At 43.1% G+C, this 288358-nt stretch overlaps 1 pseudogene; it reads left to right on the forward strand.

Annotated features, from left to right (window-relative positions):
• The first annotated feature begins 106709 nt into the window (after window positions 1-106709).
• LOC117720136 (peptidyl-prolyl cis-trans isomerase A-like) lies at window positions 106710-111231 on the forward strand (annotated as a pseudogene).
• The last annotated feature ends 177127 nt before the right edge of the window (window positions 111232-288358 follow it).

The raw sequence follows: 288358 nt of genomic DNA on the forward strand, positions 1-288358 counted from the left end.
CGGTTTGAAAGCAGAGACCATCTCCTGGCTCCCATTGGGCTCATCGTGAGGGACACAAATATTGAAGCTCTCAAGCTGCACCCCCTCAAATCACAGCAGAATCTCCCAAATCAGTAAGTTCGCAAGGTTCTCCAAACAATGATGATTTGCACTCAGAAGAGAGAACTGGCATAGAGCAGGAAGAACAGCTTCAGAGAGATCATGACAGCCAGAGGGTGGGAAAGATGGTCAAGTGTGAGACTAGGAGGGCAATAAAAGATCTTTCTGGGCTGACGTAGCAGCCTACTGGTGCTGTTTTATGGGTAACTGTTTAAGTAAAAATAGTTCTGTTTAGTAACTTCCGTCAAGTCATGTGAATAACACACTTCTCTATGTTCCTGAGGTGGGAATTGGGGAAATTGGGTTTTAACAGCCAATTCTCTTATTCCAGGTTGTACAGATGTTAACATGAAAATGCCTTACTTGAAATATCAGAACTCAGGTAAACTCAGGTGGACTAAGGGGTCAGGGTTATCATTCTGTGGGTTATAGTCACAGCTTCCTTTTGTTTCCAACTTTAAAACTAAAAAGGACGTAGCCTTTCGGTCACTAGGTCCGAGGTGAACACGTGATATAAAGACCGTGTGAGTGCAGAGTCCAGCCGACTTCCCTACCACCAGGAGGAGGCTTTAGGGAATCTTAGCTTTAGTTTGTAAAAGCTTTCTTTTGTTGGGTATTTTAAATGTGGCATTAAAACAAGCCAATATGAGAGAAACATTGTTTTCCTTTTTGGGATAGATGCCAAATGACAAAGGCTGAATGTCTAGACATAATCTGGTTGTATTTATGTTTAAGACAATGGATTCATAACCCTTAAATTAAAATGTTGGACTGGGCATGGTGACACACACCTTTAATCCCAGCACTTGGTGGAATACAGAGGCAAGCAGATCTCTGTGAACTCGTGGTTAGACCGGTCTACACAGAGAGTTAGAGGTCAGCCAGGGCTACATAGTGAGATTCTGTCTCAAAAAAACAATCAAAACAGTGTAACACTTGCATACATGTTTTTCTCATATGAAAAGGTGTCACTTCTCACTTCTCCCAAGCATGGTTTCCCAGATCATTGATTGTCAGAGCCTAATTCTGTTCTCATCAGATGGTGAATCTGCTGACACAGGCAGAAAGTTAGGGATCTGAGTAACACTAGGAGCCTTTGACCTACGCCCTAACCCAATGGCACATCTATGCTCTTAGGATTCCTCTGTTTTTAAATGTTAGCATTTGTTGATTTGTTTTGGTTTAGCCTTTTTCTCCCTGCCTCACCCCGTTATTATTTCTTTGGTTAATTATTATTTGCTTTGATTAATTTAGTTATTAGATATTTGTTGAGCTGTAACCTATCAACTGAAGGCACTAACAATTTGAGTTGGCAGATACAGTGAGAAATGTTGATGCTTTCTTTGGATCTAACGATCTAATGCAAAATACAGGTATTGAGCAAGCAATGACATTATGTGTCATTGCTAGGCAAATGCAGGGTGTTATGTGACTGTTGAGCAGTGATTAGACTAACCTTAAGGTTTTGGAGGGACTGTTGTGAAGAAGCAATATATAAATTAATTGTAAAGAGTAAATAGATTTTAGCCAAAGACAGCGAGTGTGAAGGGCAGAGAGTGTTTCATTGATGGGAACATGAAAAAGCCTGTCCAAAGAACACGGAAACCGACCCAGGGATTCTGGGAAATGGAAGAAGCGATCGACGGAGATGCTGCTGTCCAGCTTGGCGAGATAGATAGAGAAGGCTCTGCCTTCCTTCCTGTTTGGGGCTCGTATGAGCAGATTGTATTCAGAGAATCACTTTGAATACACGGAGCGTGGACGGCTATTGTCAACAAAGTAGCTATGAGTCTTGTGTGTCCAATGTGAGGAATGAGTAGAACCTAGGATTTTCTTTCTATTGGAAATCATGAGGAAATAAAACCACATGAATTACAGAAAGCAACTAATTTGGGGCATCATGCAGCAGGACTGAGGATCCTAATCTATGAAAAAGTGGATTGAAAAGTATCTAAGTTCTGTCATCATTAAAGCATTAGGTCTGGAGGCAATTTCTAGTTTGGGCTAGACAAAGCAGAGAGTCCAAGTTTGGTTACTTTTTTGGTATTAGTAGCAGAACATCAGATCTTTAGAAATTTGGGATCAGATAACAGCCATGGAACATGACTCCTTTGCCTAATCGTGGGACACTTTTCCTCCTTTGGGGCAGGCTTGTCCAGCCTTGATGTGGTGCTGTGTGCCTGGTCTCACTGTAGCTTGTTATGTAGTGTTTGGTTGCTGTCCATGGGGAAGCCTGCCCTTTTCTGAGGGGAGGCAGAGGGAGGGTGGATTTGGGGAAGAGGGGGGATGGAAGGAGAGACTGGGAGGAGGGGAGGAAGGGTAAACTGTGGTTAGGATGTGATATATGACAAAAGAATTAAAAATATTTTATAAGTAAAAAAATAAATATCAAGGAAAGAAAGAAGCAAAGATGTGAATTGTCTTAACTTCCACTGACTGGAAATCATGGACTACATTAAATAATCAAACACTTCTTAAGTACTCTTCAAATCATGGGTGCTATAAAGTAGGAAGAAGACTATATATGTTAGAAAATAAACCCGGTCTCCTCTCCCACAGTTCCTTATCCTATTCCTCCTCCCCCTGGTTTTAAGAGAATGTCCCACCCCATCCCCCGGCCAGGCCTCCCCACTCCTTGTGGCCTCAAGTCTTTTGAGGGTTAGGTATGTCTTCTCCCAATGAGGCCAGACCAAGCAATCCTCTGCTGTCTATGTGTCGGGGGGTGGGGGGTGGTGGGTCTCGTATCAGCTGGTGTATGCCATCTGGTTGGTGGCTCAGTGTCTGAGAGATTTCAGGGGTTAGTTGAGACTGCTGGTCTTCCTATGGGAATGCCCTCCTCCTCAGCTTCCTCCAGCTTTTCCCTAATTCAACCACTGCAATGGTTGGGTGTAAGTATCTACATCTGTCTAGGTCAGCTGCTTGTTGAGCCGCTCAAAGGACAGCCATGCTAGGCCCCTGTCTGTAAGCAGACCATAGCATCAGTAATAGTGTCAGGCCTTGGAGCCTCCCCTTGAGCTGGATCCCAATATGGGCCTGTCACTGGATTGCCTTTCCCTCAGTCTCCTCTCCATTTTTGTCCCTGCAGTTCTTTTAGACAGGAAGAATTCTGGGTCAGTTTGACTGTGGAATGGCAACCCCATCCCTCTACGTGATGCCCTGTTTTTCTACTCGAGGTGGACTCTACAAGTTTCCTCTCCCCACTGTTGGGCACTTCATCTAAGATCCTTTCCTTTGAGTCCTGGAGGGTCCCCCAACCTCCTACCTTTCAGGTTGCCTGTTTCATTCTATCTGCCCTCCCTCAGGGCTTCAGTCCTGTCTCTCCAATACCTGATCATCTTCCCCTTTTCCCCTTCCCTCTCCCACCCAGGTCCCTCCCTCCCTCTGCCTCCAGTGACTACTTTCGTCTTCCTCCTAAGTGGGACTGAAGCATCCTCACTGGCGAGCAGGGAAGACGACTCTCAAAGTTCTCAAATACAGTTTTGAAGTTACAGATATTAAAGTTGTATGCTGACTAAGAAATCAAGAATATAGAAAATAGACGAGAAAATATACGAATTACTTATAAATATTCAAAAGGCAACTTGACAGGCACAATGTGTCCCCATTGGCTTGTGATCCCCAGCCACAGGTTTTTGACTAGCTTTATGGTATTTTTTTTTTTTTTTTTTTTTTTTTTTTTTTTGCTTTATGGTATTAAGATGTGACTTCTCATCTCAATCAGAAAGTGGTTTGTTACCCCATAACAGTAGACATATCTCATCTAGCAGGTCAGTAATGTAATATGCGGGGTCCCCAGTGGGGTAAAACTCACTTCTAGCTGAAATTAATGCATGTGGTGGCTTTAACAACGGGTCTCTTACTACCTAGTTCTTACAGACAGGTAATGCAGAGTGCAATCCTTGGGATCTTACAGGGCCCTTCTGACTAACAACTGGGGAGGCAGCCCACTGCCAGTACTGAGACTTTCATTTTAATAACCAGTGGCTTCTGGGAGCAGCTTTATCCACTCATACAGGGATTCCCATTGATATTTAATACCAATGCATTGATGTATTTGTTTGTTCATTCATACTCTCATTGAGAACTCTAACATAGCTCTCAGTTCTGTAAATTATACTGACTAACAGGCCACATGAGAAGTTTGTAGTTAGAAATGATTGCTAGAAAGTGAACGAATACAACATTGTGAGTGACTTCCAGGGGTGCAGTAAACAAATCAGACTGGACAGTCAGGAACTCAGCTCCAAGGCAGGGACCTGAAGTGAGAATATCTGACAGGTGAGGAAAGGTGTGCTGAGGCAGAGGGTGTGGCAGGAATGAGGCTGTGGGAGAGTTGCAGGTCAGGGAGGGTAGAGCCCAGAGACAGTGAGAAGGGGGTCAGGTCAGGGAGAGTAGAGCCCAGAGGCAACAAGGAGGGCCTGGGAGGAGACTGGAGTTGTAGGACTTCTTGCTTGGCTGCTGAGGCTTGCAGTGTTCTGTAAGAGCATCAGACAGTCACTGGAAGGCTTTAGAATGGGAAGCACCATGCTCTTCTTGGAAATACTTACCTGCTAAAATAGGATAAGAGTGGAAAGGGGGTGTTGCTTTGGCCCTTTGATCTTCTGGATGAAGACTGGATGACTTCAGCTCGGGCAATAGGAGAAAAGAGAGGGACATGAATGCACTTGAGAGTATTTTTCATGTAATATATGTTGAATCACCTAAAACTGCCATTTTGGGATGTTAAAAGAATACATCTTGTCCATTTCACATGGCTCTGATTGATAACTAGACTCTAAGGTTACATTGGATGTAGGATGAGAAGGACCAGGGTGAAATGATGAGATACTTCAGCTTTTGACTTTGACAACTCAGAGAATTCAGGGACACTGAAGTGGGAACTGGGAGAAATGGATGTGTAGTGACCGAGTTGGGCCCCTCCCGCCATCCATTTCTTTCCTCTCCCACAGGGAAATATAGATATCATGTCAAAAATCAGTTCTGGGTTCCAGGATTATAAGTGATTTAGTCCAAGCTAGTTTTAGTTTTTTCTTTTCTCCTCCTCCTCCTCCTCTTCTTCTTCTTCTTCTTCTTCTTCTTCTTCGTCTTCTTGTTGGTCTTCTTCTTCTTGTTCTTCTTCTTCGTGTTTTGCTGTGTCTTGCCTGGAGTCTTATGTATTTGCATACATATTAGGCTTTTTCTTGGGGCCCAATGATGACTACACAACTTAATCTTATCTAGTGAGGTTGAAAGGAAGAACCTTATCCTTTAGTGGGGGCTTTACTGATAAAACAAGGGGCTTTCAAGGGAGGGAACAATGGAATAGGAAAGGTTAAACTAAGGTGGTTGAGATACAGGCTAGAAGAGAGGTATGGTGAGGGATAAATAACACAAGAGACTTGAAAAGGGCACAGGGAAACCCACTACTGTACAAGCTTCCTCAAACATGTTTTAATGAAAATGGGCTCTTATTGCATGTACACATATGCATGCACATGTGGGGGCCACAGGTCAACATCAGGTGCCTTTGTCACCAGCTCTCCATCTTAGTTATTAAGGCAGGGCCTCTCACTGTCCTGGAATCACTGATTGTTAAACTGGCTGGCCTGTGAATTCCAGACATCCTCCTGTTTCTGACCCACTAGTGCTGAGAAAGAAACAGGCATGATGGACCAAAAGACTGGAACACTTTACAGGTAATAATATCAATCAACTTCAGAACACGGCTGCTCCAGTGAACTTTAGTATCAGCAGTGTACCAACAAATTGGGCACTTGGCAGCATTGCTTCCCTTCCTGGTAAACAGCAGAGGGTGGCTCTCAGGAAGTCACACCCACTCTAGACCAGTTCCACGGACACTTGCCTACATCATTCTCTCAACTATTAATGCCACCCCTAAACCTGTATCAAAACCTTTTTATAATAACCTCCAACTATGCTTTTAAAATGTTGTTGGTTAACTTGTGAAGCAAAAATATGACTTCATTTAAAACTTCTGTTTTGTGTTTAACAGCATCACTGAACATTCCTCCATTCGGCTCTTCCATTTATAGTTAACCAAAAGAACATGGGCTCCAAATGAAAAGCATTCTTGTCTGGTATCCTCCCAGAGACACCTGGTTATACTTACCCATATGCATTTACCCCTCACTGACAGTGAAGTATACTTATACAGAAATCATTTATATCTCCTCAATATCCTAGCATGCGGGATACTTTATAAATTCTGTGAATAAAGCTTGAAATGTGGTCACAGGCTGAATAACCCATCTCACACCACTGAGAAATTAATGGCAAAGTTACTACTTTTAAATTTTTTAGGCGTATTTATTTTATTACATGTATGAATGTTTTGCTCGCATGTATGTATTGAATCTCTGGGCATGCCTGGGGCCCACAGGGGTCAGAAGAAGGCATCAGATCTCCTGGACCTGGAACTGCAGACAGTTGTGGACCACCATGTAGATGCTAGAGAAACAAACAAGTGCTCTTAACCACTGGCCATCTCTCCAGCCCACATTTCCTTTTTGGAACAGAAAAATGTGGTAGTTTAACTCTGGGCTGTCATTCTGTAATTCTCAGTTTTCTTTCCCTGTAGTTTAACTCCAGGCTGTCATTTTGTAATTCTCAGTTTTCTTTCCCTGTAAGTTTAATAAACCAAACCAAACAGTTATTAACTACTTTGTTAGTTTTATGTCATACACGTGCACATACATACACACATGCACACACACACACGCACACACACACATACACACACACATGCACACACACATGCACACACACGCACATGCACACATACATGCACACGGACACACACATGCACACACGCATGCACATGCACATGCACACAGACACGCACACACACACATGCACACGGACATGCACACACACGCATCCTCTGAATGCATAGTATTCTGAGATGTCTCTCCCCGTTGTAGTACTGAGGGAGGTGTTCTGGAATAGCTACAGAAATATGCTTCTAATTTCTATAACATGTCTTTATCCTAATACCCACGGTATGAGAAACAACAGGAGTTGATCCTTCCTAGCTTTTTGTGGCTCAATAGAACTTTATAAGTGATCAGATGATGCTGAACATTTCTGCTTTAACTTTAGCTGATGTGCAAGTTCAGATATTGTGGCAGTCCATTTCTGTTCATACTACCCAGTGCTCTAATTTGGTAATGTCTTGTAACGTTTGTGTGTGTGCGTGTGTGTGTGTGTGTGTGTGTGTGTGTGTATGTATGAGTGTGTGCACGCGTGTGTGTGTATGTGTGTGTGTGTGGTGTCTCTGTGTGTGTATGTGTGTGTGTGTGGTGTCTGTGTGTGTATATGTGTGTGTGGTGTCTGTGTGTGTGTGTGTGGTGTTTGTATGTGTGTGTGTGTGTGTGTGGTGTCTATGTGTGGTGTCTGTGTGTGGTGTCTGTGTGTGTGTGTGTGTGCATATGGGTTTGAGAGGTCAACATCAGATCTTTTTTTACCAGCTCTCCATCTTCGTTTTTGAGGCTGGGTCTCTCATTGAACTTGAACTTACTGATTGGCTACACTGGCTGGCCTGTAGATTCCAGACATCCTCCTGTCTCTGTCACACTAGTGCTAGAACGACAGGATACCACAGTTCTCCATTTTTACAAGTTCATATCCTCATGTTTACATGGAAGACTCTTTAACAACCATGATGTCTCCCTAATCCTGTTTTTTGTAAATTATTTATTCTTTAGCCCTTGCTGCTGTCTTTATTCATTTATTCATTTCTTCCTTGTTTTCTTTTAAAAGACAGGTCTTATAAGTAGCTCAGGATGGTCTGGAATTTGCTATGTAGCTCAGACTGATGCCAAACTTTTGCATTAGCTTCTCAAGTACTAGAATTACAGGTAGGAGCCACATTCCTCACTATTGTTCTTTATAACTTTTCTAACTTTAGTACCAAAGTCAGAAAAGACTCTTAAAAATATATTTTAAAATGCCAGTGAAGTTGGAACTCCACTAGCAGATATTTCTATGAGACCCACTTTGCCTAGAACTGTTTCCACTGTAGTCCCCAGGAGCTAAAAAATTTGTGGTAAAGAATGACTTTAAGATAAATTAATATAATCAAGTTTCAAAACTCTTAACTCTCGTCAACATATGCTTTCTCTACATTCATCTGTGCTCACTAGACTCCTGGTCGATAAATTGTCTTTCTGTACTTCCTCTAAGTTGCTCTAGTTAGACAAAGCAAAGTCTTCTAAGAAAAAGCTAGAGCTGGGATGCAAATTATCAGGTTCTTTGTGTACATCACCCTTTGGTGTGCTGCCCAAAATAATAAACTGTGCTTCAAAGAACTGACAGAGCTTCCAGAATGGCAAAGGAGCACACTCTCAGACTTGGTGACTGTGACTGCTTGGCCAGACATTGTCCTCTTTCTGCAGTAACACTGTGGTAGCCTGAGATTGTTGGTGTGTGAAAATTTTCACTTCTAGAAATCCACACACGTGTAAGTCCTACTCTGTGGGCCCTTCCCACCAAGTAGGAAAAAGAGCAGGGGCACCTCCCATCTCCGACATTGCTACTTTGCACAGTTCATTTCTTTCTGGCATTCTGTTTTGTTTTGGAGACATAGTCTCATTCTTTAAGCCAGGCTGGCCTCCAAGTCTTGGAAATTCTCCTGCCTCAGCCTCCCAGATGCTTGGATTACAAAGATCACACTTAACTTCTCTGTGACTTTTGAACTGCCCACTTCTGTCTTCAGGCTCCCTAGGAGGAATAAGACTGTTCTGTCTCCTCCTGTTCGAGTGCACTTAATGTCATATTTTCTGGTTCTTTCTCTGTGTCCCTTTATCCCAAAAAGACACTCCAGACTACTTCTATATTCCACTGCTCTAAAGTGTGTGTCCTGATACAAGCCAGCAGATCCCCCTACCTGGGTAAAGGCCCCTTGAAGGTTTCCCTCCCATTCCACATACATGAGTGCATTTAAGTTTGTCTTATTTATAGTAAGGTTACAGGTTTATTATCCGGGGTGCCAATGATCTATTGAACACATCCATGCTCCTCCAGGTTTTTACCATGTGTGTTCTTACACGATAGAGCAGGGCAGCTGCATCTCCCTTTGTTCTTTTTTAATGGGTAGAATGGCTTAGTTAGAATTGGCCCACAGAACTACCTTGCAGAACTGGTCCTCTACTACACAATAGAGCTTTTAGCATCTTCTTCTCAATGACCCGACTTCTCATCCAGTGCACACAATAATTGAATTCTCACAGATTTGTGCAAAAACAAAGGGAAGAGTATATATCAAAAATGACTCTAGATCATCCTGTGGTCTCTCAGTATTAGTTCTTTACTCTTGTTCCCATTCCCCATATTTTCCTCTTTCAGCAGTGAAATGTCTTAAACTTGAGTGCATTGTGACAGAATACTAATATTTGGCTGTGGCTACTGTGTGACCTGATCTGTGTGCTAACCCTCAGATCTGCCTCTCGAATACTCTCAAAAGGAGACCCTGCCCAAGGTTGTCTTTAAGGTTGTTCACTGACTGGTGTCCCTTTCTGTTCTCATTTGCTAGTTCTTTTAGCTGGATACTCTAGGGCATCCACGTGTCTCCACATGGATGCTTGTCCTGGGACATTGACCACCTCACGTGTCTCTACATGGATGCTCATCCTGGGGCACTAACCATCTCATGCATCTACACAATGATGCTCTTATCTGAATGTTACCCCTGTTTTCCTCTTTCTGAGTTGTATCCCATCTCTAAGTCTTCACTTATTGTAATTCTTTCCATCTAAGATTTGGTGAGGGTATTGTTTGTTCAATAACTACTATAACTGAATTATTAATTAATTTGTATTCCATCTTGTCTATTGGTAAAAATACTTAAGGCTTCCTGCAAGTTCTAAATTTGATATGGCCTCTGACTCAAGTGGGTGCCATTTTTGTTATTATTTTCTGTATTTGTGACAAATGGTAAGAGTGCTGAATATTATTCTTTCAGAGGACCTGAATTCGGGTCTCAGTATCCACATCACATGAGTCTCAAGACCTATATAACTCCAGCCCCTCCACAGACCCACACATAATATTAAAAATAATAATTTTTTAAAAATGTTCTAGGTGACAGAGTCTTTATTATTTCAGACTTGTCTCTAGTTTTATTTCACTGTGATCAGAAATTATATAATTCTATCTGGGAAGAGGCATAGAAACTCAGTTTGTGGTTTCAGATGTACTGTGTTTTTGTGACAGCTCCAGGAAGCTTGAGAAAAATATGCATTTTCTGTTTTCAAAGTTAATTTTATAACAAAGTACCATATAGGTACTTAGAGCTAAATCATTATAAAATGTCATATATATATATATATATATATATATATATATATATGTCAAATATATACTTATTATTAAAATGTAGACTAAAATATAACAAATTTTTGGTCATTGTTATAGCTTGGTGATTTTACACATATGATTTGTTTTCTATTTTACTTCATATATTTTCAAAATTACTTATATGAAATCTTTTATGACTGTTAATTATAATAACACTCTTCTCGCCGGGTGGTGGTGGCGCACGCCTTTAATCCCAGCACTTGGGAGGCAGAGGCAGGTGGATCTCTGAGTTCGAGGCCATCCTGGTCTACAGAGTGAGTTCCAGGACAGCCAGGGCTACACAGAGAAACCCTGTCTCGAAAAACCAAAAAAAAAAAAAAGGGGGGGGGGGCTGGAGAGATGGCTCAGTGGTTAAGAGCACTGACTGCTCTTCCAGAGGTCCTGAGTTCAATTCCCAGCAACCACATGGTGGCTCACAACCATCTGTAATGGGATCTGAGGTACTCTTCAGGTGTGTCTGAATACAGCTACAGTGTACTCATACATAAAATAAATAAATCTTTAAAAAAATTAACACTCTTCTCAAAAGCAGGTCTATTTTTAAACAAAGTATTTCTAAGAAATACACACCAATGTTTTAGTCTTTTCACTCTGAAATTTGTTGATTTGTGCAGTTCAGTCACTACTCTGTAAAACTGAATTTCTTAATTTAGGTAAATTTCAACTCATTTTCCAGTTGGAATTTGACTCAAATGTGAGACAATCAGATTGCTCTGTTCATTTCTCACCTCGTGTTATCTTGTCTCTGATGGCACTGGGGCCTGAGCTGGTCACTCAGAGAGTGCTGGTAAAGAGCACATCTGGCCCCAGAGGGCAGGAGTGGCCACAGAGACATGGTACCTGACCTCATGGAGTTGAGTTTGATTGAGGAAAAGGGGCAATAAGGATATCAGTGTACAGCCATTTTAAATGATAATGATTGCCATCAAGAGAGACAAACATGTTGGAGTGATAAAAATACAAGTAAAGGTGAACTTAGAACCATTTCCAAAGAATAAAAGAAAGCCAGACATAAATACCATTATGGAGGTTCTAGACTGAGACCAACTATGGGTAATGAGCCTGTTCTGAAAGCATTTGGTATACTTAAGGCACTTAAATAAAATCTATGTAAGGAACATACAGGGTGGAGTGGGGAGAAACATCACATGACATAAGGGAGGTGGGCAGGCACGAGAGAGTACAGGACCATGAAGACTAATGTGCAAGTTGTCATTTTTACTTGAATATAAGGGAAGTTACTGAGGAATGTCAGAAGGGGGAGGGGGATTGAGGTACTTTATAGTTTTAGCAAACTACTCTAGGTGCCTAAGAGGATAGTTTGGGGCCAGCACAGTATGGTGGTCAGGGATGGCTACAGAAATGCTGACTGAGAGCCATGAAGACTCAGACTAAGGTGACAGAAATTGCAATGGAGAAATTCGATAGATTTGAGAAGCTTTAGAAACAATTCACAAAACTTGCTGGTAGACTAAGTGTCAAACTGGAGAGAAAGAAAGGAATAAGAGCCATAACCTCCTAGCTTTCTGATTAGAGCACTTTTGTAAAGGGAAGGCCAATGAGAGAGAGGTCAGAGGGGTGGTTGTTGTTGTTGTGGTGGTGGTTGTTGTTTGTGTTGTTGTTTTCTGTAATGCTACTGTATGGAGAGTTAGTAATTCAGTGGGGTCATGTAAAATCTGAGATGCCCATGAGACTTTCAGTAGAGAATGAATCTTCTGGAATTTAAAAGAGAGGTGATAAGTATAAGTGTGTGAGATGCCATATAAAGCTATAGGAATGGGTTAAAGCACATAGAAAACATACATGGAAATAAAGGAAGAAGACTACAGAGTCTCAGGAAACAACAGTGCTAAATAAATTCCAGTAAAGAAGTGAGAAAAGAGAACTAACAAAATTCAAGAGAAGATATGAAAACCCTCTCTACTAAAAACTATAAAAATATTACTTGACTGGTTCCTTCCGGTCTGGGCCAGAGCACTGAGCAGATCTTGGGTGGCAGCTCTGTCCCCAACCTCCAAGAACCCAGAGGAAGCAGGGATCCCAGGAGCTCTAACTTGGACAGTGTCTTAGAAACTAGTTCTGGGATCTGAGGCCTGGACCAGACCTCTGCCAGGTCTGCTGTTGTGTGGACCCCGGATTCCACCTGAGACATACTGGAAGGTCCACTCAACCCAGAGCCACAGAGGAACAACTGAACTCAGAGCGTCAGACAACATATCCTGAGATATTCTAGAGGAGACACTGCACCCAGAACAGCAGACACCTAGCTGGACTGCTACCTTGGAGGCACCATATCCTGAGGCATCCTAGAGGTACCATTGTAATCAGTGCAGCTGGAAAAGATCACAGAGACATCTGGACCCCTAGGAGATCAGACACAAGCTAGATAACTGGAAAGGCAGGCTTCAGTCAGAGACAGCAAGTACAGGCAGCACTAGAGTTAACCAGATGGCAAAAGGCAAGCGCAAGAACGTAAGCAACAGAAACCAAAGTTACATGGCATCATCAGAACCCAGCTCCCCTATCAGAACAAGCCCTGAACACCCCATCACACCAGAAAAGCAGGAATCAGAATTAAAATCACTTCTCATGATGATGATAGAGGGCTTTAAGAAAGACATAAATAACACTCTCAAAGAACTTAAGGAGAGCACTGGTAGACAGATAGAAACCCTTAAAGAGGAAACACAAAAATCCCTTAAGGAATTGCAAGAAAATGCAACCAAACAGGAGAAGGAATTAAACAGAACCATGCAGGATCTAAAAATGGAAGTAGAAACAATAAAGAAACCACAAAGGGACAATACCCTGGAGATAAAAAAACCTAAAAAAAAAAAAAAAGATCAGGAGTCATAGACACAAGTATCACCAACAGAATACAAGAGATGGAAGAGAGAATCTCATGTGCAGAAGATACCATGGAAAACATTGACACAACTGTCAAAGAAAATGCAAAATACAAAAAGCTACTAACCCAAAATATACAAGAAATCCAAGACACAATGAGAAGGCCAAACCTAAGGATAATAGGTATAGATGAGGGGGAAGACACCCAACTTAAAGGACCAGTAAATATCCTCAACAAAATTATAGAGGAAAACTTCCCTAACCTAAAGAAAGAGCTGTCCATAAATATACAAGAAGCCTACAGAACTCCAAATAGTTTAGACCAGAAAAGAAATACTTCCCGCCATATAATAGTCAAAACATCAAATGTACAAAACAAAGAAAAAATACTAAAAGCAGTAAGGGAAAAAGGCAAAGTAACATATAAAGGCAGACCTATAAGAATTACACCAGACTTCTCACCAGAGACCATAAAAGCCAGAAGATCCTGGACCGATATCATACAGACCCTAAGAGAACACAAATGCCAGCCCAGACTACTATACCCAGCAAAACTCTCAATCATTATTGATGGAGAAACCAAAATATTCCATGACAAATCCAAATTTACACAGTACCTCAACACAAATCCAGCACTTCAAAGAATAATTGGTGGAAAACTCCAACACAAGGAGGGAAACTACAACCTAGAAAAAGCAAGAAAGTAATCTTCCAAAAGCCATAAAAGAAGGTAGCTACACAAACATATCTCCACGGATGTTAGCCCAAAAGCTTGGATTAGTGAAGACTCAACCCGCAGACCACATGAAGCTCATGAAGAAGGAAGACCAAGAGGGGATGCCTCAGTTCTACTTAGAACGAGAAACAAAAATGCTCAAGGGAGCAAATAGGGAAACAAAACATGGAACAGAAACTGAAAGAGGGGCCATCAGGAGACCATTCCACCTGGGTATTCATCCCATGTACAGCCACCTAAGCTAAACACTGTTGTGGATGGCTGGAAGGGCATAATGTGAGGAACATGATATAGCTGTCTCCTTAGAGGTCTGCCAAAGACTAACACACTCAGAGGACGATGCTCACAGTTAACCACTGATATGATCAGGGGTTTCCCAATGGAGAACTTAGTGAGAGGACTGAAGGAGCAGAAAGGGTTAGTGATCCCAGGTGGAAAGCAACAATACCAAACAACCAGAGCCCCCCAGGGTCTAAACCACCAGCCTGGGAACACATAGAACACATAGGGAGGGACCCAAGACTCCAGAGGTATATGTAGGGGAGGATGCCCTTGTCGGACATAGGTGGGAGAGGAGTTTCTTGGTCCCATAAAAAAAATGAACACAGAATGGAGGGGGGGAATGTGAGGGTGGGGAGGGGATAGTGGGGGGGTAGGTGCGGTCACTGCCTCATAGAAGCATGAGGAGGGGGATGGGATAGGAGGTTTCTGGGTGATGGGAGGAAGTAGGGTAAGGGGATAAAATCTGAAACGTAAATACTACAACCAATTTTAACAAGCGGGAAAAAAAAGTTGTCAGAACCAACATCTTTTTAAAAAATCAGCCCCCTGGGGGGGGGAAATTTTTTTTTGTTGATAGTAAAACTTGTTCTGAGAATTGTATATTGCAGAATACACAGCCTTGGTGTATCTACTCATCAAGCATACTGAGCAGACCTGCCCAAACCTCTGATGTCCTGGAATTCCATCTGGATGCAGTGAAGACACAGCATCAGAGGCTTATCAACTTACTCTTCCCCCACCCCTCTTCTAAAATCTCAACGCCCTTAATCAGCTTGAAGAAGTTAACGAAGAGTCAGCGCCCCTATTCCCTGAGCTTGGGGACTAATGTGGTTAATAATGGTCTGTCTTTCTAGGGACAAGTAGTGGTTTTGTTGGAACAGGGGGGATTAGCTAGGACTTATTGCATAGCCATAACCTATTGGTAGAAATCTGTATAATTATTATCAAGATGAAGTTATAATTTCTTAAATGGTACAAAATTTACTTTGATTTCAAATTTAAGGTTTTCATTGGTACGAGCCTCTTAATATAAAAATGAGATGAATATTGATACTCTCATGGGCATTGTGCCTGTATAACACATTTAGGAATACAATGCCTAGACCCAGCCATTTTTTAACTTTTTTAACTGATCTGGGATGGTTAACCTATGAGTTAAGGGACTATAGCAAATTCATGGTTTTGAGTTTATTGTTAGGGTGTTTTCCATATTTTATTTAGAAATAGCTGAGAGGAGTGAACAGACCACAGTCCAGGTTACCTTACATGGATAGTTGGTTTTCAAAATTGTATATCAGAAGTCCATAGAACTGACGCTACAAATATTTATATATTAATGATCATTTTGACTAGAGACCTGTCTGCTCCTGACAGTTTCCTGTCGTGGATTCTAAGAAGAAATTGAGCATTCTCAGAGTTATTCCAGTTGTGTGGTGACAGCCACTAGGCAAGAATTGCCTCTCTCCATCTATAGACAAATTACTGTCCAGAAAAGGACACACATGCAGAATAGTCGACTGATTTTATCTGCCTAGACAGAGTAATCAGCCCTTAATAATCCTGCATCACTAAGGTCTGTCAGATGATTCTGGGCCAGAAGGCTGAAGATTTGATGCTCCAACGTTCGGTAGTATAGGGGCTTTTCAGGTGTTCAGAGGTCTCTATAAATTGGCTAAGTTTTAGAGGTTATGTTTAGTGCTTCCCATAATTTCAGTTAACTCAGTCATTCTGGATATCTGACGGGGTTGAAGACCCATAGTCTCATAGCCAATCCTGGCTATTTACTTTGAGAGAAAAGATCTGAGTAGATGGTTTTCAGCTGACATTCATTCTAAGCCAAAAAAGCCAGGATCAAAAGTAAGTGTTTTAGTTAGAAGAGATGACAGAGGTTCTGGTTAGTCAACAAAATGATGGACTGGGTATTAGGACTATCTTGTACCTCACTGGTACAATTAGGAATAAGTATGCTCTAATTGTATTTTGAGAGAAAAGTTTTACTTTAACAGGAAGAGTGATATGTAGGAGGAGCTAAGTGGGAAGGAGTACTGAGAGGAAGAGATGGAGCAAGGAGAGAAGATGAAGAAGAGGAGAAGCTAGGTGATGAGAGAGAGAAAGAGAGAGGGGGCATGGAGGCAGATGTTCACAGGTCTCCACCAGTCAAAGATAGTTTTTATATCTAGGTTGGGTATTGGGTTACGCTTCTGATTGAGCATTACCAAACTTATAAATCCTTTGATTAACATTTAATAAAAATGTATAAAAACAAAAAGGAAAGGGGGGCATGGGACAGGGGTTTTCTAGGGAGGGGAAATGTGGAAAGGGGATGACATCTTAAATGTAAATAAAATATGAAAAAAATATTACTTGAATAAATTAAAAAATACTCATGGGCTGTAACTTTTTTCTTTAAAGTATTAATTTCTTCTCTATAAAACAAATACTAATTCCTCTCAAGTTGATCTACAGATTTAATAAAATATTTCCATCAGTGGGAGTGGTGTAAAATGTAAATGAAGATGCAAAAGTCCAGGAATATTCAGAACAGACATAGAACAATGAAGTGGAAAATCCTGTGTGACTAGATATCAAGACAAATCATACAGCTGTCGTAATTAAGACCTGCAACACTGGAACAAGAGAGCTTTAAAAGGCCTGAGAGCAGATAGTTGAGGCTACTCTTTTTCTCAGGAGACAGTTTGACTTACAGTATATAAAGACAAGATGCTCTCTCTATGTGGAAAAGAAAGTTAGTTTAGGCTTTGGGTTTCCAATTTGGAGGCCAGGATATTTGTTAATAGGAGATGTACATTTGCATATGGTGTGACCAGCTTAAGCCGGGCATCTGGTGTGTGACTCCTTTTAGAAGGAGCACTGTCTCCACCAACATCTACTATCTTACTGCTGGCCTGTCACCTACTCCTGTTAGCTATGTAACCCCTATAGGTGTGAGTTATCCTAGCATGATGCCATGACTAATACCAGTGTTGTGGTTAGTGGTACAATAGGTAGGAGACTGGTCTTAGTCCTATTGGGGACAAATCAAAGATGACATTTATTGTTTAAATTTTCTGAAAGCTGTGGCTAATGGAAGGTACAAGAGTTTTTCAAAGTCATTATTGGAAATCAAAAGTCAAAACCTAATGTTTTCTAATAGTGTGACTGTAATACACACACATCTCACACACACACACACACACACACACACACCACACACAATCACTCCCCCAGACACACACCAGACAATTATGTATAACTGATGAACTAGCATAATAATGAATAGGCTGATTAGAATGTAAGTGTTTTATAATTATTCACCATCTCATATATCATAACAATTTTTGATTAAACAATAAAGTGAGAAGACTATATTCACAACTAAAAAAACATTGAAAGTACAAAGAATATGTGGGAATATTATGATAAAAACCTACACGTCTATTGACAGATACAAATAATTGAATAGATGGGTACACATATTAAGTTTTGGAAAAAATTTAAATGTCAATTGTTTGCATTTGAATTTATGGTTTTGATGTGATCCCAATAAAACCCTAGAGGACTTTTCCTACCATGAGTAAAGGTTAAATGAAATGTATTGGTGAACCAAGCAAAGATGGAGAAAATGCCCGAAAAGCTGTTTAAAAGCAAAAAATTCAAAGTAAACTTTCCCTAGTAACTTTACTAGCAATGTGTTAAAAATAAATTTAAGTAAAGTAGTTTGAAGTTTGAATAAAAACTTTTTTTTACAAGATGATCAGTATTCAGTACAGACAAATTAAGCTCATTGAAACATCCCCTCCACAGTATGGAGATGGTGGCACTGGGCCACACAGAAGCTAGACTTCTAGACAATTGTTAAGATATCATGTTTATGAAGCATTTTTAATAATATAGTATATCAATAACAATGATCAACTCCACTTGTAAAGGGAAATTATAAACACATTTTGCATTACTCCATTCTAAAAATTCTCAAGTGACATAACATTTCTAATTGATCTTTTGTTTTCTACATTTTATGTATTTCTAAGTTTATAAAATGGAAATGTGTTTCATAATGATAAAAGATTAAAATGGGCTCTGCCTATAAGAGGAGATATTAATGTCCTTTTTCACGGTGAGACACCCTTCCCAGTGCTGTGGTGTTTTGAGGCAGACACTAGCCAAGTGTAAACAAGAACTGGTTGTCTTGCTTTCCCTCCCCTTATGACCTGTCCAATGAGGTCATTTGTCTAAAAAGTAGTTGGTTCTCACCAAAGGACCTTTCTTTACCTTTGGGGGTTGGTGAAAAGGTACTATTTATATGAATAATGCAAATCCCCAGGTCAGCAGTCTATACTTTATTATGCTAGCTCTAGCTTTTGTATTTTTAATAAGATCTTATCTCGCTCATAGGCCAGCAACTGCTGGATCATTTAGAGACCGTCCTGTAGTGTTTATGACAGCAGGGATGGTTGCCATGGAAAGAACTGAGCTGTCCCCAATCCCATTGCAAATATGGGTTCAAAGCAGTTGATCTGGCTGAATTCAGGGCCTCTGTGAACCCTGGGAGTTCCAAGTTTCCAATTTTCTTGAATTGCTGGAAGTTTGTTTGTTTATTGTTAGCAACACAGAACTTGGTTTTGTTTCATTTTTTTTTTCAGTTTTTTTTCAAAAAGGCTACTGCTTTTAAAATTTAAGAATTGTGTTTATGGACCATGTTATTCTATTACAGCGGATTTGGGTGATTTTTAAAAGCAGACATAAGATGTTTAAAACTACTGACATTTTATAATGTTTTATAATTTTAAAAATTATGTACACATCCACACGTAAAATGAAAATAGGACAATTTGAATGTCTTTCCCCAAATGTGTGGTCTGGAACACTGGAATGGAAAATGGGTTTAATTTTGATAGTCTCATGCAAGTGGGAAAGACAATATACACAGGGTGCACACATAATTTATTATTCGGATTTGAACACCACTGATAGTGGGCGGGTGGCACTGTCGATGCTTAAGCAAGGACAGTGTATAAACTGAAGCTGTTGTGATCACCATGGGGTTAAGGGTGACCCTAACTAGAAGAAATTAAATATGGGTATTATGGGCTGAATTGTGTTATCCAAATATTCGTATGTCCAAGTCTCAACTCCCACGGTCATAGAATGTGACCTTCTTGGAAATAAAAATTGTTGCAGATATAGTAAGTTGAAATGAGTTTATAGTGGAGTGGACTGGGCCCTGCCTTAGACCCTTTTCTACTGCTGTGATAAAACACTGTGACCAAGGTAATTTACAGAATTACCTTGTATTTGGTTCTATGGACCTAGAGCTACAGCTCTCGACCTTCCTCGTGCCCGACTCTTTAATCCAGTTCCTCATGTTGTGATGACCCCAATCATAACATTACCTTCATTGCTACTTCATAACTAGTACATTTCAGTTTTCTCCTGCTTTGAAATACCTGACCTGCAGAATCTCTGACCTGTGAGAGGGCTGGTACTCTACACAACTCTATTAGCCACGCTGAACACTGGTCTAGTCAATACTTTCCCTTTGTGCTGCATGCCACAATTATAAAGAGAAAATCCACTTCTCTCACAGAATGAGGACAGACTTCTCAGGACCAGAGGAGTGGATTGGCTTCTGTTTCCTCCCATTGCTGTTCCCTTGACAATGGTCAGGATGATCCTGTAGGGTAGGGCTTCTCAACCTTCCTAATGCTGCAACCATTTAATACAGTTCCTCATGTTGTGGTGATGTTCACATAAAATTATTTTCGTTGCTACTTCATAGCTGTAATTTTGCTACTGTTATGGATTGTAATGTAAATATCTGTGCTTTTCCAATTGTCTTAGGTGACCCCTGTGAAAGGGTTCTTTGACCCTCAAAAGGATCATGGCCCACAGGTTGAGTTAAAGCCCAAAGTAGTAGAGTGAAATTGAAATAGTAGCCAGAAGCTGAAGGCTCACATTTTGAACCATATGAAGGCAAGAGTGTGAACCATAAATGCCCTAAGTTTTTAAATTCTTAGACCCCATCTCCAGTGACACACCTCCTCCAACAAGCCCACACCTCCTGAGACTACTCAAACAGCACCACCTGCTGGGAATCAAGACTTCTTGTGGGGGACATTCTCAGTCAAAGCACCACCAATATGATACTGTCTTAATTGAAAGGAGAAATTTAAATACATTAGAGATGAAGGCAGAGTTCAAAGAAATTCCAAGCCAGGAAAGTCCATGATGACCAGAAAGCACCAGCTCCAGAAGACCTAAGGCAGAGCAGTCCTCACAGTCCTCAGACAAAACACTCTAACAATATCTTGATGTCAGACTTCGAGCTTCCAGCACCAGAATGTGTGAGATGACAACCTCTGTTGTTTGAGCCTACTCTATGAAGTCTGTAAGGTCTGACAAAGGAGAGGCAGAGATGCAAGCTGGAGTGTCTGCAGCATTCACATCTACCAGAAGACTCACTCTACAGCACCTGAGAAAAGCTGGGAAAGAGAACACTGGGTTCTGATAAAGTTTGGTGGGAAGGGAGAAAATTATTTTAAGGGACCTTAAAAGTTCACAGGGGATCTTAGACTCTAAAGCTGCTTCTGTTGCTGAAAATAAGAAGATAAATAGTCCCTGCCCTACCACTTGCTACTCCAACAAGAGACAAAATGTTTAGTCTCCTGGGACCTGAATCAGAGAGGTTCTAAATTTGAGGCTAACTGGCACAGGACACATAGAGGGGGACTGGGGAAGGGAAAGCTAGGGGTAGAGTGAAAACCACACAATCCTCTTTACTCTCAAGCTCAGAATGCAGCCAGGTCTTAACTTACAAGTAAGGCCTGGAATAGCATTCTCTGCACACTGAATGATCTGAAGTTACAGATGCACAGGAGGACAACAGTGATGGCAATGGCCACTCACTCTACAAGTAAGGAGATATCTATATCTATATCTATATCATATATATATATATATATATATATATATATATATATATATAGAGAGAGAGAGAGAGAGAGAGAGAGACAGACAGAGACAGAGAGAGAGAGAGAGAGAGAGAGACAGACAGACAGAGAGAGAGAAAGTGTGTGTGTGTGAATGGGTGTATGAGGGCCAGTGTCTATGGAGTCCAAAAACATTGGATCCCTTGAAGTAGGAGTTACTGATCATTGTGAACCTACTGATGTGAGTTTTTGGAATCAAATGGAATTGGACAGCCCACAACACGTGGCATGAGAAGAAATAAAGTTCTGAAAACCAAACTATCATCAATATTACCAGATACTATCTATATACATAAACCAGCTGAGGATACATGAAAAGAATCTAACTCAAATTAATTATTATGATGGTAGAGTTAAAATAATTAGAAAGTCCAAGCACAAAGTAGAGGAACCAGGAAGTAGAATCAAAACTCAAAGACAGAAAATTTAAAAAGAGAAAGAATGAAAGAAATAACATAGCTCATCAATAATCATTACAGAAAAACAGATGCAAATTATCTGCATATCTCATTTTTTTTTCTGTAGCTGGAAAGAGGAGACTGTCAAGTGTCAAGTCAATGACCTAAGATTACAAGACAATTCATTCTATGGCACAGCATAGTGTAACCTTAGAATGCAGGGAATAAAGGTGATATTTTTAAGTCTTTCAAAGACAGAGGGTTGTTTTCAGAGTTGTAGGAACAAGAATGGTAATGAACTTGCCAGTTCCTGAGCTGGAAGAGGAGTGGGACCAGCAGTGACTTCATGCTCAGTAAAGAAAATATTTGAACTTAAATATGATACTCAGAGAAATTGTCCATCAAGAATGATGGTTGAATAAATGTATTTTCATACAAGTAAGTTCTCAGGAAAGGTCGACTCTCTTACATTTTTCCTCCAGATACTCCTGAAGGATATTATGATGAAATACAGGAGAGATACAAGAAGGAAGATGAAAAATTCTGGGGAGAGGAGGTACTGTACTGCAGAGGTGAAGAGGGAGATACCAGGGCACAAACTGTTCAGGATGTGAGGGAAGCCAGGAACATGGGCCAGTAGATGTGTAGTGTCTCCAGGGAAAGCAAGGATATAGAGAGTTGTCTGCCTTTTAGTGTAGAAGATTATAGCAAAAGTGTGACAAAGCTCATGGAGAATGTAGGACCGCAGAGGATCATAGAAAATCAAGTAAATAAAAATATGTGGTAACCAAGTAAAATATTTTATAAGACAGATAATTACATCAAAGAACAGTTCTCGAGTTCACCCTTTGAGAGCTCTCCCACACTTCTGCCCCAACATTCACTGCCATTTGAGATTCCTGTTGTTGACACTGCACTCAGCTGTCACCTCAGGTGCTTTGTACTGCCCAGGTGACAATTATGCAGAAGCTCTCACTGACCCAGGTGTCACTGACCCAGTAAGTGATAGTGGAATGCTTACCTGTAAGCAGGGTGTCTATCTCACCCCACTCCAAGGCTCAGGGGATATCACAGAGCAGGGATAGGAAGAGTATGAGGGCCAGAGGATGCAGAAATGTGCAGCGAAGACATCTGGACGTGAATGAGCTATTGCACTCATAAACTCCGCAACTATGACTCTGCACAGACGTCTGCAAGACCGGGCTTTTGAACGTCTCACCATGAATGCTTCCTGAGGGTCTTCTGTCAGGTGGGGGTTGCTGGGCCAGGGGCGCCTTTTTGTTCATTTGTGTAGCCACCAGTAAGTCACCTGTCACACTCAGGGCAGAAACTCTAAACTCAATAAATCACACTCAAAAAGAAGGCATGATATTAGGATGGGAAAGAGCTCCAGAGGAGAGGGAGGGAGCTGAGACTTTGGATCTGGGGGTGAAAATGACTGAAATGTATTACACACATGAGTAAAACCATCAAAGAGTGATAAAAAAAGAAATCACTTCTTTGCTGAACAATTAAGTAAAAATGTTTTCAGAGTGTTCATAATGAAATCACCGATTCGAGGTTTTACTCTCATGAGTCACAGGATTGTGACCTGCGGGGATTTCATTCTTCAGAATCACAGAAATGTGGCCTGTGAGGTTGTCAGTCTCCTGAGTCACAGGAGTGTGACCTGTGGGGTTTTCACTCTTGGAAATCTTTATTGGTTGTGCCATTGTTCAAATCTTGTTTATGCAGCCATTTCTGTGAGGGACTGTTTCTCAGCAGATTTCCTTGTGTTCTGGCTCTTACAGTCTTCCCACCTCCTCTTCTGAGGTGCTTCCTGAGCCATGGATAGAGAACTTTTGATGTAGAGGTATCCACTGGGGATGAGCTCCCATGATTAGGTGACATCTGCTTTGTGTCCAGTTGTGCTTTACTGTGACAAGCACTGTGGAGAGAAACTTCTTTGATGAGCATTTATAGCTGCATTTATCTGTGCATAGAAGATTGAGAATCTAGTTAGGAATTAGCTGACTTAGCACAGTGGCAGTTTTCTTCTGAGATCCATGATCTTACCAGCCCCTGGAAGTAACTTCCTGATTAGTTGTCCAAAGTGGTCATCCCTGAAATTATATATACACAAACAACAAAAGTAGACTCAACAGGGTTTTAATATATTTGTGCACATATATGTATGTACACACACATATATGTAATATTAAGAATCCAGAATGAAGAGGTCAGGGAAGGTATTGGAGGGAGGGGAATTTGGAGAGGCTGGAAAGAGGAAAGGAGGAAGGTAAAGTGAGGTAATTATATTGTAATCAAAATCTATAAAAATTACATTTTGGGGAAAAGTCTAGCAACAGTACCTCTGGTAGAAGGTAAATTGCTCTCAGCCCTGAGCACTTTCCCCTTCCTGAAGACTTTCACTGCCTGGTGTCTGATTTTTGTGTTTGTGTTCACTTGTGAGCTAAACATTAATACCTATATGCTGTCACACTTAAATACTGTATAACTGTAGGCAGCAAGAGGAGGAAGAACCAGTATACCTGTGGTTATCACCATTTCTATGGAAAGTGAATGGTTGTTTAATTTACAAGTACTGCGATTCACTGGAAATTTTTGTTGTTATGGTTACAATGAAGATTTTTTTGCAAAAGAGCTTTAAAAAAAAGTTTGGCCCAATCTCTGGCTGGTAATATAAACTCTTTCCTGGAACTCGGGGCCTGGATTGTGATTGGTTGTGTGTTGTAGTCTATGACTGGGTTATCACGCTGGTTCCTTTGCCTTCTGGGTTGCATCTGTCAAGTCTGTCACTGAACACTCCTTAGTCTCCCCCTTGGGATTACAGGTGAGGACTCTGTACAAAGGGACATAGCAGATAGTCTCTGCCAATGCTGTGTGAGTGCAGCATGCTGCCCAGGCTTCGTTCTTTCAAGGGTAATCCACAGGTAATAATTACATAGTTTTTATGGAGTATAGTAGGAAGTGTCGATTCATGTACACATTGTGGACTACCCCAACAAGCTACTTGGTATATCCATCACCTCAAATATTTATCTTAACTTTGTAGGGAGACCATTTGAAGCTCTCTTCTCATTATATTGAAAAATACAGTTTTATATATAGTCAATAATTCATAATTATTAACTCTAGTCACCACACCATGCAGCAGAACAGAGTCTATTGCTTCTGTCTTAACTGAAACCGTAACACTGATAAGCTTTCCTCTTCTCCTCCTACCTTACCCCCAACTTCTGGTGACCACCCTTCTACAGCCCTCCTATGAATTCCAGATCTCTGTTTAAGAACTGTGAGACTGTATGTGTTTGGTTCAGTTAGAAACTGCAGAAATTGATTGCCTATGTCTGTCTGGGTCAGAAATGAGGAAAGTGCCCATTCCTACCCAGTGTATTTGTCAGCCCAGAATTTGATGATCTGAAGGATTTATTTCAAGTGAAACCGCCTTATCCCAGCTCGTGATTTTATTTTCTACTTTAGCCTACTCAGTAAAACCCTCCATCCTTCCCCTTTCTCCATAGTACATATATTAGATTATGGATATTTTTAAAGTAAAATTTATATAGTGCACTTAAAGGAAGAAAATCCTGTTAAATAGCATTTTATGAAGCCAATCAATTTGTTTTATGGAGTATTATAAAAGGTACCCTTGAAATGCATTTCTAAATGTTTTCTCCATCAAATTTAGTATAAGTAATGAATCCTTTTTCTTAGATATACAATCATGGTTATTTGAATAATTCAAGGTCTAATACGAGGGGAAAATTAGAGTGCCTCGCTCAATGGGTGGATTTCTCTGACCTTAGATAAGCTGTTGACTGTAACTATCATGATGGGACTTCCTGATAGTTTTTGGAATATAGAGTTCTATTAAAATTTATTCCAATTCTTTTTCTTTTGTGGAAAAAAATTTATGACATCCTGTGATACTTGAAATCAAACTCATTTTAAGTCATCCAGGGGAAAAACAGTTTTCAGATGAAGCTAGACTATTTTTATTATGCTTGATTTATCCATGGCTTGTTTGAATGTGACCATGACTTCCTTCACATTAGCCATCTCCAGGAGCTTGGAGTCAAGAACTCTCTAACTGTGGGTGTTTTCTGTCAGGTATATGTCTGTTTTGCCAGTAGTGTTCGATTGAATTTGTAAGGTCAATTAATAAAATATGAAGTCGAAATAAAGGCCAATATATGATCTGTAGCTTTGTTTCTTTTTGATTTATTAATCATTTTATTTGTTTACATTTCAGATGTTATCCCCTTCCTAGTGTCCCCTCCATGAACCCCCACACAATCTTCCTCCTCTTTGCCTACCCACCCACCTGCATAGCTTCTTTTCTAAAACAAATATACCTTTGAAATAAAAGTCTACATTTCTTAACTTTCATTACTAAAGTAAAAGAGAAAGTATACAGAATTAACCTCAAAACAGTAATTTAAATGCCTAAATATGAGATACAGCACTTTCGTGTGTTTCTTTTGGTCGTTATCAGCCACTGTCTGTGGGCTCTGGTTTCCTTATCAAGGCTGGATCTATGTGGACAGCACAAGTTCCGCAGTGATTTGGTGTTGACTGGGACTGAATGCCTGCCAACTTGCTCTGCCTTCTCCACGTCAGGTGTCCATGGCATTTGGAAATAGAGTAAGCATAAGATAGGAAAAACCTAGGTTTCCCTGGCAAGCATTGAAAAAGTTTATTTGGGTACTAGCTTATTCTAAGCATTGTAGCTGGGACTCTGTCTTTTCTTGTGCCTGGTTACTGTTGGAGGTGGTATATGTTTCCTCCAGCTTCAGTGACATTTGAATCTGCTCCCTGTGAGCAAGCAATTACCTTTGTTCCACTTCTCTCAAGTAAGAAAAGCCACAGCGCCTCCCAACCACTTTGTTTCTGTACAGGCGCCTGATGGTGGCTTGCCAATCACTTTGCTATGTGAGACTTACGTTAGTTTGAGGGCAGGGCAGCATGAATCTGTCTTGTGGTCAAGGTGGTATTCTGGGCATCCAGCTTTGGAGGACAGCAGGATAGCAAAATTTGGATGTTGGCAGAAGTTCCATCATGCTGGTTGATTAAAGGAAAGTCCAGGCATCTGTGCTGCCAGGGCATCATTGCTTGGCATAAGTGTTATCTCCATATTGTTTTTCTCCTTAGTCGGTTTTGGACATGGTTTGGTTCTTGTTTCTGAAGCCCTCAAGCTTGTTTCTATGGGCTATATAATATTCCTTCAGTAGATTTTTATTTTTTTGGCTCTTGAGACATGAAAATGGCTCTCAGTTCCTTGAAAACATAGCTGACATTCTTCCAGAAGAGTATGCTTTCTACAAGAACCAGAAAGCTGGAATCATCAATGGAAAGATTAAGAAAACCCTGGGTCAGCATGATGATTGGGTCAATAGGCAAAACATGATGGTCTGGATCCAATCTTCAGAGCCCAGGAAGGGTGAAAGGGGAGCAAGGACTTCACAAGGCTGCCTTCTGCCCTCCAACACATGTCATAGTATCTGCGTCCACAGACACATCATGCACAGGTAGTTACAGCATTACAGCTTTAGCATTTAAAGAGAAAACCCACGACATAAGCCTACTTAACGTAGAGTCCAACAGGTCCACTGTATAGAAGCACAGAGTTGAAAGAAATTTAAGATGTTCAAAAAACACCAATTTGAGCTATCAACAGAGGTGTCCAACAGAAGAGAAATGGATAAAAAAAATTCAGTTTATAGACGATAGAGATTATTCATAGAGAAAGAATGAAGCTGTGTCATTTGCAGGGAAACAGATGTGACTGGAGATCACATTAAGTGAATTACGGAAGTATCAAAAAAAGAAAAAAATAATATATTTTCTCTCATTCAAGGTCCCAAGATTTTACATGGTTGTATAAAATCATGAATGTATTTATTAAAGCACAAGTGAACTTGTCTAAGGGAAAAAAGTGGGGAGATGAGAGGATGAGGGTAAGCAAAGAGAGGGTGGGGGAGGGTGGTAGTGTTCTGAACATACAGTATGTACCTGTGCAAAAACTTAAAAACAAATAAAAACCTTAAAAAGATTTGGGTTACATAGGGGAGGTAAATACATTCTAGAGGCCTAATGTATACCACGGTGACCACAGTTAATAATCTTGTATAATCTTGTAACATAAAAATTTGCTAAAAGAAAATACATTAGGTATTCATTGTCATAAATCTTAACAAAGAGATGGATATGTTCATTTGTAGTAATAAACATGTAGTTCATTACAATATGTAGTAATCAGTTTATTACATAGCAGGTAAAATCAATTTTAAGACAAAAGAAAAAATGGAAAACTATGTATGAGTGAATACTGGGAACAAAAAGCAACTTAAGCAAACCAAACACAAGCACATGCGCACATACATGCACACAACTGCACACACATGGACATATATTCACACACATGCACACATACATACACACAAGTGCACACACATGAACATACACTCACACACATGCACACATGCCCACACACAAGTGCATACACAGACACAAGTGAATACACACACACAAGTGCACACACACACAAGCACCACACAGACACACACACACAGGCACACACACAGGCACACACACAGGCACACACACAGGCACACACACAGGCACACACACACACACACAGGCACACACACACACAAACACACAGTATGATGCTATGTATCCACGGTGCTTAGAATACTCAAATTCACAGACACCATGGAAGCATGATAGTTACTCAAAAAGAGGAGAGGGGAGAAGAGGGGATTGCATAGTTAATGCAAGATGGGCAAAGAGTTCATAAACTTCTAGACATGATAATGATGGTTTTACAATAGTGTGGATGTATTTAAAACCACAGAACTGGAATATAAAATATATAAGAGGTTAACCTTTATGTTACATTATTGTTTACCATACTTAGAAATTCTGTTTGATTCAAGGTAATATATGGTCCTGTGAAAAAGGTTAGAGAACTAACTTCCTAATGACAGAAAGCTGCACCCAGGAGACTACCATAATGTGGTGACAGAGTGTGGGCCCAGGGATGGGGAGCTGGGCTCCTGCCTGGTGGCGGTGCTGCGGTCAGGTGGCCCCATGAACTTTGCTTAACCTGATCAGACCTTAATTTCTCCATCTATCAAATGGATGGGGTGGGGGAGGGGAATTTCATTTCTGCATGTCCTAACTGTTGATTTACTTACGCTTGCAATCAAGTTTACCCTTGGCTTCAAACATCCAGCCCTCTGCTGATGAGTAAACAGACCCTCAGGAAATGAAGCCTGACTTTCAGAGGAATGGTTTCTTTTGGTAAGTTCTCACAGAGCAAACGCAAGCACCCACAAAAGCAGGCCTTTGAGAACGCAGACTATTTCCTGAACTCAGAATCCTCCCCTCTGAGAAAGTGTCCACGGTGCAGAAATGCAGTTCCCACCCAGACTTAGAAACCTGATTCTTCAGTGACTGGCAGACTGGAAGGAGGCAAGCTGTACTATGGTGCTTTGGTTCTTACAATCTCAAGTGCAAACTCCCACTTTGGTTTTAGAGTTAGTTTCACAAAGCTACATTTTCCAATTTAACACATGAAACCAAAAGCCTTTAAGATAATATGTACAGTATCATCTCTACCTCTGAAACGTGATCAGTCTCCCAAGACCCACATTTTGGTCCCTTGAACAGCCTTGACTCAGTAGGTACCACTTCTAGGTCCATGGCTTTTCTTTTTTAAAAAAATGATCAGATCACTCAGCTCAGAACTGACATTCAGCCAGCTCTCTAAGTAAGCAGTTGACACACTCAGTCGGCCTGCGTATAAAGAGGCTTTGAGGGCCAGTCTGAATGGAAACAATCTCTGGGAAGCTATAGCCTAGGACTATCCCACTGTAGACAGCAGCCTAAGGAAATATGTATTGTTCTTTTAAAGGACACCAGTAGGAAATGTAAACATAGACTGAATAAGGAGCTCAGGGACACTCATTTTCCTAGGAAATAGGTACTTGAGACTGAGGGACTCTGGCACAGCTGCCTGTCATTGGACCCCTTTAAGACTGGTCAGTCTTCCATGACTGGGATTCACTCTTGTGCCCCACAGGAGGTGGCCAGAGATTGTCATAGATCATCCACTAGAGGGTGATAATCACATAGGCTTTGGGATGGATGGCTGTCCCAGAGGCACAGTGGTACCTAGGCACATTGCAATGTCCAGACTAAGGAGATGCAACAGTCTAATGGCTTGCCTGTCCCTTAAGAAGGATTCTACATGCAGGAGTAGGGGAGGCACGCCTCTATCTTTCCCCGACATTTATGGCTTGGGTTGTACCTCCTTTTTATACTTAGCTAGGAAAAATTTTACATGCATATGTAAATTATACACGTATATAACAAATTCTATATAGTATGCATGTATATATGTGTATTTTCAAGCAGAAAGGTTGCTTCTTCCTTGTTTATATGATACAGTGGTAGTACTTGTGAGTTTTACAGTCAGGAGGAAAACATTTGCTGAGACCTTTTCTTTTCTTGTTATGATTATACATCTTTGAGACAGTAAGTTGTTGCAAGCAATAAGTTATTCCAGAGGGGACTTGTTTTTTTCACAATTTTAAAATGTGTGGTATGTATTATAAACCTTTCAGCAGATATTTATAGTAAAATAGGAAATTATGAAACCTTTAATTGAAGGTTTTTCTTTTCTAGGGAGACTAGGACTGGGAGGACCAGCACATACAGACTAAGATGTGTGAGATATGCTAGAGTGTAAATTTTGGTTGACACATTGGTCTGGAATCTTGGACTCCTGACATAAGAAGTATTACCTGTTTAATAAACACTTTGTTGGCTGCCTCAAGCCCAGGCACACGTCAGTAGTGTTCAGATGTGTGTGTGTGCGCGAGTGTGCGTGTGCGTGTGTGTGTGTGCGTGCGTGTGCGTGTGCGTGCGCGTGCGCGTGCGCGTGCGCGTGCGTGTGCGTGTGTGTGTGTGTGTGTGTGTGTGTGTGTTCCAGGTTGGGCCACCCCTCAGTATTGGCAGACATTAAGGTAGCCCTTCATTAAGGTAATTCTCTGGGCCTTTCCCTTAATATTTCACTCCTTAAGAAGAAATCCTTGGAAATTCATACTTCAATGCGCATATATGTACACCTTGTGTGTATCATTTAGAGAACTGAACCATGGTTTCATGGAGTTACAAGCTCCTGGAAACTGCCTCTAAAACTCTTCCTAGGTGCTGTTCCTCAGTCAAACTTACAAACAAACTTACTTACAAACTTACTTACAAAGTAAGTTCTTCATGATTGCAGACTATGTCTTCCATAGCTATTATACAATTACAACTTTAAAGACGATAGTCTATTGTTTGAGTGAGGTGTCTACAGTGCATCCTGTATTTCTTTTAGCTTTAACAGAGAAACCAATCAGGTGCCTTTTTCTTCTCCATAAACCTGGCTGATTGTCTCTGTGTCATGTCTGTTGATGCTCTTTCCTGCGCTTGTGCAGTAAGTCAACTCTTGCTTATCAATTATTTTTAGTAGCTGCATTATTATTAATAATGAAAATAGATATATTGGAAGTCTACCAGATGCAGAAATCGGATGATGGCCGTGTGAGTATAACTCACACTTGACCTTGGCGGAGCTAGTCTGCTCCTCTGCAAGTTCTCTTAGATGTGCTATGTGCTGGCTCACCCCCGGTGTATACAAAGGTGGGATGTATTTAGTAACAGACCATTTGGGAGATAACAAAGTAACTACATTGCTGCTGCGGCTGCGGCGGCAGCGGCCGCGGCTAGGAACTCCAGCTTTAACTCTGACATCTGCTAAAATGTGAGCACATGATACTCTGCAACGACCTATCTTACTTCCTACTTTAATTTTTTCCCAGACCTTTATTTTACATCCGTGTCCCACCAGGGTTCTTTAAGGAACTTAGTTGAATAGGCCTTAGACTGGAAATTCACGATGATGTCTAAAGAACTCATAAAAAAAGAGCCAAGGGAGAAAACAGAGGGAAGGAAACTCAGAATGCCAGCCAGGGAATTTTTACCCAACTGGGACAGACCCTGGACATTCCTGCTGCTCACGCCTGACGGATTGAACATTTGTCACAAGGGCTTGGTACCGTCTAGCACGTAAAGATATGCGGACTTTTCCTAGCGGGCTCCGCGCTCTGTTTTATTCTCACTTCCTTTCTTCTGGCTTGACCTGCGATAAGTTATAAACGACTTATCAAACGTCCACATTTAAAGAGTAGACGGCTCCATAAATACCTACTTGGCCTCATTAAAAAGCCCCAGTGATTAAAGAGAATGATTAGTGTGGTGCCAGAGGGGAAAGAAGAAAATCCAACATCTGCCTCCAAACAGGGCCAGATCTCTTCTTAGGGAAGACCACTGGTGTCAGGGAAGAGGGCTTTGGCCTGTGCTGAAACAGAACACCAGGCTGCCAAGCCTGCACCCCGGGCCTGTCATGCAGAAAGAGTTATGAAAAGTGCACGCGTTCTCAGAGACGATTACCCTCTTGCCCTCCACGCCTCCCTCTCCACTCCCTTGTTGCCCCCATTGAAACTTAGAGCATAATTAAAGCGGGGAACCTATAACTGGTATGAAATGACCCTCAAATGACTGCTTAATTACAGCGAAAAGAAAGCGGGGGGATGGGGTGGGGGCTACAAATAACCAGGAACTGTCCCGGCTGTCACTGAAGAGGAGTCTGCCCATGAGTCATGAGTCATGAATTAGCCGCCTGCTTCTGCCCTGCCCGGGCTGTCCCTTCCTGTTCCCCCGGGCCAAGCCTGCGTGGGGACCGGGTCAGAACCAGGCGTGGGTTTCTGTTCCCAGGGCTGGGAGCTCGTGGGGCCAGCTCCCCCTGCACCCCCTGGCCGTCGGTGGGTCGCGGGAAGTCTCCCAGGCTGCACAGGAGACAGGCTGACTGAAGCTGCGCAGCCAGCACGGCTGCAGATAAGTTAATGTACACAGAGAGGATGTAAATTACCACGACCCTCAGCAGCAGGACATTGGCCAGGGCCCTGTCAGTGAGAGGACAAGCGTCGGCAGGCTGCGCTCCCTGACATCCAGCCCGGGATGGAGCCGCCAGGCGGCCCGGCCGGGGAGGACCTCTTGGAGCCAGGCTTGCCTTGAAAACAGCTGCGTGTCCCTGACACCTCCAAACTAATGCATTTTTAACCAGGGGAATTAGCTCTAGGCAACCCGTGTTTTTCTGAGCCCCTCTTCCCCGCCTCCTAGTTTATGGACCAGGATACCTCTCTGCTTCTTAATCACAAAGGACAAAGTCCGGGGCCATCCCCGCACTCTAGACCGAGCCACCTTTTACCATCTCCCTCCCCACCCCCACCCTCCAGCCCGGCCTCCTCCACCCTAGTCTCCATCGCTTTCGCCCCCACCCTTCCCTCTGTTTATACAGTGACATCACAGCCCTGGCTCTCCAAGGCGCAGAGAAAACAGAGTTCAAAAAGGCAAACAGGAAAACCCGCTGGTCCTGGGCACCAGAGAGGGTCAGTCCACCCCAGGAATGGCGCAAACCAGCACGTGCTGACTGTGACTGGGCTAGTTCTTCAGAAAAGGCTGCCCAGGCTGACGCCGGTGAGGGGAAACCTGTGACAACCATTCATGGGACTTAATTCTTTTTCTTGTAGTTTTGTAAGAAAAGTGAAGAGAGACACACGTTTAAAATTTATTTTAATAATTTTGTTTAACCGGATATATCCAAAATATCATTTCAATATGCAATCGATGTGAGCAATTATTAATGAAATATTTCACATTCTTTTCACTCTGTCTTCAAACCCAGTACATATTTTAACACTTGCAGAACCAATTTTTTCATCAAAAACAATGAATCTGTATTTAGTTCATTCTAAATATTCTAAAATGTTATCTAAGGGCACAATTCAGTGTTATTAAATTTGAATTAATATGATGGAAAATTGAATTAATATTAAAATAAGTCCCTTGATTGTACATTTCATGTTTTTAATATCTACAAGCTCTAGGTGGCTTCCATGTGGACACCACAGAGGGTCATAGAAACTGTTCAAGTTGCAGCTTGTTTTTTTTTAACTGTGAACTGAGTGTTGCTGTATTTACCTTATGTAGGAATTAAAGGACATATGGCAGGTACTGTGATTGCTGCGATTTGGATCTTGAATATTCTTCAAAGGTCCATGTGTTGAAAACTTAGTCCCCAATTGGTGGCACTCTTAGGAAGCATTGAGAAGTTGTCTGGGAGTTGTGTCCTGGCAGAGGATGTTGGTGTGTTCTTTCTCCTCACCTCCCACAGTGGGTGCCAGGCCTCACCTAAAGCTCAAGAACATTAGGCCAGTGGAGCCTGGATTAGAATGTCACAAACCACGAGCCACAGTAAGCCCTTCTCTCCCAGAATTATATATTTCTGCTATTTGCTATAGTAACCAAAAGCTGGCTGACATGCATGTTGTATTCACCACAGGGACTGGCATGTTTGCCCAGTAATGAAAGCTACTTTAAGGACTATTTCCATACTTTAGTCATTTGCTATGTCTATTCTCCACACACTGTGGCTTAGGCACACTCACTGGGATCCTTTTTTCTCTTATTAGTGGATATGAGCTTCATGTCCAATGCATTCACAGCTTCTTTTAGCATCTTCCAGGACATATGCTGGCTACTTTCCATTTTATGAATACAACACTGATTTTTTAGAACTACATATCCAATTACCCAGTAATGATCTCCGATGAAAATTTCCAGAGATATTTTTTAATGCATCCCACCTAAGCCTGATCTGTTTATTATCAGAAATGTGCCTTTCTTTCTGGGCTCCCACATTGCTGATTCTATATTCCTCTCAGTTGTTGTGATCCATCACTGTTCCTGTCATGGCAACCCCTAACCCAAAGTCCTACCTGTTCTGCTATCTAAATGTGGCCAGATCCACACACCTTCAGTCTCCGTGGTTCTCACTCTGCTTCAGGCTGCCAGCCCCTCCTATACTGCAAGTCCTTGTTTCTCTTCTGCTTTGTTCTCTCTTCCAACCTACTCCCCAATATTCTGCAAGAGTCAGTTTTCAAAAGCATGGATCTGATTCTACAGAAAAAAAATTTTTGGAACATATAAATAACCTTAAACTCTCCAACAGAGCCTCTGAGGTCCTCTGTGAATTCAGTCTGCTTCCTTGCTTGCTTGCTTTCTTACCCTTTCCTTCCTTCCTTCCTTCCTTCCTTCCTTCCTTCCTTCCTTCCTCCCTCCCTCCCTCCCTTCCTCCCTCCCTCCCTCCTTCCTTCCTTCCTTCTTCCATTTTGATGTTCACAGTAGCCTTTACAGCTCACCCACCCGGTTTGGCTCTCAACATTCCTCTCTGACCTCTTCTGTTTCTTGCACTCCTCTTGTTCTCTGATGGAGAAGCTCCCATGGCTGACCATATCATATTCATGAGTCTCCTACAAACCATGTCTTTACTCTGAGTAGGTGCCTGAGATGCACAGCTAGACTCCCCTCCCCATTTTGCCTACACTGCTTTCTGAGGATCCCTGGGCTCTGAGCTCCAAATTAGGAAAAGCCAGCTCCCTCTTGTAGGTTTGTGTCTGCACAGCATCTAAGGGACACTGTAGATGCTGAGCAGTTAGGTCATAGAGTATACACGCCCACTGTTGCTCACTGTGCCTGGTTCTAGTCCATGGGACTTCATGCTTCCTTACTTTATTTCACTTTGACTATAGATACACTAGAACTATCTAACTGCTTGGTGTTTTTTTTTGATTGTTTGTTTTTGTTTTGTTTTGTTTTTAAAAAGACAGTGTTCATGTTGGAGCAACTAGGAAAATAGAACTCCCCCTTCTAGGATTCCAGGGAAGAATGGAATGTGAAAAGTTAACTCAAGGTGATAAGTGTCTGGGTGCAGGGGTGGACATTTCCTAACTGGCCAGGAGCCTAATGAGACCTAGCAGAGCTCTGAGCAGGCATCATCAGCTGGCTATCTGCCATGCCTCATGCCCTCCCAGACACACTGAGTGCGGGTAGTCAGCACCATGCTGACATTAGAAACAGAGAGGCAGCATGAGACTGTAGGCCAGGGTGGTGATGGCTAGGTATTTTCCCAGAGGCCCAAAGAGCTGGATATGGATGTCTGGTTTCTGCCTCTGACACCTCCAGGCCTAGGGATGGAGCCCCAGTGATCTCCTTCTGTCAAAGGGCTTGATCCCAGGGAAGGCGACTGAAGAGAAATTTCAGCCCTTTGTCTGTTTTTCGGTTAAAGCTACGTGAAACTGTCAAAGCAAATATCATGTTTCTCTGGAAAACCATAAATTCCTTTGGCTTTGAGTCCTGGGGGTTTGTTATTTGATTGGAGGAAAGATGAGCCTGTAGATCACAAGTCATTAGCTGTGTGGTTCTGTGTTTAGCCCAGTTCTACAAGGCAAGCTGCCTTAACACCGAGCTTACTGCCAGATTCAAGTGGTCAATGTTCTTTAATGACTGCTCACAATGAAGACTGAGAACTAACTTGGAGTTTGTTACAAACTTGGCAACTCTTGCATATGTCATCAGATTGAGCAGAGGTGTTGATAAGCTTTGTCTAGGGGATTGTAAATAAAAAATGGAATAGTGATCCATGGTGTTGTAATAGAATGTGCCTGAAAATCTTCAGAAGGAAGTAGAGAATTATAAAACACTGTGGTATATATGTGTTGATCCTTGGCAGACTCTTATAGGTTATAGTATTAACATTAAATGCATGCTAGAAAATCACATGGAAAGTTAAAGTTGACTGTAAGTTAAATACTTTTTCCTTCTTTGATGGTTGGTAAGCAGGAGCCATAACCCCATTTTTTTTCAGGGCTCTGTCTTTCCCTGCTAACCTTACCAATCTTCTTGTGCCATATTAACAACCTTCCACTTCTTGTGATTGAGTACAGCCTTCTCTGGTTACCACACACTCTTGAGGAACAGTGGTCTAGTGTCCGGTGCTCCTCTAGCACGGGGGCCTGCCTCCTGGCCACTCATGGAACTTTGGTTATCTGGGTTGTTGATTTTGAAGTAAGAATTTTCAAAGGGATTCCTGAGGGATGTCATCATTGGTCTTACACTGATAGTTCCGATAAGTAAATAGTGCTCCCATGGTAACTCTTAATTAATACACATGTTGTCTGGGAAACACTAACTGCCAGAGTTTTATGTTAAAATATTGTGAAAAATCAACAGAACACAGGTCCATCAGTTTCCCCGAGTCTCTGATTTTAGAGAAAGCCTGCATCTTTTGCTGGGAGAGACTCTCCGCTCCAACAGAGAGCCACAGGAAAAGGAACCCACAAGGAAAGACTCATCAGGAGAACACTGGGAGAGAGCTGCCTCCTGAGACTCTGGGGATGCTCCAGAGGAACAGAAGAGGTTGGAAGGCCCCGCTATCCTGACATGCTTGATTTATTGAAAATAGCCTGCTAGAATGTAAAACTAGTCTTGGATAATTTCTTGTCTTTTAAGAAATGTAAATATGCAGGATTAACTAGAAAAGGTGGAAGAAGGTACCATATGGAGATCTCATCTTAGCACACTGTGACAGGAGAAAACAGGAGAAGAGGAAAGTTTGTGTATCCAAAGTAAGGCAGCTGCAGTGCCACACCACCAGGACATGCTCAGGGTGACCCACTCATACCAGTATTCTGGAACAAAGGCATAACACGGCAGGCCGGAACTGAAGTCATTTGAGGAACAATTTAAAAATTTAAGCAACAATTAGATGTTAAATGACATCAAGGAGGCTTAGGGGTTACTTGTTCTAGAGAGGATATGGGTTCAGTTCCCAACACCCACATAACAGCTCACAGATGCCAGTCACTCCAGTTCCAGGGCACCGGTCTTCTGGCCTCTGTAGGCACCAAGCCTGCTCATGGTACACATTTATACAGGCAGGCAAAATACATACTCATAAATAAAATAAAAATAAATACACTTAAAAACATGACACCAAGAAGCAATCCTTAATAGTTAAGTGTGATAATTGTATTAAGATTTTGAGGCGGAATACTTTTATTTTTAGGAGCTGAATGTTGAAATTTTTATAGCAAAAATGTTATGAATAAATGTGACTCACTTTCAACTGTGTTATGTACATATGTGTGTCTGTTCACAGTCTCCTTATGCTTTGTAGTTGAAAGTAGTACCAATGAAGATCAATCCAGGCAATAAACGGTATAGAACATAAGTGGAACAATCTTCACATGCGCATGTGCTCACAGCAAATGCTGTGATTACAGACCGTGGAAGAAAGCATGTAAGTATCCACTGAACTTATCTTTTAACTTCTGTATATTTGAAAAATCTTCATAATGCTTCATATAACTCGAAATACTTCATATAACATTATTTAGAGAAATACATAATACCCTGTAACAGTTCAGCGATTATACTGGGATAGATTTATGGATGATTGCTATTTTATTTTTATAATGCTTGGATGCACTTTCTGCAGTCAATGTACATTATTTTTATTACTGAAAATTACGGCCATATTCTGTTGAACATTTATTATGCTCTCTGCTTTGCATAAATTATCATATTTTATTCTTTCCACAGCCCCCAGAGGCTGCCTCTGTTGATTATGTTTTTGCAGTTGAGGAGCCGGACACTAAGGGACCTTCACATTTACCCACTTATGTGTGACAACAACATTGGGAAGTAATCCTGAGAAAAATTATATAATTCAACAATAATTTTCAAAATGTTTAGAAAAATAAAAGGTGTTATCTGTATCACTGGAGGTTTGCCACAGAGACACTGCGGCTGTGCGGCTGTGCGGCTGTGCGGCTGCGCAGAAGCCAGGATTCCAGCCCCAGCTGAGCAGGGGAGCTGCTGCTGATCTTCCACTGAACCTCAGAGCCTTGCTCTGAGCACGGGGCACCCTCCTTGTCCTCCTGAACCTGTGTGCTGCAAGTGGCAAATCGCCCCACAGCTCAAGGCTCTTCCACTGCTTTGAGGACCCAGCGGAACGTCCGAATTTCTGGTTGGCTTTTCAAATTTTATTTTAGCGTTTGATTCCATTATTCTGAAGATTATCTTTTAGTATCGCCTGAGCTTTTTAATTTATTTTATATTTTACTTATTTATTTATTCTCTCCCCATCCCATCACTGCAGGGGCCAAGAATGGGAGAAATCATTCTCAGTTTCTTGCTAAGTTTTCACAGAGATAGCATGCCTTTCTAGGAGTGACTATGGGGAATGACATCGATGGAGGACAAGGGACAGAAGAGGAGCATGTGACTGAGGCTCCAGGCAAATGAGTGGACTTCCGTGCTCTGTGCTGGGAGGATCTGAGCAACGCGCTCCTCGTTTGGGGAGTTTGAATCTAGGCTCAAGCCAAGACACCAAAACTCATCAGCTGTGGCTGAGGGGCTGAATGACCATTGGGAAAACTCGGAGTGTGTGTGTGTGTGTGTGTGTGTGTGTGTGTGTGTGTGTGTGTGTGATTTTTCTGTACCCACTGTGAAAGCTAGGAATTGCTGATGTCCAGCAGTTGGCAGAGAGCAGGGTCCTTCATTCACAGAACCTCTGACCTTCCAGAGCTTCCCAGCCTCCTCAGACTCTAAAGGCCTGAGTTTATTTTGGAAGTTCTGCTTCAACCCCAGGTATCAGGTTACTAATCGTAGGGTTTGGGGAAACCAGAAAAGTGAAGCATGCTGTTTCCAAACACACCACTGTATTGTTCTAGGCCCGCAGTGTTTGTTTTACTGATTCAGACAGAATAGAAATTCAAAAATGGTTTCTTAGGGTAATGTTTAACAGTTTGTTTTTTCAAGCATCAACGCCATTACAAAAAAATCACTGAAGTAATAAACACTTGTCTTGACCATGTCTATGTCACATGAGCCAAAGAATCTTCACTAGAATCCACCACTCTTGCTTCTCAAAGTCGGTGTTGGTTTGTGGTTTCTGTGCTATTGTTACTGATATAATCAATACATAAACATAGCCTTTTGGGGTAGATTAAAACCAAGAGATGATAAATAAAAGCTGGTGCCAGTAATATTTCTCAGTGGTTAGGCTCCACACTGGCTGACCTGAGTTGCAGCCATGGCATCTGTGTGATGGGAGAGAGTCGTACCTTGACTGGCCACGTTGTTCTCTGACTGCCTTGACACAGCTTACTAACATACATGTAAGCACACGCACTACACACATTCCTCATACACATTTTTAAAATGTAGTAATTTTTTCCAAATGAAAGCTTGCCTGTTCTGGGACATGTGGGTTCACAGGGGACACCCCAACATATGCACAATCAAGAAAAAACAGCCGGCTTCTCTTACAAGAAAGCATTGCTCACAATTAAAGTTGCACAAGGCTCTAGTAAGGATGAAGCCTTGTCTCTGGGAGCCCCCAAAGCCAGTGATTATCAGCGGCAAATGAAGGTTTGTGATTGATGGTCTGCAGCCTCTGATCACAGCATCGGCTACCAATACACCAGAGCAGTGTTGGCTCTGATGTGTTTAGTCCTGAAAGCTGCCGTAGCAGAGCTTTGAGAGGCTGATCTGGCTTGTTTCTCTTATCTGTTTGTCTTGAAGATTTCAATTAAACTTACTTCCTTTACTGAACTTTAATGGGCAGTTCAACTTTTTAAAAACTTTTTACTCAGTCAATAAACAAGCATGACTTTGTGGTTAGAATAGTCAGAGAACTGCAGACAACAGACAACCCTAGTGTGTCTCACATCCCACGTCACTGTAAAACCCTGTCTTCCCCCGCAGCCCCACAGCCCCGCAGCCCCGCAGCCCCGCAGCCCCGCAGCCCCGCAGCCTCGCAGCCCCGCAGCCCCGCAGCCCCGCAGCCCCGCAGCCCCGCAGCCCCGCAGCCCCGCAATTTTAAGTGTCAGTTCTTATAACACAGAGATAGCTGTGGAATATAGCTATCTATTGCAGAAGATCCAGTGCTTGTATTTTTTCCTGACTAAAGTTTTTCAGACTTTGGTAGTTTAGCTTGTATTTTTACCTATTTTTGGTGTATGCACATGTGTGTAAGTATGTATGCAGATAGGTGCACATATACATGTGGGCATGGAGGCCAGGTTGATGTATTTTTCTCAATTACTTTTCCATCTTATCTTCTGAGACAAGTTCTCCCACTGAGCCTGGAAGGTCACCCATTGGACAGACTAAGCCCCAGTCTGTCTTCTTCTCCTCAGAGCTAGGATTATAGCCACAACCAGCACATAGACAGCTCTTTGTGTGGTTCTGGGGATCTGAACTCAGGACCTCCCTACATATAAGTAGTCTGACAACTGAGCTACCTACAACCCCTGATACTTTTGTTTAGTGACAACCCTTATATTTATGTTCTTAATGAGATGACATAAGGTGGTTGGGACCTTGGTTCAAGGCATGGAGCCTCTTTCTGAAGTCACTCACAATTGGATTCACAAATAGTAGCTCAAAGAAGAGACAAGATAAGGCCAATGCTGTTTCATGACTGATCGGACAACTGACCAAACTGTCAATCTTTTGGCAGCCGCCTCATTCCCATCTGGAATTATGTACATCCGCTTTCCTTCTTTTCTTTCTTAAAGTATTATCTGAGAAAACCAAAGATGCTGAGATTGTCGGGGTAACCCAGGTCTCCACTGCTAAACTACAGATGAATCCTTAGCCCTCATCTTACTTGAATTATCTGAACCATGGACAGTTGATTAATCCTTTCTCTTAAACAAGGTTTTTGCACAGCCCTGGGGGCGCCATTCTCCTTGTTTTCCTCCCCCACTGATCGTCCCTTCTCAGTGTTTTGTTTTGTTTTTCTGGCTCTTCCTTCTCTTCTCTTTCACATTAGAAGCCAAATCAAGATCAAAGAATATGACAACACTGAAAAGATAGCTCACATCAAAAAAAAAAATTAAGGGTGTAGGAGGAACAGGAATACAGCCTGCAACCACAGCAGACTTTGAATACTACCAACAGCTTACGAGAGAAACATCAAACTTCACGCCACCGTCTGATTCATTATGTCAGGCTTGCCCTAAAAAGCTGCAAGGTAAGAAAAGCATAATCCAAAGAGACTGAGAACCAGAGCCAGGTCATCAACATAGCGCAGGCAGCGATGGAGGTGGAGGAAGGGACTAAAGACCTCCTTTAGTTAAAGACCTAATTTCCCCGTTAGGACTCCAAAGTGACAGGAAGGAACGGCAATTGAGAGATGAGAACCTTAAGAAAGGATTTAAAGAAGGAGCTAGAAGTGAAGGTCTCGTAGTAGAATGAAGGCACTTTCAATAGGCTCATCAGTGTACTGATCACCAAGGTGGGGGATTCAGTGTACAAAGCATAACGCCTGTTGGTGATAATGATTATAGAAATGCCTTGAACATACAGAGAGAAGTGTAATAATGCTGAAATGAAAGAACAACCAAGATGTGAGATAATTCCAAATTTAGAAAATGCAGAAATGATAGCTGAAGAGAAGAAAGGAGGAACCGGGTAGAGAGGTGTTTAAAGTGACACTGTCTTGGGGCATGGTCAGAAAGGACACAGCATAGCGGGGAGGGGGAGTGTAACAGTGTGAAAGTGAAATCCAGGATTTTGTCCACTTAATGTATGCTAATAAAATGCTCTCACAGAACGCAAGCATCCATGACAGCGCATCATCTTAAAGAGAAAAGATGCCATAGCATTTTCACATTGGGAAACGAGCAAACGAAAAACAAAGAAAAGTTGGAAAAAGCTAGGGAAATAAAACACAGATCTCCAAAGTGAAATGAAAATAGAAATTTGTGGGCTTCCTAGTCAGACATCATCCAGACAATGATAGAGGGAAAGGAAGTATTTAACGTGTGAAGTAGTGCTTGCACAACACGTGGGAAGGACCTGGAGTTAATAGTAACAAAACGAGCAACCTAATTATAAAGTGTGAAAGTACAGGAGGAGACGCTCAACAAAGAAAGTGTAAGAAATAGGCCCTGAGGAAGGGCGTGTCTCAGGGAGGCGGAGTCTAATGCACAGAGGGACATCACCATGCTCCTGTAGACCCATAAAGTCTACAAAACCCACCAAACCGAATGCTGGAGCAGACATACCAATGGCAGGGCTGCTTAGACCATGGCCAGCCTCCCAGTCTGAAGTCATTCGACAGTATTTATTTAAGGTCACTCTGTCTGTTTGCTTGGGGGTAGGGGACTGCATTCATGAATGTGAGTGTGTGTGTGTGTGTGTGTGTGTGTGTGTGTGTGTGTGTGTGTATGTGTGTGTGTGTTCACATGTGTTGGCGCACCTTTGTGTGTAGGTGTGCATGAGGAAACTCGAGGTTGACTCAGAGTCTTCCTTACTCTTGACCTTATTCTTTAACAGGCAGCTATCAGACTTGAGTCTAGCCAGCTTGATCTGGAGACTACAGTTGTTTTGTTAACAATAATATTTCTACATGAGCTTACCAACTATAAAACATGCACCATAGGATGCAAGATGCTAACAACAGAAGTGTGTGTGTGTGTGTGTGTGTGTGTGTGTGTGTGTGTGTGATGCGGGGCTGGGTTTCATAAGAACTTTGGGTTTTTGTTCATTTTTCCTTTAAGCCCTAATACTGCTAAAAAAAATCTTTTAAAAGGGAAAAACAAAAACCTTCTCAAAGAAAATAAGAAACTTGTATCTAATAAGTCAATACTGAAAGAAATGATGAGTTTCCTAAGAAGAAAGACTGTCAATCATCAGAAACTTCAATCTAGATAAAGAAAAATAAGGCAGGGGCCCCCAAGATCGAGGGCAAGCTCTCTGTAATCCCCACGTACCAGCAGCTTACAGCCTGTAACCATAGAATACAGCCTGTACCAGCAGGTTACAGCCTGTGCAAGCAGTATACAGCTTGTACAAGCAGGTACAGCCTGTGTCAGCAGTATACACCCTGTATCCGCAGAATAAAGCCTATATCAACAGAATATAGCCTATACCAGCAGAATACAGCCTGTTTCAGAAGAATACAGCCTGTACCAGTAGATTACAGCCTGTGCCAGTAGTATATAGCCTGTACCAGCAGGCTACAACCTGTGTGCCATCTCAAGACTCTGCTTTTATTATCACCTTTCACCTCATCCATCCAAATTACACTTGATTTTTTCTAGTCTGCCTTCCCTGGGAAACAGTATTTGTCTAAAGCCTGGTTCTTATGTCAATGTGTCTCCTGCCCATTAAAAAAAATTAGAACATCCACAGCAAGTCCACTGTGATAAGTCCACTATGAGAAAGAAAAGCACAGAGAACTGGTTTTGTCTTTTGTTTTGTGTGTGTGTGTGTGTGTGCGCGCGCGCGTGCATGTATACTCATGTGGCAGGGAGTCTTATAGTTAATTTGGAATGAGAGGTTAAGTAGTAATTAGCCAAGGGAAATGAAGGAGATGGGAAAAGCTAATTCCAGACACAGAACAAACTGTATGCAGACCTACAGATGAGAGAGTCAATATAATTCAATCTGGGAGAAAGAGGCTTAGAATCAGGAGCTGTGGAAACCAAAGTTAGGAGCCAGAGTTTAAGGAAGAGGCAGATGAAGAGTTTTACTGTAAGCCAAAGTAAGAACCAACATGGGAAGCCATTTGCTCAGGGGAGTTGAGTTGTTTTAATGACTTTTCTCATTGCTCTGAGAAAATATTTGAGAAAAGCAACAGAAGGAAGAGGTAATTTTTGGCTCCCAGCTTGAGGACACAGTTCATCATGATGGTAAAAGCAGGAGGGGAGAAGCCCAAGGCAACTGGTCTTACTGTGTTCAGCTGGGATGCACAGAAGGAGGAGGCAGCTCCCTCTCTGTTTTCTATTCTATCGGGGACCCAAGTCCATGGGTCACCACCCGTGTTCAGGGCAGATCTTCCCTCCTCACAGACTCTCAGACTGATCTGTGTTGATTTCAAATCCACTGATGTGAACCAGGCTGACTTGTTCTTTCCAAAGATCTCTACAGATAGTATGGCAAACAGTTTGGGAGGACCCATGGTTACAGATGTGGGCAGTGAGAGAGACACATGATTCTATTCTGAACTGGGGGTGGGGTGAACTAGACAACTTTGAAAAAGGTGACATTTCCTGTTGACATGTCATGACACCTTTAACTGACTTGAAGAGAGATTGTGACCACAGCAGACCTGTCACAGATGGTGAGAGGTAAATTCAGGTGAGGAAAGAAAAGACCTGGAAGTTGTTGACAAATGTTATAAAGAAATTGTCAGATTTAATTTTTTTACTACAGATGAAACTTTCGGGAGGGAGAGGTGGAGACGGGAGATTCTACTTGGGTATCTCCATCACAAAGCCCTGTTTCTGCATCTGCCTGTTGTGACCCTAATGATTTTTCTTCCCATCTTGAAGCATTCTGGAGATATTCCTGTTTTTCAAAGGAATTCCTGGGACACATTTAATTCTACTGTGACTTGATGTCCCAAGGTCAGCAGGTACCTAAGGTGGGGGGGGGGCTTACTCTTCTCTAAAGAGAAGGGAATTAGGTAATAGGGAGGGATTTGTGGGGGTGGGATTGGGAGGAGAGGTGGGTGCAACTTGAATATGAAGTGAATAAGCAAATTAACAGAAAAAAACTCCTTTGTCTTTATTTTCCAGATTTTTCATCATGGTTTACAATCCAAACATTTCTAATTAGATGCAAAACAAAATACATGAAATTTCAGGAGGATTCCTTTATCTGGGCAGGAGTGTGCTTGGTCTCTGAAGGCAGCAGCCCTTCCTTCTAAACTAGACCTGAACACACACCTGGGTGGGACGCTGACCGTCTGTCTCCTCACGCTCCCTGGTGACATACGTATCACCTCTATAAGGCTGGCCCCATGGCTGATTCTGTCCATCCTTTCCTCTGGAGCATCCACTGATGTCACTTGTCTCCTCCTCACTGGGATTCCCACACCTAACCCCACCTGACTCACAACTCCTATTTCCTCTTTACTCCAGACAACTTTTTGGTCTGAAGCCTTTTCTAATTTCCCACCTAGAGGAGGGAAGCTGAATACATTGGAAGTGACCTCATCCCTCTTGGCATCGTCCCTCCCACCGCAGGCACACTGTCATTTCATATGTACAGCCTCTGGGGTCCTCAACTGTAGAGGGACCTGCTCCAGGCTGACATGGGGCTCAGACTCTTGCCCTCACACTTTCTCAGGTAACCGCTCATCTGCTTGTGGAATACATTTGTTCGTGATTACAGCTGCAAACAGTACCACGGCTCAGGGCCTCTGTGACGGCCCAGCACCATGAGAAAACACATTAGTAATTTTTATGACCCTAATACACCCATGCAGGATTTCCCCAAAACAGAAAACATGCATAGATTTTATTGTCTTGCATGATTAGAGCCCCTTATGGCTGATGCATATATATTAGAACTAACAGAACACAGGCCTTTCCACACATTTAGGGTTGAGAGACTTCTGACTCTGGTTAGTGAACTCTTTGTTTATCTACTTGGAGGGATATAAAATACACAAGGAAATTGTTTTGGTTTTTTTTAACCACAAAATTGCTTGAATGTTTCTCTCATTATAAGTAACTAACTTGTGCTTAAAGGACAACCCGAAGCCACTTCTGAGAGAATAGCACAGTGAGAGCTGGGGAGACTGGGACCCTTCAAGGACTCTCAACTTTCCTTTGGAACAATCATCACTAGACCAGGAGGAGCTCCAGCTGTTTTACCGGGACATGTCATCCAATCAAGGTGTCTAAATAGAAGATGACAGGTCCTCATTGAGTCTACTTAATCGCCCTTAATAAAAAGTATACATAATTCATATGGGAATCCATTACAGCGGAGTGTGGGCAAACATTTATAATCCTAACACCTGGGAGGTGGAGGCAGAAGGATTACCAATTTGAAGTCACATGGGGCTACGCTTGCTAGCTCCGGGCTAGCCTGGCCTACCGAGCACATAGTGAACACCTATCTCACAGAAACAGAAAGCAAAAATAAAAATAAATGAAGAGGAGGAGGAGAAGGAGAAGGAAGATAAGAAGAGGAGGGAGACAGGGGATTCCGATGAGGAAATGGAGGCCGAAGAGGAGCTCAGGGTCTACCAGGAAGGAGGCTTTGGAACGCTGCCTGGAGAGAACCCAAATGGTCTAGGTTCTCCCAGAGGAGCTGCATCAAATGCTGTGCTGCTTTTCTATGAAGAACCAACTCACTCTGAATAGGACTGTTCCTGAAGTCATCGCCACACAGTGGGGAGGCGACCTGGTGCAGAGGAGGCAATCCTGGTCCTGGCAGGGAGCAAACCTGCATAAGAATGTGTAGTTTTTGTAGTTGGCATGATGTTTGAATGCCATTTAAACGGATTGACCACATCTCCAAACTCTATATCAGCCTTCAAAAGTAAAGTATGCATTTTATTTAGTACTAAGGGTGAAAACCTGGCTAAGCACTCATTTTTTTTGTTTTGTTTGGTTTTGTTGGGGGAGGGGTTGGTTTGTGCTTGTTTGGTTTTTGTTTAGTTTTTGAGACAAGGTTTCTCTGTGTAGCCCTGGCTGTTGTAGAACTCTCTTTGTAGAGCAAACTTAAGACCTAAACTATAACAGATACCACAAACTCACAGAAATCCACCTGCATCTGCTTCCCAAGTATTGGGATTAAAGGCATCGACAACTAAGCCTGGCACACACTCTTGTTTTAAGAGCCGAGGAAAACAAAGCACAGTAGACTAAGAAGAATAATAAAGGACAATAATACCTGGTTTTACCTCACAACTTTGCTGTAGTTATAGCAATGAATTTGCTAAGGCTCAAGTATAAGTAGCCTTCCTTAAAAAATGCATATATTTGGGAGAGCAGGAGGAGGGATGACTCAGTGAAAGAACACAGGCCTGGTGTACACAGAGCCCTGGATTTGATCCCTGGGACCACTACACACACACACACACACACACACACACACACACACACACACAGAGAGAGAGAGAGAGAGAGAGAGAGAGAGAGAGAGAGAGAGAGAGAAACAGGGGGAGAGACAGAGACAGATACAGAGAGACAGAGACAGAGAGACATAGATACAGACACACACAGAGACAGAAAGACACAGCAAAAGACAGAGACATAAAGAAACAGAGACAGAGAGATACAGACACACACAGAGACAGACACAGAGACAGAGAGATACAGACATAGAGACAGAGATACACAGACACACACACACACAGAGTTTCATTGTGATGCAGTGCCTTGCTAAGTTGCCCAGGAACTGGTAATCCTTCTGCCTCAGCCTCCTGAGTAGATGAGAGTATAGGCCTATGTCACATGGCCTGGCTTAAAGGTATTTTTATTTAATGAACCTGGGTTAAATATTCTTCTCACTGCAATCAAATACCAGACAGAAAACAACTTAAGTGAAGAAAATTTTCATGATCATAGGCAGAGGGCATCATAAAGTCGGAGCGTCCTTGAGGACAGCAGGAAGCAGAGAGAGACAGGAAGGGGCAGGGACAAGAGCACTCAGGGCTCTCCAGCCCTAGGAATCTACTTCCTTTTGCTAGTCCCCTCACTCAGGTTTCTAAAATCTTTCAAAATATGTCTCCCAGCTAGACCCGAAGTGCTCAACACATCAGCCGTTGCTTTTCCTGAGCAGATTTCCTAGGCTAAAGAGAGAAGAGTATCAATAGATCCCGGTGAGGAAAGACCTCTTCATACCTTGTGCACATGCCGGCTGAGGGCACCAGATACACAGGTGCAATCTGTGAATAAGAAGTTATAACAATGTAGTTCTCTTATGAAAGACCTGTGTTCAGATCCTGCCAATCCGGATGACGTGTCACCCGAACTTGCGGCAGGAAGCACATTTGCATCCTGTTTAGCTCCTTGTTCTTGGTTTGAGATCACGTGATCTGTGAAAAGCATCTGCTGATTGGCTTGTTTCACCAAGTTCACTTACAGTTTATGAGATGAGGAAGGAACCTCCACTCTCCCAACTATGACCTAAGATTCAGGCCACTGTGCTCAGCTTGCACATGTACGCGCAGTGGTTGATTTTGCTAGCTCCTCGCCACCCCAAGTTTGGCTATTCTTAGAAAAGAAATTAAATCAGTGAAATCTTCTCAGGTTTCCCTTCCCCTAGGGATGATAGACTGAGAACTGTTCAGAATAAAGTCAGCTCCTCCCTAATCAGCCAGCCCAGAGAAACCCAAAGTGCCCACCCACTTCCCTTTACAGCCCTTCCAATGGAGCTGCTTCTCTTTCCTTCTGCTCATGTGGGGCGCCCTCTCAGAGAGTTCACACAGTGAGTGTGGTTTGTGCACTCGGTATTAAGATCTAATCATTGCCCCTGGAGGCCTGAGAAAATGAAAACACTGGATGTGAGCCCACCTCCTGGCTTCATGCTTGTCAAGAGCGGGATCTATTAGCCTTTTAAAGAAATACCGATAATAGAAAGCAGACAAGGAGAGCTATGTGAATTGGCATGTAATCAATAATTCTCTGAGTATTTTTTTCTTCTCCTTCAATTACTCAGAGGCATGTGAGCAAACAGAATGTTAGTGTTCCAAGTCCTGTTGCTTTCTTCAGCCCTTGGATAATATACAAGCCTCTGCATCATCAGGAGCCCCTTTCTCTTCTGAGACATTTTATTATGTTCTTCATTGTAGATGAGGTCACATTCCTTTGTATCCTTGAAGAGGATACAAATAGAAACTGTCACCCTACTTACCCTAAGTTTAAAGCGCTTAGGCCAGAGCATCCCTCCTTGCCAATAGGCTGGAGCCACACTGCATGAGGCCACACTATATGGCCAACCCTGGGTGCCCAAGCTGTGTTGGATGTGGAGTGTATTGTACATAGGAGAGAGGAGAGAGAGAGAGAGAGTTGTGGTGGTGTGGTGTGGTGTGGTGTGGTGTGTGTGTGTGTGTGTGTGTGTGTGGTGTGTGTGTGTGTGTGTGTTGTTGTTGTGGTGGTGATGTGTGTGTGTGTGTGTGGTGGTGGTGGTGGTATGTGTGTGTGTGTGGTGGTGTGTGTGTGTTGTGGTGGTGGTGGGGTGTGTGTGTGTGTGTGTGTGGTGGTGTGTGTGTGTGTATGTGTGTGTGTGTTGTGGTGGTGGTGGTGGTGGTATGTGTGTGTGTGTGGTGGTAGTGGTGTGTGTGTGTTGTGGTGGTGGTGGGGTGTGTGTGTATGTGTGTGTTGTGGTGGTGTGGTGTGTGTGTTGTGGTGGTGTGGTGTGGTGTGGTGTGTGTGTGTGTGTGTGGTGTGTGTGTGTGTGTTGTGGTGGTGGTGATGTGTGTGTGTGTGTGTTGTGGTGTGTGTGTGTGTGTGTGTGTGGTGGTAGTGGTGTGTGTGTGTTGTGGTGGTGGTGGTGTGTGTGTGTGTGTGTGTGTGGTGGTGTGTGTGTGTGTATGTGTGTGTGTGTTGTGGTGGTGGTGGTGGTGGTATGTGTGTGTGTGTGGTGGTAGTGGTGTGTGTGTGTTGTGGTGGTGGTGGGGTGTGTGTGTATGTGTGTGTTGTGGTGGTGTGGTGTGTGTGTTGTGGTGGTGTGGTGTGGTGTGGTGTGTGTGTGTGTGTGTGTGGTGTGTGTGTGTGTGTTGTGGTGGTGGTGATGTGTGTGTGTGTGTTGTGGTGTGTGTGTGTGTGTGTGTGTGGTGGTGGTGGTGGTGGTATGTGTGTGTGTGTGGTGGTAGTGGTGTGTGTGTGTTGTGGTGGTGGTGTGTGTGTGTGTGTGGTGGTGGTGGTGGTGGTGGTGTGTGTGTGTGTATGTGTGTGTGTGTGTGTTGTGGTGGTGGTGGTGGTGTGTGTGTGTGTGGTGGTGGTGGTGGTGTGTGTGTATGTGTGTATGTGTGTGTTGTGGTGGTGTGGTTAAGCCTTTTGTCCTGTAGCCACTTCATGTCTCCTGTGCTGAACCTTGAGTCATCCTGGACATGCATCTTTGGAGTGGGAGAAGCTTCAGTCTCTGGAGGTCCCCTCTCAGAGCTGTCTCTGGGGCACGTTCTGATTTGTCCTTAGCTTATTTTCCCTGCCTGCCATCTTACTCATCCCCATTGTCTCTCTCCTGCTGTCTCTACCCCCTGTACCCATTTTATTTTTAATGCAATTATTAAAAGCATGCATCTTATGATTTTCCCTGAGTGTCGGCTAGTTTTCCATCCTAGAGTGGGTGTGCCTGGTTCCCTAAGATGTTCAACAGCTGGCTGGAGACTGATGCTGGTTTTGACCTGTGATCTGTGGTTCCTGTCCCTGGGGTTTTTGAAGTACTGACTATCCTTGGCCGCTTTTGTTGACCCCTTAGAGAAGAACCACAGTGCCAAAAGAAACCACATGGAATTAAAGGAAGAAGCAATGTATTAGTTTTAAAACACTATATTTCTGAGAATGGTAAAACCTCACCCAGTTCCCAACCTTACATGTAGCATAGGTACGCCCAATACCATCAGCCAATTTTAGTCATAAAACATCCTTTCTGAAACTAAAAGCACCCTGTTCCTCTTATGAAATTTAGGGTCTTTCAAAATTAGATCAAGAAAACTCTTCTCCTTCACGTAGCTTGCCTTCCAGAAATTTAGCTGCACAATTTCCCAAGGCCTGCTGAGAAATCTTGTGGCTTAACTCCAGCCAGGCCTTGACCCTGGAGTTGTGAGGACTGAGGACCAAGAGTGGTGTTCCTACTTGCCTATTGTGTCTGAAGCTGGAGTTGACCTGAGTGTGACAAATGTAGCTCACTTCTAGCCAACCACCGAGGCCAAGGCTTCTGTAGGATGAGCACGTCTGTTAGCTTCCCAGGCCCTCTCCTACAGTTTCCACGCCACACACACTGGATGCGAGTTTTCTCCCTTTGGTGGCCTTTCTTCAGGCTCACTGGCTCATGACTCCTCGCTCCCCCGTTTACACTTTGGAAGTCACGGATGCTCCTGAGAGCCTCGGTCACATCTGTGGAAGCTGACCAGGGTCAGCCTGAGCCAGGGCGGAGTTGCTTGTCACCCTGTGCTGAGTCCTTCTCCGTTCACCGTCCTCAGCCAATGAACATTTATAAAGAATGCTTTAGAAGGAAAGAGCTTACTGTTTAATATTTTTTAGCTTAAAAATGTAAATGTATGTGTATGTCATTGTGTCTGCTTATTTGCATGTACACCACATGTGCAGTGACTACAGAGGCAGAGGGCATTGGATCCCTCTGGACCAGGAGTTAAGGTGATCGTGGGTCTCTTGGTGCGGTGCTCTGCCCCAGTGCAAGGGCTCGTAGACAGCCTCCAGATCCCTTTTAACCTTTGTTTAGCAGAGCGATGAGCTTCATTCACTATGACATTTTCACACATATAATTATATTTTGTTTTTATTGTCTCCCCGTCCCCTGCCTCCCTGTCCCCTCTTTCTCCCTCTTGCTGACTCTCTTTATTACCACAAACTGTGCCCCCTTCTGATAACATGACATGTCTTCCATTTCCTCCTTCATTTTCCTTCCTCTCCCTCTTTAGATCTCTTCTTCCTTCTAATGGCCTTCTTTCCACTTTCATGTCCTATGAACACACACACAATACATATACACACACGCACACACACATAGCACACACATATACATACATACGCACATATATACACATACATATTCATACATACACATATGCACATACATACACATCACATATGTACACACACATCCACATATACACATGAACACACATACATACACATGCACACATTCATACACACACACACACACACACACACACACACTAGGTTGCATATATGAGAGAAAACTTGCCATGGCTGTTGTTCTGAATCTTTCTTGCATCATTTAACATAATTGTATCCAGTTCCCTCCATTTCCCTGAAAACAGCGGAATTCCATCCTCCACAGCTGAGTAGAGTTTCTGCTGTGTATTTGTAGCACATTGTCTTTATCCACTAATCTATCGGCGGGCATCTAAACCGTTATTATGGAGAACGCTTGAGGTAGTTGTTCACTTGAGCTGTCACACTTTAACTTATGCCCTCACTGCCAGCCCTTGCTGCGTGGCTCTGCATAGAAAGCCCCCACTAAGTGGCTCCGACTAAATGGATAACCTTGGGTACACAGTTATTAACCTACCTTTGATGCTGAGCAAAACTGAAGCCTGAAGTTATGAAGTGACTTGTCTAGTGAAGAGTTACCTGGCATTTCCATCCCTGCTCTTATCTTTGTTGTTTTATGACCCTCAAGGCCACTCACTATCCAGCTGGTACCGGAAACAGGATTGCCTCAGACTATCTCATCGCTCCAGAAGTGCACTGTGCTATTTATGGGGAGAACATGGATGAGTGACCAGTGTGTTTTTGCCTTTTGGCCTTTGGAACATAATCTAGAGTTTGTTCCAGAAAACCTCACACAGATTTGTGTTTGTGGAATGAGGTCCAAAGGCTTAATTATTTTTTGGGAGCTCTAGGATTTGTCCTCTGCTAAGCATGGCCTAGCCAGGACTGCCCAGTGGAGCTGGCAGATCACAAAGAACTCAAGGCCCTGTCTACAGACCTGAGCAAGTTCAAAAAGATACCAGGAAGTACTCACCTGACATGCAGCTCTCTCGCTGAGCCTAGGGGGAAAATCAAGGCCATACTTAATTGACCTTTGAACTGAATGAGAAGACAGCCTGACTCATCACACAAAAAAGGAAGGCAGCCTCCAGGAAGTATGGCCATAGCCCTAGCCTTCCCCAACCAGCATAGTCTCAGAATTTGTGTTTTTGTCACTATCAGTGGCGGCTGTCATATTGTTCTTGCTAAAATACCAGTGTATAAATGCCAGGGAGTAAAGGCTGTTATAACTCCACCAGTTGGCTTGCCTGTGTAGCCAACAGAAGCTTTACAGTTACATTCACACAACTCAGATTCTTGCTCGAAATCCCCTAGCACTTGAGGATGGATACGTTACAAATGGGCCAGTTGGGATTCTCTGTATTCTTCATCAGTGTGCTCTTTGTCTCCTGATTATCTACGAAACAGAAAGTGCTTGATCTGAGTGAAGCAGAGCCACCAGTCAGGCTAAAGCTAAAGAGCATCATGTGTTGCAGAGACCTGCACCCTTATGGTGTGCAGAACATTGTACCAGCATGCTAGGACTCCAGCAAGCTCTCGGAAAAGAAAGGCATCTGCAGGGAGCCTTGGTGTTCCAAAATCGACTCAGCATTGTCTGGTCTTCTGGCTCGACTTCTGCTGCTGTGATAGAACATTCTGACAGAAAACAACTTGCAGAGCAGAGAGTTCCTCAGCACACATGCTCTGATCACAGTCTCTCAGGAAAGGAAGCCAGAGTGGAGAAGGAGGGAGAAGCATTTACTAAGTTGAACTATTTTCTCAGCATTTCCCGTAGGATAAGGGCTGATCCTTATTCCCCTCCAAAATTCACATGTGGAAGCCCTATCCCCAAGTAACTTAGAATTTTGAGGTGGGGCATTATTGTTTGTTATTATTTTTATTAGCTCTTTGAGAACTTCATACAATGTATCCTGATCTATTCACTCCCTCTGCCAACTCCTCCCAGATCCGCACCCCTCCCCCACCTGCCCAACTTTGTGTACTTCTCTTTCTTCTTTAAAGTCCATCAAGCCCAATTTCTGCTGCTCATATACCCTTGGATATGTGGCCTTCTACTGGAGTATGGCTGATGTATCACACCCTTTGAAAAACAAAAGCCTTCTCCCAACAACTGCCAATTACCAATATCTCTTCAGCTAGGGATGAGACGAGGTGCCTACCTCCCCTTTCCATTTTGGGATGTATCTGGCATGAGGTTGCACATGTCTCGTGCATGCTAACACAATCACTGTGAGTTCACATGTACAGCTTCCCTGCAGTGGCCAGAAAACAGTTTCCTTGTAGCCATATACTGCCTTAGACTCTTTCAGCCCTGTCTTCTGAAATTATCCTGAGCCTTGCAGGGAGGAGGTATGATATAAATCTCTCACAGAGGGCTGAACATTCCAGTCTCTTATTCATCACCTTCACCAGATGTGGTCTCTGTATTTATCATCATCTAGTAAAGACAGAAGCTTCCAAGATGAGGGTTGAGAGATGCACTGGGCTGTGGGTACCAGGATAAGTCATTAGATTTGGTTTAGCACTGAAGCCATTCAGCAGCTAGAGATGGGACTTTAAAGAATGACTGAATGCCCTCCTGTACCCCACCCTGCTTTATGGATCTATTTATTCCTTCTGATGCAGTGCTTCCTGAACTAGAGCTTATCTCTGAAGGACAGCGGCAGTGCTGAGGAGGTCCATCTCCCATATGTTTTGTGTCCTGGTAAGAAGAGGGCATGAGCTAGAGCACACAGAAAAACAAGCATGAGAACAGATGCAGGCATCACATGACAGCAGAATCACGTGACAGCAGAAGAAGCCAACTGGCCTCCTGGGTGCAGTAGTGTAGGCCTGAAATCCTAGCACTCAGATGGAACACGAGTTTGAGGATAGCTTTGACTATATAGTAAGTCCCATGCCAGTTTCAGGGGCATAATAAGACCTTAAAGCTAAAACAAAACAACACACACACACAAATAAAACAAATATTCAAACAGCAACAACAAAAGAAAGAAAATGAGAAAGGAAGAGAGAAAACTGAATCTGTCAATCAATACCTTGATATTGGATTTCTAAACTCCAGAATCATGAGAAAATAAAATTTCTGTTTCTTAAACCTGCATGTACAGTCTGTGGTACTTTGTTATGGTCTCCCTAGACAAAAAAACACAACATGTTCTTCCACTGAGTCATGTGTGCAAACCAATACCATTGCCAATTTGTCGAAAAGACAAGCAGAGGTTTGAGGGATGAGTGCTTTCTCTGTAGTCAGACAGGTGGTTACATAGCATGATCAGGCTTCAAATCCTGCTCTACCTAAGAATACCTGACATATGGAAATATTTTAATAAATACTACATTTTGAATAAACATTAACCAATATTATTTGTTGTTGCTATGGACTTCAAAAAAATAATGGCTAAAACTCAGGCCAGCTAGATTTTACTAAGATGACTAAATGTCCACAGTTCTGTGTAGACAGTTGATAGAAACAGAAAGGAAACACCCTGTGTTAGAGAAAATAGGGATCCTGAGTCTGAAAAGTAGGGCTTGCACTCAGTGAGACATTGGCTTTACTGACTTACAGTGTGTGGGATGTTAAAAAGACACTGCCCCCACACCCAGAGTTCTGGACGTCAAATTGGCTATAGGCAAACTGTGACACTGGGAAATGAGTTCTTGTTTGTTTGTTTGTTTGTTTGCTTGTTTGTTTGTAAGGTGTGCACTTTTATTAAAATGGTCTCAAGTCAGTGTACAGGCCAGCTCTGGCTGCTTCAACACCTCAACCCACTCCCAGGGAGACCAAAGCCTTCATACATCAAGTTAGGGGGACAAAAAAAGGGGGGTCATGATGGCTGACCATTCAGAAATTAAAAACAAAAACGAAGTATTAAGGTGGAAGATTTTTAAAAAAATTTGCAGTACATAATTTACACAGAAGCAATGTTGTCACCATCCCAGTGTGGACTCAGGGCATGGACTCAGCCATTGTCCTCTTAGAAGTGGGCATTGCTTTTGGGAAGGTGAGGGACTTCCTGTAACCATACATTTTATGGGTACTTGGAAGGACTATTAAAAAACAACAACAAAAATGCACAAAGTCCTCAGCCATTGTAGAACTTGGGAATGCTTGCTCCAACCGACTGCTGTCGCCTTCACTGTCCTAGTTTTTAAATCCTGAGTCAAAAGTGCCAAAACAAAACAAAAAAAACTTTTTTAAAAAAATTCATAAATAAAAAGACCAAAAGTCAAAGCCATGCCAATGTTGTCTAGTATTTTTTTTCTGTGCAAGTTAGGTTTTGTCAAAGAAAGGGTGTAAAATGCAGCTCAGTAACAGTCCGCCTAGAAGCTTTGCGGTGCTCAATGGAGGGGCCGGTCTCACCTTACTCCTGTGTGCTGATCCACATCTGCTGGAAGGTGGACCGTGAGGCCAGGGTGGAGCCACTGATCCACACAGAGTTCTTGAGCTCAGGAGGAGCGTTGATGACCGTGCTCTTCATGGTGCTAGGGAATGAGTTCTTACGGGGCAGTGGTAGAAGTAATTTGCACCCAGTCTGAAGCCCTAAGCTCCTCTCCGTTAAGATGCTAAGGTCCGCTGGCCTGGGTACTTCACAGTAACTATCCAAAGATTCAAGTTTGCCCTCTCCATTGTTTTAAAGCAAAGTATCTCTCTCTGGCTTTCCAATCACATTGTTATTCTCTTTGTGCATCTCCTCAAAGCATTTTGATTAGAACAAGTCATTGAGAAAGCAGACGCCAAAATAAACACTCAAACTAAAATCAGGCCCAAGTTGTGGGGACTTCTAATAATTGTAAAAGGTTCTAGTGTTTGTGGAGTCCAACTGTACCTCACAATGTTTTCTTGAATTGATTCCTAAAATCGTTCATTAATCTCAAGACGTGTCTTTCCATGCCTCGTGGTTTCTCAGCCCTTTCAGCCAGAGGATGGTTTCTCAGCCCTTTCAGCCAGAGGATGGTTTATATTTCTTTGGGGATCATTGATTCATATTTCTTGACCCAAGCTGGTGCCTCTGTCTAGTAGCAAGAACCAGAGGTCCACCAGCATTTCCCAGAGCAGCCAGGGGAGGTGGTGGCCAGGTGCAGAGGGACCTGGGTACCAGTCCACTTAGGCATGGCCAGCTTGCTCAGGTCTTTCTGTATTTGTCAAGAGACATTGCCATGATTAGATGCACTCATTTTGTAGGTAGGGAACTAGTTCAAACCCCAGCAGACTCTAAAAGCCAAGTAACTTTGGGCATATTACTTCATCCCTCTTGGCTTCAGTGCCCAGCTAGCTCCATTAAAGATTAATTGTAGCACACAGAGGAAGCATGTAGCATGGGGTGGGGGTGTCTGACACAAAGTAGGTCTATACTAAACAGAGACTGTCAAAAGACTTTGGATAATACAGCTTCCATGCTTTCTGCATGGTTCAGATTTCATGGCCACTTGATGTACAGTTGGGACTTAACCTCATGAGACCCATGAGTCCCTGGGGAGGGCACTGTCCATGTGTTTCAGACTCGGTGCATCATCCACCAGGCATGTTCCCTCCGGAAAAGCAGGAGACCGCCCAAGGTCTGGACAAGTTCAGGGAGGGAAGCATCTGAACTTGCTGGGAGCTGTCCCATCAAAACTAGAGTTGTCTGGGTTTTTACCACTGGGGCCAATATTCTTTTCTGTCTGGAGTTTTAAAAAAAGATCAGAAGGTTGGATTAGCATTCCCTGTTCTTTATGGCACTAGAAGCTTGTTGGGAGGAAAGTTCCACTGATCTCCACCAGAAGTTTGAGCATTAAGGAGATGAGTGACGTGGTGAGAAAGTGAACGAGGGAATTCTCTGATAATGGGAGAACTGGGGACTCTGAGGAGAAAAAGAATCATTTCTTCACCTGGGGGCTTTAAAAATTCATATGTAATTCTTCCCAGCACACTTTGGCTCTCTCCTTCATTACAGAAGGGTTTGGGTTTGAATTCTATTTGTAACATTCAAATGAGGAGGCTTGTTGAAAACTTCCTAAAGCCCCGGTCTCCACCCAGCCCTTGGGAATAGTAACAGGAACCCTAACCATTGTTCACTCATTCATTTGTTCATTCATTCATTTATTCATTGAGTCATCAATATCTACAAAGCACTTGCTCTGACACATAGCTAAACATTTGATAAATGTTTGTACCTTCTCCGGCCAAGGCTGCCATGGAACACTCATGCCCCAGATACCTCGACTTCAAGGAGCATTGCATGGTATACTCCAGCTATTTTCATTTTGCTCAGAAATATGTCCTGATCTTTACAAAAATTCAGTTGACACTTTAGAGTAGGTGCAGACATTTTTTAAAGAAAAGAATATGGGTGTAAAAATCAAATGACTGCTCCTCACCCTCACGGAGAGGCAAAGCTTAGTCAGTCAATTCCTCAGCTCGCTTGGGTTAACTCCTGTCAGAAGTGTGGCTTAGCTACAGACATACATTGAAGGCTGTGCTGCCATAAAATGGAGTGACATTCAGTCACCAGAAGAGAGATGTGAACAAAGACCAGTGTCCACAGACCCATTTCCCTTGTTTCCAGTTCCCCTTATGGCTCCAGAAACTTCTACTGCCCTGAAGTTTCCTGCAGGGCTGTGGGGGGCAGAAGGGATGTGTCCTTTTTTCTCTCACAGAGTCTGGGCCATTTGGGAGGGCTCTCATACACCTCCTAAGCTGTACAATGAATTCCACATATTTAAAAACTTTGCTTGGGGTGCTACTCATGTGTCTCCCGTTCTGATTTAGGTCTGCCTTTCTTTTAGAGTCCTGGGTGCACCCCTGATTTATTCGTGACCGAGTCTTGCATTGTTCTGGAGAGAGCTGTGGCCTGAGTGAATACCACACATTGCTTTCATTAATATGTCATATTAAATTTAAAATCTAAAATCCAAATCAAAAGTTGGACCTCTTAACATTGTTCATTCTTTAGGAAGACTGAAGGCTGGGAATAATTTTTTATGAGCCAAACTCTCTCTCTCTCTCTCTCTCTCTCTCTCTCTCTCTCTCTCTCTCTCTCTCTCTCTCTCCCTCCCTCTCTTTCCATTCTAATAATTAAAGACTTTGAAAACCTCTTTGCCATCAGCTATACAATGTCTTTCCACTGGTGACATTTCCCCTCAAGCATAATAACTGGAGATGACTAGGGCACAGGAGTTTGATCAAGTCCTCTCACTACAGGTCAGTGTTCTCAACCTCCCCAACACTGCAAGGCTTTAACATGGCTCCTCCTTCGGTGGTGACCTCTAACCACAAAAGTAGTTTGTTGCTACTTCATAACTGTGAGTTTGTTACTGTTATAAATTGTAATGTAAATAACTCTGTTTCTGACGGTCTCAGGAAAACCCAGTGAAAAGGTCATTTAACTGTCCAAAGGGTCACGACCCACAGGTTGAGAACCCTGCTCTAAAGCATTGGAGTCATTTTATCAGCACCACACTATAACCAACTGAGCTAATCAGCTACCACACCATTGAAGTCATTTTAAATCACATGTAGGAAGCAGGGGTTCTTCTGTTTGGTTTGATGGCTTTGCCAGAATTAGCTTTGATGTAAACAAAGTCAGTCCCTTTTGGAGAGAGAGGATTTATCTGACTTTGTGCCTATATAACAAAATACAGAAGCTGGAGAATATACAAAAAATGGATTGCTATCTAATAACAGTTTTAGAGACTGGGAGTACAAAAAGGCACTCTGTTCAACTTCTCGTGAGAGTTTTCTATCTACATTAAAACATGGTGGATGACACCACAGCAGGAGAGAGATGGTGAGATAGAGACAGGAAGATGATAGATAGATAGATAGATAGATAGATAGATAGATAGATAGATAGATAGATGATAAATAGATAAATAGTAAATGATAGTTGAAAGATAGATAGGTAGATAGATAATAGATGACAGGTAGGTAAATGATAGGTAGATGATTGATAGATGAGAGAGAGAGAGAGAGAGAGAGAGAGAGAGAGAGAGAGAGAGCTTTTTCCTCTGACCTGAAACATTCCCTCATTCTGTCTTCTTGAAGGGAGGAAGGAGGCTATATTAGTGACTTTTTTGCTGCTGAGATAAAACACCATGACCAGTGTAGCCTAGAAAAGAATTATTTTGGCCTATGGTTCCACAGCAGTTAGAGTCCGTGACGGAAGCGTGGAGCATGACAAGAAGCAACAGACACAGTGGCAGCAGCAGATAGCTGAGAAGTCACATCCTTAACCACAAGCAGGAAGCAGAGAGGATGAACAGGAAGTAGATGAGGCTTTTAATCTCAAAGCCCGCCCCCAGTGATATACTCCCTCTAGCATAGCTGCATCACCTGAACCTCCCCAAATAGTGCCACACAGAGTGTCCTAAGGGCAGAACCTATGGGAAACAGTTCCTTCAAACTACTACAGAGGCTGAGAGTCAGGAATAAGCAAAACTTACAAGGCTCAGGAAGTAATCAAAACTCATAAGTCTGAACCCCTGACACTTAAAAGAGTGACACACATCCCCAAGGTTAAACAAACAATACCAGTAGCTGGAAAGAGGAGACTTTCCAACCACATCCTGAAGGAGCACCAGTCATGCAGCCTGAGGAGTTTTCAGCCATGCTCTGAGATTTTGTGGAGTGGCTGAATTTGAATCATCTACATTCCTGTAAACTGCTCCAGTTTAGTCCTTAATCCACGACGTTAAACTTGGGTGGGCTCATTTTCTTGCTCCGTAATCAGGTGTTCTGGGGTGAACAGGTATGTGCACGACTCCGCAGGAAAAGTCACAAGCACATAGACAGAGAGGAAGCAAGACATTAGAGAGGAGGCAGGTTCAGCCTCTCCCCTTTAGAACAACTCCGTCTTGCAGAAACTAATCCATGCTTACAGGACCTGACATACTCCAGAGAGACAGCATCATTCATGCATGACGGTGAAGACCCCATGACCAAGCACCTTCTACTAAGCTCTGCTTCTTAAAGGGCCCAATACCTAAACACTACTGTACTAAACGCCATGTTTCCAATTAATGAATTGTTGGGAGACAAGCTGTATCCAAACCATTGCAGGACCCTGCTGGAATTTCTTCTTGGGGCTTCCCACTCCACTTACAGCCCTTTTCCTGACATCACGCCCCTGCCCTGGTGACTTACGAGGTCAGCAATGCCTCCAAGTGGTGCCAGGGCACCTCTCCCCAGCCAGCCCTTTAGTCAGAAACAGAGAACAAGACAAGAGCTTCAGCTTACCTTATAAAAGCACAGTAACTTGTTAATACAGTGTATAGTGGGGCCAAAATAAAAACAAACACAGGGAAGAAAAAGCCGCAGGACATTATCCTCCCTCGCAATATTCATAATATCAACATTTCCCCCCAAAACAAAGTGAGTCAAAGAGGCTTGCAGGGCAAACAAATGAAGAAAGCTACTTAGAAACAGTTCTGAGGAATGTCTCATTTCCTAGGTTCTCTGAACTGGAACCTCTGAGAACACATAAAATGAAGTTATCATTCCTGGTCCCCCTCCTGTCTCTCTCATGTCTTTCATCAAAATAGCAATACACACATGCTTATACACAGATACACATGCAGACACACAGAAATACAGATGCAGAGAGAAACACATACATACACACACACACACACACACACACACACACACAGAGAGAGAGAGAGAGAGAGAGAGAGAGAGAGAGAGAGAGAGAGAGAGAGAGAGAGAGACTTACCATTTCAGGAGAGATGGTGAAAGAGAAAGAGAAAGACGGAAAGACAGGCATGCTGGAACCTCAACAGAAACCTTGCTGAGTGTGGGGAATGCTAGTCCGCTCCTGTGTGGGTTGTGGGGTTCCTGGCTTCTGAGCAACGTTGACAGCAACGTTGCTAACTGCTTTTGAGTCAGTACTGATCTTCCACCAGCAGACTTGGTTAAGCTAGGTGTGCTACGTTACAAGGAAAGGGAAATGTCTACTTTTGATTTTATAACTCACTGAGTCCAACCAGTGTTGCCTGCTGCAGTAGGATCTAATTGTGCTGGCTTGATCTTGTGCAGATCTTGTGTAGGTAACCACTACTGCAGTGAGCTTGTGAGTGCAGGACGCACCATGGACAGAAGCCAGGACTCCATAGCACCTCCCTGCTACTCAGATTTCATCCTTTCCATCCCCTCTTCTTAGAGGCTGAAAGGGAAGCCTCCTACCAGGAGATTATTTTTATCTCATCAAATGGACATACTTCCTTCTGCTCTGATCTCTTCCTGTTTCTGGGAAGTGTTTCCTCTTAGCTTAGAGTCACAGGTACAACACCATTCAGGAAGCCTAGATAACAATAATAACAATCACATATTATATAATTGTGGCCAACACTTTGTCATTTTCCATAAAAAAAGTGTTATCTATAGAATAGTAAAAGTCAGTCATCTAACTGAATTTATTGCATTAGTCTTCACAAGAAGAGTCACCACTGGCTTTCATCTACCTAGTTTTTTTTATTACAATTAAATTCTATCTTCATGTGGTAGGTTTGAAATGATTGGTAAAAGTCCATGAAAACAAAAGTTGATGACCAGGCCTAAGAAAATCTACAAGAACTGAGAAGAAATTCAAGGAGCTTACATTTCCACCATGGAACCAGTGCCATTTCCCACAAGAAGTGAAATCTCTCCTAAGCCATGGAGTAGGGGGAAGGCAAGCAGAGCAGGAATACAGACACAGAGAGGTTGAAGTTAGTTTCCTAGCATCCTGATATTTTTTTATTTGGGTGAGTGTGATGCTACTAACTTGGCTTTATGGGCAAATACAAAACCTCCCCACTCTTTTCTGGATCTAAAGGTGCCTAAAGAAGAGGTGAGCTGCTGCAGGTGTCAGGGCTCCTAAGAGTTGTCCCCAGGGTAAGAATTGAGCCAGTCTAACACAGGTGGATGACCATAGTTTCTTGCAGGATGTTAAAATAATGTTCTGTTAGATGTGATATTAAGATATCATATTTCTCCATGAGCAAGTTGCATCTTGAAGGCGTCATCTGACCGATTTTCACAGCATTCATGGGAGCGGAATGAGAATCTGTTTCGTTCAGATGCATCTGGAAAAGTTGATGAATTCTTAACAACATACAAATATGAATTTCCCATACTGCACATGAAGGTAGCATTTTAGGGGCTATTAGCAGATGTTAGTTAGAATGGATCAGGATAAATTTTCAATGATGTGGAACAAATTTTGAAAAAACAGGCAGAAACTATCCAATGGGCCTTATTGTGTCCAAATATTGGATGCTCTGTGTCAGAACGATACACAGAGGCAAAGAGCAAGGACAATAGATTCTGTGACAAATCTGACACAATTAGGTATTGTTAACCTAGAAAAGGAGCTGTCCCTTGTGAGGCATTTAAAACTAATCATAAATCCCAATTTAGTGGGAAACCCTTCTTTACAAATAAAAGTACCAGGTGGAAGTTTTCGAGGCACTGAAGGCCCTGTGGCCACTGGAGTCCTTCCAGCTTGCTGGCAATCCTAAATGACTTTGTGACACTATGTGAGATGCCTTCAGATAGGACCCATGGTCAAGTTCACTCCTATTTGCAGACACACCTGTTCATACTGTGCTGTGCTTTTCTGTGCACTGTGCTGACTGCTTTTCAGGTAGGGTCAGAGAAAGTGGGAAATTATGGTCATATTAATAGGGACTCATTGATGACTTAACCCTTAGAGTTAAAATTTAGATTCTAAAATTTCTGATTGGACCTAGCATTCCTAGAAGCAGAGGAATGAGTTAAAGAGATAGAAAGAAATCTCCATGTGGTCACGATACCTTCCCAACTCAGTTCCTTCTGTCACCTATGAGAGCACAGTGTGCAGTACCAGGGGTGTGGTAGACCATGTTGATAGGCTGCCTTCCTCAGAACCTTTTTGGAGTATCAGCTGTCCAGGCATCACCAGTACCTACCTGATTGCCAGTACAATGCTGGCCACCACCTCAGACACAGTGCTTCCAAACCCAGCCCAACCTGCTGAAAACACCGACTCAGACGACACCGGTGTGAGTCGGCCTGTGTGCATCCATGGGCCCCTTCCTATAGCCCTCATTTCAGACTTTTTCTAACACTGGGCTGCAAGGTTTGAGAAAAATCCCTTAAGAGCTCACCAACGTCCAAGTCTGGGCTTTGCCTGTTCTGCATAGAAACCCACAGCTTGCTGGAAATCATCTTAGATAGAAATCTTGGGTTTTGTTTTCCTAACAGTTTTCTTGCCAAGCAAAGAAGTGAGTATGAACACGCAGCCTTACGCCAGGAGTTCCTCACACGATGTAACCTTTAGAACACGCCTGTGTATTAATCCACCTCTGTGTGTTAAGTGTGACTCTGTACCCACAGGCTGCTCACCACCACAGGCTGCCTACCATCACAGGCTGCTCACCACCACAGGCTGCTCACCACCACAGGCTGCTCACCACCACAGGCTGCTCACCACCACAGGCTGCTCACCATCACAGGCTGCTCACCATCACAGGCTGCCCAGGACTGATAACAGCACTTCCACAGAGCATGTCTGTATTCTTCACACAAGTCTGCTATGTAGATGGGTTGGCATCTTATCTTGCTTTACAGAGCAGGAAACTGAGACTTAGATTTACGGTGATTTGCCTTGAATCTCCAGTTTGCTGGCAGAGCTGGCCCCCAAACCCACATCTTTTGGCTCTGATCCTCTTTCCTAGTCCGAGGGCCCACATCACTGAGGTCACTGATAATCTAATGGTGACTCTGGGGCTGGAAAAGATTCTAAATCTTCAAAGAGAGATTCTGTTTGATCCTTCTGCTGTGCAGACAAATGGGGTTGGGAATCTGTAGGGATTTCCCCCCTAGTAGGAGCAGATGAAACAACACTGGATATAGAATGTTCCATTTCCTAAACATTCTCATTGTAAGTCCATGGCCCAGTCACTCACATGGCCATGCACAGCTTTCCCATCTGAAGAAAGGCATAGAAGAGCTGTCACCAAAACTTAAAACAGCACAAAAAGGAAATGAGAAAAACCATAAGCAACTGTAATCCTGTTTATGTCTCCAAGGAGCAAACTCACAAACAGATGCCTGTAGCTTTAAGAGAAACAGTCGTACTGGGAGAAAGCTACAGGTGTGAACGGGGATGATGGTTTTCATGCCTTGGCTGTGGGATTCCCGAGGGCCCGCGTCTGCTTCCAACAGCCACAGCCTATCTGGTGTGTATTTAGTACTGTGTGTGCATGATTTAGGAAGGGGATCACAGGTCCCTTCCAGGGACTCTCTGCACTCTACGACAGCACCATCACCTCGTAGAAGAGCAGAGAGTCGACTGGAGTCATTACACAGAGCTGGCTCTCTTCTTCCTCCTCGGCCTTGCCTTCTTCCTGCCTGGCACGCTCATCAGTCTCTTAATGGCTTTCCTGTTTCCTTGCTTTTAAAGAAAGGACCCAGTAAGAGATCACTGAGTGAGACACATTGCAATATTCCCCAAATCAAGCACCCCGCTGCTAGCTCTTCCTGTCCACCAGAAGCAAGATACGAATAGATGTGAGTGCAGTCCAGCCTTTAGACCAGCGAAGGGGGAAACAATACACATAGGCACTGACATTCTCTCCCTTTGCTCCTTGGTAGTGTCTATGCTTGAGAAGAGGTTTAGAATCTGAATTCAAGATTCAAGTGTTTTGTTTTTCATTTCCAACTTCTATAAATATGACCATGGATTCATGCTTGCACCCCTCTTGTCTGGAAAGGAGACATCGTATGCAGTGGGTATGAGCAAAGGGGTTGCCAGTAAACAGGAGTGGAGCTAATCACTGCTTTGGTAACCTGGTCTGTGACTTCACTCTAGGGAGCCTCATCCTGTGGCATTTTTACCAGGACTTCTCCATCTTGCCAACATTATCTACATAAGACAGTAGACTTATTATCTGGATCAGGGCCCTAGAAACTTCAGCTAACATCGCCCTCAGTGCTGCCAGACCTGTGGTCTGGTTTTCTTGTGTTATACTTATTACTCACCAGGTTCTCTTAGAGATCAGTCATCTTAGCTCAACTGACCAATTCTGTTTCTCTGTCCATTTTTGACTTCCCTGTTGGGTGGTCATATCCTGTGATTCTCACTCTATTCCCTGGTGAGATGTTTTGACCTCCATAACGGGATCCTCTTACTAATTTAACTTTGTCTGTGACCCTGAGTTTTACTCGTAGCCCTTCTCCCATTTCTCTCTGCTCCCTTTGGGTAAATTCACCAACTGCTACAAAGACACTCAAATCTGTGTCTCAAGTCCCAATGGTTTCCATAGCAACAGTATCCAAGACTATAATGGTCTGTCAGTAGTTCTTAATCTTCCTAATGCTTCAACCCTTTAATGCAGCTCTTCATGCTGTGGTAACCCCCACAACATGCTACTTCATTTCTACTTCATAACTGGAATGTTGCTGCTGCCCTGGAGCTACTGTGTAATGTTGCTACTGTTGTGTAATGGGAACGTCTGATATGCAGGATATCTGATATGTGACTCACAAGGGGATCTCGACCCACAGGTTGAGAACCACTGTTCTATGTAAAGCTGTGAGTAATGGGGCAAAGTCGAGGTACCTAACAGTAGACAGAGACCCACCTGAGACTGTAGACATTCTTCGGTCACAGAGTCTCACTATGGTGATGCTCTCAGCAGCTCTCTCTAACTCCCCTTTTAGTGTTAATTTCTTTTCTTGTGGGGATCTGACAGCAGGCAACTTAAGGAAGAATGGCTCTGCTCTACTGTGGTTTACAGTTTGAAGGGCTATAGCTAATCGTGCCAGGGAAGGCATGGCAACAGGAGTACAAGGCTGACCACATTGCATCTGCAAGCAGGAAATAGAGAGTAGACCATAATCTTCCAAGACAATGTCCTCAGCTGAGGACCAAGTGTTCAAACACATGAGCCTATGGCAGGGGTGGGAGCAGGCATGTTACATCCCAAACACCAGCTCTCTGTCCATTGTTTGTCCTTTCTTTGTGTTTTCTGCCTGGACTGGACTGCTCTATCCTGCTCTGTCATCTTGACCTGGTCCTCATGACTGCTTGCACGCTTCCTTCTTGGAATAAGCACCCCATTTCCTTTGCTCTCAATTCATAACACATGTGGTACCAGTATGTCCTCCACACTTCACTTCCTTAAGACCAAATAGATGGAAACCGCCATTCAGAGAGGTGCCAGGATAGTGAATGCCAGCGGAACAACATCCTGCCCATATATTTAAAGTATTAAGCTTTTCTTCTGCTATCTATCTCTTCATTTACAGTATTTGGTTAACTACAAAATGCCTTTCACTGATTACATGTCAAAAAGTTCAGTGTTCTGTGGGAGGGAATTCAATGAAACTTTTAAACAATCTTTAAAAGAAATCCCACTCCAAAACAAATCCAAACTATCTGTTGGTAATTTAAGAGGCCTTGCCAAGGTTTTGACCCTGTTAAAATTCCTTGGACAATGACTTTTTAGGCAGCACTGAGAACTTTCAGTTAGGAGCAACACTGCTGGGTAGCAGCATCTCTCTGACCACTCACTCCATCCGTCTCGCTTACCTTGTTCATTTTATGGTTGGAGAATTCACATGGTTTCCAGTGCTCTTTTCTTCTGGTCCTATTGTGCTTCTGATTTCTTGTTAAATTTCAGGTGTGTCAGAAGTAGTTTTACCTTTATATATTCATTCATCCCACTTTATGAAAATAGGTTAAAGAAAGAAAAATAGGAAAATTGAGAAATTGTATTAGTAAATAGAATTAAATATATTCTAATGAATAGTCCATAAATAAATGCTAATTTTAAAGTTACGTTTAATCATTAGCTATACTGGACACATTCTGTTCTCTGTGGCCCACATTAGAACTAAATTTTGTCCACTCCCATCAGGTTGCTTCTATTAATTTCTCAGGACAGTTCACTGTTAGACAGTGTCTGAATGTGAATGATCTCAAAGTTACAGTGGTTCTTCTGATAGTATTGTGGTTTGTTATGGTGGGAAAGTGATACACATTCAACAGAAATCATACTTGAAGTTTGGGGGTTTGCTCTTTTCCCAGAGTAGTGGTAGGAACAAGATAATCTTGTAACTTTAGGCGGTGACAGTGAGCCACAGCCCTCAAACTCCCAGCCACCACTCAATCACATGGTAACAGTGACCTTCCACAGTATGCTACGGTGCTAAGCAGTACACGCACTGTCTGACTTAGGACGTTTTCAATGTGTGTTAGGTTTATTTGGGTAGAATTCCACCGTAAGTTAAGGAGCATGTGCATTTGCATTTAGTTGTATTGCACAGTCACTTATGAACTGATTCTGACATTAGTAAAATGCTGTAGTCTCCTAACCACATACAAGTTGCAGGGGTACAGTGTCTGGCCATAGAACTAAAGCCATGCTCCTGAGTGTAACATTCAGGCAGTTGGTTACACTTCTCTCCCCTCTCACCATAAGAAGTGGTGGAACAGGGAGCAGATACACTTAAGATAAATTCTGTGATGGTTTGGCACGTCATAGCAGCATGCTGCCTGCTGGGCCTTGCCAGGACACTTAGCTGGAAGACCTCTTAAGAACCCAAACATTCTTGATACTAGTAAAATGATGCCACAATTACAGCTTATGGAGGTTCAGTTAATAATCACACTTGCTTATAATGGGTTCTTATGGCAAATTTAATGCAGCATTAGAGAATTATTCCAAGTCTCGTTCTTACAATTAAAGCATAGTCTGTGTCCACACCCCATGCAGGAGCCCTAGCCCCTATACTAGTACATAGTCAGCAGCCTCTCAAAAGTGGGTGTCAAGTATCTGACATTGTCATGAGTGAGACGAAGCATAGAGGTGCCTGGTCACTAGTGCATTACTGACGTCTACAAACGCTAACATTGACGTATTAGCAGCCTCTGGGTTCCAGTGAGTCTCGGTTCTGAGTAAGTGTCATGTGAGGCATATGACAGAGAGTTAAAAACGCCATCGCTTTTTGGAATTTATACTTTTTCTCACTGACTTGTCACAGTTTAAACCAACTGGTCTTTGATTCTGAAGAGATTTTAATGTCAGCACAGCCTGGGAATCACAGAGCAGAGTCTCCTGTTGAAGTTACTTCCTTGGCTAAACTCTCTGTGGGCCTTGGTCTCCGCTTATTCTCTGGCATCTGGGACAGTAGGCACTCCCAGTTGGCACTAAGTAAACTGAATTTCATGTCTCCATATTTTATCAGCCCTCAGATTTCTGCTACAAATCCTAGCTGTTCTCATGGATTTCACACAGCCTGACTCATCTTCTCCTAAAACATATAAGGAACTTAGCTGTGGGACAGTGACTTGGCTGAGATGGAGTCTCTCTCCCACACAGTACCTCATGGGAGACACTGGAGGGCCTTCTCTTTTTTGTCCTCAGAAAAGAGATGGTCAAACTACTTAGGTGGTCTCAGAATTTTCTGGAATGAAGAAGTTCTATAAATGACTGTCTCAGTTCACACGGCTCAATAAACATCCTGTAAATGGTAACGACGATGAGTTAATGTCTTTAATCATATTACACGGTCTGAGGTTCTGCTCTCCATTTTATTTTAAAGTAATGAGTTTCTAGGGTAACTTGAATTGAACTTTTCTGGTTTTCATCAGCACCTAACCACAGACAAAAGGGAGCCAACAGTTTCTTTATGAAGATCTTTGTTGCCAAGTACCATCAAGTCCTTTTTTATTGTGTCATAGTTACCCATTATTAATTACACTGATTGTGATCCCTAATAGAGTAACAAATGATAAGTAAGACTGGCCCTAAAGCTTGGGAAATCCCCACTCTCAGGACAGACAGGAAGTCACAGCCTAGCTTGATTGACCTTAAGTTTATTCGCACCTTCCTGATCCCCTCTTTGACCATCCAGTTCTGCCAACACACTCTACTAGGGTATAACTGACAGAGCAGAGCTTTGGTCAAAGTGGGAAAATATTGTTTTCTAGCAATCATTTTGAGAGCCATAGAGTCTGTAAGAGAGAAATCATCGTAGAAACTATGATTTCATAAAATGTAGGTCAGAGTGGCTAAGTCCTGGGGCAAGGCCAAGACTAGACTCTGGACAGCAACTTGGAGTTCCCCGAAGCTTGCACCAGAGCCCCCGCCGAGCCCTGGGTTCTCCTGCCCATTTTAAGCTCATGTAGGACAGAATCTGAAGTGAAAAATAGTTAATGTGATTTTCCGTACTTTGACTTGTTAGCTTCCCAGTCTCAGCCATGTTATTAAAGTAGACATAGAGAAAGAAATTCAGGTGTTCCCGTTACATGTTGAGTGTGGCTACACTAGAATTCCTCTTGATTTGATTCAGCTACACAGTGACAAAATTGCCATCAGGGTGACTTTTATAAAAGGTTGAATGACCTAATTAAAATTTTAATAGTAGCTTGACGATGTCCCGCTGATGGCCAGGTTTTGATAAAGCTCCAGCTCTCCTATAAGATCAAAGGGAGACAGGATGTTAGGAGTGTCACACTAGAGCCATCTATAAATGGGTAATTGATGAGCTGTTTTCATGCTAGACTCCTGACCCCAGAGGCCATAACATCAAGGACAGAGATAACCACAGTCTGAGCTGCTGGGGACTTGGCACAGCTGTGGAGAAACAGAGGATCCAAACACCCATGAGTGTGTGGTGGTCTGGGCAACAATTCAGATAGCAGGCATCTACTGTGTGTCTTAGAGATCTGGCCTTCAGAAAGCAGTGAGACACACTTGGCAAAATTGTTACTGCTGTCTACAGTCATGGTGTTCCATAGTGTTCTCCTCCTCCTCTGATGTGATACACATTATACTCAGAACAGTCATCATGCACGTTGTTATCAACCACACTAGACTTGCCGATGCCAAAGCTGTTCTTCTTGTTCACATTAATTAATTAATTAATTAATTAATATATTCTTACTGGATATATATTATTTAAAGATATTATCTCATTTAAAAGTCATGTAGTGGGCTGGAGACATGGCTCAGTGGTTAAGAGCACTGACTGCTCTTCCAGAGGTCCTGAGTTCAATTCCCAGCAACCACATGGTGGCTCACAACCATCTGTAATAGGCATCCAATGCCCACTTCTGGTGTGTCTGAAGTCAGGAACAGTGTACTACTCATATACATAAAATAAATAAATCTTAAAACCAAATAAAAGTTATGTTGTTTTATTTGGAATGGAAGACTGGCTGAAACATCAACCTGTGTCCTTGTGAATGACACTTAAGTTTTCACAAACTCATTGTAAAAAGAGTAAGAGTATCTATTGAATGATACAAATCTGCTTCCTTTTGAAGCATTGTCACAAAGAAATTTACATTCTGTTCTATAGTGTGACATTTCATACATGAGTATAATATGAAATGATCATATGATCAAATGAGAATAATTGGCATGTCTATGACCACAAACATTAATTCTTTGTGTAATGAAAACATTCAAAGTCTGTTTGCTTCACTATTTGAATAATAGGAGAAGCTTAGTAGATAAAAAATGTTGGCTGCCTGATGACAAAAATGTATGAACTGAATTAGATTCTTGGAGCCTACAGAAAAGTAGACAAAGAGAATCAACTCCACAGAGTTATCTTCTGATCTCTGTACGTGTGCTGTAGTAAATGCCCCCATAGTGATTAGAATAGTTTAAATTTAACTGCTTACAAGTGTATCATAGATTATTGTTAAGTTCACATACCTACATTGTTATAGAATAATATCCTATCCAATCTCATTTAACTGTTATATGAAAGTTTGATTTCTTTTACAAAGTTTTTCAAACGACATTGATTTTTTATTTTATTTTAATTGTTATCCATCTATCTAGTGTGTGGAACATGCACATCATAGTGTGTGTGTAGAGGTCAGGGGATAATTTGTTGCCATCAGTTATGGCCTTCCCTCATGTTGGTCCTAGAAATTGAACTCAGGTCCCCATGCTTGGTGGCCAGTGCCTTTACCCACTGAACCATCTTACTGGCCTAGATTTTGTTTTTTTTAATGATTCCAAGGTTAGAATATTGTACTTTCCTTTAAAAACTAGGAACCTCTCTGGTGGGTGCTATGACAATTGAATTGTCATAATTTTAAACTTTAATCCACAATTAGATATTTAGGAAATTTGCACCATATAGTTTATAATCATCCAAGTATTTTTTTCTGTAAAAATATCAACCAGTCATTGGCCTCTTATCATTTCCACAAGGCTTTTGGCATATCCAGATGAAGCCATATAATTAATTTTAGTAGTCATGTATAAAATTTCAAGTAATTCTAATCTGAGACTCATTAATTCATAAAATAATATTTTACTTTGACCCATTACTAAACTCTATTAAATATTTTTGGTAGTTATACCAAAATTTTTTTCCAGGAGATGCTGGAAAATCCTGTAGATATCTTGCAATTAGACTGAGACCTATGAGCAGATCAAATAAAACATCATGAAGGAATTACTTTTTGCAACATATGTTCAGTGTGAACAGCTATGAAAAAAAATTTAGCAAGACTAAAAGGGAATACATCTTCAGACCTCTTCTTTAATGAAAAAAGTCTAAAATTCATGAGAAATTGAAAAAAAAGACTATTGAGGCCTGCTGTTTTTTAACATTTGTATAAGAAAATCATAAATTTGTCATTTCTGTAGCACTTAAGTTTTACCTCCAAAAGGATCAAGCAGATCTGTTACAGAGAGTCATGCAGCAATGTGTGAGTCTTTGCACATGTGTGTTTAATGGACAGAGTAGCAGACCATTCACGGATGTGCAGTGGTGTGACCTAGTAAATCAATGGAGCTCTCAAGGCAAGCACAGGGTCTTTTCTGGTTTCAGCTTGTGGAGGTCAGAGTCTCTGTTGTAATTCTGACCAAGAATTTGACATCGCAAGAGTAATTTTCATAGTGTGTTTCAATGTAACTGCCTGGGTTCTCTGGAAGCCTCCACATGCCTGCATCATAGGCTCTGTTTATGTGACCACGGGCCATGGATGTAGTTCCACTGTTGCCTGATACATATGCTGGCCTCTTCTCAGGGAGAAGGAAGAACGTTAGTCACGTTATTGGGGAACTCTTTTGACAGATTTGTAGAACAGTGAGAGATTTTCCTAATGGGCAAAGGATATATCAGTTTCAGAACACATCAGGGTCAGCTTTCTATTCGCCAGTCTTAAAAGCCAACGACAGAAATGGAATAGAGAAGACAAAATGGCTATTTCAAAGAAACACAAAGAAAGTAAAAAATTCTAAGATGATTTCTTTTGAGAAGTGCTGGACACATGACACTGAATAAGGGGGCCTTATCCATGATTTGGCCTGTTTTAACCTGTGAAAGGAGTAACTAAAAACCCAGGTTACTTTACCCATCATAATTGAAGGAAAAAGTAAATTTTGCACAATGAACACAAACTAGAGGAATTCATGACCATCAAGCCTGCACTATGGAGGATCCATGAAAAACCCTTACAAAGCAAAGAGAAACATAAACATACCCAAGAGACACAGGAAAAGTGAGCTGCATTGCAGCAGTGAGCATGTCTATAGATATCTTACAATTAGACTCAGATCTATGAGCAGATCAAATAAAACACCACGAAGGAATTATGCTTTATAAAGATATTGAAAAGCAAGAGACTACCAAGCTTTACAAAGAAAATAAAATGACAAAATAAATATACACTTTTCAATAATAACCTTGAATATTAATGTCCTAAATTTTCCAATCAAAAGACACAGACTAGTGTATAGAATCTGTAAACAGGACCAGTCTGTCTGTTGTCTGAAAGAAACACATCTTACTGCCAAACCCCAGCATTGGCTAGAAAGCAAGGGGTAATAGTTATACTGACAAGACAGGAGACAGGAGAAAATGATTTATAACTGGTTTCTTCAGGTTTCAGCAGCATGGGAATAGATAAATGGAGACAAGTTAAATGAGATTGCTGGATAAAATATAAGTCATTCAGTTAGATTTGAATTTCAGATAAGCAAGTAACATTTAGTATAAATATGTCCTTAGGCATACCTATACTGGACAAAAACTTAACCCTGTCTATCAGAAACTCAGAGCTAACTGGATGTCTGCATTTTTATGTGTGAAATCCCTGAACTCTATGGAAGCAAGGAACTATTATTTTTTATTCTAATACTAAAGAATTTTTAACAGTTCTTAAATTTTTCTGTCCTTGAGATGACCATGAGCCTATCATGAGATGACCTATCACCCATGTGTATATAAACATGGCTTTCTTAGCTACAGTGCTGTACCTTCCAATGTCTCTTATTTCTTGTGAGGTCATGAGCTGGTCTTCTGGGAAGATGGCAGACAGTCTGCTTATGTGTGAGCCAGTGAAGGAGAGAGTGATCATAAGAAAAAGTGGACTTTATCTAGAGAAAGAAATTGAGGAAATGTTTAGAAGTTTACAAAAGAAATAAAAGGATACCAGAGATGAGCGTGAAGACAGGAAATGCAAAGAGCCTAGCCAAATGCAGCCTCTTCCGCAGTTTCCAGGCACAGGAAATGGACCTAGAACCTGTTTCTTAAAGCTAAGTCAACAGTTGGTGCCATCTTGAGACAGAACTCATGGCTAAAATCTGAGCTACTTCTGGGCCCTGTTGTCATGGGAACACACACAGCCTAGGGGCCTCAGTTTGTCCTTGTCATGGCCTTTAGATGAGGAAAGGACCACAGAAGCAATCATGTGTAGCGGGCGGCCCGGACATCAGTAAGTCCAAAGGTACAGGTGATAGCATCTGGCTCAGGCTGCGAACTGCTAAGAAGAGATGGTTCCACTCTTGATGACTGGGAATTGATCACATCAACTGAGAATTATCCTGCAGTTTGATTGCTTTGAGCCACAGGGCAGCTGCAGGTACATCAAATTCAGGAGCCACCTCTTTGTTATTCAATGCTGCAGAGACCAAGAACTTTGACAGTGCATGGGATCACATGGTACCAACAGCTATACCCTTCTAGCAGGCTGAGTAATACTTAAAAGGTATTGAGAATATGAAGACAGGTCCTCTGTCTGTACAGATCTTAGTGCTGTGCTTGCTTCTCACACTGAGTGCACTAGGGAGATAACCGCCAGGTTACACATCAGGTACCCAAGGCCTAAGATCTGTAGATTCTAGAGGATGGCAGAACCCGAAGCTAAGTCAGGCCAGAAGAGGCCTAAGGTACACAGAGAAGGAAATTTGACACTCTGAGGACAGTTCTGGCAGACTGCAGGGGCAGGCACTGGTCCAGACAGACTTAAGCCCTTATCCTTTTGTTTACTTTTCTTCTTTTCTCCTTTTTCCCCTACGCACTGAGCAGGACTATTTGCTTTATTACATTAACATTTATTTGGTTATTCCCCTTTGTCCTTTCATACAGTTTTGTCTATATATGTATATATACAATATATACATATATGTGTGTATGTGTGTATACATACATACATATATATATATATTTGCCCTTTATGTTTTCTCTTCCCTAGACTCCTATATTTAATAATAATTTGAATTGGATCTTAAGTCTTATTTTGTACTCCTTATATTTAATAACTTTTTAAAAAGCATATTCGCTGGTGAAAATCCTTTCTTCTTTTCCCTTTTTCTAACTCCTTCTTGCCTCATCCATAACATTCTCCTCCACTGACCTTTTTACCTACTCACCTTTCCCATCTCTATATTCCCACTAAACCTACACCTTACAATCTCTTTCTTCACGTTCTTGTGGATTCACATTGCTTGGTGATCCACTGAGCTCCCTCAGGACCATCTCTGGGACACTGGGTTGCAGCCATCCATTGGTGCCTTGTAACCTCAACAATGGTGACACAACTAGAGACAATGGCTTCTCTTCTCCCAGACACTAACCATAGCAAATATTTTGGCAATAAGGGGTGGGCCTCATGAGTCCATTCCCTACATGTAGCTGATCGTTGGAATAGCCAGTCTCCTCTGAGCCTAGAACAAATAACTACAGTTGTGAGTTTGTGAGTCTGTGTCTAGAGAATGCATTATGTATAAAAGTGAAATTGTTAAGCAGCAAATTAAATTAAATATTATTTTTATTAAAACATATCCATGCTGTTTATTCTTTACAGAAAATGGTAAGCATTTAGTTCTACCCTCTCTGTGAATGCTGCTTGATTTTGATTATTCTTTTGAACATAGATGGCTTTTAAAATAAATCTTTTTATTGCATATTTTCTGACACTTAATGCTATTGAGGCCCTTGTGTTCATTGACCATTGTTAAAAATTTTCTTTCTAAAATGTTTTTTCTTATGGTTGTTTGAATTAGATGGCTCCCATAGGCTTGGTTTCTAGTTGGTGAACTGTTTGAGAAGAACTAGAATGGTTAGAGGTATGGCCTTGTTGGAGGAGGTGTGCCACTGGGAGTGGACTGCTAGGTTTCAAAACCCCACACAGGACCCAGTGTGTTTTTCTCTGCCTGCTGCCAGCAGATCAGGATGTAGACTTCTCAGCTGTTGTGGCCCGAGCTGCCCCACGTTGGGCGCTAAAAATGTTGAGAGCCGCTCTACCCCACGTTTAGGGGCCAAATGTCATGGACCGCTCTGTCAATGTTGGAACCCACACTGCCAAAAGCCTTGGGGACTAAATTGTTAGAGCCCACACTGCCCCTAAGCTGCTCCAGTCGAGGTTCAGCAAGAGAGAGGGGATGGACGCCAGGAAATGGAGACCAGACCGAGTATGATTCAATCCCGTTTATTCTTCAGTCTCTCTTCCTAGTCCAACTCTCAAGTCTTGAGTACCTAGTCCCTAGTTTCTAGTGCCTCCAAGTTCCAAGTTCCAAGTTCTAGTATCGAGTCTCATCCAAGTAAAAGTGTCTAATTCCTAGTTCCTGTCTTAAGTCTCAAGTGCCTACTCCAAGTGCCTAATACTTAATAATTTCTTCTGTCTGCCTCTCACCTTTTATATGTCTCACTTCTAAACCACGCCTCTAAGTCACGACCTTAGGTCTTATCTCTAAATCACACCTTAAGTCACGCACTTAAGTATAGGCTCTAAATCACACTTTTAAGCCTAACACACCCGAGGGAAGATCCTGGGTATCTAAAACAAGATGTTATCAGAGTGTGCTCAGCTGTTGTAGGCTGTTGTAATCAAGTCTCTTGTCAGGGTATATGGCTCAAGATGGCTGCACGGATGATAGCCACCTTCTGTCAGCTCCCCACACTCAGCTACTTTAAAAAAAATTTTTTATTGGATACTTAATTTACATTTCAGATGTTATTCCCTTACCCCATTTTCCCCCACCCAAGAACCCCATCCCATCTCCCCTCCTCCTGCTTCTATGAGGATGTGCCTCATCCACCTCCCAGTCCCACCAACCCACCCTTGAATTCCCCCACACTCGGCGACCAGCCTTCATGGGACCAAGGGTCTCCTCTCCCACCTATGCAAGGCCATCCTCCCCTACATATATAGCTGGAGCCATGAGTCCCTCCCTATGTGCTCCTAGGCTGGTGGTTTAGACCCTGGGAGCCCTGGTTGGTTGGTATTGTTGCTCTCCTCATGGGGCTGCAAACCCTTTCAGCTTCTTCAGTTCCTTCTAACGCCTCCATTGGGAACCACTTAATCAGTTAAATGGTTAGCTGTGAGCATCTGCCTCTGAATATGTCAAACTCGGGCAGACCTCTAAGGAGACAGCTATATCAGGTTCCTGTCAGCATGCACTTCCTGGCATCCACATCAGTGTCTACCTTTGGTGACCGCACATGGGATGGATACCCAGGTGAAATGGTCTCCAGATGGCCCCTCTTTCAGTTTCTGTCTCAGACTTTGTCTCCATGTTTGCTCCCTTGAGTATTTTGCTACTCCTTCTGAGAAGGACAGAAGCACCCACACTTGGTCTTCCTTCTTCATGAGCTTCATGTGGTCTGTGAGTTGAATCTTTGGTATTTCAAGTTTCTAGGCTAATATCCAATTATCAATGAGTGAATACAATGTGTGTTCTTTTTTGGTTGGGTTACCTCACTCAGGATGATATTTTCTAGTTCCATCCATTTACCTAAGAATTTCTCAAATTCATTGTTTTTAACAGCTGAGTAGTATTCCATTGTGTAAATGTACCACATTTTTTGTGTCCATTCCTCTGTTGAAGGACATCTGGGTTCTTTCCAGTTTCCGGCTATTATAAATAAGGCTGCTATGAACATAGTGGAGCATATGTCCTTGTTATATGTTGGAACATCTTTTGGTTATATGCCCAGGAGTGGTATAGCTGGGTCCTCAGGTAGTGCTATGTCCAATTTTCTTAAGAACCCCCAGACTGATTTCCAGAGTGGTTGTACCAGCTTGCAATCTTTAGCACCATGTGTGCCTCATGCTCCCCACAATGATGGTAATGAACTAACCCTCCCCCCCCAAAAAATGTAAGCCAGCCTCTAGTTAAACTTCTCTTACAAAAATTGCCTTGGTTGTGGTGTCTTCTCACAGCGATAGAAAAATGGCTAAGACATTTCTAATCCTTTATCAATTTTAGAGGATACATTAGTATTTTTTAACATAAATTATTTATGTATCACAGGTACCAAGTTATATATGTATCTGTGCATACATATATCCTTTCAATTAAACCTAGTATTTTAATTTCAGAAGAATGTCTCTTCCTCTCTCACCTCCCTCTCCCTCACCTCCTACCATATCCCTCACTGCCCTCTCTCCCTCACTTTTCTCTCTCTCCTTAACCCCCTCTCCCTCCCTTCCTCCCTCCATCCCTCTCTTCCTCCCCTCCATTTCCCTCTCTCACCTGTTTCACCTCTTCCCATCACTATCACTGTTTCCTCAATAATTTTCAGTTTTGTCACATGCTCTGCACTAGTTTTTCCATCTTTATTTCTGTGGAAGTTGTAATAAGCTAGTGGGCTGTGTTTCTATATCTCGCATGATTTACAATATTATTGCTATAGTAGTTTGTTTCCTCTCTGCAAAGTAGTACTGGGATTCTAGAGTAGGCCACTCAATATGACAACCCTTAATGCAGAAGAAACATCCAACAGCACATATGCACAGACCCCAAAACAGAAACAAAATACATGAAAAATCAAGGCATCCTCCAAAAGATGTGAGTTCTCTTAACTACTGAACTCAGAGATGTTGAAATAGATAGAATGTCAAGTGAAAAGTTCTAAGTGTTGTGTAAAAACGATCAATGACTACAAAGAGAATACAAATAAACAGGTGAATTGAATCTAGGGTCTGGAGACGAAGGCCAATGTCACAGAGGAAAAAAAATAGGTAAATGGATTTTTTAAAAGACAACTACACATGTCACACACACACACACACACACACACACACACACACACACACACACACACAGACAAACCCTTGTGAAACAGATGAGAAAGTAATTTGGCAACATGAAAGATGTATTCACCAAGAAAATGGATTTTAAACACAATCATATAAAATGTTTGAAATTTAAAACCTCAATGAATCACATAAAAAAAAAAAAAAACAATGAAAAGCTTCACCAGGAGATTCAAGCATGCTGAGGAAAACTATAAGGGATGGAGGGCAATGGTGATAAAATGCCAAAGATGTGACAGGAAAAAGTGAGCATGGCCACAAGTGTCAAGGACTCTAGGGTGTGACCAAGGGAGCAGCAGACTCTAGGGGACAGAACAGTGGTCTTCAACCAGTGGGTCTCCACCCTATAAGTGGTTGATGACCTATTATTAGAGGTGGCACATCAGATATTTACATTATGATTCTTAACAGTAGCAAAATTACACTTATGAAGTAGCAACAAAATAATTTTATGTCTGGGGCCACCAGGACATGAGGAACTGTATTAAATGCTCACAGTGTTAGGAAGGCTGAGAACACAAGGTAGAAGAATGGAGTCAGAGAAGGGCAAAATCTGGAATCAAAGGAGCAGACATCAACACATAAAGGTCATCCATGACAGAGCCATAGCCAACATGAAGGAGATGGAGAAAATCTAACAGCATTTCTTCCAAAAGCTTCAGTGAGAGCCGGTGGCTCCCTCTTACCCAATGTAGTGCCAGAATCTTAGTTAGAGAAAGAAGACAAGAGAGAGACGGGATACAACTAATGAAGGAGAATATAAACCACACAACGCTGGACTTAAGAGACCCTGAAGACTTTTGACGAAGTCTCAGACCTCATAAACACTTTTAAAAAATGAAGGAACAAAAACTTCAATATACAAAAATCAGTAACGTTTCTACATTCCAATAATAAACTTGCCAAGTAAGAAATCAGAAGAAACTGTCTATTCACAGTAGTCCCAAATAAATTAAATACTTCGTGATAAACTGAAGTAGAGGTGAAAGGTCTCTACGATGGAGACTTTGAGATGCTAAAGAAATGAAGCCCACGAGGCCCTAGACATCCAACTAAGCAGTGCTTAGCAGGAGCGACAGCGAAGGTAACACAATGCACGATCTCAAATGAACTCACAGAGATATCACAAGCAAAAGCATGGCACTGGCACAAAAAGAAGAAATAGAGGATCCAGGAAAACCAACGCAGTATAGCCACCTGATCTTAACAAAGATGTCAAAAATGTACAACCGAGAAAACAGCCACTTTAACAACAGCCACTGGGAAAACTGGCTCTCCTTGTGAGTGGAGGAGGACGAGATGTTACAGAGATAGAGAACAGAGTGGGGAACAAGTCATGGGGGAGCAAAGTGAGCACTAACTGGGGAGAGATGGAGACAGCTGAAGGTGAGTCAGAGGTGGCGCGTCTGGGAAGCGGGCAATGGATAATGACACACATGGGAATATGTGAAGGTGAAACATATTACTTAGCATGCTAACTTAAACAACTCTTTTAAATAAATGAACAGAAGAAAAAGAATTGTATATTTTAGGTGCTGTTGGAATTACTGAGTTATAAGAATTTAAAAATAGGCAATTCCTCTTGCCACACTGCTTTTGAACGGTTGTACTGACTTAAAGTAATGTATAACACCACTCCACAAATAATTGTAGATTTCTTTGCTCATTCATTGTGTTGGGTTCTGGTGAAGTAAAATGCACAAGACCCTAAGTGTGAGTTCTAGCAGCTTGGTGCCATCTCAGAGTGAAGATACATGCATAAATAGCCTCGTAGTCCAGAGCACTGTGAAGGTTCCGTGGACCCGTGGAAAGGATGCGGTGAGCTTCTTAGGGAGGAGCCATGCGTCTACTTCTTGATCTAACATGGAGTCTGATGCACAGCTGTCAGTCAGCAGACAGATGTTGAAAGAAACAACAGTTTCTTTCCAGTTAAAGAAACAACTCCAATCTATTCAATGACTGGCTCAGAACACATTTCTTAGAAGAACCTGTGATCTGTAATTATCATGTCTCTTAATCCTTTATAAGTATTCATTGGCAGTGCTCCAGAGCCTGCGCTAAGTATTGAGGACAGGCTGCCACCGTCCCTGTGGAATTGCTGCCTAGCAAGGAAGACATACTAAAACAACTAATTAAGTAATGGAGGGCCTACAACAGTGTAAGAGTGTGCAGTTGGAGTGAGCCACTTAGGGTAGGGGGTCAGTGAAGACTTCCCATAGGGAATGACAGTTAAGGCATGGCTTGAAGGATGAATAAACGTTATCTAGAAAAACTGGGAAAGAAGAAGAAAGTGAAAAATGATTCCAGGCAGAGGCAACCCTATTGTGCAGCTCCATGCACCCATGCTTGCCTGATCTGTTGAAAAGACTGTTCATTTGCTTTTGTACCTCCAGAGACTCCATCTCGGCTATGTGGTTTCCATGGCTGTTAACTTTATACACCCGTTCTTTTAGGAATCAAACAGAGGTGAACCTCTCCCCTCTCCATATTCAAATGTGATGGATCCTCATCCAAAGGGTTTTGGTGTGCTGTTTTTAAAGCCACCTCATCTGATAGGAAATGTGGTGTGCTTTTTGTAGTTAAAAGGAGCTGAGCCCCAAGCCATGGTGTGTGGAGCAGAGTGGACCTGACTCTGTCTGAAGAATTGATGGAAACTATTTCATATCCCTAGACTTTGATCTCTGCTCCTGCAATACAATGTCCTAACACCTCCAAGGATGGCACATGCATAACCAAGATGAAGTGATGCCCCAAGCATAGATGAAGAGTTTACTGTTGTTCCCCTGTACTCCTGTGTCACAGCACGAGAGCATTGATCACACAGACTGAATGGCTTTTGGGGGCCATCTCTTGCTGGTGTCTGTATCTTTTTAATGTCATTTTATCATTTAACTCTTTCTCAAGTGTTCGTTGAACATCTAGTATGTGCTAGGTAATGCCACCAGGCCTGTCCTTAGCCAACTCCCAATATCCCTGAAAACTGACTAGTTTCAATGGCATGGGCTCAACAATCAGAGAGTTATATGTCCTGTGCACAAACTAAATATAAACATTTCTAGATAAGGACCACGAGGTCTGATCTGTCACAGAGAAAATTGTGTATGTATGTATGTATGTGTGTATGTATGTATGTATGTGTGTGTGTATATGTGTGTGTATATGTGTGTATGTGTGTGTGAGCATGTGTGTGTTGTGCATATGCTTGTGTGGGTGCACACACCCATGAGTATGCACAGAGGTCAGAGCAAGATCTAAATTGTAATCTTTACATTATTCCTTTGAGATAGAACCTGGAACTAGGCCAGTGACCAGCAAGTCCCAGTAATCCTTGAGTCTTTACTCAACAGTGCAGTGGTTACAGAGACACAAGAGACCATGTCTGATTCTTCTATGTTTGAGAGACTTGAACCTAGGACCCCATGCTTATACAGCAATGCTCTTACCCACTGAGCTTTCTTCACAGCCTGAGAACTCACTTTGCCTTTTCAGGAGTATTGTTTGCCACACTGCAGTGTTCTCTCTTGCTCTTCAAATCACCAGAGTGCCCATTGGAAGCATAGTGCTTCGCTTGTGTGTCCCTGCAGGGACAAGTCCTGCACAAACGAAGACCTGTGGTTCATGGTGCAGCATGAACCCATGAAGAAAGACCTGCAAGCAGAAGACAGAACCTGGTATGTCAGCCAAGGGGCTGAGGTATTTACTCCTAAAGAGTCCTTGGGAGACAGAGTCCCCCAGGCTGCTTACACAGCCTCCCCACTCAGCACAACAGAGGCTGATGTCCAGCCCAAAGCCTTGTCCCTGGTCCCCTGTGAGTCCTGCAGCCTTCTGCCTTTCAGGGAGATTGTAGGACAAGTCTCTATAGCATTACATCATCCCCTGAAGGCAAGGGCTGAGAGTGAGTTTTTGCTGGCTAAGGCCTGAGGCCAGGACTTGGTGTTCTTGATATATAACATCTGTCTTAGAGTCATGGTCGGGAAAGAAGGAAGGCTTTTTTCTTGGAGCCCGACTGGCTCACTGAGCAAAGACTAGAAGGCATTTTGTGAAATAGCAGAAAGGCTGAGCTACATAAACAAGGTGGGAGTGTGAGCCTCGGCTGCCTGGCTGTGGAAGTGAACCACAGGCCTCCCCTCTTCTCAGGCATGGGGGCAGACAGGAAGGCTTGGAAGACATGTGTGTTTATTTGACTCCTTGAGTAGATAGACAGATAGAGATGTAGATATGCAAACATACTTGGTTTTATTGCTCTTTATTGCATTTTGTAGATATTGTGTTCTTTATAAATCGGAGGGTTGGGGCTACCCATGTAAAGCATATCCAACAGTGGCATTTTCCCAAGACCATGTGTGCCCTCTGTGTCTGTGTCACACGTTTACAATTCTTACTTCCCTTCAATCTTTTCTATATATGTCTTTTCTACTATATCTGTCAGGGTGCTAGGTGAGCAGAGGTATTGTATAACTCTGTTGTCATTGTTTAAAGGGATCATGAGCCACTCTCCATAGGCCATCAAGATGGACTGACTGCTCCACCACTGGACTCCCTGTTTCCTCCCTTGCACTAATATTGATTTTAAGTCATTTAACCATCGTAAATGGCCGCTAAGTGTTCATGTCAATGAACGAGGCACAGCTCTCTCTTTAAATCAAAAGCTGGAAGGGTCATAGGCCTTGCTTAGCCTGTGAGAGAGCAGACAGTTCTTGCAGACACAAGTTCAGGACTCAGAACCAGCATACCCATACCTGTGCTGTTCTCTCTCTCTCTCTCTCTCTCTCTCTCTCTCTCTCTCTCTCTCTCTCTCTCTCTTGTTTTAAGTAATAAAAATATTATCTTTTAGAAGCTAGAAAAGATTACACTTAGTGAGAGAGGCACTCTGAAAGCCCAGACAGGCCATAAGATGGGCCTTTTGCATTGGTTAGGAAAGTTGTGAATTCAAAGGAAAATGTTTTTGAAGAAAATTAAAAGTGTTGCCCCATTAAACACATATTAAGAGCAGGCTTATTAATAATAGCAAGAAAGCTTCAGTTGTCTAGATAGAAGATCAAACCAGCCACAGGGATTCCTTAAGCCAAAGCTTGGCTCCAGGCACAGCCCTAGATCTTCTGTCTAGAGAGGGTGAGAGAAGCAAGCTGCAGGAGAAAAGTCTCAAGCTCGTAGAGGTTGGTTATGGCATTTGAAGGGAGCAGCTGCCACTGTCACATAAAATGCAAGGTGAAGAGTCAAGCACCAACATAGAAATGGGAACGTATGTGAAAGATGCAGCTGAGGTCCCTGCTGAAAGTGGCCACCCTCATTGTACATGAAACAGCCTTATACTGGAGGAAGATGCTGTTCAGCTTTCAACCCTGGAGAGAACTCAATGACTGGCTTCAAAGCTTTTAAGCACAGGCTGCTTCTCCTGTTAAGGGCAAATGCAGCTGGTTACCTGAGTTAAATCTGATGCTCATGCACCCACTTCAAGATCCCTAAATTCTTAAAAGTTAGATTGAATTACTATGTCTGTGTGTGGTAGATGGAGGACATCTGCACATCTGCTCAGAACATGGTTCGCTGACATTTTTGGGCTTACTATTGATATCTATTGCTCTGAAAGAAAGATTCTTTTAAGCATCACTGCTCACCGATGGCTCACCTGGCCACTCAAGAACTCTGATGGAGAGATCCAGCCAGACACAGGCAGCTTTAGCTTCTCTTCCTGCCCATACAGCATCTATTCTGTGGCCCAGGGATCAAACATGGTTTTTTTTGTTTTCTTTTTTGGTTTTTTGTTTTTTGCTTTTGAATCTTGTATTTAAAAAATACATCTTAAGGTTATAGCTGACCCAGATAATGCTTTCTATAAGGCCTTGAGGCAAGCTGAAAACTTCATTGTGAGACTTTGCCATTCTAGATGCCACTGAGAACACTTGTGATTCATGGGAAGAGGCCAATTGTTGACACTAACAGCAGTTTGGAAAGAGTTCATGCGACTCTGCTCGGATGTCTTTAAGGGGCTCAAGGCCTCAGCTGAAGAAGCGACTGCAGATGTGACAGAACAAGGAAGAAAACCCAGCGTTCAGGTAGAGTCTGAGCATACGTGCTGAACTGCGCGTTTCTGATGGGGGAGAGAAGAAAATGGCTTCTTTAGATGCCATTGACTCCTGGTACAGATCCTCAAATAATGTTGAAATGACAGCAAAGGATTGAAGACGTCCCATAACCTTAGCTGATAAAATAGTAGCAAAGTCCGAGAGGATAGATTTCAATTTTCAAAGAATTTATCCACATACCTACTTATGCTGACTGTAGCACCCTGAAGCGTATTGAGAGTATGTGAGTTTGTGGACACCCAGAGCCACCAGATCAGATCTAACGCGTGTGAAACGGAAATCTCTTCTTTTCAAAGCCCTCTTCTGATCCTCTCTCTGCCTCCTACACTCGATGCACTCCACGTCTTTGTGTTCCCACATATTCTATAGGACCTCTCTGACTCCTCAGAGTTTTGGCAAGGTCTCCTTGTAACCAAGCATCTAACCGAGTCCCCAGTGTACTATAAAAGATGTAAATGGAGTAAGTTCATCTATCTATACACATCTAATTTCTTCACTTCTGTATCCATATATAAGGCAGAGAGCTACACTGTATGTCAGACATGTAAAGATACACAAACTGCATTTGAGGTTTCTTTATGCATTAAAATATCAACATAGCCAAGACAGGTACATTTCTCAGCACTCAGAGTGCCCATCTCACTGTAGCATTCTCCTACATGCTTCTGCTCTTATTAGTCCCTCTCTCTTTCCCTCTCTGCCTCTGCCCCTCCTGCTGTGCAGCTGGTCCTGTCCTTCTCCCCACTGCCCCTTCAGCTGGCATGCCACAGTGTCCTCTCACCATCTTCACCCTGAGATCTTCCCCCCTGACTGTTCCCTATCTGTTTCATAGCGTATACACACACATATATAAACTGTAACTCTAAGGTCCGTGTGTGGGAGATAATTTGGTATTTGTCTTTGTGAGTCTGGCATATCTCACATGTCATAATTTTGTTTTTTATATAATTCTTGCAAATGCAAAGACACGGGTGGGTACTAAGTCTGTCTTTCTGGAGGAGGCCTTGTCTATTTAGGTAGGTGTTATGTTCTCATATTCTCCAGACTATTCTGTCACACTATAACCTGTTAATCTTAACAAGAAAAAGACTTGAGGGAAGTCTAAACTTTATAATCTTTTTTTTCCTTTTATGATTAGTGACCATTGAACTATATGCCTGCATGAAGGCTATAAACATTTTCTCATAATTAGTTTTTTCCAGAAGTAGTTAACATTTATACTTAGTCTAAATTCTATTTCAAATTAATTTGGGTATTTGGTGTGAGATAGGTTAAAGGATCATTTGATGTACAGTGGTTTATGCAGTCACATGCATACATTAAAAATGTTCAGGGTTGGTGGTATAGCCCAGTGATAGAATACCTACCCAATGTGCATAAAAGCCTTGTTCTAGACAGTACAACGAACAAATAAATTCATAAACAGATAAATAAAAGCAATGACTTTTGACAAATCTATGTCACCACCACAATCAAGTATAGGACATTTCTACAAATTCCCAGTTTTTCCTATACCTTTTTGTAGTTAATTGCTCTCCTGGTGGCTGTGACCAAGGACTGGTCTGCTTTTTCTGTGGGTTGGTTTAGACATTCCAGATGGAATCATGTGATGTGTAGTCTGTGTCTAGCTCCCTGATGCAGTGTGGACTGGGTTCACTCTTACTCGTCAGTATAGATAGCAGTGCACTCTTCTCTGTGAGTAGTATTTGGAGTATTGTGTTACATAACTTTTCTCGAGCAGCTGTGACAAACTAGAGAAACGACTCCATCTGCATCTAGTTTGACCTATCAGTGAGTTTATTGGAATTACTTACAGGAGCGAAGATGACTCAAGAGCAGCTAGCTCACTGAAAAGCCCACACACACTACAACCTTGGAACCTCCATGTTTTGAAGTATTACAGGCTCCTCTGCCTTGAAATCAATCATGGCAAGTTTAAGAATTCTTCACCTAGACTTAGGGTCTACCAAGGTTCCAGTGTTCTAGGTGGGGCTGCTGTGGGCCCCTGCTTTGTTGTGTTGATCTGTGATGTGTCTCTACCAATACCGTACAGCCTGTATTACTGTGGCTAAATGATGAATCTTAGCCTGGGCTGAATCCTCTCACCTGATTCTCTTTCAAAAATTCCCAATTCTTCCGGTTCCCTCAGTATTCCATACCCATTCTTTTATATAGTTCTATAAAAATGCACCCTACAATTGATGAGACGTTAATCTGAAGAGAATTCAAGTCTTTGTTCATGTAATGACAGACATGGCTTTTCTTCTCATTGATTTTGATGTCTAGTTTCTTTCATCAACAATGTATAGTTTTCATCATACATGGCCTATATACACATACTATATGCATATCCTATATACACAGCATATATACAGGTCTTATATGCATATCCTATATACACTGCATATATACAGGTCTTATATGCATATCCTATATACACTGCATATATATAGGTCTTATATGCATATCCTATATACACAGCATATATACAGGTCTTATATGCATATCCTATATACACAGCATATATACAGGTCTTATATGCATGTCCTATATACACAGCATATATACAGGTCTTATATGCATATCCTATATACACAGCATATATACAGGTCTTATATGCATATCCTATATACATGGACTAAATACATGGTCTATATACACTGCCTATATATACAGCCTATATACACTTCCTATATACATATCCTATATACACAGCCTATGTACATGGTCTATATACATGGCCTAGTGTGGGTTTTTTTAATTTATTATATATTGTGTATGTTGTGTTTGTGGGCACATGTGTGCTGTAGCAAGCATGTGGTGGTCAAGGATCAGCGTTCAAGAGTTGGTTATCTCCTTCCACCTTACTGAGGTAGGATCTCTCTTCATATTTCTGCCATTGAGGACTCTAGAATAGCATCCACCAAGCTTCCCAGTGACCCTTCTGTGCCCGCCTCATCTTAACTGTAGGCATTCTGGGACTACAGATGGAAGCCATCGCATCTGGCTGTGTGTGCATTGCAGAGCTGGAATTCAGGCTATTAGCAGGCTCATGGAGCAAGTGGTTTAGTCCACCGAGCAATCTTGTAGGCCCCAGACATGTTTTTTCCAGACTTAGATGGCATTGTATTGCAAATTACTATTCATATGGTCATTGAGAGTATATTAAAATACTAGTGACTGTGCGCTTATCCTGTATCTGGTCACTTTGATGAACACACTTATTAGGTACAAGGCATCCCTTTTGTAAATTCCTTAAGGATTTTACTAAGCTTGTTATTATCAAACAGGGATCATTTTATTTATTTATACTGTGTAAATTTACTCTTCTTTCCTGTTTACACTGGCTACAACTTCTGCCTTCTGTCTGTTTTTTCTGTCTTAGGTCAAAGTATTGATACTTTCAATGTAAGTCTCTATTGCTCTAACTTGCAGAAAACTTGCAGAATTGGGGATCAGAATTGTAGTTGTCAGCTTTAGGGAGAGTTTGTCTAGTCCTACTGTCAGACTTTGTAATATTGAGTTTTGTCAAATACTTTTTCTTGTGGTGTGTGTGTGTGTGCGCGCGCGCGCAGATGTATGTGTGGAGACCAGAGTTTGACAATAATGTCTCTCTTCTGAACCACAGTATTGTTTATTTTTATTCTCTAATAATCTCATGGGTCTGTGCAATGTGTTCTAACCACATCTGTCCCCATTGTATCCCTCTTCCTCCTGTGACACTCCCTGCCCCAATATCTCTCATCCATTTCCCATTGTCAAGCCCTTTGTAAAATTATAGCCCACTGAGTGAAATTCCTGCTGCCCATATGAACGTGGGCTGTGTCACGCACTGAGGCATGGTAACCTGCTAGTGGCCACCTCGGAGAGGTTCCTCCCACAGGACCGTTCAACAGCCAATTGAGTTCCAGCTAATGGAGGGCCGTCAGACCTTTTCTACAGTTCTTTTTGAGATTGGGTATCTCAGAACCTGGATGTCAGCTAGGCAGTCAGCAAGTTCCTAGCTTCTACCTACCCATCAGCTTTCCTTTGGACCTTTCCTCCACTTTGAGGCAAAGCATCACCTCATAACCCAGGCTAGCCCCGAGTGTCTATCATATTGCCTTAACCTAGAATGCTAAGACTCTAGGCCTCCACACCCCTCTTAATTTTAAAATCAGGACAATAGTAGCTTCACAGAGTGAATTGGAGTAGTTTAATGTCTATTTCTAGGAAAAGATTGTAGAATTGTGATTAATTCTGTTTTAAGTGTGTAGTGTGACCAGTGATATCAGGTGGCTCTGGGGTTGCCTTTTGGCATCTAAAATCATCGGAATCACGGGGAATTCAGTTCCCTGTGGTACCTATGGCTTTTTCAGAGAATAGCTCCACGTTCAGCAAATGTGCCCAATGCTCTTGAAGCATGCATCCCATTTTTTTCTAAGTTGTTATGATTGTAAGGAATTTCTTGTATTAGTCTTTTGTTACCCTCTGGATTTCTATAGAGTCCATAGTAATATCCTGGTCCAGTCTTAATAGAACTAGTGTGGTGGTAGTGATTTGTGATGGAACTCAGAATATGTGTTTGAGACCTCTCGTTTTTAATATGCATGTGATTGGAGCTACAAAGTTACTTATGACTGCTTCAAATTTATCTCATTACTGTCATGACAAATTTTTATTTTCGTGGGGGGGTGTTTGTTTTACTTGACACTTTTTATTTGACTCACAGGTTTTTAAGGGTCTTGCATAATCTCAAGCATTAAAAACTTTCCTGTCCTTAGTATTGATCTTTAATTTGGTCCTACTGTGGTCTCTGCTTACACTTATAATGTTCTAAAGTATTTTCAGCTTATTTTACTTTATTTCTAAACTGTGGTTTACCCTGATGTCATAACATGGGGACTTAAAAGAGACTGTACACTCTGCTGCTATTGGGTTGCCTTTTATGGCTATCATTTAGATCCTGAACCTTGAACATCCTGCTGTGGGTCGGCCTGAAGCTTCTTATATTCTAATGCTAATTTACCCCCCCCCCCAACTAGTTGTACCAGAGAGGAGGAAGTCTGCAAATAGGTGACCCCGCCCCAAGTTAATTGTGATTGGTAAAAAGATGCCAACAACTAGGCAGAAGAGACATAGGTGGGGCTGGGATTTCCTGGGCTTGGGTCAGAGAGGACCATGAGGAGGAGAAGAAAAAATGGCTGTCACAGAATAAGGGTCAAGAGAGCGTGGCCCTGAGGCTCCCAATGGGAAGTAAGAGCAGCCCAGATGAAATAGTAAATACTAAGTAATAACTCGAGGCTCTCAGTAGGAAAGTAGATTGTAACAACGTGGACAGTAGGCAGATGCCCAGCTACTGTGTGATTAGGCTTATTGCAAATATAAAGGCTATAAATATGTCTTTTATCTGGAAACTCAATGATTAAGGCAGGAAAAAAAACCAGGGGCCATAATTTAAATAACTTTCTATAACACATCTTGATATTCTGTCTAATTGTTCTATCAGTTACTGAGGGACTGAAATCTCCATCTGAACCTAGCCTTGCCTGTTTCTTCTTCCTATGCTCCTGGGTTTCATCTATTTTGTGGCTCTGTTGTTTTGTGAATAGAGGGTTAAGATTTTTGTCTTCCTGGTACATTGGTACTTTTATCATTATGTAAAATCTTTATCTGTATTACTTTCCTTTCTTATGAAATGAACCTTATGTGACATCAATATAGACAACAGCTTTCCTTTGATTGTCATTTGTAGGTCTTATAACATTCTTTCTCTTCCCAATTGCCTATGTTATCTTTTGAAGTGTGTTTCATGTAATCAGCAAACTTAGGTCACATTTTTAAAGTTCCTAGACAACAGACTGTAACTAACACAATGAACAGTGTTCCTATCTTCCAGCTCAACATAGAGCTGCGTGAGCTCAGAACTGGACCTTGGGGCATATTCCCAGCGCATTTACTTCTTTTGCTTACCTCTCAGAATCCCCTGGACTCCTTTCTCAGTAAGAGACCCCCTTTCCTGGACTCTCTGGGCTACAGTTTAAACATCCTCAGCATGGGAAGAAGAGTTCCCAGTGCTCTGCTTTTAAAGTTGTAGGGAGGGATGAGAGGCAAAAGTAGGAGCAGCCATGGTTCTTGCTTACATATAAATGCCGGTCGTGTAGGCTTGGGCATCTTCTACCCATCATCCTTCAGTAAGAGGTCCATGGTGACTCCTTCTTGTCAGCATCCTGTCTTTTCTCATGTGTCCAGAAAGCATCTATATTTCCCCTCATTCTAGGTCTTTGCCTTCTCTCCCTAGACTATGGGCCTTCTCACAACTTCTTGTCTTGAAATTCTTTGTGGTTTCAGCATGGCATGTGCCTCACACCTAATTTACTCTCAGCCTTTTTTTAGGGTCTAGAGGGTCTACCTTCTGGTCTAGAGGGTAGAAGAAATATGGAAAGACACAGGCAGTTTCTTTCTTCATAGGAAGATTTTGTTTTGTTTTGTTTGTGTGTTTGTTTGTTTGTTTTACAGTTTTCCACCCAAAAAATACGCAGTGCTCAGTGCTCCACATGGAGAGCTCTGAGAACCATTTCTTGAAATGTGCCTGATTCTGGCCTGAATATTGACTGCACAATCCAGCTCCTTCCTACAGGCACAGTCTCGGGAGGATCCATCCACACTGAAGAGCTTTGGCTCTTCCCAATTCCTGCTTCACTTTCTTTAGTACGCAAGGTAGAGGCTTCAGTGATTCAGCTCACTCCACTGTCTGTGTTTGGTACTTCTGCTCATCCTGTGTTCTTTGGCAGGTTTTGTTGGCTGTGCTAGACTTGCATTGGAATGTCACATAAATCTACAGTGCTCAAGTAACAATTCAATCTCCCATATCCTAAAAAGGAGTTTAATTATCAAGAGAGGGATGAATAATAGACCGTGACATAAACTTCTCAACTTGGACTTGCTGCAAGAGAGAGGATATGTTTAAGGGACCCTGTGTGAGCCCTGAAAGAGACCTCAGGAAGCCACAGCTCTTGGGTTTATAGCCTGGAGTTTGAAATTTTAGTCTGAAATGTTCCATTTTGTTCATTCCACCCACAGACAGTAAGATCCAAATTGCTGGACAGATTCTTAGAATTCCAACCCGTCTGAAGCCGCCTTGAAATGGAATTGCCTAGAGGCCACAGAGGAGGACAGGCAGGGTTAGCATCATCGTAGAGCCTGAAGCAGGCTCTGGCTTCTGTTGTCCCAGCAACCCCTCAGCTCTGTGGAGCTTTCGGTGCTCCAAGTTTCCTTCCACATAACAGTGACCTCATTACTTCTAGTCTTCCACAGCATACCCTGGTTTCCATAGACTTGCCCAAATGTGGGTCTCCACTGAACCCATCACAATTGCTGGAGAGTAGTTTGAGTCTGCCATACCGTCTAGGAATGCTGCAGTTCTCAAATGGGCTGAAGGGACATCTGTGGCAGTGGAGGTGGAACTAACTATTACAGCTCAGTAGCAGGGAAAACAGTGGGGAGAGAGAGTAGGGAGAAAATGATGTCTAGGTAACAACTTGCAGGCGACACATCTTTAGCAGAGCATAAGTTATACCTTCTGACATCACAGGAGACTTTAGTCCCAGATTATACAGCTTTTAGACTGTCACAGACCTGTGTCTATAACTCACTGACACTCATCAAAAAGAATTCTGCCTACTCAGCAAACCACACTTTGTGGAGATTAGGAGAACTCATAAAGCATTGCCTCTACTCAAAGTCTTCTTTAGATAAACCTTTAAAAGCTTTGAAGTGTTCATTGCTAAGGATTTTTCATTCTCCTTTTTCCCCTTAGCAAACTGTATATGCACATATACACACATAATCTCCAATCTCTCTCTCTCTTTTTCTCTCTCTCACACAGTATATATTTAAAAATATTTTGTATAATAGGTAGATCATAACTTTATACAGCACAGAAGTAGATGGGAATTAATTATGTTAGCAGACGCATTGGTACAGAATGCTCACTCGGTTGTGCTATCTGCCGTTTCTTCATGTTCAAGCATCCAGTGGAGTGGGAAGAACACAAGACTGATGTCAGTCAACTGCACAAGTCAAGCTCTGTGCCAATCAAATCAACCATCTGGTGATATCAGCTCAGGCAAGTTTCTCCCCATTTTAGCCTTAGATTTCTCCTCTTCAATGAATGGAAAGAGAGTTGCACTCCCAGCTTTCCCTTGTGTCTCACTGGCTTGGATTTTCAGCAGGAAACTGTAGAGTGCAGTACCCCCTAACTTCCCTCAGGATCTGGAGCTGTCTTTGGGGGAAGGTTGGAGTTCTCACAGAGGACCTAGAATTGTGCTTCTGAACATGATGCAGGGAACTCTAGCCTATCTTGATTTTTCACCATTGTAGATGGTGTGTGTGCATGTCTGTGTGTGTGTGTGTGTGTGTGAGTGAGACATGTGTGCATGTGTGTCTGCAAGCTTACTTTTTCATGAGAACTACTCTTTAGAATATTTGCTTTCAAACTCTTAACAACCCCTGACATCAATTTTTCAATGACATTCGAATGCTGATCCTGAGCACATATAAAAGACAGAATCAGAGGCTGGGTCAGTGTTTCCAAGGGCCCAGATACTTTTCTGTCTCTCTCTCTCCCCCATCTCCTCCCAACTAAAAATTGCCACAGAACTCAGACATCTCAGCATTCACAAGGGGTTAAAATGAGACTTGGAGAAATGGAGACTTGCTCAGGTCTGTACTTCGTGTTGAAACGCCAGAGATTTTGAACACTTATTGCTAAAATTCTTCTTAACATTAGTTTTTCTGAGTTTGTTCGGAGCTTTTTAAGTGAGTAACAGTCCTAACAGTCAGTGTGTTGAGACTCAAGAAGCCAGAGGTGTAATGTCCTCTCTGGATGACTGTATAAGTCATTCTCAGTAAAGACAAATATAGCCTTACTTCTAAAGTGCTTGGTAAGCTGTGTTATGAATATTTGTAATCTTGTTTAAGCCTTCTTTCATGTCCCACCCATTAGGTTGGCTGTTATCAAAAAGTCAAGAAGTAACACCTGTTGGTGAGGGTGTGAAACAGGGAGCGGCTGGACATGGTTTATGAGAATGTACATTTGTTAGCCACAGAAAACAGGACAGAATTTCCTAAAGAAATTCAAAATACAATTACTATATGACCCCCAAGGGCACATACCAAAGGAAATGAAGTCACAACCTTGCAGAGATATCTGCACTGCCAGGCCTGTGGCAGCTTTATCCACAGAAGCTGAGATGTAGACACAACTTAAATGCCGAGCAATGGACGAATGAATGAAAGTAATAGATGTATCTGTCTGCTTCTATCTATATCCTGTAGTATTAGCCAACATACACACATATAACACACACACACACACACACACACACACACACACACACACACACACACGCACGCACGCGCACGCGCGTACCTTTGTCTTATCAATGAGAGAAAAGCTTCTTGCACCATTAAAAAACCTGGTAAACATGGTTCTAACTGAAACAAACCAGAGATTCTCCCCTCCCCAGCATTACATCGTATCTCTTCTACTTGGGTTCAAAGATTGCATCATATATACAGAAGTAGAGAATGAAGCGATGCTTTCTGGGCATGCCAGGCGTGTGGAGGAAAGGGAAGATGAGCAGAGGATGTGAAGCAGCAAAGATGACAGGAGAAAGCCAAAGGCACAGTGTACAGGGGCTGTCACAGAGTACAGGGGCTGCCACAGTGTACAGGGGCTGCCACAGTGTACAGGGGCTGCCGTGAAATTGTACTGTTTGGAATTTCTTCTAAACAAGGCAAGACTATTAGCTTTTGCCAAAAATTTCCAAAATGCCAAAAGGCAAATCCATGAAAGGACGGCTGTGTTGTTCCACTCCACCAATCCTTTTACTATCTATGTGTATCCCTTAATTACAATAACACTTATTTTTAAAAAATAGAAGAACAACATTGTGTTTCTTTTAAAAAATGAATAAAGATAAAAGTTCACTCCGTATCTGAGTTTTGAACAAATGGGTCAAAGAGACAACATGGAGTCTTTCTGAGTGTAACACTGCTGTGTGGAGATTTTCTGGAAAACTCTTTACCAATAAGCATATGTGTATAGCTCCAGGGTCTGGTGCTAGACGGCAGAAGATTTTCCCTTTTGGATTTCAAGTCAATAGTAACTCAACAGTGCGAAATTCAGGAGTAAATGGGCCCTGAACAAGAGTGACAGGTTTCGCTGGGCGGTGGTGGCCCACGCCTTTAATCCCAGCACTCGGGAGGCAGAGGCAGGCAGATTTCTGAGTTCGAGGCCAGCCTGGTCTACAGAGTGAGTTCCAGGACAGCCAGGACTATACAGAGAAACCCTGTCTCGAAAAACAAAACAAAACAAAACAAAACAAAAAAACAAAAACAAACAAACAAACAAAAAAGAGTGACAGGTTTCTGCAGCCTGACCAGGGCTGCTCAGGAAACTTGTGGCAGGTTGTGTGGTCACATCCTGAGTCTTCATGATGGGAGTACCTAACCATCAAGCATTAGAGGTGGAACTGGCCTCCAAGGCCATCAGTCCACTGACCCAGTAAGCCCAGGAGCTTGCGGTGGAGAGAAAGGAGGGAGGACTCCACAGTCACCAAGTGCCCTAACCGCGGAGTGTGACCACGTGCAGAGTGCCTTCTCATGACTGCACACTTCTTTTACTTTCAGTCAGTCTATTAGGATGTTGGGACTTGGGCCTCACCCTTCACCCCAGACCCTCTTATTGTAGATGAGCCACTTCACAATGAGATGAGGCACTTTCTATATTGTTGAAGGGTGTGGAACATGCAGGCAGATAACAAAAGATTTCTTGACTACCCACAACACACAGAAGATGCTCCTCAACAGGCATCAGTCTGAACACTGACAGACACTGAACAAATAACCCTGCAAGATTAGGCACATAACTTCAAGTGTCCAAGCAGCTGGGCAAGGGACCAGCTGCTATGGAAATGCCACCCTGAAGCTGGTGGAACATGGTTGGTTGGTCCTGTAGGCTAGCTCTCACCCTTGGTTATCTCTCATAGATATTTGCATAGTGTAGAGGTCTTTAAACACCTGACTCTAGGGTTCTTTGTTTCTTTTACCTGGTCAGTCATTCTACTTCTACAAAACCAAGTATCATACCAGGGTCACCTCCATCCTTTTTTTCTTTTATCTTTTTTAAAGGCTATTAATTTAATTAAATTAATTTATTTATTTTAAACTCCAGATTTTATTCCCCTCCCAGTCCACCCACTGTTCCACATCCCATACCTCCTTCCCTCCCCCTGTCTCCACGAGGATGTCTCCACCCCATCCCCACCCAACCAGACCGCTAAACTCCCTGGGGCCTCCAGTCTCTTGAGGGCTAGGTGCATCCTTTCTGACTAAAGCCAGACCCGGCAGCTCAAGGCTATTTTTTTTAAAGATTTATTCATTTATACTATGCATATAAGTGTTCTATCTATATGTACACTTTCATGCCAGAAGAGGGCATCGGATCCCATTACAGATGGTTGTGAACCATCATGTGGTTGCTGGGAATTGAACTCAGAACCTTTAGGAAGAGCAGCCAGTGTTCTTAACTGCTGAGCCATCTCTTCAGCCCCTTCCATTCTTTCATAAAACTACTCCAACTCGGGGGGCATGAGCGTATATTGACTCAGCTGAGGTCCTGTGTTGGTGCTATACCAGAGACACATTACGCTCTGGAATCCGCCATCCTTGCTTCTCCATTCATTTTATAAATTCTTCACATTTACCCCTTGACTTCAGAATTGAACAGTCTTGACGATTAATTCCTGCTCTTCGCCAGCCCTGTCTTGAAGCACACAGTCTCCTCAGAGGATCCATCTGGGGTTGTTCCATCATGTTACTGAGACCAGAAGCCTATAAAGGAGGAACATCAAGAAAGTTTGAATCTGAGATCCAGGTCCCACCTGGAAGAGCTTAGACCTAGACTCAAGTTCCATTGTGTCTTTTTCCTGCTAGCACTTCATCCTGGGATTCTCCCATCTTTCTATTTTTTTAATTCTGTTTATGAGGCTTTCATTGATTCCCCTCCTTTTCTTTCCTTTATTACCAAGTTTACCCAATCATTTGCCCCCTCCCCCAATGACCCCATCCTGGAGTCTCCTGGCCATCTGGAGGCCTTGCATCTTCATGGGTGGCCCTTTGCTTCTCCTTTCCTTTGCCAGCCTTCTCTTCCCCTTCCTCTGCACCATCCCAGTGTGAGAGAGGAAGAGAAGCTGGAGCTAAGCAGTAGAAACAGAAAGAGCTGGGCTTTCTTTCTCTTGGCCTTTCTTGTCCCTGATCAGCAAGTATCTTGGGAAGAGAACCCTGGTATGCCTGGTAGAAAACAGCATGTCCGAAGCAAGTTGGCCTCGAGTCCACACTCAGTCTGGGTCAGTGTTCTCTCTCTGTTGAGAAATTAGGTCAAGTTTGGCCAAAAGCCCATTCAAAATCCAGTTCTGGAATATGTATCTATTCTTCATCTCTGTCTACTTTCCCCAGAGAGCCCAGGAAGCCAGACAAGCTGTTCCCACACCGAGTTCTCAGCAGGGTGGGTTAACAACACTTTTCCTCTCCAACAAAAGAACTAGAGTTGAACTTTCTTTTAACAAAATCTAATATAGATTTAGAACTACAGAGTAATGTCTTTTTCACAGAAAAGTCAGGCACAGGAGTGTTTTCAACAGAGCATGCCTGGGATACATAGAAAACACAATTCAATTACAAATACTTCTAAATGCTTTCAGAATTAATTGTCAAGATTATGTCCATTTCTGAAGTCAAAGGCCCATTATGCAAGTGAAGCTCTGCCCAGACAGAGAGAAGACAGTGTGGGTCTTGCCCCATCACCTTTGCTCTAGTCCAGGCTTCCACCTCATCCTGTCTCCATCTCTTCCTGTTATCCTTTCCTAAAGCATGGCTATAAATTTAACCATCACACTGGAATGTAGCAAGGTAGGCATTTACCACACATTATTAAAATAAGCTAACTTGAATTACACATTTAAATAAGGATGATCCTCAAAATTGTTGGATTTAAATTTATTACAACTATGCTGTTATTACTTAAAACCTCATTTTGGAGTTTATCTCTTTGAATTACTTTAGAATTACATCCAGACCCAGTTTATGAGCCAGACAAGAATTATAGACTCATAGAGAGGTCTAAGAGTATAATCTATATACATGAAGAAACTGAGAGCCCACAGAATTTATAAGTATATATTTCCAACATCACAAACTTGTTACTTCATTCTCTTATAGAATAACCCATCAACAAATGACAGCCCTGTTTGCTCATTAGTCATTTGATTAATAGACTCAAATGTCTTTATTAAGCCTGCAGAGATTACAACATACAAACCATCATTTATTAAACATTTTTATGTGCCAACACCTGTGCAAGTCACTTATCAAAACAAAAACCACACACCAGTGATATCACAACGTTCAGACAAGGAGGAGGTCAAGAAACTCAGAACCACACAGTTACAATCAGTGATGGAGTGTGAATGAAGCCCTCTGCCTTCAAGACCCATGCAATGTTCATAACTCAGGGCACAACGAACAAAGCCACAGATTGTTAAAGTTGGCCAAAACTTGTTGTTATTGTGAAAACTACAAGAGATTCTAACTTCACCAAAGCATTTACCATAAATAGCACACATCACAGTCACATGCGTGTGAGTACATGCTTGTGTACAATAAGGTACAGAATGTTGGTCTAGAGGGAACATTAATAAGAACCTTGTTCAAACTGTTATATTTTAAGCAAACAGATTGTAGCCTAAAGAAGTTTCAAGCCTTGTCCCCAACCTCATTAGTAATAAGCTGTGGACTCGGGCTTAAGTCAGGTCTTATAGTCCAGAGCTTCTCCCTTGTACCAAATGAAGGGCTCACGCAGCCATGTTCTTGGTTCCAGGCAACAACCTGGAGGTGTGGAAACCTCAGGATACTACCCAAGCCATGTATCAACCCAACCCTTCTCAATAAATCATTGTTACAACTGGGAAAAGTCTCTCCAAGCAGAACACCCAAGCACTGCCTCAATTCTGAGGCTGGTAGTCTTCCCATTGTCACATGGAATGTACGACAACTCACTCTGAGAAACCTCTAACTGAAAAAAAAAAAAAAAAAAAAAAAAAAAAACCACCTGAGAGGCATGAGGACAGAGGCCTGAGCCTCACAGAGGCCTGAGCTCACAGCCTTGGCAACTTTTGTTTATAAAGTAGAGCCCAAGGCAGGAATGCTTTATGGTTTACCAAAATTGAAGTAGTTAGCTTGGGGCACGTGTAGGTGGTAACTCTGAAGATCTCTCAGAGACCAGTGTTTTCTGAAGTGTCACAAAGTTGCCTCTTGTACTTCATGGGTCTAAAGAGGGCCTTGGCCCTCTGTGGCTTGAGAGACTAGGCAGTTCTTAAGCACAGGTCTACTCTGAAGGGCAGAAGATTGCCGTTGTGTCTGAGCTCGTACAACATCACCTCCTTGAGATTGTTAAGATGGCAAGAGCAGGGCTATCATGGTGCTGTTGAAGAGAGTCACATTTTAGGAACAGGCTCTACTTACCATCTGACTGGATTGTTTATGTCAATTTGACACAAGCTAGAATCATCAGAGAGAAACCTCCATTGAGAAAATGCCTCCATAGGACCTGGCTGTACGGCATTTTCTTAATTAAGCCTGTAAGCAGCATCCCTCCATGGCCTCAGCAAAAGCTCCTGCCTCCAGGTTCTTGCCCTCACTGCTTTTCAGGATGACCTTTATACAGAATTGGGAATGAAACCTTTCCTCCCCAAGTTTTGGTCATGGTGTTTTGCCACATCAATAGTAACCCTAACTAAGACAAGTTAGTACCCTGAGTTGAGTATTGCTGTGACAGACCTGAGCACGTTTTGGAGAGGATTGTGAAAGAACTTTATATCTTTGAACTAGAAAAGCCATTGAGTGTTGAGAGCTCAATGGAATGTTCTTTAGGAGCTTGGAAGATACAAATGTTGAGATCATTGGAGAAGATGATACCTGGCTTGTGAAGTTCCAGATGGTTTTAAAGACTATTTTAGAAGTTAAAGACTATTGGGGCATTTGTTATTTTGAATTAGGATTCTGTGGTCTGGTTAGCTGTGTCAGAAGAATTAGATGTGATATAACATGGTATCGGAACTACTAAAATGAAACCTTTGCTTGACTGGAGCTAATCTGAGAAGTGTTTCCCGAGAGCAAACAGGGCTGTGTTCCAGAGGCAGCCAAGGTTGTACCTCACACTTGCAGCTGAACTTGATAGAGTAAGAACATAGGTGGTACTGGTTTTGAAGGAATGAATGGGCTATAGAGAATGGTTGAGGCTTGTAACTGTGAGAGGCCAGGAGAGGATATTTGTAAAAATGCAGTCTCAGTGGCAGTTGAAGGCTAGGCTTGAAGGGGTCATGCAAAGACATTGAGGCTTGGCACCATAAAGAGAGCCAAGGAGAGGCTATTGGTGAAAGTGTAGCCCAGTTACATCAAGGGACCAAAGCAGTTTTGGAGATGTCAATACAATGGGATGAACACCAAGTACAGAATCAGCAGTGGAGTGGAATCATTAGGAGCTTAGAAGATAAGGACTGTGTTGCTACAGAGGGCAGAGCTTAAGAAGTGACCCAAGTCCACTGGAGGAGCCCAGAAGATCATGAATGGATCCCAGACACCGGGTACTAAGCTTTTACAGACCGAGTTGGAGCTTGGTTTTACTTTACTCGGTTTGTGACAATTCCCTGGTTTTAAAGGACATTTTGGAACTTTTATAGAGATTGGATATTTTAAAGAGACTGAACTTTTAATGTGTTTGAATTTGCAAGGATTGTGTGACTTTTAAAGGTTATTTATGTTTTACATTGTGATTAATATTAATGTTCCATTTGTGAGTATAAATGGAAAAGGACAGGTTCTAATTGAAAAATGATGTGTTTATGTGTCCTGTTGACAAGGGGTTAGTTGTACTCTCAATTTGATGCAAGGTAGAGTCATCAGAGAGAATCCTCAATCTCCATAAGATCTGTCTGTAATGCAATTTCTTAATTAGTGATCAATGGGTGCTGGCCAAGCCCATTACAGGTGGTTCCACCCCTAGGATGGAGGGTCTGGGTTCTAAAATAAGCAGGCTGAGCAAGCCATGAAGAGCAAGCTAGGGAGCAGCACCCCTCCATTGTCTCTGCATCAGATCCTTCCTGCCTCCAGGTTCCTGCCCTATTTGAGTTCCTGTCCTGACTTCCTTTGATGATAAACAGAGACATATGGAAGTATAAACCAAAGAAACCCTTTCCTCCACAACCTGATTTTCAGTCATGGAGTTTTGTCACAATATAAATCCTAACTAAGATACACATCATATCTTGTATCAGATAATAAGAACGTTTTGATGAGGAGAAAGGTTAGGTTTTAGATGACAATGTTTCCTAGAGTGCAACTGTTAATTTTAATATACATGCATGTAGAAAATTAATATTTATATGTTGGCGCCTAATGTGAGGCACCAATTGTAAACGGTAATTTTAATATAAGTGTATGCTGTAAATGAATACTGCAGCTGTTTGTCTTTATCCTAGGTAGTTCCCTAATAACGACACCAAGAGACCAAGATTTATTTTCAAGCTTTATCTCAATACCAGGGTGGTCAATCATCTATTTTATTTCCCTAAACTAATCTGGTTACCTCCCAGTCAAAATTTCCATAATACTTGCACTTAGAGCCTTCTTCAGTTCCAAGAGAAGTCTTAGGATGTCGGCTCTCCTTCCCTAGCATGACTCCATCTGCCTTCTTCTTCTCTCTCTCCTCTCCCCTGGGTGGTGGAAGTCCTGCTGTATTCTCTGTTCTGCCTGCTACTGGGCGATCAGCTTTTATTGACAAGGCAGAGAATAAATAGTAAGAACTGTTTACACAAACTTGAGACAGGAGATTCTTGGCATAAGCATTACAGTGCTGTGTTAGATTGAAACAAGAGGGCAGAGAGATCAGCCTTTGAATAACACAAGGATAAACTTTGCACCGTGCACAATAAGATTGTGCCTACACTAAAGAATTTTCTGCAGGCTTGAATTAATGATATTATTATTTAATAATAGTATTAAAGGGGTATGGATGCCCTATTGGGAATAGCCATGAAATGGACAGTTCTGTATGTGTGTATTTATTCCTTACTAATTATGTTTTTGCATGCTTTTAAAAGTATCTGCAACGCACAGTCATTAGTTTTATAGTTTAAATAAGAGAAAACTGATCTCTCAGAAGGCAGTTCGAGAACTTTCCTACTGTGACAGGGAGAATGATCGCCTCAAAGCTTGCCGTGTTGCTCCTGATATACCTAGTGATTCCTAATGTCTGCTGGGATAGAACAGGAACAGTCAGGAACCAGTGTAACATTCTTGTCTACTCCCTGTAACTCCTCCGTGCTCCCAGCTTTTATTTGTGCTGTGTTTCTGCCTCCAGCACCCTGTCTCTCTTCAATCACTTGTACTTAATATGTCAGCATGTATTTCAGAACCCCCTCCCTGCAAAGACTCTGCACACCTCCTCTCTGCACACTCCTTCCTTTCTGCACACTCCTTCCTTTCTGCACACTTCTTTCTCTCTACACACTTCCTCGCTGCACACTTCTTCCTCTTTGTACCCTCTTCCTCTCTGCACACCCACTGTGTGTTTCGTCCACATCTCACTGGTTTTAAATTCTGTTTCCTGTTCTTTCAGTTAGCCATGGTGCTATTCATTCTTGTTTATCATAGCAAGAGTATTGTTGAATGCTATGACCTTTCTCCCAGAGTAGACTGTAAAAGGTTCAGAGGTCTGTCCTCCCAGATTCCTCACAAGAAGCCCCTGCGGTAGGCTGTAAGGACAGGCATTATCTGACAACTGATGGGAATCTTTTGTGGTGAGGTGCAGCAGTCATGTCAAGGGTCTCCTGTCCCTATGGCTGTCCCCCTGTGCTCCTCAGTGCCAGGTGTAAGCTTCTATCTCAGTTCCTTCGTTTGACCAGTGCCCAGCCCTGGCTGGTCTCAGGCTTCTGCCTATTCTCCTATTTCACTACAGGAGCCATTGACATATGCTGGTGTGCCTGGATTTGAATTCGGGTCTTTATGTTTGTGCAGCAAACACTTTAACCCACTGGCCATCTTCCCAGCCCACTAGCAGGTGTTAATTCCATTAATTCAGACGTACTCTCACAAGCATCAGCTCTGCCATTTTAGGGCACTGATTTCCCATTCTACACAGAGAGTCTTCTGTGGGCAAAGGCTATTTTGTCTCAGTAGAAATCATTCTCTCCTATGCCATAAGTCACTGGCCCTTCTCTGTCCCCTTATATTCTGGTGAGTTGCTGACATTTCAATGATTTGGAAAGGTGAGCATGAAGTAGCCTCTCTCAGCTCAGGCCCCTGGATATCTGTGTGAAGCACAGTGTTCTTAACTCCACAGCTGGTAGTGTGTGGTGGTGTGATACCCAGAACTTTAGATTCACTAACAGCATTGGATCTAGAATAGAATGGTCTTATATGGTGTTCCCATCACACAGTGGCCATATTCTAAGCAGTACGAGCACATGGTGTGAAGTGTTTAGTGACACTGCCATCATTTAGAGTCATAGCTAAAGGAAAAGTGTGGGGAACCCTCTCACTAAGACCTTTCATATGGAGGCAGAAGGAAGCACTACTGTTATTCAGTAGTTACACATTTATTCGAATTAGCAAAGGATGGTTTTTCTCGTTCAAGCACAGAGTCAGCAGACATGTTTTTTGTAAAGAATTCAATAGTACATATTATATTTAGGGTTTGTAATGCACTTCTAATCTCTGTTGCCTGTTGATTACTGTTGCATTTTGAATAGTTCTTTACATATGTAAGAACCATCCATAATTCGTATAACTTACAAAAATACACCATAGGCTGTATTCTGCCAAGGGTCATGGTTTACAAGTTATAGGCTTCAGGCAAGATTAGACCCACAGGGACTCTGACCTATGAGGACAAGCAGGTGCCCCTACTGTGTCACAGCTCCAGGAACAGACCTGACTGGAATGGCAAGGGAATAACAACAACAACAACAACAACAACAAAAGGATAGACAAACACATCAACACACATCGACAGAAAGCTGGGTTAGAGTGGTCTGAGCTCTCTGCTGGAGAATCCACAGCACCCCAGAAAGCTCAGTGTTACATAGAATTTAACAGAGAGGTGGGGTTATGGCACCCAGCTGAACTAGAAGGCAGAGTCTATGGTACACAGCTGGATTGAAGAGACATGGTTAGTAGTCTTTGTGGAGGAGCAGTCTTCAGGCTATAGACATCTTGAGGGAGAAAGACACTGGTCATTTTTTTCTGCATACTATCAACATCCACAAGGGAGGCTTGGCCATTTTCCTCTGACTCTGAGGGTGGGGTTCCTTTGTACAGCACACGTTGTCTCAGGCTTTCCTACGCTCCCCACAACTCATGATGTCCTCCAGTTCTCCTCTCTAAGATAACAAGCCATGAAACACACTGCAAGTGGAATTTCTGCTGTCTGCCTCCTCCACCATCCCACCTCCCTAAGCACGGGGCAGGGTGGGTGCATGCTCACTTTCTTTCCCCAAGGTCATAGCAGACACACAAGAGAGAATGCCCTTAACACTTTCTGGTGATAAATCAACACACCCATCTCTGTGTTCTAGAAGTTAATTTTACTATCTCAGAAGTTAAGTGTGACTAAAGAGGCTGCCACAGAAGCAATGAAGCAGCTGCTCACCTGCTCCCTTCAGCCAGCCCTTCTGAGTCTTATATGTGGTCACAGTGGCTGGTGCAATCTGGACCTCAACTATCCCCCATGGGCATGTATTAAAGGTGTGGTCACCAGCCTTTGACACTGATGGCAAGGCCTACTGGAAGGAAGCAGGGTTGCTGGAGTTTGCCCTGGAGGGGTTGTGGTTCAGAACCCCTCATTACATTATTAGTCCCTGAATACATAAGGTGAGTAGGTTTGCTCACAACATATCTCCAGCCACCAAGTTCTACTTTCCCAGTCCCCAACCAATAGGCCAAGTGACATGGACTGTGAGCCAAAATATACCTGAAATGTAAGTCAAAATATTACCTTTCTTCAACTAATTTATCTCGGAGTTGATCTTAAACACTATAGAACATGTGGTACTAATAGGACGTTTTTACTGTGTCTAGGAGGGGTGTCATTGTCCTCCAGTAGGTAGATGGTGAGTGCGCTACATACAACAGCCCCCAAACAGGAATATTCTAGTCCAACATATGCCATATATGTCATATACGATATATGTCATTTATCAACCTAAGCAGTATGCCCCTGTGAGCTCCTGTGCAGGGATCGGTTCTCTCAGTGTTAATGGCAGGAAGTTTCCAGTATGTGTATAGGTCCTGAGTAGCACAGTGCCATGGTCAGGAGCAGAGATGAGGATCACCATGCTGTCATAAAACCACCTACATGATATTGTGGAAAGCCATGTCTGAGCTAAGATAATGGACACTGCAAAGTAAAAGGCTTGGCTCTAAATGGTGACTGGGTTTTGTTACTTTACTTACTTTTATTTTATTTTATTTTATTTTATTTTAATGAGACAAAGTCTCAATTAACTAAGACTGGCATCAGACTCACCATATAGCCAACGATGACCTTGAACTCCCAATCTTCTTCCTTTCACTACCCAAGTGCTGCACGACAGGTGTGCACCACTATGCCTGGTTTACTAGGTGCTGGTGCGTAAACATGGGGCTTCACAACACTAGGCAAGCACTTCACCGGCTGAGCTGCACCCTAACTCTTTGTGTACTTTCACTTTTCATTTAAAGCACTGTGAGACATTTGGCCACCACTTTTCTCAGTGTAAGAATGGAATGTGTGTTTGAGGAACTAAACCTTTGCACTTGAAGCGGCTGTGGGGTTACTCTCAGCACAAGCATCAGAGCCTTCTCTTCTTTAGGTGTCATTCTTCTCACAGGGAGACTTTTCCCCCTTAGGAAGAACCTTGATGCTGTGAACTCATTGCAGAACCTGGTGTTTCTATGGTCTGAACAACAAAGGTCCAAGGGAGCATCTCTTAGTGATGCTAAACTTAAAATATAAAGAAAGCAGGGAGGCTTTTCAGATGCTATTGTCCCTTGTCGCTGCTTGCTGTAGCCATGGTCAACCCCACCATGTACTTTGACATTGTGACCCATGCCAAGCCCTTGGGCTGTGGCTCCTTTGAGCTGTTTGCAGACAAAGTTCCAGAGATAGTAGAAGACTTTCCTGCTTTGAGCACTGGAGATAAAGGATTTGGATGTAAGGTTCCTTCTTTTACAGACTCATTTCAGGATTTATGTGCCAGTATGGTGACTTTGCACACCACAATAGCACTGGCAGCAGGTCCATCTATACAGAGAAATGTACCTGTGAATTAGCTAACCCTAATTCTGGGCTCCTGACGGGTCACAAGTGTGTACCCATCCAAGAACTATCTGGATTCATGAATGAAAGACATACACACACACACACACACACACACACACACACACACACACCAGTTAATTTTGATATGCCTTGGCTAGCTCAAAATTTGGACACTTCTAATCCTTCCCATGGCTAGCAACACTCCCCTTTAGTATTCTGGAGTTAGCATCCTTTAAAATCTTTATTTCATCTCTGCTACCTCAGACCCAGTCAGAGAAGTGACCACTAGAGCAACTTACCCAAATTCTTACATGGCTGATCTATCCAAAGCCCCTCCTGTGGCAATTTTCTTCTATCTCCCAAGCCCAGGAATCTTAAAAGTTCTGCCTCTGTCTGTCCTGCCCAACCATTGGCTGCTAGTATCTTTATTTACCAATTGGAGCCAACTGGAGGTAGGGTCCCTCAGTATCCTACATGAAGACACTCATGTAAGCAGTTTTGGGGACCAAAATTAACATTATAACACAATCAGCATTAGGCCAAACCCATTTCATTTCTCCCTTTTTGTTCAATTAAAAGACTTTTTTTCTCTCAGACATAAATTGAGTATAACCATAAAATTATGTAAATTACAAAGTATGATATACAATTAACATCTAGTCCATCATATTTGTGAGTTAAAATATTCTACCATCTATCCTAACTTAAAGAGCTACAATTCTGTGCCTAGATTATGTTCTAATTTCAGCCTGTAACACTATCTGAAAGCCATACTTTCAAATCTATATCATTTCTCTCAATGCTAAACAGCTTGAGTTTGATTATAAGACTAGTCTTCAACCCCATCATGAATCTGAGAATGAAATAAATATAACCTGAATACACAGGAAACACAAAAACATAGCTTCCAAAACTTAAACAAATTGTAGAGAGAGCTGACAACCTGGATAGCCCCTAATTTCTTATAATGTTGGAGCATTTGTCTTTAGCCTTCTGGAACAGAGCCATGTGCAGACCTTGAAATGAAGCAGGAATATAAAGGACTAGCTTACCCTGTCTTGGCAGAGCTTAGCAGTTGACTATCCCACATCTGTCTGTCCTCTTTGGACACTATTTTGTCTACAGATGAATAGGACAATTTGTATCCAGTGGCTGCCTTGCCATTACTAGAGCTACTCCATGTGGAGGTTTTGACACTCAGTTTCTTCTTTGAACTGTGAAGGGGGTACTGTCAGGAACAGACATGTCTCTAGCCGGAAATTCTTATAATAATGAAATGATTAAATGTCACATTCTGTGGATTTCTGATGTTTTTGAAGAATATATATATATATATATATATATATATATATATATATATATATTATATCTGAACTGTTCAACCTTGATTACTCTTAGCTGTTTCTATTTGAGTAAATTGAAAACACTTTATTATAATTAAATCAGAATCTAGTATAACCATAAGTTTATTATCTGGCCCTTAACTTGTATTACTTAATCATCCTAAACAGTTTGTAATAGCAGCTATTAGAAAGACTGGGTCTAAGCCTTGTATTCTTAAATAAATTGCATAGGCACAATGCCTATCTAAGAATAACAATATTAATTTCAAATTTTGTATCAATATAGAAATTTATACCAAAGAAAAACTTAAATCTGCATCAATCTATAAATTCTGTACCAATGCAAAATATTAACTTCTATTTGTATCAATTATAAAGATTTCAATGTAAGACTGTGGCTATGTAATGCTTTGTTCAAGAATAAAATTAGTAATCCATTCCTTCTATTTTCTTTCTGTTCAAAATTATGACCACTTCCAAATTATCTATTAAAATGGCAACCTATTTATAATTTATAAAATAACCATAACTAGACACCCAAACCCAAGGGAATCAGAATGACAAGTATCCATGGCTTCTTCCTGCTAAATAGATAAGAAATTCTTTAAAGGGGTGGGAAGGTGTGGCTCCTTGCCAGTAGGTCCAGGCGTGAGGAGAGTGGTCCTGGTCCTGCCGTGTCTCTCTGGGGCTGAGTGGGATGCTGAGTGTCAATGGCCCAAAAGAAACACACCAGGCAGGGAGTCTTGTCAAAGCAGGAACTCAACTTTATTGCTTCAGCCCCTCACTTATATAAACTTGGAGCATAGGGAAGAGGATTTTTGGTGGGGTAACATGACATAGGAGGTAGGGAAAGGTGATAGAGGGTATGAGGTGACTGACGGGGCCAATGGCAAAGCTCTACATTAGCAACAGCAGGGCAGACTCAGGGCCAAATAGGTCTTGTTGAGTCATCACAATACAGAAGTTATTGAGACAGGTCTCAAAACTTGAGCCAGGCTTAGGCTCCACCACAAGGTCTCAGAAACTGGAGCCAGGCTAGGGGTTTGTCCACAAGGCCCAAACCAGGGCCAAAATGGGGCCCAACAGGGAAGGGTAGGAAAAAATAGAAAAATTGGTTAGACTTAGGAAAGCTATCTTTAGCATTTGTTATCCAGTCTCTGTATGCTTAGAAGGTCCAGGGTTAACTAAAGTTTTAACTGGATCTGTCTGAAAGGTTGAATCTTCATTCATTCTGGAATCAGTAGTGATTCCTGAAGCTGTTCTGGAAGCAAGTCTCTGGACAGCATCAGGAAGCATCAGGGGGCTGGAACAGCAGGTCAGTTCAGCATCTCCAAGGGTACATATCGCCAAAGCTGTACATTCTGTAATGTGTGAATCTCATAACCAAAATTTTAGAACCATTAAGACCATGGATTGTGCAAGGTCCACAGATTAGTTAAGGATAAATTTTATTCCTTCTTCAAGCAGGTGGAAGACAACTGTCATTTTATAAGCTAATTTTATCAATAACCAATTGTGATAAATCTTCATTTGTGCTCATATGAAGGATGGCACAAATAATCTTAAGGATTTAACAAGATTTATTATCGAATTTTAGCTCAAGTTTTGGGTAGAGACGTTTGTACATCTAAGCCAGTTACTGGGTTGTTTCTATGTCAAGGAATCAGCAGATCAAGTTGCCTGTCCTGTTTGATTTTCTCGAACTTTCTTTTCTGTGGCCAAAATCTTCAGGGGGTCTTCCCTTGTCACACATGATCCGTATAACTCTGGAAAAGGTCCAGAGCCTTTTCTCCTTTCTCGTCAACACAAATACAGAGCCTCTCTCCAAAAATACTATGTCCTTGGTCCAGTAACTAGAAATCATTAAAGGTATTGATGGAATTAATTTAATAGCTTGTCCCCTCTCCCAGATGAATTTTAATATAGACACCAAACTCATAGCTGCATTCATTTTGATAATTAAAACAACTCAAAGCAATTAAAACAATCTAAACAAATATTACAATTTATTGAGATAGTGCTCCACCATCCCTGTTTTGTTCTTACACAATTAATTTTTAATAGTGAGATCAAGGCCTAAGTTTCTACTGTGTGAGATAGGTTAAGTTCCCTATCCCCCACTTTTTGACCTAATTTTTAAGATTAAAAGTCTCAATTATTTATACATTTATGTAGTCTTCCTGTATAAGCCTATTTCCAGGGTCTATTTTTGTCCTACCAAGCAAAGAAATCCCAGAAATCCACATAGACCATGTTCAAAGCATTTTAAATCTTCTCTAAAGCATTTTTTTCATTCAACTCACCTAAATTCTCTCATCTGTCCTTTAAAACAATTAAATTAAAATTTACTTATCCCTAGCTTTTGATTGTTTGGTTGTAGGAAGCAGGCTGTGTCGACTATCTGACTTTCTGCCTCAGAGCAGCTATCCTCTCTCTTTTCACAGCAGGGGCTCCTAGCAACTCTGAATCCAAGGTCTCTGAGACAACTAGAATCCTGTAAGAAGGGCCCAAGGTAAATCCCTGTGGGTAGCTGTGTTTTTTTGTTCTAGTTTCATGGCTTGAATGGGAACCACATATCTTGGCTTGGCTCACTGAGAAACCCTCCTCCTAAACTTATCTCATGGTGCATGTGTATTCTCTAATTGTTTTAAAATAGTGAGATTTTACTTACCACATCGGAGCCATCTGTAGTTGAAAACGTCATCTGACGTATGTAGGTCCTGGCATCTTGTCCATGGCACATGCTGTACCAAACACAAATGGTTCCCAGTTTTTTTATCTGCACTGCCAAGACTGAGTGGCCGGATGGCATGAGCTCTCTGGAAAGCGGAGAGGAGGCATGAGCATTGTGGAAGCCATGGTACATTTTGGGTCCAGGAATGGCAAGACCAGCAAGAAGATCACCATTTCTAACTATGGGCAACTCTAATTCTTTTGACTTGTGGACTTGTAGGCATCTTGCCCACCAGACCATTCCTTCTGTAACTCAGGAGAGCATCCTCACCCCATGTGCTCACAATATCCTGTAATTTCTGCTCTCCCTGAACCTCTGTGGGTTCTATATCTTCCTCATTCCCCTCCAAGTATAGCTGGATTACAGAGTTTAGTTCATGGTTCTAGATAAAAATTAAATCAGAAAAAGAAAGAAAGAAGGAAAGAAGAAGAAGGAGAAGAAGGAGAAGGAGAAGGAGGGGGAGGGGGAAGGGGAGGGGGAGAAATGAGTGTTATCCTTTGTATCCATTCCCTAGAGGTTAATCAGGTACTGTCACTGTTAGACACACAGGGATAGGAATGTAGAATTCAAGCAAACACACAGGAGAATCTCTTGGTTTGTACAATTCAGGGTTATGGGTGCCAACCCTTTGCATGCTGGACACAGTCTGGGGGCATTGATGAGACTGCAGGTCAAACAGCTAGAGGAAGGTGTGTGGCTATGAAGGCTGAGCTGGGACCTTTGCTTCTCTCCCTCCCTCCCCCCTCCTTCCCTCCTCTCTCTCCCTACCTCCTTACCTACCTACCTCCCTACCTACCTTCTTTCCGCCCTCCCCTCTTACCTAAGATACCTCTCCATATAGATTCTACTCTCCAGGCAAATTTACACACATCACTAACTTCTCTCAAAGGGGTTTCTTATTACAAGGAAGGAAAGAAGGAAGGACAGGAAGGGGAAAGAAGGAAGAAAACCCATGGCAGACCCTGCCAGGTTCCTTCCTATGCATCCATGGTTCCCTCCATCAGCTTGCACATTGGTGGCTGTACTTCAAGCACATATAACTCTCCATCTTGGAACCTGTCCTGGTAAGGGAACCTACAGAGTGAGGGTGGCAGTACTGAAGTGGAAGGCTGCAGTAACTTACCAATGCCAAAGAGTAGCTGACAGGTTGGTACACAGCGACCTTGCCTTTGGGGGAAGGAGAGCTTTGGGTGTGCCTTTTATATTGCTCACTGCTGTCAGTGATAGCCCTCTCACAGTACACTGTACTCACTGCTGTCAGTGATAGCCCTCTCATAGTACACTGTACTCACTGCTGTCAGTGATAGCCCTCTCATAGTACACTGTACTCACTGCTGTCAGTGATAGCCTCCTCACAGTACACTGTACTCACTGCTGTCAGTGATAGCCCCCTCACAGTACACTGTACTCACTGCTGTCAGTGATAGCTTTCTCACAGTACACTGTACTCACTGCTGTCAGTGATAGCCTCCTCACAGTACACTGTACTCACTGCTGTCAGTGATAGCCTCCTCACAGTACACTGTACTCACTGCTGTCAGTGATAGCCCCCTCACAGTACACTGTACTCACTGCTGTCAGTGCTAGCCTCCTCACAGTACACTGTACTCACTGCTGTCAGTGATAGCCCTCTCACAGTACACTGTACTCACTGCTGTCAGTGCTAGCCTCCTCACAGTACACTGTACTCACTGCTGTCAGTGATAGCCCCCTCACAGTACACTGTACTCACTGCTGTCAGTGCTAGCCTCCTCACAGTACACTGTACTCACTGCTGTCAGTGATAGCCTTCTCACAGTACACTGTACTCACTGCTGTCAGTGCTAGCCTCCTCACAGTACACTGTACTCACTGCTGTCAGTGATAGCCTCCTCACAGTACACTGTACTCACTGCTGTCAGTGATAGCCCCCTCACAGTACACTGTACTCACTGCTGTCAGTGATAGCCCTCTCACAGTACACTGTACTCACTGCTGTCAGTGATAGCCCCCTCACAGTACACTGTACTCACTGCTGTCAGTGATTGATAGCCTTCCCACAGTACACTGTACTCACTACTGTCAGTGATAGCCTTCTCATAGTACACTGTACTCACTGCTGTCAGTGATAGCCCTTTCACAGTGCACTGTACTCACTACTGTCAGTGATAGCCTTCTCACAGTACACTGTACTCACTGCTGTCAGTGATGGCCCTTTCACAGTACACTGTACTCACTGCTGTCAGTGATAGCCCTCTCACAGTACACTGTACTCACTGCTGTCAGTGATAGCCCCCTCACAGTACACTGTACTCACTGCTGTCAGTGATAGCCTTCTCACAGTACACTGTACACCGGCTTCCTGCTGGCACACTCGCCAGTGCAGCCCATATCTGCTACAGCCTCAGGTCAGCCTTGAAAAAGGCAAGATGAGGACAAAACAGGGGCCCAGTTACCTACTCACCCTATCCCTGGGGTGATATCTGTGCTAAGAGGGTTATTCTCATATTGTCATAACAAGCAGTTTTCATTGTCCAGAAACAACAGGTATGTTTAGACAGATTAGGGAGCCACGTGACTCACTTGTAGGGCGGCTCCCTGGGGGACAGCGACACTGGTGTATAGGTGGAGAAGGCTGCTTCCCTTGGCTTTGCTGGGCACAGCCAGGCAAGTCTTTAAGATTATCATACGATCCATTTTCACAGCACTTAATTCAGATATGACTGATAGGTCCATCCAACACTTCTTCGTGTCCCCGCTGGCAGCCCATTGTTCATGTTTGTGAATGGTAGGAGACATCTTGATGACCCAATGGGCCTTTAATTAAACTATTATTGAAATTAGCTTGGACTTTCATAGCTAGAGATGCAGTGTATAGAGTCACGACTAAGAGGGGTAGACAGTCCATGGTTACAGCATCACGTGGAATGATGTTAAAGCAGAGGCTCCACTCTGAGAGCGTATGAATTGACTGCTCCCTTCTCATCTCCTCCCCTCAGTCACTGCTGATGGGCAGGGGGGAACCATTTTCTGTCATCTGGTTTTTGCAAAAGTCAGCCAGTAAGCTCTTGGGGACAAGAGTCTTATCTCACACAGTTAAGCATGAGCACATGACTGTGTCCACTCAAGGAGCCCTATTAACACTGACTGCAACTGTAAAAATAGCCTGAACGTTGAGGTTTGATAACGTCGGCTACAACCTGAGTCACCATGTCTGAAGGGCACTGGGCTCCCTGGCTGGTGCCTGATGTCCTGCAAACTGGGGAACACGCTGATAAGTCCACAGAGCTGTTGTGAAAATCACACAGTAGTTCCCAGGATCCTGAAGAAAACAGCAGCGATATCACGATGGTTTTTGTTTCCCCGCTTGGCGTTTGATTTTGGCACTGAGCTATTTTAAGTGAGAACTATGCCAAATATCTTGTGTGAACCCTTCTACTTAGCAAGTATGCAAGCAGCCTCCACCCATGCCAGAAGGGTGAGCAGAGGCAGGGAATGGTGCTAGGGAAAGCTCTCTGGGCCCAGAACGCTGGCTCTGCAAGCAAGAGCCAACTCAGAGTATAATGTGGAAACAGAGTAGGAGCTGAACCAGTCTTAGTTCCCAGCCTGGTGTCATCGCCCCAGTGTCTGACTGTCTCTGGGTGCCCAGGCCAGGCACCTTTGATTTTCAGCAATGGTGGGGCATAAGCTGCCTGTGACTGTCTCATTGTTTGGGGATCTGGGAGGAATTCTCCTAGCTATGAAATCACTAGAGCCTAAGAGGAGAAAGTTCATGGGGCTGAGAGAGGGTTTCCAGGGAAAGTCATGGATGCTGTGGGTGTGAGTGTTGACGGGGTGTCACAGAGGTGTGCGGTGTGCCGTCTGTGATCAGTGGCGAGCATAGCAGCAGAATGTCCTTGGGGAAGATGTCCTTCGTGGGGAGTAAACCCTTTTATCATCCTGTGAGGAGCAGAAAGGGGTGCCATATAACCTCCCTGGGATAGTGGGCAGGGTCCCAGGGTGCTGCACCGAACTGGCACTCTGCTGGGCCAGCAGCGAGGGGTTGTTCCTGGCCAGAAAAGCTTCCCTAGGCCCATCCCTCCCAGTTCGCAGCCAGCCTTGGGGGCTGCAGCCCTCAGCGCCAACATGTCCGTCTCTAACTGCAGGGAAACTGTCTTTCCTAATTCCCAGAGCAAGCTACTCCTCAGAAAGAGCGGAATCCTGGGAGGAAATCACATCACCCGAGGGGAGAGCCAGTTCTGGTCAACTATTTTTCAGGGCTGCCTTTGGAGCCAATGATCTGTCATTCCTTGAGTAAACAAGCACCTTATCATATCACAAACATTTGTTTAACCCTTTTCTCCTGCACTTTACCAGCAGGGAGAGAGAAAGCTGTTAGCAGGGCAGCCAGCGCCCCGTGGCAGAAATGCCAAATTCCCTGAACATTACACCCAATCCATAAAACGTCATCTGGCTCTTCCCTGTTCCTCCTTAAAACACCAGGGCGGCTCACCCAGCCTCACCCCAGCAGCACCTTCCTCCCTCTGGCTCCCACCTCTCCATCAAGCCCACCCCCTTCAACAGACAGGCCCTTAATTCCACCCAAATGGAGTCTGTACTAATCTGCTAGGTTCTTCGGGGGCTGGTGAAGGAAGTGGAAAGGGTGGGGACAGGCCAGCCAGTGTTTACATTTCTCCTTTTAATGACAATCCACTTGACAGAGCTGGTGAGCCTCAACATTTTTTGAATGTGTGTGTTAGGTGTTTCAAAGGCTCTTACATCACCATCAACAAAGTATGTAAATTCTTCCAAGCTCCCACGTTCTCCATTTTTCTTTCTGTGGATAGACATTGTTTTTCTTTCTCCATGTTGCTCCCACACAATGGGGCCAAGTCTTGTTCAGGACAAGGAAACATATAAATAGAACATGCATGTGGTATGCAAGGGAACTCGTGTAGACCATCGAGAGACTGTTTAGACAGGCGTCTGACGGCTGCTGGAGAAACTTGAGGTCTTGCCCTGAATGGTTTAATGTCTTCAGGTCCCCCCCAAGATCAGGTCAGAAATGTCAACACTATTCTCATTCTTGGGGATGTACTAGGAAAGCCTGGAAGAGAAATAAATTCAAAATGAGAATTTGAATGATCCATGAGAGGGTGTGCAGTGGGTGTGAGATGTCTAGGAGCCTACAGAAGAGGCTAAGTGTGTTGTGTGTAGCTACTTGAATGAGTTTCCCTTTGCAGGCTCAGGTCACATCTTACTTTATGATGATTCTGTACTCACTGCATCTCAGCTGAAACTTCCCTCCACTGTGTTCTCCTGTATGATTACTTGAAATTGTTTCCCTGTCGATCATCCTCCAACCCACCCTCTCCCCTTAGAAGTACACACCAGAGGTCTTGCCAAAAAACCTTTTATCAGTGGAAATTTGAACACACTAAGACCTGTAGCCCCTGAGTGGTTATTTTTGTTTCTAAGTTTGGACATAGAATAGCTTATTCAGTTTCCGGCTAGGTTCTATCAAGGGGTTTAACACATAAACTTCTAATTCGGGGGCTGGCTAATTTACGTAGGTTGCTAAGTGAATTGACTATTTTCCTCTTCTCTTCATTCTTCACTCTTTGCTCAGTCTCCATCACAATTGTCATTGTGAAGCACACCCTTATTCATTTTAGAGTTTGGATATGGTCTCATTCTAGAACTACTATTTATTTAGTTTTTTAAGGCAAGAACAAAACAAATAAACCAGAGCATGTTTGGTGTTTGACATTTGTATGGGAGGTTTGTGAGGGGCCCTGGCTGGTTTTAATGTGTGTGCTTTACAACTCAGACTCAAAAGAGCACACTTCCAGCCATCCCTGGGCTTTAAATACAAAATAACTTAAACTTTTGCCTCGGCTTTCCCAGCTGATGAGGCTTTGTGATCTCAAACTGAAATCTTAACAGCTTTTTGTGCACTTTCCAAAACCCTTCCTGGCTGTCACATATGTGCATGTCAATCTCCGTGAGCTTTTCCCTTCAGGAGCTTGACCAAAGAAGCAATGGTTTGCATATAGTTCATTCTATGCCTGAATTCACAGGCTGGGCCAGATGGACTTAACATGAGCCTGTCATCAACTATCTCCTCCGGTGTCCCAGCCGAGGCAGAGCCATGAGCTGCCCACAGATGGCTGTTTTCAAGTCTTGGTTCTGGAAAGTTGTTTACTAAGTCAAAGTCAAGTTGGCCATTCAATTGCTAGAGACAGAAACATCCATCTGTTCCAAGATGAACCAAGATGATCTGTTCCAAGATGCAGGTAGAGCCCTGCTTTCTTATTTGGTCCCTCTTGTGCGGGGCTATGAGGCCCGAGATATGGCTGTCCTCCCTGCACCCAGTTGTCCCCCCACCTTGGTGTTCTTACAGCTGCCCCTTACCTCTCAGAAGCCTTTCATTTCGGAAGTATTTTTAGCAAGGCCTTGTAAGGCACATGCACACTGGCTTGGAAAATGCCCGTTTTGTATCCATTTCTTCACAGTCCCTCTCTTGCTCCCCCTCCCCTTCCCCCACGATGAACTTTAAATCTATTCATCCTTGGGGACTGGAAACAAAGTATCTGGTTTTGCTTTCCCAGCCAGCCCACTTGCCAGTCTGGCTTTTCTCTTCTCTGTTTGGATGGTCTTCTTCATGGCTCCTCGCCAATGGACAGATGTCAATGATTGCCTGATTATTAAGGAAAAAACAAAACACACAAAAGCACGCCCATCACCTCCTATTCAAGGACTGTAGCACTGTGTGCACAAGGCAAAGTGAGATCCTGAGTGCACCACAGCCCTAAACCCACGCTTTCCTCTAAGTTCTACTAAAAACAAATTCAGGCCACTGGAAGTACCTCTGTGCCCGAGGCTATGCTGGGCAGCCCTCAGTGGCAAGTTTTGTCCTTCCCACCTCCACCCATGTTCACCCCTAACCCATACCATCTTCTCCAACCTATGGACAGTAACCTTGTGTTTGGTCTTATTGACCCAAAGCTGAACAGCCATGGCCATTCTGAGTAATAATAATAGTTTGATACACTGGGCAAGGAGTCACGTTGATGTCCCAGCCCTGCTTCCTGGTTGCCAGACCCACTGCTCAGTTGCCTTCTTGCAAAATGAGAGGACTGGGGAGCAGACATTACTCCCATTTTTCCTGAAGCAAATGTTTATGTATGCTGGACATTGAGGATGGAGCTGAAACAGGACCAACAAGGCCCTTGCCCCCGTGGAGTAGATGGAGCAGTGGAAGGAAGATGAAAATGGGTAGCTAAAACCACATGAGCATCCTTGCAACTCCAACAACCAGTACCTGTGTCGCTGACAGCAGTCTAATGTCGCCCCTCTGATTTATTGGGAATTTAAAGACTGTACTCCTGGGAGTCAGCCTTAAGAATGGGTGACAAGGAGCCTTGGTGATTCTGAAGTCTTCTTCCATAGGCACCTGCTGTGCTAGTTGCTCCTTAAGTGTCTGCAGCCTTCACTCTGCTTGCTGCTTTAGCTGGGGAATTTGCAGAGATGGGGGCCAAGTGTGACACAAGCCTGGCCTCTAGTTCCACCCTTCAGTGGAACTGTTATTTTTAGGCTTCTCCCTTCTTTTCACAACTATCTCTGTTCCTCCCTCCATGACTCATGTTTGTGGAAAGCACCACATACACGTGACCTCTTGAACGTGGACTGGTTTGTTTTGACAAATAGAGTTCACATTCCATGGCTACCTGCAGTACCCAGAGGGCTCTGGTGTGGAAATGAGTGATTTCTGGGGAAGTGAGGCAGTGCGCGGCCCCAGCTCTGGAGCTTCCACAATAGAACAGGACGCCTATCCCCCGATTTCTTCCCTCAGTGCTCAAGTCACATAATTGGACTCAAGTCTCAGGCAAACAAATGTTTGGGACACCAGGCTGTGAGGTCATATTCTGAACAATCACACCTTGCTTGGCTGTTAGGCAGTTGTATAGGGTGTTGGGCTCTCCAAAGAATTCAGAATAAAGTTGGGGTATTTCTAGAACATTTATGAATCAGCTGCTTCTGTCACAGTTTTGACTGTGTTTTTCTCCTTAGGTAGACAGAGACACTTTTGAATCAACATTCCAGGTGACACGGCATGACAGACAAAAGTATTAGGTGGTCTCCTTATATGACACCAGAGAGTACACAGAGGCTTAGTGTGACTATTCCCCCTTAGTGTTAAGCAGGCTACATTCCCACCAGAATCCACTCAGAGACTCCTCACACCTTCCTCCTTCACCTTCAGACACTCTGTTCTTGGTGTTGGTTGGTTTGCTTTATTTGTGGTCTTTATCTCCAACTTTTTTTATCTCATGCAAAAAAAACCTTCTCTCACCAGACCAGCTCATTCCAGTTTAGGGCTTAAGATCCTTTCTTAAAGGAGTCTGTCTCAAGCCTGGGGATGCAGGTTTCCCTCTCTGATACCTTCAGTAGTGGGAGCTTTTCTTCTCTAGCACACACCTCGACCAGATTCCACACGTCTGTCAGCCTGGGAAACTTTTGCTTCCTGCATTGCTGCCACTTTAATATCCAGGAACAAGCTTTGCCACGAGAGCATTATTCTCTACATTTGTATTTAGTCTGATAGGTCTCCTCACCTTCCAGACCCACAGTCTGCAGGAGGAGCCAGTGGAGCCAGTGTGATATCAGTGGTCACTGATGTATAAATATGTGCAGTGTGGGCTATAGACACAGAAAGCACATGAAGGAAGCCCAAACCGAAGGGCTGACAGTTGGGTACGACTGACATTCTGGTGAAAAGAAAGGGAATTTTGAGAAAAAGACCTGGTGCCAAACAGCAAAGAGTTCACAAAAGTACGGAATAAATTCCAAGGAAAGCATAGATTCTGATGTACTAGACTAGGATGCATTGGACCGAAATATAGAAAATGGTGGAGGGCTTGAATTTTCAATCACATTATTATATAATCATATGCAATATTACTTGTATATTTATTATAACTGTGTGTGTAGGCACATGACATGTATCTCATTGGCTCTCTTATATGTTAAGGAAACACAACTAAAAGTTTGAAAATATGCAGATGCATATTCTCTGAATTTGCATTTGATGGTATTTCTGTGGCAGAAGAATGGTAGCTACGAGTCAGGAGAGTGCGAGAGCTGCACAGACGCCTGTGACAGGAAGGCAGGAGAGTATGAGAGCAAGTCCAGGGGAAAGACATCGGAAGATCCCCAACTCAGTCTGGGTGGCCAGGAAAGGCCAGAGGGGATAAACAAAAAATAGATGGGGAGAGAGAGGGGGAAAGGGAAAGAGAGGAGATAGAAGACCTGGTATGGTTAGCTCAGCAGAAGGAAGTTGAAGAATCAGCTAAATACTCGGGTTTCCACAGGGAACATGTGGAATTTAAAATGACATTAGCTGTGACAAGAATATGGGTGGTAGGTTGGGGAATTGGAAGCAGGATTAGGGAGGGCAGCTCTTCTGAGTTTGGGTGAGCCTGTCTTGGCAAGTATCCTCAGCCTGATGGAAATGTCCAGAGGCAAGTTTCTCAGATTAAGTTTCAACCCTTAAGAAGCCCTTTATGACGCCTTTGTCCTAATTGCTTTGGACCCATGAAATTTTGACTGTTGATGAATCGCTGATAGACCTTAAAAGACTAGGATTTATAGACCTTTCAATGAACCCATCTGCTATCTAAGGGACAATATTGTCCCCCCATTAAAAATGCACTGGTAACAGGGTGAGGAGCCAGCTGACACTGGGGGGGATACTTTAGTACACTTCAGAGAATAAGGGCATGCCTATAGAGGCGTCAGCCATGGGCTGGAGAGATCCAGTGTTAAGCAATTATTAATGCAAAATTCCCAGGGACCGATGGATTGCACAGATACCTTGGCAGCACTGGCTAACTAGTTAGGCCACAAGAGTGGCTGAGAATGGCAGGAAAGGCTTCAGAGGGAAGAAAGTGAGGATGAAGCTGGGAAGGACATAGGAAATTCTGTAGCATGGTGAGAAACAGACCTAAGCAATGAACTGCCAAGAAAGTATAGCTTCCCCAGTATAACAAGGAGGTTGGACGGGAGGGTGAGGAAGCCTGAGTGATCTGGCAGATGGAGACAAGCATATTAGTGACCCTCCCGTGGGCAGTTTGAGTAGAATGAAGGAGAACAGCAGGGGCAGGAGAATCATGCAAGAGTGAGTATGTTATGTATGTTTCAAGGAAGCGCACAGAAAGAAAGGAAGTTGCTGAGTTAAGTTAGATGTTTGTGAGGAGGAGGGACAGGATCCATCTCGTTATTGCTGTCAGTGGGGTGGCAGCTCTTTCTTACTCTCCTAAGCTCCTGTGAACTCGGAAAACTGGACCTGTTTGTGACCGTCATGGGTCAGTGTACCCTGTGCTGTGGACATGAGGTGATATACAGAACACAGTTAGCAGGAGGCTCGAAGACAAGATTATCTGAGTTTGTTTCCAAGATTTTGTTCCAAGCCTTGTGTTTCAATGTATTTGAAAGACAAAACCCTAGAAATTGCTGGATCAAAGAGCACGAGACTCGCCTGCATCAGAGAAGATAGTCACTGGGGGTGTACTCTAAAGGGGGTTCTGAGACTCTTGTCTATTCTGTCTCTTCTGTATTTTGGCAATGAGTTGAAACATTTGCCCTTTTGCTTGCTCACCACTATGATGAGCTGCTTCAGAACACTGGGCTCTGGGAGCCTGTGCCCACCTTCTGCAGCTCACAGTTTACCCTGAAAACTGACCCACTCACCAAAAAGCTGATGAAAGTACAGCTCTGATCCTCATGACCTGCTTGGAACTCCTTCATCATCCTTGAGGCCTCCCATGCAAGGATGGGAGCTTCTGCTCTATAAAGATATGAATATTTAGGAACAAGGGATATAAATCTTTTAGCAAATGTGTAACCCTATGGAAATGTTAAATAACAATAATTCTCACTTAACCTCATTAATGGCATTTGGACCGCACAAAGGTGTCTTTCCAGTTTAGAATGTAACTCATAAAGAAACCACCAAGCACCTCCTGCTTAGGCCTGAGGGATGCTCTTCCTCAATATGCAGTCTGATGCAGGGGATTTGTTCTGTTTGGGTTTGGTTGTAAGGCTGGTAATGGGCTTTTGAGAATCTCAGCTCTGTAAAATCACTCTTCATCTTGGATGATGAGTTTGACACAATTCTTTTCCAAATATTTCCATCTTCTACAACAATCCCTGCCCCTAAACTAATGTACATGTTTCCAAAATCCAATTACCGATGCTAACTAGGGACTCTCTATCTAAATAAGTGATTTCCATAAGTGTGCCAAGAAACTTTAACCACAATAACTTTATAATTAATAGTTCTAAATTAATCTAGAAAGTCTTTCCCTAGAGTATCCCAGAAGAATACAGCTTAGTTACCCTGGCAGCCTCCCCTCAGACTTCACTCCATGTTCCCATGGAAGCTCCCAACCAGAAACACATGGGGAAGGAAGGACTATCAGGGTCAATAATAAAACAATGGGCAGGTGGTGTAGCTCTGTTGGCAGTGTGTTTGCTTAGCACAGAAGGTCCTGGGTTTGACTCTCAGCCCTGTGTAAACCACATGTGACAGCACACACCTGTCATTCCAGCATTCAGGCAGAGGCAGATCAGAAGTTGAGGGTCTTCTTTAGCTACAGATATTAGATGGTAGACTGGCCTGGGGAGTCTGTCTCAAAAGAAAGGAAACAGGAAAGAAAGAAAGAAAGAAAGAAAGAAAGAAAGAAAGAAAGAAAGAAAGAAAGAAAGGAAGGAAGGAAGGAAGGAAAAAAGGAAGAAAGAAAAAAGAACACACAAAAATTAAAACGCAAATCAAACAAAACAAACAAAAGCCATAAAACAACAGCGCCACCTCCAACAAAACAAACAAATTGAAAGAAAACAAGATGGCTGGTGATCTGCAAACTGGAGGGTCACTATAGCATACACCAAGTAAAGTCTTCTCTTGCTCTGGAAATGGAGCCACCTCTGCTCCTTGTGACCTCACTGCTGTGTGATAAATGCCTTCCATGTCCTAGGATGCCATTCAGGATGACTGTCCTCCCTCTTAAGGGCTTTGTGGGGCCATAGCTATACCAGCGTCTCCCAGTCTTCCTGGTTGGCACAGCCTCTACAGGCTTTCTCCATCAGAGTGTAGGTCTCACTTGCCAGCTAGGTTATACCCTCCAGTCTGCAAACACAAAGTGTCTGGGGCGTTAGGGCTCTAAGATATCTCCCCAGACTGTTGCATCTTTCATAAACTCAGTTAGTACTGAGAAGTTTTAAAGAAATCAAGTCTTCATTTATGCCCTTTAAATATTTTGACAGTTATTACAGGTTAAATTGAATGATATGATAACCCAGCAATGCCCCATCTCAGAGGTGCTCATGCATGAGGAGAGTATTAATGTTGTTTCCTAATATCCTTGGCAACAGTGAGCAAACTCTCACTTATTCTTTTGGATAGTCTTTCGGGAAGTTCACAAGGAGCATATAGCAGGGATACCACCACTGGCCACCATAAAATCCTATCTTATTAGTCAGGCATGAGTCGACACTTTGTAGAAAACTTCATTAAAGCAAGCCTTGAAGAGATTTCACCTTAAATACAACGGCACCCGTGGGGCTGTGATGTTCACTGCTATAGCCAGCACAAGGTGCTGGGTACATGCAATTGTATCCAATGGCATCCAGGTGCTAATATGACAAGGTTTCCTTGTGTGTGTGCGATGTGTGTTTTCTGGATCTACTCTCTCACATGTCTAATGCTTTATTTTATTTCCTGCTTCATACTTCCACCTCCATGCCCTGTAACGTCTAGATGCTAGCCAGACAAGGGGATACACATCTGGTAATCGTAGCACACTAGAGGCAGAGGCAGGCAGATCTCTGTGATTCAACATTATCCTGGTCTACACAGAAAATTCTAAAGCAGCCAAGGCTACACAGTGAGACTCCACCTCAAAACAAAACAAAATCCTCCATTCTAAAAAATGGAAAATTTAAAAAAATAAAAATTTATTTTTTTCTAAAAAAAAAAAAAAACATGACATTTACACTCTGAATCTGCCATATTTTACCTAATATGTTGATCTCCAGTTGTGTCATATTTCTGCAAATTACATACTTTTGTTCAAATTTGCAGCTGAATAATACTGCACTATGCATATGGACATTTTCTTTATCCATCCACCTATTGATAAGCACCTGTTGTGGGAGACTTTTCCTCTGGAGACTCAACCTCTAATCATCCCAGATGAACAAACAAACAAACAAACTCCAAAAATACAAAACAACAACAAAATCCCACAATTCCACCAAAGTCCAACTTAGTTTATTGGTTACTTATAGGAGTGTGGGTGAGAGATACTTACAGGAAATATGGACAACTCATAAGAGGCAAACCTAATCTAGATGACTGTTTACTGAGAGGCATCCCTAAAGCTCTCTGTCACCTTGAAGGCAGCTATGTAGAGTCTCTCTTCCTCTGTGTGATTATGACTGCTTATAAAGCCTTGGGTGAGGAAAGCCTTGTGAATGTTATACGTTTCAGGGACTTCCTGAAAGTCTTGAGTTGTTTACTTCCTGTCTGAATGAGCCTTCCTCCAAGATGGAAGGTTTTAATTCAGAAGAGTTTGCACAACACCTAGGCTGAAGTTCATAGCTTTGCTAGGGTGGCAAGTGACGTGGACTAATTTTTATCTCTTGTTTTTGAATCCCTACTAAACTGTAAGTAGTTGAGGCTGTCTGGGGTTCAAGACTATCTTGCTGCTGTGTCTGGGCTTAAAGCCTGGGCCTATTTGTTGGTGGTGTTTGTTTCACTGTCTAACTTTTATTTTACTGAGGTAGTTTTGGTATACTTTTAGAATCAGGACGTAATACAGAAAAAGAGTATGTTAAAGAGTATGTCAAACACTTGCCAGGAAAGCCCCACACTCAAAAAAATAACTGCCAGCCCAGACAGTTCCTGACACAGTAGTAGCTGAACTGGGGCCGAAAGATTACCTACTGAGTATGTCTCCTCTCTCAAGCACTACAAAGACCTGACACCCGCCCCTAGAGCCACAGTGCAGTCCCTGTTAGCTTACAGGTAATTTCGTTAGGCTCCTTCCAAGGAACCAAGAAATGGCTTATGTCATCACCTGCCACAGCAGAGCATAGGCTTCCTATAAAAGAACTGCCCACCACCACAGCTTTCTCTGTTCCCAAGTGTTTCTTCTCTTCCTCTTTTTTGTCCTTCTCTGCATCAGGCCCTCCTCTGCCCTCAGTGCTCTCCGCCTCCATCTGTCTGCTTGTCTACATGTCCACTCATCTGCCTCTACCCCTTCCCAGGTCTTTGGTCCTCTCTTTACCCCCAACAGACCCACTGTATAACAGATTTGTTGCATGGCATAATTTCTCTTGCGCATACCCAGGCATGGGCCTTCCAGGTTCCCTCTTGCCCCATTATATTTCATAACAGTCTCCATTCCCTCGCAGACTGTAAACCTTCAGTTGTTCTGATTAAAAGAACAATTCTGCTCCTGAGAATGCCTGTCTTCTACCGTTTTATCTCTGTGTTGCCTCCATCAACCCTGAACTAACACATGCCGAGTAATCTTTCTCCTGTCTTGACCAGCTTTTGAGGACAAAGACTAAGATACACAGAGGCCCTGTCCCTAGCCACATTCTGAATCCTCATGCATTGTGACTCTCCTCTGTTAATGATGTAACTTCACTAGGAACATAAGCAAAAATTCCAACACCCAAGAAATGCTGATATCCCAATCGATATAAGAGATATCAATTAGAAGTACTGCAATGAAAAGCAGGTGGTAGTCTTTGCATCCTAAGTGGTTATCTTCAATGGTTCCTCTTCTAAAATTTCTCCTGAAGTTGAAAAAAAATGCTTTTTGGGATTCTTTTAAGGAGACTCAGGAAGTGTTTGAAGCTGCTGATTTTGACAAAGCAGTGTACACAGTTGACCCTTGGACGCTACCACACTGGAAGTTGGGAATAAAAAAATGTAGGGGTGAGTTTCTGTGGATGGGAGAATAGGGAGTGGTAGTGTTATTGCCAGATTTGTGAGCTGAAGACCTAGAATAATCAAGAGAATAATGAAGTTAAGACTTGCTAGCCAGGGGACATAAAGAGTAGACACACATACACTGCTTGGCATGGCTGGGGGTGGGGGGTGCAGAAGACATGGAACCATAGATGCAACTTGATCTGTCTCATTGACTTTGTAAAGAACTCCATGCTACAGTACCAAAGGAAGAACTGAACTTGCAGACATTAAAGTGATAAGACCAAGGACATAGAGGGCTGGAGTTCACTTGTAGATAAAAGCTGATGCCAACCAAGAGCATGCTCTCAGCAGGAAGACTGGGGCAGCCTTGAGCTGGAGACCTGGTGAGGGATGACTACAGAGGAGGCAAGACACCCATACTCACCTGACTGCTCCAAGTCCCACATGCTTGCTGGGGCAGATCTGATGCTCTTACCAAGTCCACTCTGCCTTAGCATCCAGCTATCACCTCCCTTGCCATCTCTACCTTCCCCATCTTGCAAATTCCTATTGCCTCAGACTCCCAGTTGTGACTTGATGGAGATTTTGCTCCCAGAAGGGCTGTGCAGAGCCTAGCTGTTAACTGCTTCCTCATGTTCAAAACACTAGCTTCCGCACCACAGAAAATACCTCTCCTTCCGATTAGACTGAAAGGAGCACTCTTCTTTTGCAAACATCCCTGAACTTTACCATTGATTTGACTTCTGGAAACTTCTCATGAAACTCATCTATTTTCTGACATGTACCGCTTTGTCAGGATGACCACTTCACACTCCGATTTCTTCCAACTGGGTTTGTGCAACTCAGAGCTCAGGATTATTGCCTAACAGCTTTAACAGCTAATAAATTAGTCTCCTTCTTGCTATTTTTTGAGCAGGGCTGGCAGCATTGAGACCCTGTAGAATTGGGGGAGGGGATTTCAGAGGCTGATTCTCGTGAGCAATGAGGTCAAGATTCCAACTGAGAATCACACTGCTTCCGGAAAGGGAGGAGGTGACGACCTGAGTCTAAAACCCTTCAAACCTATGTAATTCAGAACTTTCTAGTTTTCAAAGAAGCAATATGCTTATACATATACTCTATAACATTCTCTGAAAACCATCCCCTAATCAAATACATATTCATATTTCGTCATTAAAATATATGAATATTTAAACTAAGTGAAGTAAGCATTAAAAAATAGTCTAAAATCTGTTCAGGTCACTTTTGATTCAAACAAGTTTGAGTCAGACCAGTCTTTGTTATCGCGTGAGTTTTAAAATCCCTTTTCATTTTCAATAATTTTCAATGTATGAGTTTATCAGGAGGAAATGACAGGGCCTGAAGTGGAGGAGGGTCTCTAAATGTTACTGCTAATCTTGCCTTTGGAGTCTTAAGACTACACAGGAAGCAGGAAAGTAGCTGTGTGTTAAGGGAGGAAACACCCAGGTAGATTCCCAAATTACCTGAGGTTACAAAGCTAGTGTAACAGTGCAGATCTGATGTATTCACACCAATTCAAGACCTGGGCTCCAGTCACCATGATGTCCTAAGAAAATAATCAGCTTGGCATCAGGTCCCTTAGTGCGGGTTCCTGCACACTTGCTGACAGCAGGTTCCCAGTTGGCTACCTTGTGTGGGGGCTGTCTTGACCTAGCGTCATCTGAGAGGGGTGCCAGGCAGACACTGCTCCTGCTTTTACCCAGGGCCTCTCTGGTTCTCCTGCCAAAGGCATTTTTAGAATAGTTTTAGTGCCCCAGACATTCTTAGGGCAGTGTTTCCTTCCCTTCCTGATTCTTCACCAGCTTACTTCTTTCTCCTCCCCAGTGTTGCTCTGGGGCACTCCTGAGAGGCTGTTTATTGCCTTTGGCTGACTCCACCTTTCTCCCTCTCCAGCCCCAAGCTTATCTTCTCCCTGCCAGGGGACTAACCTTTGTGCCTTTCCTCCTGCGATTTCACAGGGGAGCCTTCCACCCGGATGATTGCACATGCTCCTGGCCCTGACTGTGGAGAAACTGCCCTTTGGATGGAACATATTCAAGATGTGTGTGAAAGCGCCGAGCTTCCTGATTTCCCTCTGCCCATGCTGTTTTGCAGCACTGGGGTGCATCCCTGCAGCAGGATGCAGTCTGTCTGGCTTCTCTGGTTCAAGGTACAGGCCAGGCTTATGTGCCACTTAGGCAGCTTTACCTGACACAGGAGGAGCCTGTGACCCACTGGGAATCACAGGTTCTGTCCCAACCTCAGAATAAACAGGCAAGTAAAGGTTCCTGGAGAAGAACTTTTGAGACCCACCCTCTGAGAGGGTACAAAAGCAGTTGGTGTTGATGGAAGAAACATTGATGGAGCAGCTGCCCAGTTGCTTGTAAAATGCCCACATTTCTGTAAATAGCCTTCACACATACCCCCAATTAGATGCATCTGTTCACCAAGAGACTTGGGCAGAATTGTTTATTTGGTCTGTTGTTTATTTGGTCTCTTGTTGACACCCTTTCTTCAGGGAATCTTCGTTCATTTATCTCCTCAGGAAAGGCAACAGGTGCTCCCGTTCTCCTTCCTGACCTAACTTATGACACAGAATCATGAACACAGCACTGGGTATGTGGAATGGCTGTGAGAAGGAATAGGATTAACTGAGAACATCCCAGGAGCATCCTGCTCACACACCACCTTCCTCTCCCAACCCAGAAGCCTCACTTGGGCTTCGGTGTTGCAGTGGGATGCTGGCGTGAAGACTATCCCTACCGCCAATATTCTTATGTCATTATTTTGTGTGCAGACTACTGAATGCAGTTCATTTCAGACCCAACAGGAGCATCCTTCATTCCTGCATTGGCCTTGTCTCACAGATTAGGAACAAGGATTCAAGATCAGGAGTGCCCACCAGCAAGGCAAGGACCAGAACCAAGGTTGGGGATTCCCAGCTGGTGCTATGGTGATTGGCCCTCCTGGTTTAGCAGACCCTCACAGTCTCCCTTCTTAGAATACCTCTCAGCACTGGCCGACTGGGGCTGTTGGTCACCCTAACCCTTGTCGCGTTGTTAGCCACAAGTATGTTTTGTGTTCACACAGAAACTGCAGCTTCCAAGCCTTCGTGGATAGCATTTTAGAGCCAGTGGATCCTGAAAGTTCACAAACAGGAAGCCTTGTCCCTAGCTGTGTCTCTTTGTTGTACACACTCGCCACGTTGCTTCTTATTAGCCCACTCCAACCTGATGTGTCAGCTTTTTTTTTTTTTTTTTTTTTTTTTTTTGAGGTAGAACATATGCTTTCAAACTGACTGGGAGTGAATTCAACACAGTTAATATAGAAGTTCCCCTAAAGTTCTGACTGACTCTTGGGAGTAGCTTACAATCCATCAGACTTAATCCTTTATGTTTGAAAGTTTGGGGCCTTCTGGAACACATTAGAAGGAACTTCAGTTGTACAGTGCAGATGGAGCGGAAGGGCTATGCAAACTCAAACATCAAATGGCTCTATTAATCCAAATATCTTACCACAGTGGCTGTTTCTTTTGGAAGAGAAAGGATAAATCCCGAGACTCTCTTGGCCTGAAATATGCAGGTACTCAAGGCAAGTGATTATTGTTCCCTGTGGTTCAATCTATAACAAATGTTTATTGCATGCTTAATATATGCTTGTCACAGGTGTTGGCTATTGACATAAATTATATTGAACGAGAGGCATAAAGTGGCTGTTATGCTGGAGTTTTAGTCAGGGGAAAAGAGTGTGTTCAATGCTTTAAATAGAGAGCTGGGTGCCCTGGAAATGCTGGATGGGACACCAGACCTAACCTGAGAAAGTGATATGTGATCAGAAACCCACAGGATGAGTAAGCCAGGTTCAGACTTTGAGAAAGCATATTCTAAGGTAAGGAGTCTAGCACGGTAAAGGTTCCTGAAGTGAGGAAAGGACTATGCTCATATTAAGATGCTGAAATAGGGCTGTTGGGCCACTGACTTGACAGGCACAGCACTAAGTCCATGGTCTACAGTTAGAGATAACAATGTCATTGATAACAAGTGGTCTTGAGCTCTTTAGTAGCTCCATCAAGGCCACAGCCTTGAGTGAAGACCTTCCCATGGATTCTAGTCACATGGCAGACTTACCATTCCTAGAGGACACCAATGCCAACAACTTCCTTAGGCTGTGACTGGGGCTTAGACTGGGACTAGGCTCACCAGGTACACATTGCCAGTTAGGGGCACAGTAGTGTTGCAAGCAAGGTTCCTGATCCCAAGTTCAAAGCCCTCCTCACATCTCCCCTGTTACCCTCATCTGAGCACAGTTATCTTCTCAGATCTCCCAGAGCTCCTTTTAGGTTTGCCAACCAGACGTGGGCCTTTCTCCATGGCCCCTATGCAGCAGTTACATCTGAGTTGGACCTGTTACCACATGAGCCCTCATGACTGTCTGCCCCATCTTAGTGCATGCAAGGGAGTTTGTGGGTTTCCCCAGGAAAGCCTCAAAGGAATCACTCCTGCAATCATTCTCCCCATCTTTCTCCTAGGTAGCATGTAAAGAGCACTATTCATTTTGTCGATAATAATCGTGAACATCCTCTGAATTATTCTCACTAGAGTCCAGTTTCTGTTTATATCCTTTAGTCATGTGTGACCCAAGCAGACCTTATCATGCACTATGTTGACATGGACACTTGTCATTTACTGTCTCAGAAGAGGTGTCAGGAACTGCCATAATCTTTCTCAAACCTAAGTCACATGAAAATGTTTGAGAATTTGATTTATGGATATGTGCACAATGAACACATAGAAATATGAAGAACAATCCAGTCTTTATCCTGTTATATCCCTGCAAGAAAACCCTGACCTGTATTTTCCCTCTGAGAGAGACAGGTGGGGGCCACTGCAGTCTCTGGCTGGAGAGGGCTGCCTGCCAGGCTCTCTTGGGAATATGTGTCATACTGTAGCACCCCCATTTCCCTTGCCAATAAAGTAATCGTGGAAAAGTTTGAGATGATGAGAGTAAATCAGTGCCAGATGGCCAAGGCTCAGCACGGCTCCCCAAACTCCTCAGCTGGATGAAAGGGCCTGACCACTGCTTAAGGACAGAGGCACTCTGCACTTTGGGATATCAGTGGACACCCCAACAATACTGTCAAGTCATGCAAAGCCACATGAGTGAGGCTGGGGTGTCATTCTCATTGTGTCTATGGAGACATCAAGGAAGGGGTCAGGAAGAAGGGCCGAGAATGGCTCCTTATACATACTTTGGAAGCAGCTTCTGCTATCACCCAGTGCTGCTGGTCTGGACAGAAGAGAGCCAAACCAAGTTGGTTCCTGAACAGCATACCAATAGTGCATGCACTCAGGTCAACGATTCACAAATGGAACCTCATGAAACCAAAACGTGTCTGTAAGGCAAAGGACACCATTAATAGGACAGAATGACAGCCTACGGAATGATAAAGGATCTTTACCAACTCCACAAATGATAGAAGACTATATATATCCAAACTATATAGAATATATATTTTTTAAAAATGATAGATCAACCAGTGAGGTATTTGCCTTGCAAGCATGAGAATCTGAGTTTGATCTCCAAGAATCCATATTTTTTTTTAAAAATCCAGTCTTTGTGGCACATGCCTGTAATACCAGGCTTGGAGAGGCAGAGACAGGCAGATCTCTGACCCACTTGTCAAGCTTGAGGCCAGTGAAAGACCTGCCTCTAGTCTCCTGTTCTCTCTCTCTCTCTCTCTCTCTCTCTCTCTCTCTCTCTCTCTCTCGCTCTCTCTCTCTCCGTCCCTCCCTCCTTCTCTCCTCCCTCCCTCCCTCTCTCCCTCTCTCCATGCCCCCCTTCTCCCTCACTCCCTTGCTTCCCTCTTTGTCTCACACACACTGAGAAGTCTTGAAATAATCTTTGTAGACTGAGATCCTTTGGCAGTAGTGGTATGACTACCTAGGGGTTAATTATGTGTTTGTAACTTAGGAGATTGATTGGGTGAAGCAGCAAAAATATTCTGCTGGGAAGGAAATCAGCGGGAACATATCTACACAGAGCTGTCAGGTCTCCGTGAATGGAGAAAGGACTGCATCTCAGATGCTGGGGTGTCCAGTGTGTTGGAGCCTATATCAAGACACATGCCATGGGGTCTCCTCCAGCTTCCAGTGTGGAAGAAAGACTCTCATATGTTTTCTCCATTCATGTTTACCTCTTTCCAGCTCATTCTCACCTTCTAAAAAGTCTTAGAAGTTGCTGTATTTTTTGTTGTTGTTGTTTTTTCGAGACAGAGTTTCTCTGTGTAGCCCTGGCTGTCCTGGAGCTCACTCTGTAGACCAGGCTGGCCTCGAACTCAGAAATCCGCCTGCCTCTGCCTCCCAAGTGCTGGGATTAAAGGCGTGCGCCACCACCGCCCGGCCAAGTTGCTGTATTTTTATGAATGGCTGCACAAACGAAGTTGTCCTCTAACTATTGTACCAGAAGGAACCTTTAAAGGACACTGGGCATTCTTTTGTTCTGAGTGACATTAATTCCTTAAGTTCTCTACAGATTCTAGATATTATCATTTAAAAAGATCCACTAAAATGGTAAACAGAAAGTTCTCCACTTCAGGAAGCAGGAGAGTTTTCATATTTTAGTAACAACTCCACAGAATCAAAAGCTAAAACTCTATCTTATAATGGGAATTCCCTAAGAAAATACATGTTTATATTGATTTACATCTCTGCTACTATGGAGCTCCCTGCATAGCAACTACATTATGGTGTGTTGTTACTTTTTGTTTTTCTTGTCCAAGCCCTGATAAGCAGTAAGTTACCTCGGGAAAACAGTAAAATCTACCGTTGGCCATTTCCTCCATGTCTTGTGCTACTTTTTCAGTATGTTTTGTCCCCGTCAAAACTCATGTTGAGGTTTGGTGCTAATTGTAACAAAGTAGAGAGTGTTGGTACCTTTAGGGACTTGTGATAGTTTTGTCCACTTGACACAACTTAGAGACACAACCTTGGAAGAGAGTCCCAATGAGACATCATCTACATGGGTTGACCTGTGACCTTGTTTACAGGAAGTTGTTTTAATTAAGCTAATTGATCTGGGAAGACAAGTCTGCTGTGGGTAGCACCATTTCCTGTGGGGTCTCTGAACTATATGAATGGAAAAATCAAGCTGGATACAAGCAAGCAAGAGAATATGGATACATCCATTTCTCTCTGCTTCCAACTGAGGATGTGTGTAACCAGCTGTTTCATGTCCCTGTCCCCTTAGCATTCCCACAGTGACAGACTGTAACCTCAGTTGTGAACTAAAATAAACCCTTTCTCCTGTCAGTTACTCTTTCAGGGTATTCTATCACAGAGCCTTTAAGATGAATGCTTTTCTCCAGGGATTGAGTAGTTTCCTCAAGTTGATTTCATAAAAGTAAACCCTGTCCATCCCCCAGGTTCTTTCACATGTGTGTTCTTACACACATAACCAGCCTTAACTCATATATGCATACCTGCCCTAAGCATACACATGTTCCTGCTATGGGAAGCCATCTAGCATGTTGAAAGGAAGGACAAGACCCTTACCTGATGCTACCACCTAACTTGTTCCTTGGCTCCAGAACTGTGAGTTAGTCTCTTTTCTTCACAACCTAACCAGGCTCAAGTGTTTCTTTACAAAAGCACCAACGTATCAAGATACCTTTCTTGTCTCTTCTTCTGCTGACTGTTGGTATTATCTTAATTTACATTAAAACTCTGAGAGATCTGACACCTGGACTGGCATGTCCCAGCACTCCTCTGGGAGTCAGTTGCTCACACCCTTCACACTTTAAGACTGAAGCGATTTTCTACTGTTTATAAGAAGTTTCATAGACAGCATTCAAGATGCTGATCCTTCCCCAGCACATAATTTTGCAGGTGCCTTGAAGTTTCTTACAGCCCATGTTGCCTTTCCTTTGGTGTGTGTGTGTGTGTGTGTGTGTGTGTGTGTGTGATATTTGTGTGGTATGTGTGCATGTCTGTGTGACTTTCTGAAGCTCATGTTACCTTTCTTTTGCATGCACACACACACACATGCATGTGTGTGTGACTCTGCAAATGCACCCATTTTGCTGTGTCATTTTTTAATGCTTAGCTTCTGCCTTTGGTGTCTGTGCATATGTGTGTGTGCATGTGTCTATGTGTGCACATGTGTGTGTGCCTTTCCTTTTGTGTGTGTGAATGTGTGTCTGTGTATGTGCATGTGTGTGTGTGTGTGTGTGTGTGTGTGTACACATGCGAGTACATGTGTATAACTCTTTGCAAATGCACCCATTCTGCTGTGTCATTTTTTAGGTTCATGGCTTCTGCCTTTGATGGCCATCCTTGTGTGTGTGTGTGATGTGTGTGAGTGTGATGTGTGTGAGTGTGCATGCATGTGTGTATGTGTGTGCCTTTCATTTTGTGTTTGTGAATGTTCATGTGTGTGAGTGTGTGGTATGTATGTGTGTGTATACACATGCATGTACACATGGGAGAATGTGTGGTCAACTCTTTGCAAATGTACCCATTCTGCCATGTCATTTTTCAGGTGCATGGCTTCTGCCTTTGATGGCCGTTCTACTCACTCATAGCTCATTCTAGAATTTTCAGTGTTCATTTTTTCCCATTTATACACCAACTCATCTGGAATTGATTCTGGTATATGACTTGAGGAAGAGATTAAATTTCTTTCTTGCCAAATGGTTAGTCAAACATTCCCACAAAGTCTATTGAATAAACTATTCTTTCCCAAGTGATTTATGATGCCAACTTTACTTTACACTAAATACACTGGGATATGTGTGTTTTAAATCCTATTTGGTTTATTATTTTATTACTATATCCTATAATTCTTTATTAAACTTTTATTTATTTATTTAATGCATCTGAGTGTTTTGTTTACACATATGCCTGTGTATTATGTGCACGCCTACAGCCTGTGAAAGCCAGAAGAAGGCTTTGAAGTTATGGATGGATTTAAGCCATCACAGAGCTCTGAGAATTGAACCTAGGTCCTCTGCAAGTGTTCCTCACCATCTCCCCATCCTTTGTAATTATTTTTAGTGCTCAGTAAACTTCATGACAGTTCTTCTAGATTAATATTAAAATTGTCTTTTCAAACTCTTTCTTCGATTTCAAAAAATTCAGCCTGCTTTTTTCATTATTTTAAATACATATGTCTCATTGTAGTTTACCTGCTACTTATTATCTGTATATCTGTCTGTCTAATATACATATATGTGAGATATGTGTGCCTATCATCTATTATACATCTGTCTATTATCTCTATCTATATATGTATCATCTAATTATTTGCCTGCCATCTATTATCTATAATCTATCATCTATTTATCTAGCAGTTATCTGTTTATTTGTCTTCTATTTATCCAGCCTTCACCCATGTGGACCTTCTTTCATGCATAAGATCTCTTTATTTTTCTTTGTTCAAAAAGATTTTCTTTGTTCATAGTCAGCAAGTGAAGAATTTAATGGTATTTGTGAGTCAGATAAGCCATAGAAGTTACACTTACTTTTTGCCTACTGTCACACAGCCAGTATTTTTTAAGAGTCAGAGTTTATATATGGGCCAGTCTGTTATCTTAAGATTTCTATTTATCTTAGGGTTTCTATTGCTGTGATGAAACACCATGACCAAAAAGCAAGTTGTGGAGGAAAGAGTTTATTTGACTTACACTTCTACATTGTACTACATCATTAAAGGAAGTCAGGACAGGAACACAAGCAGGGCAGTAGCCTGCAGACAGGAGCTGTTGTAGAGGCCACGGAGGAGAGCTGCTTACTGGCTTGGTCCACATGGCTTGCTCAGACTGTTTTCTAATAGAACCTAGGACCAGCATCCCTGGGACAGCACCACCCATAATGGGCTGGGCCCTTCCCTGTCAATCACTAGTGAAGAAAATGCCTACAGGCTTTTTCAGGCTTGCCTATAGCCCTATTTTATGAAGGAATTTTCTCAATTGAGGCTCCTTGACTTTAACTTGTGTCAAGTTGACATCAAACTAGCTAGTATAGATGCCAAGGCATAGAAACATACAGAAATTTTATCTTATACAAATTCTTGAAGTGATCTTAGAGAATTATAAAATATTCTACAAAAATTGAGTCATAAGGAAGCAGATTTATCCAAGTGTGACTGTAGAGGCATATTCAATGTGTTTCAGCCATTTTTCAACAGTAGCTGACACAACCCATTTTAACATAGGAAACCAAAGATTCTGTCTTTTAGTGAAATAACAAAGCACTCGAATTCTCATGCAAAGCAACCCAAGCATGCAAATAGCTCCCTGGAGCTGTCTGGTATTTATTTACATGAGATACTATGAGAAAATTACAAGAGGTTCTGTTATTATTCTTATTACACTAATTATGATACCTTTTGTCTTACTCCCATTTGATTCCATTTTATAGACACAAGGTATTAATATACAGGAGGATTGGTTGCTCCTAAATGGTAATGGTGCTGTAAGAAGCCAGTGGCCAGACCTGTCTGCTGCCTGTGAGTCACAAACCCTTCACCAAGAGCATCGGGCTGAGCAGCTGTTCAGGAGGCTTGCGAGTTCCAGGTCAGTCATGGCAATTGGGTAACACCGTGTCTCATAATAAAAAGTAAAACTAGGAAAGGGGTTGGGGTGATGGCTCAGTAGATAAACTAAAACTTTCTGTGTAACCACAAGAATATAAATTTGGGTCACCAGTACCTACATAAAAGCTTGTCATCTTGTGTCTCTAACCTCAGCACTGGGGTAGAGTGGGGACAACAGAGACTGGTGGCTCCCAGAGGCTTTCTGGCCAGGCAGTCTAACTAAAATGACTAACTCCAGGTTCCATGACATGAGAGAGAGACAGTCTTGGAAAAAAGACTCTCAGCATTAATCACTGACTTCCACAGACCAACACATAGAGAGCACACACAGACACACACACAGATACACACATAGACACACAGAGACACACACACAGACACACACACAGACACACAGATACACACACAGACACACACACAGACACACACACAGACACACACACAGACACACACACAGATACACACACAGACACACAGAGACACACACACAGACACACACACAGACACACACACACAGGCATACACACAGACACACACAGACACACACAGACACACACACAGAGACACACACACAGACACACACACAGACACACACACAGATACACACACAGACACACACACACAGACACACACACACACAGACACACACAGATACACACACAGATACACACACAGACACACACACACAGACACACACACAGGCATACACACAGACACACACACACAGACACACACACAGATACACACACAGACACACACACAGACACACACACAGACACACACAGACACACACACAGATACACACACAGACACACATACAGATACACACACACAGACACACAGACACACACACACACACACACACACATACACGTAAGTTGATGAGTAGGGCTGGGGACACAGTTGAGTAGTAAAATGCTTACCTGGCACTCACATAGCCCTAGGTTCAGTCCTCACTACCACAGAATGTCTGAGTACTACTGGCCACTGAGAAGACTAAGCAAATAAAATCCATTTTCAGATTCAGATTAAAAACAAAATAAAACAAAACCCAAAAAAACTTTCTTGTACTTTATAGAAATTTTAGGGTAAGAGCAAAACAGAGCTGTCTCACTCAGCTCACACACAGCATCCCCCACTGTCACTCTTCTTGGTGTGCTAGTTACAGTCAAAAGCCAGAGCTGACAAACCATTACTACCCAAAGTGCACAGCTCCCTATGTATTTACCCTGTGTGTATACATCCTGTGGGCTTTGCTAAGTGCATAAGGATGCAAACCCAGCACTCTGCCATGCCAAGTGCTCTAACTGCCCTAAACGTCCTCCTCCGTGACTGTTTTTGTTGCTTTCTTTCCCAAAACGTCATTTACTTGCATTTATACAAATTGCAGCCTTTAAAAAACTTGCTTTCTTTTACTTAGTAATATAAGTTTAAGATTCTATGATGTGGTTTGTGTCTTAACAGGCCAATTCATTTTAGCACTGATATGCAATTGCTCAGAGTTTTTTTTTTTAGTAATCCTTTGCTTACTGAAACTTGTATTAGTTGCTTTCAAGTTTCAGCAATTGTGAGCTGTGTTATAAACATCCCCATGCAGGTTTTGTGTGGACATAATTTTCAAGATAGCTATCATATCATATGAAATACCATATATTTTCAGATATCTATCAAGGGCCACAGCTACTGAATTATACAAACACGGTTCACTTTAGAAGCAGCCTCCAAACCGTCTTGCAGTGTCGGTGCCATCTTGCAGTCTTACCAGCAATCAATTAACACTCATGTTTCTCCATATTGTGTTGCCCCCATTTGGTTTCTTATGCTTGCTACTTTCGCTACTTTAAAAGTTTTGCAATGGCTTCTTGTTTTAATTTGAATTTAATTATGCATCTGATGTCATGTCTACATCACAGTCTCCAAACCCAGGGCCATCTAGAATTTCTCCTGTGTTATCTGAGAGATGTTTTATAGTTTTACATTTCAGTCTATGATTCATTCAAGCATAGTTTTGTGAAACACACAATGTCAGTGTAATTAATTTGTTTTGAATGAGGAAAATTGCTTGTTACAGAATCATCTATTGAATAATTTTACCTGTTTTACGTTCTGTTGCTTTGGCTACTTTGACAGAAATCACTTGACTCTATCCCAGACTTAGATTTCCTATTGTTTAATTGATCTATTTTTTCCCAATATTTCCCAGTGCCTGGCTTATTCTGTCCTGAAGTCTGATGAAGAATCTGACACTGTCCTCTGTCTCTCAGTATTGTACCCTGGGCCTTCTCTCTTTCCATTATTAATTTTAAAATTAGGGGTGTTTTAGAGCCACAAAATAATTTACTGGGATTTTGATTATGACTATGTTGATTCTATAGATAAAGTTGGGAAGAATTTACATCATGGTGACCTTGATTCTTCTATCCACAAACATGGAATGTCTCCTGTGCCTTTAATGATTCTTTTATTTCCATCAGAGATTTTTAAAGAGTTCTTTATATGTATTTGACTTATAGTTTATTACATCATTACTTCAGTATTTTATTTCCTTCAGTAAGGTTTCATAGTTTTCTTCACTTAAGCACATATCTCTAAGTTTATCCTTAGGTGTGGTATATATTTCGCTAGCCACTTCCTAATACTCTCTATGATGGGTCCTCTCTGAGGTACTGGTAATTCTGTGGGAAATTCACACCTGTTTTGTATCTGTCCTCAGAATAATTCACTTAAGTGGAGCATGTACACACTAAAATAACCAAATAATAAGAAGATTGACTGTGGTATAACTGTAAAGGAAAACACAACCTTACAAGGTTATAGCGAAAGGAAGCTTCCCTAGAGCAGGGCGCCTGGCAGCCTGGAAAGAGGGGGTTCATGAACCACCGGTGAGGTAGAGAATACTAGATGTTTCTGGTAAAAATGGCAGATCAGTAGCTAGAATCTGAATTAGTGTGCTGAAACTGGATCTTGACGAGGAAGGGCCGATCATAAAGGTAAGACCGTATTCCAAGGACAATGGTCTTGAACTTAGAACTGCAGAAAGCCATCAACGTTTACCTTTAAAAGGAGTTTGTTTTGATGGAGTGGAGCAAAGAGTCATAGGTGGCATGAGCTGACAGGACAAGACAGTGGTAAGTGTCAGAAGCCTGTCACGGAGAGACTGTGTGGCACTGGTCACTGGTGAGGTGATGGGAGGAAAAAAGGCGTCCTAAGCAGTGGGTCAGGCTTCAGGGCGTGACGGAAGAGGTGCAGGGGCAGCTGGAATCTCTGCCTTCGAAAGGTGTCACTCACTGAGGTAGAGCACATTAGAAAAGATCAGGAAAGATCCCAGGTTTGGAATATGCTGAGATATCGAAGAGGAAACCTCTTCCATAAATATGATCGAGAACGAATATAGCTTATTCTGTATATTAACTATGGTATTCCATGTTATATGTAAATACAGAAAGTAGCTATACTGAGGATATCATAGCAAAAGAAAGCTATATATGAGGACATAAAGTCCTGAAATAGATAAATATTCTTTGTTTCTACACACTGGTCTTATTCTGTTTTGACACACGGGTCTTATTTATCATCATCTTGTTGCCTAAAGCTCATCAAAAGCTCACATTATGCATACTGATATTACTATCTGCTAAATATATTCTGTCACTGTTTGTGTTGGTTTTTTTTTTCCTACTGGAGACTGTACACTGCAGTGCTGCTTTGATTGAACAAGTTATTTTGAATGTTTCTCTGCTTCCTCATCTGAGTTAATGATGGTCTTGACTACAAAGAACTTGCATGAAATTAAGCATTGTTTGTAAAACATTTAGCATATTGTCTCCTACTCTGGAATGAATAAATATTACCTGACTAAAATGAAGCCTGTTATCAGTAAATGATAGTCGAGGGCCTCAAGATTCATGACCCCTTTGGGTATCAAGTGACCCTTTCACAGGGATCACCTAAGACAATTGGAAAATACAGATATTTACAGTTCACAACAGTAGCAAATTTGGAATTATGATGAAGCAATGAAATAAATTCATGGTTGGGGTCACCACAACATAAAAAACTGTGTCAAAGGGTCTCAGCATTAGGAAGACTGAGAACCACGGCTCCAGGGTCTGGAGGGAAGGCTCTTCAGTGCAGAGCTTACACTTTTACAGAGACTGAAGTTCAGCTGCCAGCATCCACATTGGGCAGCTCACAACTGCCTGTACTTGAGGTTTGTGGAGATTACACTCACACCCCTCTACAGACACGTGTACTCATAATATTCTTCTATGTGGCAGTATTTGGGGTTTCAAACCATCATCAAATAGGCCAAGTCAGAATACTTCAAAGACACAGATCTCTCCCCCACTCCACTGTCTCTAAAAGCAGGGAAATGACATTCAACTTGAATAAATAAGCATTAGGTTATTAAAAGCACAAGGAACCTTATTTATCCTTTGAATATCCTTCCACTGAACACAGAACTACTCAGAATGCTTGGTGTGTGTTACGTAGCAGAATATTCTCTAATATCCCCGTTAGACATCCCAACTTTACAGGAATTTGTACAAACTTGCTACGAGTCAATTCCTTCACTCTAATAGTACCTGTGAAAACTGGGATTTCCTGTTTTAACTTGAATTGAAAATAAAATAATCCCATATTGGTTGTGAAATGTAACTCAGCAGTAATAGCCTTACTACTGTATTCACATGATCTAAAAAAATATATAAAGATGCTACCCTTGCCCGGTAGCCACTGGGTCACACTAGATAACACAAACATCTAAAACACAAGTTGTTTTTACTCAAAGTGTGCTTATCAACAATGGAAATTTGCTTTCCTTCATTGTACTGCTGATTTCAGTTTTGTTTTAAGGCTTTATGTGTGTGTGCGCATACACACACACACACACACACACACCACGCAGGCATTAACACATTCATGCACACAATACTTTTCAAAATTATGTTTCACGGTATGGAAAAATAAACATATGTATTGAGTCTATTGAATAAGCTACAATATATAAGATTTAAAGAACAGCCTGCTTCTCACCTGTCACCACAGGCCTTTCTAACCCACTTGACCTTTCCCTCACCCTGTCCTTTTTTAAAAAAAAAAAAAAAAAAAAAAAAGTTCAATACAATATAACTCTTCTATCTTCAGCTTATCATTTAATAAAAAGTGTTACTCCTTGCCTGGTAGCTTAGAAGCCTGTAGTAAAGATGGGAGCACTGACCAATGTCTTCTCACATCTGTCTCTACAACCTCACCTGCATTAGGCTGTTGTTCTAGACCTCCCTGGGGTCTGAGTATTGGCTCAGGAAGGTGGGATACAGGAAGCCAAAGGACAAAAGCTCTTACTTAGTTGGTTAAAGTGTAACTAAATAGATGTCTCTTCCTCCATGGTGACTACTAAGGTCTCTCACTCACAACTCCCTTCCTGTGGGCAACACCTTCCCTCTGACTGCTGCCATGACTTCCGAATGTTTTCAGTGAGATTCTGGATTAGTCAGCGTTCTCATCACTGAGACTGGGTGACGTGTACAACAGAGTCCACAAACAAAAAAAGAAAGGATTTCTGTTGCCCACTGTTTTGCAGGGTTGAGTCTGGTTGTTTGATGCCATGAGTGTCAGCAGTACTTTACTGCACTGGGAACATGGGGGAGGAAGCTATTCATGCCATGGGCAGGAAGCAGGGATTGAGGAGGACTGGGGTCAGATGATGACCTATATGGCCCAAGTATATCCTCCTGCCTCATGTTACTAGAACCTCCCTAGATGGATATGGAATGTTCTCCCACATGAGCCTGTGGAGACACATTTCATATTTAAACCACAAGGTCCACTCTATAAGCTTCACAGTCTGCCCCTAGGGAACTCATACATTCTTCTTGGCCTTTGCAAACCAGTAAGTCTGTATTTTTTATAATTAATTCCTATTGTTGGCTTGCTGACTTGAAACTCCTAATCAGTAACAGTCACTCACCTTGAACCTTTCTAAGGGTCAATCAAATATCAGTTTCTTTCTCATTCTAATCAGAGAACCAACACTAACTTTTTCAAATGATGCTCTTGGACTCTTCACGACTTGAAGATTCCCCTCTTTTTGTCCACGGAGGCAAACAATACATGGCCAACCAACTATTCCAAGACATTAGTCAATATAGCTATCTTTAGGTACAATGGTTTACTTGCTTTCTGTTCTGCAGTCCAGTGAAGGGTGATGAACAACACTGCCAGGGGGCTTTAGACAGTTTCATTGTCTGTTTTGACTACACAGTCTAACACCACCAGAGGTCAAGGCTGGGAGATAGATTTGGGAACCTCTGCTTGAAACTGAGTCAATAAGAAATTTTTCCTCTTAACATAGTGAGGGTGTGTGTGTGATTGTGTGTGTTACTGTGTGTCTGGCTATATATATGACTCTGTATGTGTCATGTAACTATGTGTATGACTGTGTGTGACTGTGTGTTTGTTTGTGTTACTGTGTGTTTGACTGTGTATGATTGTGTGTGACTGTGTATACCTGTGTCTCTGACTGTGTATGACTGTGTATGACTATGTGTATGACTGTGTATGACTGTGTGTATATGACTGTGTATATGACTGTATATGACTGTGTGTGCATGACTGTGTGTGTGACTGTGTATGTGACTGTGTGTGTAACAGCATGCATGTGTGTGACTGTATGTGTGACTGTGTGTGACTGTGTGTGTGGCTATGTGACTGTGTATGACTGTGTGTGTATGACTGTGTGTGTGACTGTGTATGTGACACTATGTTGTGACTGTATGTGTGTGACTATGTGTGGCTATGTGATTGTATGTGTGACAGTATGTATCTGTGTAACTGTGTGTATGAATGTGTGTATGACTGTGTATGTGACTGTGTGTGATTGTGTGTGATTTTGTGTGACTATGTATGCAAATGTGTGTGTGACTATGTGTCTGACTGTGTGTGTGACAGTATGTATGTGTGTGTGGTTGTGTGGCTGACTGTATGTCTGACTGTGTATGTGACTGTGTATGATTATGTGTGTGTGTGATTACGTGTGTGGCTGTGTGTGTGACTGTGTATGTGACTGTATGTATGCATGAGACTGTATATGTATGAATATCATCAGCTCTGTCTGCTAGTTCTTCAGTACATTATGATTTAAGTCATGTTTCTTGATAAAATACATTTGGAAAACATTGCCCTATTGTTTTTCTCTTAAGTATGATGTAAGTTAAGCTATTGGTTTGAAATCATTTTTTAACTATATCAGAAGGAGTACTTTGTATATAATTTAAGTTTTATCAGAAATGGATGTTGGATTTTGTTGAATGTCTTCTGACACTTATTAAGATGAGAATGAAGTTTGTCTCTTTTGACCTATTGATGTAATAGTGACATCTTAATATTTTCTAATATTGAGTCATTCATGGGTTTCTTATAGCAATATTCTTAATATAATGCTAGATTACATATTGAGTGCATCGAATGATTTTTATCTGTAGTTATAAGCAAGCTGGGTCAAAAAGCATTTTCTTCTATCTTCACCAGGATTTTGGTATAAACTAGCTTTCTTATAAGAACAAAGTGAAGTATTCCACATTTTATTCCAATCACAATCTTCTACAAAGTTTTAACTGAAATATGATGCATGTATTTAAAGAACATACACTTTAGTTGATTTTCACAGTGTAAGCGCACGTGAACAACCAGGATCCAGATAAAGAAACAATATCTGTCTGCTAACAATCCATGGCCAAGTATAACCACTGTCTTGCTTTCAACAATAAAAATTTACCTGCTTTCATACCTTATCTAAATAACTCTAAACATCTAAATAAAAGCTCTTTTGTCTTTTGCTTTAACTCAGTATTATGTTTTGAAATTGTATACATGTATACATTATACATAATTTAATCTTTTTGAAAAAATATTCTATAATTTAATTATTCCCCAAGTTGTTTATTCATTATGCTAATGGGCATTTAGGTTGTTTTAACTTGAGGCTATTGTGAAGACTACTTTTGTGACTATTCTAGTTCTAGCATGTGCTGTTTCTTTAAGCATATTCACATATCTCTGTTACACTGTTGAACTAGAATTGCTTGCTTATAGAAAGTATATTGAAAATGATTGCCTTTTTATTATTTTAAAGCATCCTTTATATATTCTGAATTGTATATATAACTACATATAGATAATATATAACTATATAAAATGTATAATTCTGAATATATAAATGATGCTTTATACTTTGAGCATCATTTGAGAATGATGGAGTGGCTGGATTAATATCAGACCAACAGATTTGAAAATAAGAATGGTTACCAAAAATAAAGAAGTAAAAGTTATAATTAAAAAATCAATTCTCCTGGAAGATATAACAATTAGATAGATAGTAATAAAGCTCCCAAATACACAAAGTAAAATTTGACAGAAATGAAAGGAAAAATAGACAACTCAAAATAATACTTAGAGATTTATATTTATATTTTTTCATGTTATATTTTTATTCCTAACTTTCAATAATGAAAAGTTAGATAGAGTGGAAGGCTTTAATATAGGAGTGAATGTTTAAGTCTTCATTCGCCAAACATTGTATCTTGGACATTCAAAGTGCAAGTGACAAAAATAAACAAGGAAGCAGGACCTCCAAGTAAAGTAGATCTGACTGTGCTTCCATAGAGACCATCAAGGAGAAAGAAAGACTCGGAGAATGGGAGGAAACAACAGATACAGATCTGACTAAGCGTCATGTAGCTAGAATACATGGGGAAGGCATATGACTCAATAATAATAATAATAACAATAACAACCATAACAAGAACAATAATACGGCATGGGCTATTTAAATGAGCAATGTGTCTAAGGAGACTTTTTTTTCAGAGAAGATAATAGCTGGTAAGCTTGTGAAAATACACTCAACAGTGTCAGTCACAAGGGGATGCAAATCAAAACAATTTTGAGACCACATTTCACATCCACATAGAAAAATGAAGACAGCAAGAATTGGCAAGTGTGTTGAGAAATTAAAGCACTTGTACATTGCTGGCGGTACTAAAAATGGTGCAATGCCTTAGAAAGTAGTTTGGTTGCGCTTCTAAAGTTTAAACATAGAATTGTCATGTGATCCATCAACTGCACTCCTTAATATGTTCCCAAGAGAAACAGAAAATATTTATACCATTTTTGGTACTGAGCACTTGTACACAAATATTCCCTGGGGCATTATACATAGTCGTCAAAATGTGAGCACAGCCAAAATGTCCATCAATCAACGGGTGGATGAATAACATGGCATATCCACATAATGGAGTATTATTCAGCAATACAAAAGAATGAAATACTGATGAAATGCCTCATTGTGGATAAGCCTCAAATGCATTATGCCCAGTGGAAGAAGCCAGCGACAAAAGGCACATATTGGTTCCATTTAGGTGAAACAAGCTAGATTAAGCAAAACCAAAAAGGCAGGCAATAGACTGCCCAGGGCTGAGAGGCTTAAGGAGTAGAAGCTGGGAAGGGACTGTTCATTAGTACAAAATCTCTCTCATCGGTGATGAAAATTCTCACAGCAACTGGGGTGATGAGGCTCAGTCCCTAGCACTCTGAACAGATGGATTGATTGTGTGTGAATTATGCCCAAATACAGCTGGTGAAAACAAGAAATTCAATCTTGAGCCACTCCAACTTTCATTTTGTAAAGAATTACTCTTTCTAACTTCCCATAGAGCTCAGCATGCACAGGCTAAGAGGTCACTAAGTGCCTTGAGAAAAGGCTTCCATTGAACAAGTCCAACTGATGGACTTGACCGAACACTTTGAGATTTGTCCTGTCCACTCAAGAACACTGTACAGGGATTCTGGTGTGATGAAGAACAGAACCCTTCCCTGGGCGAGAGAAAAGAGGGAAGCACCCCCCAATCAAGCAGACAAGCCAGCCCCAAGCCAGGTCCTATCTGCATGACTGATAAGGACTATCTGATGCCTCCTGTTATTCTGTGAGGCCATTCTGTCCACGAAGTCACAATATTTATTTTAGCACCAGCGAATATTGAGTGTGTGTGTATAGCTACACAGAGATAAAACACTACTCAATAGGTACATGGAGCCTGAGCAAAATCAGGTCATCAGGACAATCACACAGGCCTACAGACGAGGGAGGGTGTTTACACAGTGGTCTGATAGAGCTCTGTGGTATGAGCTGTGGAGAAGCACAGTCTAGTGCTCATAAAACATGATCTATATTTTGCGACACAGGCATTGTACAAATAATAGCACGGAGTAGAGGCAGCACCAATGACAAGACAGAAAGACAAAAAGTAAGGAAATCTGCTCAAGTCCCTTGCTCTTTAAGAATAGGAACAAGCAGCCTGGTGAAGTGCATCAGAAATGTTGTAGGTAGGCTTTCTTAGCACGGCCCAGCGGGATACTTGTTCTTACTATTCAGTGAATGTCATTCCCACAGGCATAATTTTGAAACACTTTGTTTCTGTTGTCTATTTGTATGAAAGTCAGTGAGTAAAGAAATTACCCCATGAAAGGACATGGTAACGTAATCATTTGAACTGCTTAGATGCCAGAGTTTTTCTCAGAAATGTACTCTTTAGAAATAGAGTAAGCCTAATTGGTGAGATATTGACCAGCCTGCGTGTAATTTATCTTTCAACCATTACTCAGTGCTCCCCTCCAGTACCCTCTCATCTACCTAGAGAGAAGTACTGGGCTGATAGTTAGCTCATATCCCCAAGGGCCTCTCCTTTCCCTAATACATATGTATTAATTCCCATTAACCGCATTACAGCAAGAAGTAATGTGGGCATGAGGAGAAGGCCAGACAGCCTGATGGCAGTGAGCGCCTGTTACGGTATATGAGTAACTTCCCATTGTTATGCAGCCTTCATTCACTCTATAAGATCACATTGTGACTAACTCCATTTTGAGGGCTTGTTCACCTTCCCCCAGTACACTAGAGACACCAAGAAAAGCTGACACTCCAAATAAGCTGTGGTCACTCATTCACATGACTGGACAGTGATTGTGCTGTTTCCTGACAGCAGACACACTGGAGGTTGGGAATTTCTTCCTCCATCTCTACCCACTTGGGCATTGGTGGAAACTGAAAGAGAAGCAAGTCTATCTCTATGACAGACCATCATCCACTTTTCAACTCTCAGCTTAATAAGTGCAATGAAGATGAGATGAACCAGCTGCTGCTCACCCTTGAGACCCAACTCATCTTTCTAAATCTTTTTAGGTCCCCCAGAACCATGGGTCTAAGGATGAAGAACTCACAGTGACAGTTTATAGGTTCCCCGATTAGGGACCGGATCAGAGGTACTCTAAATTTTTAAGGTCCTTCAACTCTCAGAATGATTTGTTCTTTGGTAAAATCATTGGAGGATGCTTCTACAGAACTGTTATCATAACCAGTCAAGGAGTTTAAAGGAATTCTAGTTTTAATGTAAACACAAAGCAAAGAATGAAAAGGGACATTTTATAATGACGTTAGGAAACCTGAAGGAAGGGAGTGGACAGCAGGGGCAGTGGCTGCAGGCAGGGCAGAGAAGAGGACATGGAAGGCAGCGACTTGTGGTGGGTCAAGTGTTCTTCCACCCAGGAAAGTAGAATTGGAGTGGAACTCTGAATAGTGTCTCAGTGGGCCCACAACAGGATGGAGATTGTCCATGACAAAGCAATGGAGAGATGGAGAAAGAGAAAGAAAGGTAGGGGGAGGAGAGAGAGAGAGAGAGAGAGAGAGAGAGAGAGAGAGAGAGAGAGAGAGAGAGAGACAGACAGAGAGACAGAGAGACAGAGAGACAGAGAGTGCAAAAGTGCACCATACAAATCAAGCCAGAAAAGAAAAGATATGGGCAGCCAGGGACCTGATGGAGGATGAAGAATACAATAAATAATTACAAATATCCAAGAGTGAGTTGGCCTAGATATCCATCAACACAGATAGGTAAAGACAATGTGTACGTACACAGTGGAGTTTTACTTAGCCATAAAGAAGGTAATCATGTCATTTGCAAAAAAATGGATGAACTGGAGACCATGTTAAGCAAAACAAGCCAGATTCAGAAGCCACATCAGATATGCAATCTGATGTGAGGGGGGACAAAAAAGTAAAAGGCAGGCTGTTAGGGAGAAGCCAGGAAGAAGGACAGGGAGGGAGATTGGAAAGGGAAACAGGGAGAATGACCAAAGCACATTAGAAGAATGCTTTCAAACATCATCAGGAAGCCATTACTTTGTACAATGAATATGCCCTACTCATATTATTATGGATTCTATTTTATTTTTATTTGTGTGTATATATGTATATGCACACATGTGTGGATACCAAAGAGTACTGAAGAAGCATCAGATCACCCAGAGCTCGAGCTAGAAGTGGCAGTTAGCAGACATGCAGGGGTACTAGGGACTGAACTGTGGTCCTCTGTAAGAGCAGCAAGCACTCGTAACTGCTGAAACATCTTTCTAGCCCCAATCATTTTAAAAATATAACAAAATATTGAAGTCAAATTCAAATCATTTTTCTTGTACTAAATAGTCTGTTTATTTAATGAACACAAATTATTAGCTTAAAATGCATTTTTTTTCTGCTTCTAGCCTACCTCCATGAAATCTCTTAAAGTTGGTGCAGGTAACAATTTCCTAGTGTGGCTGCAGAGTACAAATCTCTGTGTCCCTGAGCCATGTAGGCAGGAACAGCAAGTTTTCCCCCTGCCCCTCTCCCCCCCGGCCCCGTTGTTCTTTATCTGGTTTACTGCACGTGGTTTTTGCCATGCACTTTTTATTATTCTAAATTGCGGGTGAGATAGTAGTTGGTTTCTCAAAGTGCAAAGGCTAAACTTTCTGATAAACTTCAGCTGCTCCCAGTAATGGACGCCACCCACATGGCCAAAACAACCATGAGGTCACTTCCTGCATGGCGTCCTGCAGGCTTCTCCAGAAATCCAGAAGCTGAAGGCAGGTCTGGCCCAGGTCAGAGGCTGGGACCAATGAGTCACCCAACCAGCTTCTCAGCCAGCAACTCTAAGGAAGAAGTGTGTGGGGAGGATGTTTTTTTACTCCAGTCCCCGGCCACTGCTGGTATCTTGGGAAATTTGTGGTCAAAGAGACTTTCAAAGGCTTGATCCTCACCAGTTCTTCCTTGGATCTTGGTAACAAGCCAGGCCCAAACACGGCACAGCAGAGACTCAGTTCCTTCCACCAACAGGTTTCTCAGGTGTAGGATAAACACTGCCGTTTGAAGCACAGCTTGGCCAGAGCCCATGGATTTAATCTATAGTACAAATTAAAGTGTTGTGAGACTTCAGAAAGCATAGGCCTGTGAGCTTGGGGTCAGGTAGAGTGTGTCAAAAGAAACAATAACACTAGATCTTGAAGTTCTACTGGTCCTGAAACAGGTAAAATTTCTAAAAGTGAACAAGTATCAACAAATCATGTGAAGATTTGGGGTACAGCTTTGGATCAATAAGAGTGCGGGTTAGTAGTACAAGATCCTGGGTTCAATCTTTACTACCAAAATGAGAGTTGACAGATAGATAGATAGATAGATAGATAGATAGATAGATAGATAGATAGGATTAATAGACAGATGATAGAAAGATATAGAGATAAATATATAGAGACAGTAGATGATTGATAGTAGATGGAGAGATAGATGATAAGTACATATAGATACAGAGAAACAGATATAGATAGATATAGATTGATAAATATTGGATGTATGGATGGATGATAGATAGATAGTAGATGGTAGAGATAGAGACTTAGAGATAAAGATAGAGATAGAGATGAGAGAGAAAGAGTGGGGAGATGGAGAGGGACAGGGCAAGAAGGAGAGACAGAAGGAGGATGAGAGAGAGGATAGAAAGGGGAATTGAAAAGGGAATAAGGATAGAAATGTACATGAGAATGGGGTAGACACGGAGGTGGGCATGGGATAGGGGTAGACAGGGAGGTGGGATGGGGTAGGATAGGGGTAGACAGGGAGGTGGGCATGGGTTAAGGGTAGACAGGGAGGTGGGATGGGGTAGGATAGGGGTAGGCATGGGGATAATAGGGACAGGGAGATAGAGAGATAGCAAGTCCAGTTGGCTATAGAGATGTAAACTTCTTGGGCCTTGACCTCTATGTCTAGTCATTTTCAAACACTGTAAACAGAGCTAAGTAATAGACTGTACAGATGTCAAGGGTAGCCCAGGTTGCAGCAAGCAAAAAGGCTGAAGAAAGGAGCGAGGGTCATAATCCAGGGACTGAGGGTGTCTTGGAGAGTAAGGACCAAGCAAGAAGTATTGATGGAGGAGTTACCTGCATGGGAACCACTAGAGGATGAATGGAGCAAGCTTACCAAAAGGGCAGGGGCCCCTGGAATCAAGGGGGTGAAGAAAGTGTTGACAGGGCTATGCACTGCATAGTGATGTTCTTGTAAGAGATGACAAGGCACAGAAAGAAATCCAAATTGCCGTCTCTACCATGTTCTTCTGAACTGCATGATGGCTACTATTGTCAGCCTGCTTATCCAAGCTAAAGTCCTGGGCAACCTCAGGTTCTCCTAGATGTCAGTCTATACCACAAGGGAGCTCACTCTCAGTGGCTATTTGTACAGTAGCCTGGGACTTTCAGCCAGAGGAGCCATGCTGCTGAGCTGGCACCTGGGCAGTGCTGTCAGGCAGACCTGGGAAAGTTGCTTCCTCCTTTTCTAGCTATCTCGTGTTCCAAAAGCCCAAGGAGTAAGCTTTGTTTGCCTTGATGCTGAGAGACTCCATATTAGCACTCAGCTCAGAGGGCATTTGGTAAAGTGTGAGCTCATGATGTAGCCACACAGCCAGACACCTGACACACTGGAAAGTCTCTGAAGACAGTACTCCAGTGATAATAGCCCTTAACATGGTGGTATTGATGGAATTCTGTGGTAGTGCCTTACCATAGAAAACTCCAGATGTTCTTTCTTGTGACAGAGGAACAGTGCATGTTCAGAAGATCTACTGAATAGCTATGAAACTTGAGTGTATTGGGGAAGAACTCAGCATATACTATAAAGAATACAGGAAGCCCAAGGACAAGCCAACTCTTCCAGGTTGGTCTGACTCCATGGTCCAGGTGCCACCAGAACTCAGAGCGATGCCTCTTCTGATGGTTGCACCAGGTTATCATACAAGTTGGGGTGAGAAGCTTGACAGGTAGAGAGCAGAAAAGCAGTGGCAACAGGATTGAGGGCCTGTCTCTATGGAGCCTGCCAAGAGAAAGTTCTGGAATAAAGGGGTTGGCCAACAACTCCTGCCATGCTGGCCAGCTTGAGAAGAAAGAGATGCTGGATCAGGAGTGGTGTGGAGCTGGTCTCCCAGGCTGCCTCCACAGCCAGCTCATTTCAGGAAAGCTGGAGGTCAAATCCTACAGCCAGAGCACAGGAGACCTTGTGGTCACTAGTGGGAGGGGTAGCTCTGCAGGTGAGAGTCCCCAGGATGCACTCACATGATGAGATTTGTCTCCCTCAGATGTCATCCCTTAGCTCTGTGATGAAAAAATTTTTTCCTATAGACTACCTTTCTGAAGTTAGACCAAGTCTTAAGATTGTTTCCTTTGTCTTAAATATGTGAGTATGAAATCAATGGTGCTCTCCTTTGTGGCATCTGGGTGTAAAAGAAACATAAAAATGTGTCACAGCAGTAGGAAGTTAAGAAATGCAATGTTAATCTTCTCTTGTAACTGTGTGACATTTGACTTGGTAGTCACCTACCCCAAGGAATGCTAAGAAAAGCTAAGAAAAGCAAACATTCTAGCCAGTGATAGACAATGCAGCTAACTACCTAGGGAAGTTTGCGTTCAAATAAATTGATTGGGAAGCTAATCACGGTCAGGAAATTGACTTGTTGGAGGTGATCATAGCTGAGACCCACTGCCTGGCTGCCTAGAGATGAGGTCTTGCTACTACAGCTTTCCAGGAAGCTCTGGAATATCTATGAGGATAATGCACAGACGCTTTCTTCACTCATCCTGAAACCTTGACAGATATGCCTTTGCTTACTGGGGCTTCAAAAACTAAAGGTTAAAGGAAGTCTGAATGGAATACAAATAGTTCTCCCTTCAAGGGCTTTGTTCTCTGAGTTCTCCCGGCCTGAAGGTAAACTCCCTTCATGATCACAAGGGAATCCCCACTGGCATTTAGTTTTCTAATGCCAAGGACTGCAGATGTTCCCCAGGTTCTATCAACTCATGCACTTGCAGATATATTTAATTAGTTTCCACCATATTCCTGGAAAAAAACGTGTAGTCAGCGTAACAGGGTCCTCCCCTTGAGCCCCTCTGCAACTAGTCAGTTGGCTAAGCCCTGTGTCAGCCACTGGGCTTTGTCCTCCTCCCCATGTAGCCCTCCCAGGCAGGCTCACTCTTTCATCAGGTCACCCACACCCTGTTCCTGTCTAGGATGACCAAATCAAATATTTTCAAAGGAAAAAAAAGAACTGTATAGAGGCAGGCACCACTCAGAAGAAGGAAGACTCTGGGTAGATGTGAGTTAACAGGAAAAGAATCCTGGCTGACTCTGCAGAGAGCATGATGATGCAGTAGAGAGAGGCACCCTACAGGGAAGAAAAATCAATTTTCATTAATGATTTTAAATGTGCCATTGGCCCTGGGTTAATTATTTATTTGCATGAGGGTTTAGATTTATCTCATGGATATGCCATATTATTTGAAAGGGTTTTAGTGTCTTTGACCTCTGCTCAATGGATCTTCTTGACCCATATTTCATTTTACATGCAAAGACAGTTGGCAGCAATTGGTCATTTATTCTACTTACCTCATTGTTTCCATTGACAAATAATGAGGTTCACTGTATACTGGACACTATTCTAGGTTCTGGGAATAAAGCTTTGAAAAGAATGATGTCCTTCTTTTATGCAGACCGATATTCTAACGATGGAAAAGGTAGGCAGCCAACTAAAAACGAAACATGAAGTTGGACTCTGCCGAGGATACATGGGGTGGTCCTACCCCATAGCGCTAGGCTAATCATGAGAAACCCACCAGACAAATCCCAATGGAGAGTGCCCAACAAAACATTCTCAGTTGTCAAGGCTATCAAGTTTGAGCAACAGTCTCAGCAAAGCGTTATGTAAAGAGGCCTAGAAACACTCATAGCATCTCTTGTGGGATCCTGGAAGGGGGGAGACCATTCATTAAAACAAAAGACTCTGAACAAAATATAGAATTCAATTAATGGGAGCAAATTAATGTGAGCATCATTGTTTCAGCCGGTGACCACTGTAATAAGGAAGTTAAAGAGGTAGTACTGCAGAGTGAGTGGCGCCCAGCATCAGAGCAGCCCCACTAAGGAGGGGACAGTTGGGGTGCTTCAACTGGAGATTAAGTTACAGAGAAAAAAAAAGCATCAGGATTATAGAATCAAGTGAGAACCAAAGGCCCTGAAGGGGGATGAGCTTATGTGTTCAGGAAACATGCAGGAGTTCTCTGTGGCCATGACATCATAGGCAAGTCTGAGGACGGGTGGTTAAAAGTGGTGAATTTAATCTCTTTCTAAAAAAGAAGATAGGAAGGAAGGAAGGAAAGAAGGAAGGAAGGAAGGAAGGAAGGAAGGAAGGAAGGAAGGAAGGGAGGGAGGGAGGGAGGGAGGGAGGGAAGGGAAGGGAAGGAGGGAGGGAGGGAGGGAGAGAGAGAGAGAAAGAGATAAGAAAAGAAAATTAAAAAAAAAACAAAGGAAATAAATGGTCTCTTTTCCCCTGTATTGCTTTTAAAGAAGAAAAGAAGATCCCAAACCAACAGCTTCCTTACATGTTTCATGCCTGTTTCTAAGCCATAACTAACATGGGGAGTGGGGTACTATGATTCTGTTACTCAATCCAGCCCCCATAGATAAAGATGAGTTTTCTATTTCCCCAGATTACATAGCAAAGGAGAATGAGTGGAGATGATATATGTTAAGTGCAGAGATTGATGAGTGCATCTTAGAAAGCAGTGGACAGTTGTATTGTTGGTGTTTCCGTTGTGTTGTTGGAACTACTGTGATGAACTCTGTTACACATATGCTCATTAGCACTGTAGGGAGTTCATCTGGAATCTCATTGACCATTTGGCAAGAACTTGGACTCAAAGTTCCTAGAAAGATCAACTGTAAATAAGAGGAAAAGCAGAAAGTAAAAGAATGTTTCAAAATAGCATCAACCATGGTTAGACATTTCCCATGTGTCTGACATGTTTCTGCATAACACAAATAATATCCTTTATTTCCCAGGACACCTTATAATGTGGCCTCAGTACCACATTTTCACTTCCAAGGGAGGAAGGGAATGGAGATGGAGAAAGTTTAAGGCAATTTGCCAGCATCACACATACAGCCAGGATTTGAACCTAGACAGTTTGGCTCCAAATTAGACAGTGTGCCTAATCACCAAGCATCCTACACACCAAGTGCTCAGTCTGTACTTGGAAGTTTATACTTTAGAGTGGTGCTTCTCAAATCAGCATTTCCCTTTGAAAACAAACTCTCACACCATCTTCAAAGAGATTTATATTTTTCATTTTTTTCTTTTTATACATTAAAATGCATCATGAAATTGACTTGACTTTTCAGGCATTGTCTCCCTCCCTGAGGTTCTGAGATGTCCAACCCTGCAGGAAACAATCTCCCGAAGCATAAATCTCCTTCTAGTGTACTACAGGCGACTCCCTACACGATGAGCGTCCAGTGGAATCTTGCTGCTGATAGAACTCCGGCTCCCACGAGCTCTTGGGAAGCTGAAACATTTCTCAATATTGCTCAATCTTCCACATAACTTTAGCTGAGCAGGTCTGGTGTTGGGGTCAAAGACCTTGCTGAGCTGACTTCCTATTGTGAAGGACAAGTCACTAGCTAAGCCTCTCATTTGGCAAGTGGAGAAAACACATCCTTAAAAAAGGGAGAGGACTGTTTTGCTTCAACTGTTTGCAAATTGAGGTTTTATTTTTAGGAGAATTACCCCTAAGGATTTTTGAAAATCCATTTCTATCGCCTTTAGAAGGACCAAGTGGCTCCAAGGACAGCTTTGCTTGCTCTTTCTCTCTCTTTTTATATAATTATTCTACAGGGCAAGGGGCACACTGCTAATAGCCCTTGTGCAGAGTTGAATCATAAATATGCTAGATAAGATTCAAAAGTGCTACATCGGACAGTGTTCTAGCTCAGTATAGAAGTACCACGTGTACCCACAAGACTGACCTTACCTCACTACCATCCAGTTATCTGTGCCCCAGCTAAAGATCACTCAGAATTGCTGTCCAGGTTGCAAATAGTAACCTGGGCAATAAATATTAATATCCCAGCTGCCAGTCAATCTACAAGACAGAACTCAGCATAGGCCCCTCTCAGGCAATTCATGTATTTTACTCTGATACGTATCAGAAACCTAAGGTCATCATTTCTTCCACCCTGCCCCTTAAACAGTGCCTGGAGTGACTGTCAGTTATGTAATACTTTCACCAAAATGTAGTAGTAATTATTTAAAACAGCCTCTGGTCAAGCCAACTGTCTAAGCTGCGGTGGCTCTGCCTAGCTCAGCTATGGCATGTTGCATGGCCAGAGGCAATGAGATGGCCCTGCCAATCTCCCACACTGTCTCTGCAAGGCTGGGTATTGCCCAGACCATCCCACCATCCATGTGGTCTCAGTAAGAAAATGAGACTCTAATGCTTAAACTATCCAAAGGCTTATATATTTAGTAATGATCAATAACAAGATGCCCTTACAATCAGAGGTGTAACCCAATACCCAACCTAGATATACCAACTACCTTTGACTGCTACAGATAAGCGAACATCAGCCTCCATGTCCCCCTCTCTCATTCTCTGTCTCTCCCTTAGCTCCTCCTCTTCCTTCTCTTCCTCCTTTCTTTACTTCTTCTCTTCTTCTCCTTCCTCCTCCTCTTCCTCTCCTTACTCCTCCCACTTTAGGTCCTCCTACACCAGAATGCTTATGTTACTAAGGGAACTTGACCAATTGACTTAAAATTATGCCTGTGTTTGGAGCCAATGGCCTTGCTTCTGAACTATACTAAGTAAGGTCATTCCTTTATACTGTCACTTTAACACCAGTTAGCAGCATGGAGAACTACATGACTTTCTAAAACTATGTGCTAGATACAAGAAATATGGAAGTATTAGCAGGTGTTCATGTTGCTGTGGTAGTTGTAGTTAAGCAAAAGGACTGAACAACAATGCAACACTCTCTATCCAGTGCCCTGGTGGACTCCTATCAAGAGCTTTTAGACAGTCTCTCTTAGCTTTTCCAGGAAGCACCCACTCTCCTTCAGTGCTCTTATGAGGTAAACAGCTTCTAAGGAGAACTTTTTCAGAATCCTTGCAAAGCTTTGATTACTCAGAGGATGCCAGCAGTAGCAGTATCCTTTCTCTCCTGGCAAAATGCAGTATGGCTGCTGGCCTACTCCTTCAGTCTGCCTCATTGGCAGGGAATCATGGGAATTTCCAGTCTGCTGTGTGGACATTTGCCAGCTTGGACAAATGTCAAAGAGAACGACACAGGACAAAGGGTGCTGGGTTTAAATGGACCAGTGGTGTGTGTCGAAGGCATCTCGCTTAGACAGGCCAGGTTCTTTGTTGTAGTCAAATTAGAGATTTGGGATTTCAAATCTTATCCCCTCCAATCTTTGATTTTAGCTTCGGTTTTTAAAAGTAAAATGAACTGTGGTAGGTGCTCAATACATGGTAAGTATTGTCATAATCTCCCTCCAGGCTATATACCAGGAAGTAACTCTAAAGTTTCTATGACTACACTGAAAATCACACACAAACCTGGTGTTCTTCTGCATGCTTATAATCCTAGGAGGCTAAACCAGGAATCACACAAGCTCAGGAGAGTTCAAGGCTAGCCTGGACTATGTAAAGAAACTCCATCTCAAAATAAAACAATGCTACAAACATGTGTACTCACACCAAAACTAAAATATTCACAGGAAAAAAGAGAAAATACCAACATACTACTAGTCATTTATTTTGGAAGAATCACTTAATCAAAATAAAATGAACTTTAAAAATAACTGCAGGGTCAGTCACATTAATATCTAGCCAATGGTGTGACACATAGTGTTCCTCATATATTCCCCGTTCCTCATAAGCTATAAACATGACTATGATTTTACCTGGAGTGGTTATATCTCAATTTTAATATCCTCATAACTCACAGACATTTCTAAATTTCATATACATATACTTTGCCTTAAGGTTTACTTTAAAATGGTTTTAGGTCACATGTGCTGTTCTCTGTCTGGCTTTTTCATGCCACCCAATTTACATCTTAACACGTTGCTATGACTGCATGTGGTTAGTTCCTTCTAACTTCTGGGGGGTTTATTTGCTTGTTTTTGTTTGGGGGGTTGTTTTTTTGTTGTTGTTTTTCAAGACAGGGTTTCTCTATATAACCCTGACTGTCTGGAAACTCACTCTGTAGACCAGGTTGGCCTGAAACTTGGAGATTCACCTGCCTCTACCTCTAGAGTGTTGAGATTAAAGTTATGCACCATCATGACCCTGGAAACTTCTGTATTTATATAAGAATAATCCATGGTTTACTTAATAATTCTGCTTCAGATAAACCTTTAGTCTGTCTCAATGTTTTATTTTCACTGTAACACTACTGCAAAAATCCATGTGCCTCTCCCCTTTCCCCATGAGTGTTTCTCTGACAGGATATCCGGAGTCTCTCAGAATGCTATGTCTACAGTTAGTTCTGATAGACACCAAATGCCCATCAAAATGGTCATCCTTCTCAAGAACTTTCCAAGCTTAAGAGTATCAAGTTTTAATGTGTTTTCCAAATTGATGTATATAAATGTGACTCTATTGCTTTGTTTTTCTTTTCTTATATAAAAATCTGTGTATTTGTATCTATACTTACTTGTTACTAGCTCCTTGAGAAAATTCTCAACTCATAGGAAGTTGTAAAGATAGTATAGAAAGGTCCCAGGTCTTCTTCAGCCCCTAAGCTATTTCTCCCATTGTTATGTTAACATATCCACAAAGCACAGGATCAGAAGGTCAACATGGCATCAAGTCCACAAATACCCATGCATCTTCTCATTAGTGTAACCAACCATAACCATAACCATGACAGAAAAGTGTACACTGCTACAAGGATCTACACACATTACCCTTTCTATTCATGTGCATCTTCCCTACCATCTCTAAAATCCCTAACAGGTATGGTTGTCTCTCCTGATTGACAAAGATTGACACTGAAAAGTAGGTAAGGTGGCTGGGGATCACTGAGAGTTTCTCCAGGGTGAAGTTAGGCATGGCTGCTGTGGCTTCACGGTTCCTCATGGTACAGCCCCAATGACATGAGAAAGTCCATGGGTTTTTACAGGCTTTAATGTCATGGCAGATGGTGGATGGATCTGGATGCACATCCTGCCCCAAAACCAGGGCAGACTTGAGTTAAATAGGGAGGGAGAGAGGGAGAGGGGCTGGGGAAGAATGCTTAATTGGCTCTACCCTCTGGCCTTTAGGTACCTAACTAGTATGTAAATCTCTCTAGGGCCTGAGGCCTGTTCCTCATGACTGTTGGCCATAGACCTCTCTGTGGGAGTGGTTGTTGGAGGGCTGAAGCTAAATGGAAAGAACCAGGACCTGGGAGCAGAGCTGAACTCCTGCTGTCCAATAAGGTTCCGGGATTCCAAGCTCATGTTTGACCAAGCACCCAGCTGATTCTCACAGCCCACCAGCCAACACTGAAATTCCTCTAGAGAAAACAAAAACCAGTATTTGGCTCTTACTTCAAGTAGCACATTTGCCTATAATCTACAGTTATCTCAAGCATACTTACAATATACTACACATGCAAATGCTATGCAGGTAGTTGTAGTAGATTATTTAATGAATAATGAAATGAAAAGAGTTTGTGTCCTTCCAGTCTGGGCCCAAGCACTGAGCAGATCCCAGATGGCAGCTCTGCACCCAATCTCACAAAACCCAGAGGAAGGGAAGCGGGGTTCCCAGGATATCTAACCAGGGCAGTATCATAGGTAAATAATACAGCAACACCTGCCACAAACAGGGAGAAATAAGGACCCACTTGGACCCAAGAATTCACTCCTTCCCCAGAGTACTGGTTCCTTTCAGCCTGCACCCAAGCACTGAGCAGACCTTGGGCCTCAGCTGTAACCCCAGCAGCAACACCCACCCCACACAGTTCTGACACAATCAAAATAATAGGAAAAACAGGCTCCAATCAGAGACAACAAAAGTAGCACTAAGGTGATCCAGATGGTGAAAGGCAAGTGCAAGAACATAAGCATCAGCAGCCCAGGGTACTTGGCATCATCAGAACCTAGTTCTCCCAAATTAGAGAGTCCTGAATTCCCCATATCACCGGAAAGGAAGATTCAGATTTAAGATCACTTCTAATAATGAAGATTGAGGACTTTAAGAAGACTATTAAATAACACTCTCAAAGAAATTGAGGAGAACACAGGTAAATAGGTAGAAGCCCTTAAAGAGGAAACACAAAAATCCCTTAAAGAATTACAAGAGAACACAACCAAACAGGTTAAGGAATTGAACAAAACCATCCAGGACATAAAAATGGAAGTAGAAACAATAAAGAAATCACAAAGGGAGACTACCCTGGAGACAGAAAACCTAGGAAAGAAATCAGGAATCATAGACGCAAACATCACCAACAGAATACAAGAGATAGAAGAGAGAATCTCAGGTGCAGAAGGTACCATAGAAAATATTGACACAACGGTAAAAGAAAACACAAAATGCAAAAAGTTCTTACCACAAAACACCCAGGAAATCCAGGACACAATGAGAAGACCAAACCTAAGGATAATAGGTAAAGATGAGAGTAAAGATTTCCAACTTAAAGGGCCAATAAATATCTTCAACAAAATTAGAGAAGAAAACTTCCCTAACCTAAAGAACAAGATGACCATAAACATACAAGAAGCCTATAGAACACCAAATAGACTAGACCAGAAAAGAAATACCTCCCATCACATAATAATCAAAACACCAAGTGCACAAAACAAAGAAAGAATATTAAATGTAGTAAGGGAAAAAGGCCAAGTAACATATAAAGGCAGAGTTATCAGAATTACACCAGATTTCTCACCAGATACTACAAAAGCTAGAAGATGCTGGACAAATGTTATACAGACCCTAAGAGAACAGAAATGCCAGCACAGGGTGCTATACCCAGAAAAACTCTCAATTACTATAGATGAAGAAATCAAGATATTCCACAACAAAACCAAATTTACACAATATCTTTTCACAAACCCAGCATTACAAAAGATAATAGTGGAAAAGCTCTAATAAAAGAAGGGAAATTATACCCTAGAAAGAGCAAGAAAGTAATCCTCTTCCAACAAATCCAAAAGAAGTTAGCCACACAAACAATGCCACCGCTAATAACAAAAAAAAAAAAAAAAAAAAAAAAACAGAAAGAAACAATCTCCTCTCCTTAATGTCTCTTAACATCAATGAACTCAATTCCCCAATAAAAAGTCAGAGGCTAACAAACTGAATATGTAAACAGGACCCAGCATTTTGCTGCATACAGGAAACCCACCTCAGTGACAAAGACAGACTCTACCTTAGAGTAAAAGGCTGGAAAACAATTTTTTCAAGCAAATGGTCCTAAAAAAAAACAAGCTGGAGTAGCCACTCTAAAATCTCCAGCCCAAGAACACAAAGGAGGGGGGACTCATGGTTCCACCTATATAGGTAGTTGAGGGTGGCCTTCCCTGGCATCAGTGGAAGTGAAGGGCCTTGGTGCCTGAAAGTATGGATTCCCTAGTGTTGGGGAATTCAAGAGCAGGGAGGTGGGAATGGGAGGATGGTGGGAGCACACCCTCATAGAAATAGGAGGAGGGGAGGTTGGATAAGGGGCTGGGGGGGGAGGAGAATGGGAGAAGAGATGACATTGAAAGATAAACAAGTAAAATATCCAATAAAAAAACAGATTGTAGTTGAGACGTTGAGACTTTTTGTCAGCAATTTATTACAGGGATTTAATATAATCCTCAAGGGCAAGGTATTGTGGAAGAGGCCAATGGAACTTTTAAAAGATTGGTGAGACATACTGTTGCTGAGACAAAGAATGATGCCAACCTGTGAGCATGCCAAGTGCCCTGACAAGGGTGACTGGGAAGCTGTATTGGACATATGTTCCTGACCCACCTTTACTTGACTTGTCCCAGATGGTATAAGCTGCCTTGCCTCAAGTTTTTAGACCTTGTGGAATAGAGAATCATAAAGAGAAATTATGTCTCTTGTATTCTTCTTAAAGGTGCCCAGCTATTAGGACTCAATCATGTACTGGTCTAGAAATCAATCCAATATGGGAAATAATAGTCTACTTTTGGAAGACCGGATCTGGACTTTGTCAGAGACATATTTGGAAGCTAGCTGTAGCTCACTATGATGTTAGGATAGCAAGAGATAATGTTGGGACAGGATCTGGATTTCAAACAAGGGTTAGTTGCATGTCTTAAAGCTCTTTTAATTGTCAAGCTAAATTTGGTTTTGTCTCTTCTACAGTATTTATTGTAAGTTACATTGACTGTATAATTTCCAATTATGTTAGTGTGTTGAAACCTGGCATGTCTGTTATGGGGGTCTATCAACCAGCTTTTGTCTCACTGCCCTGAGTATTAGAAAACCTTGATTCTCTGAAGAAAGCTTGAAAGTGCTGGAAGAAGTGAGTTAGGCTTTAAGCAGAAGCAAGAGGGTAGCAGGCTTGATTATTGCTGGTATAACAGCTTTAATTCCATTAATTGCTAGCACCACTGCTTCTGCAATAGCATTGACACAAGGAGTTGAGACAACTATTTTTGTTAACCATCTAGCAAAAAAAAAATGGTACTAATGTATTGAGTATACAAAAGGATTTATATAGGTATCTGGAACAATGAATGATGCTCTATAATCCATTCAAATTATCTGAAGGAGGTTCAGGGTTCAAGAGTTAGGAGCCATCCCAAGTGTCATGACAAATATCATTGGAGTAGTGTTATTTTTGAAATTCACAATGATTGTCATTATAATTAGAAAAAAGTTTAAAGACACCTGTAGGATATTTGGCATAATCCTAACACCTCTCTGGGTGTGTTAACTTTGCATAGTAAGATTATGTATTTAAAGAATGCTGCTCTGTTGAACTTTGATGCTGCAGATAATGCCAATAAAATTATCCATGTCCTGAGCTCAGTATTTCCATTTTGGTCAAACCTTAGGAATGGCATATATAGCTTGATCAGGCTAGCCCTTCTTGTCCTGGGAATACTTTTAATTACTGCCCATTGTGTTAAAGCTTATCTTTAACAATATCAACATGGTGGTAGCCAAAGTACATGGCTTAAACCTGAAAATGGACCGCCAGACAGAGTTATTAAATCAACAGGCTGGCAAGCTAAGGACAGGTAAGTTTCTTCACCGAGCCTTACCAACCTAAGACATAAATGCATTGCCTTTGATAATGCATATTCCATGACAGGTAAGGAAGGCATTCTTGTCAGAACGACCTAAGACAGGTTCAGTCTTGTTAACAAAATTAAAAAAGGTGAGAGAGTCTTGGGGCTGCTTGGCAAGAAGCTGACATGGCTTCTTGGCAAGAATATGTCATTGTCTAAGGACAAGGAAGTAGGCTTCAAGCAGGAATCTAACATTAGACTAGAACAAAAAAAAAAAACTAATTTCAGGTAGGAATCTAAATCGTAGGCTACAGCAAAGAAGTAATCTCAGGCAGGAATCTAAATATTAGGCTAGAACAAAGAAGTAGTTACATACAGGAATCTAATTTTAGGCTAGAACAAGGAAGTAGGCTTCAGACATGAAAATGACCTTGGGCTAGGATAGGGAAGTAGGCTCAGATAGTTTGGTCATCGTGATAAGCCTTTAGAAACAGTGATCATGGGAGAGTTTAAGTAACTGGGTTTAATGCCTTGCTTTTTATTTGGCTGTTTATGTGTATTGTATTGCCTGTTCCTTGACTATTTGCATCTATTGTATTGCTAGACCCTCAACCTAGAACTGACTTTAGTACATGCATGCAATCAAAATAATATAAAAGCATAAAGGAAGAGGGGGTACAGGATAGGAGGTTCTAGGGAGAAAAATGCAGAAAGGAGATGACATCTGTATTGTAAATAAATAAATATCTAATAAAAAATAAATAAATGGAGCTAACAAATGCCATCAAAATTAAAAAAAAAAAAAAAAGAAAGAAAGAAAGAAAGAAAAAGAAAGGAAAAGTGTGGGTTCCTTCTGGTCTGGGCCAGAGCACTGAGCAGATCTTGGGTGGCAGCTCTGCCCCCAACATCCAAGAACCCAGAGGAAGCGGGGATCCCAGGCACTCAAACTCAGGCAGTATCTTAGGTAAGCAGACAGCAGGGCCCGCCCTAAACAGGGAGTAACTGGGAACCAAAAGGACCCAGGAAGTCACTCCCGGCCTGGAACACTGGTTCCTTCCAGTCTGGGCCAGAGCACTGAGCAGATCTTGGGTGACAACTCTGTCCCCAACCTCCAAGAACCCAGAGGAAGCAGGTATCCCAAGTGCTCTAACTTGGACAGTGTCTTAGAAACTAGTTCTCAGATCTGAGGCCTGGATCAGACCTCTGCCAGGTCTGCTGTTGTGTGGACCCCGGATTCCACCTGAGACATACTGGAAGGTCCACTCAATCCAGAGCCATGGAAGAACAAATGAACTCAGAGCTTCAGACAACATATCCTGAGATATTCTAGAGGAGACACTGCACCCAGAACAGCAGACATCTAGCTGGACTACTACCTTGGAGGCACCATATCCTGAGGCATCCTAGAGGTACCACTGTAATCAGTGCAGCTGGAAAAGATCACAGAAACATCTGGACCCCTAGGAGATCAGACACAAGCTAGATAACTAGAAAGACAGGCTTCAGTCAGAGACAGCAAGTACAGGCAGCACTAGAGTTAACCAGATGGCAAAAGGCAAGAGCAAGAACGTAAGCAACAGAAACCAAAGTTACATGGCATCATCAGAACCCAGCTCCCCCATCAGAGCAAGCCCTGAACACCCCATCACACCAGAAAAGCAGGAATCAGAATTAAAATCACTTCTCATGATGATGATAGAGGGCTTTAAGAAAGACATAAATAACACTCTCAAAGAACTTAAGGAGAGCACTGGTAGACAGATAGAAACCCTTAAAGAGGAAACACAAAAATCCCTTAAGGAATTGCAAGAAAATGCAACCAAACAGGAAAAGGAATTAAACAGAACAATGCAGGATCTAAAAATGGAAGTAGAAACAATAAAGAAATCACAAAGGGACAATACCCTGGAGATAGAAAACCTAAAAAGATCAGGAGTCATAGACACAAGTATCACCAACAGAATACAAGAGATGGAAGAGAGAATCTCATGTGCAGAAGATACCATGGAAAACATTGACACAACTGTCAAAGAAAATGCAAAATACAAAAAGCTACTAACCCAAAATATACAAGAAACCCAAGACACAATGAGAAGGCCAAACCTAAGGATAATAGGTATAGATGAGGGGGAAGACTCCCAACTAAAAGGACTAGTAAATATCCTCAACAAAATTATAGAGGAAAACTTCCCTAACCTAAAGAAAGAGATGTCCATAAATATACAAGAAGCTTACAGAACTCCAAATAGTTTAGACCAGAAAAGAAATACTTCCCGCCATATAATAGTCAAAACATCAAATGTACAAAACAAAGAAAAAATACTAAAAGCAGTAAGGGAAAAAGGCAAAGTAACATATAAAGGTAGACCTATAAGAATTACACCAGACTTCTCACCAGAGACCATAAAAGCCAGAAGATCCTGGACCGATATCATATAGACCCTAAGAGAACACAAATGCCAGCCCAGACTACTATACCCAGCAAAACTGTCAATCATTATTGATGGAGAAACCAAAATATTCCATGACAAATCCAAATTTACACAGTATCTCAACACAAATCCAGTACTTGAAAGAATAATTGGTGGAAAACTCCAACACAAGGAAGGAAACTACAACCTAAAAAAAGCAAGAAAGTAATCTTCCAAAAACCCCAAAAGAAGATAGTTACACAAACATATCTCCACGGATGTTAGCCCAAAAGCTTGGATTAGCGAAGACTCAACCCACAGACCACATGAAGCTCATGAAGAAGGAAGACCAAGAGGGGATGCCTCAGTTCTACTTAGAACGAGAAACAAAAATGCTCAAGGGAGCAAATAGGGAAACAAAACATGGGACAGAAACTGAAGGAGGGGCCATCAGGAGACCATTCCACCTGGGTATTCACCCCATGTACAGCCACCTAATCTAAACACTGTTGTGGATGGCTGGAAGTGCATAATGTGAGGAACATGATATAGCTGTCTCCTTAGAGGTCAGCCAAAGACTAATACACTCAGAGGACAATGTTCACAATTAACCACTGATATGATCAGGGGTTTCCCAATGGAGAACTTAGTGAGAGGACTGAAGGAGCAGAAAGGGCTACTGACCCCAGGTGGAAAGCAACAATACCAAACAACCAGAGCCCCCCAGGGTCTAAACCACCAGCCTGGGAACACATAGGGAGGGACCCAAGACTCCAGAGGTATATGTAGGGGAGGATGGCCTTGTCAGACATAGGTGGGAGAGGAGTTTCTTGGTCCCATAAAAAAAAATTGAATGAACACACAGTGGGGGGGAGGGAATGTGAGGGCGGGGAGGGGATAGTGAGAGGGGGTAGGTGCGGTCACTGCCTCATAGAAGCATGAGGAGGGGGATGGGATAGGAGGTTTATGGGTGGTGGGAGAAAGTAGGGTAAGGGGATAAAATCTGAAACGTAAATACTACAACCAATTTTAACAAGCGGGGGAAAAAAATTCTTCAGAAACAACATCTTTAAAAAAAATGTCAGCCCCCTGGGGGTGGGAAATTTTTTTTTCTCTTGATATTAAAACTTGTTCTGAGAATTGTATATTGCAGAATACACAGCCTTGGTGTATCTACTCATCAAGCATACTGAGCAGACCTGCCCAAACCTCTGATGTCCTGGAATTCCATCTGGATTCAGTGAAGACACAGCATCAGAGGCTTATCAACTTACTCTTCCCCCCACCCCTCTGCTAAAATCTCAACGCCCTTAATCAGCTTGAAGAAGTTAAAGAAGAGTCAGCGCCCCTATTCCCTGAGCTTGGGGACTAATGTGGTTAATAATGGTCTGTCTTTCTAGGACAAGTAGTGGTTTTGTTGGAACAGGAGGGATTAGCTAGGACTTATTGCATAGCCATAACCTATTAGTAGAAATCTGTATAATTATTATCAAGATGAAGTTATAATTTCTTAAATGGTACAAAATTTACTTTGATCTCAAATTTGAGGTTTTCATTGGTACGAGCCTCTTATTAATATAAAAATGAGATGAATATTGATACACTCATGGGCATTGTGCCTGTATAACACATTTAGGAATACAATGCCTAGACCCAGCCCTTTTTTAACTTTTTTAACTAATTTGGGATGGTTAACCTATGAGTTAAGGGACTATAGCAAATTCATGGCTTTGAGTTTATTGTTAGGGTATTTTCCATATTTTATTTAGAAATAGCTGAGAGGAGTGAACAGACAAAAGTCCAGGTTACCTTACATGGATAGTTGGTTTTCAAAACATCAGAAGTCCATAGAACTGACACTACAAATATTTATATATTAATGTTCATATTGATTAGAGACCTGTCTGCTCCTGACAGCTTCCTGTCGTGGATTCTAAGAAGAAATTGAGCATCCTTGGAGTTACTCCAGTTGTGTGGTAACAGCCACTAGGCAAGAATTGCCTCTCTCCATCTACAGACAAATTACTGTCCAGAAAAGGACACACATACAGAATAGTCGACTGATTATATCTGCCAAGACAGAGTAATCAGTCCTTAATAATCCTGCATCACCAAGGTCTGTCAGATGATTCTGGGCCAGAAGGCTGAAGATTTGATGCTCCAACGTTCGGTAGTATAGGGGCTTTTCAGGTGTTCAGAGGTCTCTATAAATTGACTAAGTTTTAGAAGCTATGCTTTGTGCTTCCCACAATTATAGTTAACTCAGTCATTCTGGATTTTTGACGGGGTTGAAAACTTATAGATATTTACAGTAAGAGAAAAGATTTGAGTGGATGGTCGTCAGCTGACATTCATCCTAAAGCCAGGTTCAGAACTAAATGTTTTAGTTAGGATAGATGACAGAGGTGCTGGTTAGTCAACAAAAAGATGGACGGGGTATTAGGACTATCTTGTACCTCACTGGTACAAATTGGCATAATTATGCTCTAATTGTATTTTGAGAGAAAAGTTTCATTTTAACAGGAAGGGTGATGTGTAGGAGGAGTACTGAGAGGAAGAAAAGGAGTAAGAAGAGGAGAAGAAGAAGGAGAGGAGAAGCTAGGTGATGAAAGAGAGAAAGGGGGGAGACAGGGAGGCAGATATTCATGTATCTCCACCAGTCAAAGATAGTTGTTATATCTAGGTTGGTCAGTGGGTTACACCTCTGATTGAACAATTCCAAACTTATAACGCTTATGATTAACATTATTTTAAAAAAATGTATAAATGCAAAAAGGAAAAGGGGACATGGGATAGGGGTTTTCTAAGGGGGGGTGGGGAAAGGGGATGGCATCTGAAGTGTAAATAAAATATCTAATAAAAAAATTAAAAAATTTAAAAAAAGAAAGGAAAAGTGTTTGCTCATGTTCTGTTGGGATATATTTTAAAATATATTTTCAATCCACAATTAGTGAAATCCAAGGTATAGAATCTGCAAGTATAAGAGGTCAACTTACTATCTATCTCCAAATCTGCATCATTTTGAAAAGTGTTAAATAAAACCACTCTGGCGGTCTGTGATTGTGATGGTTACTACTGTCAATTGGCATAACATAGAATTGTCTGGGAGATGGGCCTCTGGTCATGCCTATTGGAATTATTTTGTTATTCCATATGAGAAGGCCCATCTTAATTGTGGGAAGACTGATCCCTAGGCAGGGGACCCCAGACTATGAAAAATCAAAGAGACTAAGCACTCGGAAGTGTTCTCTCTGTCACCCAATTGTGGACAAAGTGTGAGGTGCTGCTTCAAGCCCCAGCGGCTCTGAGTGCCTCCATGTAAGGAATTTACCTTAAACTGAGTTAAGCAAAAGCTTTTTTCCCTTATCTTACTTTTTCTAGAGTCATTTTCTCACAGCAACAGAAAAAGGAACTAAGTCAAAGACTTTTTGAGATTGGCTTCTCTTGACCAGCACATCCTTATATCATCAAGTTGCCACTCTTACTGCTGGGTGGCCTTCTGTGACCTGTACTGTACCTACCATGGGACCCATATTATACCTACCATGGGATACTTTGATTACTTCTGTTACACACAAAACTTCTATGAGCACAATGTGTATATAGGCTTTGATGGACAGAAGTTTTCATTTTTCTGGAATAAACAGTGGGAATGGCCATGGCTGGATCATATGTTAAGTGAGTATTGTAGACGCTTGTGTTGTTGCTTTTTTAAAAAACTGCCAGATGATTTTGCAGAGCGATTCTTCATTTTGCATCTCCTTCTGCAATGTATGAAAGATACATTTTCTCTGTATGCTTGTCTCCATTTGCTGTTGGCAGCAGTCTTATTTCAGATGGTTTACTTAAAGTATAGTTAGATTGCTTTGTGGTCTTTTTATTTTAGTGTTCATGGTGTTTGTGACCATGCATGGTTTCACCTGCCTATGTGAGGCCAGAGGAGGACACTAGGTGCCTGCTGGATCATGTTCCATTTTATTTCAGAGATAGGGTTTCTAGTTGAACCAGTCTGGTGTCAGGAAACCTCACGGCTGCTCCTGTTTTTCCCACCCAGAGCTCTGGAGTTACAGGTCCATGTAGACACACAGCATTTTCTGTGTGTTCTGGGGAGTCATCACCACAGGGAAGCATGATAGCAAGATGCAAGCTACAAACATGAAAGCTGAGGGGGTGAACGGGAAGTAGAGTGAGACTATGACACTCAGAACCTGCCCTCAGTGATGCTCTTCTCCCAGCAAGGCTCCCAGAGAAAACCACCAACAGGGGGCTGTGTGACCAAAGCTGGATACACAGAGGAACTTCCTCATCCACTCACCACTCTGTGTGTTAGATCATCACCATCCTTTATGAATTTACTTCTTTTCTTGTTATGTTAAAGCCATGTTGGCTACTGGGAAATGGAATTTCTGGTGGTTTTTACATACCATGTCTCCTTTCAGTCAAAGAAAGCAGACAGTCCATGGTGTCAGGATAGAGCATATATTTAAAGGTGCATCCTCTCCCAGGCAGTGTGCTCTGCTTACACAATGGAGAATAAGAGTGGGCAAGGCTAAGGAGACTTTTCTTTTTCTGAGTTTTACTTATGTGCTATCTCTGTAGAAATTGTTTTAAAAAGCTGTTCATATTGGACCAAGCATCAATTTCTGGAGGCTTCCATTTCTAGATATTTCAGAGTTAGAGCACTGTTCCTGTGTCATTTATTGGGTTTATTTATTGTAGTCATTCCATTCTATTAGCTTCCTGAAATGACTTGAATATTGTGTCTCCTCCAGAATTCAGACAAAAACAGGACCCCTGAGGTAACAGATGGAAGAAGAAGGCTCTTAGAAAGGCTCCACTGATATGGCTGGGCTGGTGTGGCTGGGCTGATGTGGCTCCACTGTGGCTGGGCTGATGTGGCTCCACTGATGTGGCTGGACTGATATGGCTGGTCTAATGTGGCTCTGCTGAGGTGCCTGGGCTGATGTGGCTCCACTGACATGGCTCTGCTGATATGGCTGGGCTAATGTGGCTCCACTGATGTGGCTGGACTGACATGGCTCTGCTAATGTGTCTGGGCTGATGTGGCTGGACTGATGTAGCTCTGCTGAGGTGGATGGGCTGGTGTGACTCTGCTGATGTGGCTGGGCTGATGTGGCTCCACTGATGTGGCTGGGCTGGTGTGGCTCCACTGATGTGGCTGGGCTGATGTGGCTGGACTTACATGGCTGGCCTAATATGGCTGGCCTGATGTGGCTGGAGAGATATGGCTCTACTGATGTGGCTGGACTGATGTGTCTAGAGTGATGTGGCTCCACTGATGTGGCTGGACTGACATGGCTCTGCTGATGTGGCTGGTCTGATGTGTCTGGAGTGATGTGGCTCCACTGATGTGGCTGGACTGACATGGCTCTGCTGATGTGGCTGGTCTGATGTGGCTGGAGAGATATGGCTCCACTGATGTGGCTGGACTGACATGGCTCTGCTGATGTGGCTGGTCTGATGTGGCTGGAGTGATGTAGCTCCACTGATGTGGCTGGACTGATATGGCTCTGCTGATGTGGCTGGTCTGATGTGGCTAAAGTGATGTAGCTCCACTGATGTGGCTAGACTGACGTGGCTCTGCTGATGTGGCTGGTCTGATGTGTCTGGAGTGATGTAGCTCCACTGATGTGGCTGGACTGACATGGCTCTGCTGATGTGGCTGGTCTGATGTGGCTGGAGTGATGTGGCTCCACTGATGTGGCTGGCCTGATGTGGCTGGAGTGATGTAGCTCCACTGATATGGCTCCACTGATATGGCTGGACTGACATGGCTCTGCTGATGTGGCTGGTCTGATGTGTCTGGAGTGGTGTAGTTCCACTGATGTGGCTGGCCTGATGTGGCTCTGCTGATGTGGCTGGGCTAATGTGGTTCCACTGATGTGGCTGGGCTGATGTGGCTGGACTGACATGGCTCTGCTGATGTGGCTGGACTGAAGTGGCAAGACTGGCTCCATGTGTACTTAGGGGTTGAAAAAACCGGTTTGATCTTTTGTTGCTGTCATGATTGTTTGGTTTTGTTAAACAAGATCTCACTATCAAGCCCAGGCTAGTTTTGACCATCTTGTTTTGTGAGAATAGAGAATTTGTCCTCTCAGCTGCCCTTCTGCCTTCCTCCAGATGAAGACCTAGAAACAAAACAACATCTTAAAAGTATAAACCAGCCCCTTATCAGATACTGGATCTAGCAGTGCCTTGATCTTAGACTTTTCAAGATTTATAAACATGATCAATAAATGTATGTTACTAATAGAGAGGACCTAGTCTCAGGTTCTTTGTTACAGAATTAGGAGCAGATTAAGACTATTGAGTAATATATATATATATAATCATGTCGTATTTGCCACCTTTCACCAGACATTTTTCTGAATAAAATGGGAAATACCACTTTGACTCCTTATCTAGCTTTTCTTGTCTGTAATAAGGAGAAGTTTGCTTCTTCAGAACATGAAGATCTCACTTTTAAAGGTATAGAAGGGTGACCAGGTATCTTTCTCTGAGGTACCGTTGATGTACATGTACAACTGAGCTGCTTGGTGTCAAGAATGTTTCACAGACTGTCCTCTGAAATTTCAAAACAGTGGCCCTTGTATCCTGTGTGCCCTCAACAAGCCCCTAACTTCTATTTGTCCTTTAACTGTTAGTTTCGGTATCATTTGACATAATTTCCTTAAGAAGCTTTTCTTACTACCCAAGGCTGTAAGGCAGCCCCACATAGTTAACTTTTTTGCATTTATCAACCTGAACGTCAATTGCCTGGGTCTTTGTATTTCCCATGGGATAGCAAATCCTTGAGGAAAAAGACTAAGTCCAGCGCAGCTCTTTATAAGCAATTACCTCTAGATATTGATGAGTTTAAAATAATTTTTTAAAATTCATGTACTTAATTACAAACCAAACAATAGCTTCAGCTTGGAAAGGATAGGGAGGAAACATAGAAACAGGTCGCCATGCATGAGAAGGCTGATCACATTGCATATGCATTCAGTTAGCAGAGAAACAGATACCAAGCTATCAAACCTCCAAACCCATTCCCAGTGACACTTTCTTCAGCAAGTCACCACCTCCTAAAGGTTCACAACCTCTCCAAACAGCATCACCAACTAAAGACTAGGTGTCTAACTCTGTGATTCTATGGGAGACATATCATACCCAAACCCAGTAATGACATGCCACAACACCCATGTGGAGGTCAAAGGGTAACCTTATGGAATTGGGTCTCTCCTTCCACCTCTATATGGGTTCCAGGGACTGACCTTGGGTCGTGAGGCTTATTTGGCCTGTTGTTGTTGGCTCAAAACTAAATTTCTGACAGCTTAGTAAAGTTTTAAAAGTTCAGAAACAGCATGTCATTGCCAAATTGATTCTCAGCATTGTATCCTTTGTGGTTTATTGGAAGAGATGCGTACGTGCATTTAATCCATGAAAGTATGATGAAGTAGACCAGACTTTTAATGGAATCTGGTAAAACATTGACGTGAGATTGCAGCCTGAGCCAGCTGAGAAGCCACAGGTTTCATCACACTGTTATTAATAGCTCTGTGTTACCATTATTAGTCTACCATCCCGCCTTGTGCACAACCCATCCAAAACGAACTCTCTGCCTGAGGCTTTGGAGTTTATCACGCTATCATTCTGTCACTGCCTGAAGACATCAATCTGTGAAAAAATGAGAATACTCACCTACTCATAGGTACTCATTAGGGTGTTGAACATTAATTAGGCATGGTCGGTGGCAAGCTGTCCTCAGTATGAAAGTGCACTTAAGCAAGCATGGTCCACATCTGTTCTAACCACATCCCATGTGTGAGCAAAGTGACTAAGAAAGATCCAAGAGCTTTGCCAGGGCTCTGGGTGTGCTGCAAAGTCTGCCATCTCTATGTATGAAGTGGAATGAGGTATGAAAATATGAACACCCTTTGAGGGACTTAACACCAGCAAAAGCATCCTCTAAAGAAGTAACTATAAACCATTACAGTCTAAGCTCTTGTGCAAACACAGGTCTCTAGAGAGCTCTAGAATATCCCAGGAGTGCAAGAACAAGGGTTTTAAATGGTGGGTGCCATGGGAGAGGGTGCTCATGGAGAAACTGAATGTGCCCAGAACTCCCACCCCCAACACAGCAGTAGATCAACTTGACACTTCCCGGCTCTAATTTACTTCTTCCTCCTTTGATTTCACGGCATTCCCAATTACACAGCTGCCAGGAAAAGAAGCAATGGAGTCTCAATGCAGAAAAGACCAGGCCACTTCTTTGTGGACAAGACATTCTGCACAAAGAGTCAAAGGGTCACCTTTCCTGATGGTTCCAGGACACTTCCAGAACAACCTAGCAAGGTCAAGCAACAGCAGCATCAGCCCCTTTGGCTTGGCTCTTTGCTCAGTGGCCACACGGTTTCTCGGCTTCCTGGAGACCCATCTATAACAGGCCATCTTATTTGGTAAATGTTTCCCTACTTACTGACGAATGTTCATTATTGATGACCAGAAAGGGAACTCCTGCCTCCCGTGGCAGAAGTTGATACATTTGCTTTGTATAATTGCCGTGTGTAGTTAGCCATGTGGTCCTTCTGCTAAAATAAATTGCCTTCTTCCCATAAGAGTCTCCCCCAGTGTCATGGGATTGCTGGAGGGAACTTGGCTGCAGAGACTAACACCACAGGCAGTCTAGAAGCAGCAGGCAGATGGCAAGTTGGAGATAAATAGTGTTTTTAATGGCCACAGGGAGCTACGTCCGTAAACTGCCCCACTGAATGGCAATATGAAGTATGCTTTAATTTATCTATAGTGCTGTCATTGTTGAATCTTCTGAGAATGTTTCTCCAGTTCCTCTAACAGACAAAAAGTGTTCTTCCTTTAAAAGGTTTTTTTAGAATGGTAAGGTATAAGAAGCAAATAGGTTGTGAGGGTGAGAAAGGTTCTTACCTACTCAACAGCAGATGATCTACCATTCAGGGAAATAGATTCTGTGTTGGACTTGATGGCAGAAGTCAAACTTCAGAGTGAAATGGGTCATGGTAAAGACATCCCATGTCAATCCATCACTAATTAGTAAGCAGTCACACTCCATCGATGAAATTAATCCCTCATCAGCCAAGGAAGTACTTTTACAAATACAGGGGTTGATAAAACTTCTCTCATGTACTATCAGGACAGAACCCTATGGAAGGCAATCAGTGTGAAAGCTCAAAGAGGATAACTGCAGACTTGTAATGTTCGATTCCTCAAAGGGTCTAGCAAAGGGAGCAACGAGTCTCAGGAAGAATGTGAGTGGCTAATAAACAATTCAGGGCAAGAGTGAATAGTCAGATACCAACTCCAGCAGACACTCCCTGCTGGCCCTCAGACCACTTCTACCAGGGAAGCAGGTAGGCTGTCCGCAGAGCTTCCCTTCTCCATCTGTCCCTCTAGATTCAAGCCTCCAGTTTCAACCCTGGTGCTATAACAGACCCTTTGGGGTGACCTATCTTCACGGTCTCCTCCAGTTACAAAATAAGCAGATCTTGGTTGAACATTCTACTCTCCTCCAGACCCCTGCCATTTCTAAGTGTCAGGTCCCAGATCCCAATATTCAGTGGCTGAAACTATAATATAAAAAAAAAAAAAAAAAAAAAAAATTCTTACCAGGAAATACACAGGCATTATACTCTGAAAATTCAAACAGGAAACAGAAACCAAGGAACAAAACACTCACCCATCAAAGACAAACCCAGAAATTAGCACCTAGACTTATAATTATCTGAATCCCAGATGTTGGGATACCTGCATAAAAACACAATCAACAACAGCCAGGGCACTATGTGTCTACTAGAACCCAGCTATCCTGCCGCAGCAGATCCTTAATTTTCAAACCTAGCTGAGGCACAAGTAACAGACCTTCTTAGAATAGCTTTTATTATCACAATAAAGATTCTTTAAAGAGAAAATAAAGAAATACAGGAAAACATGAACAAACAGTGGAAGGAAATGAATTAAACTGTTCAAAACCTGTAAATAGAAATAGAATCAATAAAGAAAACCCAAACTAGGGAATTCTGAAAAAGAAAAAAATTTAAATTCAAACACCAGCAGAATATAAGAGATAGAAGAAAAATTTCAGGTGTTGAAGATACAATAAAATACAATAGAAAAAAATGATACATCAGTCAAAGAAAATGTTAAATCTAAAGTCTTGTAATACAAAACATCCAGGAAATCCAGAACACTGTGAAAATAGCAAAGCTAAAAATAGTATGACTAGAGGAAGAAGAGGAATTCCAGTTCAAAGAACCAGAAAAGATTTTCAACAAAATGTCAAAAAAAAAAAAAAAAAAAAAACCACAAAAATGTTCATAGAAGAACAATTTCCTAACCTGAAGAAAGAGATGCCTATAAAGATATAAGAAGCGTACACAACGCCAATAGATTGAACCAGAAAACAAAATCTCCTCAGAATGTAAGAATCAAAACAGTAAGTGGGCAGAACAAAGACAGATATTAAAAGCTGCAAGGGGAAAAGACCAATGAAAATGTAAATACAGGGCTACTAGAATTGCACCTGACATCTCAGTGAAGACTCTAAAGGCCAGAAGATCCTGTGTAGTTGTGCTGCAAATTCTAAGAGACCACTGATGCCAGCCTAGACCACTATGTCCAGAAAAACTTTCAGTTTCTATAGATGGAGAAAAAATATTCTATGATAATGGTAAATTTAAACTGATTCTGTCTACAAATCCAGCCATGTAGAAGGTGCTAAAAGAAAAACCTCAAAGCAAGGAGCTTAACTGTACCCATGAAAACACAGGGAATAAATAACCTCAGACCAGCAAAATCAAAAGAAGAAAAACACACAAGTAGACATGCACATACGCATGTATGCACACTTGCGCATGCGCGCACGCATACACACACACACACACACACACACACACACACACACACATGCACCATTACCAACATTAGCAGTAGCAACAACAGCAAAAACAAAAACAAGAATCAATTAATCATTGCTCATTGATATCTTTCAGTATCAATGATCTCAATTACCCAAATAAAAAGATACAGTCTAACAGAATGGATGTGAAAACAGAGTCTATCTTTCTGTTGTATTCAAGAAACACACCTCAACATCAAGGATAGACATTACCTCAGGGCAATGTGTTGGAAAGAGATATTCCAAGAAAATGAACCTAAGAAACAAGCTAGTATAGTCATTTTAATATCTAACAGAATAACTTCAAACCAAAATTAATCAACAGAGATGGGGAATAAAGCTATAGACTCTTAAAAGTTTGTTCTTTTCTAATGAGAGGCAGAAGGGGTGCATCTGGAGGGCAATACAAGAGGGGAGGAACTGGAAGAAGAAATTGTAATCATGGTGTATCATATAAGAATATTTTTTTTAAAAAGTATCTTGACTTTATATTTTTGGAAAGCTGTTCTAAATCATGAGCTTGTTAATCACTCACTATGTAACTCTAAGCAGATTCTGGACCCCAGGAAATCCTGATTTGGAATAAAAAGGGAGAGAATGCTGTCCCATCAGAGTGTTTGGGGGATATAATGAAATCTTGAAGCCATGTCTACCATGTGTAATAGTGGCTCAAATAACCACGTTGGAAATGCCTCTGGGATGAATCACACTAGACTGAGAAGGGTAGATGTTTTGCTTAGTTTTTAGTTGTCCCTTGCCACCACCTAGAATCACCTGGGAGGACATTAATGAGGTTGTTATTTAGAATATTTAGATCAGGTTGGCCTGTGGACCTGTCTGTAGGGGAATTGTTTTGATTGTTAATTAATGTAGGAAGTCCATTGTGGGCATCACCATCCCCTAGGCAAGAGTTCCTATAAAAGGGGGAAGCCATCTGAGAGCAAACAAGCATCATAGGTGCATTTGTTTCTCCTTACTGACTGTGGGTGTGATATGAATACCTGCTTGAGTCCCTGCATTGATTTTCAGAAATGGTGGGTATGACCAGGGAATGGGAGCTAAAACAAACCTCTCCTCCCTTGATTTTTGCCATCATATTTTATTAAGCAACTGAAATGAAATGAGAAAAGTAAACAAAGAAAGAATAATTCTTTAAATTTGGTATTTGAGAGGTCCAAGGTGTGACCAAAGTTTTCATAGTGGAAGGCCCAGAGATGGGGAAGAAGTGGACTGGCCTCAAGCATTTGCCTAGCATGTGTATGGCTGTGGGTTACAGACCCAAAAACTGAACCAGAAGGAGGGAGGGAAAGTGAACAGAACACTCCTGATATTTTAATGACATTAGGACACTTGGGGACAAGCACTCAGCTGAGTAAAGAAATTAGGAAAAGAAGGGGAGCTAAAACAAAATCTTGGACAGTGCTGATGTTTAAGGGAGGGAATATAGGCAGACTAAATATAAACAGGGATCTGAAAAACCAGAGGAAATGTGGCAAGTGTAGTACCACAGAAGCCAAGGTAGGGCAGACCCTAGGCGTGGTGCCTGGTGCTTAAGCAAGGGGGGCAGAGTGGAAACCAAGAGGCCAGTGAATCCCTGAGTCTATGGTTAGTGGGTCTATGATGGTAATTCTGTAACAAAATTATATCTTTGCTCTGAGACCGGAATCTCTTATAGACAGAGATGTGCTTTTAATGCTAATGTTCTTAAAGGCTGGGGGTATTCAGGTCATGAGAGATGGCTTTATTCATATCTCTCAAGAGGGAGTAAATAAACCAGTCAGGAGAGCTGGTTATTCATTGAAGACCCTGGGACTTGGAAGCAAGCATAAGAAAGATCTCACTCTCAACTCCTTGAGTGTAAATGTGGAGAGTGTGTAAGACTCATCACAGGGATTAGTTGCACACCCCTATACTATAAGTTCTAGCAGAAAGTTCTACTTTGTTGCGTAGATAAAATATTTGCTTAAGCCAAATTGTCAGCCTTGTCTTACCTAAAGGTTTCTGACTAGTTTTACATACACCATGAAGACTTATAAAGGGTGTGGCCTACTTCCTAGAGTAAAGAGTGGGGAAAAGGGCATGGTATTCCTTGAGGTCCCTGAACCCCAACCAAGAGAGACATTGCTCTCTAGAGGAGTTCAGCTCATACAAGCCTCAAGGGAAAGTGAGATAACAGGGTAGTGGTGCTGGAGACAAAGATGAAAGACTGCAGAGCCTTGTGCTCTCCTTAAGGAGAGTCCTGCACACTGGAAAAGGAGGAATTGGGGTGACTATGGGCAGAGAATTCACCTCTGATTGAGACAGGGCTGGGATGGGGCTGGAACTTAGTGGTAGAGTGTTTGCTAGCATGTGACACAACTATTCCCGTCATGTTCTCAAGGAAAACAGCAGATTGGCGAATCAGCCTCAGATGCACAGAGAAGCTTCCTGTTTAGAAACTATGGTGTCTGTGATGGGATGGAGCACATGAAACTGGAATGAGCTGGATGAGGAACAAGGGATGTGGTCTCTGGGACTCAGTGGGCTCACTCTTGCAAATTCTTTTGTAATATGAAGAAAAGCTCACTTGAGAAAAGTGGGGAGTTTTGAAAAAGTAAAAGAATGAAGAAGTTTAAAAAAAAAAATAGGTGGCCATAGCTGTATGTGCAAAGCAAAATATGAGACCCAGCTAAAGCAGGACAGGGTAGAAGGCTGTATATGCTGCTGGGGAAATGGAAGATAAGGGCCACTGCATTAACCTCAGGTTGCTGTGCACAGGAGCATGTCCACCATCACCAAGGGACAGCTGACAGAATAATGGCTATCAGACCTTCAGGGAAGATGCTGGTGTCTGTGGTCTGCCTATTAGCTGAGCTAGCTCAAAGCCACAGAAGCAAGTGCTCTCAGGTAGTGAACTCAGAAACTGAGGGGTAGAGGCAAGAGAGGCATAAGCACAGCATAAGCAAAGTGTACTGGGCTTTGTTGTATGCAGGGTGCAGCCTGAACTGCCTCCCAAGCAGATGACGATAAGTAGATAGATACAGGAATGGATGGGTGGGTGGATGGATACACACATACATAGCTGATGAATGAATAGATAGATAGATAGATAGATAGATAGATAGATAGATAGATAGATAGATGATAGATGATGGATGAATGGATGTAGATGACTGATGGATGGATGGATACAGAGAGAGAGAGAGAGAGAGAGAGAGAGAGAGAGATGCTTGTTCCCATATGTGAAGTTTACAAACTGTCTCATCAAATGCTAATCACAGAATAGCAACTTCTATGCTGCATTCGAAGTGCCAAATTTCAGGCCTCCATCTCAGACCTGAGTCAGAAACTTCATTTTAACATGATCCCAGTTTATTTCCGAGGCATTCAGAATTTAACATCCTTGATATCGCTGGTTACAAACAAAACTTACAAGACTGGAAATATAAGCCAAGAGCAGAGTGCTTGCCTAGCATGTACAACACCCTGGGTTTGCTCTCCAATACCATGCTGGGAGAGGGGGTCCTGGTAGAAAAGGAAAGAAAACTTATTGAAGTTGATTGCTTATTGTGAAATATATAGTCTGACATTTTAAAATCAGTTTTTAAGAAATCTCAGTATTGATACCTTGAATTGATTTTGTGTTAATAAAAATCATAAGCTTAATTTTGAAAGCTCAATGTTAGTTTACTTGCCTTGATTAAAAGTCCTTGAACCTTCAAATCACTCAAAGGGCACAGGACAGTGCCCCCGAATGCCTTACATAGAAGAGACTGTGCCACCTGTGCCACCAGTGTGAGAATGTGTTACACTCAGTACTAAGTGGGGTGTTTTCATCAGACCCTCCCCACAGGTCTGAGACACAGAGGAAGAGGAGGTGGCAAAGTGTAAACCAGAGGGGACAGTGACCCCAGGGAAACAATGACTCCCAAACACAGCAAGACTGTCACACATATGAACTCACAGAGACTGTGGCAGTACACACATGAATTCAAGTCCCAGTGCTAAAAGGGAAAAGTGAACACAACCCCTCACCCCGCAAGAAGCTATCTGCAACTGATGCTTGCAAAGGAAAAATCAACTTTCCCCCAATGGAGTTTCACAGGATATAGTCACCAAACTTAAAGGAAGGTCTCATGCTCAGGAGTACTTGGCCAACACAAAACAAACTCAATTTTTTTTATAGAATGGTTTCTGATATTTGTGTTTTTATGGGTTTTGTATGTGTGTATTGTGTGTGTTTCTTTCTTGTGTTAGCTGCTTTTCTAAAGAGAGAGAAAAATATAGAGTTGGGTGGTTAGAAAGATAGGCAGGCTCTAGGAGGAGTTGGAGGGAGGGAAACATGATCAGAATATAGTGTATGAAAAAAATTCATTAAAAAAGAAAAGAAATACTTTGCAAATGTGTTTGGCTTTAATGTTTTATGCAAATTTGCAGATAGATTGACATAGAAGCTGCTTATTTTGGCATAAGAATGTGGTTTTTAATGTGGAAGACATCAGACACACGAATGTGAGTTACTGAAGCCTCATGATGTCATGAGGACATTTATGTTCCCTGTCGTCCATATTCCCCTGACCTGAGAGATTGAGACTTGATTAAAATCAGGCAATGCCATATACTGAACAAGGGTACTTTGTGCATCTGTATAGTGTGTGCATGTGCACATGCCTTCATGTGTGTGGATGCAGAAGGTTGCCTCGCCTTTGAGACAGGGTCTTTCTTTTATTGTTTGCCACCATTTAATATCCAACTCACTGGCCCACAAGCATCCAGGGATGCTCACCCGCATCTCTGCCTCCCACTGTATATAGACACACACCACCATCCCTGCCTTTATGTAGGTCCTGGAAATCTGAATTCAGGTCCTCACACTTGCATGGCAAGTGCTTTCTCCAGTGAGACATCTCTCCAGCCCCAGTTGTTCTTTTTCATTGCATGTCACTCAGAAGTGCATGCTGGTCACTCAGAGGTGTGTGCTGGACACTCAAAGGTGTGTGCTGGTCATCATTCAGACATGCATGCTGGTCATTCAGAGGTGCATGCTGGTGCCTGTCCTACTATGAGGAATGTTAAATTAGCCAGTGGATTCAGGTAGTGTCTGTTCAATTTACAGATAGCAAAGCTACAATCCACATTTATCTAGTGGTGTTGGTCGCTACCGGGAATTGTCACCTGGAACTGTGTGCTGCCAACAGGGACCAGGGGGGATTTGATTATTCTCATCCTCCTTCAGTCCAGAAGATGTCCTTGAAAAAGGAGCTTACCTTCTGCCATTTGTATTCTCTGAAATACACCAAGAAAAAACAAAAAAGGTGTTTGCTCTTTGCTGTAATTTGTCATTTTCAGAATGGGTAAGCATCTTCCTTCCCAAGGTCATCTGGAAACGTTTGTCACAGCCCCATTCCGCAGACAGAAGCTGAGATAAGGAAGAAGGCAGGGGTCAGCAGGGGTGGAGGGGAAGGGGCTAGGTGCAGAACAGTGCATTGTGCACATGGACCAAATCACTTTAAAAGAAGAAGATTCTTTCTTAAAAGAAGTTGCTCCTACTGACTTCCCAACACTATTCCATGAAATGGTTTCAACCTCAACACGTGATAGGGTGACTCTTAGCAAAGAGGGCTGAATCGGACATGGGGAAATCTTCCTCTGTCTGCCACTGGCGTGCCTGATAGATGCTGCAGTTCCTGGAAAACTGTTCAAATGCAGAACATCAAAACAGAGCTGCCATTCCACCCAGCCAGCCTGCTCCTGGGTATTTGTGTAGAGTCCATGGTCCTGAGAAGACAGGAGCACCCCTGACTTTACTGTGGCATTAGTCATAATAGCCGAGACTTAAGGTGGGGGCCTGCAGAGATGACTCATTGGGTAAGAGTTCTTGCTTGAGAGCATGAGGGCCTGAGTTCAAATCCTCGCCAGCCATGAACATGGATGCATGTACCTGTAACTCCAGGATCACTGGCTAGTAGCCTAACACAAACCCAAGTTTCAGCTCAGTGAAAAACCCTTTAGTAGAAGGAGACAGAGGAAGACAGAGCCCTCCTCTAGCCTTTGCATACCCTCACACACAATACTCACATATACATATGCCCACCCTCACAATATAACTACACACACACCATACACAATGAGAAAGTATCTGTCAACGGATAGATAAAGAAAATGTAGTAAATACATAAAGTAGAATATGATTGACCTTTAAAAGGGAACTTCTATATATGTGTGGTAACATGGATGACTCATGAGGTCCTTATGTTAAATGAAATAAGTCACAGAAAGATCAATCTGCATGGTTCTTTTACACTGAATATCTAAAACAGTCACACCCACAGGGGCTGTGGGGATATGAAAATTGGAAGCTGCTGTCAGTGAATATGAACTTTTAGTTGTGCAAGACAAGTAAGTTCTATAGACTACTGCACAACAATACAGTTGCACTTAAAAACCAAGAGAGAGATTTTATATACCATCTTTCCACAATCCACGTTTAGAGGAGGGAGGGGTGGAAGAAAAGAAAAGCCTCCAGCCGTATGAATGAAAACACAGTGCAAGTGCGAGTGTAAGGAACTGTTTTCTTTCCCATAAGCTTTGGGAAAGTCCCCAACAGGTTGTATCTGGTCTTAGCAGAATGCCCATGCCGAAGAATCTGCAGAAATTACCTCTGTTATCATGGCAAGTGCACATTTTCATTTTGATTTTTGTTTGCTGTTTTTGTTTTGTTTTGTTTTTCAAATAATGCCCAGCTAGTTGCTGTTACTTTAAAACTCCTTACCACAAAGAACTGCCTAGTGGAGTTCCTGACTAGAGAAGACATGAGGGCTATCATGGACTCTTGGTGGATAAGCATAAGTTAAAACGTGGTCCACACCCTCTTCCACATACCTTCAAACTCCTGGCTATAGTAGATCCCCCTGAAGTATTAAGAAAAAAACTTTTAAGGGGCTGGTAAAGAGGGTCCACATTGAAGAAGTGTCATTTTGTGACCCTGTGAGCTGTCCTGGACACTGTGGATGCTTACGTTGAATAGCTGCATTAAGGACAATATGGTGGAGCTAGAGGGACTCTAGAGGTCAACACAGGCAACAAAGGCCAGCACCGACCCTAGGAATGCTTTGGTGACTTGAGAGTCACAAAAAGGTGAAGCCGATGAGGTGATGGTGCAGGTGCCTGACTGTCAGAAACCAGAGATTTGAGAGGTCTGTGTAACTTAAAGACAAAAGTGCTTGCTGTATGTAGACAAGGGTAGGTCTGCAATATGGTACCATCTGCCTTTCCAGATGCTTTCCTGAAGAGGCTCTTCACCTTGGGGAAAGCTCCAAGGCTGTGCTTGAGGGCTTGTTTCACTTCTGAAGTTCCAGTGGGGAGATCAGTGCTCCATTCTTAGTAGGATGATTGTAGAGGGATATCTTCCCACTACATTTGTATAAAGCTTGGTGATTGGGCCATATGAGAGGGAGGCAGAGTGAGGAGTCTGGAGGAGAGGAAGAGGATAAGGAAGAGGTAGAGCTGGAGGAGAGAGAGGAGAGATGTAGGAGCCATGGAGAACTACTCATGGACTCTCCTGGGTAACGATTTATGTCTTAAGGTTAGGAAGATATTGGGAAACAACTCTAATTGTGTGGGTAAATTGTTAATTGAGCGTTTCTAAATATATAAAGCCTTTGGATAATAATTAAGCTTTAGAGTCTCATTTCTACCGGGTACCGTGCGGATGGCAGGATGGTCTGGGCTCAGCCAAGCATTGTGGAAACAGTGTGGTAGATTGGCAGAGCCATTTCCCACGCTCGCATCTCATGGATGCCAGGGCCAGTGCTTCTGGCCAATCAGAGCCGAGCAGCTGCAAGAGCACACCACCGCTCTTGACCTCAGGCCTTGTCTAGTCGGGAACATGGTGGCCCCATAAGAACAAGCCAGATTGGGCCATGCCATTTTTAAATATTAACCACAACAGATGATGGTGTGTGTGTGTCTCTGAGTGTGCATGATACACACACACACACACAGATGCACATGCATACACGTGCACATGCACACCAGGCACGTGTGCACACATCCATATTACATTAAGATTTATTTATATTTTTAGTTACACATATGTGTGTTTGTATATTTACATGAGTGCATATGCCCGTGGTAGCCAGAAGAGGGCATCTGATTCCCCTGGAGCTACAATTACAGGCAGTTGTGAAGTACTCCATATATTTCTTGTATTAATTTCATCCATGGTAAAATCACTTAAAATGTGTGCTCTGGGCTGGGTCCCATGCCTACTAAATCAAAGTCTCTCAAGTTGTTTCCAATGGTGAACTCATTGTGCTGTTCCCATGTGGCTTCATGCATAGGAAGCCTGAAAAGCAACCTGCAAAGTGAGAATCAGTTCAGCTATCTCATGTTTGTGCTCCAAGTTCTCCACAGGCAATCACTCTGCTATGTGGTGGCCCAACAATGATGCAGCCAACCGCCTGCTGGGTTGTGAAATGCTGCCACCTTCACATAAGAAACAATAGAGGCTATTACAGTGACCTGAGTTTCTCAATAGAAAAATAGAACACCAAACAAAAAAAAGTCAAACAAAGCTTCCATGAAAAGTGCTCATGTCAGTCAGTGACTTTAGTATAAATCTTGTCGTTGTAGGCATTCATTTACAAAGAAAACTGCAAAATGTAGGCATATATTGTTTTAAAAGATTTCATTTGTATTTATGTGTACGAACTCTTATGCACATATATGTAGATCATGTGCAGATGCCTACTGGGGCCTGAGAAGGGCATCAGACCCCCTGTGTGGCTGGAATTACAAGTGGGACATGAATACTGGGAACCAAACTCCTGTTCCACAGGAGCAGTAAACATTCACACCGTCCCCAGCATCTCTCCAGCTCTCCACGTATACATCTTGATGAAAATTTCAAAGTGAACATGACTATGTAGCCAGTATGCAGCCAAGAAACAGAACACAGTGAGCCTCTTCCTGCCCTTCCTGCCCTGTGAGGAGAGCTACCAGGTCGACCCCTAACACCACAAAGGTGTTGTGCTGCCTGCTACTCAGGTTTATTCTTGCCTCTCTGTCTGTCTGTCTTCTTGTCTGTTCATCCGTGTGGGTTTTCACTGCTGTGTGCCACCCTATCACTTGACTCCCTCAGTCTGTCTTCATCATTATAGATGGGTGCTCAGCCTGTCCTCTGCATTGAGGCTACTGTACCTGGCGACAAGTGCTGCTGCTGTATTTTTATCCATGTCTCTTAGTAAACACATGTACACTTTTCTGTTGGGTATTTAGTGAAATTGCTAGGTTCTAGGATGTGCACGTGTCTATCTGATTGGAGTAAATCCTGGTCCAGTTTTTCCTGTTTCTTTGTACCACTGCCATGCCTCCCACCCTGAGGCTGGGGTTCTACCACGGGACTTGCTCAGGCCAATGGGGAGTAGAAAAGCGGATATAAATACTTGCAAACACTTGCTGGTCTTTGATCTCTTTTTTTTTTTTTTTTTTTTTTTTTTTTTTGCTTCTCTCTGAAAACACATCCGGGTGTCCTACTCAAGACATGAACTACAAGAGAAGTGTAGCGTCATCTTGGATGAGGTCATCCTACCAAGCAACTGAGCTACTCTCCGACTGCCCACAGGTATGAGTAAACTCTGCTGAGATTAGCTAAGTCTAAATCAAATGAGTGATGCTGTCTGCTTGACCCATCGACTTGTATAAAATAAGAAATGGCAGGTTTTTAAGACACTAACCTTTAGTGTCATTTGTAATACATCAGTTGTTAGTATTTGTTATGCAGCAATAGCTAACTACCACATTGCCAAACAGATTTCCAAAGGATTACGTCAACTGACATTGCCTGTGTCTGAGGTTCTGAAGTTGGGTGCCCTTGTCAATAGATGGTGATTAAACTATCTGGAAAACACAGTATTTGATCTTGTTTTTCATTTTAAGCATCCCAGGAGCATGTAAATGTATCAAGTAACAGATTTAATTTACATCTTGCTAATAATTAACAGTATTGAGCACCCTTACATATGTCTATGGGTTTGTAGAATATTCTCTAAAGTACCTTGGTTTTGTTTATTTTCCTGTTAGACTAATAGCTTTCTAGCTGCTGGGTTTTATGGATGAACACATATATCTATAGACATACTAGACAAGAACACTTGATCATATTTATTTATTTAGTATGTGGGTGTGCATGTGAAGGTCGGAAGTCAACTGGTGGGAGTGGTCTCTCTCCTTCCAGAACAAAGGTTGTCAGGTTTGGCAGCAAGTACCTTTATCTATTGAGCCCTCTCAGCGGCCCCAGACAGCAGCCCTTGGTAGGGCCTATCTATGCAGATAGCTCCTGCTCTGTGACCCAGCTCACTGCAGCCAAGGCACTTCCTAATGAGTGAGCATTCTTAATTCGGTTTACAGATTTTATCTTTTATAGCTGCTGGCATTTTTGAGGTTATTAAGCTTTTTGTTGTTTTCTCCTAACAGCTCTGTTGATTGTCTTTTGTAACCGAGTCCTGGAATTGGTTTTCTACTTATAGTGTGAGGTGGGAATAAAATAGTCTCCCGTTCCTGAAGGCTATTCAGTTGGCCCACGGTTGGTTTGCACAGCTCTCACTGGGAAGCAGCATGGAATTATGGGAGGAGTTACTAACAGGGCTGTAGTCCTAACTGTGGTACCAGCTCACAGGCTCTGTCCTTGGACAGGTCACTAGTGTTAGTATTCTATCTAAACTCCACCTCCACAGTTACCTGGCAACAGCCAGGTATGCTCCTCCCCACAGTTACCTGGCAACCACCAGGTAGGCCTGATCCACTATAAAAGGGGCTGCTTGCCCCCTCCTCACTCTCTTACTCTCTTAATCTCTTACTCTCTCTCTTACCCTCTTGTCTCTCTGTCCCCTCCCCCCTTCCTCTCTCTCCACGTGGTCATGGCCAGCTTCTATTTCTCTTCTCTCTTATCTTCCCACCTTCTTCTCCCCACCTTTGCCCTATCTCCTGAATAAACCTCCTCCCCCTTGAAACCGTGTGGTCTGGAGTGGTCTGTTCTGAACTGCGGTCGGACTTCTAACAACTAACATTGGTGCATTGGCCGAGTTCAAATACTTCGGGAACCGCTGTGCTGCCGGCTGCTGCAACCGCTAGCCATGTGGTCTGCCTCTACCGCCGCCATCACCTCTATGCCACTTGGACTCCATCACTGCTACTTGCCATCACCAACCGCGTGAATTTCTACCACTGCTGCAGACTAACCATGCCTGCGGCCCACCACGTGGTACTCTGCCACGTGGGTTAGGCAGCCAGACAGGCCCACACAGACCTCGAGGTTCCACTTTCCTGATACCAGACTGCATAAGCCTGCAAACACACACTGGCATATTGATCGGTAAGAAGATTCCAATTGACGGGAGGGACCCTAGACGCCCAGATAAGGCCTGGCCAGCCTTCCCTGGGCTGAGAGGTGTTGGCATTTGTCTGCCCCAGTCCCTATGACTGGCCTCCTAGCTGAACTACTACTTAGGACATTGGCCACTGGGTGACTCCCCACCTTGGAAAGCAGTTTACAGTCTCCCTCCCCACTCTGAGCTCTTGCAGCTGCCAGAAATCCTGGTACCAGGTTAAACTGCTTTCACCGAACTCCAGGAGTTCGTTGAGGCCCCTAGGTAATCTCCTGAGGACCTGCTTACCTAGGCTGTTGCCTGAAATTCTTACCATCTTTCTATTGGGATGCCGATACAATAGCTTGGTAAGCCCTCCCTCTCACCCAATGGGTGCTACATTGTCTTCAGCCGCACCCCCAGACACTCCACTGGGTTGTCTCCTTAAAAACCTCAGATCTCTAAAATTAACGCCTGATTTGAGGCCTTCCAAATTGATACATCTCTGCAATAAAGTCTGGATTCGGTACTCTCTAGATAATGGTTTAAAATGGCCACCTAATGGCATGCTAGACCCAGTTATTTAGGGTCTTCATACATACATACAGCAGTCTGGTAAATGGAAAGTGGTTCCCTATATCCAATCATTTATCTACCTCTGCTCTAATCCCTCCATGTGTTCTTCCTGTTCCCCACCTCAGTTTTTTTTAGCCATCTGCCACTGATCAGAGTAACCATCCTCATAGTCCCAGGAAAGATTTCTTGAGCTCAGAGCTAACCCTTTCCTTTCCTTTCTAGGATTCCTCTTGGATGAGACACTTCCCCTCTCCTCTTGAGACAGTTTCTTTCTTGCAGCTGAGTACCCCAGGCCAGGCCTGGACAGACTGTTCTCTCTCAGGAGCACTGGCTCCAAGCTCTAGTCCCTAGCGTGTCTCCCCCAAGGGTCAGTCCGCCACCTGCTGATGCAGGCCCCTTCCCCACTTTGCCTTCTCTGTCATTTTCGGCTGGCTGTGACCATTTGGCTCAGCTGGTTTGCCTGAAAAGCAGCGCGTCTGGGACCCTGCTTGCTCCCTTCCCCTCTGTTCCTTAGCTCTGCTCAGGAAACCCACTCAGATCTACCTTTCATGGACCAATTAGATGCCATCCAGATAAGTACATCTGCCTAAAGTTCTCACTTACTACCTATTCCAATGGGTAGGATCTCTCTGGGTTTCAAATGTACATCTTAGAAAAATTTTTCTTTCCCCCAGATGTACTTAATCTTATTCCCTACAGCTTGTCAAGTCCAGGCACATCCAGAACAACTCCAGAGAAGCAACCTCCAGATGCGCCATCTCCTGTCACATACACAGCTGCTTCTACTGGACCTGCTCCTTCTGACCTGTCCTCATATGGCTCTATAGACCCTGGACAGCAGGAAACAGCCAAATCTCCTAAGACTGGACAAACATCCCCATACCCATTCTTCTAGGTTCCCCCTAGAGACACGTTGCCCCCAGTGCCAGCAGGAAGTAGCCAGATATCACGACGACCCTATTCCTGCTTCACCGTCACCTCTTTCTAATTTTTCTTTTTTAATTAAACCAAAACAGGGGAATGTTAGTATTCTGTCTAAACTCCACCTCCATAGTTACCTGGCAACAGCCAGGTATGCTCCTCCCCACAGTTACCTGGCAACCACCAGGTAGGCCTGATCCACTATAAAAGGGGCTGCTTGCCCCCTCCTCACTCTCTTACTCTTAATCTCTTACTCTCTCTCTTACTCTCTTGCCTCTCTGTCCCCTCTCCCCTTCCTCTCTCTCCACGTGGTCATGGCCGGCCTCTACTTCTCTCTTATCCTCCCACCTTCTTCTCCCCACCTTTGCCCTATCTCCTGAATAAACCTCCTCCCCCTTGGAACCGTGTGGTCTGGAGTGGTCTGTTCTGAACTGCGGTCGGACTTTTTCTAACAACTAACAACTAGAGCTGTGTGTATTTGTCCATTCATAAAATAAGAAGCTAAGCTTAGATTGTCTGCAGTGTTCCATGCAGAAGTGATGTCAGATTTCAACAATGTGCTTGTTAGTTTGCGGATCTCGGGGGGTATTCAGCATATTGGAGAGCAAACTTCCATCACCTGCTAAGATGGAAAAATCATACCCACGTCAGGTTACTGAGAGAATTAGAGAAACATATGTGAAGTTTTATGCTTGGCACATGCTGCTCAGCAGGAGCTATTGGCATCTGCTGTTGGTATAGCTATACAGTGAGTGGGAAGCAGCCCTCATTTAATTTAAAATCAACAACAAAAAACAAACAAACACGAAACCCACGACTGGTAGTTTTAACTTAACAAGAATCACAGACTTGCTTGGAAATAAAGCTGTCTCGTCCTCTACATTCCTAAGAGACATATAAAATCTGATTTCTAAAAATCATTCTTCGTTACTCTTGTTTTCAAAAATTTACCCTAAACACATGTAGAATCCTGGAAAGGACAGACTGCTATGGTGACACTTGCCAAGAGGAACTGGGAGGTCTGAAGTCCCTAGGCTTCTCCAGTGGAATCCCTGGGGACTTCCCTGAGGTGGTACTGTCTGTCCTCTGGATCTCGGTCTGCTTTCTGATAGCAGATACAGCTACCTCACACATTCCTGCCTGGTGTTTATCATCCGTCCCCTTCAACTAGGATGTAATCTCCAAAGGGACAAAGCTGCTCTTGTCACTGTCCCTTCCACACCAAGGAGAAGAGCTAGCTCACAGAAGGTGCTCAGAAAAGATTACCAAATAAAGTAAATGGCTGCAGAATAAGAGCCACATAGACTGCATAAGGAGGAGTGACCACATTGCATTTCCCACATCCTCCACCTAGTGTGACACAGAAACACATAATGCATCCTGATCGCACACTGTCAGCCCCACACTCTGACTACTGCAGGTGTTCAGAACCAACTTTAGAATAAAATAAATATTAGTCCTGCTAATAAACACATATTTCTGAAGTAACCCTTTGGGAATAAAAAGAAGGAAATTGATATTTCCCACACATGTGTGCTGTAATGGTTTTTATAGGGAGGGACTGTTTTATAAATAAGTTGCTGAAGGCACAAATTACCCTGAGAGCTATTCTTCTTCCCTTTAAATGAAAGCAGACCCCAGAACCGTGTTTCACAATAAACAAATCCCGAGTTTTGGGTGTTGATTACTAGAAAGTTTCCAGTTTTGCCCTCTACCCAAAGAAGTTGTTAATTAAGATAGACAAAAACCAGGAAGCATGGCCGTTTACACATTTAATTTCCTCACTCTGAGCTGCCCGAATCATTTCCTGCAGGAATCCAGCAGCTGGTAACAAAATCATCAACTCGGGTAGCCGGTGATGCTCCGGGCTCTGCTTACAACTCAGGTGGTTTGTTCAGACTTAGAAATAAATCTAAACACAGCCAAGAACGCCGTCTCTGCATTGTTTTAGCAGGCAAGCCTGTCTAGTGGGAGGAACCAAGGACAAAGAAACCCAACTTCCGGGTTTGGCTCAGCTGATAATTGGTTGTGTGACCTTACATCTCACCTCCTGCACCCTAATCTCTTTGTCTACGTGAAAGTAACAGCGCTCAAATTCTATGTCCAAGCATGTTTGTTTGTTTGAAAAGGGAACAACCAAATTCAAAATTTAGCTATTTTTGTACACGTTCCTGATTCCAACAAGTCACAAAGATGGAGCCTTTGACATCTTAAGGACAGAGAGCTTCACTGAATTCCAGGTCACCAAATCAGTGTGCTGCACATGAAAAAGCTAAGTGATAAATCAGAGAAACTGACATGGTTTACAATGTTACACTAATTTGAGTGATTGTTTCTTACCAGCGGTACATGTATAAGCTTTCTATATTGCTACAATGCCTGTCCCCTTGGAAAATAGAAACTAGTAAGTTAATCATATTTTTAAAAAGCAAAAGAGTCAAAGGTGTATAGTCCATCTGAATTTGGCCTGTGTGGGTGAAGAATGGAGTTAAAATATCATCCCCCTAATTCACATGTTGAAATCCCCAGTGGGAGGGTTCTGGGACGTGGGGCATTTGGGAGTCCCTGGGTCATGAGAGAGAGACCTTAAGAAACAGCCTTCTATCTCTCACCCACAAACGGTAGGTTAAGGCACTACGATCTAAGGCACTATGATCTCATTGGTCTGGAATATCACCCAGATCTAGAACCCTTTTTCTTGCTCAAATAAGCTATCATATTTAACTTACCTCATCTTTTCTTTTAATGTAAATCCTATTTAAGAGTTTAATTTCTCTAGTTTGGTAATCAGAAGGAATGAAGCAGATGCCATGTTTCTTGGATTACGTGCTGGCCGTCCTGAGTTTGGGATGAACCGGTAAGCTTGAATCAATAAGCTTTAAACAGCCGGGTGGTGGTGGCGCACGCCTTTAATCCCAGCGCTTGGGAGGCAGAGGCAGGCGGATTTCTGAGTTCGAGGCCAGCCTGGTCTACAGAGTGAGTTCTAGGACAGCCAGGGCTACACAGAGAAACCCTGTCTCGAAAAAACAAAAAAACAAAACAAAACAAAAAAAAAAAGCTTAAAAAAATCAAAACATTTATTAAAATGGGAATTCTGTATCATGAGCCGATCGTGTTCCATGCTGTCCCTAACAGCTTTCTCTTTAGATAATCACTGAGTTAATGAACTTCTAAGTTGAAAACATAAGCATAAGGCATTTACATAGACCTACAATTAACTTAGATATTTTTAACATTTCATGAATTTTACACACACATTCACAGGTATGTGCAGATCCATCACAAGACTTAAATATCTCTCCAAAAGTCTAGTCAAACACAAGTCCACTTTTGTTTTTTGCACAGTAGCTAGGAGAGAGGGTCTACGTTATCTGTCACTCTTGGAAACGTCCAAGTAGCCCAGAATCATAGAATTGTCTTTGTTTTGATTAGTGAACATTGTCCCACATTGCTACTGTAATGATACAGTTCAACCCTTCAACGTGCTTTTAAATGTCATTGGGTTTATAGTATACCTTGAAATTAGAGATGATTTTCTACTGAAAGGGAATAAGGAATTAGGGATTCTATTTTCAGATTGAAGTAAATAGAACAAATGTTTGTGTGTTTAATGTTCTCTCCACTTTTATACTTGTGCCTCCTGTCTTGGGTCTGCTGGCAAATTCCAATAGAAAAATAATGATATTATAAACTAATAAATATATTGTACGTATAATGTAAATTCATAAAGCATCAATTATGCTTAAATTGTATTGTGTGCATGTCAATGCTAATTTTGTAATGTGGCTGCATTCCTTGTAAACACTTTTCTCCTAGGTTTAGAATTAATGTCAGAATTCTGTAGTGCTCTACAGTAAGTGTGGTAGGACTTTTCTGTAAGGAGTACCATTATTTCCAGAAACTTCTTTACTTAAATATTGAGAACCAGATAACCTTCCTCAACTTTAAATGGAATGATAAATAGATGAATTTGAATGTAGCATCAGAAATGTGTTTTCCAAGCCAAAATATTTTGGCATACTGACCATGCTTTTCTGTCAGTTACTGAAGAAGGGGCTAGCAGAGCAGATTACAGTGGGACAGCAGCTCCAGGCCCCAGTCCTCAAGAACATCAGCTTGGAGACAACAGCAAATGCTTTCTAAACCAAAAGGTGATGCAGGTGCACTCGCAGCAGAACTGGAGAGTGTGCTGGCAGGCTGTCACTCACAGGGCTGTCTACAAATTAACACAAAAGTAGTACAGCTTCCATGTTCCTTGAAGTGTTCTATATGGCCCTCAGAAGGTCTTGGGATCCTGCTTATTTGTCCTAGAGACACATTGATATTCCACTCTTCCCGGCTCACTTCATCATAGTGTTTCCTGCAAGCACTGCACTCAAATGATTGTCCTGACTGACTCTGCATTTTGAAAATTGAAAACAAGATCTTAGAGTTCCTAGCACATGCATCATCAATGCCTGGAGTGGTCCGAGGAATAATAACAGTAAGCATACGCTTGTTGAAAATAATGAACATCTTTACTGAAGGGGTAGGCTGAGTACTGAAAACTGTACACGCATTGTTTAATCTCCAGAATAATCATACAAATTAGGTAAGATTATTCCCATTTCACAGATAATAAAACCAAAGTATGGGAGGTTACATTACCTGCTCAAGGAGACTGGTTAATGACAAGGCTGGGATTCAAGCCTAAAGCCTTTGTGCTTTATGTTTATTGTAAGCTCTTGCAAGAGTGACTGTTGTTGATATAATCATACCTGCATTTCAATTATGATAAGAGATGAATTAACACCAATTATCAACCCACAGTAATAGAGTTAGTAGATGCGTTGATGGAAATAAAGAATCCTGTGTGACTACTTCCATCTTACAGAGAAACTGTTCTCAATTGTGTGCTTCCAGTCTCGAAGGATTTTTTTCCCTAAGAAATATTAAATCAAGAAGTTAGTAATCAAAAGTTGGCTTGGATTAACTTTATTCTCATCCCAGGCATCTCAGATCTTTGAACCCTTTTTGATTTATTATTTAATACCTAGTTTTATTTTCATTTGACACAATGCTTTCATACATATTTATGTGGAGTTATATAATAATTTTTGCTTATACCCAGTGAAGAATTATTAATCAGACCAAGGTGACTGGCTTCTCCATTACCTCAGACATCCACCATCACTCAGAATCTTCTCTATTGTTATATGAGATATACAATTGATTGTTAAATCTCAACTCCAAGTCTAGAATCTAAAACACATTTGTGTCAACTCAGCCCCTGGGTCTTCTGGTAGCCCTGCCAACTGGTCACCCCAACACTTGTGCCCTGTGGGTCCAAGACTCTCTTTGAAAGAATCTAGAGAAGCAGATGCCAGTCTCAATCTGACCACAGGATTCAACCATTCGGAAGATTTTGAAACTTTCCCACCCCCACCTGCCCTGCTTCCGCCCTCGGGAGAGGTGAACTCTTCAAGTTCTGATCTATAGCTTTATTCCACCCTCCTAATAACACAAGAGGGGCCACAACATATTGCTGATTGAAATAATATACAGCTACGCAGGATACGTTGATTCCATTGATTCCATCTGTTGCAACACTAGTTTTGTTTTAAAGGGAAGCTTCTTTGACTGTCATAAGTTTGATGTGTTTCGTTCCACCCCTTTCCTGATGTAAGAAACCTTAGTATCTTGGTAGCTTGATACCATGGAGTCTCCAAGGCTGACCAGGTTCCAGAGTGTCTACACATCACCTTCTACATGCTTAGGGGAAATGGCCTGGCACAAAAGAGAAAGTGAGTTACTAATTGGATTTATGGCCGTTACTCCCAGAGCAGCCCTCTGCCCTCAGTAATCTCGATAGCAGTTCAGATAGAATCTCACTCTGCAAAAGATTCAGAAAAAGCTGGCACGCCTCCTACTCACCCAATAAAAAGTCAGATTGTTATTAAAGTGTCCTTAAAGCTACTGTGATTTACATTCATGTTAATGGCTCTCTTTGTAGCCCTGTCCCTTTCATGGGGGCTGCCCTCCTTTTACTATTGGTCACATTTAAAATAAATATTCCACCATCTCCAGCAGCCCAGCTCTCCTTTCCTGCTTTGACCCGCCACTCAGATTCTTCCCTCTGAGAAGCTCACATACCCAAGGATGCCCAGCACTTTATTTGTGTAGCAAAGAGATGATGTAGCTTGGGTTTCACCAGTAGATGAATGTTGATATGTGTGTGGAGTAAGATGTAATATACGGAAACCATGAACTAGACAGATATAAAGCAATACATGGAGAACTTCACATGTGTAACAAATGCTGCATATGTGCATAGTTAACTAAATGACTAATGTTCTCCAGCGTGATACCTATGTAAAACAATGCTTTATATATTTGTAAAGATAAATGTATATATACCCCAGGCTGTACACTCAACACTTACCTCTGGGTATGGAAAAAAACATGAATGTAGAAGATGAGAGAGAAAAATAAACAAAACAAGAGGTAGTCTTGCAAGAAGCAATGAACTCAGGGTGAAGCTACGGTGTGTGCCTTGCTTGTGAGAGGCAACAATCATGTGACACTTGAATTAAGGCATATTCAAAAGTGATCTCCTTCTGTGTGGCATGATCACAGCTCTGCTCTGGCACCTTGGATGAGTTATTTCACATCTCTGAACTTCAACTTTCTTACTGGTTAAAAAGAAAATCAGATAATGACATGAGAAACAAGAGATAGAATAACCTACCCCCACAATGTTAGAGAATGTCTACATTTTGTAAGATTGAAGCACAGTGAAATCTGAGGCCTGGACATTAACTGGCATGAAATCAGAAAGCTATCTTAGCCACCCAAGGAAAACAGAATCAGTATTGAGCCAAAGTAAAGAACATACATTTCTAAATTAATTACCACCAGGATGATCAGAGACAAACACTTATGACTGTTTCATGATGCTTGTCTGTTACCTGCTCATGTGTGTGACAGATGTATCTGCCAAAGTGCTCACCATTGGTCAGTGACCAGCACTATCCTAACCTAGCAGGTGCTGCCTCCCACCTGAGGCAGGATGCTTCCGATTATTAAGCTGATCAGTGCTCCTGAGGCTTGAGGTCTGGAGTCTAAGACATAATAGAAGTCATCACCATCACCCCTCAGTTGTTGACCCCCAGATACCTGAATTCTCTACACTTGTCCCAAGCCTTTTTTAAAACAGTCTGTAGTGGGCTGGAGGGGAAAGCAATGTGTGTCCATCACTGCTCTCCAGTGGAAGTAACAGGCTATGAGAACCTGAGAGAAAATTATCTCCCATATACTGAGCAATCCAGGGTTTTCAATGTAAACACAAAATACCCAGACAACAATCGAAGAAAGGGACTGACCTTGGAAACAAAAGCAGCCTCTGTCCTTGCTCTCTCTGGGCAGATGAACATCAGTTGGTTCTGGGCTTAGCATACATGGAGGTGTCAGGTGCCCTTCCAGGCAGGAGTGAAATAATCAGAAATCTCCCCTCCCACAAGGCTCTGGACTCTTCCCTGACCAAGGTGTCATTTGTCTAGGCACAAATAGTTCAAAGAATTGTCCCTAGCTTCATGTCCAAGTAGGTAGGTTTAGGAAATTCTCTTAGGTTCAGATTGAGCTTTTAATCAAATAAATAGCTTTGAAAAAACTAAGATCATGGAGAGAGGACCCGACCACAATGATATTGTTTTCCCCTTTCTTTACCAGGATGACAAAATCCCACAGCTCCAACGGCGCACATGGGAGTAGTCCACAGCCATGTTGTATTTTCTACACTTTTCATGTCTCCATAGAAGACTTTTCATAACTGGCTTGACCAGTTTATTCTATGATTTAGGAGAAAACCTTTGGTTCTTCATCTTGCATGGGTACGGTCCCCAGAAACTCCAAGGCATGCCACCAGCTTAATTCTGCCTTTCCCCTCACTGCCCCCCACCCCCTGCAAAGCATTGGTTTCCCCATGTCCAACAGAGCATTTGGACTCCAAAGTCATAAGAAAAGTTGTAGCTCTCCAGTTTTTAAGAAAAATGAGGTCAAGTACACTGTCCAAACAATGTCTCTTCAGCCAGTCAATCCCGTCCAGGTGGAAAGGAGAAGCAATCTGGAAATACTTCTTTTTTCAGTTCATCAAGTCCTCCTGTCAGACCCTCCTACCCCCAGTGTTCTTTTGAAAATGTTAACAGACTACTTCAGAGTCTATCGCTGGAACTGGGACAGAAGAGTGTGGAAGTGAACAAGCCAGCATTTGTTGTGAGCCTGTGAACCAAGTGGGAAAGAGTGAAAGAGAGGAAAGGAATCTGTACCATGAGCAGCTCAACAGAAAACTAGTTTTGTCTGCTAACCTTCCAAACCACCAGTCTTTCAAGGAATTCAAAACCTGGGGAAGGCGGGAGATAAGGTCAAGTAACAGTCACCTTTAGTCAAGAGATGTACTATTAGAGAGACAGTGGATAATTCCAACATGTTAAAATGAACAGATACAGCCACTGAAGAACCCATAAGCAAAACTTGGGCAGCCTCTATAGCATGGGTTTGTGGGCCTCACTGGTGAGAGAGAGGAGCAATCAGACATGCTGCTCGCTTATGCTGCCAGAAACCTTATATTCCAGCAAACTCGTGGGACAGACACAATGTGGGATTCCATGATGGAACGGCGTTGAGGACCACTAAGCAAATTTTGAGCATTTACTATGTCCTAATCACAGTGGAAAGATACAGAGATATCTAAGATTCAGTGCCCAGCCTAAAATGAGCTCATATTCTGGTGGGAAAATAAAATTTAAAAATAAAAAGCCAACTGTTTATTGTCATAGGTGTCTATTTAGAGGCAGAGAGGTAGGGCCCTCCTCTGCTGGAGTCCTTGGGAGTTTGACTAAACCCAACTTTAATTCCTTAGAATGAACTTCTTGCTTTCTAAATCAAGTACTGTACTGCCTGTCACCATGGAGCTCTACTTAATACTGTGGAGAGTTTGGAGATGTTTGTGGACCTTTATGAGTACATGGAACATGCAAAGAAGATTGCAGACATCTTGGAAATCACTAGTAACTTTGTGTTTGAAAAGAGCAGCTGGGAGTCAGCATGCCTGCGTGGAAGTGAGCCGAAGAGGCCCTTACCAGATCTGAAGAGCTACTGAAAACTTTGGCCTGGAAGCTCAGGTGAGTTTTACTTCCAACTCACTGACTAAAACGGGCACACAGTCCCACTCATCACAAGGATGCCAGGAAATGTGGTCCCCTACATACCAGGAAATGGGCAGAACTGCATAGTAACAACCAACGTCAAACAAGGTAAACAACATGAAAATATGTGGCAATCTGTTATGGTTACTCCTGATGGTTAATTTCATTGGGTTGAGAGTGGCCAGATTAGTAAAGCACACCTCTCTTCCGATTGGCACCTCTGTAGGAGATTTTCCAGAGGACTTAGTAGCCCTGAAAACGGGAAGGGTCATTTCATTAGCTGACTGCCCAGATGACATCAAAGCTGAGAGGGGAGCTGGAGATGGTTTAGTTGGTACAGTAATTACTGCACAAGCTTGAGGACCAGACTACAGATCCCATGCACTCAAGTAAAAGCCAAGCAAGCAGGCACATATCTATAAACCTTATCTATAGTGGAGGGTACAGAATCAGGTAGATCCTTAAAACTGGTTGGCAAACAAGCCTACCCCATCAGTAAGCTGCAGATTTAGTGAGGGACACTGTCTAAAAAGATAAGAGAGCTAGAGAGATGGCTCTGTGGTTAAGCTCTTGCTGCATAAGCATAAAATATGCACAAATGCCCAGCACGCCATGGCCATGCATGCCTATAACCAACATTGTCATGGGAAGAAACAGGAGGATCATTATGGCTTCCTCCTTTAGAACCTAGCTCCACATTTGTCTAGAAATCCCATCTCAAAGCAATGTGAAAGAGAGGGATGGACCAAGACACAAGGCATCTTCCTCTGACCTCCACAAGCATGGGCACATAGACTTGCACATATATTTGTGCATAGAGCACACACATCACACATACACAAGCACACAGGCACACACATGTGCAAGTGTACCTGAATACGCACATATACTTATGCCATAAACACAAGGCAGGAGGGAATGGAGGCAATGCACTATTGCCAGCAGTGCAGACATATCCATCCACCCCACTGCCTCTCTCTCCTTCCTAGCCACATGATGTCATTGTGTGAGTTGTTTCTCTTTACCACACCCTCCCACAACCTCCCAGATATTACAAAGAAAATAAGTCTTTTCTCACTGGAAGGTTCTGTCAGGGATTCTGTCAGTATGATGACTAACACAAAAGTCATTGGGTGAAGAAGGCATATGATGAAAGACTGTATTATCCCAAGTAGAGTGAGGTGGATGTAGTTATGTTGTAAATTGAAATGATTACCAAAATTAACTGACTTTTTTTTTTTTAAGCATCTGATGACAGTACGTGAAGGTCTCCTCCTGAACATGAGTCATTAAAGGTAATAGCTTCATTTTATTCATCTAAAGAAAGTTTCTAATCCAAAAGTAAAAATAAGTTTTAAAAAGAGACTGAGTCAAATGTGCAGCTATGCCTACAGGGAAGTATATAGCCCTTTTACAAAGTCATGAGTTGAGTCATTATTCTCAGGATAACCTTCCTAAGACCATTTGAGTTGGGTTTGATGGGTTGTGTAAGCAATTGTCAGTCACTAGGTCAGTAGCATAAAAGAACAGGTCTTCTTTTTCTTGAAGGTCTGGAGTTCAAAAGTCTGAAATCAAGGTATCCATGATGGTTTGAATGAGGTATCCCCCATAAGTCTTGGGCATTTGAATATTTGGTGAGTGGAACTGTTTGGGAAGGATTAGGAGGTTTGGCCTTGCTGGTGGAAGTAAACTACTACAGGTGAGCTTTGCAGTTTCAGAATACTCACTATTCCCAGTGTGCTCGCTGCCTCCTGCGAATGCTGTGCACTTTCAGCTGTTCATGCCACCGGGCCTTCATTCAAAAATCATGACCCTAATCCTCTAGGCCACAAGCCCAGTTAAGTGCTTTCTTTTATAAATTGCTGTGGCCATGGTGCTTTGTAGCAATATAAAATAGCATCCATGCCTGAGATAGTTCTCATTTAAATTATTATTCAGCCTTATGCATAGTCTATAGTCTATAATACTCCTCATTTTCAAATTAAATTGATTTTTTTCTCTGCCTACTCCTCTTTTCTGCTAGAGATCAAGCCTAGGGCTCTATGCACGCTCAGCAGGTGACTTATCAACGAGCTACAACCCCAGTCCTGACTTTAATCTTTTAAATGAAATATTTTTCTTATTTATTATATTAAATTGAGCTAAATAATTGGTTTTTAAAAGTACTTATTATTAGAATGCTTTCCAAGGCTATAGAACTGTGATTAGAACACTCAATTTAACATACTAATAATTCTGAAAAGGATAAGGAATGATTTTGCTCTTTCCTCATTATTCTGAGATGCACCATAATAATATTATCCTTGCAAGGATAATGCATATAATCCTAGGTCATAAAAGTAACTGTGTGAGCAGCTCAGAACAGCTAATGTCTTATGGCTTGTGGTAGCATTTGATGCCACTGTCCTAGCTGGATAATTCTGTGCCATAGTTCACAAATGTGAAACATTTGAGAGAAACAAAGCAAATTTTAGGTTTTGGTATATATTAAAAATGTGTAGAGAACATAGAATAAGTACTTCTTTTGTGGAAGAGTCTAACTGTATGTGTTAGGGGACTCTTGTTCCTTATTGCATTGTGTATGTCACAGATATGGCTCCATCTTTATTACTTACCAGATTTTTATTGAATACAAATTAGGTACTCATTTTTATCCTGAAGAGTTGGCAGTACAACTGACACACATATTGATTTACGTTCAAAATCCTACAGTGACAGCCCTCCCCAAACTGACAGAGATGAACATCACTTTAAAGTCAATATTTGTGTTAAACAGTGTAGCATAACATGCTGTGTTATACTACATAACAAATAGTTGTGTTGAACGGTGGTATTTTAAAAATGTCCATGTGGAGCCTATGAGTGTGTCCTTGTGAACGTAATTGAGATTCCTGAAATGAGGTCATTCTAGAAGATCCAGGTAAGTCTCAGGAGACAGGGTGGCAGAAACAACTGAGAGCTCCTATCTTGAACAGGAGGCAGAGAATGCACTGGAAATGTCGGTCATTTTGTACCTACAACCCATCTCATACTTTTTTTTCTGTCCTTGTAACTTACCCTTTTTCCAGAATATCATAACAAGTAGAGTCTCCCAGAAGACAGCCTTTCAGTCTGATGCTCCCATTGGAAGAAGGCATCTGGGGCCCTGCTGCTGTTCTGTGAGCCACAGCTCATTGTTTCTGGAGTAGTTCAGTTGTATAAGAATGAACTATCATTTGTTATCCATTCATCAACCAAAAGTTTTGGTTTTGTTTTGTTTTGTTTTCAATCTTTGGTGATTACAAATACTTCAAATACAAGGGCAGTCTTGTGTGTCTGAAAACATTTTCATTTCTTTACTTGAACTATCTAAATGTGGAAGTGCTGGCTCATCCTGTGTCTTTTAGTGAATTGTTTCATTTTGTTAAAACTATTTAAAGTTGTTTCTGATATGTCCTTATATGCATTTTAGTTTTTGTTGGGACAGCAGTAATGTCTCTTTTTCATTCATTTTAGAAATGTCTGTCTTCTCTCACTCTCATTTTTATCTTGGTTAGTTTAGCTGAAGGTTTTTATTATTCCCTTAGATAAGGAGAAAGGAAAGGGAGGGAGAAGGGAAAGGAAGGAGAAGAGAGAGGTGAAAGGGCCGGGGAAGAAGGGAAGAAGGGAGGGGAGTGGGGAGAGTGGGAGAAGAGAGGACAGGAAGGCAAGGGAGGAGAGGGGAGGGAGGGGAGGAGGAAGGAGACAACTGACAATGCTCTGTTTTTCCTAATCTCCTTACACTTATTTGGGGTTTGATTTGTTTTTCCTTTTGTAGTTTCTTAAAGTGAACTTCCTTATATTTTCCCATAATGCATGTTCTCCTTCCTATTTCCAACCTGTCTTGGAGCCTAAGATGAGTCTTCTACAGTTACCATCGGGTCAAATGCTGCTTTCATCTATGTTTTCCACCACCGACTCACCTTTCCTTCTAACATCCTCATCCTGCTATTGAGCTACTCTTGATTTCTGTTGTTGAAGTTCTGAATTACCACTTAATGCAGTTTTATAATTTCTGGCTCACTGTAGCTCTCTTTCAAGTTATATTTTAATTTCCCAGTTCTTTCAGCATACACATAGCACTTCCCTTAAAGGCTCTGCTTTTTAAATCCAATGTTTGACACTAAAGATAGTTTCTAATCACCTTCTACAGAGGTCCATTTTTTCATTTCTTTGAAGACACCAGACTGTTATGGTGGTGGTGGTGGTTATTGCTGCTGCTGTTGTTGCTGCTGTTGTTGTTGTTGATGTTGATGATGTTGATGTTGATGTTGATGTTGATGATGATGATGATGATGATGATGATGATGATGATGTCCAAACTGGCAAGAACTAGAAATTTTAGATTACATAATAGCTCCAGAGTCTGGTTGTGTTGTTCTAAAGTAAGGTGCTATTGTTGTTACAGCTGCTGTTGTTTGTTCATTATTTTTAGTAGTTTAGCTAAATTAAGCTTGGGAATATGGTTTCTCTGGAGGTTTTAACTACTAGTGCCTCTATATTCTTGGTGGATAGTGTAGTATTCTTGTCTGGCTTCTCTGGTTACCCCTGTGTCTGTGTCGTATATTGATAAAGCCAGTGATGGGAGAGAGGGTTTGCTCAACCACCATGAGTCACAAAGTCTTCCATCCTGCCAAGGGATCTGCACGTAGAAAAGAGAAAACTGAAAGTCATGGCGGTTTTCAGATGTGGCCAGCCATTACTATCATGGAGCCATTTGTGTGTTGTCTAAGTAGATGCATGGACTTGAGGTCCGTCAGCATTCAGTCTAATTTGAGAAGTTTCTTGTCTTGTTTTGAATTCATGTAGACAGCCAAGAATAGATTTGTCTTTACCCCCATTATACCCTCAGACTGGAACCAAGAACAGCTTCCTTGCCTGCCTTCAAAATAGTCTCTTCCATCGCAGCTGGATACACAGGTCAGAACTCAGGGTCCCCTGCTCTCTTCTTTGTTTCTTGACCAATGTTAGTAGTTTTTCAACTATAAATGTATATCCAGTAGTCATATGCCTTTAGTCAATCTCTAATGTGTGGAATGACTTTTGAGTTTGTTTTCATTTTCCATGTCTTTTAAGAAGGAAACTTGCACACCTAGCCAGTCAGAAATATGCCACTAGCTTACTTCTGAGAGACATAGAAAGGACCCAAAGCCTTAAATTCTTAACAACATCACTGTACATTTTTCTTTTTTCAGTACTATACATCAACTGTATATAATGGAAAACATCACAGACAGCATTATTTTTAGCTCTGCTTTTCTTTAAATAGTTATTTTATGTATCCATTTTGACACCTTGGCGTAACTCGTGGAATGCCATCATGTTCACATTCCATGGATGACAGCGAGCTTTTAAAAGTCCACAAACACATGATCCTTCCAGGTCTGTGTCAGTTTGGAAACCAGCTTCGTTCTTTTGGGGGGGCATGTGGTGCTTCTCCCAAACTTTTTGAAATAAATATTCCTGACACCATCTTGTGGCTTCTTACAGATTCAACGAAAATAATGTCTTGCAGATTGTGAATAAATTCTAATATTCAGAATGTATTCTTGACAGGCCTTAAAACCCTTCTCCTTGCTGGGCTACTGAGTGGTCAAAATAGTTACAAAGCCACTCTACAGTATGTAATTGCAATTCATGCTGCTCTGGGTCTAGACCTCTAGTCTGCATATGAACTTTTGTAATATATTCCACCTTTCCCATATATTCTGTCATTTGTTAATTTAGGTCTTTCTAAATCTATTTCTGTATATGCAATGTGAATTGAAATTATTTACAGTGATGATCGGTACTTTATGACAACCTTAGAGGTAACTAGATACAGATTATATCATTCCAAACTTGTTATGATCATCAGAGTACAACCATTAACACTTCAGTTTTTTAAGACACACTAAGCCTGTCAGGTTTAAAAAAAATGCTTTGGACCAAAAAGTACCCTAGTACCAGAATTCCATATTCCCTAAAAATTCAGGAAAAGGTGTATTTCCATTCATGCTTACTATTGAACATACTAAAGTCATTGTACCTTGCTTTCTGCTTTCAACCCTGTGACAACATAAATCAAGTTGGTTTGGTGTGGCCTAATGGTAGCACACAATAAGGCAGCAGGAAAAAAAAATGTTTTAGGAAAACCAGAAAGAAACATAAAGAGGTGACAGTTTTTCTCTAAATCCACATGTGGTGATAAATATATCAATACTACCTGAGGGTTTTACAGAAAATGTTTAAAAGTTCTTTATAAACGCCATGGTTTAGTCTCTAACATATTTCATTAGTGAACAGCTGTTTAAGATTAACCAGAATAAATCCTCACTGTATTTTAAAACATTGGTTTCTCCAAATCAGCACATTGTAGGCTTTACTGATGGGTTTTTAAAAATCAATTGCACAGATAAATGGACAGAAGGTATGACTTGAGGGCAGTTCCCTATAAAACTGAAGTACCTACCACGTGTCTGAGAGTCTGTCTCTGACACAATTGCCACTGGAGCCAAGAGCATGGATGGAAAATGAGGGCATGATCGTAAGGGAGTGGTCCCAGTGACTGATATTCCAGCACCAGGCTCATCAGAAGACTGGGCTGAGTGCCAGGCACACTCATGGCCAGACACAGGATCCCAATATGGCAGATGGAGAACTGAGCAGAGAAACTGGGTGTACTTCAACATCAAAGAGGAAAAGTTACAGGGGTTGGAGGTCAAAAGCAGTATTAAGTGTTGGCCATTCATAAGTATTATGTCCCCAAGGCTTGCCTCTGTTTAGGCTCTCCACCCACAAAGACCCCTTGACCTCAGGAAGGTCTCATCCAAGTCCCAGGCAGAGAATCTCAGTAGATTTAGTCTTGTTCCTCAAGGTGAGGGCTAACTCTAGCTCTGGAGACATAATAGTAATTAGAACTTCAGGAAATGTTGGTTCCTTACAAGAAGGGAAGCATCTATGGGAACATCCTTCAATCCCTGGTTCTTTCTTCTTTTTGTTTCCTGAGCACACAGCAGCCAACCCATGTCAAAAGGATGACAATCGTTGGGGATAGTGAAATGGCAATGCAGAAAGATAAAAGACACTGGCATGCTTAAGATCTGTGTCTTCCTGAGAGCCATTTTGCCTTGTTAAAAAATAAAGCAAGCTCTCATTTTTTAACTACAATCTACAATATGGGGTCTCCTGCTCAATGTAGCAAACATACTCCTAGCACACACAGTCGTCATGGAAAAGAGAGCACAACTGTGATTTTCAAATACTCTAGAAAGTGAAAGTAAAAGCTGGGAGTGGAGTTAGAGCTGGAGATTTGAAGTCAGGATCAGAAATCATGTCCAAGAAGTGCAACTGCTGGAAAGGCAAGTTAGCTCAGGAATTAAAGACACCCCGACTCTAAGCACATTCAAGTAGGAAGTGGCCGACAGCCTATGAAGGGGGTTGAAGAAAGATTCTGCACACCAATCAAGAAATTCTAAAGACCCCTTTCATATACTTCCAAGCTTTTATACCTGGGAAAGGCACTACAGATGTCCATTTGTCATGTGATCCAAAAGAGTGGCAGATACCCAAAGGTTTTTCTAGACTCAAAGAGCAAAGCCTCTGGGATGCTGATTGAGGGTGTAGTTCAAAGTAAAATGATTGCAGACCATGTCCAATGTTCTGGCTTTGATCTCTAGCAATAGATAGATAGATAGATAGATAGATAGATAGATAGATAGATGAGAGATATTTGGAAATAAACAGATTTTGTTCCTAGTTCTTTCACCTTGTGCTGATGCTACTGATTTGTTGCCAAAGATTGTGTCTGCAGTGAGATGAGGCTGGATTCAGAGGCTTTGCTCTGAATGACTCAGCTTGTTTCTCACTGTGAGCTACCCATGTGGTGTGTCTTCAGCAGCCCCAGATATCTTGTGCATTGCTGTGCTCTGCTCTGAAGAGCCTGTTAGCCTTGCTGGAGCAAGTGTTCCACACATTGTGACCCAGGCTCCACACATGACAATATGGCAGCAGCAACAGTTTCCTGGCCACGTGCTGTCTTCCTTCTGGAATTTCACTGTAGACGAGTTAACATTCACTCTGACTTCGGAGGTGTGACCCAGAAAACTGGCCATGAATTCATCACCCTGACTGACTGCCCACACTCACACCTCACATCACTTATTAGGAGCAGCAATGGGAAGAGGGACTCTTGTCGAAACTCACACACAACTGAAAGCATGCTGGGGTACATAAGGCAAGCCACAGCTATGGTGACTTTTGTTTGTAACACTTTTTAGATCACGTGTCAGGGCAGACATGATTGTCTCTATTTCAGAAAAAGACCTCCAGCAGCTGGGATACACATGGTTCTTCCTGGCACAATGATAGTGTAGCTCTGCTGAGCTACAATGGTTCATCTCTCTCTCTCTCAGCAGAAGCCCCTGGAAGCTTGTTCAGACTCCATATGGTGATGATGCACATACCAGTAATAACCATAGTGGTGTCATCAACACATGAATATCTTCCTGTAACATAAATGTGTGACATGAATTAGAAGTTAAAGGGAGCCTGGAGAAGGGATGGGGAAATAGCTCAGTAGGTAAAATGCTTGCTATGCAAGCTTCAAGACCCAAGGTTCAAGCCCCAGACCCCATGTAAGAGTCCAGGTTTGTTACTGAGAAACCCTGTCCCCCTATCACCACCCTCACCACCACCCCCTACACACACATATGCACAAATGTACACTCAAAGCAGGGAGGAGACTAGGGATATGTTTCAGTAATAGAGTGGTGGAGTGAATATTTGTCTAACATGGTCAAGGTCTTAAGTTCAATTTCTAGCAGGAGAGAAGGGAAGGAGGGAGGGATGGAAGGAGACAGGAAAGGGAAAAGAAAAAGAGAGAGGTGAGAGGATGAAAGACAGAGAATAGGGGGCTTTACTATCTGAAAGGTCAGACTGACAGCCAAATAAACGGCAGGTACTCTTTCCAACTTCCAGAGCCCTTGGCATTTTGGGGAGTACAGAGAAAGAACCACAGGCAGTTCTAGCCACCAAGAATGTCTCTGCTGCACTGGAGGATGCAGTCCAGGGAGACTTCATAGAAATAACATCTTAGCCAGACTTTAAACCTCTGGTTAATGCCCAGGTTAGTGCACCACAGAAAAACTGTTGCCATCGATGAAGGGATTGCAAGAGGAGGAGATGTGGCGCCACAGCTACGTTTCAGGTTAGCACCTTGCTCCATGTGGTGTGAATCAAGATCCCACGAGGACTGAGTGCGAAAGCCCCATGTCCTGGGAAGCCTTCCAGCCACAGGTGAACTGGGACAGTTGACTCACTTCCTTTGTTTGTGGGGAAATCTCTGCCAGTTCCAGTGGGGAACTGGGAGCTGTGGTCTAGGTTTGTGTTGTCCAGTATTTCTCAAGTGTCATAGCTGTACCAAGATAAGGGCCGGAGTGTCCATCCCTGCAGAGGGGTCCACAGCCTAGGGGTATCACCCATCTTGCTATGTGTCTCTGGAGTTAGACTCAGCGCCCTAAAGATGAGCACCACAATTAATTCAAAGACAGACTACAAAAGGAAAACAGTTTAAGTCTCTTTTTCTCTACAAACAACTTATTTGAAATTAAACTAGAAAAGCTTTGGAGGCTTTTGTTTGAATGACACCTGCATGGGTAGTTTGAGGAAGTTTTTAAAATAATGGCTGTTATTTGAGTAATAATGTGTCTAGGAGATCCAGCAACCCTGCATCCACAAATGCTGCTCTCAGTCAGAGCTGGACGCTTGTGAACACACAGAGATGTGGTGTCCTGCAGACTTGGCCTTGATGTTGTGATCATTTGGAATTAGACTCACGGTATGAGGCAATGTGCTCAGAGCATGTCACACACAAAAATGTAAAGCTGGATTTAATATAGAACATGATAAAAAGCCAAATCCAGATAACATTTCCTCCAGAAGAAGCAGGCCCGGACAACTTGGCTGACACCTCCTCTTAGCCATAAGGATTAGATTAATTGCCACCAAGTGGTCTTGTCCTCTGCTAATAGGACATTGCATGATGTGTTTCCTGTCTCTGGTTTCCCAGAGGACAGAATAAGAACTGTCCCTATACTCTGTCCAAGCCCAGTAAAAATCCAGATTTGGGCAGGCACACAGACTCGGGCCAACTCAAGTATAGACGTGACAGAGCCTAGCCAAACACCTCCCTAATCCTGATGGCATCAGGAACGTGTTGATAGGAGCTGTTTTAATTCCAATGGTTACCAAGCCGTACATACTCTTTACGTGACACAATCCAGGACTGACAAATGTGGGTGTGTTGGCCTTGAAAGATTTTCGTAGCTTTCAGAAATAATTATAACCACAACCTCCAGTAACATAAATAAGAAGTGGAAGGCAACACCAAGATACAGCAACAACGCAGCCTGTGAACGATTTCACGTGTCTGCTGTCTCTTCACGCACCCACCTCATACAGGCTGCTGTTTGCTAACTGCCATGCCCACTGCTTTCTGTGGCCAGTAAGGAACTACTAAAGCATCTTTTTGTTTTATGTATTTTGCTTGAGTTTTAGGAAGTGATTGCTGTTTTTATGCATTCTCATTTGCTTTCTGTTGCCAAGATAAAACACACTGACCTATGCACCTTTGGTCAGAAATGGGTTAATTCAGCTTACAGGTTACAGTCCATCACCAGGAGAAGTCAGGGCAGGAACTCAAGCAGGACCTTGAAGGCAGGCCTGCTTGCTATTCTATGCAGCATTCCCTCTGGCCAGGGAATGGACAGCTGAGGAAGGATGCCTGCTGGCAGGCTTACAGGTTCATGGTTTCCTATATGGACCAGGACCACCTGCTCAGGATATGGTACTGTTCACAGTGGGCTGGGCCTTCCTACGCCTATTGATGACCAGGACAGTCCCTCACAGACATGGCCACAGAACAACCCGATAAAGACAATTACTCAATGCAGACTCTGTTTTTCCTTTTTTTTTTTTTTAATTTAATGTGTGAGTGCTCTGTTGCATGTATATCTGCATACAAGAAGAGGGCATCAGATCCCCCTAGAGATGGTTGTGAGTCCCCATGTGGTTGCTGGGAATTGAACTCAGGACCTCTGGAAGAGCAGTCAGTGTTCTTAACCTCTGAGCCATACATAAGCTCTGAAGACCCCTCTTTTAATGTAATGAAGAAAAACAAAACAACAACAAAAAAAAAAATCTTTCCAACTTGAACTCATGAAAAGTAATAGGCTTGGTTGTTTGCAGTTAGAACATCTGATGGGGGGAAGACATTCCCAAAGCAGGCAATCTATATATATGTCTGTTCAGCAGCAGTTAGTAATGATTTACACTGTCTTTATCCTAGTTTGATTTCTGAATTGGGTACTGGGTTCTCTTCTTAAACTGGCTATTTTTATTGTTGTTTCCTATAGTTTGGTGATATTCTACCACCTTACAGTGCTCTTTTTGAGAACTGTTTTCATTCTAATTCCCACCAATCTGCAGATAATCTGTCTTCCTCCTCTGAATGCCTTTACACTTTTTTTTCCTTCTGAGACACTGATCTCAAACTTTCTATGCAACTCTGTCTGGTCTTGAACTCATGCAAATCCTTCTGTCCCAGCCTCTGAAATGTCAGGATTGAGGCACAGGTTACCACACTCAGTGGAAAGTCCTTTTGGATAAGGTGACTTTGGGGCAGATACCTAAAGAAAACGAGGGAGCCTATCCCGAACGGCAGCTCTGCCTCCAATCTCACAAAACCCAGAGGAAGTGGGCCTCCCAGGAGCTCTAACCCAGGCAGTATCTTAGGTAAGGAGACAGCAACACCCACCACAAACAGGAAGTAACTGGGACCTACTAGGACGCAGGAATTCACTTCTGGCCCAGAGCACTGGTTCCTTCCTGTCTGGGCCTGAGCACTGAGCAGAACTTGGGCCCAGGCCTAACCCTAGTAGTAACACCCACCCCACACAGTACTGATACAACCAAGATAATAGGAAAGACAGGCTCCAGTCAGAGACAGGGCAGATAGCACTAAGGAGATCCAGATAGCAAAAGACAAGCACAAGAACATAAGCATCAGCAACCCAGGGTACTTGACATCCTTAGAACCTAGTTCTTTCACACAAGAAAGTCCTGAATTTCCTATATCACTATGAAAGCAAAATTCATATTTAAAACCACTTCTAATGATGATGATAGAGGACTTTAAGAAGGATATTAAATAACACTCTCAAAGAATTTGAGAACACAGGTAAACAGGTAGAAGCCCTTAAAGAGAAAACACAAAAATCCCTTAAAGAATTACAAGAGAACACAACCAAACAGGTGAAGGAATTGAACAAAACCATTTAGGACATAAAAATGGAAGTAAAAACAATAAAGAAATCACAAAGGGAGACTACCCTGGAGATAGAAAATCTAGGAAAGAAATCAGGAGTCATAGTTGCAAGCATCACCAACAGAATACAAGAGTTAGAAGAGAGAATCTCAGGTGCAGAAGATACCATAGAAAATATTGACACAACTGTCAAAGAAAACACAAAATGTAAAAAGTTCTTAAGACAAGACATCCAGGAAATCCAGGACACAATGAGAAGACCAAACCTTAGGATAATAGGTATAGATGAGAGTGAAGATTCCCAACTTAAAGGGCCAATAAATATCTTCAACAAAAGTATAGAAGAAAACTTCCCTAACCTAAAGAACAAGATGCCCATAAACATACAAGAAGCCTATAGAACACTAAATAGACTAGACCAGAAGAGAAATACCTTCTGTCACATAATAATCAAAACACCAAATGCACAAAACAAAGAAAGAATATTAAATGCAGTAAGAGAAAAAGGCCAAGTAACATATAAAGGCAAACCTATCAGACTCACCAGATACCTATAAAAGCAAGAAGATGCTGGACAGATGTCATACAGACACTAAGAGAACACAAATGCCTGCCCAGATTACTGTACCCAGCGAAACTCTCAATTATCATAGATGGAAAAACCAAGATATTCCACGACAAAAATAAATTTACACAATATCTTTCCACAAACCTGGCATTACAAAGAATAATAGTGGGAAAGCTCCAATACAAGGAGGGAACTTATACCCTAGGAGAAAGAAAGTAATCCTCTTCCAACAAATCCAAAAGAAGATAGCCACACAAACAATGCCACCACTAATAACAAAAATAACAGGAAGCAACAATCACTGTTCCTTAATATCTCTTAACATCAATGGACTCAATTCTCCAATTGAAAGACATAGACTAACAGACTGCATACGTAAATAGGACCCAGCATTTTGCTGCATACAGGAAACCCACCTCAGTGACAAAGACAGACTCTACCTTAGAGTAAAAGGCTGGAAAACAATTTTTCAAGCAAATGGTCCTAAGAAACAAGCTGGATTAACCACTCTAAAATCTCTAGCCTGAGAACACAAAGGTGGGGTTGAGGCCGGGGTGGGAGGTGGGGGGGAACTCATGATTACACCTGTATACCTATATTATATGTTGAGGGTGGCCATGCCAGGCATCAGTAGAAGTGGATGGCCTTAGTGCCTGAAAGTTTGGATTCCTTAGTGTTGAGGAATTTGAGAGCAGGGAGGCAGGAATGGGAGGATGGTGGGAGCACACCCTCATAGTAATAGGAGGAGGGGGGATTCGATAAGGGGTTTTGGGGGGAATGGGAGAGGAGATAACATTGAAAGGTAAATAAATAAAATATCCAATTTAAAAAAAAAAAACAGATAATGGGTCTGGCAAGTATAGTTGAGCAGTTGAGACTTTTGGTCAACAATTTATTATGGAGATTTTATATAATCCTCAAGGACAAGGTATTGTGGAAGAGGCTCATGGAACCTTAAAAAGATTGGTGAGACATACTGTTGCTGAGACAAAGAATGATGCTGACCTGTGAGCTTGCTGAGTGCCCTGACAAGGGTGACTGGGGAGCTGTATTGGACATATGTTCCTGACCCACCTTTGCTTGACTACATCCCAGATAAGACAAGTTGCCTTGCCTCAAGGTTTTAGACCTTGTGGGATAGAGAATTGAAAAGAGAAACTATGTCTTTTGTATTCTTCTTAAAGGTGCCCAGCTATTAGGACTCAATCATGTACTGGTCTAGAAATTAATCCAATATGGGAAATAACAGTCTACTTTTGGAAGACTGGATCTGGACTTTGTCAGGAACATACTTGGAAGCTAGCTGTAGCTTGCTATGATGTTACAATAGCAAGAGATAATGTTGGGACAGGATCTGGATTTCAAACAAGGGTTAGTGCATGTTTTAAAGCTCTTTTAATTGTCATTCTAAAATTTGTTTTGTCTCTTCTACAGCATTTATTATAAGGTGCATTGACTGAATAATTTCCAATTATGTTAGTGTGTTGAAACCTGGCATGTCTGTTACGGGGGTCTATCAACCAGCTTCTGTCTTACTGCCCTGAGTATTAGAAAACCTTGATTCTCTGAAAAAAGCTTGAAAGTGCTGGAAGAAGTGAGTTAGGCTTTAAGCAGAAGCAAGAGGGTAGCAGGCTTGATTACTGCTGGTATAACAGCTTTAATTCCATTAATTGCTAGCACCACTGCTTCTGCAATAGCATTGACATGAGGAGTTGAGACAACTATTTTTGTTAACCATCTAGCAAAAAAAAAAAAAAAATGGCACTAATGTATTGAGCAGACAAAAGGATTTATATAGGTATCTGGAACAATGAATGATGCTCTATAACCCATTCAAATTATCTGAAGGAGGTTCAGAGTTCAAGAGTTAGGAGCCATCCCAAGTGTCATGACAAATATTATTGGAGTAGTGTTACTTTTGAAATTCACAATGATTGTCATTATAATTAGAAAAAAATTTAAAGACGCCTGTAGGATATTTGGCATAATCCTAACACCTCTCTGGGTGTGTTAACTTTGTATAATGAGATTATAAATTTAAAGAATGCTGCTCTGTTGACCTTTGATGCTGCAGATAATCCCGATAAAATTATCCATGTCCTGAGCTCAGTATTTTCATTTTGGACAAACCTCAGGAATGGCATACATAGCTTGATCAGGCTAGCCCTTCTTGTCCTGGGAATACTTTTATTCCTGCCCATCGTGTTAAAGCTTATCTTTAACAACATCAACATGTTGGCAGCCAAAGTACATGGCTTAAACCTGAAAATGGACCCCCAGACAAAGTTATTAAATTAACAGGCTGGCAAGCCAAGGACGGGTAAGGTTCTGCACACAGCCTTACCAACCTAAGACATAAATGCCTTTGATAATGCATATTCCATGACAGGTAAAGAAGGTATTCTTGTCAGAATGACCTAAGACAAGCTCAGTCTTGTTAATGGAATGAAAAGGGGGGAGAGATGAAGAGCCTTTGGGGATGCTTGGCAAGAAGCTGACATGAGCCAAGGACAAGGAAAGGGGCTGCTTGGCAGGAATATGACATTGGCCAAGGACAAGGAAGTAGGCTTCAAGCAGGAATCTGACATTAGACTAGAACAAAGAAGTAATTTCAGGTAGGAATCTAAATCATAGGCTACAACAAAGAATTATTCTCAGGCAGGAACCTAAATATTAGGCCAGAACAAAGAAGTAATTTCTGACAAGATTCTAAATTTTAGACTAGAACAAGGAAGTAGGCTTCAGACATGAAAATGGCCTTGGGCTAGGATAGGGAAGTAGGCTCAGATACTTTGGTCATCCTGATAAGCCTTTAGAAACAGTGATCACAGAAGTGTTCCTGTAACTGGGTTTAATGCCTTGCTTTTTTTTTTTTTTTTTTTTGACTATTTGCATTTATTGTATTGCTTGTTCCTCGACTATTTGCATCTATTGTATTGCTAGACCCTCAATCTAGAACTGACCTAGTTACATGCATATAATCAAAATGGTATAGAAGCATAAAGAAAAGGGGGTATAGGATGGGGGTTCTAGGGAGGGGAAATGGGGAAAAGGGATGACATCTGTACTGTAAATAAGTAATATATATATATCACAAGCAGGGAACCTGAGAGGTACATGTCTGGTTATGTCACAGAACAGCATGTTAGCCAGTGTGGCTGCAGGGGAGGAAGGTGGTAGGGCAGGACGGTCGATGAGAGAGTCAGGTGGCCACAGCTGTGTGGCCACAGGAGGGTCTAATGGCTCCGCATCTCTGCATCTCTGAAGACTGCTTACTGTGAAGAAACAGTAAGCATGGAAGCAATTGACCAATCACAAGCGCCTGAGGTGAGAAGGCGGGTGCTTTGAAGTCCCGGGGATCCAGGATCAAATCACTGCACAGGTTTGCATTTGTACCTGTGTCACCTTTATCATCACAGTCATGTCGTCTGACTATTGAAAATGTTTGTTATCATAATCTGTGGGAAGCAATAATTCTCCTACTAAGAATACTATTACTGAAAATAATTTTTCATACAGTATATTCTGATTATGGTTCCCTCCCTCACTGCCTCCTGAATCCTCCTCACCTCTCCACCCACCCGACTCTGTTTAGAAAACAAACAGTCCAGTTACCAAACAAACAAGCCAGAACAGCCAGTTTCTTAACAAACCCATATCCTGACTACAGCATAAGTATTCTAGCCCTTCCATTTGGGCTGCCTGTGCTTTCAGAGTTTAGGTTTTGTTTCTGTTTCATTTTGTCTTGTCTGTTTTCCAGAAATGGAGTGGTACCATCCATTATACACAATTGCTTGCAGATTGTCTCTGTTAAACCACATGGAACTCCCTTCCAGTCACCTGGCAGAACTCCACTGCATTCTCATTGGTGGCAAATAATGTGTCACGGACAAGCACGCTCACCAAGTGTTTGTTGTTGAACTGTGTGGGGATTTTTCTGTTGGTGTTGCTACTATAAAATATAATTCTTTAATATGCTTCCAGCTCTCCCATTCCTAGAAATCTGTCTCATGAAGAAAATGAGGAAGAGGAGGAGGAAAAGAAGAAAAGAAAGAAAGAAGAACTGGTAAAAAAAAAAAAAAAAAAAAAAAAAAAACGGGAACTTTAAGTGTTAATATATGTACTAGCCAAGGTCTAAAATGACTCGTATTTCTGTCTGAAAACTCCTGCAAAGGATTTGGACAGACATGGCGGGTCAGCAAGCACCCTTGCCCACTGTAAGTACATGTCTATGGTTGTATGGTTGGGAGTGTAAAATCTAAGAGGAAAAAAATAAATATGCCTGTTATGGTTATTCAATTAAACAAAACATACATGCCATTATATATTTAAAAAAAATAAATGAAACCTACATAAATACCTGGAGAAAAAGAGAATTAAAAAATTATGAAAATGAATGTAAATCTACCTGCTATATTTATAATGCACTGCAGAACTGTAAAATGCTATTCAGAATTTTAAAGAGTAGGTCCAAGGGTATAGCTTAACATTCAAGATCTTGGATTCAAACCCCTGCACTGCTAAATAAATAATAAATAAATAATAAATAAATAAATAAATAAATACATAAATACATAAATAAATAAATAAATAAATAAATAAATGCTGAAATGTAGACAGTCTCATGACCACAAGTACACAAAGCCTGTGCTTCAGTACAAACAAGCTTAGAAAGTGTTTTCTTTGGAGATGAGATGGGATGGGATTGTGGAAATTAGCTGATTGATCTTTGAGATAAGGTCTCTTTACATACTGTTGGCTGTCCTGTAAACTCACTCTGTAGACCAGGCTGGCCTCAAGTCCACTGACAGTGCCAACATGCCTGGCAGAGGTTATATAATTTTTAAAGAAACTATTTTAATGGTTTAAAAAAACTTTCTTAAAACTACTCAAAATCCAGATAGGTTGGTACATGCCTTTATTCCCAGAACTCAGGAGGAAAAAAAAAAAGCATGTTGAATTAATTGAATAATTAATAAATGCCAGTGTGGGTGGTTTTGCTATCCACCCAGTGGTTTACATTCTTAAATGAAAGACACAAGCACACAGCCTTTACACTTTGATATTTCTTAGACAGAACAATAGCTGGGTCACTTCCTAACCTCCATGTGGTTAATCCACCTTTCACCAACAATCCCGAGTTATTGCTTACTAAATTCTATATTCTACCTTGGCTGCCCTGGACCCAGTTGGGCACCCTCTGGGCCACACTCTCCTGGCTCCTTCACATGGCAGCCATGCCTGTCCTGCACTCTTCTCAGGCATGGCATCTCTCCTCTCCTTCACACTCTCCTGGTGGTGGGTCTCCCTTCTTCCACCTCCTCAGGTCCCAAGCCCAGGAATCCTAAAGTCCTGGCTCTATCTGCCCTGCTCAGCCATTGGCTGCCTGCATCTTTATTTCCCAATCAGAATCAACTGAGGGCAGGGTCCCTCAGTGTCTTACATGCAGACTCTCTCATGCAAACAATTTTGGGGACTCAAATTAACATTAGAATACAAGCAGCATTCAGCCAAACCTACACAGAAACAGGTGGATCTTTATGAAGTTGAGGTCAGCCTATCACACATAGTGAGTTCTAGTCCAACCAGGGCTGCACAGTAAGACTCTATCTCCAAAAATAAAAGACAAAACTCAATTATTTGCCAGAAGAAAAATGAAAATATACTTACATGCTAGCAGTGACTATGGTGGGTCTGTGGGCTTTCGTGTATACCTTACCTAATGCTTTGCATTCGAACTATTTTAAGATGGTTACCTTCACATAATGCGATATCTAGTGCTAGAGTTTAAGCCCAAATCGGTTTTATTTTTCACATACAGCCCTCACTGCATGGAGATGTTGTACAATATACAACGACGTAAAGCATCTGTGGTCCTACTGTGTGCTATCTGTGAGCACACGGGTGGCACTTCCTACCGTGAGGCACTGTAGTACTCAAAAGGCTTCAGAGTTGGTGCTGTTTAGATGCCAGAGTTTAGGGTTAGGAGTGTTCAAACTATACTTTTCACCTGAGATTTCACAGGAGCCTTCAAGTAAAGGGGAAGAAGGCAAGGAGAAGGGGAAAGGAAGAAGGGGGGGGAGAGAAGGAAAGAAATTCTCATATGAAGGAAAGTAAAAGGAGCATGGTGTGACAATACATTCAGTTTGAGAACATGATAAACGTCGACTTTGAATCATTGATTCTCTGCAGTGATTGCACGTCAGTGCTGTTTGCATAAGGGAAGGTTCCTCCACAGCCTTTAGCAAGTCATGAATCAACATTCTTATCCTCACAGACAGCTATGGGGACAAATTAAATGAGCATGAGGATGGGAGGGACGGACCTGAGCTCCCCTCTCAGTCAGTTCAGAAGCTCCCAAAGGCACTATGCTCACAGTTCAACCTTTGTCCTCTCACGGGAGCTTCAGGGAGCCAACAGAATATCATTTCCAGGTGCGAGCGACAGGCCCACTGTTACCTCTTCACCCCAATATTCAGATGTTAGCAGGATCCACGCCATTCTCTGACACATTGTACACTCAGCATGCAAAGCCAACTGGAAAGTCCTTGTTGCATGAATGTGATGAAGTTGGATCTATCCTGCTCCAAGCTCACCTCTCCGAACTAACAGTTCTGACTCTGGAACACAACCCCTTCACGCTGAAGACTTTTGTCTGTAGAGCAGATGTCATGGGAAGCTCTTAGAGCTACAATGAAGGACAAGTGAGATGAGAGGCGTAAGGTGACACACAAGGTATTGTCTTTATTTCTAGACTTACAGGCTCCTAGCACCAAGGAGGCAGCCTAAATCACATGGACTTTGAAGACTCAGGAAGAGTCCTGTGCTCCGTGTGAATAAGCTTGCCCATGCTCCATTCATCCACCTAATGGGGGTTAATATAAACCTAGACCATGACTTTAAAGGTTATATGAAGCCCTGTGCCCATTGATTAACCCTTGCTAATCAATACACTGGGTTGGAATGGTTGATTATTATAATATGACCACTCACTTAGAAGTCTAAGACAAAAGGATTGTAAGTTTGAGGCCATCCTGGACTACATAGTGAGACCTTTCTCAAAGACAGACAACATCCAAGTCATGTTAATATGGCTTCTGCTAAATGTCTCCTATTCCCAGTGGCTGGGAAGGAAACACCATACACCTTTTAGGAGCATTTTCAATATCAGAATGACGTGTCCCTTTCCCTAGGTCACTGAGACACGGCTCCACAGTCTCTGTTATGTTCTTTGCCTCTGCTTCAAAACAGCCACCTCAAATCCTAAGATAAACAGTTTAATATTGGTGGAAAGCCTGGTTTGAAAGTCTACTTGCAGGCAAGGGCAGAATATTCAGATCTGGCTGTGCTGTGAAGTACATGTAGTTCACAGTCCCACTTAATACAGTTGCTTAATGTATTAACTTAATGCATTAACTTGCATCAAGGGAGACCAGCATTTCATCTATGGACACTTCCTGTTTCCATTTTTGAAGGACCAGACAAATCCCTGCAATCGCACTAGCAGGCTGCCTGAGATAACTCTGCTACTTGGAGAGGATATCTGGGTACCCCCCTCTGGACTTCTGTAAGACCCTGGCCAGTGAACAGAAGAGTAGGCGACTACTCCTTAGGACTGTATATTCTGAGTATGTACTGAGGGACAGCTTGCTTAGGATCTGTGTCAACAAAGCTTGTTTCTTGGAGTTCAGGGCCTCGAGCTGCACTCTAGTCTCAATGGGACTTTCAAACGAGCATGGCTTGATGCTTAAACTTGGTCCTGTTCCACAATAATTAAGAGGAAGAATAAAACCTTCCAAGAAATCTGAAAGAGAAGGAAGAAGAGAGAAAGAGGGAGGGAAGGGGGAAGGCAGAAGGAGGCAGAGTTGATGTGAAAGAAGAGGAAAAGTGTACACCCCAGAACCACTTGGGACTTAGTACTGACCACGGATCATTTGATATGAAGGTCAGGGCTTCACACATCAGGGGCATGACAGTGTGTCTGGGGGCAGTTGGAGCCAGACTTCAGCTGGGGCAGTTCAGCTCTTTGAACAAGGCCTGTGTTACATTAATGTTTAAGGTACAGTAAAAATAGACCTGGGGTTAAAGGAGGGTTCAATCCCAAATTCTCAGTGACTCAAGCACCCAAGGCCTGTGTTTCTTGACCAAGGACCACGGACAGGCTGTCTTCATAGTGAGTTAAGTACATGAACGTAAATAAAGTGCACAGAACAGAAGCTGGCACAGGAAGAAAGCACTATATATTTATTCTCAAGTCTCACCGTCATTGCTGGCCTCACTGGGGACATGACTCGTGAACCTTGCTTTTTCTCCAGGTATGAACATCTCTTGCCTGTGACTAGACGTTGGTGGATACCATACAGAGTAGACCAAAGGAGGAAAGACACAGGGCAGCGATGGGAGGGGGGGCACCAAGTGAGCATATCTCAGGCTAAGTAAGGGAATTCAGATGACTTAATTCACTTTGACATTTACTGAACATTTTTTTGCCAGGCTTTGTGCTCTACAGGGAGTCTTTACTGTAGGGTCAAAGATGAATAGACAGGATGCCCAGACGCAGCTGCAGTTCTTAACCTGAATCCCAGGTCAGCCAGACTCACTGCTCTGTGCTTTGTGGCTTCCATGTCTACTGTTTGCAAAGTTGGTGTCCCTTCATGTCCTGTCTACCACCACCCAAACCTTACCTGTCCTTCAGGTGCAATCCCTAGACCTCTGGAACCAAAAAATCCTACCTACCCTGCTCTTGCCATTCTCAGGAGCACTGTAGCCACTTGACAAATTTGAAGGATGGTAGCTTGTCATTAAAGAAAAGGTTGCATTTCAGGCTAATCACCCAAGTGAATATCTGTTATGTACCCCTAAACACACATGTGTGTACACAGAGGGGGACTGTGGTCCAGGAAGCTCACAGTATCACAATCAGGCTAATAGCACAGGCCAAGAGTGAGCATAGCTGGGTTCAGTGCCAGCTCTGCCCTGATGTGATCTTCAGACTTTTGCTGTTCTGGCTCTGGATTGGGGGTGACACTATGCATTCATCTTGCAAGATGACTAGCAAGTTAAGTGCTCAGCTTGTACAGCCATGGTTAATGATAATTATTGTAATTTCATTTTTCTTAAAAATTCTTTTAAAATTCTATATGTGTATGAGCACACAAAGGTGCTTTTCTGGAGGCCAGAAGAGGGCATCAGATGTCCTGAGTTACTGAGGCTCTCACCGTGTACACTGAAAGAGTACCAAGGGTTCTTGTGAGCTATGTCTTCAGCCCCCTGACCTCATTTCTTGACTTTCCAGATGAAATCACACAGAAGACAGAAAGGGTAAAAGCAGTTCTCTAACATCACTGGTTCTGTTGCTATGTGACACTGGGCAAGTCATACAACCTCTCTTGGACTTTATTTCATCATCTATAAAATTGGATTTCCCATTTAAGCCTCGTTGAAACCTTGAAAGAGTTCAATGAGATCATCTATGCAAGGATTAAACACAAGGCTCAGCACACTGACCATGCATAGTGTTGGCAGTTATGTTCTTCTTATTGTTGACGCCATTATGAAAATAAAAAATACTGAAGAGTGACGTCATGCCCTGAGAATTTCACATCGTTGGGAAAGCCCTCGTTACCTTCCCATGTCTGTTTCCTGTGATCATCATTGTCCAGTGACCCACTAGAATCAACTATTTGAGGTGTGAATTCTCAGCCTAGAAAGGATCACTTACTTCACAAAGTTCTTACTCGGTGTGCTAAACGAAGAGAGCAATCTGGTGGCCTTCGTTTCCCAGAATATCAGTGGGAAAGTGGTGTAGGGTGTGTTTGTGGCAGCCTCATGATTCCCTTCTAACTCTGACGCATCAGGCAGACAGCACAATGTATCATGCAGGCTCCTTCGGGGACTGTCAGCATAAAGGGTTTCAAGCTCCCAAACTGCTTACCCATGGCCTCTGAAAGAAAGTAATTGGTAATCATATAGCCAAAAGAATCCTTGGACAGGTTCAGCTGATCTGCCCATTAGTCCAACATGGTATAATCCCTCTGGATTATTTACCTAGGTGCACTGCATGCCTCTGGGCTAACTCTTGCTCCTCTCCTCCCTGCTGAGGGTCAAACGCTCTTTGGGGGATATTCTTATACAGAATGCAATACAGCCTTGTGTGCTGGAGGGGCTGAAAAGAACACCATGGCGTTTGTTCCAACTGCTTTCTCCAAGTTCTTGTGTTTAGTTAAAACCAAGCCCTTCCATCTTTCACCAACTTATGTACAGGAGGGCAGGCACTGAACAAAACGTTCTGAGAGGGAGCTGGCTTTAAAATGTGTACTAGGGAAGCAACTAGCAACTGGCAAAGTGGTGACTGTTATTTCGGTCATGCCTAAGGAACTTGGAAACGAGAGTCAGAAAATAGGGGGAAAGTCGTACAGTGACAACTTGGCAGCCAAACAAAAGGAAACCAAGGAAAACAACTCAGTCTGGGAGACGACTGAGGAGGCCCTGGAGAAGAGGGGCATCAGTTTGACAACTTGGCCGGAATCTGGACACTGTAAGAGACAATTTAGTGCTGGGTCATGCCCTAGGCTGAATTTATTGTTGCTTTCCTTGTTAACTCGCCTCATGTTTAAAGTCAAAACTGCCATGGCTCCAAGAGGCTTTTATCTTTGTCATTTGTATAATCGGTCTCAAAATACTTATTTCCAAGCAAGGGACACAATACCCTTCCTCAGGTGAAGAATGCTAGACTTTAAGGACTTCGAAGATGGCCCTTTAAGGGTTGTGAGTTTGGGGAGATTCTACACGAGGTTTGTGCTCTGAGGAAACGCTGGGAGGGATACAGGAATGCGCTCGGGGGGCACTGTGTCCCAGCAAAGCCTCACAGATGAGGACACACCTGAAAGCAGGTTAAGGGCACAGACCAGACCTTCAGACCAGCTGGCTGCAGACAGGATGGCCACGCCCTTCCCACCTGTCCTGGCTTGCGGTTGCCCAACAAGAAGGGACAGGATTACACTTTCTGAGGCTGCACAGAAGATGAGTTAACTTTCAGGTGAAGCCACTTTTAGGCCCAGTCCAGGTGAGGAGTGAAGTTTACTCCTGAGCCAAAGATAACACTAAGTGAGGCGCGGGAAGAAACCAGCGCGCGCCGCCCACTTGGGAGAGCGGCTGATCTCGGCTCAGCGCTAAGGTGGTGAGCCTGGGAATGTCCCAGTGGCCAAAGACTCCCTCCAGTCCAGCCGCTCCTGCTAAATCACAATTAGCAAAGTCGGCGTGTCGCCTGAGGCTAACGATGTTTATCCAGACATACCGCACCGGAGGAACCCGCCCTACATTCCCGGCGGAGCTCCGCAAAGACGCCCCCCCTCCCCCGCGGGTGGCGCCCCTCCCCCGCCGCCTTCCTGCGCAGCAACCTGAACTTGACCCCCGCGAGCCTGGCGCAGTGCGACCCGGCCGCCCAGCCGGAGCCGACCCTGCAGACCGGCCGGGGCCGGAGGCCCGACAGCGTCGCCATGTGAAAGTCGCAGAAGTCTGGACATTTGGTTTCACCGGAGGGGAGGTGGGTGTGGAACGCAGGGATGGGTCGCAAGCCCACTTTTGCCTCCAAATGAGGATCGATGAAAGAAGAGGGACAGGGCGACTCCATAGGCCGTCCCTGAGTGTTTGCAGGTAATCACAGCAGGTTGATCAAACCTGTGTGCCTCGGTCTCCCCAATTGGTCCAGCCTTCTATAATTCTAAACCTGTCTGATTTGTCCAAGAGGAAAACACACTCCACTCAACTAGAAAACAGCTTAGAGATGCTCTAGAGAGAAACCCTAACACTGGAACCCAGTGAAGTTTATTTACCTTTATTATGCTTTCTGAGACTGTTTCTTTCTTTAAAATTGTAGCTGATGACAGTGCTGGGCTGTGAGCATTCCTCGTGTTTCTAAAACTTGAGCTTTTGTTTCCAAATACACTCTGCCTCTCTTCCAACAAGCCTTTCTTCCTTCTAGAATGTTGGGCCCAGCATGAGCAGGCTTACTTTCCTCAAGCCTTTAGTCAGACCTTACACCTTTTTCTTAGACTCACAAACAATCTTTAAATAAAGGGGAGAGAAGGGTCCCACTTTGCTGTTGCAGCCTGGAAAGAGAAATTTACAATTTTACACTGAGATTTTTAATCTGAAATGTAATCTCTCCTGTCCTAAAATTGGATGCAAGGATCATTTCTAAACCGAGGACCCCACACTCTTACAATTGTGATTCTTAATTCTAACTGGGGAGAAAGTACCCCGCTCTTCTAGACACCACAGAAATGCTTCATGTGGCTGGCTCCCTTCCCCACCCCTTAAGACACTGACAGTAAGGACCGTGTGTTTGTGACATTTGTCATTTTATAATAATGAGTGAAAGGTACTAGATTCCAGATTATTCCAAAATAAGGTATAAAGATGACATTCCAGAATCATGAAGATGCAGCTTCCAAACTCTGCCTATTATCATGGAGGTAGACTCTGGACCTCACTTCTCTCCTTCCTCAGTGTTCCCTCTACAATGTAGTCTCTCCCAGGCTGGCCCCATCCATCCGGAGTCTATAGACCGAAAACTCAAGCCTCCTCCTCCCCCTCCTCCTCTTCTTCCTCCATCCTCTTCCATACTCCCCCCTCCCCCTCCTCCTCCTCCTCCATCCTCCTCTATCCTCTTCCTCCTGCTCCTCCTCCTCCTCCATCCTCCCCACGCCCCCTCCTCCTCCTCCTGCTCCTCCTTCATCCTTCCCCTCCCCCTGCCCTCCTCTTCCTCCTCCTCCTGTTCCTCCTCCTTCCCCCTCCCCCCTCCTCTTCCTTCTGCTCCTCCTCCTGTTCCTCCTCCTTCCCCCTCCCCCTCCTCTCCTCCTCCATTCTCCTCCATCCTCCTCCTCCTGCTCCTCCTCCTGTTTCTCCTCCTTCCCCTCCCCCTCCCCCTCCCTTTCTCCTCCTCCTCCTCCTCCTCCTCCTCCTTGTCCTCCTCTTCCTCCTCCTCTTCCTTTTGGTTCTCCTCCTGCTCCCCAGGGACTGTCCTTGCAGTAGGATGCTGTCCTGACCTTGTGAGCCAGCAATCCAGGGAGAGGGATACTCTGTGCCCGCGCTGGAGTTCTCTGAGTTCATTTGTTCATGTCGGTTGGTAATCACAAGAAAACAGCAGGGAAGGGGAAGAGGAAGTGGAAAAGGAAGATTCTGAGAGTAGGCCTGGCAAGGGATTGTAGCTGCTTTGGTGTCAAAGAATAATGAGACTTGGGTTTCTTTGAAGAACTGTTGTGTTGAAGGCAGTGTTTAGAGTACTCCAGTCAACCTCTGCTCTTAAGTCCCTGCCATGTCCCCAGCCTTCTTTCACTTTGAGAAGTTCCTATCCAAGGCCAGAGCCCTGTGTCAAGACTCACATCCCAGGGTCAGACGACTTGTGTTCAAATCTCACTTCTGCATCACCTCTGTGGACCAGTTTTGGTACTTGCAAAAAGGGTTTGATGACGGCTACATCTCTGGGTTTCTGGGGCTGACCTAAGGCTTAGAAAGGGCCTGGCACTGTGGGCAGCTTTCTAAGGACTTCATCCATGGTCTTGCTCTGGCTTTGCCTTCCTCAGCAGGGCTGTCTGCTCTATTTATTGCAGCTTCTTGCCTCTCTGAACCAGGATCCGACTTCATTTTCTCTGCTCCCAGCTGGTGAGACTGTCCACCACACTTGCTCCCCCGCCTAAGTGCCTACTGGGGACAGGAAGCCCCACTGCCACAGACTTGGCACCCTCCACGCCAACTTTGAGGACTAAAGATCTATGAAGAGCCTATCCCATGGAAAACAAACGCAACCACAGGTCATTGCTAAAAAGCCCCCTCAAATCTTGAAAAAAAAGAGTTTCTTTTTTTTTTTTTCTTTGTTGTTTTTTCTTGTGGTTTCCCCTTCCAGGAATGGTAGGAGAAGCCTGTGTGTTGAGAAAGGATGGCCTTCTGTCACTTTCCAGAGGTTTTTCCACTCTCAGATGCAAGGTAAGATGAGATCACCTTGCAGGCTTTCTGAGTGAGTCCCCATACAGAGCCCATAGGAAGTCTTCTGCGGGACCCAGAAAAAAGTTCATGAGGCCAGGCTGGCAGTGATGGCGCAGACACAGCGCTTGTCTGCACAGGCGCAAAGATGTTGTCCACTCTTTGAGCCACAAGCTTATTGTCAACACCAGTTCCCAGTGAGCCCTGCACCTTGACCCTGAGTGTGCTGATGTTCGTGGAAAACTAGCAACTGAGGCTCCTGTTATTTTTTTTTGCAAAACCAACCATTTTCATGATGTCCACCCTTTTCCACCAAACAGGTTCATATCTAGAAGTTATTTAAAGCATTAAAAATAAAACATTAACCTTTCAAGGTAGTTTAGCACCTTAGTAATGATCTGAAAAGGTCAAAAGAATTTCCTTTGGAAATGATCAGAAGTATAAATTCTGTCTTTTCATTTTTAGCACATTAGAACATTGGTGCCCTTCATTCTTTTTGCATGTAACTATGTCTTAGCTAGGGTTTCTATTGCTGTGATAAAACATTATGATCAAAAAATAAGTTGCGGAGGAAAGTGTTTATCTGACCTGCACTTCCATAGTACACTCATCATTGAAGGGAACTAGGGCAGGGCAGTAACCTGGAAGCAGGAGCTGATGCAGGGGCCTTGGAGGGTGCTGCTTACTGACTTGTTCTCCATGGCTTCTTCAGCTTGCTTCTTTATAGAATCCAGGACCGCCAGCCCAGGAATGGAACCATCCACAACGGGTTGGGCCCACCCACATCAATCACTGCTTAAGAAAACTCTCCACAGCTGGGTCTCCACAGCCGGGTCTTCTGGCAGCATTTCTTTATTGCGGTTCCCTCTTCAGATAACACTAGCCGTGTCAAAATGACAGAAAACTATCCAGCACACAACACTTCCACACACATGGAGCAACTGGTGCATGAGTGTGACAGTCACCTATCAGATGTCAGCCCCCCACCAACAGTGGTGCACCTGATCTGGCCCTAGAACTTAATATAATTTGTTGGGTTGACTACACCTTAGTGAAATAAAAAATAATGATCTCAGCTATCATTTTCATGTGCCTGATTAATGCTTTTAACTGAATTAAGTCATCTTTGACACTGTCCTCAGCAAACTGCTACTATTCCATCCTCCAGATGATAAGAACAAAGCACAGAGACATTAGCCAACTCACCAAAATGTCACACAGAAACTAAGGATTAGAGGTGAGTGTTACACTTGGGCATTCAGTGACTAGTTAGTCTGTGTCCTAACCTCTGTAAAGTCCCAGTGTTCAGTTTAAGCAGGACATCCATGTCTTTGTGGAACTGAAATGTAAAATGTTACAGAGAAAAGGCTGAGGTGCCAGGATGCAGTCCAGCCTTGACTGCTACACATTTGTTTAGTGGGAAACCTTGACTTAGTTTCTTATTTATCCATCGGCGTATTTATTCATTTAAATGTGGTCTTGTTATATGAAGAAACTGGTCCTCCTGTTTTGGCCTCCCAAAGGCAGACATGCACACACTCTACTGAGACCTTGTGTGTCCTGCCTACAGCTTGGAACTCAACATTTCTCTGTAGCTGGCTACAGCCAATCATCAATGACTGACTTGTGGCTAGGGAAATCTAACTTCTAGATGCCAGGAGCTTTACCTGAAATCTAGTGAGTTTACATCAGAGTAGGTACTGTTGGACAGATTCCCCTGCTTCTCATCCCTTCCCTGCACCCTGCGTGGGAATCAAAAAGCTTGGTTACAAGTTTGTGCTCAGAAAGTGTAAGAAGATGCCCTCCCTTCTGTCATAGGGCCTTTATTCCCTCCCTCTGTGTAGAGCCTTTTCTTTGCTGTCTTTCCCTAGTGACAGGGACTGAACTCCCTTGAAATTCCTGCTGTAGTGTTGTCTATTATCAATAACTTTTAATAAATGTCTTTGTCCCCAACAATCTGTTTCGGGATCCCTTTGGCACTCTCATCTGAGACATTTAAGTCACCGCTGCCATTCCAATGGTGTGGATTAAGAACTGTGAGAATTTGGCTCATGATCTCCAAACTTGGAAGGGAGAAACCTGAGTTCCAAGCTCATGTCTCACAGCTCTCTGGTCTGGAGCCCCGAAGCATTCTGGACTCGCCCCAGAGTGTGGACAAGACTTTGAGGTATATAACAGTGGCAACAAACTGATATCAGGGTCTCGGGGCTGCTGGAAGTAGCTCATTTCAGTTTCTATTACTGTAATTCAGCCTCAGAAGGTTGGGCTACCCTGCGGTAACACGAAACCCAGGCTCCAGTGCACACAGCCTTGGTCTGCAGTCAGACACACCATGCCTGACAGCTCAAAGGGGCCGTTCTGGATTGGTGAATAAGGCAAACGGAAGCCCTGATTATTACAGTTAATTCAATTTAATTAAAGCCATAAATACAAACCGCAGCTCTGAGGTGGCCACTGACCACTCTGTTTAGAACCAGCCAGGCTCTTAACAGATGGCAGGGACCCAGGTAGCCACACCCTCAGCCTGCCCCAAAGGGTCTCTTACCTTCATTCATTCAGCCTGGTTGCTCTCAAATGTTTGGATTCTTCCTCTGGACTCTGTGGTTTTGAGGGTGATTTCAGAGGTTCTTTTCACCAATCATCAGAAATTGTCTTTGTCTTTTATTCTCTTATCGATGAGATGAGCAAACACTAAGTGAATGGTCTCTCTTCTTCCCCCTTTTAAACGTTTTCCTCTCTACCTCTGAATATTCCACCACACCTCCCCTCTTTTGCACTTTTCCTGGTTCCCTTTCTGCCAGCCACCTGGATCTCATCAAAACCTCAAATATGCTAGAAAGCTGTGTGGCTTCCTGTGCTAGATTCTAGATCTGTGTAATGTAAGGCAAAGACCCCAAGCAAAGAAGCTTTAGTATGGAAGCTTAGATGCTTACAGTCCCTATGTTGTCCAGCCTCAGTACCCCTCCAGACCCACCCCTGCCAGCCTCAGTACCCCTCCAGACCCACCCCTGCCAGCCTCAGTACCCCTCCAGACCCACCCTGCCAGCCTCAGTACCCCTCCAGACCCACCCTGCCAGCCTCAGTACCCCTCCAGACCCACCCTGCCAGCCTCAGTACCCCTCCAGACCCACCCTACCAGCCTCAGTACCCCTCTAGACCCACCCCTGCTAGCCTCAGTACCCCTCCAGACCCACCCTACCAGCCTCAGTACCCCCCAGCCCCACCCTACCAGTCTCAGTACCCCCCAGCCCCACCCTACCAGTCTCAGTACCCCCCAGCCCCACCCTACCAGACTCAGTACCCCTCCAGACCCACCCTACCAGTCTCAGTACCCCCCAGACCCACCCTACCAGTCTCAGTACCCCTCCAGACCCACCCTTTCTAGTCTCTGCACTGTTCCAGTCCCACCTCTGCCATCTTCCAAGTTCATCATCACATGTCAAGTTTTTCTTACTGCTTTAGCATTGGCGCCTGCCATTTGGAACACCTCCCACTCTGCCCACCTCTCACCAGCCTCCTGCTGAGTCAGCCTCTGGGTTTCCATCTCAGTGGCTTTCTTCTGGGACACATGCTTGGCCCACCAAGTCTTGATGGGATCCCATTTACTCATTCCCACTGTACCCTGCACTAAGAACTTGACACCACGGTCACTTGGTTGTTACACTGTTACCACTCTTTATTTGCATACCACTTGGGACCACAAGCTCCATGGAGGCAGAATGGTATCTTTTTTACTTATCTTTCTATCTTAGTACTGGAAACAATAGTGGCTGGCTGGAGACCAAGTTGGAGAAAACAGTGGATTAGTTACTTTTCTCATTGCTATCACAAAACATGGGATAAAAGAAGCTAAGGGAGGGTTTATTTTGGCTCATAGTTTGAGAGGGTACAGTCCATCGTGACAGGGAAAGCATGGCACACGTGACCACCTAGTCACACTGAGTCTGCAGACAAGAAGCAGATAAGTGCTAATGTTCCACAGGCTTCTGCTCTCATACAGCCCAGGTTTGCAGCCCAGGTGACGGTACCACCCAGATTTAGTGGCGTTTCCTTCCCAGTTAAATCTCTCTGGAAATACTATCTCTGGTATGTCTAGAGGTGTCTTCCAAGTGATTCTAAATTCTGGCTCTATGTGCACTTGACACCAACCAGAATCATTTGGGACATGAGAATCTCAGTCAAGAAAATGTCACCACCAGACTGGCCTGTGGGCAAGCCTGTAGTGCATTTTCTTGATGGATGATTAATGTGGGGGTTGGGGGTAAAGCTGACCACGAGCAGTGCTACCCCTGGGCTGATGGTTCCAGGAGCTATAAAGAAGTAGCCTGAGCAAGGCATGAAGAGACAGCCAGTAAGCAACACCCATTCATGGCCCCTGTGTCAGCTCCTGCCTCCAGGTTCCTGCCCTGCTTGAGTTCCTGCTCTGAGCTCCCTCAGTGCAGCCTAGAACTATAAGGTGAAGTTAACCCTTTTCTTCCCCGAGTTGCTTTTGGCCATGCCCTAGTGATCTAATTAAGACAGGGAGTACGCAGGATTAGATCATTGCCTCAGAGACTGTGCTTGAAGACAGACCTAACAGAGGCAAGAAAGATGAGGAGCAGACAGAGAGGGTGTGACCAAGAGAGAATGTTCACAGAGAAAAGCAGCAGAAATGTCCTCAAGCCACTCTCGGAAACCAGAGAAGGCTGGGCATCCTAACAAGGCCGAATTCTCTTAAAGAGGAAAGAGAGACTACTCCAGCCAGCCCAAGCCATCTTGCATCCTAGCATAGCAACAAGGCAGCAATGTCAGACACAGCTAGCAACACCTCTGTATTGCCATTTCTTTATCCGTGTGTGACCGTAAGTGGCATCTCTTTGTATCTTGAAGCAAATGAGATACTTCTGGGGGTACAAAGAGACATAAGAGTCACAAAGAGGCCCAGGCTGTCTCATCACTGGATCAGTGAGTGTCTGCTGCATCAGACACAGCCTGGCACTTTCTCTCCCATGGTGCCAGTGTCCTCTGTGGAGGCTGCTCTCAGAAGTCATGGCCCACTACACCTGCCCAGAAACTGTGTCAGAATCTGCAGCTGCTAGGCAGTCCAGAAGCAGACTCATATGCAGGAGAAAAATATCCCATTCCTTAGCCCCTGAGCAGGACAACCTAGCCATGTGCCCTTCATGTCCCCTTGAGAGGGCTTTGCTCCAAGTCGCCTCTTTGCTTGGCAGCTTTCCATGCTGATCCTGTGCTTCACACCCCTGCTTGCATTGCTGGGAACACTCATACAAAAAGGAAAAGACAAACACACACACACACACAAAAAAAAGAACTAGCCTTGCCTAAGAAGAAGCCCCATGTTAAGTCCATCTAGTCAAGCAGCCCAGCCTATGGTGGACAGTGTCCCCAAAGCCCACAGCAAAAGCTCAACACTCAGCTACAAAGGCATTGTCTGGCCGTACCTTGCCTCAGCTGTCACACACCTAGTGTTTTCATTAAAGCTGTGATTAGAGGCTGGGTATGGTAGTGCACCATCTCAGAATTTAGGAGACCAAAGCAAGAGGATCACAAAGCCAGTTCAAGACCAGCCTGGGCTACTTAGTAAGACTGCATCCCATCCCCCACTCCATCCCTAAACTCTTAACAATCAGCAGAGTGAAGGACATATGCTAAGAATAACTTCCAACCCCAAGGGGCTTTTTAAAGCGTGAATTTTATTATTTTTAAATTGTGTGTACAGAGAGGTTTTACATATGAGAGCAGCAGACGTCCACAGAGGACAGAGGCATTGACTCTGAAGGAACTGGAGACACAGGAAGTCCTACACGTGGGTGCTAGGAGCTGAACTTGCATGCTATTAACTGCTGACTCTCTAGACACCCTAAGGGTTTGTGTTTGTTAGTTTGTTTCTGAAAGATGTTCAGTATCTCACATCTGAGAGAGAGACTGCCCAGGGAGATTTCAAGGGCTTCTGAGCATGTGTGGTTTGAGCTCTCATGCTGCACCCTGGGCAAACGCCGGCTCTCTGCTGAGTGTCAGAGAAGCTTGATGTGTTATACCATGCCTACTTCCCAAGAATGTGGCTGGCTTTCAAATGCTTCTGGTTGTTGCAGTGAATCTCCAACCCAAATAAGACCAGTCAATGAAAAAAACAACTCAATAATTATGATTATATGCTGCATGCCTATATTGGGCAGACGCATCACTTCACTACTCTATTCCCCAGCTGTGAGAGAGAGACCCTTATAACTTGCGGGTTTCCAAGCCACGAGCTAGTCCTCCTCCTCCTCCTCCTCCTCCTCCTCTTCTTCCTGCTCCTATTCCTCTTCCTCTTCCTCCTCTTATTCCTCCTCCTCTTCTTCCTGCTCCTATTCCTCTTCCTCTTCCTCTTTCTCCTCTTATTCCTCCTCCTCCTGCTTCTCCTGCTCCTCCTATTCCTCTTCCTCCTCTTATTCCTCTTCCTCCTCTTCCTCCTCCTCTTCCTCCTCTTATTCCTCTTCCTCCTCTTCCTCCTCCTGTTCCTCCTATTCTTCCTCCTCCTCTTCTTCTTCTTCCTCCTCAGTCGTCTTCTCTCTCCTCTCCTCCCTCTCTTCCCACCAACTTTTATTTCTCCACCTCCCCTTCCTCTGCCCAATCACTGGCTCCAGCCTTTATTTTACAAATTAAGATGGGCAGAAGGTTCACTAGAATTCACCTGTGTACTGACTCACACCTCCTCTTCAGCCCTTCACAGGAAAGGGGAATTGGCATCAAAATCCAGGGCTGGGCTATCCACAACACTTGGGGAGAATGGGTTGCATTTAGGGTGTGTCTGTTTCACCTTAAGGAAAAACAGACAGGGCTCTAAAAGGTCAGCAGCCCTCATTTGGTTTGGGTGTGCCAGGTGTTCTTAAGGTAGCATCAGCCCTAACACAGGACATCACAAGGTTTCCAGAGAGTGCAATGCTCACTGCAGACAGGACACAGGTAACCAGCTGTTCTTGAAAGATGTGGCTGGGAGCTGAGACAAGGAGATGGAGCAGTGGGCATGAGCCTACAGGGATGACATCACAGAGGGACTGTAGCCACCCCTTTCTTCAAAGGACAGACCCTCATTGGTTCTTCCTTTTCTCTCAGGCCTAGTCTGGCTGATGCAGTTCCTGACCACAGGCTCCCTGACCTCACAATGCCTCTCAAGCTGTCTCTGCTTGTGCCTGGCCCTCCACACAACCCGTCTTTTGGGGCCCTGCCCAAACAAAATTCCTTTTGTTTCATGGTGGGACCCAGTTGTTAGGCCTGCTTCTGCCTCTTATGTCCACACTTGCTTCTGTCTGTTACCTGTGGTTGCTGCTCATCCTTTGTGAGGAGCCATCTTCTCTGTGCCCGTAAGCAGCTCCCCCAGCCGCACTCATCTGTCCCTCTAGACAAGATGCTCAGCTTCCCCTCATCCCCCTCATTGATCATAACCATCTTCCCTATTTTCAGAGAACAATGAATCTCCCACCCCTGCCTTCTTGCCCTCACTCTTTGCCTAAAACAAGCAAAGAATGTGTGTCCTACCAAGAGCAATTCAATTCTCCAGGGTGACTGACTGGATGAGGTGCTCTGGGGTGGGGGGGTGGGGTCTCACGGTGTCATTAAAGTGTCAGAGACATCTCCACCTCTCCTGTCTGTATCAGCTAAGATGGCTGCTTCCCAGAAAGGGATGTCTGGCTGACCCATGCTCTCCTTGCTTCCTTGGACTTTCCCATGCAGAGCTAAAAATAGCAACCTGCCTGTTCTTAAACTAAAATGCAGAAGCTGCTTCCCCAGAGCCTGCTTCTCAATGGCCTTCCTGCTCACTGTGTGGCTCAAGCCCTAGGAGGTAATGGAGACAGCATACAGGAACAGGAGGGACTCCCAGGGAGGCCTGAGCTGCACCCCTGTCACCACAGGGAGCAACTCTAAGAACAGAATAGAAGTTGGAATTCTCAGATGACCTGGCAACCCTTTGGGGCTTTCCAAAGGCCTCACCAGTGAGTATGCCTCTGCAAAGTCAGCTGTGCTCCCTGGGAGGCATCCTCAGACTCTGGGGATGCAAGTCAAACTGAAAGGCATGCTTGGAAGTTCTTGGTTTGTGCTAAAGAGCTTTGATGTATGCTGCCCCATGGTACAGGCAGACTTTGCAGTGACTCCGATCGATCCTGCCATCCTTTTCTTTGCCTTAACTGTGAAATCCTCCTGGCAATTCTGTCTGCACAGGACATTGGCGTGTCACGTCACTAGGCGTGGCTTTAATGCCTATCTGCTATGCTATTTTTAAAGTAGATGTGTAAGTATATATGCATCTCTGCACATGAGTGTGCACGTGTGTGTGCATGTGTGTGTGTGCATGTCTTCCCTTGGGAGCAGTGATTGTCACTGCAATGTGGAGGAAACACAACTTTGAGTCAAAGGGACTCAGCTGCTGCTCAGTCCAGCAGGGACTCAGGCTATGTGACCAGTCTCTCTAAGACTCACATGGAAGGTATGTTCAACAGTGAGAGAGCAGAAAGAAATGGTCCCATCCTAGATTTGTCTACAGTAGGGAATTTCTGTCTTTTCTCCTGGAAAAAACATAGAAAAAAATTAGATCAAGCTTCAGAAATACGTTTTTAGAGATTCTTGGGAGGCAAGTAAGCCCAGATCATATGGTCAGTAAAGATTTGGGTTGTCTGCAGCTATGGACGAGAGACAGATACATACAAATGAATAGGTGATGGATCAGGAGATAGATGAAAGAAAGGTAGAGGACTATGATAATGATGATAGATAATAGATAGATAGATAGATAGATAGATAGATAGATAGATAGATGGTATAGATAATCAATATTCACACCCATACATACATAAAATCAATTTAAGCAGAGAGTTAAGGAAAACTCAGCTTGATAAAGCTAGAGGAGGCAGTCACCAAGAAGCATTTCCTGAAATGACCCATGAAAGTCTCCAGTCACTGAGAAGTAGTGTGATAGTACAAAGGTTCTTGCCAACTTATAAGGGGTCTTTGTATTAGACCACGGCTCTGCAGGCTTGAGTTCAAAATGCCATGCGTTTGAAGCCCTGGCCCCTCTTTGGTGGCACTGACTTGGGAGGCTGTAGAACCTTTAGCATGGAGGACATGGCAGGAGGAAGTAGGTGACTGGAGATGGACCCTTGGGAACGTACAGTTGCTGACTTTTCCTGTCTTGGGCTCTGCCACATGTTCCTGATGTCCCTGAGTCACAGTGTCCCTTTGCCATAAATCACGAGACAGAATAAACCCTGTCTCCTCTGTCAGGGATTTTGTCACAGTGACAAGAAACGTAACTAATGTAGGCAGGAAACCAAATGATGCTGCAGTTCACAAAGAAGCCCTGAGTGAGAACAAAGGTCACAGGGGCTGTGGAGGGGTCGTGTGAAGAGAGGCTTCAGATAAGGAAACAGACATCTGTACCTTGCTTGTATGTTTCTATATCTGCAATCTCCCTTCAGAAAGCTTTATAGTCAGTGATGCTAACTGATGTCCCACACGCCCTCCTCTCAGTGTGAAATGGCCTTCCCACTTCCCATTCACCAGCTCCTAGACTCTTGATGGGCTCGTACTATTGAGCTGTGGACATAATCTGTGTTGACCACAGTTGTAGACATACTCTGTGTTAGTCAGTCTGCCTCCTGAACCCCACAGAGACTCTGAAGATGTGGTTAAGGGCCTTGAAGTGTAGAGGCCTGTCTGAATTAGCTGGGTAGACCTAAACCTGTGTCCTTAATATGGTGGTTCACACTTCTAACCTCAATGCTCCAGGAAGCTGAAGCAGCCCTGGAGAAGCTGGATGCCAGTCTGGTTACATTTTCAGGTCTTATTTTCAAAACAAACAGAAAACAACAGCAACAAAGAAAACCTAGGGTTGTTTCTATCAACACCACCAGAGGTAACAGTAGAGGGAAGGGGTCAGAGAAATGCAGCTCTGCTGATTTGAAGATGGGGGAAGGAGTCAAAGAAAGTGAGAAGTTTCTAGAAGCTGAAAAAGCTCAGAGAAATGGATTTTCCTTTAAATACTCCAACCTTTCCCATATCTTGAGTCTCATGGAAAGCTATGGCAACTTTAGATCTACAGAACCCTGGGGTTCTGAGCTTGTAGAGAGAAACCCTGTCTTAAACAATTAAACAAGCAAATAAACCTCTATTCAGCTTTTTAGAGACTAAACCATTTCATAAACAACTCTGAGTCAGTTTTAAGATATCAATTGGGAAAAATCCAGGAAATACACTAATTCCCAAATGGACTTTCTCAGAGGAAAACTAATGTCAAAATACTTATATAACTGAATTACAAAATAAAAACAATTTACATAAAACAAGAAGTTGGAGAAAAGAACAATAATAAAGTTTATGATGCTATTTTTAAAATTCTTAAATTCTTAAATGAGCCAATTAAAAAAGTGTTATTTGGTATACAAAAGTTTTGCCTTCAAGTATAACTGTATGCCTGGTGCCCATGGAGACCTAAAAAGGACACTGGGTCCCTTGGAACTGGAGTTGCAGGTGGTTACAAGCTGCCATGTAGGTGTTGGATTCAAACCAGGGTTCTCTGAAAGAGCAGCCGGGCTGTTAGCACTGAGCCGTCTCTTTCACTCCCATACACTGCTTTTCAATCATGAAACAGTGGTTGAGGAGGACGAGTCCTCCAGGCAGGTCTGGACTATGGACGTCTGCTGGAGTTGAAGGGTGCATACAGGACAAGCTCTCTGTCACTCACTTGCACACCCATGATAGAAAGATGTCAGAGTGTGATCTCCTCAACTTAGCTGGCCTTCCAGAATTTCTCAGCTCTGGGATGGAGGTGCTTAAGGATCCGGCACAACACTAGTGGGCGTGACCTCAAGCCTTTCCTGTTTGGGGTTTTTGTTTTGTTCTGTTTTAATGTGTAGATATATTGGTTTGCATCTCATCCTGCACCAAAAGCCTCTTCATGGACAGCAAGTGCCTCTCCCTAGGAAGCACACTGGCATCCTCTATGTCCCTGAGCCCTTGGCCTTCTGCACAACCCATGTTAGCAGTCAGCACCAAGGCTCTCTGAGGACAGGCCGTGGGAGGCAAATGTGCAAATGTGCATGAGTGGGCACACATGAGGAACATGGGAAAGTTTCACTGTGTGTTGTATGTGGGCATTGGCACAAAGCATTGCTAGAAGACAAGAAGAAAAACAAGAAAAGAAAAAAAGAAAGAAAGAAAAAGAAAAAGATGTCTATACCATGTAAGCAGCTGGTGCTTGTGGAACTAAAGTTGCAAACAATTGTGAGCCACAATGTATGTGAGGAATTGAACCTGTGTCCTCTGGAACATCAGCCAGTATTCTTAACTACTTAGCCATCTCTCCAGGCCTTCTCTGGTTTTGATGGGGATTATACCAGAGCCCATGCTGGCAATGACACTGTAGGTTGGAAGTGAGAGGCTGCTGGCTCCTAGCAAGGATGACCTTCCACAAGGTCATAAGTGGCATAGTAGGCACTTCCTCCAGTAGGAATGTCACCTCTAGTGACAAATATGCCTGTAGGGTCTGGCCTGCCATAGGTAGGGAGCTGGGTCATCTGACTCTCCTTTCTGAAATGACCTCCTGTGCCCTCCACCTGAGAGCAGGTAACATTTGAGCCTGGCCCTGGGAAACACTTCCCCCAGAAGAACACAACAGGACACAATGAGGAGCCATGTTCTTCTTGGGCTGAGGTATATATGTGTATAGAATACTTACCTCACCTCCCAAAGTACTGCTTTCTGAGGGTGGGGAGCCTTGCCCACCCATCTCCTCTTTTCTTACTAAAAACTCTGAGGACTTCCTTCCTAGGTCCTCTGCAGCACAGCATAGCCACCACCACACCTGGGTCCCCATTGCCAGTGGATATGGGACCTCACTGAGGTGAGACTCTTATACACGCTGCACTTCCAGTGCCTCTGACTGTTTCCTTGTGTTTCTATTCCATGTACCAGTATGTCCATCATTCAGACCTAAGACTTACCAAGTGTGACTGACATCATTAAAGTCCTCTGACTCTTGGTCAAATCCATCATTTGACTTCAAGAGAAAGTCGACTTAAGAAAGAACAGAGCAGAGCTGCTAGAGAAGAGAACTGGTGACCTCAGAGACTGAAGTGAGTCCTCAGAACCCAGCCCTTCCCACGGGGCAGGGCGCTTAGCTGCTCTGCAATGAAGGTGCTCCTATCAGGCCGTTGGCATCCTAGTGTGAGGGAGAGACTCCAGAGCCCACAGTCTCCAAACTACAATGAAATTTCCCCAGTGGAAGTGGCTTAGTGGTCACTGTCCCCCATCTGGGGTCATTTTACTTCATCGCATTCATCACCCTGCTCTTCTGCCTTCCATCTTGGTTGAAAATGCCCAGAGTCCTGCTGGGCATTGCTATTGTCGGCTTTTACCTTGATCGTTTTCCCAGTGCGTTAGATGTGTTCTTGCTCAGGCTCTTTTCTCTGTGTTCAATTAAAGCATTTTTATGGGCCACCTTTTACACCTAACATCTCCTCGTCCATCCTTCATCAGTTGACTCTATGTGTGCAGAACTGGTGTTGATCTCTAAATATCTAAAATCTGATGGGACAAGTGAACATCCAAAGGACCTGTCTTCTACAATGGATCCTCAGATCCCACTGCTTTTGCCTTTCCTTGCCCTGCCCATCTTTAATCTCTGGGAGGAAAGAACGGAAACTGCCCTGCTTGCACGTGTGCTTCTCAAAACCCCACCCGCTGGTGACTGTGCATCCATTTGGAGAATGGCTGCCTCTTAAAATAGGTCGTGACAACCTTCCAAACGCACCGGCTTTCATCTCTCAGCCAGAAGACATCAGCTTGCCTCTTAGGACATTTTTACCTTCTAGGCTCCAGCCAAAACGGTCCCAGTGGTCCATATCGCGCCTCCCTGCTGGGGTATCACTCTGCATTTCCTTTCCTCCCTTGGCTTAACACTATCACCTCCTCCTTCCAACACTTACATTCACCATTCCTGCAGTATTTTACCTCGACTGAGAGCAGCTCTGCAGCTGACAGGCGACTGGAGAGTCTTTGAAGTGTGCTGCTGGCTCTGCTATAGCAGCTGGCCAGGGAAACAGCTCCCTGGAATTACTTAGAATGAGCCTTTCTCTGCTGTTCCCTTCTCTGTGTTTACTCACATCTGTGAGTGAGGAATGTCAGGTACTTAAACCCTTTGTGAAGGGAAGTACAAGCGAGTCACCCAAGGATGCCTTTCTCCCGCTCCCCTGAGTCCCTTTCTCTCTACTGCTCTCCAGAGGCCCCTCCTAACCCTGGCAGTACCCCTGCTTGGCACACGTGTTGAAAGCAGTCAAAGCCAGGTGTTGCCCACCTGGGAAGAAGTGCCTGAGTGGAATCCCCACCCCCATGCTCAAGAAGGTGGCCGCGTCAGGTTTACCTTCCCCACAACCCTGGCAATTACAAAGAGGAACTCAGGCCCTGATAGGTTACAAGGGATTTGTTTAACTGCTCCATTTATTATTTGCATACAGATGACCTTGAGACAAAAGTCCTTGTGTTTGAATATGAAAGTGCTCTGGGATTAGGCCTTTGTCTGGGTCCCTTCTGAAAAAGAAGTGGACCCACACAATAGCACAGGCCACCCGAACTAAGTGAGCCAGCCAAGGATGCAGCAAACTGCTGAAGAGCCAGGTCAAGCAGGAAATCCTCAGTTGCTGCTGCAGCCTCAGGTGTGAACCTGGCCTTTAAAGGACGGTAGCCTGGTTTACTCCCATCCCACACACCGTGTGTGGGACCTGTGGCCATCCAGGACTCCACATTCTCCTCCCCACCCACATGTCTACCAGTAACGAGTAGATTTTACTTCACCACTGTCTCTCCTGTCCCTCTGAGGATTATCTCTGTCACCAATGGGTTTCTGTCTCCAGGGCCTGCTGCTGAGCAAGACATGAGGAAGAGTGCAGAATGATTTGAGGAGTGAAGTAGAAGGCAGAGTGCCTGGCACAAACAAATTACTAAATGAGCCATTTTTCTTAATGTGACCATAGGCTCCCTCCCATTGATGAAGCCAGAGTGGAGGAACTGGAGATGAAGTCAGCCCCAAGATTCTTGCAAACTCTTATCCGGAAGAGAGGGATTGGCATCAGACCTTACCCAACATTGCCTCTCTACACACTGTAAGCTCCAGTCTAAAGTCCTCCCCTGCCCCAGGCATGAAGCTGGGCACAAAGGAAGAGCATCCAACTCCTATACCACTCTGTTCCCAATGGGTTAAACGTCTAAGTTTTAGTCCGACTCTCCCTCCCTCACACGTGAGCTCTAAGAAGGGCTTTCTGAAAGGTTTTCTAGCCAGCCCTCCCCTCCACATCTGAGGATCCAATCAACCATGAATCGAAGATATTCATAAATAATTGTCCCTGTATTCTGTACATACAGAATTTTTATTGTCACTATTCCAAAAGCAATTTAGAATAACAACGATTTACATAGTATTTACATTGTATCAGCTGTTACACGTCATCTGGAGATGATTTAAGGGATAAAGAAGGATGTACATCAGTCATGTGCATATTACACTTGAGCATCCACAGACATTGGTACCCACAAGGAGTCCTAAAATGGATACCCCACGCGCACTGAAGACCAACCGTAACTGTTAAGTCCTCATTATGAAACTACATTCATAAACGTCCACGTAGGCAGATGTGATGTGAAGCAGATAGGTACCATTATCCCACTGAGCTTCTGTGGGTCATCTACACATCACACAGAGACCTAAAACTCAACTTACGCAGCCTGTGTTTGCAACAAAACTTGTTTACATCCCCTCAGAGTTCATTAGGCGCTGACTGGCAGCTCTTTCTCTGCATCACGAGAATCAGACTCAGTTCCTGAAGCACCTTAGTCCACTCTCCCTTCTACCCTATCCTCGACCCTGCAGTCAGTGGTGATAGTACAGACTGAAGTTGTCCGCTCTGCTGTGTCAGTGCTCCCCAGGTCTTAGCAGGGAATGGTCACCCCTGGTCTTACATGACCTACTTTCTCCCTCTGTTTGTAGCTTCATACTTCCTTTGTTCTATACACTGTATGCAGTCCAGAGAGACACAAACATGGTTCTGTCCCTCGCCTCTGCTCTGCTCTGCTGCTCCTCCTCTGGCATGGCTACACCTATAATGGCTCCTGGCTGAAGTCTGCTCACCCATCAAAGTTTAGGTCAGTGTCTCTCCACTAGGAAACCCTCCTTTACTCCCACAGAACTGTGACAACATGTGCATACCCAGGCCATGTTGATGAACGGGTGTTTTTGTCCCAAGGTTTAAAACACTAAACTTCAGAAGGAAAGCAAGCCTCTATTCAGCTTCCTCCAGCATGTTACGGCAAGTGGAAGCTGCATAAAAGATGATGGTCCATTATAAGAGAAAATATACAAGTCAATTTACTAGTACCAACTATAAACCCAGTACTAGGACTTTGGATAGTAATAGACAAAGCTTACCTGGCATGCCTCTAATCTCAGCAGACAAAAGGGTAAGGCAGGAGGAGATCCACAAATTTGAGGCAAGGTTGGACTACATGATGAGTTCCAGGTCAGTCTGAGCTACAGTGTGAAACCATTTCTTAGATGGAAAGCAAAAGGAAAGAGAGAAGAAAGGAAAGGGAGGGAAGAAAACAGAAAAGACATCTTGGCTCTGGAGAGATGGCTCATCAGTTAAAACCACCGGCTGCTATTTTAACAAAAACCTAGGTTCGATTTCCAGCACCCATATGGCAGTTCATAACTATCTGTGACTCCAGTCCCAAGGGATCTAACACCCTCTTCTGGCCTCCATGGGCCCTGGACACACATGTGATGCACAGACATAAATGCAGTCAAACACGTATGCACATAAAATCATTTTAAAAGAAAAAAAATAAAGATCCCCACTCTTCCAAAGTTTACAGTACAGTAAGAGGACTCAAGAATAGCTATGCCTAGTGGAGAATGCTAGGGAACTATTGTAGACAGTAGGCTCAAAGACCGCTGACCTGGATGGCTTCATCCCATTGAAAAAGAACACCCCAAGAATGGGGATGGGCAGGCAGCAGGGTGCCAGGGTAGAGGTATGCTTGGCTTTCTGAGGAAGAGCAAAGGTGGCCCAGTGTATCTGTGTGCAGCAGACAACAGACTATAGCATTTGTTCATGTTGAAGAATTTGCCAGAATGCCATACCACTCAGGTCCTTGTGGCCACACAGATGCAAATGGCAGGATGCTAATCATTCTGTCCACAAAGATGCAGTGTGTAAATAAAGTCACGTTTTGAAATTCTAGGTGAACATGAATTTTAAAGAGATGCTATTCAAACAAGTACACAGAGATAATAATTTATAACTTCAAGATTTGGTGGCTGAAAGGGTGACAGAGGAAGTGACCCCTCCCCCTGTGGGCTTCTTTCTGTGGATGGGGACACAGTTCAGCAACAGACTGGCAGTCACATCTCACTGACATCCATTCACTAAGCAAGGGACTTGTGAAATGGATGTGACACACAGACCCTGAATTATTGCAGAATAAATTAGTCATGCTTGTTTTAGAAATGTCACCTCCCTGAGGGGAGGAAGGCAATTTCTGCTCAATTGAAGAAGTGGGTTTGTGATGGTGGGGACAGAGAGCTCACTCGTGAGCCTCCATCTTTGGACATAGTGGGCTTCCACACGTAACACCTTTCCTGCCCAGCCCTACCCTGAGTGGAAAGTACTGCCCTGCTCTAGTCCACTATTCTGAGAGAGTCACACTGTGACTGGCTCAGCCTATGTTCTAGTGCCACCATCTTCACAACAGGAAGAGAGGAGCCCCACTCTTCCCCCCAGCTCTCTCCTGCCCTGCTGGCTACTGCCAATGTCCCAGCACAGATGTGGAAGCTGTCCAAGACATTCAGTCACTTAGAGGGTGTGCACATACACCCAGGACAGGAAGAACTGGGGAAATCCAACAATAACTTATGCAACTCTTGGGCGAGTCTATTCAGTCTCAGCACACCAATGGCAGGAAAGCAGGCGTCCTCCAAGAGGTAAAGTGCTGGACAGACCACACTTGAGGTTGTGAAGCAAGCTGTCTGGGCTGCTCCACCCTCCCCTCAGAGCCTACCCTGCACTCTCACAGCACGGCCACCCCCTGGAACAGCCCTGTCTAATTTTTGCCTGGGCACCATGCTTTCCTGGGGCATGTTCACATTTTTGCTAACAATAAAAGTTACTCAAGAAACAAGCGCCTGCAGATTTAACCAGCTATTAAGCTGAATCTCCCAGGTGCCATGATGCCTTGTAAAATATGTACAAGAAAAATGTGCATGAGAGCCAGCTAGTGGAGTCTTTCTGATTCCTGCATGGCTGGCTGCTCCCTTGCAGGCTGTGAAGATTTATGGCAGCGTTTACATTTCCCACTGTGCAGTGAGGGGGTTGTGAGTGAACTAAGTCCTTGAGAACCACTAACAGAGAGTAATAAAATCTTCACTAAGGGAAGACCCATGCCCCAGCTCTAGGCAGGAGCTAGGATTTGGGTCCCTTGTTCTAAACACTTGTGGTGACCACTATACTAAGCTGCATGAAGCATAGACATTTCAGACTAAATTCTGGGCTCCTGAAGTTTCAAATGAACTACAGTCTCTGAAAACCTCATGATAAACTGGTCTTTCTTACCTGGAATCTCACTGCCAACCTTTTGATTTTTTTTCTGAAGTGCATGGGAAACCTCAGATTTTGCCTTACTAATATGCTTTTGTGCCCATTGCTGTATTATAAATTTGACCTGGGAACATTGCTCAAAGGAAGGACATTTGTTTGGTGTAAAGCTCAGGGTCTGGTTCCTGGAACCACACTCACAAAGATAAATGGTAGAATGTCGGGGGTAGGAATGTGACTCATTGGACAGAGTACTTGCTCAGCACTAAGGGACCGGAGGTTTAATTCCCAGCACCACATAGAGCCCGGTGTGATTGCACACGCCTATAATCCCAGTGCTGGATACACAGGCAAGAAGATCAGGAGCTCAAAACAGCAGTTTTGAGCTCAGGCTGGGCTAAAGTGAGACCCTGTCTCAACTAGAAAATAAAATAGAACTTGATAATAAATATGTCTCAAAATATGTCTTTTAACTCTGAGATCCTCCAGCTTTTCCTTGACCAACACCCTTAACAATACTCACTGTTATTATATCATGGATTTGATTAGGTATATATTTTATCACTATTCTGTTAATTCTGTATGAAATCCATAAAAGACTTCAGTTGCTCTGTCTCTCTCTCTCTCTCTCTCTCTCTCTCTCTCTCTCTCTCTCTCTCTCTCTCTCTGTGTGTGTGTGTGTGTGTGTGTGTGTGGTGTACCTAATAGCCTCCATTTCATGTTTATTGATATAAACTTAGTTAATAATAGATTTGACATATGTTGACTCTGTGATGCATTTTACATGAGTGCTGTCCCACAATGTTTTCATATGTGTGCTCACACCACCCATCTACACACATTTGTGAGGATGTGCACACAAGTGCACATAGGTACTAACTACTTATATGATGAAACTTGAAGAGTTAAATTCATACAAAGAAAAGGAATGATGGGGGTTAAAGAGATGGGTCAGTGAGTATGAACACTTTTCTACAAGCTCAAAGACCTGGATTCAAATCCCAGCACCCACATGAAACACTAGACACAGATGCACATGGCTGGGATCATACCATTGAGGGGCACAGAGACAGGTGGGTCCCGAGAGCTCTCTGACCATGTAGCCTCCTGAAACAGTGACATCCTGCTCTCATCTCTGAGTGCATGTGCACCACACACACAGACCACACCAGACATATGCACACACATATACCACACACACATACATGCCACACCCACATATACCTGACACACACCACACGCCACATCCCACACCCCACAAACCCCACACCCCACCCATACACCCCGCGTACCCCACCCCACACCCCACACAACACACACAGCCCACTCACCCCACACACACACATCCCACACCAAACACCAAACACCACATACCCCACACCCCACATACACCACGAAAAGAATTGTAGTTAGGAGAGCGGGGGAGAGAAACAAGGGTCCAGTGTTTAAGAAAGCAGACTTGTAAAGATTATAGAAAAAGATTATAGATGGGAATGACTGTCCCGTCATGTGAATGTCTTTAATGTCACTAAATTGTCCACTTAGAATGGTTAAGATGGCAAATTGTATGTGATGCATATTTTACCGCCAATATGTGTTATGACTGTATCATAACCTCAAGTCCTGCTGTATCTCCCGTGTCTGACTTCAGACTATTGCCTGTCTCTTTTGGATCTCCCTCCTCTTCCACAGGGTACATCTCCACTTGGGTCTTTTGTCTCTGAACAGTTTTCCAGAGTTGGCTTTTAGTCATGCAGGAGGAGTGGGGCTCTGATAACCTCCATTCCTTCTGTGTCCTCCACAGCCATATCTTCTCAGTTGCTTTTAAGTAGAAAGAGAAAGTCCGTGGCTTTGCAGTGGTACATTTAATAATTCATAAATCACCAGAGGTTCAAATGAGTTCAAAGTTTAAAAGTTTAAAAGTTTTGCTGAAGCTCTAAGTTTAAACTGTCAAAGCCTTTGACAAAAACTTTTCCTGTCTGGAATATTTAAGATTGTTATGCCACATTAGATTCAGGGTCTCCAATAGCCTTCTCTCCCAAAGTGGGTCTCTCAAGAAAACTGTGGCACTGTAGATGATCAGCGTTCTCTTTTATAGCAGTGAATCCAAATGGGTCTTGCCACAGTGCACAGAGGAGGCTGAGAGCTAACGGAGAGCAGTGGGCCACAGGACACACACACTCTGAGTAGCCACTGGGTGCAAGTTCTCTTTAAAAGGCTGGAAACCCCAGTGCCGCTCTGGCAGAAGTACATAACTGGAGGACACAAAATTGTGTCTAGTCTGCTATTTCAAAATCTGGAAGCTGAGAGGCCACATCATCTGCTGGCCTCCAAGTGACCCCCAGGTTTTCAGGAATAATGACTGCATTTGCATGTACCATTCATTGAGCATGGTGTCGGCTACACACACCAAGGCATTTTCTGGGATTTCTTGGGACCTGAACAGTCATTCTTTGACTGGTCATTCTTGACCTTGTATCCTGGCTCCATACATGCTGTTATTTAGATGACTATTTCTGAGAGATCTACCTGGGCTCCCTCTGGGAGTCACATGCCAGCACTTAGCCATGGACTTGCCCTGCAAACATGCCCACACTGGACTTTCACTTCAGACAAGCAATATCTCTACCCACTCCATAGACGCATCCCCAGACAGACACATAGCACACCTCCCTCCCATCTTGTTCACCACCGCAACCCAGGCATTCACGTACTGTCCCTTGGAGCTGGGAGCTCCCTCCCCGTGCACCAAGCACTTTCTCACGTACCTTCTACAGTGTCCGCCCCATGCAGCACCGTCTGCCAAGCCCATCAATACCAGGAACGGTTCTGGCATAGTCACAATCTTTCCCTAGCTTCCAGAATTATGTGACAGGATGTTGTAAAAATCACCCATGACGTGCATGTTATAGTACTCAACTCCCAACCTTAGGCCCACTCTTTAAAACTGTTATAAATCACTCCCTGTGTTCCCCACAAGTCCTCCATGTCCCTATCTCGTGGGATGAGCCATGATGTTAGGTGACTCTACTGGATTCACTAAGAGAAGTCAGCAGTTACTTCTCCAAGTGTCTTCTATGACATATCTTGTCAACTTCTGGAACTGCACTCCACTCTCAGTCTCCGCTGGGTTTGTGCCAACCTCCACATCACTCACAGTCTCCCTCCCATTCTTGGCACATACACAGCCTGTTCCACTCACGGTAAGTGGCTGCCTCTGGGTCTCTAGCTGCAGTCCCCATACAAGTAGACCTCAAGTCTGAGTCTCCAGTGCCCAGCTCTCTTCTGGATGCCGGCATCTTTTTGCCATGTCACCACTGTTGCTCCCACTGTAAACGAACAAACCCGAGCACTTTCATTGATTGAATGTGGAATCAAAATGAGCAGGATGCCCCCTCTGTGCATGGCCAGGCCCTGCATCCCTTCCAAGTGCAGTGTTGCCTTTTCTTTCTACCCATGTGCCTTCTGTACTCCCATTGAGTCACATATCTGGCTGCCCACAGTAGAATCCCAAGCTCTTCCTCACAATTTCCCCCCTTGACCTTTCTATCTGACCTCAGATACATCCCTCTGGCTAGACCAATCTTCCAATCCCACCCTGCCCCACACCCAGTCTTGCCTCCCACCATCTCTTGTTTTTTCTGTCATCAGCCTCCTTCCTGGTTAGTCTCCCCCTCTGACCTTCCCTCCTCCATCTTGAGAGGCCCCCTCCTTCCTGGAGCTGCAGCCCACATGAAAACATGAGGCCCTTCCCAGTCTGACCCAGTGGCTTCGTCAGTCACCCTCACTGCCACCAAATCCTCTCTTCCTCCAGCCTTTACTCCAGCCACCCCAGACTTCCTGCTGTTTCCGGCGTGGCATGCAGCCACTCAGATTGCCACACCTCATCAAATAGAGCCAATCCTACACCGCTGCCTTTCTAGTGTCCTCTGCCTGGTCATCCCTGTCTCTTTACAGGCCCAGCTAGCTTCTATCATAAGCTGGCTTAGGATAGGGAATTTTTATGTTTATGCCCACCTACACACACACACGCACACACACACAAACCACCATGTACCATACCATGGTCATCCATAAGACATGCTTTCCTTGCCTGTGGCCATCTGTTGATTATCTGTGAGCCCCCCTTCCCCCTTTCTCCCTCTGGAGTGGATTGAACTCATCACATGTATAAGCCTCACCAGCAGCTATTTAGCACCGAGTTGAACTTCCCATCACTGTTTGCAACTGATCACATTTTCAGTTTTCCCTGACGTTATGGTTTGGCTCTGCTGTGTGCCACAAGTTCTGTGTACTGAATGCTTGGTCTGCCTCTGTATGCTGTGTACTGAATGCTTGGTCTGCCTCTGTATGCTGTGTACTGAAGTTGTAGAAGCTTTGGAGTGTGAGACCTTGCTAGAGGAAGTAGATCCCAGAGGGCCTTTAGAAGGCATCCCCAGACCCCAGTTATGTCCCCACCTTGCCTTTTTATTATTCTCCCCTCTACACACACTCTCTGTGTCCTGTCCTCTCGGGCATCCCCCTGCTGCCTCAATGATCTGCCCAAGTGTCACAAGAGGCCAAGCTACTGTTGGGTTCCAAAGTTAGCCTGGACACATACATGGCTAACTGAGGTCCCTGTTAACATAGCAGAGCCAGGCTCCCTAGCATCTAAGATGTCTGTTACAGAGTCCTGGCTCCTCTCAGTACTTACACCCCACTACCCTAAACCTCCCCAGCTACTGAGCCCAGCTGCCCTTCTCCCAGCTTCTTCTGCTCCTACATAACCCACCCATTTGGCCACATGCTGTCTTGGTTCCTCTTGGCTCTTCTCCCTCCCCTTGTCCTCTCTCCCAACCCTCTCTACCTCTCTCGTCTCTCGCTCTCCCCGCTCTGTCCCCTCCTCTCGTAGCCCAATCTAGTCTGATGACTATTCAGTCTGAACCCTTTCAGATGCCTCTGGCTGTTCTCTCCTTCCCTCATATCTACAGAGAAAACATTTTCCCCAACCATACCTAGGAGCAATCATATCCTGGACTGAACCCTCTACAACCAGGAGCCAAGATAAATCTCCCCTCTCTAAGGTTTGTTTCTGTCAGAGACTTGGTGATAGTAACTAACGTCATCAGTGTGAACTCTTAGAGAGAAGAGAATCCATGTTTTGAGGCAGGGCTCCGCGCCCAGCAGCACCTGCTTTCTCTGCAGTTATAAGATCCATGTATCTAGTGCCACACATCTAGGTGTTGAGTGTGACATTCTAATTTCTCCTAGAATAGCCATAATTCAGTACATGCTCAAACCTGGGCAACACGTGGGCATACAGCTCAGTGGGTAGAGTCATTGTCTGGCATGCGTGAGGCCTTTACCTTCCAGCAAAACATAAACTGGACATGGTAGTGCAGTCAGGAGGTAGAAGAGAGGAAGAGTAGAAGTTCCAGATCATCCTTGGCTACACAGTGAGCTTGAGGCCAGCCTGAGCTACATGAGAGTCCGTGTTAAAATAAATAAATATTAAAAGTCAAGACAGACAGGTATTTGTATATTTCATAAGGAGTAGAAGTTTTGGTAGAAGTTTGGCAAACCATCTGGTATATATGTTAAGGATGCTCTCTGTCAATCTCTTCTCCTTCAGTCTATGGGAAGGTGGTTTATCTAGTCTTTGCCTACACATCATGATAAGTGTCAGCTGTTGTGTCTGACACCCCAGGGTTTAAATTCTGGCTCCATCTGCATTGATCTGCCTCAGGTCACTTACTTCCAGCTACTGTTTTCTCAAATGTGAAGCATAAAATTAGATGCCTTCAGGCTGTGTAAAGATGAAATAAAGCCACCCCTTTGGAGTACATGTCACAGAGGCTTCAGCTGCATCCACTCCTACTATACTCAATATTTTATATATCATGCTAGTTCTAGGTTACAGATGAAGAAATTGGGGCATGTTATGCAACTTGTCCCAAATCACATAGCTAGTAAGTAGCAGATTTAGAATCTAACCCCAGGCCATCCAGTCAGAAGGCCACGCCCAGCTGTTCATCACTGTGGTATTAATATTTAATAATTTCCATTTCTGGGTTGCTTCCCTCCTCAGTGGTTTATGTTCCAAATGAAAGACACACACAGCCTTTATATTTTAATATGCCTTATGCAGCACAGTAGCTGGGCCACTGCCTAAGCTCCACTGCTGCTAGAATCCACCTCCCACCAATAATTCCCAGTTACTTCTTACTAATTTCTGTGTCCCATCTTGGCTGTTCCTAACCCAATTGAACAAGGGCTGCACTCTCCTGGCCCTTTACATGGTAGTTCTGCCTCTCTGTCCTGCACTCTTCTCAGGTATGGAAGCCTGGGAACTCTAAATTCCTCTTCTCTCTCTCCTCTCCAGCTATTGGCTGCTGGTATCTTTAAATACCAATAAGAATTAACTGGGCAGATTTCTAGAAGCTATGTGCAGATCCTCACGTGCAAACTGTTGGGGGCCAGTTAGTATTACAACACAAACAGCTACACATCAGTGTGTCTCCGTGCCTCGAACCCCTCAAATATTAACTGTCACCACGGTCCCCATCACTGGCATCATTATCCAGGATGCCAACCACATCCACCCCATTATAAGATCATAGTGAGCTAGCGGCTCTGCTCCAAAGTAGTAACTGTGTTGCTCAAACAAAACTATGTTCATCTGGCAGCTCTGGGACTGCAAAGGCCAGTGTGGGGTGGCACTAAATGTAAGACACACGATCAGAAGGCAGTGAAATTCCAGAGTCAAGCTAGGAGACCAGCTGGCACGAGGTCAGAGTGCACGGCCCTGGCACACCCTCACCCAGTGCACTGGCTGCCTTCCTTCCGAGAGAGGCTGGCAGATCCCAGCCTCCCTACCAACTCCAGCCAGACCAGAGTTTTGTATTATGTCTGCCTCCTCTCAGGGTCTCCACAGACATCAGACATTCAAGAGCTGTCTTGGGCTGTCCTTGCATTCCACCCCAGACAGGAAATGAGAAAAACTAACCCAGTGTCAGTGTTCACTATAAAAATCACAATTGCTTGTAAACTACAGAAGAAGGATTAAATATATCTTGTGTCCTGGGCTTGTTTTCCAGGAAAGTCACTCAGCTTGTGACCAAGCCACCTTGCTCCCTTTCCCAAGGCCCCTTTACAAAGCTGGTTTACAGAAAAGGAACTTCTATTGAGATCACAATGTACCAGGTATGATGGCTCATGGAAATCTGCTGCAGAAGGAATGTTATGAGTTCAAGGCCAGCCTGGGCCACATGAGACACTGTCCCAAAGAACAAATGGCATCATCTGTGCTTTCCAAACAAGAGCAGCTTCTTTCAAGCACATATATTTTTTTTGGCAAAATTTTAAGTTTCTTATGTCCACACATCTTCTGACATCTTGTTGGGTGTTGAGTAGAGGCTACCCTCAGGTCCTAGAAGATCCCCAGTGGCCAACCATGTTTATTTCTGAAAACAAAACAAAGCAAAACAAAACAAAAAACAGGCTCATTGCAAAGCACTGACTTCTTTGTGAGAAGCAGGTGAGTCTCTGCCTCTAGTGTGAAGAAATGAAATTCGACCTAGGCAATACCCAAGAGATGTCCTCCAACTTTCACATACTCACACTTTGCAGTGCACATTTAACAATTCAATGAAATAGAGCCAGCTTAGATATCCATCCACAGATGGGTGATTAATGAAGATGTGATAAAGATAGACATAGATAGATAAGATGGATAAATATGGATAGATATAGATATACGTACAGATATCTTCAAATATATCTGCAGGTCTAGATAGACAGGCAGATAGATAGACAGATCTATCTCACATACATACACACACACAAATTTTATTCAACTGTAAAGAAAAGTGAAATTTGCAGGTGAACAGAATGGGAACACATTATTTTAAGTGAAGTAACCCAGGCTCAGATAGAAAATTTGTATTTCCTCTCTCATATGCAGATTCTAGCCTCTAACTGATAAATATGAAAATCCAAGTGTGACATCAGGACCTCCATGACACAGGGTCTGCTTCCAAGTCTCTGGCTTCTGTGGCACCACCAATACTGGATCCTCACTGAGACTGGTTATCCCTGTGCCAAGGGAGTCCTAAAGCTTTGGATCAGCGGGACTGGCTCTTTCACGAGTCCCAATCATTTGGAGATGGTACAGATTTTGAGGGGGCCAACTGAGAGCCCTGGATCTGGGCCAGTGACAGCTGAGTCAGGTCTCCTGTCTCTGAACCACCAGGGTGAGCACTCCTGTCCTGCTCAGATTAGGCCACCTAATGCTGCCATTGGCAGGAGGCAGCGTCAGCTCTCAGCTCTCCTGCTCTCACACCTTTGGGGCTGGTTCATCCATGCCTTCAACATCAGGGCCAGCTCCATTGTATTGTCCAGGCAAGGTGCAGGGTCTGCTCTCTGAATGCTACAGCCAGTAGGGGGACAGGGACAGGTCATCTATAAATCCAGGGCCAGCTCTCCTGAATCCTGCAGGTGACAAGGGACAAGGGGAAGGAGGTCAACCTGCATCCACACCACCTCATGGCAGATCAGTGGCAGGGCCAGCTCTCCCACACTCTTGCCGTCGAGGCTGGCTCACCTGCATCCCCACTAAAATTTAAATTTTTAAAAAGAAAATATGCTCCCAGATAACATGACCCTGTTTCTGCCATTGTCCACTACTTAGATGCAAGTCATGGTTTTATCGGAATGCAAGAGTAAAGGATTAAACAGCTGGCACCTCAGAGAGCTGATGACGTCAGGAACTGTACAAAGAAAACCATCCAATATTCCACCCATTGTTGTACCTCCATTCACTTCACGCGTGCTTCCGAGGGTCCTTACTGTCGCAATGTAAGCAATATTGCTCTGGCCACTTAGAGAAGAGGCCAGAGAAGTGACTCGGCTATTGACCGTGCTTGCACACTTCTTACAGTTCTCAGCACCCTCATGGTGGCTCACAAACTGCCTGCAATTCCAGTTCTGGGTGTTCTGATGCCCTCTGGCTTCCGGTTCATACATACATGTAGGCAAATACTAATACACACAAAAGAAAAGAATCTTTAAATAATGTTTTAGGAAATATAGAAAAACATTCCAGAAATAAAAGAGGTTTTAATTCATCAAAATAAGTGTTAGAAATAAATCTTTATTCATTTTTCTACTTCATGGTTTGTTTGAGTGGGTCTGTTTTGTTGGTCTTGTTTGTTTGTTTGTTTGTTTGTTTCTTGTTTTTTAGAAGGCCCTCATAACATAAACCTTGGGGCATCAAAAAGCTATTGTTCCAAAGGTGCTCAGTGTGGTAAAGAAAATAGACAATTACACAATTCACTATACACTGACTTGTGTTTACACACGGAAAAACACAATACACACACACACACACACACACACACACACACACCATAAAATTTGCACTGAATTTTCAACTCAGCAGACTACAAGAGAAGCTAGCAGTCTCACCCTGACTTTTCTGGTAGGGCAGGGGTGGGGCGATGAGAACGCAGAGCTTGCAGACTGTTTCCGGTGGGGTGGGGCTTGCTCTGAGAGGTGTAGTACCTCCCTCGTAAGTCCAGTTAGCAAGACCCGGGGAAGGAAGTCCTTGCGTGGGAGATGGTGCTGCCCGCCCTGACATCAGCCCCAGTGATCTCATTCCGTAGCGATGTGTTCATGGTAGAATGTTCCGAGCTGGAGGAATTTCACCTCGTGGTAACAATTCTCCGATTACCCAGAGGTCAGCATCTGAATACTAAAACACAAGCCTAGGGCTGACGAGACTAAAAGGGTTCTGTCAGCAGGAACTAACCTATATGTGGAAAGCTGGATGTTTTGCTGAGGTCTTGGCAGGGCAACCTCAAGAATCCTTTAAACTTAAGAGGAGCTGATCACATCAGCTGAAGTCGATAGTAAAATAAGGAACCGCTTAGCACAGGTGTGATATTCGCATTTCCAAACATTCCTAGGGACAAGCAAGGCTATTGCTTGTCGCTTAAGCTTGGGGGGTGGGGGGGACTACTGGGGGAATTTCTGCTTTAATTATGGAAGAAAGCCAAAGACTCAGCCTTGGGACCAGCCCCTCCCATTACCGAGCTGCAACCCTGGAAGGGGCTGGATGCCACCTGGCTCACTGACCTGAAATTTCACCTTAGAAAACATGAAAGCCCTGACCAAAGCAAGTTACTCTTCAGAAGAGAAATGACTTTTAACAGCAGTTTACACTTCAGTGTGAATGTGTTTGTCAAGGCCTTGACCACAGGGTACCCCTAAAATGTTTGAGGACAAAAAGAAACTTAAGGCAGCCATAGAAGCACAGAAAAGGAAAACAGAATCCATCAAGGAAAATGAACTCCGCTTCTTTGGAGGAGAGAAACTCAGATGCCTAAGGAGATAAAGGATTGAAGCATCCTCCTCAGGATCACAGGGCCCAGGAAGTTTCCAGGCAAATACCACTGTGCCTCTGGACCTAAGGAAAAGCAGGGTGTGTGTGTGTGTGTGTGTGTGTGTGTGTGTGTGTGTGTGTGTGTGTGATGGACTCTGGTGTGTTCTGCATCCTCTCAGAAGAGACAATCTCATTAGCAACAACAGTACCTTGGAGGGGTGTTAACCTGTGGGGGCCAAAGAAAGGAGGAGGGGTCAGGCTGGCCTTTGGGTGACAGTTTTGTTTCACTTTCTATTATAGCTTAGAACCTTCAGGCAGGCTTTCTGTTCCCAGGGGTGAGTGGTGTTTGCCTGAGAAAATGTGGTCTTGTAGGCTGAAAGGACAGAGGCCCTGACTGAGGACTCACACTCAGCTACTGTGGCAGGCCTGTCAGCAAGGTAACCCCAAGCGTGCCAAGATGATTGTTTGTTTATGTAACACAGGGATCTCACAAGCTCCCACCTGCAACCCCTCCACCAGTGTTTCCAGCTCAGGGCTATGGGAGCACAGGAGGCCAGGGAAGGCTAAAGCAGAGGACTTTGGAGAATTAGTTTACTGCTTTTATGGAGTCTTTACAACCTCCTAGAATTGATCATTATTTCTGAGAATAATAATCCAGGGATATGCCTGTTGAAGGAGTCCAGATTAATCAGACTTGAACCAGCCCAGGCTGTTTATGATGGCCCACACATATGGGGTGGCTCGTGCATAGACAGAGCCTGAGATGTTGACCAATAACAATGAAGATATTTCACATCACCACACACACACACACATATAGTCAGTTTCACTTCAAATAGTAGATACACATATAGTTCTATTTACAAATAAAATAAGCTCAAAGAATATGAATAGAAGTTTTTAAAAAAATCTTTTCATTACATTTATTTATATATTGGGGTGCCACGTGTAGGGTCAAAGGTTAGAAGACAATCTGTGGAAGTCAGTGCTCCCCTTCCACCGTGTAGCTACTGGAAATGGAATTCAGATCACCGTGCTTGACAGCGATCACTCAGTCATCTTGTCAGCCTAAGAACAGAAGATTTTCTAATGTTGTTCTCCAAGCAATTTTGCTAAAAATCTTGAAGGAAAGGCCTAGGCGGAGAAGCTGCAACTCTCTTAGTTCTATTAAACATCTAATTCTTGGTTTTTTTTTAATCAGCAGAGGTTTATTAGGGAGAAAGTTGGCTAGCCAAGGTCAAAACTGCTCGTCCACGCAGGAACAGAATTTTGACAAAAGGCCAGCAAGCTGAGGGGTTTTTTTTAATAGCATGGGGTGGGGAAAGGAAGGAATTTTCACGCGGTTACACATAAACATCTAATTCTTAATCTAAAGTACTTTATTCCTTTGGACTGGGAACTAGAAAATAAATGTGTCTCTCAGGATCTAATGTTAAAGACTCTCCTTGTGAATGGGCCCCCATTTGAGCATTTTTTTGTCTTTTGTGGCATTTTATCTTTGTCTTTTGAAACAGCCTCATTATCTCAGAATATCCTTGAATTCACTGTGTAGCTAAGGCTAGCTTAGAACTTGTAGCAATCCTCCTGCCTCAATCTCCTAAATTCATGTGTCAGTAAGCCCAGTTATAAGTGATTGTTTCATGAACTCTGAAATTCGTGGTGAAAGACACTTCGTAGGGCTTCAGTTACAAACTAACCAAACAGTGCTTCCAGGTTACAGTTAGACACAACTTGGCTTTTCCCTGTGTCAGGAGCAAGTTAGATAATACTCAGCTTGGGCGCTTTAAAAACAAAACAAGAGCTTGGTGGTGCATGACTTTAATCCTAGCACTAGACGGCAGAGGCAGACAAATTTCTCTGAGTTCTAGGCCAACCGGTGCTACACAGTAAGAAGACTCTGTCTTAAATAAATTAATTAACAATAAATAAATGCTTTCTTTGTGTCCCAGAGACTCTAGTCACACTTCTCTTTTCAGAAAGGATTGAAGGATTGGTTCTGAAAACCTTTTTTTTTTTTTTTTTTTTTGAGACAAATTTGCAGCACTGAAAGTTCTGTACCTCCCACACTGGAAGCCTCCAGTTTGAAAGACTACAGCATTTCTGGTTTGATGTATCTCCAAACCTGAGAACACTGTGTAAAGGGTGAGTGCTGCATTTCACTGGGCAGTGGAATCACAGGTTTTCCTTAGACATGGTTTTAGCATAAAGTAAATTGTATTTCCAGGATCACCGCCAAGCACAACAATACGAATAGTGATGACCAAAAACAGTGACATGCTAGTGAACCAGAAGTGATGATGTTTCAGAAGGAAATGTTCTAACTAGGCTTTGGTTTCACTCAAAGATTAATTAATTAAACAAAGTTGGCCAAACCCCAGCACACAGAAGTTCAGTAGAGGAGAATCCAGTGGGAGCCAATAGGGCTGTAAACAATTCCTAGTGTGTCCTGATGCAGGTCACAAGTTTTAACTGCCAGTAATTTTGAAATGGGGTATGGGAGAATCTTCCTCCTTCTCCTCCTCCTCATTCTCCTCTTCTTCCTCCTCCTTCTCCCCCACCCCTCCTCCTCTTTTCCCCTCCCCTCCTCCTCTTCTTCCTTTTCCTTCTCCTCCTGTTTTTTCTCCTTGTCTTCCTCCTCCTCCTGCTGCTCCTCTTCCTCCTGCTCCTCCTCCTCCTCATTCTCCTCTTCCTACCCCACCCCTCTTCCTCTCTTCCCCTCCCCCTCCTCCTCCCCTTCTTTTTTCTCCTCCTCCTGTTCTTTCTCCTTGTCTTCCTTCTCCCTCTCCTCCTCCTCTTCCTCCTTCCCCTCTTCCTTCTCTTCCTTTCTTCACAATTTATTTACAACATTGGCACAATAATAACTTTCCAGAGTCTTTATATTATTTCATTTCTGGATTGTAAGACTGACTAGTAAATCATCATATTAGATTCAAATCACTCAGCAGGCATTAATATGAGTTTCCCTTTTTGATATTCAGTGGCGTGCAGTAGATTAGAGATGTTGGGGAACAAAGGAGTGTGTATTTTGTCCAAGAGCTTCTCTGGCCAGTCCATGTAATTCTCAAGACAATGCTAGGAAATGGCTCTGTAAAGCCAAGTAGATTATGTAAGTCCAAGTATATAATTGGTGGGAAGTGTGAAGGAGAGTAGACAGTGCAGGGAGAGTGACTACGCTCTGGGATCCTATTTTACACTGTTGGAAACTCAGATGACCAAAGTTACACTGAGACTCTGCCTTAGACCATCACGTAGGACACTAATCCACATTTCTCTATTACAGCAAAATACTAGAGGCACTCCCACAATATAATGAAAGGGAGGTTATTTGACTTGACGTTTTGAAGGCTGAAGGTGCAAAGGACTTGTGCCAACTCTGGCAAGGGTCCCAGTGTCGATGATGACAACAGATGGCATGGTCAAACATGAACCAGAGAGTCAGGGGTCCCACAGTCCCTTCCTATGGCATGGTTTAACCAACCTAAGACTCCTCCACCAGGCCCCATATCTTACGGATGATGGACCCAGACTTGGATACTGCCACATCGAGAACCAAGCCTCTAATGTATGAATCACTGGGTCACATCTAGACTATGGTAGCTGCCATCTTGTGCCAAGGATAGGTCTCTGAGACTATGGTAGCTGCCATCTTGTGCCAAGGATAGGTCTCTGGGACAGAACACTTGAAGACCTCAGCATAGTAAACATGACGTCATTTTATTTGTGTAAGTTCTTCAAAACAAGAAAGAAAACATGGTAAGCTACACTATAATATAATATTGTATTAACATATGATTCATACAACATATAATGCATCATTTTTACCACTGTCAAGTATACAGTACAGTGCCACTGCTGGACAGCATGATCCTCTTAACTCCTTCTGAGTATGATAATGTGATATCTTCAGTATCTTCATATCTTCAATAAATCTCTCACATCTTAAAGTATCTTTTAATAATGATGGTGTGCTTATAGCCTCTGATAAATAAGTATACAATAGGATTTGACACTATTCATACTTTGCTTTGGTTGAAGTTTTCTCCTCTTTTGCATTTATATTGTATTTGAATAAAAATATTTAAGAACATCTGGATTTCTGACAGGGTTGAAAACTTATAGCCTCATAGCCAATCCTGACTATTTACTTTGAGAGAAAAGATTTGAGTGGATGGTCATCAGCTGACATTCATTCTAAAGCCAGGTTCAGAACTAAATGTTTCAGTCAGGATAGATGACAGAAGTGCTGGTTAGTCAACAAAAGGATGGACTGGGTATTAGGACTGTCTTGTACCTCACTGGTACAAATTGGCATAATTATGCTCTAATTGTATTTTGAGAGAAAAGTTTCATTTTAACAGGAAGGGTGATATGTAGGAGGAACTAAGGTGGGAGGAGTACTGAGAGGAAGAGATGGAGTAAGAAGAGGAGGAGAAGAAGGAGAGTAGAAGCTACGTGATGAAAGAGAGAAATAGGGGGGAGACAGGGAGGCAGATGTTCATGTATCTCCACCAGTCAAAGATAGTGGTTATATCTAGGTTGGGTAGTGGGTTACACCTGTGATTGAACAATACCAAACTTATAAAGCCTATGATTAACATTTTTTTAAAAAATGTATAAATGCAAAAAGGAAAAGGGGGCATGGGATAGGGGTTTTCTAAGGGGGGAATGGGGAAAGGGGGTGGCATCTGAAGTATAAATAAAATATCTAATAAAAAATTTTAAAAAAGAAAATCTTGAGTGAAATAACAAATATGTTAAATTTTTCAGTAGATATTGTTTAATAGTGGTGTAGAGACACAGCTGAACACAGAGAAAGAGGGGTCTGAATGAGATAGCCATATTCAAGGACCGTCCCTCAGATGTGGAGGTGGGGGGCGGGGGCTACTCCTTTAGGTTTCTTTGCTTCTTTCTTTATTTGAGACACTGACCTCAGACTAGTAATTCTCTTGCCTCAGCCTCCAAAGTGCTGAGATTATATAAGTATACTATCATGCCTTGCTTCTATGACTTAAACCTTGTTTGTCCCCTCTGAAATTAATGCTGGAGCTCAAGCCTAAGGATGGGGTAGTAAGGAGGGAAGCATGACTCTAACTGAGGTACTGTGCAGTGTAGCCTTTAGGAGGTAGCTAGTGTGTGTGATGTGTGTATGTTGTATGTGGTGTGTGTGTGTGTGTGTGTGTGTGTGTGTGTGTGTGTGTGTGTGTGTGTGTGTTATGTGTGTGGTGTGTGTGATTCGTGTATGGTGTGTGTGATGTGTGTGTGGTGTGTATGGTGTGTGTGTGGTATGTGTGGTATGTGGTATGTGTGGTGTGTGGTATGTATGGTGTGTGTGATGTGGATGATGTATGTGTTGTGTGTGTGTGTCTTGTAGTATGTGATGTGTGGTGTGTGTATGTGATGTGTGATGTGTGTGTGATGTGTGTATGTGGTGTCTGTGGTATGTGTATGATGTGTGTGTTGTGTGTGTGGTGTGTATGGTGTGTGTATAGTATGTGTGTCTGTGTTTGTGTGGTATATATATGTCTGTGTGGTATGTGTGTGTGTGATGTGTGGTGTGTGTTTGTGTGTGTGGTGCCTGTGGTATCTGTGTATGTGGTGTGTGTATATTTATGTGGTGGTGATGGTTTTGGTGGTGGTGGTGTGTGTGTGTGTGTTTTCTTGGGTGAGTAACCACATGCCATGGTGTGCATGTGAAGGTCACAGACCAAAATGTCTTCTCTTCTGCTATGTTGGAATCTTAAGGACCAAACTTAGCTTGTCAGGTGTTGTCATGCATGTGCATGGGTGTTCACATGTCATGTTGCATATGTGGAGGTCAGAGGACAGCCCTGAATGTTGGTCCTCAACTTCTACCTTGTCTGAGACCAACTCTTTGTTGCTGACCACTGTATGTGTCACACTATTTGGCCCACTAGATTCCAGGGAATCTCCTGGCTCCCCGGCTGTGGCTTGACCTCATCTCTCTGTAGGAGGGTTACAGGTATGTGCTAGCACGACTGACTATGTTACTCTTAAGCAATTGAACTCAGGTTCTCATATTTGCATAGCAAATATTTTACACATTAAGCCACCCCCCAACCCTAAACACAATCTCTAGCCTAGAGCTCTGTAATTGAATCCTGTTGGGATGGCAAGGAGATTTACATGTGTGTGACCCATCATGGGCACTGCCAATGGAAAGGCCGTCACCAGATGCAGCTCACAGACCTTGCACCTCCAGAACCATGGGTCAAAATAAACCCCTCTTGCATAACTCCTTCGGCCTGGTACTGTGCTATTAACAGCAGAAATCAACTCCATGGAGGAGAAGGGACACCAAGAGTCATGTATCATATAAAAAGAGCAGGTGAAGGAAGAGACTGGGAAGGAATCAGGTACAGAGCGGAAGCACCAGAGAGATGACAAGCTGGTGCTCAGAAGGCGCGTCTGATAATAAATTCTCCATCTAAGCTCAGTCCTGAGCCCTCCTTCCCATTGGAAGTCCCTGCCTACCTTGCCTTCCACAGTAACTAAGAAAACAGCCTGTCCTGCTGCAATCAATTGTAGGTCGGTGTCATAGATTCACTTCCAAACAGGGCCTAAGAAGAAACTGCAAAGGACTATGAGGTCTGTCTTTACTGAGGACAGTCAGGAAGAGGCTGAAAGGTGAGTGAGACAGCTGTGAGGACAGATGTAGTGCATACAGTTTAGCAGCTGCAGGCTGGAATCAAGGCCACTTTCAGTCTCCCTCCTAGTCATTGTGAAGAGAGAGGAACAGAGCAGAGGCGTGGCCGGCTCAGGGGCTGGCCTTTAAGGAGTGTTTGTCCTTTTGCCCTCAGGCTTTCAGACTTGCAGTGAGAGGCCACGGTGTGGGAGTGGACGTGTGTAATGAGTTGCCTTCCTGCTGACAGATCTGCTCCCTAGCCCGTTTGTGCAGAAAAGTGAATGCATGCCTCAGAAGTGAGGCTGTGCTGCTGGGAGATCCTTCCCTGCCGCCAATCTGTTTCTAATGAGTCACCATTTGTAAATGGAACTTCCATCCCAGGCTCTTCATTAGGAAGAGGTTATCAAGAAGAAAAATGGGGCACCCATCTGGAGATAAAAATCCCTGATGCCTAACAGATTGTCAGCAAGCTCTCTAACCCACTAGGTCTAAAGAGGAGGCACCACAAGCTCCCATGTACTCAGATGCAGATTCTCTCCCTGTCTCTTTCTGTCTCTCTCTGTCTCTCCTTCCCTCCCTCCCTCCATCTATCACCTGTCTGTTTGTCTGTCTATCATCTATCTCCTGCTCTTCCACTGTATATGTGTGTCTGTCTGTCTGTCTCTCTCTGTTTCTCTATATCTATCTATCTATCTATCTATCTATCTATCTATCTATCTATCTATCTTTCTGTATGGTTTTGTGTCTCTGTCTGTATGTATCTATGTCTGTCTCTCACTTTGTCTCTCTGTCTTTGTGTGTCTCTGTCTCTTTCTGTGTCTCTGTTTATCTGTCTGTCTCTGTCTCTCTGTCTCTCTCCCTGTCTCCTCTAGAGCTAAGCTTAGCTGAATAACCATTTGTTCTAGGCACTCAACATAAACCAGACCAATACATGAATAACACAGATCCTCCACAGAATGTGCAGACTGGGGTGTAGGTCATTTGTTAGAATGCTTGCCTCATATGCCTGGAGCTATGCATTCAATCCCCCCAGCAATAGATAGATAAATAAATAAATAAATAAACAGTGCAGTAAATAATTACTGTTTAACTTTGCATGACCCTGTGTCGTGTCCAGTCTGCCTTGATAGAGTTCTTCTGGTCCCTTGTTGTTTCTTCATCTTCCACACTCATTCTTCTGTGGTATCCATCCTCAGAGTGTCACACATGCCTGCCTTGTCACACAACCAGTCACTGTCTGTGTCAAATCCACAGTCACACCTATGACCTTGTTCCTCTGGGTTCTTGGTAGCACGGATGCAACCGATCTCTAACCTGCTACTTTCTTAGCTGCTGTAACCCCCACCTTGTCTGGCTCTCCCCTGTCCTGAGAGCCACTCTTTCTCAATCTCCTTCCCCTCCAGGCTCCTTGTCACAGTAGGAGACCCTAGGTGGCCTCATCTCCTTTCCCTTATCTGTCTATTGTCTTGCCTGAACCATCCCGCTTAATAAGTCACAATTACAACTTCAAATTTATAACTCTAGCCACTACTGTTTTCCCCAGTTTCAGCATCAAATGTCTACTATCTGCTCTAAATCCTTAATGGGATGTGCTCCAAGCACATCACACTTGATGCACCCACAACAAAATCCAGGTTTCTCCCCCTGTGTCTTTTGTCTCTTGCCTCTTAGTAATACCAAAACATCCTATCTTAGCAAGACTGTCACCTTCTTGCCGATCATGGTGGTTTGGATGAAAATATCCCCCATAGACTCAGAGGTTCCAAAACTTGGTCCCTGGTTGGTGGTACTATTTGGTAGATTTAGGAGGTGTGGTCTTGTAAGTGTGTCAGTGTGGGGGAGCACATGCCATTCCCAGCTCACCCTCCATTCATGCTGTGATCCGAGATGTGAGTTCTCACCTCCGATCAGCTTGCATTTCTAACCACCATGTCTGCTATCCACTGCCAGGCTGTTCCCTAGCCCTCTGCAAATATAAACCCAATAAACTCTCTATCTTCTATAATGCTGTTTGTAGTGTTTTATCACAGCAATACTAAAGTAGCTAACACAGTAGGGGTTTTTTTGTTTTTGTTTTGTTTTGGCTCTACTCAAAATTTCCCCAATGTTCCCTACCTTGAAATAAAATCCAAATCTTGCTGTCAGTCTGTACTTGACTCTCATCTCCCCCCTACCCCGACCTCTGACCTCATCCCCTCCCACTTCCTCTCTCACCCCTCCACCCCAACCACGCCCCCACCCTGCGTCAGTTTCACCCTGTGTCCAGCACACCAGGCTCACACACTTCCGGTTCCTGCCTCCGTGCTCACGATTTCCTCTTCCTGCAGCTCTCTGGTCCCCACTTTAGGGTCATTCACTTCCTCTTCTTCTTGTTCAGCCACCACCCCATCAAAGGGGACTCCTTGGTTGTTTTATCTGTCTAGCCGTCCATACCCCTCTTTGCTCCCTCACATTTCTCTTTACTTCAAAGCTCTATGGCCACTTGATTGATACGTTGTTTATTTACCATCCCTCTCCCTCTAGAGGGAACGGCTTAGAAACAAGGACTTGAACTGTTTTATCTCTAGTAAGCAGGAGAGTGCCTGGTGCATAACAGGTATTAATTCAATATTTCTATAATTAATGAATTTGTCCTTAGTCTTCTTTCCCATGCTCCTTGTGCTCAATTCATCTGAAAAGTCTTTTCACTTAGACTCAAACCCATGCAGCTTTGATCTAGTTTAAACCATCGTTCAGTTATACTATCTGAATATTGGCATGACATTCGTTAATACTACTGTTTAAACATTGGTAGACATTCATCAATTATTTATTAAACTGAATTAAATTTGGTAGCTGTCCTCTGAGAGGCTCTACCCAACAGCTGACTCAAACAGCTACAGACACCACAGCCAAACAGGGGATGGAGCTTGGGGGCTCTTATGGAAGAATAGGAAGAAGGATTATAGCTCGAAAGAGATAGGAACTCCACAGGAAGACCAATGAAGTCAACCAACCTGGACCCTTGAGACTCTCAGAGTCTGAACCACCAATCAAAGCACAGGAGCTGGAGCTAGGCCTCCCCACACATATGTGCATCTTGGTCTTCATGTGGGTCCTGAACAACTGGAGTGGGGGCTTTTCCGAAAGCTGTTGCCTGTATGTAGGACATGTTCTAGCTGGGCTGCCTTGTCTGGCCTCAGGGGGAAGAAGCACCTAGCCTCTTAGAGACTTGAGGTGCCAAGGTAGGAGGATAGTGGGGGGGGCACCTGCTCAGAGGAGAAGGGGAGGGAGGGATAAGGAAAGGATTGTGGGAAGGACTGACTGGGAGGGGGCCAGTGAGCGTGGATGTAAGGTGAATAAATAAAAACATTAAATTAAATTTTAAAAAATGGTAGCTTTAAAAACAGAATTTCTCTAGTCCAACATAGTCAACTAACCTAGACCTTTGGGGGACCCCAAAGACTGAACCACCAGCCAAAGAGCTAGCATGGGCTACAACTAGGCCCCTCATACATATGTAGCAGCTATGTAGGTTGGTCTTCATTTGGTCCCCCAACAACTGGAACAGGGGCTGTCCCCGAATCTGCTTTCTGTCTGTGGATCCCATTCCCCTAACTGAGGCCTTGTCTGGCCTCAGTGGGAGAGGATGTGTCTAGCCCTGCGGAGACTTGATGTGCCAGGGTGGGGGATATGGGGGTGGGGGGTTCCCCCTTCCCAGAGGTAAAGAGAAGGGAAGAATAGGGGTAGGAGCTGGGGAGGGGGGTGACTGGGAGGAGAGGGGGGCAGAAATTGGGATGTAAAATAAATAAATAAGGACTTAATGAAAAAACTAATTTTTTTTGTTTCTAGTAAAATTATTATAAACCTTAAGAAGAATTAAAAACACCAAATTTTATCTTAGCCAGGCTGATAGCAAGTCTAACCCAAAATGCAGAGGCCTAGATCATAGAATTATGTTTTTCTTTGATTTCACCTTCTGGTGCAGGGATTGGAATCCCAATGTTGCAGTAATGGTGACTTCTGACTTTCCAGCTGTAGCTGTAACAGCCCAGCCTTCAGACTGTCAACTGAGACTCTTATATACAGTCGAGGGAGAGGCTTCATGGAGAGTTTGGTGGTCAGTCTCAGAAGTGGAAGAGATCTCTGTTTCTACCCAGACCAAGATTAGTCACATGACTCCAACTAAAGTACAAAGTGGGTGGGGGTAGAGAGGTGGGGTGAGGCTGCCTTGTGGGAGAAGGGGGTGCAGACCACCTTCCTAGTCTCCACCACCCCATTTTATGATCCACAGCTAGAACCAAGTGGTTGCCATCTGAACAAATGGAAACACCTCCTTTCAGGTATTTGAGGCTTCCCAGGGCAGATGGACCAAACTGAGCAGACCGGGAAGGCGCTGTCTGAGCTTGTGAGCATGAAACCTTGACACAATCATCCTGAGGTCCTCACGAGCTGTCTCACCTCTCAGCATTCACAGGCATATAATTGTATTGATAAAGCAAGCTCATACCTCATAATAACATAACTCATTATCTCTAGCAGCTACCGCCATTTCTGAAGTCCATGTCTCTATATGAGCCTTCCAGGTGGCAGGTTAAATTCCTGCTGGTGGCCCCTGTGTTAAAAACCAAAGCTGTCCTCAAACTTACCCCTTTGGGAACCGATAATAAATGATCTTGTCCAATCGCTTAGGAAACAATCCACATGAATTAATTATGAATAATTCAGACAAAGTTGGAACATAGTCAAATATTCCTTACTGTGGTCTTAAAGGAGTGGGGTCTGTACATTTCCAGACTTACTGAGAATTAAATCTCTCAAGGGTTATTATTTCCTCTTACCTTTCCTTAGTTTAAGTCACATTCACCTGTGTTGACTCTGTGGTTGTATCAGTGGATGTTACAAAGTCACAAGATGAGAAACCAAGATTTACTTAAGAGTAATATGGAATCTGTGAATAAAACAGAAAAATCTGGCTTGTAAGATGGCTCAGGGGTATTGAAGTACTTGGCGCTAATTTAGATGAGCTGAGTTTAATTCCAGGATCCAACAGAATGGAAGGAAAGAATTGACTTTGAAATTGTCTACACACACACACACACACACACACACACACACACACACACACCGAAAAAAAACTAAATTCCAGTCTCATTTTAATAAAAAAAAATAATAAGGAAAGTTTCGTGATGCTACAACCTATAATCCAAGCGCTTGGCATTTGCAGCCAGTTGTCACTTTGAGAGACTGAAGAGTAAGGAGAGGAAACATGTATGACAAATGCATGGCAAATAAATTGCGTCTCCTACGATTTTTATCCCACTGCTTTTTCTCCCCCTGTCGGTTTTTCTAGACAGGGTTTCTCTCTGTAGCCCTGGATGTCCTGGAACTCTATATGTAGACCAGGCCGAGCTCAAACTCAGAGATCCACTTGCCTCTGCCTTCTGAATGCTGGGACTAAAGACATGCACCATCACTGACAGCTGCTTATACACCCCGCCCCCCACCCACAAAGATTAAATACCAAGTAACTAACATCCAGCTACGCACACTGGAAAACAGAATACAGGTAAACACTTGAGGAGAGATGGTGTGCACAAGTAGAATATCTGTATGATAGTCTCAAAATAACCTCCAGTTCATTCAAGCTGTTTTGTAAATGTGGCTTGTAGTCAGATGTCTTACATCTGATGGCACGACTGCACTGGGGCTGGCTGAAAGGACCAGATAAAATCCCCTGGAGTCGGAAAAGAGGAAAGGATTCTCTTCAAGGAGGGCATGCTGTGAAAATAGTAATACATGATAAATAAACATTTACTATATTGAAAGTCATGGTGTAAAGAACAGAAAGACAACAGGCTATACATAGTGTGTGTGTGTGTGTGTGTGTGTGTGTGTGTGTGTGTGTGTGTGTGTTGAAGCACTCCATAGAAGAGAATTGAATCTACTGGGGAAAGCCTGTTACTAGGACATCTTATCCTGACTGATGCTGCTGTAACAGGACTACAGATGAGATCGTTTATAACAAACTGTAATATATTGGCTCACGGTTACAGAGTCTGAGCTGCAGTGTGTGGAATCCAGTTCTAGCTTTGTTCTGCTTCTCTTCATGGTGGAAATGGCAGAAGGACCGTGAGTGAGACCATAATGAACCCACATTAGCCATTCATGAGTGGACAAGTATCCCCATGACCCAAACGCTCTGGGGGAGGCTCCACTTCCACAAGACTTGTGGGGACACATGGAAACCGTTGCCCGGGCTAAGAAGCCCAGATGTAAGGCAGTCAGAAATGTAGATGTAGTGTAGGTCCTTAATCAGAGAAGAGGGACGCTGAAAGCTGATGAATCTGGCAGGAGTCGGGGGTGGGGGGAGATGGAAAGTGAGGAGGCCGGTAGAGAGGCCGTTGCAGTAATTTATATGATATGATAGGGACTTGGCCACAAAGCCAGGAGACCACAGAGAAAGGAAAAATGCTTGTGAATAGAGAAGAAAGCGCAAGCACGAGCTGAAAGAGAACTCTGGGGACCAGGACAGCGGTGGTGGCACTGAAGATAGACAGGGGAAATTTATGAAGCTTGTGGTGCACTTTTTCATATTTGATTTTGTGGCATTTATTACTGAGTTAGTCATACATGGAATATTCCTCTTTAATTTCTAGTTCTAAGACACATGGTTAAAATTAGGGTTCATATTCTTGCTGGCTTTTGTTTCATATAACTTTGAAATTTACAAGGTTGAGGGGGTGGAGCACACACATCAAAATGTTATATAGTTGCCAGGTCATGTCTTCATCTTAAACAGAGTTGCAGAACAGGGCTCTATGCAATCAAAACATATTGTACTGGGAAAGGCGATCAGCACTTAAGCTTAAAATGATTTCCGAATAACCGCAGCTTATGTAAGGCAGCTAACTGATTTTTGAGGTATTGTGTGAACCTTTCACCTGAGGCTTTTTTGTTTGCTTTGCTTTTTCGGTGTGTGTGTGTGTGTGTGTGTGTGTGTGTGTGTGTGTGTGTGTGTGTGTTGGGGGTGGAGAGCTTATAGTGACTTCCTTAGCAAATAAGAAAGCTTCAGCGAATGCCAAGATTGCAAAGAAATGTAGACCCTCCTACCACCATAAGGTAGATACCAGTGAAGATGTCTTTAGAAATTTAACAAAAAGCAAAGCATGCAGAATTTAGGAGAGATGTCTGGATGTGAAGTGAGTATAGACTTGAGGATCTGCCAGGAAGAAGAGGGAAAGGAGAGAGAGGAGGGAGGGAGATGGGGAAGGAGGGAGAGAGAGAAAAAAAGAGAGAGAGAGAGGTAGGAAGAAAGGGGAGAGGGGAGGGAGGGAGGGAGGGAGGGGAAGAGAGAGAGAGAGAGAGAGAGAGAGAGAGAGAGAGAGAGAGAGAGAGAGAGAGACCCATTTCTGACTGAGAGCACAGGAGAGAGAGCTGTAGCATTTCAGAGTGATATGGAGACCCCGAATGGAAATGAAGCCTTTGCCTGGCAGCAAGGCTTTAACCTTTGCACCATCAAATGTTATTTCTCTCTCACTGGAGCATCCAGCTTTCTGAAGAAAAAAAAAAGCCAATTGCTGCCAGAACAAGATGACAGGTGTTGTAGAGGAAGAACAGAGCCCGTGGGGACACAGATAAGTTAGTGTGTGAAAGAATTACTTTCAGGATCTCTGCCATCATGTTCCCGAAGCCAAGCCTTTAGAATTAAACCGTTCACCAGTTGTGGGTGCACAGACACACCATAGAAGGAGAGAGCCAGGAGTTCTTTGGAATTGTGTGTGTGTCAGAGGTGGCTGGTTCTTCTCCAGGGTTCCATCTTCTCTGCTTGCTCAGTAGCAGACGCTTCTTCAGATGATAGTGGGGTCTGCCTACTGAAATCAGGGGCTGCACTCTTGAGCCTTCTTTGCAGCTGAGGTGTAGCTACAATGGTGTTTTGGTCAGTGGTCAGGAAGTGAAATGTGCAGTTTCAAGGATGTTTGCTGGCTTCCTCCCCTCCCACATATGGAAGCATGCATGTGATTGCAGAAATTGCCATCAAAGATTACTAAAGGCCTCACGTTACCCAGGCTGGTGAGACGTGCCTGCTGTCCTGGTGCTGGGGAGGCAGAAGCAGAAAGAACATAAGGCCAGCCTAATACATTCATATATACATTTACGTGTGCACGTGCGTGTGCGTGTGTGCGTGTGCGTGTGTGTGTGTGTGTGTGTGTGTGTGTGTGTGTGAGCAGCACGTGTGCACACGTAGGTCGAGAACTTTTCTCAGGCCAGCAAACAAATCAAACATTAGAACAAGAAGTTAGTTGGGAATTCTGTTCAACTGGCAGAGGGTCTGCCTAGCATTCGTGAAGCCATGGGTTTGATCCCCAGTACAGCATAGATTGGGCATGGTAACAAATGTCTACAATCTTAAGCACTTTAGCCAATGGAGGCAGAAAGATTGGAAGTTTAAGATCACCCCTGCCTACATAGTAAATTAGAGGCTAGCCTGGGCTACATAAGACCCGCCTCCAAAAAATAAAGCTTAAAATAAAAAGGCAAAGGAAGACTCCCTGGCAGGATTCCATGCTAACCAGAGATGATCTTTCCAGAAAATAGAGTCAACCTCTGTCTTCGACAGAAGTCCCTGAGGATTACCTAATGGGAAAACTGGAACTCACAGAGATAGGGCAGGCTTGACCTAAACTCAATGGGTGGGGATTCCTGTGATGAGAGGAGCAAGTTGTCTTCAAATAAACGCCAGGAAAGTCTACTCCGTGTGAACGCATATGCGCTTCAGTGTAATGGTGAGAAAAATAATTACACAGCTATCAGGATAGTGCTTGGGCAAAGAGAAGCCACCATACCTAACACTGCTTAATTGCACACAAACTAGAAGAGAGGGGTTAGAGTCCTGGGTGGAAAGTGAGAGCTGGACAAGCAATCACTTGTCAACCGTGGGTAGAGAGCTGTCTGGTTATAGAAACAGAAGAGAAAGGGACTCTGACCAGAGAAGGGGGTTCATAGCAAAGGACAGAGGCCACAGGAGTCCAATGAAAATTCATTGGTAAGTTGGAATCTGTGGCAAGAACCAAAGCTCATGGAGACCAAGAAAATCTTAAACACAAGCAAGCATACCTCGGACCAAGAGAGGAAGACAAATGGTGGACCTCACTCATGGATAAAGCATTGTCTGATCAGGCAAGAGACTCATGTGCAAGGGATAGTCAGCTCTGCAGAGGTCATGGATTTGACATCTATTGTCAGATAACAATTTATGTAGAAAACATTTTTCAGAGGAACCACTAGGCAATAGTGGTTACAACACAATCTAGTTCCACATTCTGGCAGAAAACGCAAAGGAAAACACTATTATACACTTACTCAACTTTTAAAAAGGAAGCTGGGAACAATGGTCCCGAAAGAAACATTACAAATGGAACCATATTAAGAGAATTAATTAAGACCCCAGGTTATTGCTTATACGTCACTAGAAGCCCAAGAGAAATATTGGCCAGGAAGAAAAACAGTATATATGATAACTAATAATTGAAAGCAAACAAAAAAAGGCCTACCTCTGCATTAAAAGTGCCTCTTTTGTATTATTATTTATTGTTATTATTATTATTATTTGCATGTGTGCGTGTGGTATGTGCATGTATGTAGACACATGTACATGTGGGTTTACATACATGCATCTACTTGAGGTTGATCTAGGATGTCTCCCTCAGTCATTCTCTGCTTTACATATGGAGGCAGGGAGTCTCACTGAATCTGCAGTTCAACAACTTGGCTAGCTTAGCAGCCAGTTTGCTCAAGCATCTCCCTGGGCTGGGCCTTGGGATTACAGACATTTACATGGTGTTGGAGATCCAGAGTCTTCATACTTGTGGAACAAGCAGCTTATCTATTGAACCATCTTCCAGCCCCTTGTTTTATTTTGTAAACCTAAAGATTGACTAACTGGAAGAGACAAAGAGCAGCACAGAGTTTGAAGGACAGGCATAAACCACAAAGTGAACAGTAAAACAAAGTAAGGCTTTCAACACAGAGACAGGGGGCTGCAGCCTGTGGGATCTGCCTGCCTCTGGCTTAAGTTTTTCAGAGGCTTTCAAACACAGAGACAGGAGGCTGCAGTTTTGTGGGATCCGCCTGCCTCTGGCTTAATTTTTTTCAGAGTTACATATTTCAGGCAGGTCTCAAACTTATTCCAAACTCCAACTGACCTGGCTCAAATTCCCAATTTTCTTGTCTCAGCAACTGAGAGTTGGGGATAATTTTACCTCCTAAACTCAGTGTAGAGGCCTACTGATGAGAGATATTAGAGCAGATACCATAAATACCTAGAATGTTCTGGATGCTCTAAGCCTGCTTTGAAAACAGAGCTCAGACCTAGGGCCAGAGATGATTCTGTAGGTAAAGGTGACATCGCAGAACCACCACATACTGTATGGAGAAAACGGATTCCACCGAGTTGTTCTCTGGCCTCCACATTAGTGCTACAGCATGCTCCCTGAGTGCATGCAAACACACTCACAAATAAACAGGCACATACTCAAAAGAGGGCTTTTGAAAGCTCAGATCTGATTTTCAGGATATTGTTTTCTTATTTTAATTGTTTGAGATTGCATGTTTCATACATGCATATACTGTGTTTTCTAGTCATGTTCTATCGCTGTAAGGAGACACTATGATAAAGGTAACCTATAAAAGACAACATTTAATGAAGAGGGCACTTGCTTACCATTTTAGAGGGTGAGTCCATGACCACCATGGTGGAGAGCATGGTAGCAGGCAGGTATAATGCTGCCACAGTAGCCGAGAGCTCACATCTGATCCACAAGCACAAGGCATAAAGCAAGAGACTGGGCCTGACAAGGCCACTCCGAAGTGAGACACCTCCTCCAAAAAGGCCACTCATCCTAATCCTTCTTAAAACAGTTCTACCAACTAGAGACCAAATGTTCAATATATGGGCCTACAGGGGCCATTCTCATTCAAACCACAAAATGTGTATTGATCAAATCCACCCCATTCCCTCCCTCAAATTCCTCCCAATCCTTCTAACTCCCTTTCCCTCTCAACTTCATGTGCTCTTTGTTTAAATCAACTGAGTTCACTTCAGGCTGCCTGCATGTGCTCAGGTGTGGAACAATCTCCCAGAGTAGCCTCTTGGGCTCCATCATGAACACCAACTCTCCTTCCCCCAGAGCAGCTATGAATTGCCAATTCTGTTGGAGTTAGACTCCATGAGTCTCTCCATGCTGGGATTTGAGTTGACTTGACCTTGGGATATTCTTGATAATTTCTTGAGGATTTCTAAGAGTGATGTTACACAACATATCTGATACTCTTTCAATGTTCCTGTTCTGGGTCTGTCTCCCTAGAGTGGTGTTTTCCCATCTCTGATGGTTTAGGTATGTTCTCTCTTGTTCACTCTGTGATGTCCCCTTTTCACAAGAAAGATGCACAGAATGAGTAGCAGAAAAGCTTTCTTGAGTCTGGCTCCAAGATCTTCAGCCTTTCACACCTTGTGGACTTTTCTCTGTCTTGTGTGTGTATAACTGCCTTTCCCCTATACCCCCTCCTTTACTACCCTCTGGGCAGCCTGCGTGGACTCTGTGGCAGCCAACTGCTGCCCAGGTCTTCATAGGAATTCATACATTTATCGTGTCTCAGGCACACAGTCTCATAGAGGAACATGTGACTCCTTCATGAGCACACAAACTCACCTCTGTGTGCCACCTCAGGCATATGAGACATGGGTGATCGTGGTTCCAGCACTTAAAGTCAGAATAAGAGAATGCCATTAATGAATATTAATATTACAGTGTGTAGAGGAAAAATAGGAGACTGGCACTCAACATCTCTGAACTTCTAGGGGTGAAACCAAGGGCAGAGAATACTTGATGTTTTCAAAAACTTGCTTTCTTGAGCTGTAAAATTGGAGTAAGAACATGTCTTCTGGGCAGGCTCTTGGTCCCAGAAAGGAATGGCTTGAGCACCTCTGGATCAATATAGCTTTAGGAAGAGATGGCCCAAGCCCCTCTCTGAAGATTGCCTCCCGGAGATCCAGGAGTGAAGGATGTGGCTTACAGACGTGGTAGAGATGAAGCTGGGCTGTCAGGGCATGGGGATTGGAGTGAGCATGTGCACATTGTCAGAGATGGAAGGCAGAAAAATGGCAGGTCAGCAGCCATCTAATTCCTTTATCCTCCAGAGAACAACCACTGATGCAGTGAGCCCACACTGAGGCCTGTCTTTGTGAAAAAGCTCCGCAGCTATGATGTGTTCTTGGAACGCAGCAAGAACGGTCCTCCAGCCTCAAGGGGGCATCTGAGTTCTGGGACCAACTTGGAGGGTTACTGTCTATACAAGGAAGAGAGAAGCTAAGAAGGAAATACTGGATTTCTTGTCTGTCTAGACGTATAAGAAGCAGAGGCAGTACATATGTGAGGTGTGATTTTATTTAACCTTCTATAGATGTAAAATTGGTCATACTAATTATGTTATTATAATTTCTTCTTTCTTCTCTCCATTGCATCTCTGTAACCGGCCTAGACCAGATACCTCTTAATGATTTCTAGCGCTAATACTGGTGGACTCTATTCCACCATGATACAATTTCTCATTAAAAGGCACCTCTCTCTCTCTCTCTCTCTCTCTCTCTCTCTCTCTCTCTCTCTCTCACACACACACACACACACACACACACACACACACCCCACAACATACACACAAACACAGGCACAATACTTGTTTATTTTGTACTAAGACCTCACACATGGACTTTATTGCAGAACTATATCCCTGGCATATATTTTGCTTTTTATTTTAAGACAGGGTCTTCCTAAGTTACCTAGACTGGCCTTGAACTTGAGATCCTCCTACTTCAACATTCCAAGTAGCTGTGTTATGGCTGCCTTTCAAAGGTCTCTGTTCTTCAGATAGATAATTACATGCCAGTCTGGGCCTGAATGTTGCAAGGCTACTGATGCATTTCATATTAATGCATGTGATTCAATAGTTGGTAAATCAATTCAGTGATTAAACCTACAAAGAGTTGATGTGTTTGTTACCTCAGAGAACCATGTGCTGAATTACAGAGAATAATGAAACTGCCCAGGGAAGCCCAACTACAAAACACAGCACGGCTTTGCTCAACAGTCAATGCAAAACTGTTGGTGCGCCATCTCCTGATGCTCCTAGAAAACTCCTGTGGATGACGAATTCACCCCCAAGGCCTGTATTTAGAATGAGACATTCCTCTCTCTTAGGGGCCAGAGAGACCTCAACGGCTTCTTATAGATGGAGTCTGTCTCCCCATTGTCAATGACAGAGGCTCTTGTTCTCTCTGTATTTGTTGATGTACTCAAAATTGTCAAACCTACAGGCGACTTGTCAATTATACTTCAGTGCGTAATCTCCATTGTGTCAAATGAATGTGTGCTCTGTATCAGTACAGCTAGGGGATGAGAGCCGATGTGTGCACCTAGCTGAGTGGTTTCAACCAGAATCCTTCAGGGTCTGGGGCAGTGGAATTACAGAGGAAGTGGTGGGAAGGAAGCAGAGCAGGCAGGTGCTAACTGGCTACCCTCTTGCAGGAAAATTTGAGTTTTATTTTTATGATTTTTGGAGTAATTTGTTTGGGGACATTTTGTTCTCCTTTTTCATTTTCATTTTTTACTATAATTTTTAATTTATTCATTGAGAATTTCATATGAATCACATTTAACCTGCTCTCCCCCTCCAGTCCCTCCTGGTCTTCTCCACTAAGAATGGGGACCCACGAGTCCCCTACCTTACCTGTGCTGGAATGTTGACTGCCTTGACCTCATGCAGGTCATGGGTGCTGTGGGGTCCCAGGTACAATAGTGCCTTGAAGAATTGTGTCTTACTGAACTTGAAAAATCAGTGACACTTTCTAATATAGAAAGAAGAAGAGGAAGTTGATAGTTAAAGAACCAATTCAGAGTAGGTGCTTTTTTGTTTAACATTTTTTTTATTTAGAATTTTTTCTCATATACTAAATTTTTATCAAAAAGAAATACAAATAATGGGCAAATCAAGCTATTTAACACATATACTGCCTCACAGTTACTATTCTGTGGCAATAACAGTTTAAAAATCTCTTGATACCTTTAATAATATATGCTATTAAATATAGCTAGGATATTTTATAATAAACTAAATGAAGTTTAAAAAAACAAACCAGTTCAAGCAAAGAAATTTTTGAAAACAAGAACAAAAGCAATAAGCTCAACCGGTCAATAGAGCGTTTTCCTGTATGTGAGTGTGTGAGTGAGTGTGTGCCTGTGTACCTGTGCATGTGCGTGTGCGTGTGTGTAGGGTGGGGTAAACAGCAATATATGTGGAAAGAAGTTGGTAACTTTGACATAACGTACAGGGAAAATACACAGGACATGGCCAACGGAGGGGTCAGAAACTGTCCAAGACCCTCTCCTGTATTTACCCATCAGAAAATGCGCTGGATGCTAACAGTCGGCCAGGGTCGTGTCTAGGATTTTTGATCAGACAGCCAAGTCCCTGACCGTCCTGGGTTCACATGCGAGCAGAAGGGACACAACTGGGTGAAACACTAGCACGCTCTGGGCCTGTATACCTGGAACATCATCTCTAGGAGTCTCGTTTTCCCTTCTCTAGAGATGACTGCCCTGTACCATCTGTTGACGTTTTTAAAATCCTGTCTTGGTTCAAACTTCTTTTCGTAGAATAAAATACCAAGAGTAAAAACACCTTGGGGAAGAAAGGGTTGATTTCAACTTCCAGTTTCCAAGTTTATCACAGACAGAAGCCAGAACAGGAGCTGGTACAGAAGCAATAGAGAAATGCTGCTTGCGGGCTTATTCTTCATGACTTGCTCAGCCTGCTTTCTTATAACCCAGGACCTTCCCAGGTCTGGCACCATCCACAGTGGGCAACCAAGAAATAGCCATATAGACTTGCCTCCAGGTTAATCCTAAGGGGACATTTTCGTGACAAAGATTTCTTCTTCCCAGATGATCCCCTACCTTGTGTCAAGTTGACATAAAAGAACAAAGAAGAAAAACAAAATCAAGAAAACCCTAGCCAGCACAGTGAAGTGACTGAAGAAGACAGCCCTAGAAGCCCACTTAGGAAGGCTTAGCAGTTTCAGGTTGTGTGATGGGCTGGGGACTAGCTCTCCGGCACTTTATGTGATGTCCTGTATTTTTCTCAGCTCGCCAGGCTGCAGGGCAGAAGTATATGCATCCATTCCCCGTTATTCTATCATGGTCAAAGATGGAGACCTGTTAAGCAGGGTATAGCAATCATGTCCAGTGCTGCAGAGAGTTCAAGAATAAGATATGAATTCAAAAGTACCCTTTAGGTTAGGAAGTGGAAAGTCACTGGTGAGCTTGTTAACAGTAGTTTTGGTAAGTGGGTGAGGGGAGGCTGACCCAAACTGGGATGAAGAATAAATGGTGGACACAGTGGGGGGAAGAATGTGCAAAAATCAAAGAGTAAGGTACTGGAGTACTATGATGAGCTATGGGAGATTTTATCTTTATTTTTACATTTATTCTCTCTCTCTCTCTCTCTCTCTCTCTCTCTCTCTCTCTCTTTCTCTCTGTGTGTGTGTGTGTGTGTGTGTGTGTATGTGTGTGTGTGTGTGTGTGTGTGTGTGTGTGCGTGTGTGTGTGTAAGCATATAGGTGCACACATGCCACAGTGCACACATAGAAATCAAAGAGCAACTTAGGGAACTCGGTTCCCTCCTTCCACCATGTGAGTCCTGAAGACAGAACTCAGGTCACCAAGCTTGGTGGTTCTGCTGGCTACATCAACTTGACACAAGCTAGAGTTAACTGAAAGGAGTGAAGCTTAATTGAAAAAAAATGTCTCCATAAGATCTGGCTATAAGGCATTTTCCTAGTTAGTGATTGATGGAGGAGGTCCAGCCCACTCGGGTGGTGCCATCTCAGCTGAGCAAGCCATGGGAAGCAGATCGGCAAGCAGAACCCTTCCATGCCTCTGCATCAGCTCCTGCTTCCAAGTTCCTGCTCTGTTTGAGTTTATGTCCTGACTTCCTTTAATGAAGAACACTGATCTGGAAGTATAAATCAAATACACCCTTCCCTCCCCAAGTTGCTTTTTTTGGACATGGTGTTTCATTGCAGCAATAGGAACCCTTAACTAACACCTTGGCAAATATTATCTGCTGCGCCACCTCAGTGATTCTTCGGAAACAGTATTAAGATGTGTGGCACAGTTGCATGGTAATACCAAGATGTTAGAAATTCAAACAGAAGGGCCAATACACAGAGGCTCTTGAGAAGTCCAGAATCCAGAAGCAATTTTCTAAGACCTTGTGCGCCTTAGCAGGTCACTCAGGCATGTCCACAGTCATGAAGAAATTAGCACCGCTCCCTCTGCAGTGAGTTAGGTCTGTTGGAGCCTGGGTGACAGACAGGAGAGTCGGTTAAAGTCAGCCCACCTCACATGTTGGGCTCCTTCTGCACACACTCACCCGCTGTTCCTCTGACACAGCTGATGGCCATCTCTGGATGCTCTCACTGTCTTGTTTGACTTCCCGTCCACTGTATGAAGCAGTGGATTTCATTACGGCACTTTTTACATGTGTCATTATACTTTGCTCTCCTCTCCCCACTGACCGTGTCTTCTCTGTCTCTACCAGTGGTGGTCTTCTGCTCTACCAACATAAGCTAGATTAATGCTGGATACATAGTGCAGGCAAAAGAATAAACAAAACTGACCTGGTAAAACCTACCCCAAAAGACAGCAAACATTTCTCTTTAATTATACTTACATCAGAAAATACCTTCTGTAGACTTTCATAACCACTTCCAGAGTAAAAAATAAGCACAGCAAAAATAAAATTATTATTGTTAATATTTTAGAAACAAAGAATGTGATACTTCCCCCCAATTAGTCACAAGTGATAAACAGCTATTTCCTGTGTAGATCCAGTGATTTCTTTCATTATTCTAGGACAAAGAGCAATTGCTGTATTTTACATCTGAAATCCAATCTCATTTATCAAAAACACATTAATTTAAAAAGTGAGACATAGCTGGGCAATGGCGGCTCACGCCTTTAATCCCAGCACTTGGGAGGCAGAGGCAGGCAGATTTCTGAGTTCGAGGCCAGCCTGGTCTACAGAGTGAGTTCCAGGACAGCCAGGGCTACACAGAGAAACCCTGTCTCGAAAAGCCAAAAAAAAATAAATAAAAATAAAAAGTGAGACATAATGATTTCCATAATTTCTATAACACGTTGACACAGTGTTATTATGCTGTCAGTTCTCGTCATTAGTCCAATGATGGAGTCACATCCCGGGCTCTGAAACAGTGGAAGACCAAAGGCTTGTTGTTCTAATTAAGGCTCATTAAGGTTAACAGTCCCTATCAGCACACTGGCAACAAGGGAGTGCTAAGGAGCACTTTCGTGGCAAGGTCTGTGCTTGTAATATTGTAATTTACATATATATGATACATATATTTATTATATTGTATTATGCGTGTATTATATGCACATTAATGTGTATATATGTATGTATATGTAATATATATGTATATGTATATATATATATATATATATATATATATATAGAGAGAGAGAGAGAGAGAGAGAGAGAGAGAGAGAGAGAGAGAGAGAGAAAGGGCTAAGAGGGACCACACACAAGAAACTTACATAGTTCAGGGCAAGGTGAAAGGAAACTTAGACTCGTGGAAGATAGAGCTCAGAACTAGTCTGTGGAAGGGCCCAGTCTGCATTTCTCAGATGACATGAAAACTCAGAGATCCCTGAGCTGCTGGAGGCTGTGAGGAAGCTGTGAGGTAGGTTCAAGCGCCATCCTCCAGGACACGTCACTCTTCTGTGTCCTCAACATGCCTTCCTCCTCTGCCGTCTCCAGCTGAGAGAGCTGTTTCCAAATTCTGAGGTATTTTTAAAGTTTTTTTTAAGTGTGTGTGTGTGTGTCTGTGTGTGCAGATGTAAGAGTTACAGGTGATTGTGAGCTGCCCATTGTGGGTTTGGAGAATACATTGAAATCCAGGGTAGAAAACCTTTTAGGGAAACTTTAGGCTGTTGAAGCTTATGTTACTCCAGACACTACCATAGTTAGTAACTGGTGTCATGAAGCCCCCTTGAGATTTTGTTCTCATTTGCAAGTATGTAAATAGAGTTTGCAGTGACTGAAGAATTTATAATGGCAGTGATACATCGAGACAAGAATTTAGGGGTAGAGAATCTCCATGGATAAAGCACTTTCCACATGTTTGTGCAGAATGGAGACTGGATCCCCAGCCTTCACATGAGAGTAGGCTGGCCTGGCTGCCCTCTTGTACTCCCAGAGAAGAGGATTTCCCAGAGCAAGCTGTTTACATGAACTAGGCAATTCAGTGCGCTATGACTGCCTCAGTGACTAAGATGCAGAGTAATCATGGAAGGCTTCAGACATGAACCTCTGACATCCACACACATATGTGCACATATGCACATGCACACACATTCACAAATGTAGATATATTCATGTAAGCACACCACCCTCGTGCGCGTGCATGCACACACACACACATGCATGCACACATACACACACAGAGAGAGAGAGAGAGAGAGAGAGAGAGAGAGAGAGAGAGAGAGAGAGGTGGAGCACAGATACATGCCTCAGACACTTGCCACTATAGTTTGAATGCTTTTGCTGCCTTCTTAAATAGGCAAAATAAAATATATTTTTGCTATTCACCCGTGTTGGCAATGACCTGCTTGGGCCAGCCATGTATCATTGCACTTGAGACACTAAGTCAGAAAAACTTTAATTCAAAGCCAAACTGGACTAAGCAGAGAACCCATCTGAAAGAAAATTTAAATGTCGATCGAATAAGGCAATAAAGATTCCAGAAAAAAACATAAGCAAATGGAAAAGAGTATTATCAAGGTAATAATGCATGCTCTTTGTCAAAGTGCGGGAGCAGCAAACTCAGTTACACACTTGAGCACATTACTGTCTTTCTCTGCTCAATGCCTTGGTTTGTAAAATGTAACCAAAAAAATAAAAATAACTTCAATTTTTAATAACATGAATAAACAAGGGCTATCATAAACAGCAAACGCAGAAAGTGTGTTGCCGGTGCCCAGTCACCAGTGAGCTAGTTTCACTGTCCTCTAGAGGAGGCTGGTTTTCACCCAGTGTGGACATCTCATGCTATTTATTTGTTTGTTTGTTTGTTTGTTTGAATGTATATGTTATGTGCATATGTAAATGTGTATAATCTTGGAATCCAGAAAACGGTATTGGATCCCCTGGAGCTGGAGTTCGAGGCAATTGAGAGCCATCTGACATGGGTGCTGAGAATCAAACTCAGGTCCTCCAAAGAAATGTCAGTCACTCTTAACTGCTGAGCAAACTCTCCTGGCTTATCCAAAAGTAGATAGCATTGGGTCCATTCATATTGGCACCACTGCCCGCTTTCTACAGTACTTACTGAACACCTGCCTGTCCATTTTCGGGACTCGGGCTCGGGGACAGAAAAAGACATGAGGAAGCACTTACACATGGAAGCAGGTGATAGATCTCCCAGTCACCAAATACTTTCCAGACACTAGAGCAGGAAGATATTGGCCTGGGAAAAACAGGAGAATATGACTGTGCTTAAAAACACGGCATGCTTCATCAAAGTGCATTAGTCAAAACCACACAGCAAGGTATGGGCACTATTTGTGCAATCCATGGCACTGGACGCAGAGAGACACCTGTTTTGGAGCTGATGGAGGGAAAAACCGAAGGCCTAAAAGAGTTGGTGAGGCTGAGTCAGAGGATCCATAAAGAAGACTTGCCCTGGAATAAGACTCCTAAAGGTGGCAACCCCTATGGCTGGCATGGTTCACTGTATTTGCTTAAGAAACACCCAGAACTGGAATTGCCTGGGCGGGGATTACAGGTTTGGACTAGGAAGGTACTGGCAGAGAGAGGAAACAGAGGAAGTCAGCCGGGGGACACCAACCCACAGGCCCTTTCTGCTGACATCACTCAGCTCAGCTCTCTCTGCTGAACGATAGCTCTCTGAAGCCTTCTGTGTGCCAGCATAGTTACACACATATGCTCAACACAGGAAATGTGTGGCCTTTATTTTCCCCACTTAACCGAATTCTATATGGAAATAAAACACCATTTCTTTTTCTTTTTGGCTTTTTTTTTTTTTTTTTTACTTTTTTTTTCTTCTTTGGTACATTACATCCAGCCACAGTTTTCCCTCTGTTGCCTGGACCACTCCCCTAAAAATATAACGTAACTAACTCTAAAGAAATACAATTTATAAAGAGTTCACATTTATGAAACTGATCCACACAGAGACTTGTGGACTTGAAGTTCACACACTTAACTAGCTTTCTGGCTGTCTCTCAAATGAATCTTAATTGTCCCCAAGTCTGGCCTACCTGGTACTCAAACCCTGCCTGAGTTGAGTGGGTGAAGGAACAGTTTGTGGGTGTCAATCCCTAACTCCCTCCTTCCTTCTGCTGGTTTCTCAATCACCCTTCCCCACTCAGTCTTTGGCAATGGCGTCTTTTCTTTGTTCTCGGTTGTCACATTAGCTTTTTCGTTTTGTCTGGTCTCTCTTCCAGTGGTGGCTTCAAAGGCCTCTTTCTGCATTTTAAATTATGAGGAGAGTTTGGGCTGAGATGTACTCAGCCCTGCATATCTTTCTATTTGGACATGCTTTGTAAGGGCTTGTCTATTACAGATCAGCAATTCCATGACTGACTTCCAGATGTGCTGAAAGGCACTATCTTCCTAAATTATAAATTCTGCACTAGCTAAATTGTTTCAAAGGGAAACAGAACCACCTTCTGCCTTCAAAACCTTCTCTTTCTGTCATAATGAAGCCTGTTATTATGTACAATGAACATGTGCTCAGAGAAGTGACTTTTAAAACTCTGTTCTCTGCAGGTATGATGGCTCATATTTATAATTCCAGCACTGGAGAGGTCGAGGCAGCAAGATTACCATGAGTTTTAACCTTGTCTCAAACACACACAAAAAAGTGATAAAACCTGATCTTTATTTCCAACCCCTCTTTGCTGGTTACTGTGGTCCACTCCGTTGGCTGGCCGAGCTCTCTGGGAGTCAGCCTTCCTCCTTCCTGCACCTTACCTTGCATCCCCAGCAATGTGAAGTTGTTCTGATGCTGCTTTACAACCCTTCTGCACGGTTACTTCCTCCCACTCTTCCCTAGAACTGCCCACACTCAGCCGCACCATCCCCCTAAGCACACCCATGCCTCCAGTCTCCACCGTTCTTCACTCAAGGTGAGCTATGTCCAACGACAGTATCTACTCCATCAGGAGTGAAGGCTGAGGGCCTTGGCAGAACAACTGAAACACGGCACTCAGCTTCTCTCTTCAGTCTCTTTGTCCACCATCCCTAGATTTTCACTGCTAATTTCAGGTACCTGACATGATGGAGGTGTGCTATGTCCCTTCCCCACACTGTTCTCACCTCAGAAGCCCTCCCTGACCCACCCAGCTCCTTCTACACCTAAGTACTTCCAGTGCCCCACTCTAGACTAACTCACCCCTGAAGCCTGTTTGTCTACTCCACCTTATGGGAACTGTCTTGCTTCTACAGCAACATCAGTCACTCAACAAACATCTACCAAATACATAAATTGAGGGCTGCATATGAAGCCTGTATCTTTAAATTGTTTTAAAGTCAGGTATATAAAATAAAAAGTAGTAGAAAACAAATATGTTTTTGAAACTTTTGCATGGCTTTGAATCCGGAGTGCAGAACCAGCCTTTGTTCTTCCCACAAACCAGTGGCATCTTGCCAATACACTAGGTTACTTTTGCTTCCTGAACAAGCAGAGTAAACATCGATTGCATTAGTTATTCAATACAGGTGCAGTAGTGCACATGGATTGTCTCATTTCATCCACTGAACTAGCCTACTAGGTACCAACCATCGGAGGACACGGGGGCTGGCAGAATTGGTATTGTTGGTAGAACTTGGATTTGGAATCTGACACCTGACCTAAAGATCATGATCATTATGGTTTCCATGGAAGTCAGGTCAGAAAGTAGCAAGCTGATCAAGAATACCGAGGTTAGCTTCCTTTTGAAAATTCCTTTTCATTAAACGCTGTATCTCTTTGACAAGGACTTGGAACACATTTTGAAGCTGACAGGTGGGGCTGGACTACGGCTCAGTTGGAAAATGAGTGTTTGGCAAGGGTGAGGCCCTGGTGTTCATCCCCAGCATGCTCCTCCACACCCCCTAAAAACATCCTATTCTAGTCTGAATTCTCCAGTCACAAGTCAAATATCATTTGAGTCTTCACTGAATGCCGACACTCATTTGACTAGTCTTCTTAGCAACCATTTCGGTGCTGACACTACGGCAGCATGATTGTCCCCTCTCTCAAATATTATTCCTGATAAAATGAGCCAGCTCATGATTGGGAGCCTGCTTGGAGAGAACCAGACCATCTCTCAGCCCCTGTGCTCAAGTGGAAACCAATTCTGGGGATTACAGGGTGCAGACGATTGGCATGCAGGAGCCACACTCTATGTTCATAGGAGCGGTGAGTCAGACCCAGGAGAGCGAGCTCTTTCCATGGGCAGCACAGGAGGAAACTCCACTGAGAGAAGAGCACATCTTTCTGTGGCCCCTGGACTGAATGACAGCTCTCACACACCTCCACTCACCTGCTGTCTACTCACTCTTGAGAGTGTGTACTTGAGAGCATGTGTGTTAATCACGCAGACACAATGATTCCAGGCTTAGGACCCTCCTGCTGCCCTGAAGGTCAGGGCATGTGAATTGGGCAATGTACATCTTAATCTTCAGTTTTCTCTTTTGAAGAAGTGTGCAACTGATATTCTTCCTGAGCTAAATCCTTTAAACTGCAGGTGAAGATAGCCTCTACCTGTCTCCTGCCATTCAGAGGTGGAAAACTAGTGCCTCAGTCAGAGATACTTGCCACTCCAGAAGAAGGCCAAAGCAGCATGTGGTTCTTTTGCAAAATAAAGTGAATTCTGATGCCTGCAAGGTGGTAGATGATAGATAGATAGATAGATAGATAGATAGATAGATAGATAGATAGATAGATAGATATGATAGATAGATAGATAGATAGATAGATAGATAGATAGATAGATATGATAGATAAATAGATAGATAGATAGATAGATAGATAGATAGATAGATAGACAGACAGACAGATGAGGACTGATATAGGCCAATAAATTTTTTCAATTCCTTTCAGAAAGATTTTACAAGCTACTGTTTGGCACTGAAAAGATGGCTCAGCAGTTAAGAGCACTACCTGCTCCTCCAAAGGACCCAGATTTGGTTCTCAGCACCCACATGGAAACTCACAACTGTCTATAACTTCAGTTCCAGAGGATCTAACACCCTATTCTGGCTTCTTTGGGCACCAGGCACAAATACATAGGTGGTGTACAGAGACATACATGCATGAAAAACATCCATACATACACATTTTTTTCATTTAAGTAAAAATACAAAATAAAAAAAACCTGCTGTTTTCCCATAGAAAATTATAATTCCTCTGGCCTCTCATATTTGCACAAGATCACATGGCCAAACTAATTCCTTTAGGTAAAAGAGGTCAAGAAAAATAGGAGCAAATTATCATTGTGGAATCATCAGTCCTTCTGAAGACAGTGGAAGCTGCTGTGTGACTCTGCTCGTTCAATGGACAGAGCAGCTTAGCAATGCATGTTCACTCCCAGCAATAAAAAAATGAGTCCTGTCCAACGAAGGGCTCCCGTGATGGACCAGTAGAGGCTATTTCCATTCCTCCAGTACAGCCTCCAGCAAGGAATACTCTACTTTTTTCTCTTTCCTTTTTGTATTTAGAGAGTAGATTTTTTTGGTTAGGCAGAGTGGGACTGTGTTAGTGAGCCACTAGCTTCTCTGACCCCTCAGGCTGGCCTTGAGATGTTGTGTGGCCAAGGGTAGCTTTGAACTTCTGATCCTCCTGTCTCCACTTCTAAAATGTTCATTTTCCAAGTGCCATGCCTGGTTTATCCAGTCCTGGAGATTGAACCCAGGGCTCTATGCAAGCTAGACAAGCACTCCACCAACCGAGTCATGTCTCCAGCCCTCTACTTTCTGTCTCCATAAACTTGACGTCTCTAAGTGCACGTGTAAGTGGAATCGTTCAGTCTCCTTGGCTCCTCATCCACTTAACCTGACATCCACGAGGCTCATGCACATCCCGGTGACCAGTCAGAGATGTCTTCCCCTTACAGCTGAATGACAGCCTGTTTCATAACCACCTCAAGCCCGTGCATGGATGTTCAATTATGTAAGTTTTCTACTTGTCTTAAACTTTGTTGTATGAACTTCGTAACTGGGATGTCATTTTGATTCCTTCATATTCGGACCATGGAACATCCAGGAGAAATATCTCTTATAAAACGAGTTATAAGGACCATGCACTCAACTGGAGAAGCTAAACTAGGATCCATGTATCCTTAAGGAGTTCACAGTTGGGCTTTGGGAAGTTTGTGAACAACTTAAAGCTAGAAAAAAATGGATGCCTTTGCTTGTCTTCTGAAGTGAGTCCTTTCTCATTTTATTTGGATCATCTTTGACCCCTGACACTATGTATCATTGGCTTAAAGGACATTCTGTTAAAATACAGCTGGATTTTATTGTTCCTGTCTGTCATGTCGCCAGCACCCCAGAACATCTCAACAGTGGACATGCCCCCTGAACCTTGGGTGGCAGTGACACTTGACTCCTGAGCAGGAGATAATTATGATGCAGGCATGTGTGGTCTCACTGTCCTCCATAGGTCATAAGAACTTTCTGCATTACATCAGAACATAATATATAGCCCAAGCTATTTCTACCAGAATAAACTAATAAATGGTGTAGTAACAGGTAGTGGGAAGAAACAGAATGGACAAACCAGGCCCCTGGTCTTGAGGAACATGGTATTATGGGATAGAGGAAGATCTTGGACACATTCACTGCCATTTGAGCAACATTGAAATGAACCAAATGTGACATAGACTCAAATTTGCTAGAATGTTCTCAAAGGTCACTGTCTGTTTAAATCATGCTACCTGAAAAGAAATTCATTCGCATACCAAAGTCTGGGAGGAACCAGGCATTTGATACAAACAGACATTCGTTCACCCCTTCCACCAGGAAATCTCTGTGACTGACCTCACCTTCTGTAAAAGTTTGGCCAGCTGGAGCCCGAATGTTCTTCACATTTTGTTAGTGTTTTCCAGCTCACTTGACTGTACACTCCTCTATTCCTCTATTTCTCTGTCCACTCCAAGGCCTTCCATATTTAAGGCAAGTACTCTCTCCTTGAACTATGTCATTAGCCCTTGATTTTCTGAGACAATCTTACCATATAGTCCAGATTGGCTTGAACCTGTGGTCCTGCTGTCTCTACCTCCCAAGCACTGGGTCTATTAAAAAAACAAACAAACGGGGCTGGAGACATGGCTCAGTGGTTAAGAGCAGTGACTGCTCTTCCAGAGGTCCTGAGTTCAATTCCCACAACCACACAGTGGCTCACAACCACCTGTAATGGGATCTTATGTCCTCTTCTGGTGTGTCTGAAGACAAACAAACACAGGGACTGGAGGATGTCTCTATGGGTAAACATACTTGTTGCTCTTGTAGAGACCCAGGTTTGATTCCCAGCACTCACTTGGTGTCTCACAAACATCTGTAACTCCAGTTCCAAGGTATCCGATGCCCTCTCCTGCAGGTGTTTGTGAATTCCAGAAAAGGGAGTAGATTCCTTGATGTGGATGCTGGGAACTGAACCCAGGTCCTCTGTAAGGGCAGTATGTAGTCTTATATTTTTGGTTGAAAGCCTAGCCTATAATAGCTGAGCCATGTCTCCAGCCCGCAGTATGTATTCTTAACCTCTGAGAAATTATTAGCTTTTATTTTTTAAAATCATTAACTAAGGAGCCAGCAACATGGAACAGTGGATTAAAGTACCTGTTGCCAAACCTGAACATCTAAATTTGATCCCCAGGGCCCATGTGCTGCAAGGGAAACACTGATAACTGATGCCCACAAATTGTTCTCTGAACTCCAAACACACACACACACACACATACCATATGTGTGCACATACACACATGCACACACAACACAGAGAGAAAGAGAGATTTAAATTGTTAAATGTGTGGGTAAATAGAAAGAGCAGATTAAACAGCCCAAAGCTTTCCACTATGTCAAGCCTATTTCCTGAGTTAGCTCCTGGCCATCACAGGATTAATCCTAGCTTCTCGTCTCTAGAGTGCCCATGCTATCTCCTCATGTCTGGAAGAGCTGGCCAGGGCCTAGCTAAGGCCCTGAGCTGACAGGAGAAGGAGCCCAGGGAGAATGGCTGACCCAGAAGGGTTGAACCAAAGGATATAGAAATAAGGGGTGTGGTGGGAAGGACAGAGGTCACTATGTACCCCAACAGCATCCTTAGGACTGGGCCCAAGGTCATTGGATGTCTGTCACTCAGCCTCATTGGGCAGGTGACTAACATTGATCAATAAGAAGACAAATTTGGTGGTAGGCCACATGGAGGGGAGGCTGGTCTAAGGGCCTGATGGAGCAGCTGAAGGGTGAGAGATGATGAGGAAAGTGACCAAGGGTACACCCCACAAACATGACATCCAGGTGCCGTGGTAACCTCAACCCCTGCTCTGCTGCAGTAGGGTTTAGTAACAGGCTGCTTTTAGTCAAGCTCCGTGTTCTTAAGCAGAACCGTAAAACTTCAGTTTGAATCTCCTCAGTAACCCAAACTTCTCAAAGTCCAATCTTCTCGTCTGCAAAGTGGTGCCAATGTTAATTGTTTATATCTGTGGCCTAATACCTGATGCAGAACATACATTCTGTTCTTTTTCTTTCTGTGCTTTTTAAAACATTGCGTTATTTACTCTTCTGTCCACTTTCCTCTCCCTCCTCTTCTCCCAGCCTCCCCCACCATCTCCCTTCTCCTAATCCATTCTGCCTGTTTCCCCTGAGAAAAAAGCAGGCCTCCTAGGGATATCAACCAAATTTATCAAACTGCAGTAAAACCAGGAACCTCCTCTCGTATTAATGCTGGACAAGGCAACCCAGAAGGAGGAAAGGGGTCCCAAAAGCAAGCTCAAGAGTCAAAGACAGTCCCAACTCCACCATTAGAAGTCCTACAAGAAGACCAACCCACACACCTATAACATGCAGAGAGTCCAAGTCAGACTCATACAGGCTCCCTACTTCTCAGCTCAGTCTTTGTGAACCCCCATGAGCCCAGGTTAGTTGATTCTGTGGGTTAGCTGTAAAGTAAAGGATAACCATGCTGGTTACAAGGATGCTGGGCTGACTGCCTGCTGGGCCTCCTGCTGGGATTGGGCTCATTCTCTTCTGTATCATCTCTTACTTGTATCTTCAGCCCTTGAGGTTCAGGATAATCTTTTCCATGTGAAAATAAGGAAATGAAAACTTAGACGGACAGTAGACCTGTTGAAGAAATGACAGGAAAGCGAGAGATGCTGGTGCTGGAGCCCTGGCTATCCACAGGATCACCGAATCATTGATCATCATCAGTGGTGGTTCCAGCACCAACTGTCCACAGGATCACCGAATCATTGATCATCATCAGTGGTGGTTCCAGCACCAACTGTCCACAGGATCACCGAATCATTGATCATCATCAGTGGTGGTTCCAGCACCGGCCGTCCACAGGATCATTGAATCATTGATCATCATCAATGGTGGTTCTAGCACCGACCGTCCACAGGATCACCGAATCATTGATCATCATCAATGGTAGTTCCAGCACCGGCTGTCCACAGGATCACCGAATCATTGATCATCACCAATGGTGTTTCTGCTGCTTTTGTATTCATTTACTTTTTGGAAACAGGACTTTGTGGAGCCCTGACTGGCCTCAAACTCAATATTCTCCTGCCTCAGCTTCCCAAGTTGCAGGGACTGCAGTGACCATGCCAGATTTTTCAGGGTTTACTTAGACACAGCTGCTTCTATGGATATGAAACTCAACATAATGAAAAACTCTTGTGTGTTAGTAAATATATATGTATATGTGTATGTGTGTGTATGTATATGTATGTATATACAATTTGCTGGTTTGTGGGATGAAGTTTTAACTACTAAAGGTTGACATCAATTATATCTTGAATATTTCATTTAAAGTTGAATGTTTGTCTTCTCAGACTTTCCCTGCATGTGTTGGAACCCAGCAGATTCTGGTGGCACTGTTGTCTAAAACATCGCTAACATTCCTGTCTTGACATGTAATGTTTGGAGTGCTCCTGAGCACCGTCACCCAGCCTGTATCACATCTTCAACACGTCCGCAGATGCTCTGGGAGCAGCACAGTTGAGCAAAATATATGTATTCCAGAAACAACTGCACAGTGATGTGTACTGTCCTTCACAAGTGCTGTGTTAGTATCTCAGCCTCGTACCTGACAAACCAATGAGAATTCTGAGTGGAAACATAGATGTCCATTAATCTTAAAAC

This window comes from Arvicanthis niloticus, chromosome 14, assembly GCF_011762505.2.
Source record: "Arvicanthis niloticus isolate mArvNil1 chromosome 14, mArvNil1.pat.X, whole genome shotgun sequence".
NCBI lineage: Eukaryota > Metazoa > Chordata > Mammalia > Rodentia > Muridae > Arvicanthis > Arvicanthis niloticus.